Source organism: Sus scrofa, chromosome 17 (genome assembly GCF_054392235.1).
Source record: "Sus scrofa isolate SSC_HxYL_T2T_F1_AM1 chromosome 17, Sscrofa_HxYL_maternal_Yorkshire_Landrace_v2.0, whole genome shotgun sequence".
Taxonomy (NCBI): Eukaryota; Metazoa; Chordata; class Mammalia; order Artiodactyla; family Suidae; genus Sus; species Sus scrofa.
The window spans coordinates 60,132,481-60,419,222 of NC_139399.1; the positions used below are offsets into that span (position 1 = coordinate 60,132,481).

The 286,742-nt window shown below is 49.1% G+C and overlaps 1 protein-coding gene and 2 long non-coding RNA genes across 7 annotated transcripts; 2 read left to right on the plus strand and 1 right to left on the minus strand.

Annotated features, from left to right (window-relative positions):
• The first annotated feature begins 28,964 nt into the window (after nt 1–28,964).
• LOC146395373 (uncharacterized) lies at nt 28,965–29,761 on the plus strand. Its single transcript, XR_014832610.1, has 2 exons — nt 28,965–29,067; nt 29,339–29,761. It is a non-coding gene; the product is annotated as an uncharacterized LOC146395373 (long non-coding RNA).
• Nucleotides 29,762–39,820: 10,059 nt separating this feature from the next.
• KCNG1 (potassium voltage-gated channel modifier subfamily G member 1) lies at nt 39,821–60,185 on the minus strand. 2 transcript variants are annotated; one of them, XM_013985459.3, is made up of 4 exons: nt 59,938–60,185; nt 49,782–49,954; nt 46,897–47,696; nt 39,821–41,706 (listed from the first exon to the last, which is right to left on the minus strand). In XM_013985459.3, exons 3-4 carry the CDS (start codon nt 47,668–47,670, stop codon nt 40,936–40,938), a joined length of 1,545 nt encoding a protein of 514 aa, XP_013840913.1. In that variant the 5' UTR covers nt 47,671–47,696; nt 49,782–49,954; nt 59,938–60,185; the 3' UTR covers nt 39,821–40,935. The 2 variants fall into 2 exon arrangements, with proteins under 2 accessions (XP_013840913.1, NP_001106921.1); NM_001113450.1 differs by lacking the exon at nt 49,782–49,954 and having other exon boundaries at nt 40,602–41,706; nt 59,938–60,184.
• Nucleotides 60,186–60,304: 119 nt separating this feature from the next.
• Nucleotides 60,305–181,657, plus strand: LOC106506717 (uncharacterized). Of its 4 annotated transcripts, none has more exons than XR_014832598.1 (7): nt 60,305–60,943; nt 62,194–62,326; nt 67,620–67,743; nt 159,894–160,178; nt 170,540–170,664; nt 175,611–175,877; nt 179,331–181,657. It is a non-coding gene; the product is annotated as an uncharacterized LOC106506717 (long non-coding RNA). The 4 variants fall into 4 exon arrangements; XR_014832599.1 differs by having other exon boundaries at nt 159,955–160,178; XR_002340015.2 differs by lacking the exons at nt 60,305–60,943; nt 62,194–62,326; nt 67,620–67,743; nt 159,894–160,178 and adding an exon at nt 165,215–165,398.
• Nucleotides 181,658–286,742: the final 105,085 nt, after the last annotated feature.

Below are 286,742 nucleotides of genomic sequence, written 5' to 3' on the forward strand. Positions count from 1 at the left end.
CAGATTCGTAACCCGCTGAGCCGCAATGGGAACTCCTTGGGCCTAATTTGTAATTAACAATATTTTTATTACTCAGTGTTTCCAGATGAGGGAGGCCTGAAACCACTTGGAATTTAACAGACCAAAGTTGAGGTGTCAACCAAAGTTGACTCTCAAGTACGAGAAACCTCCCAAGCAAGGCTTGCTCTGTGTAAGAGCCAAGAGAAGCTTTTCAAATCTTGATTTAATCATCTGGGGTAAACTCAGTTGCAAACCCAAGAGCCTCCCCACCCACATCCTCTCCCTTTGCCGGCAGTGCTGAAAATGACAGACTCCTTCCCCAGCCGTCCCTGCAGTTTCAGAAGAACTGGCACTTCTAAGTAATTTATTCCATCAAACACCATTCAAATCTGTCTACTCACTCTCTCCACCGCTGCCATTCCAATCAAGCCATCTCTCCATCAGAGGCACTGCTTTGTAGGAACACAGACACCATCCATCACATCACGGAGTACCAAGCGCACTATCAATGCTAGGTCTTCAGATAACAGAAGAGGTAGCTGTGCACAGCAGGGACTACCGGCCTCATAAATGTCCGTTGGTAGTCTTGAGACCTGTGAAGGGAAATAGGGCTTCTAGATCATGTTTGTCTTAATGATATAACGAATAAGAGTTATCTACCTTGCGCAGAGCTCAAAGGATGTGCAGACTCGCTAACTCCAGGGACCAGGCTAATAAAGAGACACGTGAAGGTGGTCAGGTAGGGACTGCGGTCATGTGGGAGGCCCCTGGCCCATCAGAAGCTGCTACACATCCAGCTCACATCGCCGTGCAGGAACGTGGGCATGGTGTTGACAAATCACACAGTGTTTTAAGAGAATCTGAATATTTGGCGTTTTCTGTGAAATCTCCTTTTTTTTTTTTTTTTGGTCTTTTCATTTAGGACGGCACCCAAGGCATATAGACATTCTCAGGCCAGGCGTCGAATCAGAGCTGTGGCTGGCTAGTCTACACCACAGCCACAGCAGGGTGGGATCCAATTCACCTCTGTGATCTACACCCCAGCTCATGGCAACACCAGATCCTTAACCCACTAAGTGAGGCCAGGGATCGAACTCATGTCCTCATGGATACTAGTTGAGTTTGTTACTGCTGAGCCACAATGGAAACTCTGAAATCTTTTTTATTTATTTTTTCTTTTTTTGGAGCCGCACCTGTGACATGTGGAGGTTCCCAGGCTAGGGTTGAATCAGAGCTACAGCTGCTGGCCTACACCACAGTCACGGACACAGCAATGCAGGATCCAAACTGCGTCTTTGACCTACACCACAGCTCAAGGCAGCATTGGATCCTTAACTGACTGAGCAAGGCCAGGGAGTGAAACCACAACCTCATGGCTACCAGTCAGATTTGTTTCCACTCTGCCACAGTGGGAACTCCTCTCCTAATTTTTACATTTATTTATTTCCTTTCTTTTTAGGGCCACACCCATGGCATATGGAAGTTCCCAGGCTAGGGGTCGAATCAGAGCTACAGCGGCTGGCCTACACCACAGCCACAGCAACAAGGGATCCAAGAGGTGTCTGTGACCTACACCACAGCTCACGGCAACACAAGATCCTTAACACACTGAGCAAGACCAGGGATCGAACCCATATCCTCATGGATACTAGATAGGAGGCTGGGCAGAGCCTTTGGGCTCAAATAGGACAAAACAAACCAAAATTAAGCAAACAACCAAGCAAGAAATCCCCAAAACATGATTTGCCTCTTACTTTATTTGGTGGCCATGGAGGTGGCTGAGTGTGGGGAGAAGCCTAAATCGGTTTTTAGGATTTGGTTTTAACAATTTGTTAGCACCTGTGCTTTGTGTTTTTCTTTGATTTTATATTTTTAAATTCATCACCTTAGATAAAGTTTTGAAGGAAAGTAGAGTTTTTCTCATTTTAGTGCCATGTAAATTTAATATCACGTAAAGCAGTTTGAATGTGGGAATTTTCAAAAGACTGAAAAATTGGAATTGGGGTGCTGCATGTACTATCAGTCAGTATCTTTTGCTTTTCCTGGTAATTTGATGATTTGGCGATTGAATGTAATTTTGAGAAAAATGTACCTGCATAATAGATAATCAGAGGGAAGATGGAAGAGTGTAGCGATGGAACAGAGAGTTTACACATGATACTTTGGGAGATTTGCATTTGTAGTGTTTTCGGCTAGATTAGACCCATAAATTAACCTCTAATAACAACAGGAAAGAAGAGCAGAAATGGATTAAGTTGTTTAAAAAAGCCTGAAAGGTTCGTACTGATTATCTGTAAAAGAGATTTAATTATCCTTTTAAACACTTACTGCTGATTTAAAAAAGCACTACGCCTTCAAACATCAATGTCACATGAATGTTATGATCATATACTTCGTTTCAAAGAATGCTTCATTTTTAAAAAGTAACTTGTGCTCATGGTAAAATTTGAACAGCGTAAAGGTATCTATACAAAAGAAACGTGGCATCTGAATGGAATTCTGGAAGAGAAAAAAGGGAATCTGGAAAGAATGGGAAATTCTAATAAAGTCTATAGTTTAGTTAATTCCTCTCTCTCTCTCTCTTTTTTTTTTTGATATTTTTAGGGCAACTCCTGTGGCATGTGGAGGTTCCCAGGCTAGGGGTCCAATCAGAGCTATAGCTGCTGGCCTATACCTCAGCCACAGCCAGGCCAGATTCAAGCCACTTCTGTGACCTACACCACAGCTCATGGCAACACCAGATCCTTAACCCACTGAGCAAGGCCAGGGATTGAACCCACAACTTCATGGTTCCTAGTCGGATTCGTTTCTGCTGTGCCACGATGGAACTCTGTTAATTCCTTAGTTTTGACAAATGCACCGGGATATAAAAGATATTAACATTGGGAGAGGCTGGGTGAAGGGTATACAGGAACTGTTGGTGATCTTTGCACTTTAAAATTATTTAAAAATAAAAAGGACTTCCCGTCATGGCTCAGAGGGTTATGAACCTGACTAGTATCCATGAGGATGTGGGTTTGATCCCTGGCTTTGATCAGTGGGTTAAGGATCTGGTGTTGACGCAAGCTGTGGTGTAGTTTGCAGATGAGGCTCAGATCTGGTGTTGCTGTGGCTGTGGTGTAGGTTGGCAGCTGTAGCTCTAATTTGACCCCTAGCCTGGGAACTTCCATATGCCATGGGTGTGGCCCTAAAAAAAATGAAATTAAAATGAAAAAGTTTAAAAAACAAATAACAAAAGTAAGTAAAAAAAAAAGGGGGGGGGAGTTCCCATTGTGGTGCAATGGGATAGGCATCTTGGGAGTGCTGGGAGGCAGATTTGATCCACTTTATTAGAAATAGAACTGAATGTTTATTTATGTACTTATTTGTCTTTTTATGGCCTCACGTGCAGCATGTGGAATTTCTGAGGCTAGGGGTTGAATGGGAGCTGCAGCTGCTAGCCTACACCACAGCCACAGCAATGCCAGATCCTTAACCCACTGAGCGAGGCCAGGGATCGAACCTGCATCCTCATGGATACGAGTTGGGTTCATTACCACTGTGACACCATGGGAACTTCCTGAGTGCTTTTAAATAGAGGACCTACAACAGGGAAGGTACTTGGAACGTGTCAGAGAAACAACCAATTTCATCCGAGAAATATTTGCTGGGTATTGGGAATGAGCAGAGAGCAGTGGCTGGAACCTAGTTTACTGGGTACTGGGAATGAGCAGAGAGCGGTGGCTGGGACCTAGTTTACTGGGTACTGGGAATGAGCAGAGAGCGGTGGCTAGGACCTAGTTTACTGGGTACTGGGAATGAGCAGAGAGCGGTGGCTGGGACCTATAGCCATAAACAAGGTCATCTGGGTCCTGCCCACACACTCATCCTAGAGGAGAAGAGAGACGACGAGTGATCAGATGTGCAGTCACAACATGTGATCCTGTGAAAAGGAACAGTGGATGAAGTTGTGACCAGAGAAGCCCTCCCATAAGGGGCCATTTAAGGTGAGAGGTCTGAAAGAGAAGATGGCAGGAGCCCTGAGAAGAATTGTGGAAAGCACCTTGCGGGCAGAGGGAATGGCAAGTGCCAAGGCCCTGAGGTTGGAAAGATCATGCTGAGTCGGAAGAGTCAACAGGAGCCACGTGAGGCTGGAGCAGGGGGAATGAGAGGGGAAGGCAGGGATCAGGTTGTGTCAGACAGGGGGGGCTGTAGCTGAAGAGTCTGGATCTTATTCTAAGGGAAACAGAAAACAGAAAAAACAGAAAATCCTCCAGCTGTGCTTGTGTGCCGAGCTGGACAGGAATGCAGCAAGTTAACGCTGGGAGAGCAGCTCCCAGCCAAGGACGGGCGGGGGCTCGTGGATGAATTCCTCCCATTTCCCAGCCCCTTGCGTGAGATAGCGCTGAGGCGTATTCTTCAGTCGTCCAGAATGCAAAATCCCAGCAGGATGGAGCTCCAGCTGCCAGCAGTGGCAACCTGCCCACGGATCCCCCTTCCCTGTCCCACCCTCCATTCCATCACAGAGATGCCTGGGGGCTCCTCCCAAACCACCTACCTGCACTCGGATTCTTGTCTCAGGGATCCCACTCAACTCTCTCCAGGACCTGACACTCAGCAGATCCCCAGAAAGCATTTAAATAAACCTCTGGCAGCTGAAACATAGGGAAAGACTGGCATGGGAATTCCCGTTGTGGCTTAGTGATTAGCAAACCTGGCTAGTGTTCATGAGGACATGGGTTCCATCCCTGGCCTCATTCAGTGGGTTAAGGATCCGGTGTCACTGTGAGCTGTGGTGTAGGTCACAGACACAGCTCGGATCCTGCTTTGCTGTGGCTGTGGTGTAGGCCGGTGGCTGCAGCTTCGATTCATCCCCTAGCCTGAGAACCTCCATATGCCACAGGTGTGGCCCTAAAAAGATCAAAAAAAAAAAAAAAAAGGAAAGGAGAAAAGAAAAAGAAAAACTGGCATAGATGTTTGTGATTTCATTTTTTGGTTTTGTTTTGACTCTTTTTTTTTTTTCCTTGTCTTTTTAGGGCTGCACCTGAGGCATATGGAAGTTCCCAGGCTAGGGGGCGAATCAGAACTACAGCTGCTGGCCTACACCACAGCTACAGCCATGCGGAATCCAAGCTGTGTCTGCGACCTACATCACAGCTCACAGCAACGCTGGATCCTTGACCCACTGAGCAAGACCAAGGATTGAACCTGAGTCCTCATGGATACTGCTGAGCCTTGATGGAAACTCCTGTTTTGACTTATTTTTTAAAGGAGACATAAAGAATATATTTGTCTTGGTTCATATGGGATTTTATCCAATTGGACTGCAATATATTTTGTGCACTTCATAAACGCTTCAGCTCTTTGTACATGCCACATACTGAAACCTTTTTTCTTCAGGAACTTAGGAAGCCTACGTTAGAGTTTCTGCTCGGGCTTCTCCCCTGCCATGTGTTCCCACCCCCAGCACTCTTTTGCTTAGGGAGGCAGGAGTTGTCCTAACACTAACTGTCCCAGAAATGAAGTGGCCAGGCAGAAGGAAAGGCCCCTTGTGCCCATTGCTGCCCTAGGCCCGAAGATCTGCTTGGCTGGATGCTGGAAACTTCTTTTGTTTTTTTTTTTCTTTTTAGGGCAGCACCTGCGGCATATGCAGGTTCCAGGCTAGGAGTCAAATCAGAGCTACAGCTGCTGGCCTATACCACAGCCAGCAGCTTGGGACCCAAGCTGTGTCTGTGACCTACACCACAGCTCATGGCAATGTCAGATCCTTAACCCACTGAGCAAGGCCAGGGATCGAACCCGAAACCTCATAGTTACTAGTTGGTTTCATTTCTGCTGTGTCACAAGGGGAACTTCTGGAAACTTCTGATGGTCAGCAAGAGACCCACCGATGACAATCATCACCTCCCCCAAATCAAATCTGCAAATCTCACAGGAGACACAGGATTTCACAAGGCTAATAAAAATGACGCTGGAGAGCCGCTTTTAACCCCCCAAGGCACTACGTGAGGATTTGGCAGACAGAAACAAAGAGAAAATCTGCATGGATGATACTCCCAGAGGCACTTCTTTAGGGGAATGGTGGAATCACGATTAAGAGTGCCCTTTAGAAAAGTCAATGAACTTTCATGTAAGTTCCAGAAAAGTCCAGAAATCATACTCCAGAAATTACATCTCCAGAAATGATCCTCTTTTGATTTGGGCTCTGAAATAGACGTTTAATGGACTATGGAATGGTTTTTGTTGAAAAGTTAGCCAAAAAAAAAAAAAAGTTCGGCTCTTGCAGACTGAGTCACAGGGTCCTCCGGGGATCCAGACTTTGCCCAGTTCGGGTAAAGGACCGAGAGGCAGCCCACTGTGGCCTTATGCTTGAGCACCCTCTCCATAACCCAATGACTCAGGAAAAAGGCAGCATTTTTCTCACCTTAAAAAAAAAAAAAAAAAAAAGCAAAAAACAGTTAAGAATCTGACTGCAGCAGCTCAGGTTGTTGTAGAGCCTCGGGTTTGATCCCTGGCTCAGCACCATGGGTTAAAGGGTCTGGCGTTGCTGCAGCTGCTGCATAGGTTGCAGCTGTGGCTTGGATTCAATCCCTGACCCATGAACTTTCATATGCCTTGGGTGCAGCCTTAAAATTAAAAAAACCAGAAAAACAAAAACTCTTCTTGAACTTTTGATCTATTCTCTGTTCCAAGAATGAGGTAATACTTTGCAATAACCTAACTTCCATTAAATGAAATTAATTTTAAAAATTTATTTTGGAGTAACTATAGATGCACAGAAAAATTGCAAAAAAAAAAAAAAAAGTATAGAGTCCATGGGCTCTCCCCCCATTTTCCAAGTTCCCATCAGCCTATATATATATATATACATTTTTTTTTTTTGTCTATTTAGGGCCGCACCCATGGTATATGGATATTCCTAGGCTAAGGGTTGAATCAGAGCTATAGCTGCTGGCCTACACCACAGCCACAGCCATGCCAGATCCAAGCCACGTCTGCAACCTATACCACAGCCCATGGCAATGCTGGATCCGTAACCCACTGAGCGAGGCCAGGGATTGGATCGAACCTGCACCCTCATGGATGCTAGTCAGATTCTCTTATGCTGAGCCAGGATGGGAACTCCCCATCTTGCATAATTATGCTACAATATCAAAAACTAGGGAAATCACATTGATGCAATCCATAGAATTTATTTAAATTTCACCAGTTACGTATGCATGGTGTGTGCCTGTGTGCAGCTTTATGCAATTTTATCAAGGGTAGATTCATATAACCAGTCAAGATACTGAGCTCTTCCTTGGCTACAGCCAGGGCGACTCAGTTTTTTGGATGGGAGCGCAAGCTACATTAGCCAGAATCAACGCAAAAAGAAGGCCTGCCTTCAATGGGGGCAGAGTTCAGAGATTCAGTGTTAAGGCTCTGACCCAGGCCTTTCTCTTCTTACATCTGGGGCTTGCTGCTCAGTCCAGCTGACATGGCATATGGAGGCTGTGAGAAAGGCCCACAGACCGTATAGGGTACACTTGCTGCTTGACACGCATGAGGGGTTTGGAAGAATGTTCCCGCAGCCTCGGGAAGGAAGGCTATTGAATAGAGTGGCTTAGGCAGGTCGGCTGAGGTTGTACGTCCTTCTGTTTCTCAGCTGGGGGTTGGGGGGGAGCCATGAAGCCTTGATTCAAGGCCAGGGCTTAGGCTCCGCTGACTCTCCATCCCCCCACCCCCAGCCCCCAGGCCCTCCCCGAGGGTCAAAGATACCCCCCTAGCGCACCTCCCACCAGTCTCAAAAAGAAGCAGGAAGGGCCCAGAGCTTGTAGGCCCACTTCCCTCTCCCCAACTCACCAGCGGGACAAAGCAATCCTCCTTCCTGCAAAGACGTGAGAGGTGGGAGGGTTGAGGGTGGAGAGAAGCCAGGATTTACAGGCTCAGGCACTGGTACTTTTTAAAAACCCCGCCTCCCAGGTTCATCAGACAAACTACAGGATGCCCAGTGAACTTGGTATTTCAGATAAACAGCCAATAATTTTTGTTTTTTAGTTCAAGTATGTCCCAAACATCACAGGAGACAACTCACATTACAAATGTTCTTTGTTGTTCATCAGAAATGCAAAGTTCCCTGGGGCATCTTGTATTTTTATTTGCTGAACCTGGCAAGCCTGGGATCCCAGGTGACTCTCATGGGCAGCCAAGGTGGAGAACCCCCGACCCAAGGAAACAGGAGGGAGAGAGGCGTCTTCTTCTCACACGCTTTGGTTCTTTGGACCCTAAAGTGTAACTCTGCAGCTTGTGGACATCCGGGGTGTGGGCTTTCCCCATGGGGGGAGAATGATCTCTCAGGCCTGTCCTGGCCTGCCTTCTGGAACCCCAATATCAGCCAGGGCTTCTTATGGATCCTCCTAGAGTGACTGGCTCAGCAGCGGGCTGGGAAAAACACAAAAATACATTCTTTAAATCAACACAAGCCTACGCAGTACTTGCTGAAAATGAACTCTCTCTCCTTTTCCCACCTCAAATTATGTCCAGCTTTGTTATCCAGTGTGGTTTACCAGAGGCTCGGTGACGAGATTATATAGACTCCCCTGATAAAAGCCAACAGTATGTCCCCTCGCGTCAGCATGTAAAGTCTTCACTGCAGTCTCTGGGACAAATTCATGTCCAGAGATCCCTTGTCACTGAAAGTGCAAGAAAACTGAGGTCAAAAGAAAGTGAACGCTAAGCTCAAATCCTCTTGCCCATATGAGTTGTAAGACCAAAGCAATTACGGTCCAAATTCACCTGCCCTGACTTCTTATTCTGCTCGGACTCAGCTGTGTGGGGTCTTATAATGATAGCAGATGGGGTAGAGGGTCCTTCAGGAGTCTGGGTGTGAGTTAGCTGACTCTTCCTCACAGAATGTCACCAGACTGAGGTCAAGATTTTTTTTGGCCACACCTGAGGCATGTGCCAATTCTCTGGACCAGGGAGCAAATCTGAGCCACAGCTGTGACCCAAGCCACAGCAGTGACAATGCCGGACCCTTAACCTGCTCTGCCACAATGGGAACTCCTGAAGTCAAGATCTTGGTCGGGATTGAATTTCTCATCCGAGGCTTGGAATGCTCTTGGCGGGTCACTGGTTCTTGGCAAAACTCATTTCCTGGTAGCTGTAGGACTGAGGTCCCATCTTCTCCCGTTCTCAGCAGCATCTTGCGTCTGCTCCCAGGAGCTGTCCATAGTTCCTTGCGTTGTGACCCCCACATGCAGTTCACAGCATGGCTGCTTGCTTTCTTCCAGACCAGCAGGAGCACGTTCCTGGGACTTCTTCCAGTCCGTTGTCCAGATACCCTTTAAAGGGCTCACCTGATTAGGTCAGGCTCATCAAAGGTCAACCACACCACGGGTGCGGCAAAAAAAAAAAAAAAAAAAAAACAAACCACAATTAGCCACTCTCCCATTACTGTGTGTTAAAAGCAATTATTCTTAGACAAATACCATCTGATGTCACCTATATGTGGAATCTAAAATACGACAGAGGAACTTATCTATGAAACAGAAACAGACTCACAGACTCACAGACATAGAGAACAGTCTTGTGGTTGCCATGGGGTGGGGGGGCGGGATGGAGGAGGGATGGACTGGGAGTTTGGGGTTTGCAGATGCAAACTATTACATGCAGAATGGATAAACAAGATCCTACTGTATTGCATAGGGAACACTAGTCAATATTCTGAGATGAACCATAATGGAGAAGAATATAAAGAAAAGTGTAACTGAATCATTTGTCGTACAGCAGAAATTAACACAACACCGTAAACCAACTACACTTCAATAAAAAGTCATAATTCTTTAATAACATTAAATATCCAATAAGTATTCAAATATCCAATTCTCTCATACATATTAGAATTTTAAAAAATGTTTGAGTGAGTGGGGAGTTCCCGTTGTGGTGCAGCGGAAATGAATCTGACTAGGAACCGTGAGGACGCGGGTTTGATCCCTGACCTCACTCAGTGGGTTAAGGATCTGGCGTTGCCGTGAGCTATGACGTGGCTTGGATCTGGTGTTGCTGTGGCTGTGGTGTAGGCTGGCAGTTGTAGCTCTGATTCAACCCCCAGCCTGGGAACCTCCGTATGCCACGGATTGCCACCCTAAAAAGCAAAAACAATGTTTGAGTGAGGATTTAAATAAAGTCCCCAGACTCCAATTGGTTATATATATCATGTATCTGTTAATCGCAGGCATTACCCTCTAACTTTTCTTTTCCCTGGCAGTATGTTTGTTGAAGAAATTGGCTTATATGTCCTGCAGAATTTCCCACACCCTGGATTTTGATGATTGCAGCCATGGAGCGGAAATTCCCAGGCTGTAAATCAACTATGCTTTAATAAACAAACAAACAAATATTTATTAAAGCATTATATATATATATATATAAATAAATAATTTCTTTATATTATATATATAAAGAAATTCCCAGGCCAGGGATCGAACCTGCCCCAGAGCAGCCACAATGCTGGATCCTTAACCTACTGAGCCACCAGGGAACTCTGGAAAGATTTCTTTAGAGGTGGTGGTGTGTTCCTCCAGCAGGAGGCGGACAATGTCTGGGTGTCTCTCTGTTATGATGTTAGCAGCCCCTGATGGTGGGTACAGCCCTTGTCTGTATTGATTTGTTCACTAGGGGTTGCAGAATGGTGACTGGTATTGATTTTCATTCTTCCACTGTACCTGCTGTGACGGTAGAAATAAGCTAATATGTTTCAAACCACCTTCATCCCTCCTCAATTCCCTGATTAAATCTGATTTGGGGGAACAGAGTTTCAGGCAGAACCCGTTTTGTCTTCTCAGACTTTAGATTTGCCTAATTTCATCAACTTATTTTCTGCTTCCATCTTAGAAGCTGGCGTATTAGCTTTACAATAAGGCTCTTGTTCCTTATTTGGTTATGAGTAAAATCTATCACTTGTCAGTGGTTGAAGCCACAATACGTAAAGTCATGGTCATAGTTCATATAATCAATAAATCCAGGAGACACATGCAGAGTGGTGCTTGTAAGAGCTGAGAACCAGTCATGTGAATTCCAGAAGTTTCTTCCCTCAGTACCCAAAGTCATTAAAAACAACAATTCTCTCAAAACAGCAATAAGATTTTGGGCAGCCAGTTAGGTAGACCCTACCTGGGCCAGGCAGCAATCATATAAAGCCAGACTTTCTGTAATGCAGTTGGGCATCCCAATCTGAAGAACTGGCTGAAAGCCACAGTAAAAGCTACAACCACTGTTGCCAAAATTCTGCCTCTTACTGGAACCAAAAGATGGTCACTTACAATTTAATCACAACCTAGACCCAGACCAGATCATTACAAATAATCAATCACGTCTCTTCCGTAACGGATCTCAAGGTACTTGCAGCCAGTGGTGGATTCACCATGAAGACAATGAAGCTTAAGCTTTGGACCCCTCACCTGCCTGGGTCCTCTTCAAAGCCCTGGATGAGATCCTACTAATTCTGTAATTAGAAATTTTTTGTTTTGTTTTTGCTTCTTAGGGCCACATTTGTGGCATAAGGAAGTTCCCAGGCTAAGGGTGGAATTGGAGCTGTGGCTGCCAGCCTACACCACAGCCACAGCAATGCGGGATCCTCGACCCGCTGGGCGAGGCCAGGGATCGAACCTGCATCCTCATGGGTACTAGTCTGGTGTGTTACCACTGAGCCACAACAGGGACTCCTGTAATCTTTTTCTTAACGAGGGCCCCCCAGCCTGGCTCCACCTTACTCCTAGCCTTTCAACTCACTTGCTCTAGTGCCTCAATTCCAACAATGACCTGATCTGCCAGGCTCTACAAATCCATGATCCTAGTACCTTCTCTCTGCACTCCCCTCCCCGTATTTTCCCTTCCCTCTAACCCATTTTAGATTCTACTGTCCATTGCTTTAATAACTAACACACGCCACACCTTTGCCCGTCTTGCTGTGTTGTATACTCTGTTGGCAAAGCCCCAGCCCTAATTAAATCCAGCCTTCTGGTCTACTCCTGCACCTTGCAGCTCAGCGTTTCAGGAGAAAACACCGCCATGCCAATGAGTGTTGCTGTTCAGACAAGTGGGTCCTTGAACCGCCCCCCTGGGGAGAGCCTGCTTGAGAATCAAGCCAAAAGAGCAAAGCAGAGATAAGCTGTCATCCTCTAAACCACTCTTTCTAGCTCAAATCTCAGGACTGACTCTCATCGGACATTTAGCTACGACAGGCAAGGATGGGATATTCTGATGGGCCGGGTCTGGGTCACACACTCACCCCTGAAACGGGGCTAGGTGTTGGGTAAGCTCCATCCGGTCCCATGGGTGTGACAGGGAGTGGGGGAGAGGTGGTATTTATTTATTTATATATTTTTTGGTCTTCTTAGGGCTTCACCCGCGGCATATGGCGGTTCCCAGACCAAGGGTCGAATTGGAGCTGCAGCTGCTGGCCTACGCCACAGCCACAACGCAGGATCCGAGCCACGTCTGCAACTTACACCACAGCTCACGGCAACGCTGGATCTTTAACCCACTGAGCGAGGCCAGGGATCAAACCCGTGTCCTCATAGATCCTAGTTGGGTTTGTTACCGTTGAGTCACGATGAGAACTCCTGGTTTTTATTTAATTAAATTAATTAATTAAGTAATTTGTTTTGTCTTTTTAGGGCTGCACCCACGGCATACAGAAGTTCCCAGGCTAGGGGTTGAATCGAATCACAGCTGTAGCGCCAGCCTATGCCACAGCCACAGCCATGCCAGACCCAAGCCGCGTCTGTGATCTACACCACATCTCACAGCAGCACCAGATCCTTAACCCACTGAGCAAGTTCAGGGATCGAACCTGCGTCCTCGTGGATGCTAGTCAGCTTCGTTTCCACTGAGCCACGATGGGAACTCTTGGTTTTTACCTTAAAACACAGATTTTATTATTATTCAGGAATCATGAGGCCAACAGGTCAGGAGATGTCTGCCATTGACACTGCTGGTTTGGGAGTTCCCATCGTGATGCAGTGGAAACGAATCCAACTAGGGAGCATAAAGTTTTGGGTTTGATCCCTGCCCTCGCTCAGTGGGTTAAGGATCCAGTGTTGCTGTGGCTGTGGTATGGACTGGCAGCTATAGCTCTGATTCGACCCCTATCCTGGGAACCTCCATGTGCTGCAGGATCGGCCCTAAAAAGAAAAAAGAAAGAAAGAAAGAAAGAAAGAAAGAAAGAAAGAAAGAAAGAAAGAAAGAAAGAAAGAGAAAGAAAGAAAGAAAGAGAAAGAAAGAAAGAAAGAAAGAAAGAAAGAAAGAAAGAGAAAGAAAGAAAGAAAGAGAAAGAAAGAAAGAAAGAAAGAAAGAAAGAAAGAAAGAAAGAAAGAGAAAGAAAGAAAGAAAGAAAGAAAGAAAGAAAGAAAGAAAGAAAGAGCTGGTTGGTTTTGAGATTTGGGCAGGGGTTGGGGGGACGTGCCAGGGAAGCCCTAGTGGTTGTTCAGGGAGAGGGCGTGGGAAACAGGGACAGGAGCCTTTGTTGTGGTTTCCATGAGGATGGATGAGGAAACAGGGTGAGCGGCCTGAGGACTGGCTAGTTTGAACGACTTCAGTGGGCTCTCGGGCTGGGGGGCTGCGCCTGGTTGCTTGGCCTCTGGGCCTGGAGAGATCAGGGCAGGTGGATAGTGGCCTGGAGTGTGAGCGCCAGTGGGCGAGGTGGTTGGGGCGTGGCTCTGAATTGGGGGTTTGCATATGGAACGCTAACTCTGGGGCGACCTATTGACCATCCTAGGAATTGACTGACTCTGGGAGGGGCAGTCCCTCCAGGGTCTGCAAAGCCCCCAAATGGCAGAGCATCAAAAGTACACAATAAAAAGATGTAATTAGTATAGTCCCCCCAATCAATATCCAGTGTCTGTGGCCAGAAGTGTAGACAGGTGCTGCGCAGGCAGAAACAAAAGATCCGCTGCAGAAATACGATGCCAGCCGTTCTCACCCCAAATTAGGACTCTGCTTACCTTGCTGATTTTTTATCCTATGCTCCCAGAGGGACCCTCTCTCTTTGTCAGTGGGATTTGCTGCACCCTCAGGCCTCATGGTTAGTTCCATTCCGGGATCTCTGACAAAGTGTCCAGGTCTTCTCCAGGCTTCTCAGCCCCAGGTCACCGGGTCCTCAGGGCTGCACCTGCCACTGCCATTCATTTGGGATCCACTGTGGGCAAAAGCTGACAGTTGACGGTGGCCAGTTCTCACTTCCCCTGGCACCAGGCCCTTCTGTTTTATTGAAAACACCCAGAAACAGCCTGCTGTTGCCAGGAGCAGGGAGGGATCTGAGCTGTTGTGAGATATTTGTCTTTAGGCGTTAGCAGGATTGTCAGTCACCTCGGAGGCACGAGGTGGGGCAAAGTGAGAGACACACCATCAGGAAGACTGCCGTGTGGACCATTTCTGCTGAGAGGAGCCTGTCAGGGTTTGAGACGCTTTGGGCTGTTGAAGGGACTCGGCCCTTTTGATTCCTACCGCCTTATATGTTGAGATCTTTCCCAAGGGGGCTGGATATTCATTAGACACTGAAGATGAGAAAGCGCCTCCTTTGTGGGTTTGAGGTTGAATCGTGTCAGATGTGGGAGCTGATGGATGCAGGTGGCAGGGAGCCCGGGTCTTGGATTCTGTGTGAGGAGGGGGCTCCGGTGGGTCCCCTTCCTCCTTCATCAGACCTGAGTGCTCAGCTATCATCCTTCTCTTTTCTCTAGCAGCGGTTCCATCTCTTAGCTTCTCCCTGCAGGAGCTTCTGAAGGCACAGCCACTCTCGGCTGCTTGTAAATTGCTTGAACTGCGCAGTTTCCCTGGCGTTGATCGGTGTTTGTTTTTTTGCGAGTGATTGTTTTGGGATCATCTTGATCTGTGAGTCTAGACAAGTCAGGTTAACTACACGGACCTTCCCCCGAACCTGCCTTCCCAAGCCTGCGCTTCCTACAGTAGAGTCCCCGGCTCTGAAAGTGGCACCATGCCTCCAGGTGCTGAGGGCACAAACCTTGGGCTCATGCTCTGCCCCTTCTCTTTCTCTTCCTCCCACATCCCATCTGCCATCAAAGCCTGTCGTTGGCTCTACCTGCAAATGGCACCTGGAATCTGCCTGTTTCTTACCACCTCTGCTGGTCCAAGCACCGTCACTTCTAGCCCAAACTGGCTCATCCCTGGTTTCGGCTCCCACTTTGTCTGCTTCAATCTGTTCTCTCAAAGCAGCCAAAGAGAATCTGTTAACACCTAGGTGGTGTCCTGCCACACCTGTGCTCAAACCCTTCCCTTGGCTCTAAAAGCCAAGTTGCCTGGAGGACTGCCACCTGGCCTCATCTCCTAGGCTCTCTCCTGCTCACTCCGCCCCAGCCGCACCCCCTCGCGGCTATGCTGCCAGCATGCCAGACCCATGCTCAGAGCCTTTGCATAGACTATACCTTCTGCTTTGCTCAAATGTTGCTTTCGTGGGAGGCCTTCATTTACTTAATGAAATTAGATAGTTAAACATTTTTAAATGTAATTTGATTTATTTTTTTGGCCACACCCACAGCATATGGAAGTTCCTGGGCCACAGGATTGAACCTGTGCCTCCTCAGTGACCCAAAGTCACTGCGGTCAGATTCTTAACTCACTGGGCCACAGTAGAAACTCCTTAAAAAGTAAATGCACCTCCTCTTAGACTTCCATGCTTTGTTTTTCTCCATGGCATGTCACCCTCTGTCATACTGTATGTTTTTCCTCGTTTATTTGTTTACATCTCTCTCTGTCACCAGAACTTTAGCTCTGCAAGGGTGGGGACTTGCCTCTGTTTTGTTCTCTGCTGTATCCCAGTGACTAGAACACAGTACGTGCTCAATAAATATTTGTCAAACGATTGATCGAATCACTGTGGCAACCATCTTATGGTCTGAATAAAGGTTTGGAATTGATGATGACCCTTAAAAAAAATCTGCATGATGCATGTGTTTTGAGGATGCCTGAGGGTCCCCCTTTTGTCCCCAGCTCCCAGAGGCAGTTCACTTGCCAAGTTGGTGGCGGAAGAAAGCAGTAAACCGGTTCCTCTCCCCTGTGAGTGAAAAGTTCCATTGATACACACTGATACATGCGACAGTCTTCGAAAATGTCAGTGGGGTGAGTCACAGGCCGGGGGACTGCTCCATGACCTGGTCCCCGTGCCGCCTCGATGACTAACTCTGTCCCACGTCATGTCACCAGAGTCAGAAGGACCCCCTGACCTTCACCAAAAGGGAAAAGCATTTTTCACTGGGGATGCCTGACCTGGCTGGAGTGCAGCCAGGCTGGACCTGGGCAGGGTGCCACAGGTCCAAGTCATGAACGTCGGGGATGCTCCTGTCCGGCAGGTCAGTCTTCTGAGTTTCCTTGTGTGTAAAGAGAGGACAGTCATTCATTCAACCGCTATTTAGTAAACACTGAGGAGGGGCAGGGGATGCTGAGTGAGCGGGACAGACAGGTACTTGCTTTCTAGGAGGTCACGGTTGATGAGAGAAAGAGATGGCCACCAGGAAAGGGAAGAGGCACAACACTCACTCTCCAGAGAATGTCACGGAGGGAATAAGGCAGGAGAGTGGACTAGAGGATAGGGGCCAACCCCAGCAGGACAGTCAGGAGGAGAGGGCCCCAGGCAAAGATGGCCAGGTGGGGAGCGGGCCAAGTGAGAATCTGGGTGGAGGGACTAGCAGGGCACAGGTGGGCAAAAGCTCCCTGCATTTGAGGACAGAGGCTGGTGTGGCTGGAGCGGGGGGAGCGGAGGGAAAGGGACAGGACCAGGTCAGGATCCGGGGACATGGGCACTGGGAGGGCACAGTGAGGAATTTGGGTTGTGTTCAGTGGAGCTGCCAAGTACTAAATGCCATGATGTCTACAGAGCACAGGGCAGGAAAGATGTGTCTTGGCTGGTGGGGCTCACACCCCTGCTGGGGGGCGGGGAGACCTTCTTCTGGGCTTTCCCTGGGCTTCCTCCAGCCTGCAGACATTCTCAGGGGAAAACCAGGCTGTCCAGGGCAGTGCCACACTGGGGAATCAGAGACAGATCCTGGGGAACCAGAGACAGATCCTGGAGTGGGTGCAGGGAGCCTGGGTCACCTTCAGCCTGGGCCACATCGAGCCCAGCAGTCTCTCAAAGAAGTGAGCTTCGGCGCTGACATCCACCCCCTTTCTCATTTTCTGCCTCACAGTGAGGATGCTGCCCCAGGACCAGGAGAGGGCGCTAGATTGCTTTGAAAAAGTTTGTCACTATGTACAAGTACTTAAAAAAAAAAAGCACATTCTTGTTCTCTCTTTTCTTTTTGGTTGCACCTGCAGGCTAGGGATCAAACCCCCGCCACTGCAGTGGCCCAAACCTCTGCAGTGACAACCCTGGATCCTTGGCCTTCTGCACCACCAGAGAACTCCAAAAAGAGAACATTCTGTATTTATTTATCCATTTTTATTTTTATTTTTTTATTACTCAGTGAATTCATCACATCTGCAGTTGTATAATGGTCATTACAATCCAATTTCACAGGATTTCCATCCCACAAAGAGAACATTCTTTAAATCACATTTTACAAATTAAAAACAGGAGTTCCCGTTATGGCTCTGTGGAAACGATAGGACTGGTATCCATGAGGATGCGGGTTCAATCCCTGGCCTCACTCAGTGGGTTAAGGATCCAGCATTGCTATGGCAAAAATTGAAAACATACGTTGTCTCACTTTAAAAAATTATATCCACGAAGTCATAGGTTTGCTGTACTGGTTTAATCTTTTCTCGAATACACATGAAAATAAATCATCTCAACCATCGTCACAACAGCCGTTTTTTTTTTTTTTTTTTTTTTTTTTTTTTTTTTGTCTTTTTGCTATTTCTTGGGCCGCTCCCTCGGCATATGGAGGTTCCCAGGCTAGGGGTCCAATTGGAGCTATAGCCACCGGCCTACGCCAGAGCCACAGCAACGCAGGATCCGAGCCGAGTCTGCAACCTACCCCACAGCTCACGGCAACGCCGGATCCTTAACCCACTGAGCAAGGGCAGGGACCGAACCCGCAACCTCATGGTTCCTAGTCGGATTCGTTAACCACTGCGCCAAGACGGGAACTCCACAACAACCGTTCTTTATATGGTACTTCCTGTGAGCCAGGCATTGTTCAAACAGCTTTATGAACACGGCTTCATTTAATTCACACACCTTTACAGGGTGAATCCTGTAGTTATCTCTGCTTTACAGATGAGCAACAGAGGCAGAGGTTACCAGACTTGCTCTGGGTCCCACTATGGCCCGTGGCTTCAAGGCTTATGCGAGGTACCTTGAGTAGTTAAAAATCACGGGAACAGAAGGTTGAATAGTTGTTGCCGGGAAGTGTGGGGGGGGTGATGGGGCGGTGGTGTTCGGTGGGTGTGGAGTTTCAGCTTTGCAGGTTCTGAGGGTCTGTTGCACCACAACACAAATACACTTGACATGAACAAACTGCACAGAAAAACAGTTCAGATGGGAAATATTATGGAGTGTGACTTTGTTTTTGCTTTTTAGGTTCGCACATGAGGCATACGGAAGTTCCCAGGCTAGGGGCTGAATCGGATCTGCAGCTTCCCGCCCAGCCACGGCCACAGCCACATCAGATTTGAGCCTCGTGTGCGACCGACACCCCAGCTCACGGCAGCGCCATATCCTTAACCCACTGAGCGAGGCTGGGGATTGAACTCTCGTCCTCATGGATACCAGTTGGTTCTTTTATTCTGAGCCACAACGGGAACTCCACGGTGTATGATTTTTTAAAAGTCACAGTTAAAAAATTTGTTAAAAGGAGACCTGATTGGAGTTCCCGTCGTGGCACAGAGGAAACAAATCCGACTAGGAACCATGAGGTTGCTGGTTCAATCCCTGGCCTCACTCAGTGGGTTAAGGATCTGGCATTGCCTTGAACTGTGGTATAGGTCACAGACACAACTCGGATCTGGTGTGGCTGTGGCTGTGGCTGTGGTGTAGGCTGGTGGCTAGAGCTCTGATTAGATCCCTAGCCTCGGGTGCGGCCCTGAAAGGACAAAAGACAAAAGACAAAAAAAAAAAAAAAAAAAAAAAAGACATGATAAAATTTTTTTCTTTTTTTTTTTAAGGGCTGCACCCACGGCATATGAAAGTTCCCAGGCTAGGGGTCGAATTGGAGCTGCAGCTGCTGGCCTACACCACAGCCACGGCAACACAGCATCCTTCACCCAATGAGTGGGACCAGGGATCAAACCTGCATCCTCATGGATACTAGTCGGGTTTGTTTCTGCTGAGCCACAATGGGAACTCCCAGATAAAATTTTTTCTTATTCAAGGTCCAGCCACTTAGATATTCTCCAATGAAAAGGAAAGGTTCAAGGACAATAGGAAGACAGGTGTAAGCAGGAGAGCCCCCAGCGTGGTGTCCCTGGGAGGGCACAGAGATCGGGGACCTCTCTGCCTGCCTTGTGACAGCCGTGCTCCCCTGGCATCACCCCAAGGGCCACACAAAAGTGTGAGAGAGGATTTTGAGTTGGGCGGACCATGAGCTTGACCTAGAATGGCTTTTTTTTTTTTATCTTTTTTTGTTGTTGTTGTTGCTATTTCTTGGGCCGCTCCCGCGGCATATGGAGATTCTCAGGCTAGGGGTTGAATCGGAACTGTAGCCACCGGCCTACGCCAGAGCCACAGCAACGCGGGATCCGAGCCGCATCTGCAACCTACACCACAGCTCACGGCAACGCCGGATCCTTAACCCACTGAGCAAGGGCAGGGACTGAACCCGCAACCTCATGGTTCCTAGTCGGATTCGTTAACCACTGCGCCACGACGGGAACTCCTAGAATGGCTTTTAAAGTGAGTATGCAGTCGCGTTCTCGTGTATTTGTTAATTGATCTTTTCCCAATAAATATAATGAGACTCTACTAAACACTGTGGCTTTGAGGATTAAACCTCAGATTTATTGCAGCTTTGCACATTGAACCTTTAAAAGAGAGAGGTTTGCAATGTTTTAAAACAAATCCAACAATACAAAAAGATGAAGAATGAGAAGTACCATCCCCACTTCAACGCTCAGACCCCCGTCTCCCTCGCCCAGAGCAGCCGTGGTTCTCGGGGCCCTGCGTCTCCTTCCTGAGGTGACACACACATGTGTAAACAGAGATGTCAACACACCCTTCTCTTAGACACAAATGTGACCATAATACGCATCATTCCACCCCGTGTATTTTTCACTTAACAATGTCCTTTGGAGATTATTCTAGATCAGGATGTGTTGATAGCTTAATTCTTTTAAACAGCTCAATTTACTATTCCTCTCTATGTATGTACACAAATAGGCCAACCAGTCTCTCTCTCTCCCTCTTTTTTTTGTCTTTGTAGGGCCCCATTCATGGCATATGGAGGTTCCCAGGCTAGGGGTGCAACTGGAGCTGTGAGCTCTGGCCTCCAGCACAGCCACAGCAACGCCAGATCCCAGCCTCGTCTGCAACCTACACCACAGCTCACCACAACGCCAGATCCTTAACCTACTGAGCAAGGCCAGGGATCGAACCCGCAGCTTCATAGTTCCTAGTTGCATTTGTTTCCGCTGCACCACGGCGGGAACTCCCATATATCTACTTACTTCTGTAAAATAACTTTGTTGGGGCAAAGATCTCAATTTTCCATGAAAAAGTACTACCTGTACATAAAAGAGTCTTTATAAGAGTATAAATTTATAAAGTATACGAAGGAAGAACTTTTGTGTTTTGTTACAAGTTCATTGCTAAAGGGATATTGCTTCTAAGCTTAAATTATACGTAATGGCCCATCTTGGGCACCGTACCTCTCAGGTAACCTGCATAAGCTAAAATACCTTTGTTTAGCTCACAGGTAACCTCCTGACCAGGCCCGCCTGTGAATGGCTGCAGGTAGAAAGAAATGAATGCATCCCTTCTGGAGTCTGGCCGGAATCAGGACTCTCTCCCTCCCGTTTTAGTGTGAAAGAAGCCTGAACTGTAACTTGGGTAAGACATCAAGCATCAGTCCACTGTCTTCTCAGCCTGCTGGCTTTCCAAATAAAGTGGCCATCCTTTGCCCCAACAATACGTCTCTCAACTTATTGGCCTGTCATGCAGGACAAGCCTGGGCTCGGTAACAACACTAGTTCCAAGTGGTGATAGTTAAGTCCAACTTAGTCCAAAAGAACAGGATGCTTACCTTGTACTTGTCCATCCACAGGTGATGGACAGGTAGGACATAGATAAGTGACACGTCATTTTATCTATGAAGGAAGTCTATCCTTATGAAGCGATACAGAGGGATGAGGGGGACAGGTGGGCAATGGCTTCTTGAAAACGGATGGCCGGGGCAGACCCTCAGAGAGGGTGGTATTTGAGTTTGAGGACCCCAGAATGGGAAGTGGCCAGACACGTCATCTGGGAAAAGGCTGTGCTTTTCTCATGCTTTCATTATCCGAGTTTTGGAACTGATTGCCAATCGGAGGCTGAAACCGTGAAGTTACTGCCTCGAGCCCACCTACCTAACATAGACCAGATATTAGAGACAGCCTGAAGGACTCCCCGCTGCCAATATCGAAGGGTCTAGAAGAATGTGAGGAATAAAAGGAAGAGAGAACTTATTCCAGATGCATAGCTATTTTGGGGTTCTTACCTCCTCTGTGGAACTTTGCAGACCTGGAGGTTCACAAGCACATGAGTGGGAAGAGCCGTCTTGACCCCAGGTTGCAGTTCTTAGAAAGACCAATAGGTGGGGGTGAAGGACAAGAAAAGACAGTACTTCCAAGCATCTAGAGCCCTTGTAATTCAGGTTGAACCAATCACTTGCTTTATCTACCTAGCTCAGGAGTATAAATAAGAATGTGAAGGCCAGGTTCTTCTTCTTCTTTTCCTTTTTATAGCGGCACCTGTGGCATATGGAAGTTCCTGGGTAGGGGTTGAATGGGAGCTGCAGCTGAGGCCTACACCCCAGCCACAGCAATGCCAGATCTGAGCTGCACCTGCTACCTACACCGCAGCTCGCAGCATCGCCAGATCCTTAACTCACTGAGTGAGGCCAGGGATTGAACCTGCGTCCTCACGGAGACAAGGTCGGGTCCTTAACCTGCTGAGCCACAACGGGAACTCCACTATTGGTCTTTGGACTGGGGGAGTATGAAACCCTAGCGTGTGGAGATTTTATGACTGTCACCTCACGTCACCATTGCCCACTCTATGAAGTGGTCAGTCTAAGGAAGCCAAGGTGCTCAAGCTGCCCGGGGGCCACTCAGGTGGTAAGAGGCAGAGCAGGGTCTGACGTCAGACACCCTGCCCTCTTCAGAAGTTAGTGACCAGGGGGTTTGAAAAGCACCTGCTCAAAATTGGTCTGTGTGACAACAGTGCTGTTCACACTAGCCAAAGGGAGGGAACAACCCAAATGCCCTTCAGCTTATGAGGGATAAATAAATGGGGTCTAGCCACCCAGAGGAATATTACTCAGCCATAAAAATGAATCAAGTTCCGACACAGGCTTCAGCATGGGTGAGCCTTGAAAACATTATGTCAAGTGAAAGAAGCCAGACACAAAAGACGACAGGCTGTATGATTCCATTATATGAAATGTCCAAAGGTGGTAGATCCATAGAGAGAGAAAACAGATGAGTGGTTTCTGGGGGCTGGGAGGAGGGGAAATGGGGCGTGACCGAGGAAGGGGTTCGGGGTTTTTGTTTGGGGAGATGAAAATGTTCTGGAACTGGATAGTGGTAATGATGGTTGCAGGCCATTGCCAAAGTGCAAAATGCCACTAATGGCAAATCTTGTATTATGTGCCTCTTTCCATAATGAAAAAAGAGAGAAGCCCCCGAGGGTGGGGGGGTCAGTCCACCCTCTTCTCTCCTCTTCTGTCTTTTCCTCCCCTGCGCCTGTCACAGATAAGATCCCAGGAATTTTCTTTTTTTCTTTCTTTTTGTTTTTTTGCCTTTTCTGGGGCCGCTCTCGCGGCATATGGAGATTCCCAGGCTAGGGGTCTAATTGGAGCTGTAACCACCGGTCTATGCTAGAGCCACAGCAATGCAGGATCCGAGCCACGTCTGCGACCCACACCACAGCTCAAGGCAATGCCGGATCCTTAACACACTGAACAAGGCCAGGGATCGAACCCACAACCTCATGGTTCCTAGTCGGATTCGTTAACCACTGCACCACTGCGGGAACTCCTCCCAGGAATTTTCACATTATATTACACTTGCTGCAAATATCTTGAAATATCATTTATGCTTCTCAATGTCTCCAAATTTTGGTAATTGTTAGAACCATGGCTCTATCTTATTAGTTAATGGATAATAAAGAAGCTCATTTATTATTGAACCACCCTTTTTTTTTTTTGGTCTTTTTTTCTTATTAGGGCTGCACCCACGGCATATGGAGGTTCCCAGGCTAAGGGTCCAGTTGGAGCTACAGCTGCCGGCCTACATCACAGCCACAGCCACGCCAGATCCGAGCCACGTCTTCAACCTATACCACAGCCTCACAGCAATGCTGGATCCTTAACCCTCTGAGTGAGGCCAGGGATCAAACCCACAACCTCATGGCTCCTAGTTGGATTTGTTCCCCCTGTGCCATGACGGGAACTCCTAAACCACCTATTTGTTTAAAAGGGTAATAACTATATTTCTGTGGATATAAGCTTTAATTTCACTTGGGTAAATACCTAAAATTGAGATTGTTGGGTTATGTGTATATTCAGCTTCACAAAGAGACTGCCAAACGGTTTTCAAAAGTGGCTTTATCATCTCACATTCTCACTACCAATATGTGAGAGTTCCAGCTACTCTCTTTGTCAACACTTGGTGTTGTTTCTTTTATGTTAGCCATTAGAATAAGTGTTTGGCATGAAAAAATGCTCAACATCGCTGAGCATAAGAGAAATGCAAATCAAAACTACCATGAGATATCACCTCACACCAGTCAGAATGGCCATCATTAATAAATCCACAAATAACAAGTGCTGGAGGGGCTGTGGAGAAAAGGGAACCCTCCTGCACTGTTGGTGGGAATCTAAACTGGTACAGCCACTATGGAGAACAGTTTGGAGATACTTTAGAAATCTATACATAGAACTTCCATATGACCCCGCAATCCCACTCTTGGGCATCTATCCGGACAAAACTCTACTTAAAAGAGACACGTGCACCCGCATGTTCATTGCAGCATTATTCACAATAGCCAGGACATGGAAACAATCCAAATGTCCATCGACAGATGATTGGATTCGGAAGATGTGGTATATATACACAATGGAATACTACTCAGCCATAAAAAAGGATGACATCATGCCATTTGCAGCAACATGGATGGAACTAGAGACTCTCATACTGAATGAAATGAGCCAGAAAGACAAAGACAAATACCATATGATATCACTTATATCTGGAATCTAATATCCAGCACAAATGAACATCTCCTCAGAAAAGAAAATCATGGGAGTTCCCGTCGTGGCGCAGTGGTTAACGAATCCGACTAGGGACCATGAGGTGGCGGGTTCGATCCCTGCCCTTGCTCAGTGGGTTAACGATCCGGCGTTGCCGTGAGCTGTGGTGTAGGTTGCAGACGCAGCTCAGATCCCACATTGCTGTGGCTCTGGCGTAGGCCGGTGGCTACAGCTCCGATTCAACCCCTAGCCTGGGAACCTCCATATGCCTCGGGAGCGGCCCAAGAAATAGCAACAACAACAACAAAAAAGACAAAAAAAAAAAAAAAAAAAAAAAAAAAAGAAAAGAAATCATGGACTTGGAGAAGAGACTTGTGGTTGCCTGATGGGAGGGGGAGGGAGTGGGAGGGATCGGGAGTTTAGGCTTATCAATCACAACTTAGAATAGATTTATAAGGAGATCCTGCTGAATAGCACTGAGAACTTTGTCTAGATACTCATGTTGCAACAGAGGAAAGGGTGGGGGGAAATGTAATTGTAATGTATACATGTAAGGATAACCTGACCCCCTTGCTGTACAGTGGGAAAATAAAAAAAATTATAAAAAAAAAAGAATAAGTGTTTGGTAGTATTTCATTGTGAGTTTATTTGCATTTCCCTAATCCATAATGAGATGGAGCATCTTTTCACGTGCTAATTTGCTACCAGTATAACTTCTCTGATAAAGCATCTTTTCAAATCATTGCATTTCAGAGTTCTTTATAATTTCTACATACAAATCCTTTATCAGATAAGTAATTTATCAATATTCTCCCCCATAACTATATTTCAGTATGGCAGGTTTCTGTTGTGATACAGTACGTGTTTTTTTTTTTTTTTTTTTTTTTTTTTTTTTTGGCCACATCCGTGGCACGCAAAATTCCCAGGCCAGGGATTGAACTCAAGCCACAGCAGTCACACCGCCAGAACTCTGACCTGCTGAGCCATCCAGGAATGCTGCAAACCAATACATTTCATGCATTAAAAGCCATCGTTCTGAGCAGGTGCCCATGGCCCCTGTTTTAGAGCCGTACTTTCCACATCCTGTCTTATTTAACTTTCAAAACAGTGTTTTTTGAGGGTCTTGCTGTTATTAGCACTTTTTTTTTTTTTTTTTTTTTTTTTTTGGTAGAGAGGATACAGTGATTCAGACAGGTAACTTGGTCAGTGTCACCTACCTAGAAAGTTAGAGCCTGGACTTGAAGAAGGCTGAGCTTCTGTTCCCAACTATTACGCCACGTTTGCACAAATGGTAACGGAAGCATTGGGGTTAAGGGCTGAAGCTGTCCCGCAGGATTCTCCAAAGACAGAGCCCAGGCACAGAGCAGGCACCAGGAGGAGTAGTCCCTGCCTCTCCCTGGCCATCCCTGGGAGGCTGCCTCTGATTGGTGGGTCCCACCTCACGTGCCTGTGCCTTGGCTTCAGGGGAGGCTGGGAAAGAGTCCAGTCGTGGAGGGTTGGCTGTGCACCCTGAAGTTGGGAGTTTCTCAAAGCTGCAAGGAAGTTCAGACGACAAAACAAAACAAAACAATCAGCCCCCTACAAACCCAGGCTATAAACCTGGCAGCTCAGGGGGTGCAAACTTTTGGCAGCTGGCAGGCTGTGGGCTGTGGTTGGTGGATAATAGTAATTAGAGCGATTAATCGTATAGTTACTACGGGCCAGTGAATAGGCTCAGTCCTTTACATGCAGTAACTTATTCCATCCTCACAGCCCTATCAGAGAGTTTATCATGGGCCTACCCATTTTACAGAGGAAGAAACTGAGGCTCAGAAAGGGGAAGTTGCTCCCTCTTAATCACCTGTAGTGCTGTCCATCGAATGTGCCTCCCTTTGAGTGGGTCATGTACTCCAAGTCCTGTCACCTTCTATTATCTGGTACATGCAGGCTGCCAGTTCTGGGCTCTAGTTTTACAGTGGAGTTTCCCATTGCTGCCCCGTTCTCTATTTGGGGGGATGGAGATTGGGGTGGGGGGATCTCTTGCAGACTCACCTGCATGGTTCTTGATCAGAATTGCCGGTACTGGACCCAGGCACCTATACTTTTCTAAAGCCCCCAGAAAATTCTGGGTGAACAGGGCTGAGAACCTCTGGAGAGCTTAAGAAAGACCCTTAGTCCGGCTACGTGTGATGAGTCAAGTTTGCACACTGCCACTTACTGGATTGGCTGTATTCTTTGCAGGCGGGTACCGAGCAGGGCCGAGATGGGTACTGGGAGGCAGCTGTGGCAGGGGGAGAGGCCTGGCAGCTCACAGTGGGACTGCTGGGGGTGGGGTAGGGAGTGAGGAGGCGGGCGGGAAGAGCACCCCAGACAGAGGGGACTCCTCAGGCACAAGTCTGGGGCGAGAGAAGTCCTGCTGGTTCTACATGGACACTTTTTTTTTTTTTGTCTTGTGTCTTTTTAGGGCCACACCCTTGGCACATGGAGGTTCCCAGGCTAGGGGTCTAATCGGTGCTGTAGCCGCTGGCCTACACCACAGCCCCAGCAATGCCAGATCTGAGCCACGTCTGTGACCTACACCACATCTCATGGCAACGCCGGATCCTTAACCCACTGAGCAAGGCCAGGGATTGAACCCTCAACCTCATGGTTCCTAGTTGGATTCATTTCCGCTGCGCCACGATGGGAACTCCTACATGGACTCTTATGCCATCAGCTGCAGCTTGCCTGCGCCTGGCACTCCCGCCCTCCTTGCACCCATGTTCTTGGTCGCAGACCCCTATGTGCCTGCAGTTTACAAAAGAGGACGGAGAAGCGAGGGAGCAGGAGGCTGGGCGGGGAGCTGGGCCAGGCCGGGAGGACTGGAGACCGGCCACACCTCTTGGACTTCAGCCCGAGGGCACTGGGGAGCTGGCCTGTCTTCCTTGGGACTTTTGAAAAGCTTCTGGGTCCCACAAGCTGGTAGAGATGGTTTGGGGCAGCAGCTAAGGTGACCCGGTTTACTTAGGACTTCGAGCGTGAAAGCTGGCATGATTGGTTGCCCTCCTAGAAGCTAAGTGTCCCCTCATCATTGCCCCCGCAGGCTCCCAGTCCCACCAATGTGGGTGTTTCTCAAACTCCACCCTCTACGTGCATCACCCAGACTCTTGTGGAAATGCAGACTCTGATTCCACAGGTCTGGGGAGGGGCCTGGGAACCTGCATTACTAACAGGCATCCAGGGGGCACAGTAGTACGGGTCCATGGACCACTGTTTGAGTAGCAAGGGTGGAGAGCACACTCAGGCTCACTGTAAACAAGCTACTTTGGGCCACGACCAGGAGAGCGAGGCTCCACTCACTCAAAAAGCACATATTCCCCCCCCCCCCAAAAGCACATGTATTTCTCAAGGCCGATAAAACCCTCTACTGGGTTGTCCAGGTCCCCAGCCTCACAGTAAAAATTAGCTGCTGTACATAGTTTTGTTTAAAATCCAAAGCACACCTCCTGCAGAGAGCGCCCATCGCAGGCACGTCTATTTGGTTTGCTTTTCAATTATTGGGTCCCTCCTGTTCGGGCACAGGGGGGTTACATTTTGTATCATTTCTCCCCCCTCTCCTCCTTTTATCACTCATACTGTCACCCCACAACAGCCTGGGTCAGTGTGCAAATGAAAAACAGTCCCTGGAAGATGAGAATTCTTGCTGGATAGACTGTTGGAAAGAGATTGAAATAAAGATTTTTTCCTCTCTTCTCCTAAGCAAGTAGAGGCAGATTGGTTGAAATTGCTGGAAGGAACAACTGTGACATTTGAGCTTCTAGGAATGCTTTTTTGAAGAGCAGGAGTCTCTGTGATCTGTATCTCTCTGGTACATCCCTGGCACCCCTGCTCCCTCTTGCTCCTGCTTATGTAGTGTGTTCCAGGGCTGGGCAGTTCAGCATGGTGGAGCTGGGTGGTGGTGTGTGACCTTGGCAAATTTCTAATCCCAGCTGTAAAGTAGGGCTAGTGACTGTGCCTGCTGAGCTGGGTATTCCCTGTTGGCTCCCAGACCCATTCTCTGCCCTGAGAGGCTGATCTTTAGGAACTGAATCCCTTGGGCATTCTGTCTTCAGGCTTTGGGTTGGGTTTGCCGTGCGAGGCACCTGCAGAAGAGAGATGGTGAGGAATTTATTACCTGTTTCCTCCTTACTCTGGGCTGCAGCTGTGCTCTTCTCTGCAACCACAGCTCCTGCCAGGCAGATGCCTCTACAGCTCCAGGCCTGGATGGTTGTCAGTTTCTAATTATTGCTTCTCAGCTCCAAATTCACCCTTCAATACCTGCTCTGCGCGGTTCGGTCCCCCTTTTAAGCATCTCTCCTTTGCAGCGAGTGCCGTGTTAAACTTTCTCAGTAGAGGGCGCTAGAGGGACACTGTTGGTTCTGCTTCTGTTTTTAGCGTTCTCTTTTTATTATTTTTTTCATTTTTATCATTCTGTTTTTACCATTCGTCATTCACTTTTGGTCTACGAGGTGGAGCACCGTCTCCAGGACCAGGCCAATCAGAGCACCGCCTCCTAACGGCCTCATTGATTGACTCAGGGCTGGGCACGTGATCTCGACTACCAATCAGAGTGAATCTCAGGCCAAGGATACCTTGTTCTTTCCTGCTGGACTTGACCTTGAGATGAGGGCCTGGGGCGCTGCAGCCATGTTACCACCAAGAAGGGAGAGTCGCCGCCAGGTGGAACAGGAGTATTCACCTGGGAAACAGGGGGGTAAGGCTGACATGGTGGAGATTTTAAGACAGGGAGAAACAGACTCCCCATGACACTGAACTGGGACCTGGGGACTTTTCAGTGATATGAGCCTATGAATTCTTTCCTCCACCACCACGCTCCTAACTCCCCTCTCCTCCAAAGCCAGTTTGCATTGGATTTTCTGCTATTTAGAAACATAGTAATCCTGCCTAGTGGAATATCGATTTCAATTTTTACAAAAGGGCTTTAGGGAAATAAAAAAGACTTAACTATGTATTCTCTTTGCCAGGCACTTTACTGCATTTGAAGAAGGAAGGTGTATGTTATCACGGCCCCCCTTGTCAGGTGAGGAAAACAATGCCCAGAGAAGGTAGGTAACCAGTTCAAGGCCACCCAGCTGGTCAGTGAGGGCAGCAAGTGATGGACCCAGCAGAGTAGAAGCCAACTGTCCACCTTCTCAAGTGGCCAGAGGGAGTCCACACTGGCCGTGTAGGAGGGTAGGGGCAAAATCTGGCTCCCTGAGTAACTGTTCAACACTGCAGCTCCCCACATTCATTCTCTACTAATGAAAAGATCTCCAAATTGCGGTTCTGCCAAGTCTTTTGGAACGAAGTGTGAACATGCATTTGTAATTAGCAGTCGCCGCTGTGTAGGCAAATGAGAAATGTGTGAAAGTCCCTTGAAATGTTATAAAAAATCAGGCAAAAGCATACCTCTGCTCGCTTGTGTATATTATTAATTTATCAGACCCTTTTCATCATTGCTGGCTGCGTTTGGGGGGAATAATTAGCAATAATAGCAATAGCTACTATTTATTGAGCATTGACTATGGGCCAGAGCCTGTGCCGGGTGCTTTGTATTCTTTATTTAATTCTCATATCATCCTATATGGTGGGGTGTTATTGCTCCCTTTCTTTTATTTTCTTTTTTTTAAACAGAGGATGAACTAGTTGTTCAGCAGCTTGCCCAGGGACAAACAGCAGGGCAGTGGCTTGTCAGGGAGTTGAACCTGAGATTCTTTGGCTCCAAAGCCCAATTTCTGTTTCTCCTGGACTTGCAACACTTGCTGCTCCTCCACGTTGTCTCAGTCATGCAGTAGTGTGTGTCTATTCAGTGTGGTTCAAATTAAGAAAACTGTGGATTGTCCCTTCTGAAGACCAGACTAATGTGGCTAGTGTGCTAAGTTCAGCTTTTAAATGCCATTAGTGTTAAAGATGGCTTGATAGACTCTTCTTGGACTTCTACTTCGGATTCAGGTATCAGTTAATTAAAATGACAGAAACCCAATTTATTGGATCACATGAATAAAAAGTCCAGGGGAAGAGACGGCTTCAGGCACTGCTGGTTCCAGGGATTCATTGTTGACATTAGTTTCTCTCTTTCCATCCTTGGTTCTGTTTCCTCTGTATTAGCTCCATTCTTAGGCTCCCATATCTATACCGTTCAGTGAGGAAGAGAGAGGGTCTTTGCTAATAGGGCCGATAAAGATCCTGACAACCATTTGGAAAATGAAATCCAGGATGAGGCAGCTCTAAGATGCCCTCAAGGACCCACGTACCTATTTTACTGTTCTGCCACTCTTAGTACTTGGCATATATCTTTAGCGTCACCTCATTGTCCAAGAGGGCTGTTAGAGATCCAGCAATCACATCTATGTTCCAGGAATAGGAAGAACAGAAGGATCATCTTCTTTTTAAGGAGTCTATTCAAAGTCCCCTACAAGAATTTTCTTATAACTTACTGGCCAGAACTTTTTCATTTGGCCACATCTAGCTTCAGGGGAGGCTGAAAAATTGTCTTTAGCTCAGGGGTTGTGTGCCCCGATCGAATTGGGGTTCTGTTAGTAAAGAGGCAGGGCAGAATGGGTGTAGCTTGACCAGAAGAATTTCCTTCGCAGTGGCCATTGCCAGATGCTGGGGAGGCAAAGAGCAGGTGCTCACCACACTTGGCAGCTAGTGTTGTGCGGAGGTCTCATAGCTCCTCCTCAGGGGAACAGATATTTTAGAAAGGGTTCTGGGTTAGAGGCCAAAGGTTCTTACGGCTGATTCCAGTTCTGCCACTAACTGGCCATGTGGTCACACACACCTCATTTTGCCTTTTGTGTTTTAGTTTCTCCAACTATAAAATGGGGACAATAGTCATATCAGCAGGGGGTGGGGTGGGGGAGGGATGGATTGGGAATCTGCGTTAGCAGGTGCAAAGTATTACACATAGAATGGATACACAGCAAGGTCCTACTGTATAGCACAGGGAACTATAGTCAATATCCTGGGATAAACCGTAACAGAAGAGAATATAAAAAGTGTGTGTGTGTGTGTGTATCTCACTTTGCTGTACAGAAGAAATTAACACAGTATTGTAAATCAACTACAATACAATTTTTTAAAAAGGAAAAAGAATAGTCACATTGGCTGGATATGCCTCTGACAGCAAGCAGAGAATGCTTGAGTAGCGGTAGGGTGACCAGCTCATCCTGGTTTTCCTGGGACTTTTCTGGGTTTACCACTGAATTCTAAATATAAATATAGCATCCTGGGAGCACCCTGAGTTCCAGGCTGGGATGGTTGGTCACTCCAAGTAGGAGTAACTTGAATCAGAAAGGCAGTTATCAGAGCTCCCGTTGTGGCTCAGTGGGTTAAGGACATGACATTGTCTTCCTGAGGATGCAGGTTCTATCCTTGGCCTCACTCAGTGGGTTAAGGATCTGGCCTTGCCACAAGCTGCAGTGGAGGTCACAGATGCAGCTCGGATCCTGTGTTGCTGTGGCTGTGGTGTAGGTCGGCAGCTGCAGCTCCAAATCGACCCCTAGCCTGAGACCTTCCATATGCTGCAGGTGCGGCCATAAAAAGAAAAAAAAAAAAAGGCTTATCATTTGGAGGCAGGTGTCCCTGGGTGAGTTCAGCAGCTTGCCGATGTCTTCATGGACCCAGGCAGGCTCTCTGCATCTCTCTCTCTGAGATCCGCCCTCCTTGGCAGGTTGGGTTTCCTTCCTCCACCTTGCCATCCCCGGGGAGTGAGGGTGGCTGCCCAGCTCCACCACCTGTTGTCCTAGAAGCAGGGGCCGAGGTGGGGATTTGGGGGCATGTGGTTTACTGAGACGTGCTCTCAGGAGAAAACTTCAGTGGAGAAGGGAAGCAGGTCTGGGCAGGGGAAAAAGGCAAGGTGTGGTTTGGGCTGGAGTTTAGTTTCTGCCTGATCCCTCGGGGAGCCCGGGGGCATGAACGGCATCACTGAACAAGTGGCACCTTGAGGCCAGGGGCTGAGGACGGGCACCCCCGTGTCAGCCAGTCAGTGGCCGTGAGTTGGCTTGGTGGGGTGGGGGTGTAACCTTGCAGGCATCTCTGGATGCAGTGACTCCCTGGAGAGGGGGCTGCTGTGGGTTGTGACAACACGCAGTGTCTGGGGACTGGACACCCAGAGCATCTTGTACCCATGTCCTCACTCCACAGCATCCAGGACAGATGGGAGGAGAGGGGAGATGAGGGCTTTCTCTTCTCAGAGGGAAAATGTCCCCAGCAGGCAACGACAGACTTCCTCTGGGGGGGGGGTGTCACTGGCCAGCCCTGGGTCACGTGCCCACGTCTGATGACTCATTGGCAAAGGACGATGGGAGGAGCATCGTTGGCATAGACCCTGGGACGTGGCAAAGGGAGGACCTGCTGGTGGGGAGGACGGGGAATGGCTTTCCTGTGAGCAACCACGGTGTCTGCTCCCACAACCCCCCCACCTCCAAAGCCGCGGTGAGGCCCAAGTGCTGGCCGCACTCTGGAGACACACGTGGTTGTGAACTATTTTCCCCTCCAGCTCTTTCCTGGTCCTGCAGGCAAGTATGTTAGGCCTGCCCAGCAGAGATGAGACCACCCTCATGGCTCTCCTGGACCCTGAGCTGAATTTCTGGGCAGGCACGGGCTCTTGCCTCGGGCACGGGAGGAGCCCACGGGGGCGGGATGCGGGCAGCCCAAGTCTTTGCGGGAAACCATAAACCCCAGTGTTTGGGGATGTATCTTCTTCAACCAGGCCTTCCAGTTTATTCGCCTCTGAAAGCCAAGCACGGCCCAGAGGCCCCGGATAGAGAAGACTGACGAGCCGAGAGCAACAGAATAAAGGTACTGCCTCGCCCCCGCCAGCTCCCCTTCCTTCCCCACAACTGTCCTCAGAAACCTTGATTCATTCTCCCTGCTGAGTCATCTTCATGCCTAATTCCCAAGACCCCTGAGCTTCTAAGGGAGGCATTTCCCATCAAATCATCTTTATGGAGAAGTAGCTTCTGTCTGTTTAGCAGTGATTCTGCTAAATGGGGTCACATAGCCCTCTCCGTGGGCTTGTCGTTACTTAACGGACTTGTCACTCCTTTCTTGGGCCCTGCGACTACACAATAACACACGGAGGAATCACAACTGCCACGTAATCCAGACCTGGGGTGGAGGCCTGTAAGGTTCTTAGTCTCCCCCAGCCCTATTTTTAGGTATGTATGTATTTATTTTTTTCCCAGCCCTATTTTTAAAGGCAAGGGCCCTTGGTGGCTTTAAATTTATTACAACATATTTATTTATTTGGACTTTTAGAGGTCACGTGGGTGGCATGTTCTTGCCAGAAAAGGAAATGAAAAAAACATTTCAGGCCCTGTCTTGTGTTTTCTAACGCCCGCACAATCATTTCATATGTTTAACTCAAAATACATGAGTGTCGCTGGAGGACTCAGTTCACACCGTGGAGGTGGCTTCCAAGCAGAGGTCATCAGGTGACGTGGGGGCAGGGACTGTTTGCCTGTCATAACTGTGGTGCCAGCACACAGGAACCAGATTTAATGACAGTCATGCCCCTGCATGTATGAAATATGTATGGCTGATATGTGTGTGTATTTTATAGGACTCTGCATAGAAGTTAGGGATTCACAGATTTTTATTTTTATTTTTGGTCTTTTTAGGGCCCCACCAGCAGCATATGGAGGTTCCCAGGTTAGGGGATAAATCGGAGCTGCAGCCGCCAAACTACACCACAGCCACAGCAACACCAGATCTGAGCCACATCTGTGACCTACACCACAGCTCATGGCAACACCAGATCCTTAACCCACTGAGTGGGCCCAGGGATTGAACCTGCATCCTCATGGATACTAGTTGGGTTCATTACTGCTGAGCCACGAAGGAAACTCCCACAGATTTGTTTATTCGGCAGATATTAACTGATCACTTAGTAGGTGCTAGGTGCTGTCGCAGACTGGGGTGCCCTCTCTCATGGCACTGACCATCTAGTGGGGAGAGAAGGCCCATGAGCAATACCTATATAAGGTATCAGGTGAGAATAAGGGTCTTAGAGAAGGATGAAGCAGCTTCAGTGGCTAAGTGTTTTTATTTTTTTGTCTTTTTGCCTTTTCTAGGGCTGCTCCCGAGGCATATGGAGGTTCCCAGGCTAGGGGTCTAATTGGAGCTGTAGCCGCCACCGGCCCATACCAGAGCCACAGCAACGACAGATCCGAGCCGCATCTGTGACCTACACCACAGCTCACAGCAACGCCGGATCCTTAACCACTGAGCAAGGCCAGGGATCAAACCCACATCTTCATGGTTCCTAGTCGGATTCGTTAACCACTGCGCCACGACAGGAACTCCAGTAAGTGTTTTTAAATATAGATTTTATTATTATCCAGGTGTGGTTAGGCCAACAGATTAAGAGACAATTGCCATCGAAACCATAGTTTGGGAAGTTCCCTTGTGGCACAGTGGGTTAAGGATCTAGCGTTGTCACTGCAGCAGTTGGGGTTGCTGCTGTGGCGTGGGTTCAATCCCTGACCCAGAACTTCCACATGCCATGGGTGGAAGAAAGAAAAAAGTGAGGATAATTTGTTACACGCATAGTTCCTGGAGGAGGGGGCATGCCACACCCTGGCGGGGGCCCCTGGGGAAGCACCAGGGCTGGTCGGAGGCAGGGTCAGGGGAGGAACAGTGAGCCAGAGCTTTATTGTGGGTTTTGAGGGAAGGAGTGCATGAAGCAGGGCAAGCAGGCTTAGGTTTAGCAAGTCTTAAAAATTTCAGTGGGCTCAGGGGCATGGGGTTGTCTGATCTGGCCCCACGAGAATTAGGGCAGGTGGACAGTGGCCTGAAAAAGGAGCTGGCAGGAGGTGGCTAAGGGCATGGCATCTGGATTGGTTGGTTTGTATTTGAAAATCATGCTGGTGGGTGGGTTGTTTATTTTCTCCAGAAATTGCCATCTCTGGGAGGAGCTGCTCCTCCAGGGTCCGAAAGGCCCTGGATGTCAAATGATCAGAAGGCAGAAAAGCCATGGTTAATACACTGGGGGCCATGCTGGTAGTGATCTTTTATACAGGCTGTGGGGAGGAGGTCAGATAAAGCCTCTCCGTTGAGGTGACATTTGAGCAGAGACCCTGATGCAGAGAGGGAGCACATGGCTATACCTTAGCCAAGAGACTTCCAGGCGGACGAAGCAGCGGGTGCATCGACCCTGCGGTGGGACTGTATTCTGTCTCTTCACGTTGGTGTAGCTGGAAGGAGAGACCAGGAGACCAGGTGACCAGGGAGGTGGTGCCGAGGGGGGCTCTGGCTTTGACTGGATGCAAAGCCTCCAGGTTTCAGGGGAGGCCCTTTGAGCAGAGAGTGAATATGATCTGACTTGTGTTCCAGTGGGGTCCCTCTGCTGCTGTGCAGAGAACAGATGGGAGGGGAGGCAGGAGAGCAAGGAAACCAAGGAGGAGGCTCCGACGACAATCCACCGGGGAGAGGATGGGGGTGTGGCCGCTGGAGGAGGTGGGGGTGGGGGCGGGGTCGCTGGAGGAGGTGGGGATGGGGGCGTGACCGCTGTGGGAGGTGGGGATGGGGGCGTGGCCGCTGGAGGAGGTGGGGATGGGGGCGGGGTCGCTAGAGGAGGTGGGGATGGGGCGTGGCCGCTGTGGGAGGTGGGGATGGGGGCGTGGCCGCTGTGGGAGGTGGGGATGGGGGCGGGGTCGCCGGAGGAGGTGGGGATGGGGGCGTGGCCGCTGTGGGAGGTGGGGGCGTGGCCGATGGAGGAGGTGGGGATGGGGGCGTGGCCGCTGGAGGAGGTTAAGATGGGGGCGTGGCCTCTGGAGGAGGTTAAGTGATCAGAAACCTGTAGAAGCTAACAGGTCTGGATGGGGAGTCAGTTGGGGAAAGAGAGGGAGAGATGGGAGAACTGTTGTTAGGTGTTCCTCCGAACGTGTGAGGCCATTTCAGCAAGTTAAAATCTGAGTGAAAAGCAGGCGCTCTTGGGCGGATGTCTCTCTCCACGCTCCCACGGCCCTGCGTCTGCACCCCTACCATCCCACATGTGCAGATGTTTTATGTACGTGTCTTTTTCTCCATTACATTATCAGCACCTCTGGGGCAGGCAGGGACTGAGGCCAGTTCTGTTGTTTTGTTTGGTTGTTTTGTCCCCAGTTGCTCCGGGAGGGCCTGGCTCAGCGTAAAGCCTCTGGAAATATTTGTTCAAAGGGGGCGACTTTGCAGATCTGGGTTTTCTCCCTGAGAGGAAGGGCGCTCCCCGCGGGGCCGTGCTTCCGTACCCACAGGCCCCCTCGACGGCTGGTGGAATGTCTGGGGCTTCCGCACCCCTGGGCCCCCTCTGCTTGGAAGGCTGCCCCTCCCCATCCCCCAGGTCCCCTCTTAAATGTCACCCCCTCGGAGTCCTTCCCTTTCCTCAGTGGCTGCTCTCCACCTCTGCTTCCGGCCCCAGTCGCTGTCGCTAGGTCACCCTGTGCTCACCAACATCAGAAGGTATCTTCTTCAATTCCCATTTCACTCTTTCTCTCCCCATCGCTGAGCAGGGGCATCAGGGCAGGGCCTGTCCCTGAAACATTCACTGTGACTGGAGGTGACGTTGGTGGCCATTCCGATTCCCCTCCAGTGGGAGGGGTACCCATGCCCTCCAGCTTTGGGACTGGTTGCTAAAGGCTCCCTCCTGTGCCCCTCGGGAGGCTGGCTTGGCTGGTGAGAGGTCCTGCAGGATATACTCCGGATGCCCAGAACCAAGGAGAGGCAAGTTGTCCAGGTTATGCAAATACAGAGGCAGATCCTGTCTTTATTTGGTTCATCATGGATTTTTAGCATTAATCTTGATTTTAAAAAAAATGCTGCATTAAAATATGATTCATCCTGGGAGTTCCTGTTGTGGGTCAGCAGGTTATGAACCTCACGAGTACCCATGAGTTTGTGGGTTCGATCCCTGGCCTTGCTCAGTGGTTAATGATCTAGCGTTCTGTGAGCTGCGGTGTAGGCTCAACTGGAGATGGGGATAACCATGTGACCTAAAAAATGACAAATTTGGGAAAGATCTGTTTTGCTGTTCCCCCTAGACAAGTGATTTTCTCTCACCATTCTTCGCTGAATGGTTTTAGTTGCTTGAACCAGGGTCTTAAGGGAGGCCCCACTGGGGCAGGGGACAGAACTGTGCCCCACACTTCAATCAGAACAGCCCTTATTTGATTTGATTTATAGCTGTGCTCCTGCATCAGATTCATATTGCTAAAAAAAAAATGCAAAAGCCACCAGGGTCAGGTTGATAATGGTCTTAGAAGTGGCTAGTTCCGTGTCCTGAGGCACCTTTTTTTTTCTTTCTTTCTTCTTTTTAGGGCACATAGAGGTTCCTAGGCTAGGGGTCTAATTGGGGCTGTAGCCACCGGCCTTCACCACAGCCTCAGCACCTTGGGATCTGAGCTGTATCTGTGACCTATACCACAGCTCACAGCAACACTGGATCCTTAATCCACTGAGGTCAGGGATGGAACCTTCGTCCTCATGGATACTAGTCAAGTTTGTTACTGCTAGGCCACAACGGGAACTCCTGCAGTCGGATTCTTAACCCACTGCACCATAGCGGGAACTCTCTCTGGATTCTTAATTAGGGCCAAGGACCCTTAAGTCCCACTCTGGGTGTGAAAAGTCAGTATCTCAAGCCCCTTTTCCTATCAGAGGGCATCTGGCCTCCACTTTGGCCACCAGGACTGACCAGAATCTGGGAAAGAAGATGCCAGAAGTCTGGACCCTCAGTGGCCCCAGCTCCCCCGCTGCCTTCAGTGTGGTGGGGGCTCGGCTCCCCTCCCAGCAAAGCCCTATCTGGGCTCCCCCCTCCCCCTTAAGTGATATTCATTCCCCCCCGCCCCCGTGTTTTAAAGGCTTCATTTTAAGCCTCTTTGTGTGTCACGTTTCTGTCTGCTGAGCATTTTCAATTGTCTCCTGTCTCTCTTAGCCACTTTGGAGGCTGCGGGAAAAGGTCATTCCATAAATCTGAGGTATCATTACTGTGATGGCAGCGCCGGATCGCTGTGACACCCACTGGGCTGGGGAAGGTAGAGCTAATTAATCGGAAAACTTACTTCTCAGGCGTGAGTCACTGGAAGCAGGTGTCACGGGAGACTTTAACGAGGCCCTCGTGACTCCGATGATATTTCCACTCTGTATCATCTCGGGTGTGCCGTGTAGAGGTAACACTGCGTCCCCATGGGGGGGGGGGAAGGGGAGAGAGACAGAGAGAGAGACAGAAAGAGACAGAGAGAGGGGCCCTGCGGCTCTGGTACCCAATGTTAAAAGCCAAAGCTGGAGTTCCCGTTGTGGCGTAGCTGGTCAAGAACCTGACTAGTGTCCATGACGACTCGGGTTTGATCCCTGACCTCGATCAGTGGGTGAAGAATCCGGTGTTGCCGTGAGCTGTGGTGTAGGCTCCAGATGTGGCTCAGATCCTGTGTTGCTATGGCTGTGACATAGCCCAGCCGCTACAGCTCCAATTCAACCCTTAGCCTGGGAACGTCCATGTGCTGCAGGTGCGGCCCTACAAAGAAAAAATGCAAAAGCCTTTCTATTTTCTGGCCCTTTTACTTCATTCTTTCGTTCACTCCATAGAGGTTTGTTGAGGACCTGCTGGGTGTCGGGCCCTGTGCTAGGTGCTGGGAGTCAGCTGGGGGTCGTGTGGCTGAGTCCCTGCCAGGAGAGCACTGACACCCCCCCCCCCCCAAGCAGGAGACAGAGCATAAGTAAGCAGCAGGGAAATCAACAAGATGGTTCCATGGGCCGTTAAATGGGTGAAGATAGTTGGGGGGGCAGCAGTGTGGGGGGGTGTTGCAGTGACTCCATAGCAAGGTAGTCAGAGAGGGGATGGGCGGGAGCCAGCCATGCAGGAAGGGTGATCGCAGCAGCGGGATCTGAATGTGCGAAGGCCCCATGATGGGGGTGGGCTGGGTGCATCTGAAGAGCAGTTTGGAAGCCAGCATGGCTGGGTGGGGTGAGTGACGGGGTGGGGGGGGGGGAGATGGGGCTGGAGAGGGGGGCAGCCCAGGCAGTGCGGGGCTTTGGGGTTTTTTTTTTCAGGGTGATAGCAGCTGCTGTGGGTTTAGGTAGGACTGTGATGGGACCAGATTTCTTTTCAGGCTTGCTCTCTGTAGCTGCCAAGGGGAGAGGCCAGGGCCAAGGCAGCAGGGGGTCTGAGGATGAAGAAGACAGCGATGCTGGTGGATCTGTGAGGGTGAAGGCAGGTGTGGGATTGCCACCTGGGCGTGAGGCCCCCTCCCTAGACTGGCACCGAGGGGCTCTGATCCCTGTGACAGGAGTAAGTCTGGTGGGCTGGCCTGGGCTTCCCTCTCTACCAGGCATCATCTGCTACACGAGGTGGGGAGCTGCACCCCATGGGGGGGGCTCTGTGGGCCTCTGAGGGGGTGCAGGGAGGCCTCTGGGGGCTACAGACGGGCTCTCACATAGCCCAGGGAACTGCGGTTCACCTTCCCAAAGCATCAACCTAATGCAATCTAGGTTTCCATTTATATTTTATTTTATTTTATTTTTTAGGGCCACCCCCGTGGCATATGGAGGGTTCCAGGCTAAGTGTTGAATCAGAGCTATAGCTGCTGGTCACAGCATCACATGATCTGAGCCTCATCTTCGACCCACACCACAGTTCATGGCAACGCCGGATCCTTCACCCACTGAGCGAGGCCGGGGATCGAACCTGCGTCCTTATGGATGCTAGTCAGTTCCGTTTCCCCTGAGCCACGCCGGGAACGCCTAGGTTTCCATTTAGGTTCAGGTAAATGGCTTAAAGCATTTTTCTTTTCAAAAATTAAAATAAATGTGGTGCAGAGTAAAAAATTCACACGGTTTTTGAAAAAGATAACGTGAGGCCATTTCACCTTTGAAGTCAGCCATGCTGACTTGGTGTCCCCTGGGCTGCTAGGGGTACCCTGGGGGAAAAGTTGGAGAAACAGATGCAAAAGAGAACAGAGAACGGGTGAGAAGGAAAGGGGGGAAAGAGAGGGCTGGAGGTTGGAGGACTCAGGGAGAAAGAGGAGCAAGGAGCCTCGGCATTTTCCAGCGATTTCTGCAAAGGTATCCACCCTCTTTTCCTCCAGCCCCACGGGGCCCACGAGGCATGAAGGAGCCAAAGAAATGGGCCCTTTTACTTCCGGTACCCACGCCAGCCGGCCTGGCTGGGAAGCGCAGTTTCCTCTCCTCAGAGAGCCCCATGGAAGGCTTTTTCTCTCTTTTTCACTGGTTTTCTTTAATGGCACATGATCCACACTAAAGACAGACAGGTAGCTGCTAGTGTTTGTATTTTTTTCTCTAGGCAGCCCCGTAAAGCAGGTCTTTGCTGGGCATGCTATTTACACGGTGGAAAGAAGACGCCAGCTCCTGACTGGGGGAAAGCGGCCTGGGGGCTGGGGCGGGGCGGGGCCCGTGTGCTGGGCTTCACTTCTGGACACAGAGGACCCCCGAGGATGCCGGGACAGCCCCTCTGGGGTGTGGCTTGGTCCGTCCTAGGCCAGGACCCACCTTCGACACACCTCCGAAGGCTTCTGTAGTGGTGGCGAGAGCGTCCGGCCGCGGGGGGCGGGCGGGGCTGGCGACGGTGGGGCTGCGTCCTCTGGGCTCAGTTGTTGTCTCTGGTGTCCGAGGAGGCACTTCCAAACAAGATGTCACTGTCGTGGGACATGCTGCTCAGCGGCGACTTGGTTTTGAGGAGGAACTGGGTCCTGCGGAACATCAGCCTCTCCTGCTCCTGCTTGAGCTCCAGGTAGGAGCGGGAGAAGGTGTGGAAGATGGAGGTCACCGGGAAGGCCATGAGGAGGATGCCGCTCAGGATGCTGCTGAGCGCCACCACCTGGCCGGGCGTGCTCCTGGGTACCATGTCTCCATAGCCCACGGTTGTCATGGTGATGACGGCCCACCAATAGCAGGCAGGGATGCTGGTGAACTCGGGGCTATCGGCCATCTCGTTCTCGATGACGTAGAGGAGGGGGGCAAAGAGGGCGATGGCCACGCAGAGGAAGAGCAGCAGGAGCCCGAACTCGCGGGTGCAGCGGCGGGCCGTGAGCCCCAGCGTCTGCAGCCCCAGGGAGTGGCGGGCCAGACGCATGACGTACAGGATGCGCAGCGCCCGCAGGACCCGCAGCACCAGCCCCACCTTGTCCAGGTAGCTGTTGCCCGTGCCGGGCTTGCGGCGGCCCGCGGCCGCGCCGTCCACCAGCAGCGTGATGTAGTAGGGCAGGATGGCCACCAGGTCGATCAGCGTCAGCGGGCTCCGCAGGAAGGCGAACTTGCTGGGCGCCTGGATGAAGCGCAGGAGGAACTCGAGGGAGAACCAGCCCACGCACACCGACTCCACCACGAAGATGTTGTGGCACATCTGGGAGCACTGGCCCTGGGGGAGAGGGAAGAGGTCAAGGCACAGGTCAAGGGGTACAGGGCTCCGTCCTGGGTGGGTGCCGGGCGACCTGGGTGGCGGGTGGTCCCACCTGTCCCTGCCCTGTGGCTCCGGGTCCTTCCCGGGTCCCCTCTTGCTGGTTATGCTCCCTCCCGAGGCTATCTCATCCAAGCCTAGAGTTTGAAGGACCGTTGACACTGATGGCTCCTAATCTCTCTCTAGCCCAGACCTCGCCCCTGAACTCCAGACCCCAGACAGGAGGCTTCCTGGGGTGTCGGATAGGTCCCCTCCTTTTGGTTATGCTCCCTCCCGAGGCTGTCTCATCCAAGCCTAGAGCTTGAAGGACCATTGACACTGACCGCTCCTAATCTCTCCCTAGCCCAGACCTTGCCCCTGAGCTCCAGACCCCAGACGGGCGGCCTCTTGGGGTGTCTCAAACTCATCATGTCCCTAAATGGGCTCCTGATGTATTTCTTTGTAAAATGTAAAATTTATTGAGGTGTCACTGATGTACAACACGGTGTACCAATTTAAGGTGTACTACAGTGAGGTGATTTGATATCCTTTTTTTTTTTCTTCACTTTTTAGGGCCACATCTGCAGCATATGGACGTTCCCAAGCTAGGGGTTGAATCGGAGCTGCAGCTGCCAGCCTCTGCCACAGCCACGGCGACATGGGGACCAAGCCGTGTCTGTGACCTACACCATGGCTCACAGCAACGCTGGATCCTTAACCCGCTGAGCGAGGCCAGGGATTGCCGCCACATCCTCGTGGATCCTAGTCGGGTTTGTTACCGCTGAGCCACAGCAGGGGCTCCTGATTTGGCACGTGTAGACACTGCAGCATGATTATCGTAGTGTTAGTGAATACCCCATCCTATCGCATAACTAGCATTTCCTCTTGTGTGTGTCGAGAACATTTAAGATCTAGTCTCTTTGGGCTCCTGATTGACTGCACACCCGCCCACCTGTGGATCCCGTTTTTCTGGTTGCATAGGACTTGGCCTCATCCTGACAATTCCCATGTAATCCTCATGCAATCCCACTGGTGCTTCACTTTAAATGACTGCAGAATCGAACCACTGTCCACGTGGTGCAGTCACCACCCTCTCAGTCCTGGACAGTTGCAGGCACCTCCTACCTGGGCTCCCTGGTCCCAAAGGTCCATTTTGCACATATAGCCAGAGGCACTCAGAACATGAATTGGGTCCTGTCCCTCCTTGTGGCTCAGGGAGGTGGCTCAAGTCTCCGTGGAGCCCACATGGCCAAGCCACCACCCCTTCCACTTCCTTGCCCCCTGCCTGCCTTGTTCACCTGCTCCAGGCCCGTGGGCCTCCCCACTGCCCCTCCAACACCCCAGGCTCACCCCCAGCTGGGCCCTGACTTTCTCCTTCCCTGCCGGCCTCCTCTGGTCCCTAGACACCCACAACCATGAGGCTGCAGGTTCGATCCCTTGCCTCCCTCAGTAGGTTAAGGATCCTGCCTTCCCTTCCTGCAGCTCTTTGCTTCCATGTCGCTTTCTCAGGGTGGCCTTTTGTGACCTGCCCTGTTTAAAATTTTCCCCTCCTTTTTGTCTGACACTCTGAGTCCCCTTGACCTATTTGCTCGTAATGCTCATTTTTTCATAAGCCTTATAAGTTATTGAACACGCCTTAAAAGATACTCATCTAACTTGTTCATTGTCTGGCTCAGCCCTGCCTGGCCCCTGTCCCAGAAGATTGTCATCGCCTGGCACAGTTTGTGTGTTACTCACTCTCGACCCCAGTGCCTGCAAAGGCCCAGCACAGGTAGCTGATCCATTCGTCTTTGTTACCCGGGTGGATGGAAGAGCACTGGACTCATGTTTAGACAGGGCAGGGGGGCGAGGGGGGTGCTAAGTCGAGGGCAAAGGGAAACTGGGAGAGGTGGGCCAGGTGGGGTGGAGGCTGCCCTCTCCAGCTCAGCGCCCCCTGATGGCTGCCCCTGAATTCAGTCTAGAGGCTGCCTTAGTGAAGTTTTCAAGCGAAGCTGGAAATCTGGAGTTTTACATGAGGTCTCCTGGGCTGTAAATGTTTTGATAATTCAATACAAAGAAAGTACTCCACGGGCAACTCAAACAGTCTGCATGCCACATTTGTCATGTGGGCTGCCAGCTTGTGGCTCTGGGCTGCAATATACCTGGATGGTTGTTCGTCCCCAGTGGGTTTGGACATCAAAGGGGCTTCGGGCAGAGAGGGAAGGCACAGATGGCTCTACTTGGGCACAGCTGGGTTCTACCAGAGCTGCTATAATAGCTTTTCTCTAGGAATATGTGAGAGGCTGGAGGGAGGAACTAATACCCGGTGAGGCTTTGAGGTCTCCTCCTCTAGGAAGTCTTCCTGGAGTGCGTCCCCTCCAGGTATCCTCAGCACAGCCAGTGGGCCTCTCACAAGAGCCCCCTTGGCTTCTGTCTCATACTTATGGTCACGCGAGTGTCACCTGGGTTTGAAGATGCTTGAAGCTGGAGACTCACTCTGATATACCTGGCCTGCCCTGTGGAGCCCGAATACACTAGGCACTCAAATGTGTGCCTAAGTGAAACAGTGAACCGAACCGAACTGGTCCCTCAAATGAAGTCATTTTCAGTGATTCACGAAAAAGGCCAGGTTTTTCTAAAAGCAAGTATCAGACGTTGAATAAAACTACGAGTTTACCAGTATTTTCCTGATAAAATCAGGATCACATATGTTGGAGCTGAGAAGAAATCTAAGTCAGATGCTTCCAGACAGATCTCAAATGACACGCGTTTTCTCTTTTTATGGCAGGTGCATATAATCCATACACTTAGCATTTCCTGTACACCCATTGCTACGCACCATTCCACTTCCTGTAGACTCATTCACTGACTCCTCACAGCCACTTGGATGTGTCAGGAATCTGAGACACAGAGAGGTTAAGTAACTTGCCTACAGACACACAGCCGGAGTGGACAAAGTGGGATTCAGATTCAGGCTGTCTGGCTCCAGCTCTGCCCCCTTTGTCACTACTCCTTGTACTTCTCAAAAGTTCATTTTATGGGTTGAATGCTGTTTTCTCAACACTGGTTTTAAAAATCCAATGTATTAAAAAAAAAAAAAAAAAAAGCCGTTCCTGTCATGGCTTAGCAGTTAACAAACCTGACTAGTATCCATGAGGACTCAGCTTCGATCCCTGGCTTCACGCAGTGGATTAAGGATCTGGCGTGGCTGTGGCTGTGGCGTAGGCTGGCAGCTGCAGCTCTGATTTGACTCCAAGTCTAGGAACCTCCATATGTTGCAGGTATGGCCCTAAAAAAGACAAAAAAAAAAAAATTGCCAGAAGCTCCCTGTGAGTTATAAATGCAACACCACTGCTATTTCTTCCATAATACATCTGTGTGGAAAAGCCTCACATGGTGAGTGGTTCTGATGTTCCATCAGAGTCCACATAAAGCATGTAAGTAGATGCAGGGTACACAGCCGGTGCTCAATAAGTGCTGGCTGGAGTAATATTTATGTTGTGCTCATACTGCCATCCCTATTTCTCCAATGTCTACCCCACTGACATCTATCTGAATCTTTCGGACTGTGTGAGACTTGCTCTCAGAACCCCCACAGGGGGAAAGAGTCCAGCGTAAAGGCCCGAGGGTCTCGTACGTAAGGAGGCTGGACTGGGGAACACACATTCTGTGGACTCAGCTCCTACAACAGCAGCTGTGTGGGACTGCAGCCCAGGGGGCCTGACTATAAATGTTAAGGGAAGCTGGGAGTTTGAATTTTTTTTTTTTTTTTTTTTTTTTTTTTGCTTTTTAGGGCCACCCCAGCGGCATATGGAGGTTCCCAGGCTGGGGCTCGAATCAGAGCTGCAGCTGCCGGCCTACACCACAGCCACAGCCACGTCAGATCCAAACTGCGTCTGGGACCTACACCACAGCTCATGGCAATGCCGGATCCTTAACCCAAGGAGCGAGGCCAGGGATGGAACCCAAAACCTCATGGTTCCTAGTTGGATTTGTTTCTGCTGTGCCATGATTGGAACTCCTAAATTTTTAAGTGAAAAAAATCTTAACTTTAAAAAAAAAAAATTTTTTTTAGGGCCGCTCCTGCAGCATATGAAAGTTCCCAGGCTAGGGGTCGAATAGGAGCTACGGTTGCTGGCCTACAGCACAGCCACAGCAACTCAGGATCCGAGCTGCATCTGCAATCTACACCGCAGCTTGTGGCAACCCTGGATCCTTAATTAACCCATTGAGTGAGGTCAGGGATTGAACCATTAGTGTCCTCATGAACACTAATGTCGGGTTCTTAACCCACTGAGGTACAACAAGAACTCTGGAAAAATTCTTACTTTTAAATGTTGGCAACCGAGTCAAAATTTGGGGGAGCACAGTGTGGGCCAATCACAGGTCTGTGGGCTGTAATGAGGCCCAGGCTGCCACGTGGGACCCATACTTCCATGTTCAAGAACCCAGAATTTGGACTCGGACAGGCCTGGGTCTGGGCAAGCTGCTTTGCCTCAGTGTTCTCATCTGTCAAATGGGTGTAAGAACACGTCCCAGGCAGGGGCGCTGGAAGAGCCTCTGAGAAGATGAGATGTGGACAGAGCGGCAGCCCAGCTGATGGTTCCTATAAAGTGCCGGCTAAGTAAGGGGGTGGCCCCAAGGATTGAGCACCCACCCCGTCAGGCCCTGGAGTAAACACTTGATGGGTAGTCTCCCATTTAAGAGAAAGAAATGCTCACTATTTGAGGTCACGGCCACACATACACACACCTGTCAATAAAGATCATATTCAGGACCCAGAAAATGTTTCTGGGATATTTCAGCACAAGGGAATTAGGAAGGCTGGGAAAGGATGCAAGATGGTGAAATAAATTTTGACGGTATATGTCACGTGCTGAGCGTGGGGCCAGGCACATCATAAATCACATCATCCACCCATCTCTTCATTTATTCATCCAGCCATTCATTCAACGGAGTGGCCGAGTGCCTCCTCCCAGCTGGAGAATGTCTTGGGGGAGGGACAGGGCCCATCACAGACCTGAACAGGCACGGAGCTCCTGTTTGAACGTGGAGATGGACAACATACACGTAAACACGATGTCAGGGGGGACTGGGACGCCGCTCAGCTAGTGCAGTCAGGGAAGGCTTCCTGGAGGAGGTGACGCTGCCCCTCCCTCCCCCCCCCCGCCCCGTACAGCTGGGGGCTCTTACCTGCTCCTCCTCCTCCCTCAGGCTGGGCAAGGTGCTGATGGAGAGGTTGACGGCGGTGACAGTGACGAAGAGCACCGACAGGCAGGCGAACACCTTGCCGGGCAGCCCCGAGTGCGGCCTCTCCACCATGTCGCGCAGCCTCCGCATGCAGCGGCCCAGGCGGCCCTCGCCCTCGGCCGGGCCCTCGCTGTCGCGGTCCTCGCTGTCCAGCGGGTCGTCCTCGTCCTCCCGCTCCACCATCTCGGCGAACTCCTCGATCTTCTGCAGGTAGCGGCGCTTGCAGCAGCCGTCCAGGTGGTCCTCGGCGATGCCCCAGTAGAGCAGCTCCTCCTGGAAGGACAGGGCGCACATCTCCCGCAGCAGCCGCAGCTTGCCCGCCCGCAGGAAGGTCAGGATGGTGCCGAAGGCCCCCGGGTTGCGGTCGAAGAAGAACTCGTTGCAGGTGACGTCGTAGTCATCGCACACGTTGAGGATGTCGTCGAAGTTGGTGCAGGCCTTGAGCTGGCCCAGCCGCGTCAGCGGGAACTCCTCCAGCGTGGTCCAGGGCAGCGAGTACTTGATGCCGCCCACGTTGATGATGATCTGGCGCCTGCGGTCCTCGGGCTGGCCGCCCTGGCGGGGCTCGTCCTGCGGCCGCAGCCGCTGGGCCCGGCGGTAGAAGACGCCCTTGAGTGACTGGCTCTGGGGGAAGAAGGCCGGGTGGAAGGAGGCGTCGGAGGCGCAGCTCAGCGCGCTGTAGTCGTAATCAGAATTGTCTCCCGGTAAGAGGGTCATTTTGGGCCTTCACATCCCTCTAGGGCCTGCGGGGAAGGGAGGAGAGACCATGGTGACTCCTGAGTCGGGGGAGGATGCTGAATCTGCAGCTATGTGCTGGTATGGATTGAATTGTGTTCCCCTAAAATCACACAGGGAAGCCCTGACCTCCAATGGGATGGTATTAAGAGGTGGGGCTGGCGTTCCCGTTGTGGCTCAGCAGGTAATGAACCCGACTAGTATCCATGAGGATGAGGGTTCAATCCCTGGCTTCACTCAGTGGGTTAAAGACCCCGCACTGCAGTGGGCTATGGTGTAGGTCGCAAACACGGCTCAAGCGCTGCGCTGCTGTGGCTGTGGTGTAGGCCAGCACCTCCGATTTGACCCCTAGCCTGGGAACGTCCTTATGCCGTGGGTGCGGCCCAAAGGGCCTCCAGGAGGTGGTAGCTTAGGAGGGTGGAGCCCCCGTGGTGGGCTTAGTGCCCTTAGGGGGAGGAGAAGACGCCAGAGCTTAGGTGGCTGCAAACCAGAGAAGGGCCCTCCTCTGGACCTGGCCATACTGGCCCCTGGATCTGGGACTCCAAGCCCCCACCCCTCAACCATGAGCAATAAAGGTTTGTGGTTTAAAGCCCTTGGTTAGGGATTTTGTTACAGCAGCTCGAACTGAGTGAAAACAGCCACTCTATCATTCAGCACCCCCGATCGCCGCCGGTCCTCTGAATCCACATCATTTATGCCATAAAAATGTACCAAGTGCTGCTGTGAGCCAGGTGCTGCTTGAACTGGGGGTTCATAGCCCTGCACAGGCCAGATGTGGTCCCCGACCCTACAGAGCTGACATCCGAGGGGACCGTCATGCGACCTCTGTACTGTTATTTACTTCGCCCTTGAAGTCTGCCCAACCCATTTTCAGGATGTGTTTAGCTTGGAAAGGTAGCTGAATGTAGAGGAATGGTTCTCAGCCAGGGCTGATTGTGTCCGCCGAAGGGGGCTGGGGAGACGGACACATATGACAATGTCTGGAGGCATTTTTGGTGTCACGATTGGGCGATACTATTGGGACCGAACAGACAGGGGCCAAGGCTGCTGCTAAAAGCCCTATGAGGAGTTCCTGTCTTGGCTCAGTGGCTAACGAATCCGCCTAGGAACCATGAGGTTGTGGGTTTGATCCCTGGCCTTGCTCAGTGGGTTAAGGATTCGGCGTTGCCATGAGCTGTGGTGTAGGTTGCAGACATGGCCCGGATACGGTGTTGCTGTGGCTGTGGCGTAGGCTGGTGGCTACAGCTCCGATTCGACCCCTAGCCTGGGAACCTCCATATGCCGTGGGAGTGGCCCTAGAAAAGGCAAAAAGGCAAAAAATAAAAGTAAAAAATAAAAGCCCTATGATGCACAGGCCTGACCGCACAGCAGAGAACTATCCAGCCTCCAACATCCATAGTGCTGCGGTGAAACTCTGCTGCTGTGGTTACCAGCACAGGCTGTGGAGCCACATGGCCTGGGCAAGTTACTCAAGCCTTGATTTTCAATTTCCGCATCTGTCAAATGGGTATAACCATATGATCTCCTTCATAGGACAACTGAGAGGATTCGATGAATTGTGTACCTAAGCCCTCTTAACACAGTGCCTGGGACATGGGACAGCAAACCCTTGCTGTCTACTATTACTATTAGTATTTAACTCAAAGGGACGCCGTGTATCCTTCCATACCTGCGAGATCCACATCACTTGCCATAAATAAGAGGCCATCTCCAAAACTATGCAGTTATCACAACAGTGCCTGGTTCGCTGCTCTATCAGTAAACATCATCTCGAGGACACAGGAGTGACTCGGACAGGCACGCTCACTCCTCCAGGAAGCCTTCTTGGGCTCCACCGGCTCAATCAAGTGTCAACTGACTCCACCCCCATTTATCTTCCTGCACTGTTTTAGAATGATCCGCGTGCTAGCCAGCCTCCTTCAGTAGACTGCTTGCTCCCTGGGGGAAGAATGTGCTTGACTCAAATCTCTGAATCCCTGCGTCCAACAGCATAAAGGCTCCAAGAAGTGCTCAACAAATGAGTACATTTCCTGTCGGTGAGGCCAACAGGATGAAGGCAGTTCTGAGAAACGGAGGTCAGTGTATCAGCTTACCTAGACTTCTTCCTGCTGAATCCTCGAAGCTAAGCACTTGTGCTACTCGAATGAGATCGCTAGTCATTCACAGCTCATGGCTGCATCTGGTTCACAGATATTTTTGCCTGGCTTGGAGAAGATTTTGACAACGGAGAAATTCCATGTTGAAATTCCTATGTATCTTGGTTATTCTTGGAAAAAAAAAAATCAGACTATCTGGTAACACCTGGCTCTAGTTCCAGAAATGACTGCCCCCTTTAGGCAGGGCACGCACACTACAACCCATCACAGTCCCCACCCCTCCCTGCTGTCCTGCTAACACCCGATTTACTTTTCTCATGTATGCGTCCTTCCTGGCCCCTGGCATTTGCGTTTGAGACCCCTCAATAATCAACGGAGCTCTCCAGAATTAAGCTGGTCCACAGAAACATCCTAAGAGTCTAATACTTTGCTTTTATTTATTTATTTATTTATTTATTGTCTTTTTGCCATTTCTTGGGCCACTCCCACGGCATATGGAGGTTCCCAGGCTAGGGGTCGAATTGGAGCTGTAGCCACCAGGCTACGCCACAGCCACAGCAACACCGTATCCGGGCCATGTCTGCAACCTACACCACAGCTCACGGCAACGCCGGATCCTTAACCCACTGAGCAAGGCCAGGGATCAAACCCGCAACCTCATGGTTCCTAGGCGGATTCGTTAACCACTGAGCCACGACGGGAACTCCTAATACTTTGCTTTTAAAAAACACCCCCCACCCCCCCAGCTCAGTCCTCCCATGGATGCAAGTGGTACCAGCAAAGTGTATCAACTCCAAATGGAGACCCATTTCCAGTACCTGTGTATCCATTCGTGCTATGGACACATCCAAGGGAGACACACACACACACACACACACACCCCTGCATCAATGAGAAACAAGGTTTAAGAGGAACCATGGGGGGCCTCCATAACTGAAAGGCACCTTCCTAAAAGAAATTCTTTTACAAAAGCAAATCATCACTCATTTATCTTTGGGGAAAGCTATAGTATCACAGATCAGGTTTTGGAAAACTAGGGTACACCTGCATTTGAAAAAAAAGTGATTCGATTTTAAAGCATTAAGAGTGTTTTCAACTTCCCCTAAAATTGGAACTCATCTCCTAAGGCAAAGCCTGCCAGAATCCCTTGGAGGAGAAAGATCATTTTTAGTGCGACTGCTTTTCAGCTCTGCTGCTTTATCTTTGCCACCAAAGACAAGGGGGAAAACGACATTCTATTTGACCAGAATGGTGGTGGAGATAAAGGAACACTCCTTTCATCCAGCAGCCTCAGAGAGCTCTTTGAAACCCCCACACCTGTAATCACCTTTTTTCTTGCAAAATTTCTTCGTTCCACCCTCCTCGTTCTTCCTCCGAGGGAAAGCTCCCTCAATTAGCGATTCCTCATTTTTCTTCTCTCATGACCCGAGTCAACCGTGAGTCAAAGCCTCAGCCCCCTGTGCGTGAGGTCATCCTTGTGTTCAGTATGGAGAAGGGAAAAGAGCCTGCTTTGTTCAGGCTGCCTGCACACGGGGGGCCAGAGGTCCCTGGGGAGGCCCAGATGCTGGACTTTTCAAGAGGAGGGATGGACGTCCTTCCTTTGGTCTTGGGGTCACCCTGCCCAGTGGGTGTGGGGGCGACAGTTCTCCATGCTAGAGTCTCGGGCAAGGTTCATGGATCAAACAGGCTCCAAAGTCCTGCTTCTGGAAAATAATGCTACTTTTCACCCTCTGTAAAAGGTGGCCTTTTCAAATTTCCCTACAGGGTGAGGTCAGCTCTGGAGCATGGTGGAAATGGAATGATTTTTGCCTCTTAGGGTCTGTATGTCTGCTTGGGAAGAGAAGCTGTTTGAGAAAGGAGGGGCTGTGACGGCGGGGATGGGGCGGAGGAGTCTTAAGGGAGCTGGCATTCATGGGTTCAATCCTTACCACCTGTCGGACTGGGCCAGGTGTGGAGGCACAGCAGAGGACAAGAGAGACCCAGCCAGCCCCTGTCCTCATGGATGTGACATTCTAGTGGGGGAGACAGTCTCTAAATAAGTACATAGATCATTTCAGGCTATAGTGAGTGTTGTGATGGAAACAGAACAAGGTAACAGATGGGGAATGCCTGGGGAGGGGGTCATTGTTAGTTGGAGGACCCAGGAGGGCTACTTAGAGGAAGGGACCTTGGGACAGAGACAGCCTTTGGAGAACCTGGGGGAGGGTGTCTCAGGTGGAGGGCATGGTAAGTGCTTGCTCCTGGGCCTAGAGATGGGCTTGGATGATCAAAGACCAGACTGAAGGCCAAGTGATTGGGCAGAGTGAGTGCGGAGAAGGTGGGAAGGGATGAGTATTGGGGGAGGGAGGATTGGTCAGCAGGTGCCAGACAGGGCTGGGGTTTATTCTGTGGGCAAGGTAGCCTCAGGAGAAGATTCAGGGTGAGCTGGGGAGGCCAGCCTGGGAGACCCTGTAGTGATTCTAGAAAGAGACCATCAAGGCTTGGACCAGTGGAGGGGTCTGGAGAATTCGATGGATTTAGGGTGGACTTTGGAGGAACAGCTGACAGGATTTGATACCGGACTAAAGTGATCATTCCCCTGGTGCAGTTCACCCAGATGGCCTATAGATGGCGCTATGATGATGAGACAGCCTTTCCTGGCTGTGGGATGATGGACAGGAGAGGGTGTGGGCAATTCAGGGAGAGAGAGCAGGAATGGGGGCCTCCTACACGGATGGATGGATTGGATGGATAGAGTCAGACCACCCAAGCTGACCTGATGCTTGAGTGTGGGCTTGGGGGGAGGTGTTGGTATTAGCTGGTAGCTCTGAGCTGGCAGGGCTGGAGAGGGCCAGAGTGCCAGGCCAGCAGAGATACGGCAAAGCCCAGGGGTGGGTACTTCCTGTGCCCAGGGCCCAGCACCCACTCCCCTGCTGAGTCTGCACACCACCCCAGGGCTGAGAAGTCGATGTAGGGAGACCCCACTGGGGGGATAGGGTAGGCAGAGTAACCCCCACCCCACCCTGCTCAGGCTCAAAGATGTCTGTGTGCTTAGCCTAATCCCTGGAACCTGGGAACACGTTAGACTGTGTGGCGAGCAGGAATCAAGGGTACAGATGGAAAGAAGGTTATGACTCGGCGTCCTTTGAGGTGGGAAGAGGTTCCTGCAAACACAAGGGGCCTTAAAAGATGGAAGAGAGGGGCAGGACTGGGTGTCAGAGCGATGCAGTGCTCGGGGAAAGAGCGACTGGCCAGTGCTGGTTTTGGAGATGGAAGGGGCCACAAGCCAAGGAAAGCAGGCTGAGACAGGTGAGGGACGGACTTTCCCCCAGATCCTCTAGAAAGGAACGCAGCCTGCCCACACCTTTATTTTAGCCCCGTGAGGCTCATTTGAGATCTCTGTTCTCTAGTAAGTCTGTGTTGTTTTAAGCCACCTGGTTTGTGGGGATCTGTTAGAGTGGCAATTAGGAAACAAATACAGGAGATGCTGAGAAAATGCTGGTTAGATTCCAGCTTGGGAGCCACTGACTGACTCCCCCAAGCTGGGGATGCAGAAGAGCCTGCTGGCTCTGAGGTCAGGAGACCTGGGTTCAAGGCCAGTCCCTCTGTGTCTTTGGACAAGTCATGTGTTGCCTCTGGGACACAGTTTCCTTATCTGTAAAAGGGGCATCGTGCATTGCTCCGACCTCTGAGTTACGAAGAGGACTAAAGCAGATGACACGGGGACATGCTTGGCCCAATGCCTGACATGCTTCAGACCCTCGGTGGCGCTGCTATCTTATTCTCAGCTATGTGGCAGCAGGGGTCTGTCATCTCCCCCTCCGCCAGCCAAAGGTGACTCCTTTCTGTGACCTGATCCAGCGGGACTTGAACCCAGCATCGTTTGCAGGGAGGGCAGTCTGGCACAGCCTCTGGGAAGGCCACGGGGTGCCGAGGGGAATGAAAGATATTAGTGCCTGTTGACCCAGGAATCCCAGGCGTGGGTTTAGTCCCCAGACCTGGGTCCACAGGGGTTGTGACAGACATTGTTGGTGACACGCTGTTCACCCTCCAGTCCTTGACTCAGGGTCTGCTCCTGGGGAGGCAGGTCTGAGAGAGGAAGAGGGTGTTTTTAAGTGCAGCCACCCCGGGATGCTGTGGTGCTGGGGGGACCCCAAGTGCCCCTCCCTGGGGGGCAAGGAACCAGCCACGCAGATGGCGGACGCCTGGAGATTTCGCAGGAATTGGAAGCAACCAACTAGATGGAGGTTTAGCAACACATTTAGATCTGAAAAACATGGTGCCAAGTGGAAAAAGAAACACAAGTTTACAGCACCACGCTATTTATGTAGACGCACACACACAACAGCACAGGCTTTGCAAAGGCTTGAGCACACGTGAGGACCCATGTCGACATCTCTGCAGGGAGGGTGCCTGGCAGGGCAGGGGAAGGGGATGAAGCTTGGGACCTGGATTGAAGGGAACAAGGGCTAAGACGGCCGGAGGAAGAGTGCTGAGAAGTAAAGCATGCAGTTAGCACGACCCCGGGTTTTAAGCCAGGTTGAAAAAAACAAAAGAACACAAACACCATTCAAGGTTTCTGTGCAATCCCTGGATTCGGGGGAGGCACAGATTCCCAGGCCTCTCCCCAGACGGTCGCAAGCAGAATCCCTAAGGGGGAGGCCCAGGGATTGGCATTTTCGAAGGTTCCCGTAGAGCTGGCTGATGTTTGAGAGGAAAGGAAGGGGGGCCAGGAGGGCCCGTAGACCCTTGAGGGGCTGGGGGGGTGGGGGAGAGGTGCTCTGGGCTTCAGCAGGGAGCCTCCTGCCCAGCTTCTCAATCTCCTTGAGCTTCTGGAAGGTGTCACACTATGGGAGCTTCACTGGATGACTAGAGACCCTCTGGTTGGAGGGAGAAACCTTCTGCATCTGGTGGTGTCACCACAGAGGCTGGGGTTGCTGCTGTGGCACGGGTTTGATCCCTGGCCCGGGAACTTCCATATGCTGCAGGTGCAGCTAAACAAAACAAAACAAACAAAATAAAACAAAACAGCCTTCTTGCACTGAGGCCGCCTCGAACCCATTCCCCTTTGTGAGTCCCCAGCTCTGCGGATGCTGTCCCTGCCATTTCTTTTCCTTCCTCCCGGGAGAAAGATGAGGTTCACGAGGTACGGAGAATGCCTGAGCAAACACTTCCAAAGAGAAATGATCATTGGAGCTGGAAGGAGTTCTGAAGGGCAGCCCCTGTGCAAGAAGGCTGTGGTCAGCGTCCGAGGGGGGGGGGTGCAGGGCCTGGGGCTGGACTGAGAAGTGGGGAGCAGGGTGGGTGGAAGGTCTAAGTCGGGCTTGCCTGGCCATCACTGCTGCTTCTGCTCATGCCCTTCGGCCTGATAGAGCCATCGGCAACCCCCAAGTCACCAGCCCTCTCCTGAGCCTGTTCCCTCCCCACAAAGCGGGGCGCCAGCACCTATGTCCCAGGGCTGTTATGAGGATCTGAGGCTGGAGGTTTGCTGAGTATGACCACTGTCACCTGACCCCTCATTCCCATGGTCACATCCCATCGAGGACATGAAGGGTTCCATGAACCGTTTTGCGTGGATCCCGATGGCGAAACACCCCTTGGGGCTCTTTAGGATCTCACCAAACTGCTGGCCTCTCCCAGTCCTAGGCCCATCCTGAAGGACAGAGCTCTGTCCCTCTTCTGGGCGGGAGCAGGGATGCAGAGAGCGCTGGGCACTCGCAGAGCTGTTACCTGCCCCCTCGTCACAGCCTCCCTTAATCACACACCAAGTGCCAGGCGCGGTGGAAGAACCTTAACCAGAGACGCCCACGTCCCTCCCTGAAAGGCAGGTGTTACTATGAACACTCCCATTTTACAGATGAGGAAATTGAGGCTTTGCGATGTGAAAACGCATGACTCTAGTGATAAGAGATGAAGCCAGACTCCGACTAGGTCTGTGGGACTCTGAGCAAACCTCCTTGACTCTGCATTTTACTGCCTCCCTGCATCCCTGGTGGGGAAAGGGGTGGGGGTCCCCCACGGGCAACTAGCCAGGGATAGGGTCTCTCATCTCTTTATTTTCTACGACAAGCTTTTGAACTGTCTTTGGCGAAGGAAAAGCAGGCAATTGCCCAGAGCTGGGGAAGCATCTTTATTCCTACTGTGCATTCACGCGAGAGCAGAACACGAAATCAGCAAAACTGGATTTGTCAAGTTCTGGGTTGCCATTTTGGTCTCTGGGCAAAAGAACCCCCCTGCGGTGTAGACAGGCAATAGCTAGGGGTGTGGCCTCTGGACCGTGCTGCCCGGCTCACCTGTGCAGCCTTCTACAAATCACTTCACCTCTCTGTGCCTGAGTGTCCTCAGCTGGAAACTGAGGCAATTGTGGCACTCACCTGAGTGCTTGGAGCTGTGCCTGGCACCTGGAAAGGGCTCGGTGTCTGCTAGATTGGCTTCTGTGCGGCCAGCCCGGCTCCGCTCCTGCCTGCCCCTCCCTCGCTCTGCCTTTCTAGAGGCATGTGAAGCAGAAAACACCTTTTGCACAGGGTGGACCTCGGGGCCGGCTCGCCCTCTCCCCTGGCGCTGAAGTCGAGTCGCTCACTCAGCTGGGCCGAGTTTCCCATCAGTAACCTACACTGATGAGGTAGGCGAGCGCCTGCGACCCGTCTCCCAAATATGTCCGTGTCCTGAACCGTGTGACTACGTTATTGACCCGGCAAGAGAGCTTTTGCTGGTGCGCCTAAAGAGAGGATCTTGAGATGGGGAGGTGACTCTGGATTAGCTGGGCGGGCCAGATGTCATCACAAGAGTCCTTATCAAAGGAAGGCGGGAGGACCAGCGTCAAAGTGATGCGACCCCAGAAGCAGAGGTTGGAATGAGGCGAAGCCGAGGGCCAAGCGTGCAGGAAAAGGCAAAGAAAGGGATTCTCCCCCAGAAGGAACATAGCCCTGCTGCCCCCTTGACGTCAGCCCGAGGAGACCCGTTTGGACTTCTGATGCCCCCCAAACTGTCACGTCATACCTTTGTGTTGCTTTAAATCGCTGGCAATCTGTGGCACAAGAAACTAACCAAGTGCCATGCAACTTTCTTAAAAAGAACATTTCTTTCCTGAACTCTAGGCCCGCCCCCCACCCCCACACCTGCCAGCCTGTGTCACTCCCTAAGCCCCAGCGGGTGTTGGAAGGAACCCCATCCATCTCTCATTGCAGCCCTTGCCATGCCAGGGCAGCCTCATTTGTCAAGGTTAGGGCTCCTGGCTGTGCTGACGCAGAGGCGGGTCATGCTGCATTAATCCTCAATTAAAATGTTAATCAAAACGGATCCAGCCATTAGGCTGGCCTAGGTCCTGGCATGCTGGGTCGCTGTGAGGTGCCCTGTCCGTGTGGGGAACCCATATTTCTTGACGATTCCTGTCCAGCCTCGTTACAATCCAACCACGCCGGACCTCAGTCCTGCTTCCTGCAGGACCCAGGTCACTGGCGGGGCGGGTGGGGGGGGGGGATATGTGCTGGGAGCTGGGCCTCCACCCCCCCACCTGCCCCCAAAGAAAGAACATGCCAGAGTCTCCCAGCCCGCTCACCCCCCCACCCTCACCCCAGAGGCAGCCTCTGCAGCTTCCCTACTCTGCTTCGGGCGAAGTAACACCACATGCACGTTTGCCTTCTACCGGGAGGTGCTCTGGGGCGGGAGCCAGGAGGTCCTTTGCTATTTGCCTCCTTGCAGCCCCCAATCTGGGGACACAAACAGGCGTAAGCACAGGAACGGCCTGGGGAGCAGGGAGGACCTGGGGGCAGCAGGAAGGGGACACCTGCGCAAGCAGCCCCTGGGTTCTTGTCCTTAGGAGGTGTTAAGGCGGCAGTGTCTATGTCGGGGAAGTGAGGGGGGAGGGAGGGAGAGCAGGGCTGTGCCTGCCACCTGGGGGTGGGGTGGGGGCACAGGTGTGAGGCTGCCATCACAGAGCAGGGAAAGAGCTGAGGCACCATCCAGACCCCATCTGTAGCGCATTCACTCTCCACTCCGATTTTGCGAGTGCACCCCTGTTTGCACAAAAATGGCCAGTAGGAGCTGAGTGACAGCAGCTAGGCTATCTTACCTCTCCCTTTTTATTAATTCTATTTAGAGTGGCTTCTCCATCTCCCCCCCCAACCGCCCATAGAGGGAGGGGCTCCATCTGGGGGTTTAATGAGTCAAGCAGGAGTGGAGTCCCGGATCCCTATGTCTTTGGCAAGTGGAAATGTTGACTCTGCCTCACGTATTCAGAACGGGGATGTGGAGAAGGGACAGCCTGATCGTGACACCTTTCAGGGGTCCGGGGCGTTAACTGCTCAGTCCTGGGTTGAGTGTCTCAGCCCTACACCCAGGACGCATCTCTCTGCTCTTGGGTTCCCTGGGGCATCTCCCGCACCTCTTGCCAGGGCCCAGCTGTGTGTCTGGTGCAGAGAATTCAAAATGGCAGCGGGGCGGGAGCCTGGCTCCCAGATCTGCCCTCATCAGACGCCAGGACTCCGCCGGCCTGGGTTCTCAAGGCTCCGGAACATGAATCAAGGCTGTCTTGTTTCCCGCATGCTCATGGTCCCTCGTGAATTTGAAGCATGTCCCACGAGAGACCACTTTCCACTGGAATGGCTGGCTTAGGGGATGACTGATGAGGGCGATCCCCAGGGGCCATCCTTGCCTGTCTTTCAAACACCCCTTCTCCCCCCTCCCCTTGCTCAGCAGGTGCCTCTGCAGGGCTCCAAGACAGAGAACACAGGGTCAAGCTCAGGCCTGACAGATCCTGAGAGGTCCATTCAAGAGAGCCCGCACGCCTTGGCTACCTGCCAGGGCTCCAGAAGGGCCAAACTTTCCTTGGAAACGTGCTCCGGTGAGTCTCCCCAAAGTGAGTCTGACTGCAGTCATGTGTGTGGGGCTCTCACACACCCTAGTGAACAAACCTCTGCTCAGAGGCAGCATCAGGAGCACCCTCCACCTCCCGTCCAACACACACTCAATGAATGACAGCAGTTCCTGCTTCCTCCCCTCACCTCCACGGCATTTACCCCGAGGGGTCAGCAAAGGAGATCTCTGGTGTCCATCTGCTTCACCTTGGTGACCCTGCGTGGGCTCAGGAATACCAGTGCTTGCGAAAATGTCGACTGAATGACAACTTCACTAATATGCCCCGTCCGTGGGAGGCTGCCGTCCTCAGTAGGGTTGGATGGGTGTTTCAACCCTTCTTCCCATTGTCACCCTCCCTTAAGTAGATTTTTAAAGACCTTCTCTTCTTATCCAACAACCTATTCCAGCTTCCCCGCTCCCCTTGAGAATGAATGCCTTCGATGCAGCAAGGAAAGGTCATTCTGCAACCCGGCCAGCGACCTTCTGCCGGTAGACGCCTGGGGGAGGGGGAGGTGCAGGGGGAGGACATGCTATCCAAGCTGCGGGCTGCTTCCATCCCGTCCTGCCTGCATCCTACCCCCTCCTTCACCGTCCTCTCCCCAGCACAGTGCCTCAATGACTGTTTGCTAAATGAATGAAATCATGCACACTGGGCACTGGGCACCGGTGAGCTTCGCATAGTAGGTGCTCAACCAATCTTTGTCCAACCTCTGAATGAATGAATGAACTTCCCTCTCTTCCTTTCTCACACAAAAGACTCCAATCCATTCAGCCTGAGCCCCTCCCCTGAGGCTGAGGAGGCGACCTTCCCTTCCAGGGAAAAGCGCTGTCTCCGAGTCCCCAGCTCCCAGCACACATTAGGTGCTCAATAAAAGCTTGTGGCGTTAGTGAAGGACTCAATAAAGCCTCCTGAAGGGATGCTTCATTCTGTGTCTAAGGATGGCGTGAATGAGCAAGGGACAGACGCCCCCTACCACCTCCCCTACCACTCCTCCCTGGGTCCTCGGGCGAGACGGCGAGGAACCTCTGCCACAGCCAGGATGTGCTCCCTGCCCCGTCACTTCGCACCTTGGAGGCCCCCCACACACACCCCGGGAAGCCCAGAAGCTGGACCCGCACCGTGACCGTGGCGAGCGCGCTTCACGCCGCCGCCCGCAGCTGCTCTCGGGTCCTCTGTCGCCCCAGCCACCTCCTTCAGCGGCTCTTGCGGGTCCCCTCCGGGGAGCCGGGGCCACGGCCACGTGCAGCTCCCCCCACCGGAGCCCGAGGCCGCCCGCCCGGCGGCGCCCAGCCAGGCTGCAGCGCGCCAAGTTCCCACCTCAAGTTCGCGGCACGGCGTCCCCGCCGCAGAGTTGACCGGGCCGCAGCTCGCGTCCCCCGGCTGCTGGCGGGTCCCGGCGAGGACGCGACCAGGGGCTGCAAGCCGCCCGCGCCGCCTCTCGGAGCCGCCGGCAAACTTCGGCCCCCGGGTCCCGCTGGGCTCCGGCACTCGGACCCAGGGCCACCCGCCTCTGCCTCCCGGTCCCCGCCGGGCTCCGAGTGCGCCGGGAGCACCGCGCGGCAGCCGCCGAGGGAGGGAGCGGGCGGGAGGCGGGCCGGAGGGAGGGGCGGCGCGCGGGGCGGGGAGCGCGGGCGGCGGCGGCGGCGGGGAGCGCGGGGCCACGCGGCGCAAGCCCCGGGCGTCCGGGCGGCCAGCGCCGGGCCCCGGCTCTCGGAGGCGCAGCGCTCCCCGGGGCGCCTTCCAGGGCTCGGGCCAGGACCGCACACGGGAAGCGCCCGCCGCCGCCCCCTCCCTCTGCGCGGCCCCTCCCGCCCGCGCCCCTCCGCCGGCCCCCGTGGCCCCCGCGCTCCGCTGCCCTCGGGCTGCACGCGGCCGGCTGCGCTCCAGCCTCCAGGGGGCGCGCGCGCCGTGTCTCGTGCTTCCCCCGGGTTCAAGGGCCCAGGTGGTCCCGGTCCCCTGGCGCCACTGCCGCAGGCGCCAACGTGCCACGTCCAGCCCCCACGCTCCGCAGCCCCGGGGCCGCAGGCTCACGCGCTTCGTTTTTGTGCGGCCCCGCGCGTCTGTCCTGAGCTTCCCTGGAAGTCCAAGCGCGCCATTGGCCTTGGACCCCTCGGGCCACTGCGGGCCAGGGAGTGCAGACACCTTGCAGCGTCAACGTCTTAGGGACAGCACGTGCCACGCCAGGGGCCCTTCCCTTCGAGGCCCCGTATGCTACCGCCCACGTGGCCCAGCTGCCCCGCACCCCGGCCGACGCGGGACACGGGGGTCCCCGGCTCGGCCCAGGCAGGCAGCCCGCTGGGAGCGACGCCTCGCCTCTGAATTGGTAGGAGTCTCGATTCTGGGGGAGTTGGGTTGGAGGTCTGAGCCCGAGAGAGGGCGCCACCGCAGAGCTAGCCTTTTAGGCCTTTCCTCTTTCCCTTCCAGTGTCTCCCGCCCTTTCTCACCATCAGAACCGAGCAAGGCCGTGAGGAAACCCTGCCCGGGGCCTGGCGTGAGGCCTCGTCCACCTCGTCCCTGGGGAGCAGGGAGCGGAGTGCCCACTCTTTCCGCCAGGGCATGAGGGGGAGTGGGGTCAGAGTGTCATTCCAACCGCGAAGGGCAAACCTTGGCTCACTGGTGCTGCGGAAGCCACCGCCCCAAGGACCTGTCCCCAAGACCTCACTTTCTGTTGGGAGAGGCAGAACCAGGGCAATGGCTAGTTAGCAGGACTGCAGGCTATGGCAGGGCCGGAAGATGCCAGAGCTGGGTGTAGGGGGGAGTATAGACTGAGGGGAGAGATGGCTTTGGCTAGACCTGGGAGGAGGTGACACTGACACTGAGCCCTGAACAAGGAGAGGGCGCCCATCTTTGGAAGATCTGGGAAGAGCACATTCCTAGTCGATGGAACCCCAAAGGCAGTGGCCCTGAAGCAGGGGAGAAGAAGGCGGGTTTGAGGAACCAGAGAGGGCCTGGGGAGGGTGTGTAGAAGGGAGGTCCCCCAGCTGTGTGGCTTCGGTGATCAGGGGGTCCCTGGAGAACACTCGGAGGAGCATAGGTCTATGTGGTGGATCACACCCCTGCCTTTCCCTTCTGAAAATTGGCATCTGTATCCCTTTTCCTTGCTTATTATCTGTCTCTGCTCTAGACATCAGATTCCATGAGGGCCAGGACTGTGTGCTGTCTGTCCCCCGGCATCTTCCACATTGTCTGGTCCAGACAGCCCAGGCTTCTGACATAGTTGTTACAGAAATTCCTGGGACAGTCCGAGGGGACGCATTTGGTGATCTCAGGGAGACACAGGACTTGCTGAAGATCACAGGAGCACGTAGTGGAGCAGGAGTTCTTAGACCTACTGTGTGTCGGGATCCTCTGGAGGGCTGGTTCAAACCCAGAGGCTTGGCCCTCCCCCCCGGCTTTCTGTGTTGGTGGCTTTGGGGTGAGGCCCTTCAAACAAGTTCCCTGCTGCAGCTGGGGCGGCCACTGGTCTGGGGATCCCGCGTTGAGAACCGTGATCTTGAAGATGGGAGACCCAACCCATCTGGGTCTCACTTGAGGGTTCTCGGGTGGACTCAAGCCGTGCTTTCTATTGTGTAGGCCCATCTGGACCTTTGAGCCGCTCTGTGAAAGGGCTGTCCCCGGGAGCTGTGTCTATCAGGACGCTGTGCACCTGTGTCCGATGTTGGGGTGACCTGTGGACAGAGGACCCACAGCACAGATGGGGACCTTGGTAAGGACAGTTCCTCCCTCCCGCCCCCCAACCACCCCACGTACACTACACAGGCTCCCTTGCTGTGCCCAGGACTTAAATTACTGCCTGATCTTATCCCGGACTTGTGCTCAACGATGTCCAATAAAATTCTTTTAAGTCCTTTTATGGAATTCCCTCTGCAGTTGCTCCCTCCCTTTAGAGCCTTCCAGATTTTCAGCTCTTCTCGTCATCTCTCCATTTCCCTCCCAAGCTGTTGTGTGGAAATGGATGTTGATGATGCCTGGAGAGTGTCCTGAAAAGACGGAGACATTCTGCGTTTGCTGAGCACCTACTAGGTGCCAGGCAGGTTGCCGGGTGATTTGTAAATGTCAGAGGTACAAGCCGGGCCGGTCGGTGGGCTCTGGCTCCAAGACCTGTTTTAGGCAGGGCTGCTGGATTGAAGTTTTTAAACAACTTTGAATTCGTTGGCCAACCTTTAGACATTGGGAGTTTTCACATAATTTTTTGTTTGCTTTGGAACACTGGGCGATCTGGCAGACATCCCTCATGGGAGCCATGTGCTGGTGCTGGGTGGTGGGGCCCCCCCATGCCCCCCACCTTCGCCCGTGGTTTGCCCCTCAGCCCCATCAGGTCATTTAAGTTACTCCTGACCCTGGACGCATGATATACTGTCTTCTCATCTCAGTAAATTGTCCAGGGCTACACAGTAAATGACAAAGCTGGGTCTGAATCCAGACCTGTCTGACCTAAAAGCCCCAGCTTGTCACTGAAAAACAAGCTGCTGTGAGTCCCGGGGGCAGGAGGAAGCTATGGCGTCGCTGGCCCCAAGGAAATCCCTTAAAAGGGAGTTACTGTCAGCGGTTTAAGGATATGCTTTCCTTCCCATTCATAACCTACTGTCAGTAGGTCATAAAATTCTGGGTTGTTTTTCCACCGTCTGAGGGTTCCCCAGCACTGCCCAGACTTTGCAATCCATCCTGCCCCTTGAGATGAAAAGGCTTAGATCTGCAAGACCCCTGGTTAGAGTTAGGAGGAGGGGGGGTCTGGGTGGGGGTCTCCCTAAGCTTTCCTGGCAGAGGGTCTCACCGGGTGTCCCTGGCACACAGCTTATTGTAGGAAAAGTGCTGCCCCGCGATTCCGGGGTGGGGATGGGAGGGTGGGGAGCCTTCCCCCGCCACCTCTGCTGCTGCTCTGCCTCTTTTCTGGGCCTCAGCTGCCCCGAGCAGCGTGGCCCTCTTCCTGGAGTGGTCTTCCTTGGCTTTCCACACAGCCATGTCGTACGCATCTTCGTCAGCTGCTGTCACCTTTGGGACTCCTTGGCCAGGCGGGATCAGGGGACAGGGAGGGAGGTGGAGGCACCCAAGGGTACAACTTTATTTAACTCTTTATTTTAAAAGCTGCTGTTGCTTATCAGGAGTTTGTTTTACACTAATTTTGATTTTTTTTTAAAATACTGTCTCAAAATGTTATTTACCTTGATTACTGAGCTTTTGGGCACCTTCTTAAATTAAACACCCAGGCCAATGTTCCACCTGCCTCACCCTGGTCCCAGCGCTGCTCCTAGTCTGTGGCCCTGGGTCCTGGTCCAGCCTGTGGCCCTAGCCTCGCTGGGTGACTGGACACAAGGCCCCTTGGTGCCCTGAGCCTCTCAGCTGCCCCATCTGTTCTGGGAAAGGATTAAAATGCTGAGCTAGTTTATTTTCATTTTTCTAATATGTGAATGAGTTCTCGAATGATCCAAGACATCCACTAGAGCTTTGATAAGTTGTGCATCACGTCCATCTCCTGGGGGCTCTGGGGTGCTTAACGCCTCCCTGCCTCAGGCCATTACGGGATGTCACCGTCCTTTTCCTGACACCCGGCTCGAGGCGTTCCTCTGTGCGAACACCAGATCTTCGAGGCTGCTGTGCGCAGTGCCAGCTGCTGCCTTTGCTCACCCCCGGCCCCATCCCGGGAGAGGATCCGTTTTGGAGGTGTGGGCGTGCACGCTAGGCTTTGATGTCTTGCTTCTTGTTCTTTGGATCATGCGACACATGTCCATGAAGGACCGTCTGTTTGCCAAGCATCTCGAAGACACATTTCCAGCTTTAGAGGAGCTTACGTGTTAGCGATGGAGCCTACGTGTAAGCAGATCCGTGTGCTGAGCGAGGTCTCTGGGGGTAGAGGCCTTCCAGCTAAGTTCGGGCCACATCCAGAGAACGGGGCACTGTCCTTTCTCCCGGGAGGACCCTGCACCCTCTCTGCCGGCTTTAAGTGCCACAGCCCCGAGCAGCGCAATCACCTTCTTAATAGAATCCCGGTGAGAGCGTCCTGCAGCTTTACACGGTGTGTCCACACCTGAAGGCGCTCTGAGTTGGCGCTTTCAGTTCCTTCTAACTCCCATCTCCCTCCGCCCCTCCTCTGGCTTCAGCTTTTCCTGGTCTGACAGCCCCCAAAGCCCTCTTCAAAGCCCAGCCCCTTCTTTGAGCTTCCACCGCAGCTCCAGCCCTCAGGGGGCTCTTTCCCTCACTCTTTCCCAAAGCCTTTATCAACTAATAGGTGCTCCGCCTGGAGCTTAATTAAGATCTCTCTGATTCCTTGTTGCTTCAGGCCCGCCAGGATGTTCTGCTTCTTGCAGGAAGAGGGCACTGGCCCCGAAGCCAGGAATAGCTGGAGGGCGCTGCCCCTCAACTCACTGGGTGCAAACGGGTGTATCTCGCTGGGCCTTCCTTACTTTAAAAAGAATGAATGTATGCTAATATTTGAACATTAGGAGATCTCGCATAAAAAATCTGGATTTCTGGCTTCCCTTGAAATCTCAAACGTCTCCAACCCTGGACCTACATTCCTCCCTGGCGAAAACTGGCCAGAGCTGGTAGCAACTTTTTCCTTCAGATGGGACATGGCTTCTCTAGTTTGCCACAGTCCTCACTGCTTCTTGTTGTCTGAGGCTGAGCTCCCTTGACTCATCTGCTGTACTTTCTTGGCCCCTGTGGGCATTTGAGATTTTAACCCTTGCTTTCAACTTTTGGGGGGTTTTTTGGTCTAAGAGGAGAGATAGCTCATTAGCGTGCTTTGCACTGGCAGAGGCTAAGCAAGGCTCAAAGGGGGGCTGGGTGTCATTGCTGAAGATTGTTGGGTAGATGGGGGAGGGGAGGGTCAAGAGATAGTCTGTGGATTCTTAGTATTAACGAGCTTGGGTGTTTGAGCTTGGCTGGTCCTATGTTGCTTTCCTTGTGCATATAGAGACGTATTTAATGTGACTATGAAACGATATAAAAATAAACTAACTTTGGAGTTCCCGTTGTGGCTCAGTGGTTAACGAACCTGACTCGAGGACTCGGGTTCAATCCCTGGCCTCACTCAGTGGGTTAAGGATCCGGCGTTGCCGTGAGCTGTGGTGTAGGTCGCAGACACGGCTTGGATCTGGTGTTGCTGTGGCTGTGGTGGAGGCCGGCAGCTACAGCTCTGATTTGTCCCCTAGCCTGGGAACGTCTGTATGTGGCATGTGCGGCCCTGAAAAGACCAAAAGTAACTAATTAACTAAATAAATTAACTCAAGGAGAGCACTTACTCTGTGCCAGAAACCATGCTCAGATTCTTACATTGAATTCTCACAATAACCCTGCGTGGCCAGTGCTGTTATTTCCCCCGTTTTAGAGACAGGAACAGGTCAGTAACTTGCTCAGGGTGGCGCAGCCAGAAAACAGGAAGCTGTGATTGCAGCGACGGCAGAACCTGGAGCTTAGCAGGACTGGCGGTGCCTTTAGATGATGGCTTTTTAAATCACGGTCCCCTCTGCACCATCTCATTTCCTGGGATTGCAACCTGCCGCCTTCCTGCTAAGGAGTCCGTCAGCTTTGAGGCCCTCTTTCCCTGGCGCAGGGATGGAGTCCGCCAGCCCTGCAGGTCTGTTCCTGGAGGCTGTCTGATCTGGAGGCTAACTAAGGCTTTAGTGAGAGGAGGATGGGGTGGGAGTGGGGCTAGAAAGCAGCGGCCCTGCCAGCCAGGACCAGGTCCTCTCAGATAGCCCAAGGACCCCAGAACCGCAGGCCCCACCAGCTGGCCCTGGGCATGAGCTCATCCCCCAGTGTCCCCGCATCTGAGGTCAGCGCCCCGTCGCCTGGCTCTCAGCACCAGCTTGCTGCAGTGGAAGATTTTTGTGGCCCTGTCGTTACTTTGCATTGCTTCTGGGCTGCGTTCCCTCTTATTTCATTTTCATCTGAAATCCTGAGCTCACCCTCCTCAGAGCTGACGGGACCATTTATTTCCAAGGTTGCAGCCGGTCGGAGGGCTGCTGGGGAGGATGCTGGGTTTTTGCCACCTTGTTTTCTTCCTGGAGGCAGGGATGGGAGACAGAAGAATGTCTTCATTTTGCAGCAGCAAAGCTGGCAGAGCTTAGAGCCTTCGTTCTTATCCCCAGAGGGCAGAGCCTTGGTGGACTCTGTCCCTCAGTCTCTTGTCCTTTTGGACTCAAAAATCTTGGGCGAACCTGGCGTGTGCCTTGCCAGCATCTGGTCAAACGCCCCTGCATTGTCATAGTTGGAACGGCTCCGAGAGACTGTGTTGTCAGACCTCCTTTGGGTGTTCAGAGAATGAAACAAGGCCCAGAGAGGGCAAGAGATGTATGGGGATTGCACAGCAGGTGAGTGGCAGAGCCAGACTGACAGGCTTTTTTCAGTTCTTTTGCATCATAGGAGCCCCCTCTTCAGAATCTCAGAAGGCCAAGCCTCAGGGGATCCAGTCTTTATGCCCCACCGTCTGGAAAGCTCTGCCACCAGCACTTCCCGGGGCTGCCCCTCCTCTTTCCGTGTTAGCTCCGATATTTCCTCCTCAGAGAGGCCACCTCGAGGCCTTCATCTAAAGCAGCCCCCACTCGTCCATCATGTTCTTTCTCATGCTCTATTCTCTTGCCTCAGAGCTCTGATCTGTACCCCAAATGATCTCCTCTCGGCTCCATGTACATTTTTGTTGTCTGTCCACCAGAATGCAAGCTCCACGGGGGCAGGGACCTTGTTTGGTGGCTGTCTGATTTCCCGCCGTCTTTCTCTCTCTAGCACCTGGCACCCAAGAGGTGCTGCATAACTATATACAGATCGAAGGAATAAGCCTGTCCACGGGGATTTCAGGGACTTAAAAAGATCCTTAAACAAGGAAAGTGTTCTTAGGAAGCAATGAAAATTTAAATGCCTTCAGAATCACTTTCATTTGCCTCAGATAAGAGTTTATTTGTAGAAACAAAAGTCCACTCCTAAAGGTGCTTCAAGGCCATACTTCTAGCCTCACTTAAAAAAAATTTTTTTTAAAATTTTTAATTTTTTTTTCTTTTTAGGGCCACAGCAACGCCAGATCTGAGGCACATCTGCAATCTACACCATAGCTCACAACAACGCCGGATCCTTAACCCACTGAGCAAGGCCAGGGATCAAACCCACATCCTCACGGATCCTAGTCAGGTTTGTTAACCACTGAGCCATGATGGGAAGTTCCCTCCTGTTTCCTGTCAGGCCCCCCTCCCGCACCCTGCCATCCCAGGGGCCACCGCTCTTTCAGTTTCTTTCACCAAAGATTAGCTTTGTGTCTTCTGGAAATTCATGTGAGCAGAACCACAAGGAGTGGCCTCTTGTGCCTGCCCTCCTTGGCTCAGTGTAAAGCTCAGTCTCAGCTTTGAACTTGGTGTGTTGTTGCAAATACCTGTTGCTCGTTCCTTTTCATTGCTGAGTAGTGCTCCGTTGTGGGGACACAGCATATTTTGTTGCTCCAGTCGCCTGTTGATGGACATTCGGGCAGTCCTAATCATGGGCTTCCGTGGATAAAGCTGCTCTGCACCTTCTCGTGCAAGTCTTTTTGTGACTCTGTGCACTCATTTTTAGTAAATCCCCCGCAGTAAACCTGCTGGTGAAAAAAATCCTATGTCCTCAGCTACCATGATGGGCTACCTCCCTGTGCTGGAGTCTTCTGTCTGGAGGGGTAGACTCGTTGGGAACTGTGTGAAGGCCCAAAGCATTCTCATGGGAAGCACTCTGGTCTGTAGCTGGTCCAGACCCAGCATGGCTGAGTAGGTGGAGGCATGAAGCTTTTTTTTTTGGATTGACAGTGGTTTGGAGGCCACCCTCCTGGGTATCTTGCATTTCTACACATCTCATCAGCAGAGGCACAGACTGTTTTCTTGCAGACCATATCTTAGAGGATGTTTGTGTAGGGAAAAGTCTTGGACGATAGAGGTAGTGTTTCTTTCCCCGGCATCGACTAGGCATGTTGAGTGCTCATTGTAAAAGATTTAGGTTTCCAGATCTTGCTCGGACTTAAAAAAAGAAAGGACATTCTGACACAGGCTGTGACATGGAGAAACCCTGAGGACATTATGCCAAAGGAAGTGTGCCAGTCACACGGAAAACCAAGTCCTATGTAATTCCACCTCGATGAGGCATCTGGAGTAGTCACCCCAGAGAGACAGAGAGCAGAACGGTGGTTGCCAGAGGCTTGGGTGGGGCAGTGAACAGAGAGATGGATGCTTCATGGGTATGGAGTTTGGGAAGGTGGGAAAGTTTTGGCTGTCGGTTGCACAGTAATGAGAATGTACTTAACAGCACAGAACTGTACACTTGGAAAGGGTTAAGGTGGTAAATTGTATGTTGTGTGTTTTTAACACACACACGCACACATGCATGCACATGCGCCGTGAAAGATTTGAGTTTCCTAAGCTCAGAGTGCCTCTCTTGGGATGCATTTCACTGCGTGTCTTTGCACTGTGAAAACTGGGGCTTGGGAACTTGTGCAAGAAGCTGGTGATCCTCTGGCTACTGCTCTTGCTCTGAGTAATGAACAATCCCGGGTCTCTGACCCAGGAGTCTCGTGTCTTCTGCCAGCATCCATCCAATCAGGCTCACTTGCTAGCTCGCAAGTAGGGCCAATCTCAGACCCTTCACAGTTCTTGACAAAAGGAATCTCTGTATTTTTTCCTTTGGGGCTCTTGTGACAGCAGGAAGGAATTAAGTACTTATCTTTATTTTATTTTATTAGGGCCGCATGTGCGGCAGATGGAAGTTCCCAGGCCAGGGGTCGAATCGGAGCAGCAGCTGCTGACCTCCAGGAATACAGGGTCTGAGCTGCGTCTGTGACCTACAGCACAGCTCACAGCAACGCCAGATCCTTAACCCACTGAGCAAGGCCAGGGATTCCACCGCATCCTCATGGATACTAGTGGGCTTCATTACCGCTGAGCCACAACTGAAAACTCCGTTAAGTCCCTGTCTTTAAGGATCCTGAAGGGCTTGTCCAGGCTCTTCTGGTCACAGTTTTATTCCCAGGGGCTCACACAGTGATACACAGAAGATGCCCCATGAATATTTGTGGAGCGAATGACCGGACGGCTGAATGAAGGAACGTTTGTCACCCTGACCCCCCCTCCCCCCGGTCTCGTCTTCTAGAAGAGAACCTCTGGAATAGATGGCCTGGCTAATGGCCAGAGCTCTTGGGAGGCCAGCTCCTGGGGAGCCCCCTATGCTCTGTGCCAGGCTGGTTCTCATCCTCCTCCCCCATCCCTTGCCCCCCACCCCACCCCCCGCAGCCTCTCCTGTGCAACTGCTGCTGAGGGCACCTTGAGTGGGACAAACGTCTCACCTCTCTTGCTCTGCCAGGTGTTTGCTCGTGGCGATCCCACGTCGCCCTCTGAGTGTTAAAGAAGAGGACGCAGAGGCCTCTCGAAGCAAGGGTCTCCTGTAACCTTTGCCCTGGATTTGGCCGGTGCCGTCCCGTCTCAGATGGGTCCAGGTGCCGGCAGTTGTGCCCCCTCGCACTACCAGCAGCCTTCTGGGCATCAGGAGGGTGGGATGGGAGTGGAACGTAGACATCTCAGGCTGTTGTCAAGAGTTGACCCACAGCAGTCCCGTTAGCGCTCGGCGATCCTGGTGTGAGGTGGGCATCACCCCGCTGGCTCACCCTTGGGGGCCTCTGAGCAGCTGCCAGCGGGAGGCCCTCGTCTGGCTCTCAATAGCCCCGGGGATCACGTGATTGGTGGCAGGTGGTCTGCAGGGGTGGGCTCGGCTGCCACGCTCTCCTGAGACTGACTCAAATTCTGATCTTCGTCCCCCCACGTCTGGTCCCTCAGCCTCCTAGTCTAGTCAAGTCCCCTCCAGGCAGCCCTGGGATGGAGGTCTCTGGCAATTTCTCTGTTCTTTTCATACCGTTATCCTGGCGTGTATTTAATGCCTTATTCCCCTCGGGGCATTCCATTTATTTTCAAGAGCTTCCTTTTGAAGTAAGAAAAAAAGGAACCTTATCAATTTTTTCCTTTCGTTTCCACTGAAACAATTTTAATTCTCTTTCACACCACGTGGGTCCTTCTGACTTATGGGGCAGAGTCTTGGATGGGAAGGCTGGGCAGAGAAGGCAACAAAAACATCAAGGCTTATATTTCAAGCGAGTGTGTTGTGGCCTTTAGAAAGTGTGGGGTACGTTTGCGGCAGAATAAGGGCTTCCAGTTTCATGCTTCTATCATCCCTTCAGTTTACAGGCCCAGTCAAATCACTGAATATTTATTAAGCACCTACTGTGTGCCAAGTGCTTTGTTGACTCATGGACCCTGTGTGCTTCACCGATAAGGTTCTCTTCTCAGTGGTAAAGGAGTAGCTCTTGCCTTTAGTTTCATATAGCCTGGAATAAAAAATCTTTGGCGGGGGGCGGGGAATAGCTGCCTGCAGCAGCAGTAGTTCGTGCATTCCGTCATCCACTCGTTTGTTCATCTTGGAACAAACATTTATTGAGCACCTGCTATGAGCCAAGCCTCCCAACTGCATCTTGGGGATACGGCTTTGGCCATGGCAGCTAAGATCTGTGTTCGTGTTTTAAATATTGGTGTGAGAGAAGCAGTGAATAAGTGATCAAGTACATATGGAACGGCAGATAATGATAAATGAAGGGCAGATGGGTCAAGTGATGAGGTTTCAAGGGCAATGAGGGCAGCCCCGCAAACTGACGTCTGGGGCTCAGTGCATTCAACTCACTCAGTCATCACTTGAAGGCTCGGGCAGGATGGCAGATGCTTGCTCCATGCAGCCTGTCCCTTGTGTTCTTTTGTTGTAGTCAGGGATTCAAAGTGCTGAGCCATCGTCACCCTCATTCCCCTAGGCTCCCGTGTCGCCTGCATTCTCCTCAATCCAGCCCATCGCCAGGGTCCACCAGTCCTGTAGTGCCTGGACCACTCCTTCCTCTTCTCCTCCAGCTTCCCTTGCCATTGCTCCAACACACCAGGCGTCTGGGAGATTCTTCCCCAAGCTACGGGCATGGCTCGATCACTTACTTGCTTTTCGGTCTTTGCTCGGATGTCACCTTCGTGATGAGGGCGCTCCTGGTCACCCTGTTTGAAATGCCATCACTCCATCCCTCTTCCTAACCCTCTCCATCCTCCAGCCCGTTTTCTTTTTCTCCTTAGTTTTTTGTGCACATGCGACATGCCATGTGTTTTGATTAGCAGTTACTACCCTTGGGTTGCAAGGGATGGGGGCGGAAGCAGTTGCTGGGGTGTGAGGAGAGCACTGCGGAGACGGAGAGCCGTCTGGAGAGATCCAGTGGCCTTGGCTCGAGGGACCAGGTGGCCTGAGGAAATCATCCTCTCGTCGCTCCCTCTGGTCTTGCTGAGGCTCCCGACCGGCCAGGCCCCATCAGAAGATGGAGGTGCGTTGTTGTCGGCCGCTAGAGGCACAGAGAAGGCTGGAGAAAGGGATCTGGACCGAGGGTGACCTTCAAACCCTTTTTTGGAGCCCGCCGCTTTTACTAAAGAGTTTGGGGGCAAGGGTGACCAGCGGACTGGACCTCGATCAGGCCAGCAACCTTTCCACCAGCCCATATGTGGTGGAGAGAAGGCGGAGAATTACAAGGCCCGAATTTGAACTTCAGCTCTCCCACCGACCCGGTGTGTGACTTTGGCCAAACCACCATTGCCTCTGAGCCCACACACCCATCCATTAAATGCAGCTAAAAATCCCTGCTTAGCACCTCTCTCTGGATGGTTGTGATGTTTCTGTCTGGTTCAGGATGTGCAAATGCTTTCCAAACAGCAGAGTCTTGGATAAAATTGGTTGCTTTCATTTCAGCCACCAGCAGGCTGCCTTCGTTGGCTCAGGAATCCCAAGTCTAGATGCAAAATGGGTTACTGGTCACCGCAGGACCTGGGAAGGACAGGTAGATGCTCAATTGATTCCCTTAAATTGGTTTCTGTGGGAAAAATTCACCAAATTCTTAAGCTCCCAGAGGCGGGTAGCAGTTCTGCTACCCTTCAGAATGCAGGATACTCAGTTTTTGCCGGGGGCCTGTGGACAAGGTCTTGATTCTAGCTGTGAATAAGTGTTTCAAGCCGTGACCCATTTTTTCCCCCTCCTCCCTCCCTCGCTCCAGCCGAAGGGAGCAGCACCTTTCCGGGGGTGCTGGTTGGCAGCGCTGCGGGCTGCCTGCGAAGCTGCGGGAAGCGTGGATCCCTGCGCTCCTCCTTTCTTTGTTCTGGCACTGCCATGCCCGTCTGTAGCAGGCAGGCGACACCCCTGTGACCCCTGCTCCAAGGGGAGCAGAGAACATCGCCGTGGTTGCCGAGGCATTTAGAGGAGAGGGCGTGCCTCTTTCACAGTCGGGGCCACCAGCCCAGCGTGAAGTCGGCTGGTGGGCAGCACGCGGCTCACGGCTGTGATGTGGCACTCAGGGCTGGGTACAGGCCGTGTACCAAGCGCCAGGGTTAGAGGCAGTTCTCAGCCAGCCGCCGCCGCTGCCTGCTGTCAGTCTCTGGCTTCGGCGGCGATCACCGTGTGTGTTCCTGGGGGTGGGAAGGAGGTTTCTTTTCTCCTTTGGCAGCTTATGGAATCCAGCCTCCTGTCCAGCGATGTGCGGTCTCGTGTTCGGCGGCCCAAACTCTAGCCCGGGCAAAGGAGAGCTGGGTGTTAGTCGCAGCTCTGCCCCTCCCGTATTCCACGTCTCTGGGCAGGAGGCCTCCTTTTCCGGGTCTCAGTGTACCCCTTAGTAAAACGAAGGCGTTTTAGGGTAATGTGAGGGGTTTCCTCCAATGTGAATACTTTGTGTTTCTAGGCAGGGTTTCTCGCCCCAGGCACGACAGGATACCTTGTTTGGTTGCACTTTGCTTTGAAGATACTACCTTTTTTTTTTTTTTTTAAACAAATTGAGGTTTGTGGCATCCCCATGCTGAGCAAGTCTGTTGGCGCCTTCTTCCCAACAGCATCTGCTCACTTTGCGTCTCTGTGTCACATTTTGGTAACTCTTGCCATCCCAGACTTTTTCATGATCACTATATTTATTGTGCTGCTTTGTGCTCAGTGATCTTCACTGTTACTCTTGTTCATTGTGGGTCCCATAAACTGTGTAAGACCAGGAACCTCATTGATAAATGTTGTGTGTGTTCTGACCGCTCCACCCTCCGGCCCCTCCCACATCTCTTTCCCTCTCCTCAGGCCTCCCTTTTCCCCGAGACACAGTAATATCGAAGTTAGGCCAGTGAACAACCCTACAGTGGCCTCCAAGTGTTCAGGTGAAAGGGAGAGTTGCATGTCTCTCGCTTTATTATTATTATTATTTTTGTCGTTTCTAGGGCTGTTCCCGTGGCGTATGGAGGTTCCCAGGCTAGGGGTCGAATCGGAGCTACTGCTGCTGGCTTACACCAGAGCCACAGCAACACCAGATCCGACCTGCGTCTGTGACCCACCCCATAGCTCACGGCAACCCCGGATCCTTAACCCACTGAGTGAGGCCAGGGATCCAACCTGCAACCTCATGGTTCCTAGTCGGATTCATTAACCACTGCGCCACCGCGGGAACTCCCTGCCCACTGTCTTTTGAGCCACTCCATCTGCTTGAGAGAATCACAAACGCTCAGCAGCCTTTGACACAGTTGATCTGGTCCTTGACCGCATTCTCCTTGCCTTTGGGGACCTCAGGGACTCCTGGCTCCCCACCCACAACCTTGCTGGCTCTTCCCGAGCCTTCTTTGCTGGCTCCTCGTCTTCCTCCTGACTTCTGAATGTTGGAGTAAATCACGACTGTGTGTTTGTCTCCCTTCCCTCTCCTGTCTGCGTCCAGTCCCTACACAATCGTGTTCAGTCCCACGTCTTAGGACACCGTCTCTCTCTGGGGTGGATCCTGTGTTTATACCTGCCCCGCCGATTCTCTTTTGATTTCCAAACTCACGTATCTGTCCAACCACGCCATCTCTGCAGCCCCATCGCAACGTACCACTGCCCCCCACCCCCACCTTCCCACGTCACTCCTGCCTCATCTTCCTCACCTCCTTCCCACCCTACTGTGGGAAGCCTAAAATCCTAGGGGTCAGCCTTCATTTCTCCTCCCGCCCATCCCCAATCCACCAGCCAGTCATACTGGGTCCCCCTTCGAAAGGCTCCTGCATCCGACTTTTCACCCCTTCACCGTGTCTCCCCATCCTGTCTCCCCCTCCCCCTGGCCCTGGTCCAGGCTCCCACCACGTCCTGCCTGGAGGAATGTAGGGGCCTTTCAGCTGGGCTGCCGTTCTTGCCCTCTTCCCAGTCACCCTCCCCCCCTGAAGCTGGAAGGATCTTTTGCAAATCTAATTGGGGTGATGTCATTGCCTGCTTAAAACCCGTCAGTGGCTTCTTACTGCACTTAGGAGAAAAAAATCCGCTGTGTCTGGGGGGGCTCCTGCCTCCCTCTCGGCCTGTCTCGTCGCCTCTCCCCGCCCAGGACACTGCACTGGGCTTCTCTCTCCATCTCGAGCAGGCTTAGGGCTTTTGCCCTTGGTGTTCCCTCTAGATCTTTTCATGGCCGCCTCTCTTCTGTTCTTCACGTTTCAGCTCAAAAGCCACCTGTCCTCAGTGGCCTTTCGGTGGATGACTGTTAGTAGTTGCTTCTTTGACTTCCCCTGTGACAAGATGTCCCAGACTCATCTCATATGCTTCCTGCCCCAGACCTAGAATCAGTCATTTCTCCAGGGGCCTCTGGTTCCTTTATTGAGAAAAGACACCTAGAGGCTACAATCCAGGCACCACAATCAAGGCACTAGGGTGTTCACTGCTATGGGGCCGGTCATTATTCTTTGGTCTTTTCAGAAGATAAAGAGTTAGGAAATATTACCTTTTTTTCTTTTCTTTTCTTTTTAGGGGCGCACTAGCGGCATATGGAGGTTCCCGGGCTAGGTGTCGAATCAGAGCTATAGCTGCCAGCCTACGCCACAGCCACAGCAACACAGGATTCGAACCACGTCTGTGGCCTACACCACAGTTCACGGCACCGCTGGATCCTTAACCCACTGAGCAAGGCTAGGGATCGAACCCGCAACCTCATGGATACTAGTTGGATTCGTTTCCACTGCACCATGATGAGAATTCCTAGGACATGTTACTTTAAAACGTATATATACAAAATCATGAGTTCCTACTTCACATTCAGAAACGACAGGGTTTTTCCTTAACTTCGTTGATTTTGCATTGTATCTTCTTTCCCTCAAGCCAAAAACCTCATTCTTTCAAAAAAAAAAAAAAAAACAAACATAATTGCTCATCTTCTTTATCCCATTACACACACACGGCAGGCTCAGAATAGCAACGTCGACATTGCTGTCAACAGTATGATTACTCAAAACAGTGTGAGATTTACTTGCAGTCCTCTCTTGTCCTTAGAATAATAGAAGTCAAAACACGGTCTTTTAACATCGCGTGGCTTCCTCCCTCTGCCACTAGCTGGGTACATAGTGTCTTTTGTTTCACTTCCTTTTCCTTGCCCAAGAATTGCTTTGGGAAAAATTCACCTTTGTTTATACATATGTAAAATATTTGCCTGGTTCTCCTGATAGATGAATCCGCTGGCCCCAGGTGTCCACAGTGTAATCCCCGGAACCTGTGAATATGTATTTCCATGGCAGAGGGGTTTTGCGCGTGGAATCCAGAGTCTTGAGATGGGGAAGATGATCCTTGATAATCCAGGTGGGCCCCATGGACCCTAAGGGTCCTTCCAAGAGGGAGGCAGGAGTCAGAGGGAAAAGGTGCTAATGGAAGCAGAGGCCAGAGAGGAGAGCAGAGGCTTCGCTGCTGGCTTTGGAGGTGGAGATCAGAGCTGCAAGCCAAGGAAGGCAGAAGGCCCCTAGCAGCTGCCAGAGTCTGGGACCGGACCGCCCCCAGGTCCTCCTGAAAGAACACAGCCCTGCCAGCTCCTTGGTTTTAGAGTAGGCAGACGCATTTGGGATGTTTGCCCTCCAGAAGAGTAAGAAAGTAAATTCGTGTTGTTTTAAGCCACTTAACTCGTGTTAAGTTGTTCTAGCAGCCATTAGGAAACTCATACAGCTCCCCAAACTGGGTCTAGCAGTTATTCCTGCCACCTCTCCTCTATGCCATCCCTCCTTTATCATCTTTTTTTTTTTTTTTTTTTTGCTTTTTAGGGCTGCAGCTGCAGCACATGGAAGTTCCCAGGCTAGGGGTCAAATCAGAGCTGCAGCTGCTGACGTACGCCACAGCCACACACAGCATCTCGGGATCCAAGCCATGTCTGCAACTTACACCATAGCTCATGGCAACGCCGGATCCTTATCCCACTGAGCCAGGCCAGGGATTGAACCCACATCCTGTGAATACTAGTTGGGTTCATAACCTGCAGAGCCACAATGGGAACGCTCTCCTTTATAATCTTTAATGTATATTTGTGGCATATCCTTCCATGTTTAAGATACAAAAGTCATCTTTAAGATATATAATCAACTATATAAATACATAACCAAATGTATATGTCTTTGTATCTTTTTTTTTTTTTTTTTTTGTCTTTTTGCCTTTTCTAGAGCCCCTGCAGCATATGGAGGTTCCCAGGCTAGAGGTCTAATTGGAGCTGTAGCCACTGGCCTGTGCCAGAGCCACAGCAACGCAGGGTCCAATCCCTGTCTGCGACCCACACCACAGCTCATGGCAACACCAGATCATTAACCCACTGAGCTAAACCAGGGATCAAACCCGCAACCTCATGGTTCCTAGTCAGATTTGTTAACCACTGCGCCACGACGGGAAGTCCTGTATCTCTTTCTTAGATGGCTCTTCCCTTCTTGCTTCTTTCACTTAATGGAATATTCTCAGAGCAGTATGTAGAGTTATTCTTTATCCCTTTTTACAGCTGTGTACAATCCTATTGTGTGAAAATACCATATTTTATTTATTAGTCTCCTTTTGATAAGATTGGGTTGTTTCTAGTCTTTTGCTGATACAAACAGTGCTGCCGTGCATATGTCCTTCTATATTTTTGCCGGTATATCTTGGGCTAAATTCCTAGAAGTGGACTTTCTGGGTCAAAGACTGATGCCTATGCATTTTTTTCATGTCTTGCCAGGGCCCTTCACAGGGGCTATAGCATTTTATCTCACCACTTAACAGTGTGCAAGAGAGCCGGTTTCTTTTCCCCAAACCTTGTGTATAAACCTTTGGATTTTAGCCAAGATGGTTTGCCTGTGTCATTTTCATTTGCATTTTTCTTATTATGAGCCAGATTGTGCATCGTTTGGTATGGTTAATAGATATGTGCCTTTCCCTCTTGTGAGTTGTTCCAGATACATTTGTACTGAAGACATTTGAAGGAATGAATGAATGAGTGACTCTATCAGAATTTCCGCTTAGGACATGAGGGAGCTCACCAGCTCCTGTTTTGTTTCCCAGCCCCAACCACCCTGTCAGGTGCCCCGCACCACACTGGGTACGTCTCTGGTGCCTGGTGAATATCATCTTGTCGTGCTGGAAGGTCGAATCTGCCAGCCTAGCTCTTCCGTAAAGGTAACAGCAAGATCAGGCCTGTGAATATGAGCGACTGGGAGAGTGACCCAGCAGGTTCTGCAATGGGTTGTTGGACGTGGGAAGCTGGTTACCAACCCAACGGGTATCCATGAGCATGTGAGTTCGATCCCTGGCCTCGCTCATGGGTTAAAGGATCCGGCATTGCTCTGAGCTATGGTGTAGGCTGCAGACGCAGGTTGGATCTGGCTGTGGCTAGGCAGGCAGCTGCAGCTCTGATTTGACCCCTCGCCTGGGAACGTCCAGATGCTGCAGATGCAGCCCTAGGGGGAACAAAAGAGGTGGAAAGCTGAGCAACGGCTGAAGGCCACTCATGTCACATCTGTAGTAGCCGCGGCCTCAGCCGCGACACATCCCTGGCTGCAAACTGACCAGCCCTTCCTTCCCGAGGAAAGGTGCAGTGGTGGAAAGATGATTGGCTTTGAGCCCAATTGTGCTGGATTTGAACCCGGGTCCTGCTACTCCCCGAACTCTGAGGACTTGGGGGGTGTCATTTAATGTGTTTCAGATGCTTCATGGAAAACGAGCATTTGTACCTTCAGCATAATTTTTGTAAAAACCAAAGTGTGAAATTGTGTTTGTGAAGCGCAGGATATCTGGTGGCAATGGTTATGCCAACGAGCAGTGCCAGCTCTGGCAGACCTAGTGGCAGCAGGCCCGGTGCTTTGCGTGTTTGTGTGTCATCTCATGTCATCAGCACGCAGCCCTATGCGGGAATCGCATCACCGCTCTGCTGGCTCAACTGGGGAAACTGAGGGGCCAGGCTTAGGTGGCGGCCCAGGGTCTCAGAGCTGTTGAGCCGGCAGAAAGCGGATCCATGTGAACTGCCTCCAGAGCCAAGGGGCCTACCTGCCTGGCTCTCTGCAGCGGACTCTGCAGACCACACCCCGGCCTCACCCTGGAGGCCAGCGAACCTGACCTGATCGCCTTGCGAGAGCGGTCTTCGGAAGGGCTGAGCCGTCTGCAGGCTCCGGCGCAAAATGAAACCGTGAGCTCTCATCATTTAAATATGAAGAGTTTTAAGATGGCAACAGCAGAGCCTTCACCCAAGCACAGGGCCCTTCTAAGCAGGGGGCCCACAGTCGCACGCCCATGCAGCCCACCTTGGTGATCTCGCTGGGCTGTGCATCCCAGCAGGCTCAGGGCTGGTGGGGTGCACCCTGCCTGCCCCCCCCCGGGAACCCACTGAACCCCCTGCCAGCTTCCCAACTTCTCTGAGGACCCAAAGGAACCCCTGAGGTCTAATGCGTGGCCCGTAATACGAGCCCTGAAAGGCTTCCTGGCTGCCCTTCGCTCCACAAAGAGCAGCACCAGGTCCCTGTGAAATTGCTGCACGTGACTCAGAGAACCCCAAGGTGAGATCAGGAAACTCCCTGTGTGCAAGGACCCCCGCGTGTCCTTTCCAGCATTACAACATGCGAAATTCTTGTAATAATGATGTCAGTTATTACAGTAATAGTAATAATAATAATAATAACAACAGAGTGACTTTCAACCGTCATTAGGAATTTACTCTGCACTCGGCATGCACAGGGACTTAACTTTTGCAGGTTACAGGCTTCCTGGAATATGAATATTACCAAACCAACCGGTTTATGTTCACCGTTGGAAACCGTTTTCCCTTTCTTGTTCCGAAAAGCTCTGAATGCTGCCGTTTCCTGCAAGATTCAGTACAAGATTCTAATACTTTTCAAATCACTGACAAAAAGGAAGAGCACCCTTCTCCCCCCACCTACGCACCTGTAGGAATTAGTTACATTGTTATAAACGTAATGCTGTCGTGCAAGTTTCCCAGCCCAGACCTGTCCTGTCACAGGCTGCTTGCACCTGGATTCATAATCTGGGTCCCAGACGCTGGCCCATGGCATCTGAGGAAGAGCTGCTTTGGCCAGTGTCGCAAGCAGGCACAACAACCGTGCACCGCTGTGACCGGCCTTGCAGACAGGAGACCTGTGACGGGGTCAGAGGGACGTAAGCAGTCAGGCCGGGGAACTCGGAGTCGTTCACATGGGATGTTGTGGTGCCTCAGCTGGCCCAGTGACCTTGGCTTTGGTCTCACATCGACTTTTCAGGAATCTCTTTGCAGCAGCCGTAAATTGTAGTCCATAAAAATAGGGCAGGCTGGAAAAAGGCAGTGGGAGCATATTTCTCTACTTTCTTTCACTTCGCCTGGGGGCAAATTCAATCTCAGTCATTAATGGGCTTCCCTATCTCCCTGCCACCTGCTGGGTACTGAGGACCTGGCAGAGCCAGAGCAGCGGGAAAGCTCTGGCTTCTGACCTGTGTTAGGGCATGGGTATCTTCACTGTATCATCCTGGGCCAGTTATCCTTAACCTGGGGCCGTTTTGCTCCCCTCCTCCCACCCTCGGGGACATGTCTTTGGAGATGTTTTTTGGTTGTCGCTACCCGCACTGGCTGGGTAGCAGCCACATATGCCGCTAAATGCTCCGGAAAGCCTGGGACAGCTCCCTCCCCAGAAAAAACAAAGAATTATCCTGCCTGCAGTAGTGCCGACCTGGAGAAACCCTGCTTTAGAGATTCACAAGCATCTGTTTTCCCAGCTTCCTGACCTCTGGCCACTTCATAGTCTGGGGACCTCTTTTTCTCCCTCTTCCTGTTATTCTGAATGTAGCTTCCCTCTCCATTCTTATTTTCTAAGGTACCTCACCTTTCAAAGAGCTTAATCTTTTACCAGCCACAGAGATGAACTATGATAGATCTAAGCCAATCATGTGCACACCCCAGTGCTAACACTTCCTGCATCTCTTGCAGCTAGATGTTGCCCTGTGACACAGTTCCGGTCAGTGAGATGCAAGGGGAGATGGGCTGGGGGATTATGGGAAAGAAATTGCTCCTTTCATGAGGTGTTCTGGAGAGGAGAGCTCTATGGTGCCAGACCCTACAGCCTCCCTGCCTGGAGTACCCATGTGGAGATGTGATGTATAGGGCTGTGGCAGCCACTTTGTGACTATAGGTAAGTAAGGAGTATCCCAGAGATGTCTGACCTTTGTGAGCCACTGAAAAAACCCCAGAAACATCCAGCTCTAGGCCTCTTGTTAAATAAGCCACAAATATCATTAAAGTTTAGAGCATACTTGATCTACTTGGGCAAGAAACTTAACCTTTCTCTGTTTTACTCTTTTGTATGATGGCAAGAATAAATACTGCATAAACCTGGTGTAGGTATTTAAGGAGATGAGAGGTGTAAGACCTAAGATTAGGTGTCTGGAATATGATAAATATTCAATGTATTGTAAATGACTTTGTTACTGTCACTCTTAACAGACTTAATCAGGGATGGATGGTATTGTGGGTCTTATGGTAAATTTTTTTTATTGATTGATTCTCACTTGATTACCCAACAAATATGTATGAGAACCTGCCATGCTGAGATGCCGGAAATGAGAGGAAGATATTATAAAATAATAAAATGGGAGGGAAATGATACCCAAGAAGTCGTACATTGGATCTCATCAAATTTCCCTTTTATTTAAGAGCGATATTTTTGTGAACTTTATATTTATCACCTCCATTTACCACATTTGAGCACAATACCTGTTACTGCCAAAGTGTTTCTTTAAACCAACCTACTTTTTTTGGTTAAATGGATTTATTTTAAAATGAAGCTTTATATCATCACTACGGCAAATGGAAAACCAACATTGCTAAGTATTAAATAAAAAATAGCCAAAATAGAAGTGCAGTGAAAGATTCCCTAATATTATAAAATTAAAACAATGTATTCACTTGTGGGCTATATAACTAACTCTTCTTATTCACGACAGTTGTACCTATGCTGCCCTTAGAAAACACTGAAGGGAATAATCATACTTAGTAAAAACATTTTAAAGTTTAAAAACTGCCTAAGACTCAAAAATACTGCAGGGGGTCTTGATATAGAAGTTAGACATAAATAATATGATTATCATTCCTAATTATTCCTCAGCAGCTCGCCATACTTAGCAGAAAATCACGATGAAATATCCTGTGGCTTTCTGGTTCACAGTATTTTTCTTCTCTGTATTAAGTTTATGAAACATTTCTCTATCATAATCCCCAAGATATTTCACTGTGAATGCTGGAATCCAATAATCCCTTTCAACAGTAATTTACTCGGCATTCAGCATTCGCATTTCCTTAACTTTTGCAGGTTATGGCCTTTCTGAAAAATCAAACTTAACTGAACCAGTCTGTTTATGTCTGAAATTAGAAACTGTTTTTTTCTTTCTTGTTCTGGAAAACTCTTAAGGCTGCAGTTTCCTGTAACATTTAGCATAAGATTCCAACATCTGGAGTTCCGGTTGTGGCTCAGTGGGTTAAGAATCTGACATAGCGTCTGTGAGGATGCAGGTTCGATCCCTGGCCTCGCTCAGTGAGTTAAGGGTCCAGCATTGCCATGAACTGCAGTGTAGGTCACAGATGCGGCTTGGATCTGGTGTTGCTGTGGCTGTGGTGTAGGCTGGCAGATGCAGCTCGGATTTGACTCCTAGCCTGGGAACTTCCATATGCCACAGGTGCGGCTGTAAAAAGAAAAAAAAAAAAAAAAGAGATTCCAGCGTTTTTCAAATTGTTGACAAAAGGTTACCCCCTGCCCTGTCCCTATATTTTGGGGGTGTAGATCTCTGATACTGTAGGTCCCCAAGGTTGAGTTAACAGTCAGCTCCTGCAGAAAGACTCCTGGACTCCTTGTCTGTTGACTGCTTTTGATCACAATCTTGTCACTGGCTGCACTGCATGTATCATTTGCGTCTCTCTGAGGGTTTCTCCAGCCAGTTTCCAAGCTTCCTGGGTGAGGATGCTCTTCCGGTTCATTTCTGTAAGTCCGGCCCTGATTATAGGGCTGGCAATTACTGGGACAATGATGGAGTCAGATGGTAACATGAGCCGGGAAGAGTCTGAGACACAATGGGCTGTGGGTAGCTAGAGCAGGCTTGTCCCTGGTGGGAAGGGGCTCAGACTCTGGCTGCCACCAGAAAACATAGCCCAGCTCTGCCAGAGCCTCTCTTTTCCCAAGAGGAGCCTGAACTCTGAAGTTTTATGTGAAACTTTATCCAACAGAGCATTCAGCATCATGTCTCTGACTTGACCTGGTTGCTCATCCTGGCCTGCTGCCCGCCCGCGGTGTACACCACGGAGTGTGTGGACAAAGAATGCCACCTGCCGTTTCAATAAACAAAGGATGTTGCGGCCACCAAGCCGTCAGCTACTGCAGCCGCCCCGATGGTGCATCCTGAGGGGATTCGGGATGGAGAAAAACGGGATACTGGCCGTGGGTTGTTAAGATGCAGATCAAAGGAATAATATCAGTGAGCCCAGACTCTTGTATCTTCCCGTATGTGTAAAAGCACTACAGTCATTAACTTGAGTCATTTTTTTGATCTTCGACTACGTGTTTGCTTATCTTTCATCTTTCACTTTATGGCTGCACTTGTGGCACATGGACGTTCTTGGGCCAGGGACTGAATCTGAACCACAGCTGTGACCTCTGCCACAGCTGCAGTAATGCCAGATCCTTTAACTCACTGTGCTCGGCTGGGAATCAAACCTGTGCCTCCATAGCAACCTGAGCTGCTACAGCCAGATTCTTAACCCTCTGTGCTGTGGTGGGAACTCCTTTTTGAGTTTTTTTGTTTTTTTGAGCAGAAATTCCTCTAACTCCTGGCTGCTCTCTTCCTTTTTGGAGCAGTCTCCAGAGCTGTCCCAGAGGGGCTGCTGTCCCAGGCTGTAGTTCTCAGTACGGCCGCCAGAGAAAACATATGTCTCAACCTTGGACTTGTATATTTTTTCAGTCGACAGGCGAACAGCTGTACACCGGATGCTTTAGAAATGGAAACCAGCTCTCCCCACTAGCTACTTGATCTGTACTGTGAAACCACTGCAGTGCTGGTGTGTTGTTTCCCTCGAATGAGGGATTTGGCAGTAAGGTGGCTGCAGTGTACGGGGTGCTTACTCTGGGGGGCTGGTTCTGGGCCCCGCAGGGAGCACGCTCATCTCATCACCCTGACAGTGAAGCAGGCACTGTTATGACGTCTGGAGGAATGCGGTGACCTGCACGGTGGCAGACAGGGCTTGCACAGGGCCCAGGCAAGATTTGAACCTGGGGCATCGTTTTGGAGGCAGACTGAGCCATGATGCTCCGAGTTACATCCCCGATGCCACTGCTGGTCAGGAGTGGAGGGCACAAAGCCATCTTCATTCCCAGGGCCTGTGATTGTGTTCGTTCAGCTCCATGTTGGCCCCTCTTTCTGGGCCCAATGCTTCCGAGGGGGGCCTCGTCCATCCGGATTCATCAGGTTTGTTTCAGCATTCAGGGAAGCGAGGGGCTTGCCAATGAGAGGCTGGGGAGAGGCCAGGTAAACACAATTACGTACCATTAGAGGGTCTTGAAGGGCCAGGGGAGTGACAGTGGAGTGAGGATAAATCCTGCTGTCGCAGAAGCCAGCCGGTCTGTGAGATGAATCACAATTGAGTGCCTGCCTCCGCTTCCTGTCCCGGAGGATAAACTCCCCCTGCAAGCCTGGCATGGGCGACCTATGTTAATTACCTGCCCCTCTTCCAAACAGACCCTGTCCCCTGGAACATCTTTCTTCATTCTTCCAACGATTTGGACTCCGGCCGATTATAACAATAGCTAGCATTCATTCAAGGCTTATGCGCCTGGCACTCTTTTCAGGGCTTTACATGTTTGAATTCATTTCATAACCCTAGCAACTTGTGAGGTGGGTCTATTATTATTCCCTTTTTTACAGATGAAGAAACGAGGCATAGAGAGGTGAAGGTGACTCAGTGGGACCTGGATCTAGACCATGTGGCTTGAAAGCCTGTGCTCCTAATTCCGGGCTGTGGAGAGGGACCCCCTGGCGCCCCGGGGGCCCCCTGCCCATCACGGCCCATCCACTGCAGTCTCTGCCCCCAAGGTGATGCCCACGGTCAGACATGGGTATTGTGCCCAGGCCCTTTATCTGTATTTACCATGGTATCATCTGCTACTTATTTCTCTCTACTCTCCTCTTTAAATTTATAAGTTAATATAGGCAGATCCACTTCCTTCTTTTTTGTTGTGAAGGTAAAACATATATAACATAAAATTTGCTGTGTTGACCATTTTACGTGGACAATTCTGTGGCATTATATTCACATTTTTGCACAGCCACCACCACCATCCATCTCCAGAACTGTTTCTTTACCCTGAACTGAAATCCTGTTCACATTAAACACTAACTCCCATCTCCACTCTCCCCTCAGCCCTTGGCAACAGCCCTTCTACTCTTTGTTTCTGTGAGTTTGACCATTTTCAGTACCTCTTATAATAGCATCATGTCTTCAAGGTTCGTCCATGCTGTAGCATGTGTCTGAATTTCATTCCTTTTTGAGGCTGAATAATATTCCACTGTATAGATATACCACATTTGGTTTATGCACTCATCTGTTGATGGACATGTGTGTTGCTTCCACCTCTTGGCTGCTGTGAGGGATGTTGCTATAATCATGAGTGTGCAAATATCTGTTTGAGTCCTTGCTTTCAGTTCTTTGGGGTATATGCCTAGAAGTGCGATTGCTGCTTTGTGTGGTAGATCTGTGTTTAACTGGTTGGGGGAGCTGCCATACTGTTTTCCTCATCTCATTCTTTTTATGCTGCTATATAGAATTCCATTCTGCTTGGTTTTACTTACAATCAGTGCTGCAGTGCCAACTTTGGACATCACTCCTTGTCCAGACAAGAATGTTTATCTAAGGTAATTTCTAACCAAATCAATGCTGTTGGGTTGAGGATAGTCTTAATTAACATGTTTAATTTCATTGGACCAAAGGTTTAGTCTCTCTGCCAATCCCATGATAACCTAACGTCTCATTCTTCTTCCATTGCTCCAGCTGTGCCCCCTGACTCCCTAAGGAACATGGCAGAACCACCTGCTGCTCCCACCTACTGAGCCCTGGCTTTCAGATTTCTTTGTCTGTTCCAAGGCTGTGTCACAAGAGTAACACTCAAGCTACACCCTCTGTGTCTCTTGCAAAGTCCCTTGATGTGACTCGGAGCAACCCAGTCGTCATTCTTCCATTCAGTGTGTGCAGTTTCTTCTACCGGAGTTATTACCCTCGGGAGTTTCTTCTTTAATTGACCGCATTCATTTAATTATTCCTACTTTGGTTCTACCTCTTCCAGGAAGCCTTCCCTGCTTACTCCCACTCATTTTCCTCTCTTTTCTGAACTTAACTAATGAATTAATAATGAATAAGAACTTCAAGTATGGTACATATATTACCTTGTAAAAATCCTTACACAAGCTCTCTGGGGCACACACTATGGTGATTTACATTTTAAGAAGATAAAACAGGCCCAGAGAGGTGAAGTGACTTGCTCAGTTACTACACTGTCCAGTGGCAGAGCTGGCGCTGTGCTCAAGCAGTTGCAGTTTGGACCTTTGAAGTTCACATGGTGAATTTCACACCTCCTGCTTTTGCCACATAGCTGTCTGACCTCTTCATTTTGTCACCTCCTCAGAAACCACCTGGCATTGTCTCTAAAGCACGACAAGGTTGCTGCCCTTCCCAAGGATGCTGTGTCTTTTCCTTTCCTAGCGTTTTAGGTGCACAGCAGGTGTTTGGTGTTTCTTGTCTTTGTCTCGTTACCATCTGTGAGTTAATCTGCAGGCTGTTTTCCGGGAAAGAGGGTAAGTAATTTCCTGTCTTCAGTGGAAGCAGGCTGAGAGTAAAGGATTCTTAACAAGACAATCCTGTTTTTGAAGAAGAGGAAAGGAGACACAGCCAACCCAAGAAGCAGAACAAGTCATCAACACTCATTTAAAAAAGGGGAATGATGGCCAACATTAATTTATTGAAAATATATTGATGCCTGTAGATATTAGACCCCAAAAGTAGGCACAGCCCCTGACTTCAGGAGGTCACAGTGGGCAAGACTGGGTGGTAAAAATGCAGTGACAAGAAAATGTGATAGGAGTTCCCATCGTGGCGCAGTGGCTAACAAACCCGACTAGGAACCACAAGGATCCCTGGCCTTGCTCAGTGGGTTAAGGATCCGGTGTTGCCGTGAGCTGTGGTGTAGGTTGCAGACATGGCTTGGATCCCAAGTTGCTGTGGCTCTGGTGTAGGCCGGTGGCTACAGCTCCGATGAGACCCCTAGCCTGGGAACCTCCATACGCCACGAGAGTGGCCCAAGAAATGGCAAAAAAAAAAAAAAAAAAAAGAGAGAGAGAGACAAAAGAAAATGTGATAAATTCTAAGAACATGACGTTACCGAGAAGAGGTGCTTCCTGCTCATGGGTGTGTGAGCGTACGTGAGCGTGAGTGTATGTGAGAACGTGTGTAAGGATGTGGGCATTCATGGATGTGATGGAGTATGTGTCTGAGAAAGTGTGAGTAGGCATTCATGTGTGACACATATGTTCACATGTGCGTAGGTGAATATGTGTGTTTGACTGTGTGCTTGCCTGTGTGTATGTGTGTGTGTGTGTCTCAATGGCAGATACGTCTTCCCAAAGGACCTGATTTTTTTAAATCACTCAATGAATTTTATTACATTTATAGTTGTACAATGATCTTCACAACCGAATTTTATGGCATTTCCATCCCAAACCCCCAGCCCATTCCCCCACCCCCCCAACCTGTCTCCTTTGGAAACCGTGAGTTTTTCAAAGTCTGGGAGTCAGTATCTGTTCTGCAAAGAAGTTCATTCTGTCCTTTTTTAAGATTCCGTGTATAAGTGATAGCATTTGATGTTGGTATCTCACTGTCTGTCCAACTTCACTCAGCAGGATAATTTCTAGGTCCATCCACGTTGCTGCAAATGCCGGTATTTATTTCCTTTTAATGGCTGAGTAATATTCCATTGTGTATATGTACCACATCTTCTTTATATACGCCTCTGTTGCCAGACATTTTGATTGTTTCCATGCTAAAGGACCTGATTATATTCATTATCAGTTGCTGTGTAAAAGTGACAAAACCTAGTAGCTTAAAACGGTAAACATTTGTTCACAGTTTCTGTGGGTGAAAAATCTGGGCTTAATTGGGTGCTAGCCGCTTTCAAGGGTGGCCTCATCTGAAGGCTCAACTGGGGAAGGACCAGCTTCCAAGCTCATGCACGTGGTTGTGGGCAGGACTCAGATCCTCGTGGGCTGCAGGAATGAATCCCCCCCCCAGTTCCTGGTCACAGGAGCCTCTCCACGGGACACTTCACAACGTGGTGGCTGGCTTCCAACAGAGTAAGTCAGCTAGCAGGGGTGACAGTGAGCAAGGTGGAGACCAGAGTCTTTTTGGTCATCAAATTTCGAAAGTAACATTCCATCACTTTTGCCACATTCTGTTTATTGGAAGTGAGTCGAGGGTCCAGATCACACTCAAGGGGAGGGGATTACACAAGGGTGTGAACACCAGGAGGCAGGAATCATCGAGAGGCATCCCAGAGGCTGCCTGTCCCACCTTTGCTTTAGCTGAAACTTGGAGTGATCCTGAGTTAATCAGGCGAACCAGGGGCAGAAGCGTGTTCTAGGCAGAGAGAACCAGTGAGCAGAAGCACAGATAGAGGGAAAGGGGCACAGCATTAGGGAAAACAGGGTCCTGCGTGGCTGCCATTAGGTCGTATGTGAGCTCGCACGCACCTGTGGTTATGGGGAGGCAGGAGAAAAGACAGATGGACCTAGAGCATGGATTTGCCACCGAGGCGATATCACCAGCAGGGAAAAAAATTAGGGATGGCAGGGAGAGAAAAATCTTAAGTATTACAGTGATAAATGGTGCTCCAGAACCCAACCTTACATAGTGCAGCTGAGGTATTAAATTTCACGAGGAAGAGAGGGTCAACTAGGAAGACACAAGTCCAGAAGGATCCTTGGAGTGAGCGTGATCGTGAAAAAAAGGTCAAGAACCTTTGATCTAAGACAGTCAGAGAACTATGGACCGAGTACTTAAACTCTATCAGACGTTGTGTTAAGCATTTTCTATTGCGTAATTTTCTACTGTATAATTCAGTCTCGAGACAACCCTGCGTGACCTGCCCTTCATGGGGAAGGGCCCTGTGGTGGGCAGCGTCTGCTGTGGCCCCAGTGATTCCCACCCCCGAGCGTTCATGCCTCTGTCACCCTCTCCCCTTTATTTATTTTTTCTTTTTTTAAGGGCCACACCTGTGGCACACGGAGGTTCCCAGGCTAGGGGTCAAATTGGAGCTGTAGCTGCCGGCTTTCACCACAGCCACAGCAATGCCACATCTGAGCCACATCTGTGACCTACATCATAGCTCACGGCAATGCTGCATCCTTAACCCACTGAGCGAGGCCAGGGATGGAACCCACATCCTCATAAATACTAGTGGGGAATCTTAACCTGCCGAGCCACAACAGGAACTCCCCTCTTTCTGTTACTGTGGGCTGGACCGTGTGACCAGCTTCTAACAGTAGAAAGTGGCAGGAGGTAGGAGATGTCATGTCTGTGATTATGTTAAACAGATGGACACTCTCTTCCGGCTCGTCTCATGTGGTCACTGTCATGAGACAAGCAGGGGAGACCCCCAGGTGGCGAGGAACTCAGGGCAGCTCTTATGTAAGGAACCGAGGCTCTGACTCCCAAAGTTCCCAAGGAGCCGAAGGCTTCCAACGCCAGAGGGGGGAGCTTGGAAGTGGCTCCTTCCCCAAGTGAACAATCAGATAAGACCACAGCCCAGGCTGGCACTTTGCAGCCTCTGAGAGACCCTGAGCAGAGGACCCAGTGAAGCCACGCCTGGATTCCTGATCCACAGAAACTGTGAGGTGGCAAATGTGCGTTAACTTATTCTAACTTGTGTGATAATTTGTCTTTTTTCTTTTCTTTTGTAATAACTATTCATTGTGGACAAGCCCAGGGGATGAGGAAGTTCCTGGGCCAAGGATCAACCCCAAGCCACAACAGCAACAATGCCAAATCCTTAACTGCTAGGCCACCAGGGAATTCCTTTTCTTGTCCCCCTCTTTCTGCTGCATGCATGGCATTTGAAGTTCCCAGGCCAGAGATCAAATCCAAGCTGCATCTGTGACCTATACCACAGCGGCAGATTGAACTGGGAACGCCACAGAGATGACCCGGATCATTAACCCACTGCGCCACAGCAGGAACTGTTTTGTGGTAATTTTAAAATGCAGCAATATGTAAAACAGGAACAGGCTCAGGGAGGTGAGGGTGCTTGTCCAAGGTCACACCGCTAAGATCCCAAACCTGTGTACTCATTCTCAGCTTACATCTCTTTAGCACCACCTCTGTGTCTCTGCATTCTAGACCACAGTGGCTGGCTGGCTGGCTGGCTGGCTGGCTTTCTTTTCTTTTCTTTTCTTTTTTTTTTTTAGGGCTGCACCTGAAGCATATGGAGGTTCCCACGCTAGGAGTCTAATTGGAGCTGTAGCTGCCGGCCTACGCCCAGAGCAAAGCCAGATCTGAGCCCAGTCTGCAACCTACACCACAGCTCACAGCAACACTGGATCCTTAACCCACTGAGTGAGGCCAGGGATTGAACCTGAAACCTCATGGTTCCTAGTCAGATTCATTTCCGCTGCGACACGACGGGAACTCCATGGTGCTCGCCCTTCCTTCCTTCCTTCCTTCCTTCCTTTCTTTGTTTCTTTCCTTCTTTTTTGTTTTTAGGGCTGCGCATGTGGCATATGGAAGTTCCCAGGCGAGGGGTCAAATCAGAACTACAGCACAGCCACAGCAACGTCATATCCCAGCCACGTCTGCAGCCTACCCTGCAGCTCATGGCAATGCCAGATCCTTAACCCACTGAGTGAGGCCAGGGATCGAACCCACATCGTTATGGATCCTAGCTGGGTTTGTTACTGCTGAGCCATGACGGGAACTCCCTAGGTCACAGTGGCTTTAAGGAGTTCCCGTCATGGCTCAGTGGTTAACGAATCCCACTAGGAACCATGATATTGCGGGTTCAATCCCTGGCCTTGCTCAGTGGGTTAAGGATCCAGTGTTGCCGTGAGCTGTGGTGTGGGTTGTAGACACGGCTTGGATTTGGTGTTGCTGTGGCTCTGGCATAGGCCAGCAGCTACAGCTCTGACTGGACCCCTACCCTGGGAACCTCCATATGCTGCAAGTGCAGTGCTAGAAAAGACAAAAAAAAAAAAAAAAAAAAAAAAGCCTGGTGCAGGAGTGAGGCCCTTTCAATGAAGGTGATGGGAAGCTGCAGAAGGTTTTGGCCGGGGTGGGGGTAGGGGGCGATGTGGGGTGAGGGGAAGCTTATGTCCTCTTGAGTTGAGTGTCTCGATTCCAGCCAACAGCGGCCAGCCTGGGGGCCAGGGACACGTAGATCATGCTGGCAAGACCTTGGAATGTTCTCTAGAGTTAAGCTGAGGGTCAGACGCAGAAAAATCAACACCTGCTCTTTCTCCTTCCCATCACGGTTTGCTGAAGTCACCTGCGTGTTCAGAGGGACGGCAGGGAGAAGGCCGGGCCTGACTCCAGCCGCTGGCGCTGTTTTTTGTGATAGTCACAGGGGCACGAGGGTCATATTACCTGACTTGGGGCAGTCGCTGCCGCGGGCTCCCTCAGGACACTCAGCCCCCTCTCCTGGGCAGGCAGCATATCCGTGACCACCCGCGGCCCCAAATGAGAACCGCCTGGGAGGCTGATGCTTTTCATTTTCTTGTGACAATCGTGTAAGAAAATTGCTCCCTGGACTCGGCCCCAAACTGATAATTAAAGGACCACTTTATCACCAGCAAGGGCAGCAGCATCCACCAATGGCCTTGCAGAAAAAGGAAAAAATAGTAAAAATAGCCTTGCTCTCTTCAGTCTCTTTGTGTTCATGTGGAAATAGCTGGCAGGTTCTCGAACAGCCTCAGCTCTGTTTATCTCTCCTCTGTATTTTTGTCAGGGATACAAAGGGACACACCTCAGAGGCCAGGCATTTTAGTTCATTGTCATAATTCTGCATCGACCCAATGGTCCCACCTGTTCTCTCCATCTCTTTGGCTGCTTGGGGCCGTGTCGTTAGCATATGCCTTGAGGTCAGCTGCAGAGGGACTGTGCAGATCAGGCCAGAATTAGGGTGTGAGGGTGGCGGCTTTGGACTCAGATTGCCCCGGGTACCAGCAGCACTGGTTCTGGCATTTTCTAGCCAAGTCAACCCGAGCTAGTAACTTGCCTTTTCTGAGCCTCGTTTTTCTGACCTGTCACATGGTACCATCTACCACACAAGGGATTGTAAGGATACAAAAGGAAGATGTAGGTGTTCACGCTGTGGCACAGAGGGGTTAAGAATCCGACCATAGGAGTTCCTATTGGGGCTCAGCAGGTTAAGAACCCGGCATAGTGTCTATAAGGATGTGGGTTGGCTCCCTGGCATCCACAAGCTGCAGTGTAGGTCATAGATGCATCTCGGATCTGGTGTTTCCATGGCTGTGGCGTAGGCTGGCAGCTGCAGCTCAGATTCGACCCGTAGCCTGGGAACTTCCATATGCTGCAGGTGTGGCCATAAAAAGAGGGAGAAAGTAGAGGGGGGAGATGCAGGTGAAGCCCTTGGCCTAGTGCCTGGCATACACTAAGTGACTGAAAAATCTTAGCAAAATGTTGATGCCAGTGGGGGTTGGAGGGGGAGGTGGGGAGGGTGGGATGGGGCAAGCCCGTAACCCCCTAAGATCTTACCCCTGGATCTCACTCTGCTTAGTTGAAAAGCTCAATGTCCTCCCAGGAGCCCCAGCTCTTGGGCCCCCCTGAAAAAAGGAGCTTTGTTGTCCTGCTCGTTTCCACAAGGGACAGTAGAAATCGATGGTAGTCAGGTTATTAAAATGTGTGCCAGGGGTGCCCATGGTGGCGCAGTGGAAACGAATCCGACTAGGAACCATGAGGTTGCTTGCGGGTTCGATCCCTGGCCTCGCTCAGTGGGTTAAGGATCCAGCGTTGCCGTGAGCTGTGGTGTAGGTCGCAGATGCGGCTCGGATCTGGCATTGCTGTGGCTGCGGTGTAGGCTGGTGGCTACAGCTCTGATTCTACCCCTGGCCTGGGAATCTCCATATGCTGCAGCTGTGACCCTAAAAAGACAAAAAAGAAATAAAAAGAAAAAAAATGTGTGCCTAGCCCAGGATCCAGGCTCATGGAATTCATGTTTGGGATTTAGGAAACTACAGACTGGTTTGTATTTGTCTTGGGTTGTTCGAAATGATAGATCCAATTTGATGTGTGTTGTGTGTTAATGTGAGTTTTTTTTTAAATTTTATGCTTAAAGATGGGATCCTGACTAGAGACTACAAGGTCTGTTGTGATAGAAAGAGCGCAGTAGTGGGAGTCTGGGCATTTGATCTGAGCCTGACAAACATTCCATTGTCCTCTTGTCTCAGTTTCCCTACATGTGATGGGAACAGCCGGCCTCCCCAGCCCCTATGCAGCTCTAACAGTTGTGTTGGGACCACCACCTATGGCTGTATGCCTTTGGGCCATAGGGTTCTCCTCCCTCAGCCTTTGTGTCATCATCTGTAAAATGGGGTTAATAGCCATTCCGCCTCATGGGACCATTGTGAAGGTGACATCAGAGAATGCTCCTAACTCTAGAAAGGTGCCACATACACGCTGGGGCTTCGCCAAGAGCAAGGATGCCGCCAAAGATGGAGCCTGTGAGGGGATTGCAGCACCTGCCATTTATTGAGGGCACGCATCCGTGGTAAAGATTTGAGGGAAGCAGGATGGGGCAGAGGAAGAACTGAGTAAGGCTGTGGTCCCGGCTCAGTACAGTTTCAGCCTGATCCCACTGATGGGTGGGTGAGTGGGGCTCTGGCATGTGAACTGCACAGAACTGGTCCCACCCTGAGTCAGGGGGCTAGACTTTTTGACGCTGTGCTAGCCAGTTGTTGTTCCTGGGCTGCCTCCAGGGTAGGGGCAGGGGCTTCCTTGTGTAAGATTTGCTGGATTGGGGGGCAGCTGGGAGCCATTAGAAACCATTTCTTACGCATCCTCAGTAGGAAGGGCTGAGGGCACACCTGGTACGTGGGATCGGGGTGGCCGCCAACAGGACCCGCTGCACCTCTTCTTCATTCCTAGAAGATTGAAGCATGATGCTTCTTGCTGTTTCTATGCAGTCTCTCATGGAATCACAGCCTGTGATGGGGACAATGGCTGGCACATCGATAGACTCGAGTTGATGTTTCTTCATTTCCATTTCCCTGGCTCTATCTGGCTGTGGAATTGAGAAGGGGTCTCAGACCTTTGCACGCTCTTCTAATCCATTGCTGGAATTGAAAGCAGCCAGAAACATTGCCCACACAGAGGCCAGAGACATGAGATCCTGGGGGCTGCTTAATATGTGATAAATTGCTGTAAAAAGCGCTTTGCCAACAGAAAGAGGAAAAGATGTTACCAGGCAGGCCCCAGGGAAGCGTGGGACCTTGACAAGTCATCAGAAGACTTCCCAGGGGCGTGAAGAGAATTCTTTTCTGTGCTAGAGGTTGAGCAATTCCAATCCACAAGATTTGTTGCAATTTGGTTCTGTCCTTGCAGATAAAGTGGATGGGTGTTAGACTTTGATGGATGAAGTCTCCTTGAGTAGGGATGTCACTGCAATGGGCTAAAAGAAAGTGTATCAGGACTGTAGGGGGTGGGGAAAGAACCCTTGGAATCAGGGGTGGTGCAGGGCTGAGAGAAGCTCTGTCTCATAAACTAAAGACCCAAATAGGGCACAGAGCCAGCAACACTCAAATCAGAGAGTAGCCTGGGAGCAGCCCATCTATGTAATTGGGGCATGGAGTCGAGGGGAGGTATTGTAAAGCAAATATCTGGAATAAGAGTTGTGTATAAACTGATTTTTTTCTGTCCATCCATCCATCCATCCACCCATCCATCCATCCATCTATCCATCCATCCACCCATCCATCCATCCATCTGTCTGTCCATCTATCCATCCATCCATCCACCCATCCACACATCCACCCATCCATCCATCCATCCATCCATCCATCCATCCATCCATCCACCCATCCATCCGTCCGTCTGTCTGTCCGTCCATCCATCCATCCATCCACCCATCCATCCATCCATCCACACATCCACACATCCACCCATCCATCCATCCATCCATCCATCCACCCATCCATCCATCCGTCTGTCCGTCCATCCATCCATCCATCCGTCTTTCCGTCCATCCATCCATCCATCCATCCATCTGTCCGTCCATCCATCCATCCATCCATCCATCCATCCATCCATCCACCCATCCACCCATCTAGCCATCCATCCATCCATCCACACATCCACACATCGACCCATCCATCCATCCATCCATCCACCCACCCATCCATCCACCATCCATCCATCCATCCATCCATCCATCCATCCATCCATCCACCTATCCACCTGCCCATCCATCCATCCATCTGTCTTTCCGTCCATCCATCCATCCACCCATCCATCCATCCCTCATCCATCCACCTGCCCATCCATCCACCCATCCATCCACCCATCCATCCATCCACCCATCCATCCATCCATCATCCATCCACCTGTCCATCCATCCATCCACCCATCCATCCATCCATCTGTCTGTCCATCTATCCATCCATCCATCCACCCATCCACACATCCACCCATCCATCCATCCATCCATCCATCCATCCATCCATCCATCCACCCATCCATCCATCCATCCACACATCCACACATCCACCCATCCATCCATCCATCCATCCATCCACCCATCCATCCATCCGTCTGTCCGTCCATCCATCCATCCATCCGTCTTTCCGTCCATCCATCCATCCATCCATCCATCTGTCCGTCCATCCATCCATCCATCCATCCATCCATCCATCCATCCACCCATCCACCCATCTAGCCATCCATCCATCCATCCACACATCCACACATCGACCCATCCATCCATCCATCCATCCACCCACCCATCCATCCACCATCCATCCATCCATCCATCCATCCATCCATCCATCCATCCACCTATCCACCTGCCCATCCATCCATCCATCTGTCTTTCCGTCCATCCATCCATCCACCCATCCATCCATCCCTCATCCATCCACCTGCCCATCCATCCACCCATCCATCCACCCATCCATCCATCCACCCATCCATCCATCCATCATCCATCCACCTGTCCATCCATCCATCCATCCATCCATCCATCCTTTCATTCATTCTTCACCATTAATTAAAATATTTTTTTTGGAGTTCCCATCGTGGCTCAGCAGAAACAAACTTGACTAGCATCCATGGGGACACAGGTTTGATCCCTGGCCTCACTCGGTGGGTTAAGGATCTGGCGTTGCTGTGAATTGTGGTGTAGGTCACAGAGGTGCTGTGGCTCTGGCGTAGGCAGCAACAGCTCTGATTAGACCCCTAGCCTGGAATCTCCATATGCCTGGGTGCGGCCCTCAAAGAAAAAAAAAAAGACAAAAATATTTTTTTGGAATAGTGAATTCATTCACATGGAAAAATTCAAATAGAACACAAGAATAAAAGGTAAGCCCAAGACAATAGCAACCTGGTTTCCCTCCTTAGAGAAGAACACTTCCCAGTTTCTTTTAGTTTCTTTCAGAGATATTTTTGCGCACAGAATACTCTTTATTCTGTGCCTTGGTCTTCTAGCATATCTTCAAGACACAGATGGCCGCTGCGTTAGCGTGGGCAAGTTTTGGGTGGGCCATGTATGTTTCAAGAACCAGGGTGAGTGAAGATAATTGCAGACACAGGCTTTGAAAAGTTCTGCCAAGTGGCTTCATAGAAATCAAACATCAGTTAAGATCTAATTTTTCACATTCTGTCTGAGTAGGGAGAGCTGGAGTTTCATTCATCTGCAATCTTTGGTTTTAAATTGTTTTCTGCTTCTCCAATCCCCCAAATAAATTAGCAGGGCATTTTCAGGGTGTTGCTGAATAACCAGTTTTCCACAACAAAGCCATTAACAACTTACCTGTTGTTATTCTAACAACGTTCAGACCTCTGCTGAAAGAGGGCTCCCTTTATCCACACACATGATTGGGTTTTCATGCCCAGTTCTTCATGTGCCCCCAATTTTTTTTTTATTTTGAAACTTTTCAAATCTATAGCAAAAGTAAAAGAATAATGTAATAACCACTCTTCCACTTTTCATTTAGACTCCCCAGTTGTTGGCATTCAACATCTTTGCTGCATTTTTCATTTTTCCCAAATTATTTGAAAGTAGATTGCACACCTTATGATCTTTCAACTCTCAGGTCTGCATCTCCTCCGATCTAGGACATTCTCCTGCATAACCACAATATCATTGTCATCTCAACCATTTAATAATTGCTGTAATAATTTTCTCTACTGTAGAGTCCATATTCAAATTTTCCCAATTACCTTCTTATTATTGTTCTTACCACTAATCTATTAAATTAAGTTCAGAATTTCTTTGCAGTTCTTTTTGTCCCACCTGCTAAGGGTATTTAGTTAGAATCTGTGTCTAAGAATTACTTGAATGAATTATTTTTCTATAGACTACATTATTTATTTTCTGTACATTAAGGTTATTTGTTTCTGCTTGTATTCAAGCAAAATTAAGGTTTGCTTCTTTTCACCCCTTTTAATTTAATATATGTGGTTCAAAAGCAAAACTATATAGAAAGTTATACTCAGGTGGCTCAGTTGGTTAAAGTTCCAGCATTGTCACTGCTGTGGCTCGGATTGCTACCGTGGCATAGGTTTGATCCCTGGCCCAGGAACTTCTGCATGCTGTGGACGCAGTAGAAAAAAAAAAAAGTTAGGCTCAAAGCAGTATTCCTCCCATTGCTACGTTTGACCTCATTCTCATTTACACACTACAGAAATAATTTTCCTTAATTTCTGGATTGTTCTTTCCATGCTTTGTTTTGCAACTTCCCCTCCCCCCTCACTGCTGTTCTGCACCTTGCTTTTTTCCCTTGACAGTGTATTCTGGAAATAACTCCATATCAGCTCACAGGCTGACTCTGTTTTATGGCTTCTTAGTATTCTGCTAAGCCGTGGTACCATATTTTATTCAATTATTTTCCTGTGAATCAACACTTAGATTTAGAATATTTCCCATATTTTGCTGCAACTAATAATGCTGCAATGAGTAGTCTTGTGCATTTTTTTTTTCACATTCATGGAGTTATATCTGCAGGATAAATTCCCAAGAGTGGGTTTGGTGGGGCAAAGAGTAAATGCGTATGTAAATCTGTTAGATACTGCCAAATTTCACGCTCTAGTGATTGTACCATTATGTACTCCTGCCAGCAGTGTATAAAGTACCTATTTCCACACAGTCTTGCCACCAGAATTTGGTGTTAAGCCTTTGAATTTGCCAAATTGATAGGGGAGAAATGCTATCTCAGGGTAGTTTTAATTTGCATTTCTCTTGTTATGAATAAAGTTGAGCATCTTTCCTATGTTTAAGTCTCATTTATATTTATTTCTGTTAACTCTTTATGCCCTTTGCCAGTTTTTCTAGAAGGCTTTTGGTCTTCTTTTCCCCCTTCCATTTTTAAATGTTCTTTATATCGTTGAGAGATTAGTCCTTAAAAATATGTATGCATATATATATATATATATATATATATATATATATTCCTATAATATACCTATAATGCATTATTAGCTGAAAAATTAGTTGCAAATATATTCTCTTGGTTTCTCATTTGTCTTTTTTTTTTTTTTTTTTTTTTAATGGCCACACCTGTGGTATATGGAAGTTCATGGGTCAGGGATCAAATCCAAACCACACGGTGACCTATGTTGCAGCTGTGGCAACATCAGATCCTTTAACCTACTGTTCTGGGCTGGAGATTGAACCTGTGCCTCCACAGTGACCTGAGCCACTGTGCCTGGATTCTTAACCCACTGTGCCATGGTGTCTTTTGAGCTTGCTTATTTTAAAAAGTGTAGTCATAATTCTTCATTTTAATTCACAGTTTATAGTCTTATAACTCTGTGGTCAGTTTTGGGATTTCTCTTTCTTTTGTATGTCTTTACTCAACTAATTACCAAAACTTGATGTTTCCTTCTTTCTAAATTTCTTGAATTTGGTATTTCCTTTCCACAGACCCATGACCATCATCCTAGTCATTTTGCCCACATGGCTGTGTGATCCATTCTCCCGTTGCCTAAATGATCTTTTTAAATCTCTCAGTATTGTTCTAAAAGATTCATTGTTCTAAAAGATTCAGAGGCTCTATTCATCTTTGAAAAAAATCTTTTTTTCCATCTCTTCTTCAGATTGGATAATTTCCATTGACCTATATTCAAGGTGAGCAACTCTTTCCTCTATCATTTCCATTTTGCCATTGAACTTGTTCATTGAGTTTTTTATTTTATGCACTTTTTTCAGTTATAAAATTTCTACTTGGTTTCTTTTTCCATTTTTTCCTGCTGAGGTTTCCTATCTCTTTATTCATTATGAGTATGTTTTCTTTTACATCTTTGAGCAGTTATAATAGCCCTTGAGAATGGGCTACATTTTCCTATTTCTTTGTATGACAAATAGTTTGGTTTTATATCTTGGACATTGTGAATATTATAGCATAGAGACTTAATATTGTTTTACTTTTCCAAAGAGTGTTCAGTTTGGGTATTTTTTTTGGGGGGGGCAGGCAGTTTACTTGGTTGAACTAAAATTGTAAAGTCTACCTCTTGAGTGGCAACTAATATTTCAGGTTATTTTATTTTATTTTTCCTACATTTATCTAGGCTTCTTGGACTCTTCCCCATGCTATTCAGGAGTTAGACAGAGATTGGAGCAACATTTATGTAGAGCATTTTGAGGCCTTTCCTCTCTGCATCTCTCCCTTTTAGCATTCTCCAAGTCCTCACTTTCCAGGGGCTGTGGTTCCTCTGAATTCTACCTTCGAGCTGTTCAGACCAGATTGTGGGTTTTCTGTCAGAGTTTTAGCTTCCCAAGTAGCACTGACTGTGGCTTGACCTCAGGCTAAAAAGCATAAAAAGGCAGAAAACCTGCCTCCTGCTATTCTGTGTGTCCAATGTCACGTCCAGTCTAGAATCTACCTGCTTTGGTTGACTTTCCAGTGCCTTCATGTTGCTGTGTCTTCTGCCCTCTGAGCTTGTGGTCGTCATTTGTGGGAGAGTCAGTCGAATAGGAGCTTACTCAGCAATAAGTGGAACTCTGATTAATTTTTCCAAAACATTTTCAGCTTTTCCCTCTTTGTCAAGGACTGGCTCCTGTTTTACTTTCATATATTATTGGTCAGGATGCACATGGCTAGCACTTTAAAATACTTGGAGTTCAAGTTGTCTTTTCCTCTATCCCTGGTGCCTTTACTGTCGGGATGGATCCAACCACAGAATCTTTATTTAACTACAGAGAATGAAAATATTAATGTTCTGTTTGAAAATAAAGGTAATATTTAGAAGAATAACAAGCATGGCTAATTATTTCTAATGATTAGTGTTTACACTTAGTTTAGAATGTAATTAAGAGCACGTTCTAAAGGAATACAAACCTCTCAATACAATTACATATTGTCTTATCCTCGTGCATTCTTTGTAACCTGTGGTTGCTAAAGTTAATTCTGCCTTTTCTCATTTTGCTTGAAGAAGTGCCCTTTTACCTACCTATACCTTAGCTTTAGGCTTGCTCACAGGTTTCCTAGCAACTGGGCCAATGAGTGCAGTAGCTTTTTTTTTTGTTTGTTTTCGTATTCTGGTATAATGTGCTATTTTTAAGTACCAAAATACTGCCTTTAGAAAAATGTAATACAGTTATTTTGGTATTTTAAGAAATCTGAAAGCTGAATCATCTACATTTTGAGATTTTAAGAGCGTTTTTGCTGCATTAAAAATTCTAATTGAACAAAAGATCACTTATTTAGGAAATATCTTTCTCATCTCCATTATCCTAAGAGAAGGACACATACATGTATTTTTGACAAAGCAGAGCTTGCGATGCAAAAATACTATGGAAAACATTCTCTGTGCGAGTGGAATGTGAACATGACAGTTTAGAAACTGACACAGGTAACCCTGCAGCAACAGCTGAATCAAGTGGTTCTATAACTGTCTGTGAAGAAATGACAGAACTTGAAGGTGAACGGGGAACAATTTCTTTAAAACTCCAGGCTCCTATCAATAAAAAAGTATACTCTCTGTGAAGAAATAAGTTATTCCAAAAGATCTCAAAATTATTTGAATAGGAAAGTGTCCAAGGGAAATAGTGGGATTAGTTAACTCTTTCCTCGCTGTTCCTCTGAGGAGTGTGGCCGCACAAACATTTTTTTTTGTCTTTTTTTTTTGCTATTTCTTGGGCCGCTCCCGCGACATATGGAGGTTCCCAGGCTAGGGGTTGAATCGGAGCTGTAGCCACCGGCCTACGCCAGAGCCACAGCAACGCGGGATCCGAGCCGCGTCTGCAACCTCCACCACAGCTCACGGCAACGCCGGATCGTTAACCCAGTGAGCAAGGGCAGGGACCGAACCCGCAACCTCATGGTTCCTAGTCGGATTCGTTAACCACTGCGCCACGACAGGAACTCCAGCACAAACATTTTTGAACACTTGAAGAATTGTCGCAACAACATGCTTGGGTCCCAACTGTGACGTCATTGACACACACTTTTATTTTGAATGATTGCATGGAAGCATCATAGTCGTTTCTTTTAAAACGTCCCAATTCTTTACAATTCCTTTTATTTGTTTTCAGTGTTGGATGTTATTTTTGTAATGCTTTATTAAATTTTATCTGCTAAGAGTTTGTATTCAATGTATAATATTGAATTATAGATGTGCTTGTATCTATGCTCCCTGTAGTACTTAACATTTTGTAATGTTTATAAATGTATCAAAATATACTAGATGATTTGTTTTGGTGGTTTAAAAATACCTTTATTAATTCCATACCCTTCTTGATAAAACAGCCACCTTAACTACGAAATGCAGGTCTAGTCATTTTCCTCTGGTACCTGTACTCATGTATCCAGCCGCTAGGAGTGTTACATCTGCTGCTAAATTCCTAATAGGAGATTCTTATCTGTGCCCTGTTAATCCCAGGAGGGCAGGCTGGCAGAGGACGAAGTGCACAGATCGCTGTCCTAAGAGGCTGTGTGGCGAATGAGAAAGAGAGTGGATTCAGGTTTTAGACAGAACGGCAACCCCGCATGTATATCCCAGTGGAAGAATTCACTCCGCTGAGCCTCAGTGTCTGGGTCTGTAAAATGAGGAGTGATTTTTTTCTCTCTTGGGGGTCACTGTGATGATTAAATGAGCACGTGTGCCAGTGTGGCTGTCTCCTCGGAGACACTGACCCCGTAGCTGTCTTCTCTCTCCCTCCCCGAAAGAGACCTTTTCTCTGCTACAAGGTACCTGTCCACAGGAAAGGCATCTGGGCACCTTTGCTAGAGTGGGGGTGTCACATGTCCGATGACACATGGCTCTTTTAGGGGAGAAGCAAGGGTCTCTGACAGCCCAGAACGGCCTCACTACAGCGGGGCCCGGGGAGGTGACATTGACAGAGGAGAACCGGAATGAGGAATCCAGAGTCGGAAACCACGATCCAGATTCACATTTAATTGTAATTTTCTCCTTTGAATGCATCTCGACTGGAAGAGTAAATGGAAACAGTGGGAACTGCAAATGTGGGAGCCTCTTCATTTGTTTTCGGAGGTGCTGTGGGGCTACCCAGAAGGAACCAATGGGGCAGTGAGCAGGTGTTTGTACTGAAGAGCATTTTGGAAGCGTGGTAGGGAGCGGGGAGAGGCGGCATTTCTGCCGTTCCTCTGGAACTGAGTTAGCTCTTGCAAGTGGCTTCAGGAAACCTCTAGTTAGCTCTTTCCCAGCGACAGCGTAACACATTGTACCATCTCTTTCCTTGCTAAATAATTCAGAGGTCAGCAAACTCAGCGGCCAAGGAGGCGCGTGTGCGGGGGTGGGGGTGGGGTCATTACTTGCAGTAACTCAAAGTTTATCTGATTTTGGCAAACCTCAGTCTGTTTATCTGATTCCGTGACATAAATCTAAGTGGTTTGAAAATTTCAGCTGACAAACCCTATCTCATTCCGATGCCGCCCAGGCTGTGATGAGCTTTCTCTGCAACGTGCCAGCCATCACTTGACCTAGTCAGTTTTAAAAATACTGGTGACATTGTTTGTTTCACTGACGTTTTGTGCCTGGGCTGGTTAAACAGACTGCCCTGCAGGATGGCGACATGGATTATGAAGCTTTCACCTCCTGGTCTGTCTCTTCCACTCTGTTGCGAATAGGAACTTTCTCCCCTAACCACGGGCACAACGCTGGGCACATGGTAGGGCTGGTGAATCTGCTTTTACTCGGGATCCCTGAGAGGCTGATCATATCCAAATGTTTATGGCTGATATCTGTGGACACTCTGTCCATTCGTTCAAGTCGGGACTCAATTCAGTAGGTGTTTATCGAGTTCCTCTGGGGAGTGACCAGTCCTAGGATGGCTACTGTCCCTGCCCCCTAGCAGTGGTCCCACTGGTTTGGTGATGTTAGCCTCCCAATTGAATGGACCAGTCGTCTCCTACAACTCAATGGAACGTCCCTCGCTCTCCTTGTCACTGGAACCCCAGCAGCAGGAATCGGAAGGGATCTAGGGGGTCAGCTAAGTCAGGGCTTCACCATCTCTTCTGGGCCACAGGTCCCTTTGAGAAATGGATGAAAACTCTCTGGGCAGAGAGTTCCCATTGTGGCTCAGCAGGTTAAGAGCCCAGCACAGTGTCCACGGGGATGCAGGTTTGATCCCTGCCCTTGCTCAGTGGGTTAAGGATCTGGCATTGCCGTGAGCTGTGGTGTAGGTCACAGACGAGGCTTGGATCTTAAGTGGCTGTGGCTGTGGTGTAGGCCGGCAGCTGCAGCTCTGATTGGACCCCTAGCCCAGGAATTTCCATATGCCGCAGGTGCAACACTAAACAAACAAACAAAACCCTCTGCCCAGAAACATGCACCTTCCCAAATACATTCCCTTTCATTCCCAAATACATACTGAGCCCTTGCAGTGCCCCACACCCTGTTCCAGATGCTAAGATAGAGCAGAGAAGGAAAGTGATGAAAATTTCCAAACTTATCTTCTGGGTTTGTGGGAAGGATAGACAAAAACAGTAACTAATAAGCAAGTATATTATATCCCAGAGTGTGATAAATGCTAAGGAGACAAGCGGGGGTGGGGGAGGCAGACACATCAGTGGATGAGGGCAGAGAAGGTTCCACATTCTGCTGGCTCCAGGGACTTACCTAGAGCCCGGCTGATGGGCACAGGAAGTTGGGCCACTGTCTGCAGGCTGATTAAAACCTGATTAAATCCCAGATGGGAGTGGGATGGATATGTCACAGTGACTGCAGTCTCCTGAAGACTTTCTAGCAGGGCAGAGGGGGTGGGATGGAGAGAAGGAGGCAGCGGTTTAGGAGTATGGAGTCCACCCTGGCATCTGTACTGGGGGGTCTTTACCTGCTCTATTTCTCCTCCTCTTTCTCTGGCTAATGCTTATTCACTCTGTGCATTCTAGTTTAAACAGCGCATCCTTGGGGCTGGGAGGTGGGGCTTGCTCTTCCCCAGACCGGGTTGAGACCTTCCTCCCAGGCTTTCTCAGCACCCTGCACTTTTCCACGCTCACCATGTACCCTGGTGACTTTTGGGCACACCTGTCTTTTCTGCTTGATTCCAGCAGCTGGACCATGGCTTCCTGGCACAGGGGCTGGTCTTTCTTTTCTCAGACCTCAGGGACTTGCATGATGCCTGGAATGTGGCAGGGCCTCAGTAAATCTGGAGAGAAGGAAAGAATGAATATTCACAAAGCATGGCAGAAACGCAGAGGGAGTCGCTGGCTCTGGGGAGGTGGAGGACAGTTTTACACCGGGAGTTGATGGCAGTTTCGTACTCAAGGATGAGTAGGCATTTTCCAGATGGAGAATGAGGGTGGGTTTCTCAGGGAGAGAGAAGAGCAGGTGCAGATGCACGAAGGTGTGGAACTGCACAGCAAGCTCGCAGAGGAATTTGTGTGTCGGTCTGGGAAAGACGTCAGGGCAGGGGGCTGGGAGTGGGCAATGAACCCGAGGCGGTTGGATCAGAGGTCAGAGTACAAAGGACCTTATGGGCTGAGTTTTGTTGGGGGCTTTACCCTGAGGGTCCTTGGAAGCTACTAGATGTTTGCGAGTGGATGAGGTCAGAGGTCCAGGATGGAGCCAGGAGAAGTAGTCAATGGAGTTGATTCAGCGTTCAGAATAGGTCGAGGCTCTTCAGGGAATCAACTGCTGTGAAATCCACAGGAAGCTACTGCCTGCCCACTTCTGTCTGGAGAGCAGGCGTTCAAGTGGAGCCAAAATTGAAGGTGGCCAATCCTGGACCCACCATCTCTTGAGGATCTGTTTTGTGTCAGGTGTTGTGGCCCCATTTCATCTTTCATCTTCATGCCACCCTCCCAGGGAAGTATTATTACTTCCAATTTTCCCAAGAACTGAGGCACAGAGAGGTTAAGGACTTTGCATGAGGTCACACAGCAGATTCCTAGTGCAACAGGCCAAGCCTGTAACTGGTTCTCTGGACCAGCCACAAACTTGTCTGATTTTGTCCCAAATATGTTACCATTGCTCAGCTTGGTCCCTCTGCAGGTAAAGTAGCTGAAGGGACGTGGTTAAGGTCACACAGCTGGTAAGCAGTGAAACCAGGTTTGAATCCAGGCGGTCTGACCTCGGCGTGGGAGCCTGTCTCACTGCCGCTTTTCCTCTCCGTTTTTCTCCCTGTGGACAGCACTTCTTCCCATCAGAGTCTTTCCCCAGCCTTCTGGTCCTCCTCCCTTGTCCGCAGCAGCAGCTCCACCCGGGACACTTCTGCTCAGACCTGTCTGTTAAGAGCACAGAAAGTGAGCGTGAGCATGAGCGTGAGTGTGTGTTGAAATGAGTCAGCACGTTGTCCAAAGCAGACGTCTCTAGACAGCAGTGTGCGATGCCGTTGACAGAGTCAATTACCGCAGCCCCAGGGAAGGGCTGTTTAGCATCTTGAAAGAATTAACTAACCAGTGCATAATTATTGCAAATGAACCGCCTCTTAATTATATCCGTGTTTCCATTACACACCCCGGCGCTCCAGCCCCAGCCATCCGTGGCCCCAGGTTTATTGAATTCCCTTGGCCACAGCCATCTCCTCGGGGGGACGGTGGTGCTACGCGTGTGGGAACGGCTACTCTGTGCAAACCATTGACTTAAAGGTTGTGTCTTTGCTTGTGGACATGTCTGCCAGAAATCTAGGAAAAGAGCAAAGCTGTTTGACCAGGCTCCGGCCTCTCTGTGCTGCTGTGGAGCTGTCTTCTGCCAGATTCAGTTCAGTGCCCTAATGACAGCTACCTTTGCCAGCGGATCTCCTGTGCGCCAGGCACTTTCTGGAAGTCTCACCCGCACCGTAGGTGGTGGTGTCCCCATTTTCCAGATGGGGAAACTGAGGCTTGAAGGTCATGGGGACTGGCGCAATGACATCTAAGTCTGGAAAACTGCAACCAGGGTCTTCCTGGAATCCGAGTCTATGCTTGTATAGTAGCTCATGGGCCCCCCACCCCCACCCCCTGCCAAAGTCAACCTGACATGTGTCCCACATAATTCCGCTCTTGTCTGTGGCATCCCCTGTCTTAAGGTCTAGTTCAGGTTTGTCTCAAACCCTATTTTATGCCACTGGCAGTTTGGTGCTTGGCCCCAGGTTTCTGGAAGTTTCTGGAGGCTTTCATTTCTATTGGCGGGTTGGTTCTGGCCCTTCTGGCCCACTCTCTCCTGCTGCCCCTTTTCCACGTTGCCGATTCAGAGTTGACTCGGAAGGAACAGTCAGCCTTCCTCCCCACTTCCCACAGAACGACCCCATGCTCACCAGACACTTTTGCATGAAATAGGCTTTAGGGACAACTTGGGGGAAATAAGAAGGTGGTTTAGGGGCCTGAAATTCCAGCAATTTTAACTGACTATTAGGTATTTTTTTTTTTGGCTGCCCCATGGCCTATGGAGTTCCCAGGCTAGGGATCAGATCTGAGCTGAAGTTACCACCTATGCTACAGCTGCGGCAGCACTGGAGCCTTTAACCCACTGTGCCCGGCCAGGGATTGAACCTGTGTCCCAGCGCTTCAGGGAAGCTGCTGATCCCTTCGAGCCACAGCAGGAACTCCTGTTGTATGCCGACTTTTTATTGAAGTACATACAGTAAGTCATAAACACGTAGCTTAATGAATTTTCACCAAGTGAGCACGCTCATGTAACCAGTGCCCAGAGCAAGAAGCAGAGCATTCCAGCACCCCAAACCCTTATCACCCCCCAAACTAAGAAACCCTTCCCAATTTTTCCCTTCTCCATGCACTTGGCATAAAGCGTACGGTAGTATTGAGAGAACATTGCCTGTGTTTTAAATGCTTGACATGCAACATCTCATGTAATCTTCCCATTGACTCTAAGAGAAAGGCATTTTTATTATTCCCATTTTACAGATGAGGAAATTGAGACTTAGGTTAATCTGCCCCAATTTTTTTTTCTACAGGTAAGTAGTGGAGACAGGGTTTGAATCTGAGGCTGCCTGGCTCCAGCATCCTGATTTTTTTTTTTTGCTTTTTAAGGGCCGCACCTGCGGTATATGGAGGTTCCCAGGCTAGGGATCGAATTGGAGCTACAGCTGCCGGCCTACACCACAGCCACAGCAATGCCGGATCCGAGCCGTGTCTGCAACCTACACCACAGCTCATGGCAATGTCGGATCCTTAACCCACTGAGCGAGGGCAGGGATTGGACCCGCAACCCCATGGTTCCTAGTCGGATTTGTTTCCACTGCGCCACGACGGGAACTCCCACCATCCCGATTTTTAACCTCTGGTCTGGAAGATACCGACCATCATGCGCCTGATTCCTCTGTGCACGTTCCAAGCTCTCACTGAACGCTCGCTTCACTTTCCTTAGCTGGGTCTCACGGTGGTCTTTGGCGTCTGATGTGGTGAGTGCATCCAGAAGTCGTATTAATAGGGGCTGGCTGGCTGGATGACTGAACAAAATGCAGTTGTTTGAGGCACAAGTTGTCTACTCATGGCTTGGAGACAAAATCTACATAAAAGGTGATGGTTTGTAGTTCTTTTCAACTAGGCATAGGCACACCTCGCCCTGGGAGGCAGTGGGTTGCAGGGCTAAGCCATTCTTTGGTCTGGTTTCATCAGCATTTCCTTGTCTTTTAATTTGTGGTAAGAAGGCATGAAAAGAAATAAACAGAGTGACGAGGTGGGGAACGACTTCTTGGCCCCCATGGAGGGGAGGCATGTAAGCTGGACTGAATGCTCTGCCATCCTCTCAAAGTTCATGCTGTTTTTACTGTAAAGCTGCTTCCCTGCATGATTTATTGTGCTCTCTGGAAAATCAGTTTTTTCTTCTTGAGACCATGGAAGAGTCCGTGTTTCAAAACACATTCATGCCCTGAAAGCTAACATATTCCATCTTATTGCCTCTGGTATCTGTAAGCAGGCTCATTCCGTGCTATTTTTAGGGTCATTTCCAGAAAAATAATTTACTTTTCATTGTGGAGTCTGTCAAGCTGAGTGGAGTTATTTTCTTTGTAGAGCTGGACGAGGAAAACCAGTCCTAAAAGATAGAGATTTGAAAACATTTCCTGCAGAGACGGGGCTCATCGCTAGGTGTATCTTATGGATTAAAATCAAAAGAAGCTACCAGAAGGTCAATGTGTCCATTATGTTTTGTTACCATTTATCAGGTCTGTTTTCTTAAGTTGTCAGAGCTGTTTGCATTAATAATAATCATAGCTCCAGCAGTAATTGTTTTGGGTACTAAAAATAACTCCGTTCCTGGGATTGGAGTTGGATGGATCAGGATTCAAATCTGAGTAAGTTACTTCACTGCACAGGCTTTAGTTTCCTCATCTAAGAAACAGGAAGACTAATGGTACCTATACCGTCAGGTTCTATTAGGAGAAAAGCAAGATAAGGCGTGAGTATCAGGATGGATGGCTGTCTCCATTAGGTGCAGAAGCCACAGGATCTAGGGCCTATGATTCTTTCAGGGACCCACAAAAATGTCTCCATTTCCATTTTTTAAAATCATAAGAAAAACATGAATATAATGATGATAAATACATAATAATGAATCCAGCCCAGATTATATTTGTCTTTATACCTACGGGTCATAAAATATAATTTAACATATTTTTATGGAGAAAGGAGTCTGTGAAGGCATAGGTGCTAAGGATGCATGAAAGTCAACTGGAGCCCTGATGTGTATCCACTGCGATTAGATTACCCAATGACAGTAGCTTCAAAAAATGGAAGTGTATTTTTCCTTCATGTAAAAGAAGCCCAGAAGTCAGCCGTTTGAGGTCCATTTGGCAACTCCTCAGTCTTGAAGGCCCTGGACTTCTATTTTTCTGCAGTGCCGCCTTCAAGTTTGCCTCATGGTACAAAACGGCTGCTGGAGCGTTAGCCATCATATCTGCATTCCAGGGATCAGGAACAAAGATGGAGCAAAGGACAAAAGGAGCCCATTTCTCAGCTGGGGCAGCTCCGTTTCAGGAACATTCTAAGAATTTCTGCACAATGCCAAACTCGTGATCGCAAGGCCACAGCTTAGCTACAAGGGGTGGGTGGAGGCTGGGGGATGTCAGGTTTTGGTGGGATACATTGCCTTTCCAAACAAAAAGTTTATACCAAAGAAGGAAAGAATAGGCGTACCTTGGTGGGTCCTTTTCCTGAGGATCTGATGTTCTCACTGCTTCACTGATATGGCACAGCCTTAGGATCCCTGGTCTGGGAACTTCTGCATGCCTGAGGCATGGCCAGGAGAAGGAGAAGAAGAGGAGGAGGAAGAAGAAGGCGGAGGAGAAGAAGAAGGAGGAGGAGGGAAGGCAGAGGAGGAAGGAGAAGAGGAAAGAAGAGGCCCCGCGTACACAACTCAGAAGTCAGGAGGCGGTGGCTCATTTATGGGGAGCACCTTGACCGAGAGGGAGGCAGAAGAGAGCTGGGCAGACAGAGTCCTGCTGCCAGGTACCTCCCTGGGGCGTGGTGCTCCGGCCAGGTCTGGCAGAGGTAGGGCTCTGGTTACCCGAGAGGGTCAGGAAGGAACGCCTGGCGGGAGTCCATCAGGTACGTGACCTCTGTGCTCCGTACGGTGAGGTCCCTTATGCCACAGGTCTCTGCTCCCATGTCCCCTCCCCGGAGAAGCTGTCCCTGGCCACCAGATTCAGCATCTGGCTTCCTTTCCTTCTTCCTCCACTCCACACTCACCTCGCGCTATTTTTTCCTTATGGCGTCTGTTACCGACTGCGGATTTACTTATGTATCGTTTGTCCCGCTAGAAGGTAAGAGGTATGTATGCGAGGCAGGGATCTTACCGGTCCTGCTCATCACGGCATCCTGCCTCCCGCATCCCCAGCACTTCATGCCTGGCCTGGGCGGGTGCTCACGCACGTGGAATGAGGGGCCTGAGGCCTGATGAATATTGGACGCCCTGGAGACTGGACTAGCAGGGGCTCTGGTCCCTTCCCTGGGCTCACCCTCTCCCACACTCTAAAGCTCTCTCATTTGATTCTTTGTCATCCAGCAAAGGCTGGCTGAGAACCTGCTCTGTGCTAAGTGCTGTTCTGGGCATGAGAATCCTGCAAGAAATAAAGTAGAAAGAGATCCTTACTCTCATAGAGTTTATCTTCTAGTGGGCATGGGGAACAAGTAAATGTCACCGGGTAATATGGGGCATGGAGGAAACCACAGCAGGGCGGGGGGCAGGGGAGTGGGGTTTGTCAGTTTATAGAGAGTGGCCAAAGAAAGGCTTCACTAAAAAGTGGTAACAGTGGAGCAAAGACCCAAAGGAGCTGGGGAGCCAGCCATGTGGACCTCTATTAGAAAAATGTTGGAGGCAGAGGGAACAGTAAGTGCAAAGGCCCTGGGGCAGAAGCATGCCTGGTGTGCCTGATGAATAGCGAGGGGGCCAGTGTGGCTGGTGGAGAGAGTGGGAGATGGGGTGGAGGGTGCTGCAGTCAGGGCAGGTTCCTGGGGGCCCATAGGTCACTACTGGAACTTTGGTTTGTATTCTGGAGACTTTGAGAAGCCATTAGAGAGCGTAGGGCAGAGGAGCAGCATGACTTGACTTTTGTTTTAAAAGGATTCCTCTGGCCGAGTATGAGGTTTGACTGTGCAGAGGAGGCGTGGAAGCAGGGAGATGAATGAAGAGCCTATGGCCTTCTGAAGGTTCATTTTACGTGTCCACTTGACTGGACAAAGGGATGCCCAGATAGCCGCGAAAGCATTATTGCTGGGTGTGTTTGCAAGGGCGTCCCCCGGATGAAATCAGCATTTGAATTGTGGGCGGAGAAGGAAGATCACCCTTGCCCCTGCCCGAGCCTTTGAGGGCCTGACCTGAGCAAAGAGGCTGCGGTGGAAGGGTGGATTTGCTCTCTGCTTGCGCTTGGACATCTGTCTTCTCCTGCCCTCGGACAGTGATGGTCTTGGCTTCTGGCCCTTTGGACATGGAGCAGGACTTCCCCCCTATTCCTCAGATGGGAGCTGCACCACCAGCTCTGCTGATGGCAGGGCTCAGCCTCCGTAAGCATGTGAACCAATCCCTCGTAATAGATCTCTTTCTCTGTACATTGAAGCTTATATATCCTATCGGTTCTGTTTCTCCGGAGAACCCTGTTTGTGTTTCTGTTTCTCCGGAGAACCCTGACTAATATATGCCTTTTCCAGGGGAAAAATGACCATGGCTTGGACCAGGGTAGAGGCAGAGGGGGACAAGGGAAATTGCAGTTGCGTTAGACATGGCAGACTTTGCCCTTCTCTCCTCAAAGGCTTTCTTAATGGTGCCACAGATTCCACCCCCTCCCCCAGTCCCCCACTGCCACCTCCCCTGACAATCCGTTTCCACAGGAGAGGCTCTGTTCTGTTGGAAGTATATCTCAGTTAACCCCACACGCGGATGCGGCTCAATCCCAATTCTCAGTGGATGCAGAGGTAGCAGTTTCAGTGGGTAGGCTCCAAGGTGTGTTTGGCCTGCAGACAGGTGTTAAAAATACCTGAACTTCCTTTATAGGTATGTGCTGCTGTCTCTTTTTGCCGCAAGCCCCACTGCTCTCTATTGTCTGTCACGCCCGGTCAGTTTCACTCATTTCCATTATTGATCTGCTTTCTGGAGAAGACACAGAAGGTTCACATGAAGCAGTGCTGCTAACTCTACTCGGTACCAGCTGGGATTATACAAGTAGGGATCTTGTAAACCCCATTTCACAGATAGGGGCCAATAAACTGGTTCAGAGCAATGAAATGACTCACCCAAGGCCATGTGGTTCCTACTTGCTAATTACAGCTTTTGGCTTCAAATCTCTTTCCACTCAAGTCTACTGGCTTTGCAGTTGGTGAAGCACTGAGAAAGGATTCTCCCTACACCAGACAGATGTCATATCCTACTTGCAAGTAGATGATTCCAGAAACTGAGTGACAGACAAGGGCCTGTATTTGTATTCTCTTCCCACTCTCCGGTAAAGAAAGGAAAACATTCACCTGTTTGCTCGTTATTTGCACAAGCCCCGAGCAGCACACTGCACAACCCTACCGCGTACAACAAAGCCTTCCTGAAACGTGTGCCACTTAGGTTTCTTCAGATGAACAGCTTCGTTCCAGCCGACAATATCTGCAGCATGTGTGTGATTGTCAGCCTTTGTTATTACATTTTTGCATCCATAGCCATGTACCTGCTTATGCTATGCTCTAGCCTACCCCTGGCCCTTGAAAACAGTCTGTAGAAGGTGGTTCTTAGAAAAACATGTCATATTCAGAATTAAATTTCAATGACTTAATGAAACCCTTGCTGGGAAACGGGAACGCAACAGAGTTGGGATTATATTCTCGAGTGTTCCTGGAGCCTGCCCCAAGTACCGAGGCATTCAGAAAATGAAAAGGCATTTGCCCTCTGTGGGTTTCCAGGGGAAAAAAAAGACACTGAGCAGTCATTTACCTTTTTTCACAGTTTCCTAATTTTCTCAATCTGTTCCTATAGCAACCCTAATAGAGATTGGGTTGCTAGAAAAGCACTCGTTTCTATAGAAACAATTTGTTCTATAAGAGAAAAAGTTTACTTGGTAGGACATGAAATCTAATATTAGGATTTTGGTTTTGTTGGTGGGTTTTTTCTTTTTCTTTTTTTTTTTTCTTTTTGTCAGCCAGAAGAATATTTCCCAAGCCACCTACAGACGTATGTTGCTTCTTTAAGCTCAAATTTTCGTCTCATAGTGTGTTCTCACATGGATTCAGGATGGAGATTGCAGAGTCTTAGTCCCTAGGGATCTTTGCTAAGCATATAAAATAAAATAAATTTAGAGCACTTGCACACTCATATACAAGGGGAGAGACTAAATAATCTCTTGGGACTTTATTTATTTATTTATTTTTTGGTATAGGGATTTGCTGTTTCTCTTGACTTTCTTGTGAAAATCCTGAGGGGTTTTATTAGAATCAGATAGATGGTTTTGGTTGCAAGTGACAGAAATCTAACTCAAAATTGGTTTAGAAAAAAAGGGGAGGGGAGATGTATTAGCTCTTGTTATTTTAGAAGTCAGTGGTTTCAGGTATGACTGGATCCAGGGCTCACTAAGGCCTGGTTGCTTTCCCTCACTCAGCTCTTCCTTCTACTGTATTGGCTTCATTCTTAGGCAGGCTCTTCTCATGAGGTTCCAGTAGCTCCAGCCATATCCTCTGCAGCTTCCAGCTCAGTGTCTCCAGTGAAGAGTATCACTTTTTCAATAGTTCCTGGAAGAGTCCTTGAAATGACTCTAACTGGACTGACTTGGGTCACATGCCCACCCTTGAACCAATCACTGGGGACCTGGGGAAATGAAATGAGCTGATTGGCCAGACCTGGGTCAGCTGCTTACCTCTGGAGTCAGAGGTGAGGTCAGCCCCTCCCAGCTCTCACAGATTGAGAGAGAGGGAAGAAATCTATTTCTTCGGGAAAATCAGGAGGCAGAGCTAGAAAGGGGGTGCATAGATGTGATCCAGGCCCTTGTCAGTCACTCCAGTGACTGATTCCAAATTTCTAGAGTGGACCTATTTTACCATATCCTGAAATTAGAGGAGTGGACATTAAAAGCTCACTTCGGAGTTCCCTTTGTGGCTCAGCGGGTAATGAACCTGACTAGAATACATGAGAATGCAGGTTCGATCCCTGGCCTCACTCAGTGGGTTAAGGATCTGGCATTGCCATGAGCTGTGGTGTAGGTCGCAGACGTGGCTTGGATCCCACATTGCTGTGGCTGTGGGGTAGGCTGGCAGCTGGAGCTCTGATTGGACCCCTAGCCTGGGAACATCCATATACCACCAGTGTGGCCCTAAAAAGCAAAATATAAAATAAAATAAAATAAAATAAAATAAAATAAAATAAAATAAAATGAAGAGAGCCAGTTAGATCTTCCCTTTCCCAGTCATTTCATTTTTCTAATTAACCCGCCAGCATCTCCACCTCGAGAACATCTTTCAAACAAGATTTTTTTTTTTCCCCTTCTGAAGGGAGTTGAAAAAAAAATCAGAACACATTTTCCTGTTACCTAAAACATTTTAAACTCGTGTCTTATCTTTGTCACTGCACAGCCTTTTCTTTGCAATGCTGGTAGCTGTGTAATTACAGTCACCTTCAGCCTCACCAATTCCTTCCTGAAAAGGTTATTGTGAACATGGCACAAAAAGTCATTTGGAAACACAGCCTAGCTCTGTTTTTCAATTGTCTTTTCATCCCACAGTTCAGCGATTTCTAGAAAATCATATGTCAGCAGAAGCAGCACATAAACAATCTCATGTAGGGTTTTTTTTGGAGGGGGGAGGGCTCATGGTCTCTTAGTTGATTGAAGGTGTGAATTATTTGGGGGAGGCTGTCCCTGTGTGGCCAGTCATTTAAAATACTAACTGGATTTCCAGGTCTTATTAAAAGCTTAAAATAGGATTGTTAAAATTCTGAGAGCATTTTAGTTCAAATTTAATTTCTGCTGTAGGGGTTCTTTCATTATAAAAATGCTTTGTTTTCCTTGTCATTAGCTGGCAAAGATATTTAAAGTTTTAAAATATCCCTAAGATTTTTTTTTCCTTTGTTAATAAATTGGGTTAATGATTTCCATGGAGATTGCTTCCAGCAAAGCTCTTGTATTTTAGGCCAGGAGCTATCCTGTTGGGATCAGACCGGAATCCTTTGAAACCTTTAATCTCAAAGCAAGACTAAGTGTTTCCTGTGAATGAGTCCCGGGGTTGGGGGGCTGTCTCAGCGGGATGTTGGAAAGACCCTTCAGGATAGAAAGCCTTGTGCCTCAGAAGAGAAAACCTTTCCAGGAGGGCTCACAAGCGAGGCACTTTGACAGGTCTGGTTGTAGGAAGTGCACTTGTGTACATACGCCTGGGTCTGCACGTGTGCAAAAGCACACATGCATTATGAGAGGTTGGGGGAATTCGTGATCTGTTGGGTGAAGGTGTCTGAGCATGAAGGCTGATGATCAGCTTGAAACCCTCCCAGTGGGTTTGACTCCAGAGGCCCTGACATCCGGGGAGATCCAGACGCACAGGGAGAAGCTGAGCCCAGTGCGGGGCAGAGCAGCACCTCACACACCTGAGTGCACAGCCGCGTGGCCGGGTGTCTTGTTCAAACGCATGTTCTGATGGAGTAGGTCTGGGCAGGGCCTGGGATTCTGCATTGGTAGCAAGCTCCCCGGTGGTTTCCACGCTGCTGATTTGTGGACCTCACTTTGCGTAGGGAGACTGCAGATTGCTTCTTTTTTTTGGCCTCGATTGGGAAAGAGTCTGAAAGTCATACTTTGCATTCTATCAGAGCTGAGCCGTGCTGGATCTGGTGTATTTGGGGACTTTATGTCACACCAGGAAAAGAAATCCCATACAAAGGGCAGGGCCCCAACACAGTCTAAATCCGCCGTGTGTGATGCCTTCATCCTGGCAGGGACGCGGGCTGCAAATGGAGAGAGAGGACAGCTCAGCCGTGATGCAGACAAAACTCATCGTTCAAAGCTGGAATGGAAATGAAGCCTGTTGTTCCTTTAGAATTTCGTTAAGCATCTTTCTCGGCAGAGGGGACTGTGTTCCCTGAAGGAGGGGCGATGTTCCCTACTGTCTTTGTTCGTTTAGCTGAAGGCAGATTTCTCTGTTCTCCTTGCTGGGGATGATCTTGTACCTGACTCTTTAGATAAAAAGAGGAAGTTGCAGGGAAATGTTTCATTGGGATTCTTGACGAGGGGGCAGCTTTGGAGGGAAAAAGCAACAGGCCCTTCTGAGTGTCTTGGAGAAGCTCAAAGCAGGCAGCCTGTACCAGGTAGGTCCTGCTGCGTAACAAACCACCCTAACAGTGGCTTTAGACAACAATCTTAATTATTTCTCAAGAGTTTAAGGGTACGCTGGGCAGTTGTGCTGGTCTCAGTGGGTCCCGATGATGTGTCTGAGGTCCGCGGGTGGGTGGACTGAGGGCTGGTGGTCTAGCATGGCTGTGGCCGGATTGATTCAGACTCAGCTTCTTCCATGTATTTGCACATTCCGCACCACCTAGCCATCTTCTCGTGGTGGTGGCAGTGGTCCGAGGGAGCTGGTATTCCGATCATGCAAGAGGACGAGCGGCAGTAACCACATGCTTTTCAGGCTCTGCTTGCATCACATTTATTAGCGTATCTCACTGGCAGAAGCAAATCATGTGCACAAACCCAGCATCAGAGAGATGCACCAACAAGTTGGGGTCAAGAGTGTGGATGCAGGGAGGCCTTTGACTGGGGCCTCTGGGAAGATGAAACAACTGCCTAGCTTTGATTTAAAGCTTGGGGTCGAGGCTCAAAATCTCTAAGGACAGGTAGGAGTTCCCTCACTTGTTCACTCCTTCCTTACTCATGAAACATTTATTGTCTTTCTCTATGCAAAGCACCAGGCTCTGTCCAACTTTGCTTGGACGTTTCACTTGCTCCAAGAGCCACATCCACCTAAATTCTACCTCCCAATTATCTCCACATGGAAACAATGACAAGTTTTTTTTGCTCACTGCTCTGGGGAGCTGTGGGGCTGTGGAATCATAGTCCGTGGAGTCAGGGGGAGGGTCCCCTCTGCAAAGTCCATGGGGCAGCAATTGCTGTTGCCATGGAGATGCTAGGTAGCTTTAAACAGATGCTACCTGTCATCCACTCCTGGGGCTGCTGCCTCTCAGCATAAACGTTTGGGCCTGGTTAGAACTCAGATCTGTGGTCCACTTAGGCCCTTGGGTTCATCAGCTCTTGGAGCTGGTTTACATCATCATCAATGCAAATTGTTCTTACTTCACAGGTGTGTTTTTTTTCTTCTTTTTAAAATGGATTTAAAAGCATTGTAGACCCTAAATAAAGTGTCATGACAACATAGATTTCTTCATTTTATGTAGGAACCCACCGCACCATCCTTGGTTGATAAAGATGTGCAGACAAACTGGCCGTGGATGGGGGTGAGGTGAGGTGGGCGAGGTAAGGGGGTAGAAAGAGCCTGGATTTGTAACAGGCGCAGATTCCTTTGCTGTAAATATTCATATCATGGTTGATTTCTACCCTGGTTGCCACCAATGATTTAATACCCCATTTGTAAATTCTTGCATAGGTGATAATCAGAATTCTTGGATATTTAACTACTTGCCATCTCATGCTGGTAAGAGCTGGCTCCAGATACCTGCTCCATCCCAGGTAACCGATGATCTGGATTTGAACCAGCTCTGCCTCTCCCTCTGTGATTTTGCACAAATGACTAAATTTTGTCTATTTTCTCGTCTGTAAAATGGGGATATATTAGCACCTGTCTCCTAGGGTTGAGCTAGAGATGAAGTGAGATAATGCATATGAGGTTTCCCACATCAGAAGTGCTCAATAAATGGCAGCTATCACTATCTCTGCCACGTCTCTTGGTCAACTGATGGTGCAAGGGTCTGGGCACACACCCTCACGGCGGGGTTACCAGTCCTGGCATCTCAAAGTTGTGAGCTTACCCCATTTCCTGCCCAGGCCCATTTTAAGCATCCAGACTCTTAGAGATCAGTCATTCATCTCCTGCAGATCTTCCGAGCACTCCCTATGGGTCAGGCTTTTTGCACACGGTTTCCCACTTCCCCACGGTAGCCTTGTCAAGGATGTATACTTTCAATGTTCCCATTTTACAGATGGGACAATCAAGATTCAGGGAGCCTAAATAAGTCTTACAGCTATGAGTAAGGAGAGTCAAAGTTTCAAAGTAGAGTCCTTGGGTCTAAACCCCAGCTGGGTTTTTTTTTTTTTTTTTTTTTTTTTCATTTTTGGTCACCCTGCGGCCTATGGAACCCCCCAGCTGGGTGTGGCAATGCTGGATCCATAACCCACTGTGCCAGGCCAGGGATTGAACCCAAGTCCCAGCACTCCTAAGATGCTGCCAATCCTATTGCACCACAGCAGGAGCTCCCCCCCCCCACTTTTATTTTTAAAGGAAGAAAAGCCTCATTTTAACTTAATTCCCTGATGGCCTCTATTCTTTTCTTTTTTAAGAGTAGCTTTATTGAAATTTAATTTGCATTCATAACAGTCACCTTTTAAAGCAGGCAATTGGATTTTGAATATATTCGCAGAGTCGTGCAACCATCACGATGAGCTAATTTTAGAACATTTCCATCGCCCTAAAAAGAAAACCTAAACGCCCCCTCTTCTCCCCAGGGAAACTCAGAGATAACTGGACAACCTCTCAGCTTCCACAGAAACCAGCCTCCGTGCAGCCAGCTGGGCCCTTGGGGGTGTGGGGTGGGGAGGAGATGCTGGAGCAGAGGCTCTTGCTCACGTCCTAGGTCCCAGAAAGCTTCACTTGATGGTATGGAGCTATTTAGCCTCCCCTCCCTCCCTGTGGGCAGGGGGAATATTTAATTGTTTAATTATTCCCAGGGCCACAGGCTGGTCTCACTTTATTGCCTTGTCATCCCCGTTCCCCCTCCCAGTCTTTCTGGGTCTGGGGACAAAGCGGGCAGGTGGAGGCACTAGGTCCCTCTCTGCCTCTGATGAGAAGCCTCTTTCCTTAAAGGTTTTTTTCTCCTCCCTTATTCCCTCATCCTCCTTTCAGCCGCTCCTTCCGTCTTTGTCCAAATCATCTGATTTTAGGCACCAGGATGAAGGAGCCGTGATTGGGACCCCCTAGTGTGTCAATCAAAACCAGAAATTAAAGAGTGGTTTTTCCAGACAAACCTGGAGGCAGCTGTTTGGTACTTAAAAATCAGGCCGTGTCTAATCACTGGGGGGAGAGTACGTATCAGTGGCGGCAGGATCCTAGTATTGTCTAAACAGCCCTTTGAATGTGTAAGTGACACGTGGCAGGGGTATTTTTAGCTCCTGTTATTTAGAAGCTGAGCAGTTCCCCCCTCTTCTCCCTATTACACTTCTCACATGATAATCTCTGGTTCTGGGGCTCTGTTAGTTTCACCTTCCTGGGGGCTGTTAAATATGCAAATCACGTTCATCTCCTCCATCACCTTCCCGACTTTTTCTTTGTTCCCTGGTCGAGGGGCCTAAAGGGAAAAAAAGATGATTGAGCAAAATAATTTATCTTTGGTTGTTTTTTGAGGCTTGAGAGTCTTCAATTTGTAAGCGGTGCCTCGTGGGCGTTTTTGTTTCCTGGATGCCTTTTTTTTTTTTTTTTTTTTTTTTAAACTTTTTGCAGTGAATTCAGCTGGCATTTGGGAAGAAAGAATTCCAGCCACATTCCAATCCATCCCACGGCTAGAGAAAGCCCCCATGGTAGACCCGTCTCGGGACTCATGAAGGGTCTTCTGGGGCCCCCACCCCGTCTCAGTGTCCTTGGTATTATTTCCTGGGTCACACGTTTAGATTTAAAGGCCAGTGCTTGACCTTGATCGCAAAACAAGATGTTTCTCTCCTTGGTGGGCTGCAGGCCCCCTTTCCCAGGGGAGGAAGTCAGTGACTACTTAGTAAATGAACAAACTTCAGAACCAAAGTGCACGAGCACGCGGAGAGCTTTATCTTCTTTCGTTAACCCGAGTTCCCAACCGCAGCAGCGCTGTGAACAGCATCATTAACCCAAATAACACGAGCCGGCTACGGGGCAGGCGCTGTTCCACACGCGTTATGTGGCCAAACTCTTCGTAACTTCCTGTGATGGCACGTTTCTCCCCCAGCCCTGTTGACATTTGGGGCCGGATAATTCTGCCTTGTGCCGTCTTGGGTGTGGCAGGACGCCAATAGCATCCTTGGCTTCCATTCTGCCCATTAGCACGTCCTTCCAATATGACAACCAACAGTTTCTCAGGCATCACCAAATGTCCCCTGGCTGGGGCGGTGGCGGGGGGCGGGTGTCACCTGCAGTGTTTGAGGGGGCCAAAAATAAAAAAAGGAGAAAGGAAACTGTAGAGGAGGGAGAAATAGGGAGATAGGAGTGAGTGCAACCCGGAGGAAAGGCGAGGGGTGAACACAGAGGGAGAAAGATACTGGGAATTGGGGTCAGAAGAGCCTGGTCTTGGTTCTTGGCACCACGACCGCGTTGGCTGTGGGTACCCTGGGCAAGTCTTTGGCTTTCCTGGGCCTTGGTTTTCCCATCTGTAATATGGACATCTGCCACACAGGATTAGTTGTAGCGAGCAAATAAATTGCCTGTTGTGAAGGTACAATGCAGATGCGAGCGATTCTTATTACTGCTGCATTTGCTAATAATCTGTCTATAGACTCAGGTTAATTTGCCCCTTTGTCAGAGTCAGCTGGGCTATAAAAAGAGGATCCTCCTGGCGTGTGACAGTTAGTAGTACAGCATTGCCTTCCTGCGTATAATCAGAGCATAATTTGGTAAAAAGCACGTTTGGACAAGGAACCAGGTAAGAGACATGGTGGGGCTGCCAGAGGTGGGAGTTTTGTGGAGGGGAAAAGAGATTTAGGATTTCCGGGTCAGGGTGCCTCTGATTTGCCCCTCATTCCTTTCTTCTTTTCTCTGCAGAATTCGGCTGCAGGATCTTTTTTTTGGTCTTTTGGTCTTTTCTAGGGCCGCACCCATGTCATATGGAGGGTCCCAGGCTGGGGTCCAGTCGGAGCTGTAGCTGCCGGCCTGCACCACAGCCACAGCAACGCGGGATCCCAGCCGCATCTGCTACCCACACCACAGCTCACAGTAACGCCGGATCCTTAACCCACTGAGCAAGGCCAGGGATCGAACCTGCAACCTCATCGTTCCTAGTTGGATGAGTTAACCACTGAGCCACGACAGGAACTCTGGAAATGCAGCATTAAGAATTACACTCGACAAGTATGACTCTTTGTCCATGGACTTGAGGCAGGGAATAGAGCATTTCTTTATTTTTAAGAAATCTATTTCAAGTCTGCCTCACTTGTTCTTGGGGTGCCCTGCACCACGCCCCTCCGGGGGAAGAAAGCTTTGGGGGCCTAAACAGCCCTGAAGCCCTGGCTGGGCCCCTGGTCTTCTGTCCACACATATTAGCCAGCCGATCCATGTCTGCTGCTTCCTTCTGGCTCCTCTTGGTGAGACTAAGACCCTATGGCCGTTTCTTCCCAAGGGCATGCCACTCTCCCAGCCACCTGCAGCATGGCCAAGGTCCCAGACCCCTGCTCAAGGTCCCAAACCCACAGTCTCAAGAAGTCTTTTCAGGCCTTGAGGATGTCCCTCCCCTCCCCTCCCCCTCCTGGGTTCCCCAGGGGCGCTTGTGTCCTCTCCCAATTTTCCAGGTCACGTGACTGTATCCCCCCCCCACCCCAGCTATGTCTCCTTTGGGAACAAAGCCAGGAGTGAGATGGTCTTCCAGAGCCCTCCAGCTTTCACCCTCCTGCAGACTCCCCCTCCTCGCTTCTCCCCCAGCCCAGACAAGGAAGCACAGCACCGGCCTTGCTCGAATGGGGAACACAACCATGACCACACAAGGAGAAACCCAGACGTTAAAATCCCAGGAGTTCCTATGTGGCTCAGTGGGTTAAGGATCTGACCTTGACATTGCAGTGGCTCGGGTCACCTCTGTGGCCCAGGTGTGATCCCTGACTTGGGAACTTCCACGTGCTGTGTGTGAGGAAAAAAAAGAAAAATTCCAAGCAACGGTCCTGCAATTTATTTCTCATCTCCCGATTCTTGGCCCACCTGGCCAAGGTTCCAAAGCCTCAAAACTGGAGCCAGGAGGTGTGGGCAGGGCTGGCCCTTAGCAGGTGCTCAGTCTGCTTTGGGCGAGGGAGGATGCGAGGGGCTTTTTTTCCCCTCTAAGTCAGAGGGTCTTCAACCCCAGTCTTCCGTGTTCCATCCCTCGGATAGAAATTCGCCGAGCGGGTGAGCCACTGAAGGGAGGCGTGGGTTTTGACATCCCCCGGCTGCCTTCCTTCCTCATGTAACAAAGACTCGTTTTTGTTCCCTGCTCAGCTGCTTGGTACAAGTTGGGGAAGCTGCTCAGCCCTGCCAAGCAGCTTTTGCTTCTTCGAGGTAGCAGTGCTGCTCTGACATTTCCCCAACTCTTGGTCCCCCTCCATCTTCCTGGTTGTCAAGGAAACAGTTTCCTGGACAACCTGTTGACTTATTTGGTTGCCTGAGTTTGTATTATCCAGTGTGGGGAGCTGTAGTGGAGTTTTTTTTTTTTTTTTTTTTTTTTTTAATGTCACCAAGGTAACCGCCAGCAGCTGCTTAATTATAGTTTTAGGTAAAGATGAATTCTCTTTTGCAAATGTTAGTGTATTTTTGGGTGGGGGGGGATGGATTTCCCTTTAGAGATTAACATTCTCTAATTACATGCTTTCAGTTGTGGACAATTCAGTTTCATTTGCAACTCAACTCTGTTTCATTCAGGATTGATTTTTTTTTTTCCCTCTAAAAAATAAGGAAAACAGATATAAAAATGAAAACAAGGAGGAACAAGGAAGCAGTTTGGTAGGAAGCGGGCACTGAGCGTGGGGTGTGTGGCTGAGAGGTGGGCATTGCTGAAGTCATGTCACTAGCGGCTGTTTCCCAAGATGTGAATTTGCAGCTCCGGGAGGCAGTGTGGTGTAGTGGCTACATACCTGGAGCCAGACTTTGTGGCTTCAAATCCCATTTCTGCAGCTGGCTAGCGGCTTGGCCTCAGGCAAGCGACTTAACCTGTCTGTTTTATTTCCCTCAGTGATAAGTGGGGAGGTGGGGAGGGGTTCACTTTTACTACAGGTGTGCACTGAGGGTTAAGCTACTTTTCTAAGGCTGTTAGAAGAACACTCAGCATGGCGTCGGCACTGTGTGGGATCAGCCAATATTACAGTAAAGCTGGGGTCTCCTGCTAAACCATACCTCATATATGATGGGCTACTGAGGAGGGAATGAGTATTTTTCTCTGAATTAAAAGTCAAACTTAGGCGTTCCCATCGTGGCGCAGAGGAAATGAGTCCGACTAGGAGCCATGAGGTTGGGGGTTCGATCCCTGGCCTTGCTCATTGGGTTAAGGATCCGGTGTTGCCGTGAGCTGTGGTGTAGGTCGCAGACGCAGCTCGGATCTAGTGCTTTTGTGGCTGTGGTGTAGGCCTGGCAGCTGTAGCTCCGGTTCGACCCCTAGCCTGAGAACCTCCATATGCCGCAGGTGCGGCCCTAAAAAGACAAAAAGACCAAAAAAAAAAAAAAAAGGCAAACTTTGCAGGAGTTTATGAGTGGCTCTGTTTGAGCTTTATGTTCCCTCCTTGGCTGCACAGCACTGATGGACCAAGAATCAAAGTGGAGCCTCCCGGAGTTACCCCCACATGCTGCAAGTTCACGCTTATTCTGGGAAAGCTCTTTGGGAGACTCCCAGTAATCACTGACGCCTGAGACTCTGCACAGCTGGGATGCTCAGGAAGCCCTCGGCCCTGCTCAGCCGCCTGCCCCCCGCTCTCTCTCGGGTCTGGGGTCAGTCAGGGTGCAGAAGCACAGCGCCAAGGAGCGGGCTGCCCTGGGAGTTGGGGTGGTCCCCTCGGCCAACCCCTCAACCGTTGAGCTGAGATGACGGGGAAGCACCAGTTCAGCTCAGAGCGGCGCACCCAAGGCCGGCGGCGTGAGCTCAGTCAGGGCTTCCCTCCTGCTCCCAGGTTTCTGTACGTGTGAAATCAGGGGGTTTACGTAGGTGGGTCTCCCGTGGTTTTTCCAAGTTGACATTGCTGTGAGCCTATAGGGGAAGAATGAGTGCAAGAATGCGTTGCACCCAGGTCGGTTTAACCGCCCGCTTGTCCTTTCAGATGCAGGGCTAAATGCCGCTGTCTTGGTCATTACTGAAACCCTGGACTCTGCAGCCGGAGTCCTTGGGTTAGAACCTGCCACTTTCCCGTGGAGCAACCTGGGCAAGCAACATGCCTATCTGTGCTTTGGTTTCCTCATTGGCTAAGTAGAGACAATACTCAGAGCTACCTCTCAGGCTCCTTGGAACCGGAAATGAAGTCAAGACTCATAAAGTGCTTCTAACAGTATATATTCCTCCAATAAATGTGAGGTACGATGGAATTACTCTATTACACTGTAACAATAACCGCTCATCTTAGTGGATTGGGGGTGGCATAGGGCTGGTGGAAACAGTTAACATGCAACCGGGCATGTGCAGAGTGGGGTTTGCACACTTTCTGTCTTAATCCTCCTCCTCATTAGATGACGCTTCTGGAATAGAGCTCCTACCTGGGTTTATGCATCATTCATCTTGCTTTGTAACCTACACTGTGGAGGCAGGTTTATCTCTTTTATTTTGATCAATCTCCCATTGGAGCCCCCTCCCTTTATATAAAAACAAATCCTCCTTCAATTGAGATTCAGCTGCGCACTAAGACCACTGGGGAATATTTGTTTGGTGTATTTTCCCCTCTTCCTGTGGATTATGTATACTTTGATCCTTTTAGAAAGAAGACCTGAATATCAATGTACACGTTGGTCCAGGGCAGCTGGAGCCGTTGGCATCAAATGCCCTGCACCCACTGGGATGGATTAATTAAGGGACCCGAGGCTGCTTCTTCGGCCAGTGGCTTCAGAGCGGGTGGAGAGCAAGCCCTTACAGGGCTCAGTTTGTCTGCTCCCTACCCCACCCCGTGCCTTGTATTTTTTATTCATGACCGTCTTTCATGAGGGGCAGCCTTCAGGAGCACAAACACGAGACCCGTCTCTGCTCAGTCTCCCCTCCAGGAACCACAGAAGGTTCTTTCCGGGCCTTGCAAGTGCATGTCACCGTTCCCCACCCCATTTTTTAAAAAGCCTGTGTTAGATTGAAACGCTTACATTCCACCAGGATGATAGAAGAAAGGTAATTATGTATTATTAAATGCAAAAAAGAAAGGGAAAGAAAAAAAAATGGTTCTCTGCAGCACCCTGTGGCTTGGCAGCAATGAAAATAGCAAACTGCTTCAACGGTTTTCCTGCCGGTGAGATGAATGGATGCCTCTGCTCTTGATCTGAGGTCATTGGCCACAGGGACTGAGCTCAGCATGAGTGGGGACCCTGAGAATCAGGGATGGATGGCCCCGTGCTGGTGGCCTTTGTGGGGACTTGGGCTCTGGAAGGGAAAGGCGGATGGATTTCCCAGAGGAGCTGCCTTTTTGTGGTTCCCTTGGCTCAGAAGGTCAGCCATCTCTGTGTCTCTGGACGAGTCCCATAACCTTTCTGTGTGAGAAGATAATAATATCAAAATCATTTTATAGGTTTCCGAGCACTTAATTTCGAACTGGAAATAAGCTTGGGCAGAAACCTTTGATTCTGCCACTTAGCAGCTGTGTGACCATGGCTAAGTTACATAATCTCTCTGTGCCCCCATTTCCCATCTGAAGAATTGGGGTGGTGATATATATGCCTACCTCATAGTTGTTGCAGTCGAGTTAATACTTGCACAGTGATTCTAACAGTGCCTCTAAGGATGCTCTTAAATACTGGTTCTTATTATTACATCTCTTCCCATCACTGATATCCAAACAGATGAACTCAGTGGAACTGGCTCCATTTCATCACAGAATTGCAAAGTGGAAAAAACCAGGATTTAAACTCAGTCCTCGGGCCCTGAAATCTCGTTGAATTTTCTTTATGCCCCACAGCTTCCTCCTGAGGGTTTTTTTTTTTTTTCTTTCTCTCTCTTTTTTTTTTTAAATTAAGAAAAACCCTCCAGGAGTTCCCATTGTGGCGCAGCAGAAACAAATCCAACTAGGAACCATGAGGTTGCGGGTTCCATCCCTGGCCTTGCTCCATGGGTTAAGGATCTGGCGTTGCTGTGAGCTGTGGTGTAGGTCACAGACGAGGCTCGGATCCTGCATTGCTGTGGCTGTGGTGAAGGCCAGCGGCTGTAGCTCTGATTCAACCCCTAGTCTGGGAACCTCCATATGCCCCAGGTGCGGCCCTAAGAAAAGACAAAAGATAAAGGGGAAAAAAAAGCAAAAAAAAAAAAAAAAAAAGTAAAACCCTCCAGCCCTGGTTATAGCTTGGTCACCAGATGCACAGGTGTAAACACAAAGTTACACAGACGATTGGGTGTTGAACTTGCAGAATCCGCCTTCCTGGTCCTCTGTCTGCCAAGCAGACTTGGTGATAAGGACTGTGACACAGCGTGCGTGGCTCGGGGCGGAAGCGCCGTTACAAACAGGACCAAGATGTTGAGTGGCCGGGAGGCGGGGATCAGCCAGGCCACTGTCCACTGACCCTGGAAGGTCAGCTGGTTTTCAACAGGAAGTGCCCTCCATCCTGGCGGGTGGAGTTGGGTTTCGAGGGTCTCCAGGGCATCTTCCTTTGGGACCCTGGAAAAGGAATCCAGCTCCGACTTTTCCAAGAGGTGCTTTCTCTTCTCAGCTAAATTCTCAAAGTGCCTCTGCTGGGCGTCTACCTTCTCTGCAGAACTCGAAAGAAGGCCACAGCCTCCCCTTCAAAACAGTCACGAGGGGCCCACGTTGCCTTTCGATGTGTCCCCGTCCAGGGTCAAGGACGAGGGCAACAGGTGAAGTTGGAAATCGGTCCCCTTGGGTGGCTGTGAGCTACAACTGGGCCATTTGCTCTGGGATTTATCTCCGCAACTGCGTGGTCCCAGGAAGCTGATGTATTGACGAGGATAAAGGCTTCCTTGGGCTGGGCGAGTCGGTTCCCAAGGACCTGGATAGTCTGAGCAGTTCAGGAGACCAGCTCCAGGGAGCCAAGAAGCCTGTGCCCCAGAAGGTGCCCCACCCCCACACCTCGGGGGTTGTTTGGGGTGTGGATGGTGGGAGCGTGGATGGGAACCTGCCTCTGGTCTGCTCAGTACATACCGATGAGATGCGGGTGAGAAAACTGCTACCATTTGGGAGGAGTTGGCTTTGTGGTAAGTGCTTTATTCATATAACTGTGTGGAGTGCTGCCGGAATGCTATTTGCTTCCCAACATCCATCCTTTCCTTTCTTGCTGAACAAAATGGATTTTCTGCTGTGTGGCAACATGCCCAGCTCTGGGTGAATCATCATCGGTTTAAGGCTTAAACTTTAACAATTCTGCTTCTCCTTTTTCCATCTTCCTGTGAAGCTGTGGATGGCCGTGAGGCCCGTTTTGGAACCCTGAAGCCTAGGGGGAGGTCTGTTCTGGTGGCTCATGAGAAAGCTGCATTTTCTTAGATAAAATACAGGAAACCTATATGGCTGGCCCAGACCTCTATCATGCTCTTTCGTGCCTTGTCTGCAAATGGGATGGCTGGAGCTGGAGCAGCCCTTTTGTAGCCATGAGAGAATGGCCAATTGTCTGATTATTCGAATATGGTCTGAGGGCCAGATTGTTAGAAATACAGAATCTTAGATTCCAGTCTACATCTGCTGAATCAACATCTGCATTTTAACAGGCTCTCTAGCTGATCTGTATGCACTTAAGGGTTTAAGAAGCACAGCCTGGAGAACCACAAAGACCTCTCTCTTGATGTTGTTGAGTCGCTGCACCATAGCCAGTAAGAACCAGCCTCTGGGGTTTTGGTCATAGGTTTTCTGATACGTGCAGCCCGAAGCATTCCTGGCAGATGCCAGCACTTAGAAGCTAAAAGGCTTTTGTGGGAAACCTCTTGAAGTTACCTGAGCTCCGTGATTGAAGAAAGAACTGTTATTTCCATTTTACAGATAAGGAAGCAATCCCCACGCTCTTTTCCACCGTAAGATGGCTGGTGACCTTGGTAAAGCCAGGTCCACCTGGCCCCTTTCCCTGGCACTGAGCCTGATGCTGTGCCACCTTCTCAGCTCTGATGGAGGCGCATCCGCTCCAGCTGCACAGAGCCATCACTGCCTCTCCGATGGGCCTGTCCTTCCCACTTGCCCGAGCGCAGCTCTCTTCTCAGCTGTACCCTGTTTGTCTTGCTTTTTGCCACTGGCCTCTCTTTCTCTTCACTTGTAATCCTTCCTTTTGGCTGAAGCTTCCCTTGGGGACCTTTTTTTTTTTTTTTTTTAGGGTTGCACCCACAACAAATGGAGGTTCCCAGGCTAGGGATCAAATCAGAACTATAGCTGCAGGCCTACACCACAGCCACAGAAACGCAAGATCCCAACTGGGTCTGCAACCTACACCAGAGCTCACGGCAACGCCAGATCCTTAACCCACTGAGTGAGGCCAGGGATCGAACCTGCAACCTCGTGGTTCCTAGTGGGATTCCTTTCCGCTGCGCCCTAGGGCAACCTCTTGATGCGCCGTTAGTTTCAGAGTTGAGAGGAGACCAGCGCCCTGTGGTCCCCGCATGCAAGGCGTATAAGCCTCTCTCCTTTGTCACCTTCAGGTTTTAAAGTCACATCGACTGCTTTAAATTGGTGCTTAGGAACCACCTGAGGGAGAGGCGGACACAGTTAACGTCCACCTTCGAGCGCCAGAGTGATCGGAAGGTCTGGCCCAGCGGGCCTGAGATGAGGCCCGGGCATCAGCCTTTCTCGGGGATGGCGCCCTGGCCGCCTCTGAGCATCACTCCTGGGAGAGGACTCATCTGACTGGGGAGGCTTTGGCAGAGGGATGAGGGGCACACGGGGAATGTCCTTCCTCCTTCTTTCTCATGGTTTTTACAGCCACTTGATTAATGTTTTCTCGGGGTAGTTGCAGCCCGCTTGGTGTTGGCAGCATAAAAATCCATCAAAATTCTCTGTGAATGCAGTTTTCCTGGGGAGAAAATAATCAAACACCTCCGTACGGTCCCCAGTGGAGTTGAAGTTGGTGGGTGCGTTCCAGCTCTGGGCAAATGTTGGGTTGTGGGGACAGCTGGGACTCATCCGGGGTGGACGCAGAAGAGAAGACCCGTTCTGATGTGTGGCATCAGGGGACCCAGAAGTGAGGGCAAGAAGTTTTGAAATTAGGAGGAGGAGGAGTTCCCTTCGTGGCTCAGCGGTTAACGAATCTGACTAGAAACCATGAGGTTTCAGGTTCAATCCCGGGGCCTCCATCAGTGGGTGAAGGATCCAGCGTTGCTGTGAGCTGTGGTGTAGGCCGGCAGCTGTAGCTCTGATTGGACCCCTAGCTTGGGAACTTCCATATGCCATGAGTGCAGCCCTAAAAAGCAAAAAAAAAAAAAAAAAAAAAAAAAAAAGCAAAGAAAGAAATTAGGAGGGAAGAGTCCTGGGGTCGTTGTACCAGGCAGAATAGCCGTGCAAAGGTGTCCATGCCTGGAGTCTGTCAGTGTGTCACGTTATCTGGCCAGAGGAACTTCGCTGATGTTGGTGAGTTCAGAGACCTTAAAATAGAGGGATTATGGTAGATTATCCAGGTGGACCCGGTCTTATCAGATGAGCCCTTAAAAGCAGAGAAATGTCACCCGCTGGAATCAGGGCGATGCTTCAGAATGTGAAGTCAGATTTGAGGCCTGAGAGGGACTTGCGGGCCCCTTGCTGGAGGGGCCACATGAAAAACAGGAGAAGGAATGCAGGCATCTGTGAGGAGCAAAGACCAGACTTGGCTGACAGCCAGCAAGGAATGGGGGCCTCAGTCCTACAGCCACAAGGATCTCAATTCAGCCAGCAATCTGAACGAACTTGGAAATGGATTCTTATCCAGCACCTTTGGTGAGAAACGCAGCCCTGCTCACACCTTGATTTGGGCCCTGCGAGACCCCAAGCAGGGGACCTAGTCCTGCTCAGCGGGACTTCTGACCTACAAAAACTATGAGATGGTAAATTTGTGTTGTTGTAAACTGCTATTGTTGTGCCTTGCCCTATGGCAGCCCTAGAAAGCTAACCGAGTCCCATTTCAGAATTCGGGAGAGGACCTTTGCCGTGACGTCATCCTGACCTTCCAGTCTCACCTGTCCAGGTGGGCTCTTAAGGACGGAAGTCATAATGCACAGGAAAGCCCCACCTGCACGTCACATGTTCCCTTGGCTTGTTATAGAAACATTTCCCCCGGGTTTGTCATCCTTCCCCACTCTCCTCTTCCAGGCAATTTTTAAAATGTGTTTCCTTTCAGTTATTTTTCTAATGCATTTTATTCACACATTCGAGATGTGCAAAATGTACAAATTTGTATCTTGCTCCCTCACCTGAAATATTCTCACAGCCCCAAAGTCTTTGCGAAGGCCTCACTTTTCATGGCTGCCTAATAGTTCATCAGATGGACGCACTGTAATTTAGTTGTCCATTCTCCAGTTCTTGGACTTCAATGTATTTCCTTTCCTCTCATCCCCAATTATGAGTAATTTAGTTTTTTTCCCCTAAGGATCCCCAGGGGCATTTTACATTAAATCCTTCTCATAGATTCCCAGAAGAAGAATTACTAGGCCAAAAGGCGTGGACTTTTTTGAGGCTCTTGATACAAATACTAACTCATCCTCCAGTTTCCAGGCTCTGTTTCACTCCCTATGAGCGGGTGGGGCCTTGTCTTTTTGCCTCCTCCTCTGTGCCCTGGGCACAGACCGGGTGTTCCATTAGCGCTGCCAGCGTCATCTTGCTCTGTGTCTTCCTCGGGGACTCCTGAGGACATCCGATCTCCAGACAGAAGGGGAAGGAGCTTGGGAAGCCATGTGTCACCCACACCATCTTGGAGGCTCATTCTCCCTTCAGCCCTTGTCATCAACACGCATCCCAGCCCTCAGCCTTTGGGTGTGCGCCAACTGCTGAGTTTTATTGTGGTTATTGATGTATTTCCCCCCCCCCCACTCTTGCCTGCTCCAAGCTGCTTTCCCGCTGGGCTGGTGGGAGCTCCAGTCTTGGTCAGACCTGGGCTTTTCCTCTCTGGTTCTGTAGCATATCTTGGGAGGGGCCTTTTAGCCACAGGTGTTGGATATGGGGGTTAGAGGGGTACTCGTAACTGCCAGCTTTCTTAGGAACCCCTCCTTTTTAAAAAAAAAACAGACATAACTAATTTATTTTTATTTTTTTATATTATTAAATGAATTTATTATATTTACAGTTGTGCAATGATCATCACAACCCAATTGTTAGCATTTCCGTCCCAAACCCCTAGCACATCCCCCCACCCCCAACCTGTCTCCTTTGGGAACCATAAGTTTTTCAAAGTCTGGGGAGTCATTATCTGTTCTGCAAAGAAGTTCATTCTTTCCTTTTTTTAGATCCCACATGTCAGTGATAGCATTTGATGTTGGTGTCTCATTGTCTGACTGACTTCACTCAGCATAATTTTTAGGTCCATCCATGTTGCCGCAAATGCTGGTATTTTGTTCATTTTAATGGCTGAGTAATATTCCATCGTGCATATGAACCACATCTTCTTGATCCACTCCTCTGTTGAGGGACAGTTAGGTTGTTTCCATGTCTTGGCTATTGCAAATAGTGCTGCAATGAACATTGGTGTACATGTGTCTTTGCGAGTCATGGTTTTCTCTGGGTAGATGCCCAGGAGTGGGATTGCTGGATCGAATGGTAGTTCTATTTTTAGTTTTCTGAGGCATCTCCATACTGTTTTCCACAGTGGTTGCACCAATTTACAATCCCACCAACTGTGTAATAGGGAGGAACCCCTCCTTTGGTCTGGAAGCTGGGCTGCCTCCCAAGATGACAATTCTTTGCTGGGGTCCTACTTCTCCGGAGTCCGGACAGACCTTGGAGGGGGCAGGGCCTGCCACTTTGCGGGGCTCTGAAGCCACGGAGAGCTTCTGCCTCGGGTTTTGCAGATTCTTTCATCTCTCTCCTTGCCTTCGGGTTAGTCCGCTCGGGCTATTATAACAGACTGCAATAGCTGGGTGGCTTCAACAGCAAACCATCATTTCTCACAGTTCTGGAGGCTGCAGTCCTAGTACAAGGTGCCAGCAGATTCAGTGCCTGGTGAGAGCCTGCTTTCTGGCTCACAGGCCACCTGTGTCCTCACGCAGTGGAAGGGCAGGAGGGCTCCCCAGGGTCTCTTTTATAAGAGCACTGTCCCATTCATGAGGGCTCCACCCCTAACCTCATCACCCCAAGCCCCCACCCCCTAATGCCATCACCTTGGGGTTAGGATTTCAACATATGAATTTTGAGAGGGACACGATCACTCATTCCATGACACCTTTGAAATCTGTAGGCCTTTCTCTGCTGCTAGAGAACAGCCTGCACTTCCTGCTCTTTTACCGGACTTACTAAAGGCAGAAAGAGACCTTGCTTTGAGGTTGCTGCTCTTCCCACCTGCAACAACCCCCAGGGCCAGGAAGCACGGACAGGTCTCCATGACTTCCAGAAACAGGACCCGCCAAAGGGAGGAAGGAAAAAAAAGAACACAAATGAATTTTTCAAGAAAAATTATTCTGTTGTCTTCAGTAAAGGCTCTGAGAAGTCCTGCAATAAACTGCCTAACTTCCTTTAATCCAGTTTTCCCAACTTATTTTAGCACAAGGCCTCTTACTTAATGTCTCTTACTTAATGTTACTTAATGTTTCCTAATTTTCTTCAGAGATGTGTCAGATATACTGGAAAATACTGGTTTGACCCGATTACTATATTAGTTGATAATCAAGGAAACTGATCCTGGGTAGATCACTTTACTCCACATTCACAGCTCATCATCTGACTCAGATATATTTGTCTTTTTAGAGCCGCACCCACGGCATATGGAGGTTCCCAGGTTAGGGGTCGAATTGGAGCTGTAGCTGCCAGCCTATGCCACAGCCATAGCCATGCCAGATCTGAGCCTCATCTGCAACCCACACCACAGCTCACAGCAATGCCGGATCCCTAACCCTCTGACCCTCTGAGCGAGGCCAGGGATTGAACCCGCAACCCCACGGTTCCTAATCAGGTTCCTTTCGGCTGCGTCATGACAGGAACTCCCATCTGACTCTTATATGAGGTGGGACTTGAATGCTTATCATTTGAGAGTGTGACACCAGCACTCCTGTGACACCAGCGTTTACTCCGTTCCTGTCTAGACTCTGGTGTCTAGACAGAGTGAAATCAATCAAGATCCCTTTCAGGAAAGCCACCTTTTCATTCTGTCAAGGGCTTACTGTTTGAAGGCATTCCCTTTAAATTCTTTTTTACAAAGCAAAGAATCCACTGAATCATTTGTGTATCTGGATTTCATGTTTCAGCTTTTGCATCAGCCCAGACTGTGAGTGTCTCGGAGGCCCTGAGAGGTCATCTCAGAATCGGGAACCTGACCTGGACAAGCCTCAGAGCCCAACTTCTCTCTCCTGGTCTTCCTTGCACAGGAGGTGTCAGTCTGCAGGGCTTGGCAGCCGCTCTTAAGATATGCATTGTCGATAATGTTCAGGGGATGGAATGTGGCAGAGAGTGACACATCCTGGCTGAGACCCTCCGAGAGTAACTTTGACAGCAGAGAGGAGGGAGCAGAGGTAGAATTTATCAAGACTCATCCCCGCCAGACAATGAACTAGGTGTTGATTTTTCAAATCGTATTTACTCTTTAATACGATTAAAGGGGCACAAAATTCATACAAAAAGGTAAACATGGAGCATTTCCCTTCCACGTCTATGTCCAGCTTGCCCACTACCCTCCCAGGAGGTGACCACATCACATCTTCTTGTGTCCCCCCAAGGGCATCCTCCACCCAGCTAAGCAAATATGCAAATAAGGTGAGCAAAAATGAGCTCACCACACATACCGTTCCTCCCCTTGACTTTTCCACTTGAAGATTGTTCGGTGTCCAGTCATATGGGGCTGGCTTACTCTTTTCCACCTGCTGGGTAACTTTCCCTGGATGGGTATGCCATGATTTGTTTCATGTTTTCCCTTCGAATAGAATTTTAAAGTGTTTTTTAAATCTTTTGACACTTGGTCAGTGGCTCTCGACTCAGGGCAATTTGGCAGTGTTTGAAGAATATGGCAGTGCTGAGAGAGATTGTTTCGGTTATTACAGCTGGTGGGGGTGATGCCACTGGCTGATAAACACTCTGCGATGCCCAGGACGGTGCCCACGACAGACGATGACTGAGTGCACGATGTCAGCCGTGTGGAGGCTGAGGAGTCTGGTGGTATTGCTAGCCTGGAGGTGGGGCTTGGGGAGTCAGGAGAGGGTGAAATGTCAAGTCCAAAGTCACAGGAACGGAGTAAACGCTGGTGTCACAGGAGTGCTTCCTTTTGCAGCAGGAGGGGGGAAAGCTCCCAGGCTTCCGCACACTCAGAGTCTAGGGGAGACTGGACCACCCTGAGGGGGAAGGGCTCCTGTACCATACATCCCCCTAGATTCTGCCTGGGAACCCCAGAAGAGTGGGTAGAAGATGCGATTATCCTCAGCAAACCAAACGCGGTCATTAAATAGAATCTTGAAGCTTTTAACTCCCAGCATATTAGCATTTTACTAATGGGGAAGCAGCGTTTCGTATATAATAACAGGCATCGAGAAGAAATGCCTATTTTTACCACTAATTAAGAGAATATTATGGAACAGTTAGAGAATTAATTGTACTCAGTCCGTCTTTCTAAGGAGGATAATTGGATAAAGATTGTTTCCTCCCTCCCACGTCACAATATTTGCAGGCAGATGGCATTGTTCTGGCTGAGACAGCGCAGTGTATCAACACAGCCATCTCCTCCCTCAGAAGCTTTTTAATACGTTAATTGGCCTCCTCTTTGCAGGATATTATTATGATTATTTACATCCGTGCAGCACTTTCTAGTTTTCAAACACATCCATGCGCACAGCCACGTGGTGTCATGCAGGAAGGCCAGGAGATCATTGTCCCCCTTTGACGGATGAGGAAACGTCTCTGTGGGGCAGGGCTGACGGGCCAAAGGCCAGCACCTTGCAGCAGGTGCAGACAGGATCGGAACAAGGGACCTGCCATGGAAACGTCTTCTTCTGGACTGTGGTGGGGGCGGGTTCTTCATTTTCTTTGTCACCTGGATGGTCCCGCGCCCCCCCCCCCCCCGCCCCCGCGGATGTGTGCAAAGCACTCCACTTGGGCGGGGCTTCCGTAATGAAGGGATGCCGCAGAACCCCTGTGGTCGAGAAGACCCATGTTCAAATCCCAGCTGTGCCACTTTCACTTCGGGTTGATCGACTTTGGGCAAGTGAATCCATCTCCTTGAACCTCAGTGTCTTCCACTGGAGAAGAAGAGCTGTGAGTCTTCTGCTCTAGGGCAGCTGTCAGGATGCAAGGATATGGTGCCCCTGGGATGCTCAGTGTGGCTCCTGGGAGGCCGTGGATTATCATCATCACTGCTAACTCCGGCCTCATTGTGTGGGCCTGTCCAATGTTCCTGATTGTATCCGGGCTTCATGTGTGCACACACAGCAGCTCCCGGATGGGTGTGGCTTCTGTGGCTATAGTTTTTTGAAATTAAATTAATTTTTTTAAATTTAATTTTATTGGAGGATAGCGATTCACAGTGTTGTGTTAGTTTCAGGTGCACAGCAAAGTGAAGCAGTCATACCTACAAACATACCCATCCCTTTTTCCCATATAGGTTATTACACATTATTGCGTAGATTTTCCTGTGCTGTACAGTAGGTTCTCGTTAATCGTCTCTGCTGTGTAAGCTATTTCCACCCTCCCAGTTCTTCCCGTCCCCCAACGGCTTCACTTGTGGTAATCCTAAGATTGGTTTTGAAATCTATGAGTTTGTTTGTTTTTCAGTAAGTTCTTTGGTACCATTTTTATTAGAGTCCACATGTATAAGTGATATCATATGGTATTTGTCTTTCTCTTTCTGACTCACTTCACTCAGTATGATAATCTCTGGGTCCATCTCTTAGATGGGGAATCAGAAACGACTTGCGAGGGGCCACCCAAACTCTCATCGGACTTATATAATCTAGAGGCTGATGACTCCCCCCAATGATGAGCTTCTTTGGAGGCCAAACTGAAACAGTTATTTGTCAAGGATGTTTCTTTACAACTTCCCTCTACCCCCACCCCAGACCATTACCCACGTTCCTAAGGAGATTGCCTCCCCCAACCCTTGAATACTGATGTAGCCCAAGAACAAACCTGTGCTAAAAATACAAATTACCCCTTTTCCTATATAATGAACTGCTCCCTAGGGGGCAGGGAGCCTGGGTTCTCTCTCCGTGCTCCGGGCCAGTCTGTTGGTCAATAAAACTCGCTTGAAGTCTTGGTGCTCCGGCCCCTTGCCTCTTCTTTGGTTTTCCTAACACCATCCATGTTGTTGCAAATGGCACTATGTCATTTTTATGGCTGAATAATATTCCATTGTATATATGTAGAGCATCTTTATCCATTCCTCTGTGGATGGACATTTAGGCTGCTTCCACATCTTGGCTGTTGTAAACAGCACTGCAGTGAACATTGGGGTGCATGTATCTTTTCAAGTTAGGGTTTGGCCACATTTTTGATGCATCCTCTCAGCTGCTGCTTGCCTTGAAGCCCTGCTGGTCCCACCTGTGCTGGGGAGCAAGTTCCTTTGGTCTCTCTGGCCACCAGAGTTTTCCATCTTCATGGTGACTGGTCAGCCCTGCAGCTAAGGGCGGTGGTGGGGGGATGACTCCTGCCCTTGGGACATGCTCCAGCAACAGTGGATGCCACATGCTGTAGTATGATGTGGCACTGTGCTTGGGGAGATGGCTCTCCATTTTATCCCCTGCCTGCTCCTCCCAGGGTGAGCCTGTCCCCCAGCATGGGTTCACTGCCAGACGTGCCCAGGAGCCACTACTCTGGCACTGGCTTTTGAGATAGAAAGAGCAGTATCGCTGGGTCAACTGGCAAGGACACAGGAGGCAGGGCTCAGATCTGTCTCTGAGATCCAAGGTTCAGGACAAAATTCAAAGGTTTAGGGGAATTTCAAATTTGGAAGCTGATTGGCTAGCCTCAAATCAATCCACATAAGCTACTTGTGCTGCCAGAAGCTAGATTTTCCTCACTGAAGGATTTTTTGCTTCATAAAGGGTGCCCTTGGTGACACTTCTATACTTTGAGTTCCGTAGACTGAAGAGTCTTGATTCCGGGGTGGCAGAGACATGGAGGTGTCCTGCAGATGGGGGTTCCCACCTTGCACATGTGTAGTCTCTGTAAAATAACTCAAGGTTTGACCAAATCAAGGACCTATTTAAGGATGCAAAACCAGTTTAAGCTGGTTGGTATTTTCCCTGCTGTTTAAGCCACGTGGTCAAGGCCACCTGACTAAGGTGGGGTCAGGTTCTAGAGGTCACGCTATGCTGAGAGTCACGCCTTCCCTTTGCATCCTAGGCTCAGTTAGAGGCTTACTGAGAGCTTCTGAGCTTCCAAGTTGGAGGCTTTCCTTGAGATGAACTCTCTCTTGGGAGCCTATCCTCGGTGGTGGTGGTTCTTCTTTGCCCAGAATCCTTCCTCTTATTTTGGTAACTGGAACTCACTTTTGCTTTGGGAAACGACTTGTTCTTTACTCTCAGTCTCTGCGGTTCAAGAAGGGCTGACTCCAGGGTGGCCCAGGTTGAAAATGGCAGCTGCCCCTGGGTCCTGGGTTTCTGGGCTGTGTGGTTGGTCCTGGCCATCGTGGGCCTGTGACCCACAATGAGGAGGGTTCAGCTCATGCGTGGAAGGCTCTTGCCTACTTCATGATGTTCTCTGGGTGGGGGGCTGGGAGTGACTGTGCCAACCATCCTTCTGAATTCACTGCACGGAGGGCACGAGAGACCCAGTTCCTGGTCTACCCGCCTCTCTGCATCAGGTCCAAGCCCTTTCCTGGGGAGACAGTCCCCATAACCCTCTTCCGTAACTGTCATGTGACTCTGCTTCCCAACGGCTGTGAACTTGAGCAAGGAGAGCCTGGACCACAGCACCAGCAGTTTGGACCATTATTCTGCACACGGACCAGAAAGGACTGTGGGACCTTAAGTTCACCTTCTTTGCTTGAACCAAATGATGACCAGTCTTCTGGTCTTCCATCCCTTTGCTATGGCAAGGGATGGCTTAAATAAATAACTGAGATTGATCATGAGAAAAAAGAAAAGTAAGGGCTGACTCCAGACCCTTTGTGCCAAGAGTGGACATATGACCAATGAGAATGCTTATTACCCTGGCCATAGATTGATTTAGGGATTGGCATGTGACCGATCGGCCAATTGGAGCCAATCCCAGGATATTTTGGAAGTTACTAGAAAAGAATGATCTTTCTTCTGTGGTTGCTTAGCTGGTAGTGTGTACATCTGGGACTGCAGAAGCTATCATGCAAGGAGATGGGGCATGCCTTCTGAGAATGAAGCCATCCCAGAGGATGAGAGACCAGACATTGTCAGAGACAAATTCCTGATGGTATTATGAGCACCTAGATCCATCCATGCCTAAAGCTTGCAAATCTGAGTTGCGTTTCAATCATTTGCAACCAAGTGAGTCCTATGGCTACCCCTAGAATTTAACTCATCTCAAGCCCTCTCCCTCCAGTTCACAAGAAGTGCTGAAATTTGCCTGGATTCCATTAATGGGCTGACTTCAAGTTCTTTCCACAAGCGGCTAGGGAAACAGATACCTTCAAGAGGGGGTGCAGAGAGAAAAAAGAAAAAAATGTCTCCTAATTTTCTATGCTGAATCTCTCCAAGTCTGGCTGAGACACTGTCTTACATTTTATTAGGCTTCTTTTGCCCATTTATTTTCTAAGACTGTCTTTGAAACTGGCCATTTTCAAGAGGAAATGACCCAGATGGTTTTTTCATGATGGCTGCCCTTTTGTAACCTGGCAGATGTTTAATTAAAATTTTTATTACCTCCTAAAGTTAACATAGAAATTCATCTATTATGGCAGCATAAAGACGCATCTTCGAAGCTCCCCTCTTATACCCCAGTTGAGGAAACTGTCAGTAGCCAAATCCCAGCACCTCCTCCCTCTCCTCTCCTCATCTCTAGAGCCTTTGTACAGCCCGGAACCTCAGCTTAGACACAGACTCCTTCGTGACACTTCTCTTGAGCCCTGTCTGACCCAGCCCAGGCGTGTATTCTTTTTGGCTTCATTGTTCCCTGCCCTGAGCCTTCTCTCAGCACCTGTGACACTCTATGCTCTGACTTGATTTACCTGTCTGTCCCGCTTTGCTTAAGGACACTGATTCTATCTCCTTCATTCGAGAGTGTCTAGGTATTTTGGTCTGGGTTTTATTCATGGCCGTCACCCCTAAGCTTAGAAGAGTGCCTGGTACCGCATATGTTCCTGGGGCATACTATATGTATCTCTGCGTCCCTCATGCATCGCAGAGGGCTTAATAGAGCAGGAATGCTATACTTACGTACATCGGAGGGATGCAGGATGCGGAAAGAGGAAGGTTTCCAGAGTTCCCCAAACCAAGTTCTCCATTGTGGGCTCTTCTCTGTCCTTCTGTCCCATCAGACCTCAGCTGTCCGTCTTTTCATTCATTCATTTCTGTGTGTCCCAGACCCTCACTGGTGCCTGTGCTATGTCGGGTGCCAATGGATGAATGCACTCAATCACCGTCACAGCCTCGCTGCAAGGAAGGTGCATTGCTCCCATTTTGCGCATGTGGCGTCTAAGGCGCTGAGGAGTAAAAGAGCCAGAGGCCACCAGGTTTAAGTGGTGGAGCTTGCGTGGAGCTTCTCTTGCGTGTTCTCTAGTTCTCTCACACGAGCACCTGATCTGCCCACTGCGATAGCAGTTTCTGGACGAGCAGGATTGGTGTCATATTTCAAGCAGTAGGGTCTCAGGAAGAGACAGCTGAGACCTCCTGGCATATGCTCTTCTGCCTTTTCTCCCTGCGAAAGGTCGCCCCACCTTTTCTGGGATGCTAAATCCCCCTGCGTTTCCTGATGGGCCTGATTCTGAATCTTCGGGGCCCCTAGCAAACACCATGAGCAGTTCCTGACGTCAGAATGGGCAGAGGAGCTGATGCCAAAGAAACAGGGAAGCCTGCCACACCACCTGGAACAAAGCCGCTCTTAACAGCGCTAATGTGACTATAACATAACACACCGTGACGGCACGGACATAACCGTACACGGTAGTGCTAAATAATTCAGAGAGGAAGCTGGCAGCTCAGTGCCTTTTAATAGTAAATAATTTAAGGGCTCGCCCACATTTCCCCCACCCATAGGTCGTCTGTCTGCCTGCAGTGGAGGGAGAAGCGGGAGCCGGAGAATAAAGAAGACAGGGGCCTCGGAGACTGGAACATTCTCCCCCATGGATGTTTACACAGTGTGTTGGGCAGGATGATCTGCATTTGCCTTTTGATTCAGAGGCCAGTTGAGACTTCTGGCATCTTTTAAGGAGCAGGGGAAGCAAGGAAACAATTTCCCCAGATATTTACTCTGATTAAAGACCAGCAAGGGTGCCCGTGCCTTTGTTGGCGGTTTAAGTCCCTCTCAGCCAACTCTTTAAAATGAGTTAGAGGCTTGAGGGCTGTGGGCGTCTCCAGCCAAGCTGCATCTGGATGTAACTTAGGAGTTCGGGTTGTACCTTCCCAGCTATGCAGCCCTGGGCAAGTGCTGAAGCTTCCTTGGGCCTCGGTTTTCTCTTCCATTAATGGGGTCCATAAGCCACCTACCCCTTAGGGTGATCAGGAGGACCAGGTGGGAGGGTGCATGTGAAAAGTTTAGCATGGGGCATGGATGGCGGAGCTCCCTGGTGACCTAGCGATTAAGAATACAGCACTGTCCCTGCTGAGGCTCAGGTCACCGCTATAGTGTGGGTTCGAATCCTGGCTCAGAATCTTCCACGTGCCCGTGGGTGCAGCCAAAGGAAAAGAACGTGGGGGGACCTGGAGGGTGTTACGCTTTGTGAAATTAAGTCAGACAGAGAGAGACAAATGCTGTGTGTTTTCATTCACAGGTGGAATCTGAAAAATAAAAGAACAAACAAAAGAGAAAGAGACTCACAGATACAGAGAACAGACGAGGGGTTACCAGAACAAACTACTAGGCATAAAATAAATAACTTACGTGGATGCGTGGATGTAATGTACCGCTCTGGGCAAATAGCCAATATTTTATAACTTTGTATGGAGTGTAACCTATAAAATATCCAATTACTGTGTTGTACGCCTGAAATCCCTATAATATTGTAAGTCAATTATACTTCAAGAGAAAAAAAAAAAAAGGTTTAGCACAGAGCTGGGAGGTTAGAAACTGCTCCATAAATAGGACTCAATGCTCGTAGTAAATCATACCCCTTCCTTCACGGAGGAGGTCGCTGAGGCTTAAGAGGGAGATGATAAGTCCAAGGTCACATGGCTGTAGCCAGCAGGACAGTGGCAGAGGTCAAGTCCTACAGGTCCTCAGTTTCCCATCTAAGTGATCTTATGGCCGAAGGGAGGGACAGTGTGGGCTGGGGGCTGGGGGGTAGTGAAGAGACCCTTTATAGCTAAAGGATTCTTTGGAGTAGTACGTTTTGTCATAGAGGGTTTGCTTTTCTCTATGCTTTAGTAGAAAACACCGTTAATTCCTTTTACTGAACACGTGTTAATTTAGCCCTGACGAGGTACCTGGCATTGGGACTGTAGCCATGAGCAAGGCAGACGAGGTTCCAGTCGATAAGTAAACCAGTCGACAGACCATCTACACTGTGGAACGTCAAAAGGAAGCCCTAGGACAGCATAAGGAGCTGGAGAGTGACCCGCAACTCCTTCTCCTGGGGGCCTGGGGTGAGGGAAGGCTTCTGGAAGGAGGTGACATGTGAGCAGGTTTGGGAGTTGTGAGAAGGACCTGGGGGTCGGTGAGCTGGAATAGGGCAGCAGGGTCTGCATGTGCAAAGGCCCTGGGGTGGGCCCAGTCAGTTACTTATCGCCCCTTTTTAAAACTTAGAATGATTTTCACGGCTGTATTAGTTTTCTGTGGCCCCAACAGCGTGGCTTTACTGCAGCAGAAATGCCTTCTCCCCTAGTTCTGGAGGCCAGGATGTGAAATCAGGGTGTCGGCGGGGCCACGTTCCCTCGGGAGCTCGAGGGGGAGGATCTGTTCTCTGCTTGTTCCAGCCCTGGTGGCGCCAACAGCCCTTGACTTGCAGCTGTACCACCCCAGTGTCTGGCTCCATCCTCACACACCGCCTCCCCTCTCATCCGTCAAGCCTGCCGCTGCCCCCCTCTTCTCGGTAGATGAATGAGATGATTTTGTCGTTGGGTTTAGAGCCCAGGAGAATAATTCAGGATAAGCTCCTCCTCTCAAAGTTCCTAATCCTCTTTTGCCGTAAATGGTCATATTTCCTCATTTACCAAACAAGGCAATATTCACAGATTCCACGGAGGAGGATGTGGACATATTTTGGGGGCTGCCATGGAGGAAGACGTGGCAGGTGCCAGACATTAAAAGCAACCATATCGGGGCAAAATGTCGCCCGTTTTAGGTGGAGCTGAAAGAAAACTGTTTCCAGTGGGGTCGGGTACTTCTGACAACTTTGGCTTTTCAGTATCCAGAATTAGCTCCAAATATGCTGCTGGACACGGCAGTGCAGGCTGAAATATGGACCCTGACCTTGAGGTCCCTGCCGTCAGTCCTGTTTTTATTTACGGAGGCCCTCCGAGGTGGCAGGCCCTCCGAGGTGGCCCTTCCTCCAGTCCTGTTTTTATTTACGGAAGCCCTCCGAGGTGGCAGGCTCTCTGCTAAACATACATGCTCCTCGGGGAGCTTGTTGAAGGCAGGGTCTGCTCCTCTGTAGGAATTCTCCTTTGGAAAGTCTAGATAAATAAAAATAAAATAAAAATAAAATCTGTATTTTAAACAAGCACCCCAGGTGACTGATCCAGAGGCAGGCGCTCTGAGACCCACACCTGGAGAGATGCTGATGTGAGGGCCGTGGGGGACTCGTGTTTAATTCCTAGATGGTCGTGGTGGAAAGAATGTCCAGTTCCACTCTCTCTTGGGTGCAGACACTCGAAATAACATGTCCATTTGCAAGACGGTTCAAGTTGCCTGGAAGGCTTTTCTCGAACAGAGGGCTCAGCAGGTGGATCCGACTCAGGCTTCAGGGTTGGAGAGAGCACTGGACCAGGAGCCTGCCTCCAAGGGTCTCTTCCGGGGACATCGCTCAGGATGCGATTAGTTCCCAGCTGCTACGAGTCGTGATGGCGTGAAGGCACGTTGCCCCCCGTCCCCAGGGAAGCCCCTTGGGGAATCAGTTTGTACTGGGGGCTGGCACATGGGCAGCCTCTGCCTGGCACCAGGTTTTCAGACTCCCAAGAGGACAGCAGGGGTCCAGCCTCAACTTCAGTGTGTGTGCAGATACCTTAGGTACAGAGAACCCATGTTCTCAGTTCATGGGTTTGGGACCCTTCCCTGCATCTAAGCTCCCTGCTCTTAGCCGAGTGCCAGCCTTACAAGCAGGCCTTTCAGAGGAGGGCAGCCAGGCCGCTGTGTGAACTCTCTTCGGCTCAGGTGGTGTGCGCAGCGGTCAGCTCTTGTTCTTTCTTTGACGTTCCGGTGTTCGAAACCCCTTTCCGTGCCTGGGGACTCTTCCTTCTTCTGAGATTAAAAACCCACCTCTCGTAATAGAAGCTGCAAATGTCAGAGACGCATTTTCCAGCCATTTCTAAGGGACAGTGACTTGACCCCCGTCCTGCCAATCAGAGGAACCCACCCAGATTTTGACTTGGGAGCTAGCGACACAGAGAAGTCGGGGCTGCCCTGGTGGTGCAGGGTGTACATTGTATTTCTAGGGGCGGTGCTGATGGCTGTCCCACTGGTGGGGGGCCGATGTCCATTCCTGCTGGTGAGGGGGGCGCGTGCCAGGGCGGGCCTCTGGGACTCTCCCCTGGGCCAGTTTTGCAGATGCTCTGGGCACTGGGCCCCAGCCTGAGTCTCTGGTCCTCCTGGAGTATCACTGGGTTCCCTCATAACCCTGTGACACTCCGTCTTTACGTCGGTTGCACCGGGTTGGGTTTTGTTTCTTGGTAAGGAAGGTGGCTTTAAGATGCTGCTCAACAAGATTGTACCCCACAGGGGAACGTTCCCGTTTCCATCCCTTTATCAGTCTTTTTGGTTGTTTAGGAGAGAGTCTTTGCTCCCGGCATCTTCAGTTGATTTAACCTCTTTCTAGTACTTGTGAATATCTCTTTGATTTATTTTTTTTTTCAGCTTCGTTGAGGTATAATTGACATCTGAAATTGTAAGATGTTTAAAGTGTACATTGTGGCAACTGGATATACATCTACCTTGTGAAAAGAGTCCCCCCGCCCCCACATGGTCACCCTTTTAAACGGAGACAGCAGCCTGGATGCCAGGATCACTATCTGGCTAGAATCTAATGACGTGACTATTACCAAGTGGGTATCTGCTATTTGTGGCAAGTATTACATAGTATCACTCTAACACTTCCTTTTAAGACAAAAGCATTTAAGACATGAAAATCCAGCTCATGAAACATAAGAGTACAATAGTGTGTTATGAACACAATACACTTGAATGAGAACGTGGTTCTATGAACCATGTGGCTGGGACTCAAATCCAGCCTTCTGGAGTCCGCAGAAGTTAGTGGAGGGATTTTCAGAAAGCACAGCCAAGCTCCTTGAAAGCTGAGGGCTGTGGGCGGGGCTGTTCCTTTCCCAGTTGCAGTGCAGGGCAGGGAAGATGTAGCAGGTGCCCCCACATCTCCCAGCATCGCATCCGTGGTGTGGGGAAAGAGGGACCCTCCTGCCCCAGCTCAGTGCTCTGCCACAGGAAGGGATGGTGGGTGTTGTCCAGTGCACCCCTCTTCCTGCAGAGATGGGATTGGCAGGGGTGTAGACCTGGTTCTGGGTCAGCTTCAGGTCTGGCAGGGCCAGGAACTGGGCCTGGGGCTCTGGCCCCTGCTCAAGCTGTCTCCAGCAGCCCCTGCTTTACCTAGGGGGAGGGGCCGGCTGCAGGGGCTGGCCTGGCCTGGGGCCTCCTCGGGCTCTCCAAGCTTAGCATCCACGCTCCTGTGCCAGGCCCTACCACTCACTCTTCCTTCTCCTGCCTGGAAGCTTCTTCCACCCACTTTCCCATTCCTGGCCGACCAGGTCCTGCTGTCACCTTCTTAGGGAAAATGTCCCTGCCAGCCACCAGCTGGGGTCACCTGTCACTCAGCAGCACAGACCTTAGTTTCCTTTCCTCTTGTGCCTGAAATCAGGATTCTATTTAATGTCTGTCTCCCCAGGACAACGTGAGCTCCCTGAGGGTGTGGCCAGGGCCTTGTCCCAAAATGATGAAGAATCTCAAGAGGGGGAGTTCCCGTTGTGGCTCAGCACTTTATGAACCTGACTAGTATTCCTGAGGATGTGGGTTCGATCCCTGGCCTCACTCAGTGGGTTAAGGATCTGGCATTGCGGTGAGCTGTGGGGGTAGGTTGCAGATGTGGCTCAGATCCCGCATTGCTGTGTCTGTGGCATAAGCTGGCAGCTGTAGCTCTGATTTGCTGTCTAGCCTGGGAACCTCCATATGCTGCAGGTGTGGCCTGAAAAAGAAAAAGAGAAAAGGAAAAACTGAAAATAAAAAAGAATCTCAAGAGAGTCACAACAGAGCGTTGAAAGCGCACATGTGACCATTGTGAGCCCCAGCCATGCACTGCAACTCGGTCTGCATGTCCTGGAAACCAGCCCTGGCCTGAAATTGTGTCTTGTTCCTCGAAGTCTGCCAGGGCCTGGGACAAGCTTGACACATAGCAGGACGTCACTACACATTTGTGGAATGAATGAACTGATGAATGAATGAGCCGAGGGACTCCAGAGCTGATGGCTTTAGCTGCTACTTCATCTGCAAAACAGAACGAAAACGCTGCTAACGATTTCTTACTGAGATCCACTTATCCATGAAGATTTAAAGTCAAGGTGACATCAGGAGGGCCCTGGAGGCCAGACACAGGCGGGAGGTTTATTCTAAGAGCAATTCTAAGAGCTTCTGGCGCTTTGCAGCGGGGCCATGACGAGTTGGGGTCACACTGTAAAATACTGCTCAGGTGGCCGTGGGCAACGCAGTGAGTGTACACTTGGGGTGAGTTGGAACAAGAAGCTCCCCGTGATGGAGTTCCCGTGGTGGCTCAGTGGTTAATGAATCCGACTAGGAACCATGAGGTTTCGGGTTCGATCCATGCCCTTGCTCAGTGGGTTAAGGATCCGTGAGCTGTGGTGCAGGTCGCAGATGCGGCTCGGATCCCGTGTTGCTGTGGCTGTGGTGTCGGCTGGTGGCTACAGCTCCGATTAGACCCCTGGCCTGGGAACCTCCATATGCCGCAGGAGCGGCCCTAGAAAAGGCAAAAAGACAAAAAAAAAATCCCAAAAACCAAAAAACCTCCCCGTGGTGATCCAGAGGATGGAGATGAAGGAAGGTGGGGGCTGCTGGTTTCAACCCACGTCAGATTGACCCCTGAAGCCTGTCTTACTCACCACGAATGCAGTGGAGGAGATTTAAAGGCTTCAGAGAAACATTGTTTATTCGGGAGGTGCCTCGTGTCATGAATTCTAACCTTACAGGTCCCGGTCTGTCCTGGCCTCACCATGCACACGTTTCCTGCCACGTCCCCGCCCTTCCCCTAATCCTGTGGGATGGAGGAGATGGTTTATGCTAAGATCACTGCACACCCCATAAAAGTGAAGTGTATTTATACTTAGCAGGCGGGCCTGGAAAGCCCACAGTGGGGTAGTTATGGGAAGAAACTACTCGGAAGAAACCTCTTAGAACCAGTGACACGTACAGGGACTCCACTTGGAGGAAAGGTGTCTGCTCGGTGGACCCAGAAATTTGCAATTTGTCATGAATGACTTCCAGCTCACAGTGGCGCCAAGACTCCAGGTGAAACAGGTGAGGCGGCAGCGTTTCCAGGTGAGTGGGGACAAACCTTCCTCCGCAGAGCAGCTTCCTGGGCGAAGAGAGCAACTCCTTTTCAATGAAATGAGAACAGATAATATCAGGAAACACGTGTTCCTGTTGTGGCTCCGCAGGTGAAGAACTCAACATAGTGTCTCTGGGGATGCAGATTCGATCCCTGGCCTCGCTCAGTGGGTTGAGGATCTGGAGTTGCCGCAAGCTATGGCGTAGGTCACAGGTGTGGCTCGGATCTGGTGTGGCCATGGCTGTGGCGTAGGCAGGCAGGTGCAGCTCCCATTCGACCCCTAGCCTGGGAACCTCCATATGCACGTGTGGCTATAAAAGCGAAAGAAAACTCAGGAACCACCTCTAGAATGTTTGTCTATGCCTGGCACCATGCTAAGATATTGACGTACGTCTGCCTATTTCATTCTGACCACGACCCTATGAGGTTAATTTCAGGCACAGGGAAGCCAATAGTTTGTCCAAGGTTAGGGGCCAGAAGGCTGCAGAGCCAGGGTTCAAACTTGGGCCTCTGGCTCCAGGCCCGTACATTCACCACCACGTGAGGTCAGGGGCCAGGGGCACCCTTGCCTGGCATTCTGACAGCCCTGGGGATGTCAGTTGGCCCTGCTGGCCAAGTGCTTGCAGGCCTTTGCAGATGCTCAGAGCCTGGCTCATTCCTGAGAACTGATACCCAGGCCAGCTGAGTGGCAGGACTTGAGGTGGATGATCACATTTGATTCTCAGGCTGACCCTTCGCAGCAGGGCTGAGAGTGTCCCCATTTTACAGATGAGGAAACAGAGGTATAAGATGCTCACATACCTTATCCCGGGCCGCACAGCTACTAGGTGGCCAAACCGGGCTGGACTTCAGGGCTGACCAAAGGCTTCTCCATTTTTCTGAAACCTCCAGGCTGTGAGCCTTTATTTCCGTGGTCTTTAAAGCCAGGCTATCCTTGTTCTTTTTCTAGGCATTAAGACTCAGAGAGGGAGTTCCTACTGTGGCTCAGTGGTTAACGAATCTGACTAGGAACCATGAGGTTGTGGGTTCGATCCCTGGCCTTGCTCAGTGGGGTAAGGATCTGGCGTTGCTGTGAGCTGTGGTGTAGGTCGCAGACATGGCTTGGATCCCGTGTTGCTGTGGCTCTGGTGTAGGCCGGTGGCTACAGCTCTGATTAGACCCCTGGCCTGGGAACGTCCATATCCCTCAGGAGTGGCCCTAGAAAAGGCAAAAAGACAAAAAAAAAAAAAAAAAAAAAAGAAAAAAAAAAGACTCAGAGAGGTTAAACTCGCTGCCTGAGATCACACAGCTAATAAGTGGGGAGATGAGACTCAAAGGCAGGTTGGTCCAAGTCCAACGCTCGTGATATTTCCTTCCCTTCCAGGCAGTTTAGACTGACCACAATTTAAGATTGTGGGGCATCTCTTTATTTTTAATGTTTTTACTAGAGTAGGGTTGATTTACAGTGTTCTACCAATTTCTGCTGTACAGCAGAATGCCCCTGTTTCCACATATATAAATATACATTCTTTTTCTCATGTTCTCTTCCATCATGTTCCATCACAAGTGATCGGAAGGCCATCTCTTTTTTAAATCGGATTCCCCATGGGGACGTGCGTGGGGCTGGTCTCTGGCTGGACCAAGAGCTTGGGTTCTGATTCCAGATCTGTCTCTCACGAGTGGCGTGGCCACTGCTGGTCACTCTCCACTCTGAGCTGTGGGGTGACAGGAAAAACACCACCTCCAGGTCAGTTGTCAGGTCAAAGGGAAATAATCTCCTAGAAAAATAGACTCCGAGTGGCGGGGATTTGTGTCTGTGTGTCCCCAGTATCCAAGTCAGTAAATGCTTGACAGGTATCTCTGGAAGAAAGGGAGGAAGCGGGGGGATGGCGGGAGGGAGGAACCCATGTCAGTCTCATCCAGCTTCGTCGGTCTCATCCAGCTGCAGAATATCCTTCTGAAAGAACAAAGGGGCAAAGTAATTCTACCCATTTCGCAGGTGGAGCACTGAGTCCCTGGACGTGTAAGGGGAGGTCCGGCCAGGACAAGCCCGTGCTCACTCAAATAGATTTCTCTGCTTCTTTGTTCTTTACCATGATCTTTTTTTCCCATCATAAAATGCCAGAACTGCATGATAAAGTGCAGAACAAATAGGAGAAGGAGTGGCCCTGGGGACCTTCGCTGCCCTGGGCTCAGAGGACACACAGCCCTTGTAGGCCCAGGAGTCAGTTCTGATGGCTCTGCATTTCATCTTGGAAATGCAGGCTTGGGAGTTCCCATTGTGGCTGAGTGGGTTAAGGACCCAACATTGTCGCTGTGAGGATGCAGGTTCAATACTTAGCCTTGCTCAGTGGGTTAAGGACCCAGTGTGGCTGCAAGCTGTTGTGTAGGTTGCAGATGTGGCTGGGATCTGGCATTGCTGTGGCTGTGGTATAGACCGGCAGCTGCAGCTCTGCTGTGACTCCAAGCCTGGGTCAAACTTCCATGTGTGCCTCTTGTGTGGCCCTAAAAAGGCAAAAAAAAAAAAAAAAAAAGCAGGATTGAAATGTCCACCTGGATGCTGGCCCCCTGGAGGCCCAGGCCTTCATAAGGCCATTTTCCCGGGGAAGGGATCCCTGTGTGACTCATTTCTAGCAAATTAATCTTTATGGAGCTTAGCCTTGTTTCTAGAGGCTAAAAATCTAATGAGAAGGCAAAAACCTAGCTGTTAGGAACCCCTTGGCTTTCATACTGGTTCTTAAAATATTAACAACAAATTATTTCTGTCCAAACCCCTTCCTCTACCCAGACTGCTCCCTTGGGGACCGCCCCCCCATTATCCAGCAGTGGACGAGCTGTTCCCCCGCCCTGGAGTCATTGTCTGTTCTGATTGGTCAGTCCCTTGCTGGCTCCCAAATTGTTAAATATTTAGAGTATTACCCCAGAGGCAATTTTTACAGTAATGAAACGAGCCCCAGTATAAAATCCTGCAGAATGTCAGCAGGGCCAAAGCAAGTTGCAATGACCACTCCGCCAACAGGCAGCAGGCTGCTTTGGAAGATGTCCATCCTCACCCAGGCTGGGCCAGGCCCCTTCTGTCGCACCTGGATTCCTCCCTCAGCCTCCTCCCGTTCTAGCCTTTTCCCTGGCCTCCCCGCCTCCTCCCTCGGCCCCCAGTCAATCTGTCCTCCTCTCACAGCCAGAACGACAAATATCGTTACACCAGGCCCCTGTTCGAAACCATCGGATGGCTTCTCATGTCCAGGTTCGGGTGACAGCTCCTTTGGAGCAGTTGCTGCAATTTGCTGTGATATATTTTTGGAGGGGTGTTGCTCTCCACCACAGAATCTCAAGCTCCACAAGGACTCCCCAGAGCTTCTATCCAGACCTGGCACACAGTTGGCGCTCACTAGATGTCTAAGAACAGGAAGAATAAATGAATGATTGGATGCGTACTCCCTGTAAGGGCCTCGCAGGGACCAGAGCTGTTTCCTGGGTGGGTTATGACTCGTAGGCAGAGAAGAGACGGGGACTCAGGGCAGGGGGACAGCCAGGCAGGGGCTGGAGGTGGGAGGCAGATGCCTTCAGCTGCTCTCCAGGGGCCCTTTAAGCAGGAAGACAGTGCAAGGAAGGGGTTGGGGTTGGAACACCCGGGTTCAAGTCCTGGCCCCACCCTTGCGAGCTGATGATCTTGAAAAAGATGTCAGCTTCCTCTGCCTCAGTTCTCTCGTCTTTCAAATGGGGACAGTGGGGATATCTACCTTTAGAGCTGTTCCGAGGACTAAGTGCGATAACAGGTGTGCGTGAACAGGGAACATGCAGTGAATACTGGTGTGTTTGATTCTAGGGAAGGAAATGACACTGGCCAGGTATTTTCTGTGAGAGGCACTTTGAGCAGCTCTTGTTGAACCCTCCCAGCAATCCAGCAAGCTTTTCCTGGGTGTCTCAGTTTGACAGATGAATCTGACATCCACCCCCATGGCGCCCATTGTCCTCAGCCTCTGGTTGATTGAGGTTATTCTGGTGCAATGACGTTGAGCCATGGGACTCACTTGGGACTCACCTGGGGCCCTTTGGTGAATACTTACCCTTGGGCTCGTCTTGATCAAATCAATCAGAGTTTCTGGGAGTGGAGCAAGTGTCAGTAGTTTTTGGAACTCCCCAGATGCTCCTCATGGGCCACCAGACTGAGAACCATTGGTCTAAGACCACGGAGTTGTCACAGTGAGCCCCACGGGAATGGGTGTGGGGCAGGGAGGGGGTGCGGGAATGGGGCTCTGAGTCCCATGTCACCCTGACCGCTGACAGCAAAGCCGGACGAGTGACTCTCTATACCACCCCAGGTGGACCTGCCCTGAAGTGTGGCTTCTAAAGGCTCAGCCCTATTGCTTCACAGGGTCTGTGAATCCCTGGCATCCTTCCTTTTTATGGAGTTGTCTGCTGCAGGCAGCCAGCTTGTATCAGTCAGCGAAGGCTTGGTCTTTTTCATAGTGGGGTATAACAAAAGGGACCTGAGACATGCGGTGGTTTTCTCCAGGCCTGCCTGCAGGCTGATGTTGCTCCTGGTCCTTGTTGGAGCAGCTCTGGGGCCCGAACCTGACTTTTCCTAAAACCTCTGGGTTGCCGCATTGCTTTCAGGGTTCTCCCACAGCAGTTTGTGAAGGGGGGTCATTTCCTTATGAAAACCAACAAGATGCCCAATTCCACCAGACTTTCAGACACCCAGTGAATAATACCGAATGGGACATACTTCACTAAAAAAATGGTTATGTATCTGAAATTCCAATTTACCTGGACTTCCATGGGGTTTCTGTGGCAATCCCACTTGGGCCTTCAGTTTCTGGGCCCCCATCAGGGTTAGAGAGCACGCATGTCGGCCCTGGACGTAGCCTCACTGGAAACGGCTCTGTCCCTTAGTGGTAACTGAGCTGCAGGCAAGACATCTAATGTTTGGAAGCTTCTACTTCCCCAAAGCAAATGCCAGTGATAGTTCCTGCCTCCTGTGTGTGCTTTTTTAAACTATAAAATAAAATATGTAAAGCGCATATGAAGTTTTCAGTAAACAGTAACTGTTATTAAGGAAACGAGACCAGAAACATACTTTTAATGCGTAGCCTTTATTTTTGCTCATTCTAAGGGTAATACATGCTCATTATGGAAAATTAGAAAATACAGATATAAGAAAAAACCCCACCCATATTTCTACCATCCAAAGATAAGTACTTTTAGCATTTTGGTGGTTATTCTTCTAGCTTTTTTCTTTCTATCTTTTTCTTTTTTCTTTTTTTTTTGTCTTCTGTCTTTTTAGGGCTGCACCCGCAGCACATGGAGGTTCCCAGGCTAGGGGTCTAATCAGAGCTGTAGCTGCTGGCCTACACCACAGCCACAGCAATGCCAGATCTGAGCCTTGTCTGCAACCTACACCACAGCTCACGGCAACACTGGATCCTTAACCCACTGAGCGAGGCCAGGGATTGAACCTGAAACCTCATGGTTCCTAGTCAGATTTGTTTCTGCTGAGCCATGATGGGAACGCACCACTTTTATTTCTTAAAAATGTATTTATATATGCACAGAAAAATCAATTTTATGCTGTGGGTCCTACTTCCCACCCCCTCCCCCACTTAATGTTGTATCACAAGTGTTTCCCCAGCTTATTGGATAGTCTGTGAAAATCTAATTTTCACAGTTTGGATATATACACATTTTTAAGCCAATCTCCTCCTGTTGATCATGCAAGTTTTTGTTGCTTTTATAAATAGCGTTGCCATGAGCTCTTTATTATTTATTAAAAATCGTGTTAGCGCTTGGTCAGACTTTCAGAGGCCTGCCCCAAAGGGCGGGCTCCTGGCCGCATTTCTGGTTGGTTGGTCCCAGCTTTTGCCAGAATGCCTGTTTCAACACCAGAGACAAATGGATTTCAGCCTTGATGGGGTGGTCCCTGGGCTCACTCTCTGCCTCTTGGAAATGGGGCCTGCTCACTGCTGAAATGTCCAGACACATAATGCTTTTTGATCAAAGGGGACTTCTTTCTCTGGCCTCAAGACTTAGTCCGTTCTGTTCCTAGAGGCATGTATTGCTTTTATCTTTTTGTTCATTTATTGCTGTAATCTCTCCTGTTTCATGGAACTGGGGAAAGAACAACCTCCCAAGGTCCTCAAGTCTTCAGATCCTTAAGAATCCATCTCCACTGGGACATCGCTCCTTATCTTTGGCTCAGACACCGAACGCCTGTAAGTTCCCGTGGCGGAGTCTGCCTTCCAGCCTTGTTTTGCCCGCATTGATCACCTGCATATGGATGAAGCCTTCTGACTTCAGCTAATGTCTGTCTACATCTCTCCTCAGAATTGGGCACAGGGAAGTCTTAGGGGGACCACTTCTTCACACGATGCTTGTATCACTCTACTTTTAGCCTCTCCTTGGCAGAAGGGCATCGACAGCTTTGGATCCCCTCATGGCCATTTGTCTTTAGGGAAATGGGCCTAAATCCTAGAGCTGATCTCACTTGGAAACCTGACCACCCAGTAGTAACTCAGCCGCAGCAATAGTGAGCGAAGGGAAACTCTAAACACAAATTTACAAAGAGCAGAGCGCTCACAGGCAGCAGTGAGGCAAACTGAAGCCATTCAGCCCTATTTATGTGTGTTTTTTTTGTTTTGACATTTTAAGTTCAAAGAACATAGCTTGGTTTTATAAAATAGTTTCAGTCCAGAGGGCAGACCACATAAAAGTGTCCAAACAAATCCTTATGGTTGGAGGCCAGTACGAATGATTTTTTTACCTGCTTTGCCCTCCCTTCTTGCTCTAGAACCTTCTGGAATGTAATTCTCAGGGCAGATTTGAGATAGAGAATTGATTTTTTTTTTTTTTTAGGGCTGCACCTGTGGCATATGGAGGTTCCCCGGCTAGGTGTCGAATAGGAGCTGTAGCTACTGGCCTACACCACAGCCACAGCAATTCAGGATCCAGACTGCATTGGCAACCTACATCACAGTTCATGGCAATGCTGGATCCTTAACCCACTGAGTGGGGCCAGGGATCGAACCTTCCTCATCATGGATCCTAGTCAGGTTTGTTAGCCGCTGAGCCATGAAGGGAACTCCAGAATTGATTGAATCGTGGGACTCACATGGGTCCCCAGCATGGCTTCTTGCATGCGCTGACTTTTTCCCCCCAAATTGGTTAAGTTTAGAAATGTAATAATTATGCCTGAATCTGCACAACCATTTTCTTTCTGGGGAATCAACGTGGTTTGTGTGTTATTTGGCCTTAGGACATACTGGAGCAGTGGAGCTCTCGTGTTTTTGCGGAGGTGTGGACTTCCTTGTTCGAGGTGTCTGAAGCCGGGAGGGCAGCCCAGAAGAGTCAAGGCTTGTCTAGTCCCAGCCGAGGGGAAGGGCAGCTGCTGCCAGTCACCGTGGGCTTGAATTTCGGCCTCAGCGCATGCCAGCTTTAAGGCTTTGACAAGTTACCTCACTGTTCTGTGCTTCGCTTTTCTCATCTGTAAAATGGGGATAATAATAGCCCCTGTCTTATCAGGATTATTTCGACCCATAAATGAATTCCTGTGCATTATGCACTTTAAATACTATGTAGTTCATCGTTTGCTGTTATTATGCTCCAAGTACTATTTGGATTCTTTCAAATGAGAATCCTTGTGAGCAGGGCTTCTCAAACTTTAAGGCGCATATGAAGTACTGTAGGTCTTGTTAAAATACAGATTCTTTTTTATTTTTTAATTTAAAAAAATTGAAGTATAGTTGATTTACAGTGTGTTAATTGCTGCCCTACAGCACAGTGATTCATGTATATATGTGTACATAGACACTTTTATATGGTCTGCCCGCTGGACTATTTTATAAAACCATATATATGTAAAATGTCTATACATATATATATATATATATTCTTTGTTATATTCCTCTCAGGATATTGAATATAGTTCCTTGTGCTACACAGTACAATCTTGTTGTTTATCCTTTCTAAACGTAATAGTTTGCACCCACGAACCCCAAACTCTCAAGCCACCCCTTCCCCCACCCCCTATCCCCTGGCAACCACAAGTCTGTTCTCTGACCATGAGTCTGTTTCTGTTTTGCAGATAGAGTCCTTTGTGTCATATTTTAGAGTCTACATATTAGCAAAGTCATAGGGGTTTGTCTTTCTCTTTCTGATTTACTTCACTCAGTATGAGAATCACTAGGACTATAAATGCATATTTTTATGCCGTAGGTTGTAAATGGGGCCGGGACAACCCATCTGCCGCAAGTTCAGACTATAGCCAGCCAGCTGTTCACAGACCACACTTGGAGGTCCAAGGACCTTGAGAACTTAGCTGAAAATTGCAGATTTCCAGGCCCCAGCCCAGCTTCACAGATTTGGGATTATTCTTGAGCCCTAAGATCTCATGGGATTTGCCTTTTGCCAAGTTTTAGGTTTGCTTGGGGTCTGTCACCCCTTCTTTCTTTCCTCTCATTTTTGGGATGAGAATGTCTGTCTTAGGTCTGTGCCATCATCGTGTTTTGGAAGCAGAGAGCCTGTCTGGTTTCACGGGTTCACTGCTGGGGAAGAGCTGTGCCTTGGGATGGATTGAACCCCGAGTCTCGCCATGTCTGATTTAGATGATATTTAAATGAGACCTCAGATTTTGGAGTTGAGAGTTGACACTGGGACGAATGAAGAGTCTTTTTTTTTTTGTCTTTTTAGGGCCACACCTGTGGCATATGGAGGTTCCCAGGCTAGGGGTTGAATTGGAGCTACAGCTGCCGGCCTCCACCACAGCTCACAGCAACGCCAGATCCTTAACCCACTGAGCGAGGCCAGGGATCAAACTTGTGTGCTCATGGATGCTAGTCAGGTTCGTTTCCGCTGAGCCACGATGGGAACTCCATGGAATGAATGAAGAGTCTTGGGTCTGCTGGGATGCAATGAAAGTATTTTGCATGTGAGAAGGGCATGAATTTTGAGGGGCCATGGGAAGAGTGAATTTAATTATGTTCACATCAAATTCATATGTCGAAGCCCTGACCTCTAAGGTGATGGTGTTTGGGGACAGGGCCTTTAGGAGTTGCTTAGGGTTAGATGAGGTCCTGAGGCCCTCATGACGGGATTAGCATCCTCGTAAGAAGAGACACGGAGGGCTTTTGTGCTGTTTGCCATGGAGGACACAGAAGGGGGTTGTCTGCAAGCCAGGAAGGGAATTCTCACCAGAACCTGGCTGTGCTGGCATCTGACCTCAAACTCCCCGCCTCCAGAACTGTGAGCAGGAGGTGTCTGTGGTCTTTTGTCCGCGCAGCCGGACCAGGTTAGGGCAGGGGAGGGGCTCAGCGGTCAAGTGTTTCACAAGCTTCCAGGTGATACACAAGCTCCAAAGTTTGGCTGGAGGGAGTCCATTTCACCTTACGGCAGGTGTGGCTTGCTCAAAAGCTGTGTGTGTAGAGAGAACGTTTTGTTCTTTAGTTAGGGCTTGGGGTTCTCCCTCTCCTTTGTTTTCCGTCGGCTCTCTCTCCCATTTTCTCAGTCCAGACAGCACAGTCTGGCAGTGGCAGGACCTCTCCCTCTGATTTCACCTCCAAGTTCCTTCCCTCCATTTACAGCTGGGTGACGTCTCTATTGAAGCGTGTGTCATACGGAGAATGTGCAACAGGAACCCAAGGGCTGACTCGGGGAGCTGGCAGCCATCGACCAAGTCCTGATCCTTCTGGGCTGACTGCTTGCTAAGCTTGTGGGTTGGCGTTCTCGTGTCATCTCTGGGCTCTTCGTAAAGCAGCTGTTACCAGGTTGCGTGTGTGATTGTCTTCGGCGTGATGAGCAACCTGACAATGGGGACCCTTTCTTGATCTTCTTGGGGTTTCATCGGCACAGGACTTGACATTTGGGGCCCAGCGGTGCAAGATGAGTGGGTGAATAAATAAAGATGCAGCTGCCAAGTCCTGGAGCTCTGAGCCTTTGCAAACTGACAGGAGCTCAGCAGTTCAAACCAACTGGTCTGCGTTCAACTGCCTTATCTTGATTCAGTTCAACAAACATTAGCGGTCATGAACCTTGAGTCAGGGCCCATATCTGAGGCCACAAAAGGGCTTGGGGGTGGGCAGTGAGACAGAATAGCTGGAATATAACTCCTGTGTGAGCTTCCCCACTCTTCGCTTGTCTTCAAGGACGGATTATGCTGGACTGCAACCAGCTGTTCACGCAGTCCTTGTAAAATCAAACCCAATTGTCTCTACATACTGTAGTTTATAAAATCATGTTAACCAACATGACATGTGAAAATTTCATTTAACCTTTATAGCAATGCTGGGAGGGAGTATTACTCTTGCCCCATTTTACTGATGAGCAAACTTAGGCTCTAAGAGGTTAAGTGTCAGCAAACTGACAAAGTGGGAAATGAACCCAGATCGGGAGCCCAGGCTACTCCCTAGGCTTGAGGGGGCACAGGACATGGGACGTGGAGGAATCTGGGCAGAAGGGAGGTGCTGTTTCTGTGAGAAGGAGCAGGGGGAGGGGTACGGAGCAGGTGGAAACAGCTGATGTCTCTGTACCTCATGCCCCGCTCATGTGGCACTCACAGCATCCTTGGTGGGGTTGGTCTGTCACACCTTCAACACTGAGCCCTTGAATGAGGAGAATTTCCTGAGTTTGCAAAATGGCAACATGCTAGGTGGCATTGTGAGTGAATTGATAGCCAAGCTGAATCTTACCTAACTCCTGACTTTGAAATAACCAGCAGAAAGGGACGCAAAATCATGTGTGTTTACACATATATGCATGCCCCTCCTCTCCAACACCCCAGGTAGATGTTGGCACTGGGCAGTTTCTCGGCTGTTCTGGGCAAATGGAGGGAAGGGGTGAACTTCCCACCAGACATTCTTGTGCCACCTCTGGAGGCTGAGATCTTTTTAGGCCTTTGCATCTGGGCAGCACCCTGGTGGGCACCAGTCAATCCCTCAGGCAGAGATCCACTGGGTACACGCCTCCAAGATCTACGCCGATGGGAACCCCACCTGGGGTAGTTTGTGTCCTTAGGGACACCGTAGCCATGGAAGGATGCCGAAGACCGACTGAAAGTGTCTGATGGTGAAAGAAACTCAATCTCACTGGTAATAAAAGATAAGCACCATTAAAACAAGATGTAGTTTTATCATTTTTCCTTGGCCAGAAAGAGTGGCTAAGATTAAAGATAACATCCCACGTGGGCGGGGTGGGGAAACAGGGCCTTTCCCACACAGGCTAGTAGGAGCCTGGATGACCATCAGAGCTTTTTGGGGGCGTCGCCTGTGACCCCCAACCATTTTCCTCATAGGCAACGACCTAAACAATAGAGACTCCCACGAAGATGTATGTAAAGAGGTGTTGGGGGGCTTGTATTTGGAGAAAATTAATGTCTGACAAGAGGGGACTAGTTAAATCCACTTTGGACATCCCTAGGACCAAGTTCCAGGCCGTCATAAAAACTGATGCAGAGCTTTATGCTGCTACGGAAAGATGTTCCAGATAGGGTGGAAAATACAGGTTACAAAATAACATGCTTAGTATCATCCGGGTTTTGTTAAAAAAAAAAAAACAGGAGTTCCCGTCATGGTGCAGTGGTTAACGAATCCGACTAGGAACCATGAGGTTGCGGGTTCGATCCCTGCCCTTGCTCAGTGGGTTAACGATCCGGCGTTGCCGTGAGCTGTGGTGTAGGTTGCAGACGCGGCTCGGATCCTGCGTTGCTGTGGCTCTGGCGTAGGCCAGTGGCTACAGCTCCGATTGGACCCCTAGCCTGGGAATCTCCATATGCCGCGGGAGCGGCCCAAGACCAAGAAATAGCAAAAAGACCAAAAAAAAAAAAAAAAAAAAAAAAACAAACCAGAACCATCTGTCTACATACAGATTATGTATATGAAAAGTATATAGATGTGAATTTATTGGTGTCCATATGTATGCATTTATTTATGTGTGTATATATATTGCATGGATATGAAAAATATTAACAATTGGTATCTGTGTGCGGTGTGATTATGGGTGAATGCTGTGCTTAAAGACATTTTTTTTAGAGGGAAAGTGGATGCTTGAATGACAAATGGAATGTCGGTTAGAGGCAAAAGACCAGGCTTAAGGCTTGCGAGTGGGGAGGGGTGCATGGTGGCTGAGAGCAGGGGTGCCAGGGTCATCCTGGTCCTGGTGTGGCTTCTGCTCAGACATGATTTACCCTCAGGGCTCTGGGCAGGGGCTGCCAGCTCTCTGAACGTTGGCATTGTCATCTGAAGAAGGGCGTGAGAGGATTCCTGCTGCAGAGTGGTGTTGTATTAAGCGGGGTGTATCTGTAAAGTGCCTGGCACAGAGCAAGCACTCAATGAATCCTAATTAGATATAAATATACTGTCACTTGAGAATAATATCATCATCTGTTTCTCTTCCCGTCCTTCTTTCCTTCCCTCCTTCCTTCCATCGGTCTGTCTACTATCAAAACACACACACACACACACAGTTAGTCATGTATCTCAGAGAGGAGTCTTGATTTCTAAAGCTCCAGAGGGTGGAACCCATCGGTAAAGTCACAGAGAGTCCAATTCCAGCTCTGAATTAGGAAGAATTTTCCAGCTCTCCTTAGGTGAAAGTGGGAGCCCATCGCGGGAGGTATTCGAGCAGGTTCTGGGTGAACAGGTGGCAGAGGTGTGGGAGACAACATTTGAGGGCCAGGTGACTGGGTTGATCAGGCCATTGGATCCGTTTCCGGTCCCTGGATCGAAGCCGCCAGCAGAGGGATGAGAAGATGCCCACAGTCCGGTGGCTGCGCTGCATCCGGCTCCGCCCCTCGCCAGCTGTGTGAGATGCTGGCACCGGCATCGCCTCTCCTGGAGCCTCAGGGATCACGTCAGTAGCGTGATCTTTGCGGTGCAGTTGTTGTGAGATCTAGAAAGAGTGAAATTTAGATCCTGCTCCTATGATTTGTTTTGTTTCAGGGGAGCTGGAACTTAGCAGAGAGCCGCTCATTCATCCTGCCTGCATTCCCTCCTCCCACAGAAACTCATCTGCGCCTTCTGGGCGCCCGGCCTCTGTGGGCCCCTTTAAGGCCTCAGCGCTCCACGGATGCACTGCTATCACGGCCCCCAAACCCTCATCCCAAGAGTCAGGCTTTATCTCCAAGGCACCAAAGGATAGTCGGGACGAAGCTGGGCTCCTTGCCAGAACAACGCAATGAGAGGCTTTGCTCTGATGGGCTGGCTTCCTTGCCTACAGGATGGAAGGTGAGAAAAACCCTCAGGCCGACTTTAGGATGGGGGCCGGGGGAGTTGTCCAGTCTGTGCTAGAAGGATGTGCCAGGATGAAGGGCCCGGAGTGGGCATCTAGCCCTTCGCGGCTCTCCGCTCCTGCCCCCGCCTCCTTCCTCTGCCCCAGGAGTCAGAGAGCTTGGAACCGTGGAACCGCAGGCGCCTTGCTTCTCAGGGATGGTTCCTTCATTCCTTCAGACTCTCTGCCTCCACGTCCGCCCGCTTCCAGCTCAGCTGCAACCTCATGTCTCTCTCAAGGCCGTCACCACCCTGCTGCTACCTTCCCCCACCAGCAAACAAAGTCACACCTTCCCTGGGGACTCACCCCTTATCATAACAGTTTGCACGTGTGACATTGCCTTTCACTGGACCCCGGGCCCATCTCCAAAGCAGGACTCGTGGAAGGTGTGGGGGGAGGGCAGGGTGTGGGGAGCAAACCTCAGAACTCTGATATAGCTTTCTGCGTGTGTTATACTGTGCAAAATACAATTTAAAGGTGGCATCCATATGCAATTCATACCTAAACATTAATTATATAACAAACAATACTAATTTATCCATTAAAACAATTATATTTTATGATCTAATTAATGTTTTACAATATAGTATATATATTTAGTATAGTAATTAATACATACTAATTATTCATATATATTAAAGGTGACTGTTTAGCAATTTTTTAACTTAGGGATATATGATCAAAAAAATTCAGAACCAACCATTGTAGATTAGGGGCTACTCAAGAGCGGTGGTTGTGTATTAGTGATTTTGGGGTTCTCTGTATAGGGCTTGTTTCTAGTTGGGACTTTTAAATGTTTGCTAAGTGGATGAATAAATAAAGAGTCTTGGACTCCTGGCTTTTTGGGGGGCTGGAAGGAACTTAAAGGTTGAGATGGGACCATGGAACTTAATTTAAAAACAGCATCAGTGTTGGCGGTCACTGTCCATGGGCTGGGCCCACGTGTGAGTTAAATGCTCCAGCATCGCCATGGCTGCAGCATGGGTCACAGCTGTGAATCGGATTTAATTCTTGGCCTGTGGCGGGGCCATTAAGGCAATTTACACATGTGACTCTAACAGTTAAAATTCAGAGACAGCGAAATGCACTCCAGTTCTCTTTTAATTTGAAGTTGCTGATGTTACTATTTCTTTTTTGGCTTTTTAGGGCTGCACCTGCGTCATATTGAAGTTCCCAGGCTAAGGGTCAAATCAGAGCTGTAGCTGCTGGCCTATACCACAGCTCAGGGCAACGCCAGATCCTTAACCCACTGAGTGGGGCCGGGGATGATACTCATGGATACTAGTTGAGTTCGTTACCGCTGAGCCACGAAGGGAACCCCCCTGAATAGCTGAGTGATTCCCAAACTTTTGTCATTCAAGTGCCCACTGAAGATTTTTGCCATGTTTGCATAAGCCTATATGCATTCAAATGATAGTTTCCAACCCCCCACCTTACCCGTGGCATGTGGAAGTTCCTGAGCCAGGGACTCAAACCTGCACCGCAGCAGAGACAGTGCCAGATCCTTAACCTGCTGCAGCACAAGGGAACTCCAAATGCTGTTTTCCTTTAAACTGACTTTTACCTAAGCTGATTTATGGAGAAAAAGGAACCATATCGTTGCCGAATGCAAGTCCATGTGCCAATGCACAGTGAGACCAAAGGATACTGAGATGTTGGAGTTTGGAGCAGAGAAAGATTTATTGCAGGGCCTTGCAAGGAGACAGTGTCTCATGCCCCCAAACCCCAAATTCCCTGAAAGAGTTCAGCGAAGCATTTTTAAAGGCCAGGTGAGGGAAGAGGGAGTCACAGGGTATGTGAGCAACTCGTGCCCGATTCTCTGGTTGGTTGACACTAAGGAAACAGGGCAGTGTCACGGGGCCAACATTATCAATAACCAGGGTCCGGGGCTCATGAGCCTCGAGTAGTTAATTTCTTCCATCTGGTGCTTGCTTTTTTTTTTTTTTTTCTTTTTTTCTTTTTTAGCCCCGCACCTGCAGCATATGGAGCTTCCCAGGCTAGGGGTCGAATCAAAGCTACAGCTGCTGGCCTACGCTAAAGCCATAGCCATGCAGGATCTGAGCCACATCTGGGACCTACACCACAGTTCACGGCAATCCTTAACCCACTGAGCAAGGCCAGGGATCGAACCCGCAACCTCACGGTTCCTTGTTGGAGTCGTTTCTGCTGCGCCACGATGGGGAAACTCCCTGGTGCTTGTTTTCAGCATCTGACACACTCAGGAAGGATGCATGAGGTACTGTTACCTGGGTACTTGAGAGAAGCTAAAGCCGACGATAAGGGCGAAGGATCTGCCCCAGGAAGACCCCTCAGGGTCCTGCTTGGTTACAATATCATCACCATATTTGGAAAATCGGTATCCCTTGCCCTCTATGGAAGGTAACTCTAAAGAAATATGGCAGAGCTAATATCTGCCACTCGTGCCGTGTGACATTCTGAGCTCTTTGCATGGATTAACTCAGTTCTTACATCACCCTAATGATGTAGGTACTGTTATTATTACTCCCATTTTAAAGACGGGGAAACTGAGGAGCAGCGAGGCAACTCCCTAGAGTCATAGATGTTGAATTGCTGAGGTTCCTCGGCGGGGCGGGTGGGGGGTCTGACCCCCAAGCGAGTGCCTCTGCTCTGACCACTTGCAGATTCTACAGCAGAGGTTGGCGAGCAATGGCCAAGGCCAGGCTGGCCTGCTGCCTGATTTTGTACTGTCCCCAAGCGAAGAATAGCTTTTAATTTTTAAATTTTGAAATGACTGGGGCAGGGGAGGAAATCCGAAGAAGAATATTTCCGATTTCCATGTCTGTAATGAATATTCATCGGGACCCACCCTGACCATTCGTTTCTTTACAGTCTTTTGGCGCCTTTGCCCCAGACCAGCAGTGTTTCATTGCACCAGAGACGGCCAGGTCTAAATGATTCACTGTCTGGCCCTTTACGGAAAGCATGTGCTGTCCTCTCCCTCCACAAAGAAAGGGATACAATATTTTGTTTTAAAATTCCAATGGGAAGGTCTGTTGGTTTGAGAAGTGTTAAAGAACTAAGCAGAGACTCTCTTAGATGCGATAAAAAGGATTGATTGAAAGGAATGCCTTTCTTAATAGGTAGATTCAGTGTCATTGATTGCTGGGCTGTTTTACTCTTCAGTGCTCTCCTGGCCCATGTTTTAGAGAACCCTAGATACTCTGCTTGATATCTAAAAATCTCTTCTAGCTCAAAAAGTCTATATTCCTGAGAACTGGGTCATTATTTTTCCCAACACTGTGAGTCCCTGGGATCTTGGCTTCACTATCTTGGCTAAAATCCTCTCCCCTCTGCCTAGGGCTGAAGGTCTGCTTCTTTGCTTGGGTTCATATAAACTCTGAGCTCTTCAGCATGGCTGGGAAATAGCACTTTTGATGCAACAAGTTGAATCCTCCTACCCGTGGCATGCACTCAAAAGCATCCCATCCCTGAAAATCCAATTTGGTGTCTTAAAATCCTCGCTGGAAATACTGAGCTGGAGCAGAGAATTAAATTTGCTCAGCTCCAAATGTGGTTAGCTGTCATTTGAACAAAATGGGTCTCTCTCTTCTGAATTTGTACAACTTCCTGTTGGTCATTTTGGTGGGACTTGCCTGAAGATGATCATTTGCTTACTCAGAGCATGATAAAAAGTCCTCATTTGCTCGCACATGGTTTCGGGTGGGACTCAACTTACGTTGCCAAAACTCGGCCTCCGTACACCAGCACCGCATTAAGTCATAGAGTTGTGGGTGACGTAGGAAAGCTTTATTGCTTTGCCAGGCAAAGGGAGCCGCAGCAGGCTAGTGCCCTCAAAACTGTGTCCCATCCTAGAGAGGGGAGTGAAGGGCTTCCCACTCTTTAAGATGCGGGCATCATCACCTCGTGGACATTCTTCTGATTGGTTGGTGGTGAGGTCATTGGGAGTCGGTGTCATCACCCTTCTGGTTGCAACCGGTCTGGGGTCTACGTGCTGGTGGGCAGATGCAGTTAACTCCTTCCTCCCGGTGGGGGTTTCTGCTCAAGGGACATGGTTCAGAATATTATCTGTATTCCTTGAGGAAGACCTAAAGGTTCTTGACTTTGTTCAATGGCTAGAGTAGTAGTATTTTGTCTTGCTTGACTGTTCTCCTTTTGTTCTGCATTTGCTCACTCTCTAAGTTTAGTCTTTTTCTTTTGACAGCCACACCCATGGCATATGGAAGTTCCTGGGCTAGAGGTCGAATCAGAGCTGTAGCTGCCAGCCTACACCACAACCACAGCAATGCCAGATCCGTGGCCTACACTGCAGCTTGTGGCAACGCCGGCTTCTTAACCCACTGATAGACCCCGCATCCTCACGGACACTATGTTGGGTTCTTAACCCACAGAGCCACAGCAAGGAACTCCTGCGTTTGCTCTCTGATACAAGTTTTTCTACAGACAAAAAATAGCCGTGAGTGGAGCTCTCTTCTGGGCAGGTCCCATAGGGTCCTGCTCCATCACACGTATGCAAGTCGGGAATCTAGGATGGAACCAAAGACTTCATTCTGGGACCCGGCTGCTCTGGAGGAAGACTTCAGAGGAAAGGGACACACTCTTTTTTTTAGATGTCCTTTGGTGAGTTGGCACAATTTTTTTTTGATCCTTCTCCCACTGTATTTCAAACAAGGACACATCAACCTGAGCCTCTGTGTTACTTGCTTCTCTTCCCACGGCCTCCAGGGGCCCACGCACCTCTTCAGCCCCAGAGAGGTTGAGCAACTTGCCTGAGGCCACTCAGCATGGAAGTGGAGGAGCTGGAATTTGAACGCAAGTCTAACCTGTGCTCACGCCACGTGATCCCACCTGGAAACGCTGGTGGGTGCTGAGAACCCCGGCAGAGGCTGCTTGCTCTCTGGTTCCTTTCTGCTTTCTGCCTGCCTGGGAGATGGTGAGCAGGTCCGGGCCTGGAAGTGGATGCAGCTGGTTAAGGAACAGAAGGCACAGCCTTCCTTTCCCCACCCCTCCCTTCTTTCCTTCGGGTAAATGTTTGAGGACCTTCAACACACAGTGATTACACTAGGCTCTGTGGATACAGCGGCGAACAAAACAATCCCTCAATTTCTCGCCCCCACGGAACTTGCATTCTAGTGTGGCTGGGGTAGTGAACACTCAGCGAGGCCAGCAGGTAGGAGCCCCGGTCCTGCTGGATGATGGCGAGTGCTCTGGGGACAAGCTGAGCGGGCAGGGAGGCTGGAGAGTGTCAGGAGGGGTCGTGCCAGTGGCACAGTGGGGGTCAGACCACCTCTGTCTGCTGGGGGTTCAGGGTTGCAGCCTGGTGGGGGAGGGGCATTGTCGGGGTCCTTGGGGCTGGTCCTGCTAGTTTGCCATCCCGGAAACAGCTCAGGTAGACTCACAGGTGTTTTCACTAAGCAGCCTTATCCTGGTCGGAAGACAGGGTGGGACACGGACCACATCTGCTACAGCGGCCACTCTGCTACCTCCTCTTTCAGTGGCTCCCTGTCACCTTCTGGAAGAAGTCCAAACTCAGGAGCTGCCATGCAGAGACCCTCCTCCTGTGGTCTCTGCACGGCTCGGCCAACGTTTTCTGTCTAAGGGCAGGGGCAGACATTTGCAGCTTTGCTGGCCTCGTGAGGTCTCAGCTCTGCTCTTGTCCCATGAAAGCAGTCACAGGCGAGGTGCAAATGGATGAGCATGGCTATGTTCCAGAACTGTGATTACAAAAACAAGAATTGCCCCGACTGGGTGTGCGGCTGAGGTTCGCTGACCCTTAGAGTTTGGCTGGGAATTGAACAGGTGATTAGGAGTGTGGGTATGATGAGAATGCTGTTAATTATAAATAATTACCCATCAAACCAAAGAGCTCTTAACCATGCTCCAGGGAAGGATGGGAGCCCACCTGAACTCTAATTACACAACTCACAGAGATCGGATCCAATTGTATTTCCTGAGTACTGTGTTTTCCTTCTGAAAATCTCAAAGCAGCATTTATACCAGAGGAAATTTAATTAAAGCCACAAAGAGATCTATGCTTATACAACTAACTGCCTGGTTTAGCCCACAGTTAATTGAAGTCATTGGAGAATCAATTGAAAGTGGATTTTGTTCTGCTCCAGCCCAGGGCCCACGACCCTATTCTGGTCATTGTAATCAAGTCCTGTGGTTCTGTGGCTTCGGAGACCAGCTGGCAGTAGCTGAATGGATATTTAATTCCATTTGGGGGTAACTTTCTTATACCCCGAGATCAGCTATTCTATCACCGAGGGTAATGACCTTTAATCAAAGGTCTCAGTAAAAAACAAACAAAAAAACCCCCCACATTTAATCTGCTACACTGAGGGCAGCTTTGCTTTCTCTTTGTCATTAGGATCCCAAATGTAGATTAAAAACCCTTGGTGTTTTTTTCCCTAGAACAGGTTTTGGACTTGGATAGATCTGGATTTATATTCACATTTAGTTATTGTTATTTGGGTGCCTTGAGAAAACCTCAGCATTTTGGATCCCTTCCCTGCAACTTGGGAACGCTGGTGCCTCAGGTCTTGGCGCTTATACTGCTTCCTAGAGAGAATCACAAACAGTTACAGAACATTCTATGTGTTAGGTGCGTTGTTGAAAACATTACAATCATTATTTTATCACCACAGTGACCTTATATGAGGTTGGAATTAGTATTGCCTTGATTTTAAAGATGGGGAAACAGGTGTGGAAAGGTGAAGTGTCTTGTGAAAGTCACAGAGCTGGTGAAGGTCAAAGCCAGGTCTTGAGGACCCTGTGATGGGGGGAGGCACTTTGAAGAGGCATAAAGGGACCACCAATGGGACAGTTCTTGGCCTTTAGTAGAAGCTCAACATGTTACTTATTGAGTGATTTGGGGGGAAACATGTCCCATCTCTTGAACTGCTTCTCTTCGACATGGTGAGCTTTTGGCTTATGCATGAATCGATCTCTCTTTCTCTCTCTGTTTGCCTCAGTGTGCCTGGTGTAGTGAGGCTGGCAGGGGTACCTCATGCTTAGGAGGTGCCTGTAAACCTTGGAAGTCTCTACAAGGTCATGGTGGGGCACAGAGAGAAGAGAAATAGGGAGCAGGCTGCTCTAGGCTTTTTTAGGGAAAAGCAAAGGTGTTCTGGAGGGTTCCAGGGTATATTAGGATATGTTCAGTTGCAGGGAACAGTGTAAGGAACGCACAGTGTCACAACATGAAGGAATTTGGAGGTGGGTCACTCCAGGGTGGTTTTGGTGGCTGGACTACTCTGTTCCACCATCCTGAATCCATTGCCTTTCCATCCTTAGGCTTATCCCTTGGTCACAAAGTAGCTGCCACAGCTCCAAGTAGTTCATATTTCCTCCTCATACACTCTCATTAAGGCATTAAGTAGTAGGAGGTCATGGAGTTTCCACTGTGGCACAGTGGAAACGAATCCCACTAGGAACCATGAAGTTGAGGGTTTGATCCCTGGCCTCGCTCCGTGGGTTAAGAATCCGGCACTGCCATGAGCTGTGGTGTAGGCCAGCAGCTGCAGCTCCAATTTGACCCCTAGCCTGGGAACCTCCATATGCTGTGACCCTAAAAAAAAAAAAAAAGAAAAAAAAGTAGTAGGAGTTCTTGTAACTTTTTTTTTTTTTTTTTTTTGGTTGCGTCTGCAGCATATAGAAGTTCCTGGGCCAGGGATTGAACCTGAGCCACAGCAGAGATCCGAGCCACTGTAGTGACAACGCTGGATTCTTAACCCTCCATACCACAAGCGAACTCCCTCTTGTAACTACTTTTATCAGGCAACAAAAACCTTTCAAGGCAAAAAACCTTACCATATGTCTCCTTGAGCCTTATTCTTTAGAACTGGACTGTACACGGTGCCCTGAGCCAATGAAACCAAGAAAAGGGGAGTGAAATGACCCTGCTGGGGACCGTCTAGTTTCAATCTCTTGAGTGGGGGCGGTGGGGTGGGGGGGCACTGCTTTCCTGAACATGTTCGTCCTTCGCATAATTGAGGCTCTGCAGTCTCAGCAAGGACAGGGTAGGCAAGGAGCACATCTGCCACAGAGAGCCGTGGTGGAAAGTGGGTCAGAAGTGGGCCATGTACCCTCCTTTCTCATCAGCTTAAAATAAGGGGCAGAGTCCCCATCATGGCTCAGTTGAAACGAATCTGACTAGCACCCATGAGCAGGTTCAATCTCTGGTCCCACTCAGTGGGTCAAGGATCCAGTGTTGCCGTGAGCTGTGGTGTAGGTTGCAGACTCAGATCTTGAGTGGCTGTGGCTGTGGTGTAGGCCAGCAAGTGCATCTCTGATTCGACCCCTAGCCTGGGAACCACTCTATGCCGCAGGTGCAGCCCTGAAAAGACAAAAAACAAGAAAGAAAAGGGCCAGGGCTCCCGTGAATTAGGAATGCTATACAGGGTGTGAGACCAAAGACCCAGCTCACAACAGAGTCCTCATGCTCTGCTTCCGTTGTCTCTGCTTCAGTTTCTCACCTATAAGATGCGGATGGTTTTAGTACCTGCTGCATAGGGTTGCTCTGAGGATTACGGGAGTCACTATGGTTAAAATGCTTAGAACGATGCTTAGCATATAAACTCAAGCTATGTGAGTATCATCTACTACATTTCTTGGGACCAGGCAGATATGAAGACAGCCAACCGTCTTGGTTTGTCCGGAACTGGCTGGGTGCCTAGGATGTGGGGCTTTCAATTTTAAGACCAGAATCATCTGGGGCAAACTAAGGGGAGCTGATCCCTCGGAAGGGAAGACTAACAAGTGAAGTGGAGGGAGGGGACAGGGGCCGACTGGAGAGCAAGTACCTGCTTATGCCCTCTGCCAGGGACATGCCATCTTTCCCACCAGGGAAGTCAGAGCTGATGTTTCAGGAGAAGCCAGACAGTTGGATTTTTTTTTTTTTTACCCTATTTCCATATTTTAGTTCTCTGTTCATCTTTAAAAAAATTTTTTTAATTAAAGTATAGTTGATTTATAATGTGCCAGTTTCTGCTATACGTACATATATATACATTCTTTTTCTCATTCATTCCCCATTACCACACTGCTTGTTCCAAACAAAACCCATTTGCCGACCACGCCATGCCCTTGGGCTGCCATGTCACATCCATCTCCTCTCTCTTCAGCCTCCACCCCAACAGGGATGTTTGCTGTTTCTGGAATGTGCATATTTATTTTCTGCCTTCCCAGAGAGGCTCCTCAACTCCCTCTTTGTTTCTGTAGGAAGCACCAGACGGAAATTAAAGAAGAAAAATGTTCCATGGGTTTAGTGGCCATGTGGACAAAAAGATTTTCCCTGGTGAACCTCTCTCCCAATCACTCACTTGTGAAAGCTGCATGATGCGAAATTAAATGTGGATGTGGGTGCAGTGGGTGGCTCTGTCACTGTCACGGAGATTTGGGGGAAATAAAATTTGTTCATCTCAGGCCAGTGTGATGGGCAGGACCGCTGGCTTTCTCTGCCCGCTCACGGCTACAGCATTTGCAGACCTTCCTTTTTTTTTTTGAAGTGCAGTTGATTGACACTATTATATTAGCTTCAGGTGTGCAGCATAGTCATTCAGTGTCTTTGCAGATTATGTTCCATTATAGGTTATTACAAGATAATGGGCATAATTCCCCATGCTATACAGTAAATCCTTGTTGCTTAGCTCTTTTATGTATAGTAGTTTGTATCTGTTAATCTCATCCCCCTAATTTGTCCCTTTGGTAACCATAACTGCGTTTTCTATGTCTGCGAGTCTGTTTCTGTTCTGCATATACATTCCTTTGTGTAATTTTTTAGATTCCACATATAAATGATATATAATATTTGTCTTTCTCTGACTTACTTCACTAAGCCTAATGTTCCCTAGGTCTATCCACATTGCTGCAAATGTCGGAATTTCATTCTTTTTTTTATTTTTTATTTTTAGAGCTGCATCTATGGCATATGGAAGTTCCCAGGCTAGGGGTTGAATCAGAGCTGTAGCTGCTGGCCAGTGCCACAGCCACAGCAATGGAGGATCCGAGGTATGTCTGTGACCTACAGCACAGCTCATGGCAATGCGAGGTCCTTAACCCACTGAGTGAGGCCAGGGATTGAATCCGCATCATCCTGGATACTAGTCGGGTTTGTAATCTGCCGAGCCACGACAGGAACTCTAGAATTTCATTCTTTTGTATAGCCTTGTTAATGTCATGTGGTGTGTAAACACACCACATCTCCTTTGTCCAGTTGTCTCTTGATAAACCCCTAGTTTGCTTCCATATCTTGGCAATTGTAAATATTGTAAATAATATGGCTATGGACATTGGGATGCATGTATCCTTTCAAATTAGTGTTTCAATTTTTTTTTTCCAGATGTACACCGGGAGTGGAACAATGGAGTAGGTTTTTTTGGCAGTGAACTTGTACTGATCAAATCAGTGACCTTCATTTCAGGAATTCAGGAGTCTCTGGAAGTGCGAGGATCTGCCCCATTGTCAGTGAGTGTTAGGCCCTCTTTGTGAAGGGGTAAGGGCCCATAGACATTTTGTGAATGCTTATGAAAAAGGCACCTGAATCCTTCTCCAAATTTCCTCCTACACCTCCGAGTCCTAGGCACCCACATGGGAGTTCCCACCCCTCCCACTTGCCCATTTTGATGTTCACACTGGTCCCTGTTCAGTTTCAGGGACAAGCCTCAGGGGTGCGAGTGAGGATGCTCGATTCCTCAAAGAATGTTTATATTTGAAACAGGATCACTGGTAAATGGGTCTGTAACCCCAAGGAACACATCCCAGGGGGGGCACTTCAAGCAGCGTGACCATCTGGTCCCACTTACCATGGCTCCTTCCTCGTTAGGTGATAAGCCCTAGAGGGCCAGGCCCTTGGCTTTGGGTCTCTTGCTGCCTAGATTCTCCAGTCACAACTTTTAGTCTCAGTTTTACCTGTCTGTTCCCAATGAAGGACACTCCTTAAGTGTGCTGTTCCTCAAATTTCACTTTGCGTACAAGCTTCATGAGTTTTGCCATATGTACATAGGAACAGGCTACTACTAACTTAATATTTCTATTTACATAAACTCACATGAGTTTACTTAAAAGGAAACTTACGTCACTAATGTAAATAGAAGGCCAAGATTGTGTTCTATAAATAAGCTTTACCAGGAAATATAACTACAATGGGAGTAATATTATATACCAGCTAGATACCGTTGCCTAGGAAGGCTCTTAACCTGAGATCTGCTCCTTTTTTTGTTGAAAATGACAGGTGTTAGAACACTGTTAAAGACATCCTAGCACAGTCCTGAGCCTTTATCCTAAAGGAGGATAGAAAAGGAGCCACTCTCTGATTCAATGCTATTTAAACTGGTGCCCTCCCCACCATCCAAAGTCAATGGGGGGTCCAACATTTGGAGATACTATATGTTCAGCCCCAGCTCTTTCTAGCCAGGAGGTCTTCTACAAGGAGAGTCCCCAGCCTGGGCCCTCCTTGGATTGGGAGCTTCAGGTCCTGGGTAGATATCAGTACTGGGGCCATTGCCCCTTTGGGTAGATTTTCTCAATGGACCCTGGCTTTGAGGTTGAATTAGAATCTCCAGAGTGGGCCTAGAAATAAGCTGATTTCAGTCTTCCAGGAGGTTCATGACTGATGAAATTTGTGAGCCCCCGCCTCAGCTTCTCAGCAGCCTCCAAAGGGGCAGACTTTGAAGCGGAGGACGCTCTTCCCAGCCCCCACAGGATCCTCCACAGACACCAGAAGCAACTCTCTTTGCAGGCTGTTTATTCAATGAACACATATTGAGTATGTGCTGAATGCCAGGCATTGCGCTGGCCCTGGGTGGGAGGATCGTGCAAAGTGGAGGAGAGGGTAAAGGAGGAGACCATCCTTTAATGGATGCAGAGCTCCAACTTGGCTTTTGAGATGATTCTATGCTTTAGGGCTGTGCTTAACACAAAGGTGCATGTTTGCCCCTATAACATTTGCATGGGCAACTAAGGATGTTCTGTTTCTGGCAATGACATCTAATTTGTCTTGGACCCGTCTTCCTGTTGAGGTTGACTGGGAAACCTGGACCAAAAAGTCCCTTTGAAGGCTCTAGAAAGGTGCTAAGGCAGCCAGGATTTGAGGGGCCGAGATCCCAGGAAGAAGAGAAGCTCCCAGGAGCTTGAGCCTGATATTTGAAGTCTTTGCTGATTTGGAAGCAGAGGCTGAGGCTGATGGTCTGAGCAGTATCTTTGCCATATATATAGAGGTAGGGCAATAAACATTGGCATTCAGGGCCTGCCAAGGAAGAGAGGCTCTGGTAAAGCCCAGGATTTGAGTTGGAGCCCTGGAGAGCTGCTCCCTAGGAGTGAGGATGAACTAGAAACAGATCTTCTCTCCAAAAGACTGAAGCTCAGCTGAGTCATCTCAACTCCTGATTGGATTATGTTGTGCTTTTATTCCCCCCCTAATCTAGTTGTCTGCCAGAAGCAAAAGTAAATCTTTGGAGAGAGATCAGAACATTAATTTTCCTCTCCTCACTCCCTGTTGCCCTGTATTTCATTCCAGCCCCAGCTTCCAGAATTAGTTTTGTGCAGGTGTCACTCAACTACATTGATTAGCCTTTATATAGCTCTGACTTCCCAGGCCAGGGGTTCTCTAGTGCCTCTGACTATGGAAAGTTGCCTTTAATTTATTTACATGCATTCTGGAAGTGAAAGAGTGTTAACCGTGCACAGAACAACTCTTGATCAATGAGAGATGTGAGTTGGAGAATAATTTGCTTCTCTCTTCCATGCTTTAGGAAGAAAAATTTGAGATACAATTCTTAGGAGGTCTTGGCAGGATCAATCACCAGTAGCCCAAGCTAACTGCCAACTCAAGGATGTACCCAGCAATTGGCTTTCTCCCTGTTATAGTGTACCCAGCCCCACTTCTGTGCCTCTGCATTACCAACCCAAATGAACTATCTTTGTACAGGTCAAGTTCTTAGCTTCTACTTTCTGGGAGAATCCAGACTAAGAAAATATAATGCAGAGTTTAAAATCCTCTACATTTTCCACCTATAATGTCTAGCATATGACAAAAAAATAAGTAGGAATACAAAAGCAACCAACCAAAGTGAGAACAAAAACCAAGAGAAGATACAACCAACAGAAACAGAACCACAGAAAATTCAGATGTTGGTGTTCTTTGACAGTATACTTAAAGGTAAAAACATTGCTAGAGATAAAGAAGGACATTCCATAATGATAAAAATATACATGATGATTCTAATTTTGTTTGTTTTTGCTGACATAGGCTCAAAGTCAACAAAATTAAAAGGAGAAATAGATAAATCCCAATCATATTAAGTGATTTTAATACACTTCTATCAGTAACAGAAAACACATGAAAACAGCCAAGAATTTAGAATATTCAATCAACATTATTAATAGGTTGATCTAACTGCCACATGTAGAACATAGTACCCAAGAACTGCAGAGTACACATTACTGTCAAGAGCTTATGGAACGTTTGACAAAATAGACCACACATTAGGCCATAAGGTAAGTCTCAACAAGTTTTGAAGGACTGAAATTACACAGAATATGTTTTCTGACTATAGTAGAATTAAGCTAGAAATTAATCCAAAGATAACTAGAAAATTCGCATGTGTTTGGAAAGTAAGCAACTCACTTTAAAATTACCTATATGTCAAAGGAGATTAGAAAATATTTTCAATTGGATGATAATGAAAAGATTAAGTATCAAGTGGAGATTTTTACTCAAAGCAAGATGAAGTAACAGCGACTGGATTTACCCTTTACTACTCAAAAATTCAGAAAAAATAAAAAGGAACAACACATATCCTATGGTCATGTATGACAGTGATACAGTGATCTCTGAGACGAGGCAATCAATATGAGTTCTTGACTTATGGCCCAGAGAAGGTTTTCATACTGCCAAACAAATCAATGAATGGGACTCATCAACATTAGAAACTGTTTTTTGACAGATACTATTAAGAGAAGGAAAAGACAAGTCATAGACTGGGAGAATATTGATAAATTACTTACCTGATAAAGGATTTGTATACAGAATATATAAAGAACTCTGAAATGCAAAGATTTGAAAAGATAATCTATCAAAGAAGATATACTGGTGGCAAAATAGCACATGAAAAGATGTTCAATCTCAATATGCATTAGGGAAATGCAAATAAACTCATAATGAAATACTACCAAACACTTATTCTAATGGCTAACATAAAAGAAACAACACCAAGTGTTGACAAAGAGTAACTGGAACTCTCACATATTGGTAGTGAAAATGTGAGATGGTAAAGCTACTTTTGAAAACCGTTCGGCAGTCTCTTTGTGAAGCTGAGTATACACATAACCTATACCCCAATAATCTCAATTTTAGGTATTTACCCAAGTGAAATTAAAGTTATGTTCACAGAAAAAAAAAAACCTGTGCACTAAGGTTTACAGCAACTTTATTTTGTAATCACCCTAATCTGTAGATTGATGATGTGCAGACTTTTCTATAAGTGCATTATGCTTCAATTAAAAGCTAAAAAGTATCAACTAGGGATACTAAGTATTTGGGAAATTCATTTCATTTCACAAATAATTTACTGAGTGCCTTTTATATACCAAGCACTGTGCTGAGGAAACAGGGAACAAGTCAGTCGAGGTCCCTTCCTATAACGTGCTCTCTTTCTGTGTGTGTGTGTGTGTGTGTGTGTATTTTATGGCATATAGATAATTATAGTTTACTGATGCTTGGCCAAGAGCAGGTGCTATGGGAGCCTGCAGGAGGGGAAACTAACACGCAAGTGATGCCCAGAGCTGAGGGCTGGCTAGCATTTAAGTGGGTGAAGAAAAGGAGAGTCCTGTTGCAGGCATGGGGGAACAGCATGTGCAAAGGCCCTGAGGGGTGAGAGAACTAAGCACATCCGAGGAACCTAGAGTTCACTGTGAGAGAGTGACAGAAAGGTAGAAGGGGTAGACAGTGGCCAAGTCATGCAGGTTCCTCTAAGCCATGCCAAGGCGCCTGGACTATTTTCTGAGGACAATAGGGACCTGAGGAAGGATGTTAGTGAGTGAGGGGAGTGGGTACTAGGGCCATATTTGCTTCTTGAAGAGATAACAATGACTTTTGGGTGGTGAGTGTGCAGGCATGGCGATCAATGAGAGGGAAAGAGATCTGTCATTCAGAGGTGACATTGAGAAAAGGATGGGAGAGAAAAGGATGGAGTTTGAGGAAGATGTAGGAGGGAGAATGGGCAGGACCAGGTCCTGAGTTGGCTTGGCAGGTGGTGGGGCTGATGGGTGACACCTAGGGAGTACTAAGTCATTTGCAATAAGTGCAGATGGAGGGGTGCCCCAGCAGAGAGAGAGATGCTCCAGTGGAGAGAGACACTCAAGCCTCATCACACTTTCACTGCACAGCAGCCTCCATTCTCTCTCTGCTGCAGTCCTGCCGCTCCTGGCTCATCTACATCTGACCTTCTGTTTACAACCAAGCCCGGAGGAAGCTGCTGGGGGAAAGCAGAGCCTGGCACTAGAGAAGCATCCTGACAAAATAATTACAGCGTCAGCAAGAGAGTGGTGAGTTGCAGATAAAACTTAATAATCGGAGTCCTGAATTCAAGCTGGGAAGTGAATTCAACTACTGCATGCCTCCCTTGGGGTCCTTCAATCACATTCTGACTTGGACCCCCTACTGGACTAGGAATTGAACGGTAAGTGTTCTGGGTAATTTGGGATCACCAGGAAACCGATGGTCAGATACTTGGCAGAGGTTGTCTCAGTTCCTGGAACCTCCTGATGATGGTGTCTGTGATGACCATCTGTTGTTTTGGCCAACCCAGCCCACATTCCCTCTTCTTCCGGAAACAGCGTCTCCATTTCCTTTTGGGAATCTTCCCCTCCCCCACTCCCAGTCGGCTTAGTCCTGTCGGATCTGACCCCAGTTGCAGAGGGCAGGTGGTGGCCCCTCCTGCAGAAAGAGACATCTCTTAAAGGTCCTGCAGGGATTGGATGGGTCCTCTTCGGGTCATGTGCCCATCCACCCCCCAATCAGTGTGGGAGGGCGGATAGGGCGCTCTGATTGGTTGGCTTGATCACACACCACCTCTCTGATGGAGGGGAGCATCGAATGGCAGTGGCACGACCTCAGAAGTGGGCTCGCTCAGAAATGATGGGGAAGGCTGGAGGGTCACCTCTGTCCCTGCGTCAGTTCTCAGCTGCCTATGAGGAAGGCGCCAATGTTACGTCACTCCACGGAGAAGGAGGGGTGGCTCAGAATGGCTCTGTCACTTCTCCTAGGTCACAGCAGGAAGTGGCAGACCCTCCTAGGGAGGGAAGAAGAGGGTTGTAAGGAGGCAGCTCATCATCCAGCCGCAGAAGTATCTTTGTCCTATTTCAGGGGCCCCTCTTTTGGGGTGTTTGGGAGGTGCCTCTCCAGGGGAGAAGTGTGGTCCAGGGAGCAGATGCTTGGCTTCTGGTCCTATATGTTCAAGATGGTGGAAAGAGCCTGACCTTGGAGTCACTCACTAGTGTATAAATCAGGCAAATGACAGACTTTCAGAGCCTCCATGTTGCCCATCTATTTGAGGGGAGTGATAGCAGGAGCTCCCTCAGGATTACTGGGGGGATTAAGTGGGTTAATGTTTGCAGAAGTTTTTAGTAGACCATGGGAGCCCCGTGGGTTTGTTTCTCTCACACTCAGGAGCCCTTCCCTGCTCTGTTATTATTACGGCGTGGCTGTGTCCACGTCCCCAGAAGCTCTGCTCTCTGCAAAGCATGTGCTTATCTGCTAAGTAACCCATTGGTGTCAATGGGTTAAGCGTGACCCTCTGGGACCCAGGATAGCTAATAGTGGTCACCCAGGAAATGGCACAAGCTCTGTGCTAAGGACTGCCATCCTGTCACCTGACCTTCCCTCTGCTTCCCGGGGCCGGTTCTGTGGTTACGCCCACCTTGCCAATGAGGACGCAGCTCAGAGAGGGGAAGCCATGTGCGGGAGGACCCCCAGCCAGTTAGGGGCAGAGCTGGGCTTTGAACATGGGTCTCTTGGATTCAGAAGCCCGTGCTCTTCCCTCTGCGATAGTCCTTCGTGCTGCTAAGGTTGGGGATCCCATCCCAGGGAGTGCTTGGGGGAGAAGGTTGTGGCCAGCATTGGGCAAGGGGCTTTTCTTGATTCACTGAACAGTCAAAATTCCCAGGAAAGGTGCCTTCTGGCCTTTCCTAGTCACCAGCTTCTTCCAGGTCTTGCAGGAAACTTGGGGTGCAGCTGGGGGAAGTAAGGAGAGAGATGGGAAAGTCCTCAGGGCTTTATAGCATAAGTACACAGCACGAGTGGTTCAGCAAATAGGTGTGTTTAGGAACCATTATTATTTTTTTCGTCTTTTGTCTTTTTAGGGCCGCACCCGTGGCATATGGAGGGTCCCAGGCTAGAGGTCTAATTAGAGCTGTAGTTGCCGGCCTACGCCACAGCCACAGCAATGCCAGATCTGAGCTGCATCTGTGACCTACACCACAGCTCACGGCAACGCCGGATCCTTAACCCACTGAGCAAGGCCAGGGATTGAACTCGTAACCTCATGGTTCCTAGTCAGATTCATTTCCGCTGGGCCAGGATGGGAACTCCTATGAAACACTTTTCATTCATTCATTCATTGGTATGTGGGAGTCGATGTTCCAGGGTCTCTGGGGACAACAAAAGGACCATGCACATCCCTTACTGATGTGGGCATCTGATGTCTTGTGAATCCCCCCCACCCCGCTTTTGATGAAGCACAGGTGCTCTTGGAGGACCCCGCCCACTCCTGTTCAGGTGGCTGGGTGGACGGGTTGAGCAGGTCTCCCCTGGCCCCAGGTAGCTTTTGGGGGTTGGGTCAGCCCTGGGGCTTGGGTGGGAGCTTCTTCTGGAAGAAAGGCAGTTGGATGTGATCTTGGAGGTGCTGCCGGCTGTCCCATCACCTCGTGGGGAGACCCTGTCCTCCAGCCAGTGTGGAGGACGGCACGGCGAGGAGATGGAGACCCCGGGAGAGGGATGTCTTGACTTTTGCTGCATGAAGCTGGCCTGTCTCTGGACTTTTCAGTTGTGGGAGGCCATGAGCCCTTTAAATAATCAGCCGCTGTAGTGGGGTTTCTGCCCTAGGTACATTTGATCGCAAGCTCTTAGTGTGATCTCATTTCAACACCAAGAAGGAACATCCTTCTCTTTTATCGTCATACTTGCATGTACATATCGGTTTGTGTTTAAGAGATTTTTCAATACCCACGGGGACCTGGGTTTAGTTCTGGCTCTGTGTCTGAGTCACAGCACGAGCAAGGGCCAGCCCCACCTCCCCTGCAGGCTTCAGTCTTCCCATCTGCAAAATCACTGCCCGGGGCCTGCTGGCCTGCAAAGTCCCCTCCACTCTTAACTGTCTATGAATTGAAGATCGCTATCTGTGCGATGAGACAAAATAATTTAAAAAACTAATTAAACGCTGGTGTGTCATCTGCTAGGCTCAGAGCTGTGTTTGCTGAGGCAGAAAGGAGAGCGAGGAGGGCCTGATTGGCTGGGGGCACAGGGATTTGTGCGTAGGAGCCCCCGGCAGCCTGGGCATCGCTTGGGCTGCTGCCCGCAGACGTGTGAAGCATCGATAACGCTTAAGCCTCCCGTAAAGCTCCCTTCACAGATGGCTCTGGGGCTGCACGCCCAGCTCCAGGAAGGAGATGTGAAACCACCAGAGCGGGTGGGCACAGATCAGCCCCCAGCACAGGCCTGGAGCTGTGCAGTCTTATGCACAGACCTCGAAGGCCCAGGACCTGCAGGAACAGAGACCAGAATCCCAAACTGAGGAGGTGCCAGAGGGCCAGCTCCAGCAACTCCGTCTCTCGGAGTCCAGACACACCCGACGTGGATAATGGCAATTAGCCTGCAGAGATGACTGCCTTTGGGTCTTGAGGCATCAGTGAGACCCAGCCTCACTGTTGATGGGTTGCTTTTGTAAAGGAGGAAAGCACGATGTTAGGGCGTGTTGGGCTCTGGGCAGCAAATGCCCTGATAGCAGCAGCTAAGAGGTTGAGGGTCCTTGATCTTTCAACGAGAGGTCTGGAGGGTGGAAGGGAAGGGATGCCTCGTGCCACAGAGGGTCACCAGGGACCCTAGCTGACCTTCTTGGTTGACCTTTCATCCTCAGGTTTGTCACCTCAGATTCAGGAGATGGCTACCAAGGCGCCAGACAGGTGTCTTCTCCTCCTTCTAGGGAGGAAGCAGGGTTGCGGGCAAAAGGCTCTGTCAGCCTGTGTCTTTGGAAGAAGATCCACCTTCCAGCGGCCTTTCAGAGCCACCTGCTCATGGAGCTCTCTGGCCAGCACGGGGTCACTGCTACCCAGGGCTGCAAAGGAGCCTTGGAAAGACCCTAGGAGGCAGAGGAGGCGGGGGCTGGCCGGGGTGATGGTCAACTCGTGGTGGCCCAGGGAGAGCTCAAGCCCTGCCCCTCCGATGGCCTTGTGTCTGCTGCTCCATGGGGGGCTGAGTCGAGGCTGCCTTGCAGATGCCCAGCCCCCAGCCTGCTCCTGGTTCCACCGCTCACTCACCATGTGACCACGATGCTCACGACAGAGTTCAGCCTGTGGGAGTGACTGGAATAGAAATCCAATGGGCATGAAAGCTAAATATTTCTGATCCAACTGGAATTGGACACCTACAAAGCCTGCACAACCACAGCGTCTCCCCAGCCGTGAGTCACCACGTGCGTGTCTTGTTCTCCACACCCTGATGCAATCAGACCAGACTCAATGCTGTCAACAGGCTTCCACGTCTCGTTGGCTGCCCTGGGCGTTTACTTTTCTCCCCCGCAAAGTCCGCTGGGAGTCTAGCCTTGCCAGGAAGCTCACTGTGGAATGGGACCCCCCCATCTCAGTGCGTCCATCTTTTAGCTGCACGTGGTTCCAGCGTCCCTGTGGCAGGGAGGAGGCTGCAGGTCCCTGCCTGGGGTCTCAGATGCTTCAGCCTGGAAGGGACAGGGCTCACTTCCTCTGCTCACACCCATTGGCCAGAAGTGGTCACATGGTGTCAGCCAGCTGCCAGGGGCCTGGAAACAAGGGATGAGCAGGAGGCAGTAAGGGTCACCCTGGTTGCCCTGGCTTCCTGCCCCCTCCGCCCCACCTGCACACGCTCCAGGGATGCTGAGGTTTTTGGTCCTAAGGATGAGCTTCCCCACGCTCACCTTCTCCCCCGTGCATGTGCTGCCCCTCTGGCCCTACCCCACTTCTCCTGGCTGAGTCCTACTCATCCTTCAGGCCTTATGTTAGGTTTCACTTTCTGTCCCCCCAACCCCCCGAGTGGGTCGAGGTGCCTCCCGTGGGCTCCCATGGCTCCCCGCATGTAGACCATTGGGCATCACTGCCCAGTAGTTCATTTTCCTGCCTTCATGACTCTCTCCCCGCACTGGTCTGTGAGCTGGTCCTGACATCCTGTGCTGATAGCCCAGCACCCAGTGCAGGTGTTCACTGGCCAACTGTTCATGAAAAAGAGCAATGAATGAACCTTTATTTCAGCTGTCTTGAGTCCTTGTCTTGGGAAGTGTGGAATGAACAGAGGTAAATCAGTTTTGTTAGAGAGCCTTCTGGCAAAAAAAAAATACAGCGTCCTGACGATACTTGACTGTCTCTAGGGATGGAGAGGAAAGCAGTGTGGCTGCCTCTCCCCAGGGAAGTTTGCTTCACTGCACAAATAGAAACGAGGGTCAGGGATGCCTCGTACAGAATTTTGTTTGCTGAAGTTTGCAGCATCTCTTGTTAGTAGATGGAAGCCTTTGTTTCAAGGGGCAGTGTAATCAGGGTGGTGGGTATGGTGGCTGGAAGCACAGGCCAGCACTCTGATGCCAGCTCTGTCACCAAGAGGCTGTGGGGTCTCGGGAGAGACACTTCACTGTTCTTTTTTTCTTAAGTTTATTTTTTATTGAGATAACCCTGGCTTATAACATTGCATAGGCTTCATGTGCGGGTATTGTATTTCTGCTTCTGTATACCCTACAGGGTGCTCAACACCAAAAATTTATTTTCCATCTGCCACCATGCAGTTAATTCCCTAATTTACCCATTTTGCTCTCCCCACGCCCCTTCTCCTGCGGTGACTGCCACTCTGTTCTCTGTATCTTTGGTTTAACTTTGTGTGTGTATTTAGTTTGTTTTTTATATCCACATGAGAGTGAAATCACACAGTATTTGCCCTTTGTAACAAGGTCCTTGAGGGTATTGTGTTTAAGGGAAACAAGTCAGACGGAAAAAGACAAATGCACAGCTTGGCTGGATGGCTGGGTTTGACTCCCAGCTCTGCCCCTGGCTGTGAGGCTTAAGCTACTAACTTAACCTCTCTGTGCCTTGGCTTCTTTATCTGTAAAATGGGAATAACTATAGGACAGACAAGTCACAGAATTATGGGAATTGAGTGAACATGAACAACTTTTAGGAAGTGCCTGGAACATCGCAGGGACTCAATAAAGCTTGCTCTATATTGTAATTCTTTTTTTTTTTTTAATTTTTATTTTATGGTGCACCCATGGCATAGGGAAGTTCCTGGGCCAGGGATTGAATCTGAGCCACAGCTGCATCTTACACCACAGCTGTAGCCACGCTGGATCCTTTTTTTTTTTTTTAATTTATTATTTATTTATTTATTTATTTGTCTTTCTGCCATTTTCTTGGGCCGCTCTCGAGGCATATGGAGGTTCCCAGGCTAGGGGTCTAATCGGAGCTATAGCCACCAGCCTAGCCAGAGCCACAGCAACGTGGGATTGGATCCGCGTCTGCAACCTATACCACAGCTCACGGCAACGCCGGATCCTTAACCCACTGAGTAAAGCCAGGGATCGAACCCGCAACCTCATGGTTCCTAGTCAGATTCCTTAACCACTGAGCCATGACAGGAACTCCCACGCTGGATCCTTTTAACCCCCTGTGCTGGGCCATGGAGCAAACCTGTACCTCCACAGGGACCCGCCACTGCAGTCAGGTTCTTAACCCACTGTGCCATGGTGGGAACTCCTTTATTCTAATTCCTATCATCAGACGCTATGGCAGGCACTGGGGACTCAGCAGGGAACAACACACTGTCCCTCCCCTCAGGGAGCACATGGGCCGTGGAGGGGTCAGCAAGCAAACAGGCAGGTTCCCCGCCCCCCCCCCCCCCCCCCCCCGCCCTGGTTTGGAAAGGTCCACACGCAGTGACAAGGAGGGCAGCTGGTGTAAGTGGGGGCTGGGCGCCAGACCTCCTGACTTGGGATTCTGGCCTCATCCTTCCTGGGTGTAAAAAGGTGATCACCCACCTCACCTGGATGTGGGGAGCTTGACAAACACCTGGGCGCTTAGAGCAGTGCCAGCCTCACCTGCGGGCTCAGGAAGGTTAGGACTTCTCTTTACGATGGAACCCCTGGGTGAAGGTCAAGGGAAAGCTGAGCTTGAAGGATGAGTAGGTGCTGGGCGGGGGTGGCTTTGGGCTGGTAGGCAGGTGGTGGTGGTGCAGAAACCATGGCAGCGGAAGGAGACAAACGGCTCTCGGAGATGCAGAAAGCAAGGTTTATCCGCACCGGCGCGGGCTCAGTAGGAGTCATCTCCGGAGCCTGAGCACCAGGTCTTTGTTCTCAGCAACTTTTATCCCATACAGGGTCTTGGTTTTCCCGTGTAAGCAGCCCAGACTCCCCCTTCGCTCGCCGTGCAGACAGTTCCTGCCTAAGAAACTGAGCGAGCAGGGTTACAGAAGCAGAACTGATCAGAGATGCTTGGAGCAGGATTAGCGGGGCTGGGGGCTTACACACAGGGCGTGTAATTGCTACATAATTACAAGAAGGATGGCGTGAGACCAGCAGAACTGAAAAGGCCTGCAGCTGCTTTTTCAGACAAGGGGGGGTTATGTCTCTTTTTCAGACAAGGGGGGGGGTTATACCTCGCACTTCAGTGGTGGGGCGTGAAAGCAGCTCAGTGTGGCCTCTGTGGCTCCTGCAGGATGTGCGATGGAGGGGGGGGGGGCAGTGAGACTGTGCAGAGCGGGGCGCGCTCCCCTAGACGGCGCCTCTGTTCCTTCCGCCAGTGCTCACGGCACCCCCAGTGTCCACGCCCTGGGGTAGAGCAGTGCATAGAGCAGACTTGACTGAGACTTTAGCCTTTAGCCCTGGCTAATGGGGAGCCAAGGGAAGATATGAGGAAAGGAAGGTAAAAATGTGCCTTTCAGACAGATGCAGAGGCTGAAGCAGAGAGAATTCAGATCCCAGGATGGATAGGAAAGGGGTCACCGCGACCCAGCCCGGCTAGAGTTGTCCTGAGAAGGGCCCGCATGGCAGTCCTCGGCCCTTTTTCTCCAGGTACCGTCGCCCTAGAAGATACAGGATGCCCAGTTAAATTAGAACTTCAAATAAACAGCAAATAATGTTTCAAGTCAATATTGCATGGGGCATACTTAAACTAGAGTATCTGCTTACTCTGGCAGCCCTACCTCCATGGGGTTACAGGCTGGAGCTGCCTGGCGGCCTCTGGGGAGCACCAGGTGCTTTCAGGCTCACCTGAGCTCAGCCCTTGGCCTGATGAGGGCGGGGTAACATCTTTACAAGACAGAACAAGGTGGAGGCGGGGACAATTCAGAGGAGCTTCACCCAGCCTCCTGGGAGCCTCACGATTGGCTTTCCTCGTGTTTCTCAGTGGGCCGCCCCCTGCTCTGCCTCTGCGGAAAGCGGGTCTGAGCCAGCTGGGCCTTGATGCCCTGCCTGGGAGGGTTGAGGAGGGCAGCATCCGGAGTCAGTCCCGTGTTGATTACCGCGCTGGTTTGTCCCAGATCCCCGTGGGCATGAAGGACAGAGCGAGATGGATACACCCCAGCCCTGTGCCCTTAAGGAGTTCAGGACCTGCCACCCACCGAGTTCTGCTGTCTTAGCAGCACAGTCTTGGCCAAGGGCCTCCAGAAGCAGGAATAGCAGAAACCACCTTTGCCTGAGCCCTTACCTTGCTGGCTGGCGTGCAGCAGGATGTGGGGTTGTGCAGAGTCAAGGACAAGCCTTGAGGAGGCCAACATCTTTGGGTTTGAGCCTCAGTTTTACCACCTGCCTGTGCATGGTCTTTGGAAAGCTGCATCTTCCTGAGGTTCCACGGCCAACCTCATGAGCTTGTGGGAAGCTGCCCTAAGCAAATGTGTACGCAGTGCTTAACTTAACTCCGCAGCGCCCGGCGCTTGCACTGCCCCCAAAGGTCAAGGTCTGCACATCATCCACGAGGAAACAGGCTCGACAAGGCAAAGTCCCAGGGTGAGCGTCTGCTGATGGGCAGAGCAGACGACCCTGACTCATCTTCCTGAAAGGCAGCATTTCGCATAACAAACTGGCAAAGCCAGAAGGGTTCTCCGACGTGGAGCCCCTGGGCTTCTTAAAAAAGCTGAAATTCATTTGGTTATAAGGACTAATGCATATTCATGGAAGATAATTTAGAAAATGCAGCTTTGCCAAAAGAAGAAAATAAAACTCACCAGCGTGCTCACCACCCAGCGAGAGCCACGGTCGACGTGCCGAGGTGCGTATTTAAAGACTTTGGGGAAATTTTTAAAACCTAAAACGGAGATCTCCCGCATTGCTCTTACTCACTGCAAAGGGCTGGGATGGGACGGAGGTCCTTGTTACAGGGGCGGTCCGGTGCACTGCAGAGGGTTTGGCAGTATCCGTGACCCCTCCCCTCAGTTGCCAGTAGACTCTCCCTCCGTCCAGATAACCAAAAATGTCTCTAGATAGTGCCAAGGATCCCATGGGGGGCGAGATAGGCCCCCGGCTGAGAATTAAGGGTAGAGAGTCAAAGTCAGCCACACCTGGATTCAATCCCAGCTCAGGTGTGGACTCGGGCAAGTTAGCCGGTGACTCCGAACCCCCACTGTCCTCATCTGTGAAATGGGGCAATGTTCATCCCCTGGCATAATTGGGAGGATTAGAAGAGATGGTTCCTGGGAGGCAGAAAGCGTTCACTATACGGGAGATGCCCTTGCCCTTGGTGACCTAGTGTTGGTGGCTTCTCTGATGAGGCCTGACTTCACAAAGACCCTAAAGAAATCAGCAACAAAACATTCACCTGTGCTGCAAGGCCCCTCACTCCTGAGCGAGAGGCACAGCTTGGCTTAGAACAGCGGCGGGAGTTAACGATTAAGAATATGGCTCTAGGAGTTCCCTGGTGGCTCAGTGGATTAAGGACCTGGTTTTGTCACTGCTGTGACTCTGGTTCCTGCTGTGACACAGGTTTGACGCCTGGCCTGGAAACTTCTGCATGCTGCAGGCATGGCCAAATGTGTGTGTGTGTGTGTGTGTGTGTGTGTGTATTTGGTTCTAGAACCAGCTGGCTCGTTTTTGCATCCTATCTCTGTCCCTGACCGCTGGTGAAACCTCAGGCAAGTGACTGGACATTTCTGTGCGGCAGTTTCCTTGCCTGTAAAATGAAGGCAGTGATACCTACTTCACAGGGTCCTCATGGGGTGAGGATTAAATGAACCCCCCCGCGGGTGGCTGTGTTACTAAATGTTATTACATGTGCTCAGCTCTGGGGAGACAGTATGCGGGGAGGGACATGTTGGAAGCCACCAAAATGGGACTCTGCCTTGGTGACACACTGAGAAGAGGGGGTCTAGACCCAGGTGGAGTCATTGTCCCTATTGCCTGAAGCCATTGTCCCTTGAGATCTAGGACAGTGGAACCCACACTTTATGGATATTTCAGTTTAAAAAATTCATTGTGTCCTGGGGACTCCTAACTGTTCCTCTTGAATTTTTTTTTTTTTTTTTTTTTTTTTTGTCTTTTGTCCTTTTTAGGGCCGCACCCTTGGCATATGGAGCTTCCTAGGCTAGGGATCTAATTGGAGCTGTTGCTGCCGGCCTACACCGCAGCCACAGCAAGGCCAGATCCAAGCTGCGTCTGCAACCTACACCACTGAGCGAGGCCAGGGATAGAACCCACGATCTCATATTTCCTGGTCGGATTCGCTTCCTCTGCGCCACAACAGGAACTCCTAGTTTTTTTTTTTAATGGTAAAATATGCATAACAGAATTTACCATTTGAATGTTTTTCAGCGTTCACTGCGTTAACACGTTCACACCATTACACCATCACCACCATATGTTTCTGGAGCCTTTTCATCACCCCAAACTGAAGTTGTACCCATGAAATAACAAATCCCCCTTTACCCCCAGACCCTATAACCTGTATTCAGCCTTCTGTCTCCATGAATGTGACTGCTCTAGGGGTCTCAGATGAGTGGAATCCTGCACCAGTAGTCCTTTTGCATCTGGCTCCTTTTGCTTAGCATGCTGTCTTAAGTAGATTGTGTCACAGTCTCCTTCCTTTTTAAGACTGAATAGTGTCCCATTGTATGACTAGGACACATTTCGTTTACCCGTTCATCCACTGATGGACATTTGGGTGTCTCTACCTTTTGCTATTGGGAAGAGTGCTGCTATGAACACAGGTATACAAATGTACGTCTGAGTGCTTGCTTTCAGTTCTTTTGGGTATATATCCAGAAGTGGAATTGCTGCATCATATGGTCATTCTATTTTTAAATTGTTGAGGAATTGCCGTACTGTTTTCCACAGCAGCTGCTCCCTTTTACGTTCCCACCAGCAAAGCACGAGCATTCCAATTTCTCCACCTTCTTGCTAATCCCAAATGTTTTAAACCCAGCCTCCCTTTAAATTTTTACACTCTGAAAATACTGGAGTATGTATAAGAGAGGGACCTTTCTACACACGAATTCTTTGTTTTCTTTTAAAGGAGCGTCAAAGGTCGAGGGAGCAGTTACAGGTTTGAACCTCCCAAAGCACAGCAGGGCAGGCAGGGCTGAGACCACCCTTTTCTCTCCATCAGTCTCTCTCTCTCTCTCTCTCTTTTTGTCTTTTGCTTTTTAGGGCTGCAACCATGACATATGGAAGTTCCCCAGGCTAGGAGTGGGATCAGCAATGCCAGATCCCAGCTGTGTCTGTGAACTACACCACAGCTCATGGCAATGTCGGATCCTTAACCCACTGAGCAAGGACAGGGATTGACCCTGCACCCTCATGGATACCAGTCAGGTTCATTTCTGCTGTGCCACAATGGGAACTCCAATCAGTCTCTTCTTTTGATTTACTCTGAACTTAGGGAGAGGCTGAAGCACTCTCAGGGAGTCTAGAAGATTCCAGAACTCAGGTCCCCTGATCCCTTTGGGACTTTTCCTCTGGAGCAAGCAGCTTACCTCTTATTGGTTCCATGTTCACCAGGGCCTTGCCTTGGGCTTGAAAGACTTTCAGTCTGTTTGCAGGCGCAGAGGCAGCAGGAGTACATGAAATTTCCTGCGTCAGCTTCCCCCTGCCCCACTGTTCAGGGGGTGTAGATGTTCCAGATGGGTCTGCAGCAGGGATCAGAAAGTGAAGTGAGAGGAAAAGTCCCTCTTGGAGTCCCCCCCCCTCTCCTCCACGAGCGCCTGCTTTCACAGACGTTAGGGAGGGCTGAACCGCTCTTGTTTGTTTGATGGACAGGACTGCACACCTAATCCCCTCTTATCTGGTTTCTCTTTTACGTCTTTCGTGAGATGATGCTGCCAGCAGGACCATTCAGGATATGCACGTACGACACCGCCTGTAGCGATCTTCATTCCTACCCATAGGTTTGAGTTATTACCATTTGGCATCATTCCCCTTCAGCATGAAAACTTTCTGTCCCAAGAGTATGTGTTTGTTGGTGATGAATTCTCGCAGCCTTTGTTTATTTGCAATGTCTTTATTTTGTTTCCATTTTTGAAGAATAGTTTCATTTAACGAAGAATTGTGGGTTGACATTTCCCCCCCCTTCCAACATCATTAAAAATATTACTCCATTCTCTTTGGTCTATTGTTGCTTCTAATGAGAAATCAGCTATCATTCATATAATAATGTTTCTCCATGTAATATGTTGTTTTTCTCAGGATGCTTTCAAGATTTTCTCTTTATATGGGAATTTCAAGAATATGATTGTAATGTACCTATGTGTGGTTTACATTGTATTTATCTTGTTTGGGGTTCTGTTGAATTTCCTGGACTTGTAAGTTAATGTCTTTCATTGAATGTGAGCCGTTTTTGGCTTATTTCTTCAAAAATAGATATGTGGTTTTTTGTTTGTTTTTGTTTTTGTTTTTTGCTCATATTCTCTCTCTTTTCCTTCCAATTACATGTATTTTAGGCCATATTCTATTGTTCCACAGGTCTCTGAGATTCTATTCATTTTTTTTCAATCTTTTGTTTTTCTGTTCTTCAGATTAGACTGTTTTTTGGTCCTGAACTCTCAGGTCTTTGACACCTCAACCCAGTAAGACTGCAGCTTTTTGTCCCTCTGCAGATTGGTGAGTAACCTCATGCAAAAACCACAAATATTCAAATCCCCTATATTCAATTCTTATCTTTTAAGGGTAGAGTTTCCTCTAGTTTTGATTTCTGCTTGCTCTTTAGAGTCTTCAAGTAGTTGTTTTTAAAGTATGTTGTTCAGGAGTTCTCTTGTGGTACAGTGGGTTAAGGATCCAGTGTTGTCACTGCAGTGGTTCAGGTCCCTGCAGTGGCTTGAGTTTGATCCCTGGTCTGGAAACTTCCACATGCCATGGGTGTGGCTCCCAAAAAAGTAAATAAGTACATTGTTTAGATTTTATAATTAAAATTTTGGAATTGTATTCAATTAAAATGAAAATTGTGGGAAGGTTAGTCCAACCAAGCCATACTCCTATAGCATTTCATAACAATGACAATAACAGCTTGGAATTTGAGGCTGACAGAGCTGAACTATTTCTATGAAAATCTGGTTTGAAGGCTACATTCCTAGGTGACAAAAATTGGTTGGAGTCCAACATGGTCGTGCTTTTTCCCATGACCCCCTTGAAGAGAGCATGGGTTTTCCAGTTTGCTGTTGACCCCACCGCTCCCTCTTGTGTCTCTTAGACTAAGGCCAACTGTCAGTGTCTGTATTATCTTTGATGTAGTCTTGTGGGTCTTTGTTTCCAGCTAAATTCTGTTTCAGAGCTTTTTCTTGTAACCTTTGACAAACCTGGGCCCAGTGGCTTATTCTTTAACTTACTTGCCTATCCCTCCTCTCCTCTCTGTGTACTGTGCTCCCAGCAGCTTTCTCTTTAAGCAGTGCTCTGTGTTGTCGAATACCCTTCCTGCCGGCTAGCCTCCCCCTTCCTTCCTTCTTCCAACATTATCTGAGCATTTACTATGTGCTTAGCAAGGTACTAGGAGCTTGGAATACAGCAGAAAAGATATCAGAAAAAAATCTTTGCCTTCATGGAACTGACATTCAGGATGTGACAGTGAATAAGTCATAATATGGTGATGAATTTGTGGAGAAAGATAAAAGCTAAGTAAAGAGCTAGATAGTGATGGGGAATGTGCAGATGTCTCCGCATCCCAGTCTCCTGTTTCTTCTGTGCTTGTTTGTTTTTTCACCCTGTGCTCTGTTTGGGGTCAATTTAAGCTTTTGCCACTTCTTAGCTATGTGACTTTGAGAAATCCCCCCACTGTTATGCCTCAATTTCCTTAACAAGAACTTATGCTCTTGAGAGGATCAACTGAGCTAATACATGTAAAAGTATTTAACATAGTACCTGGCATATAATAAATATGCCATAAATATTAGCCATTATTACTAAAGATATAAATCACCCAGCACAGTGCCTGACACATTGTAGGCAATGAATGAATAGTAGCAATAGTTACATTATTTCTCCATTTCTGGATACTGACATCCAATTAATTGTTTTTCCCTCTGCCAGGCAGGCAGTGTCTTGTCTCCCTTGTTGGAGTTAATGGAGAAGGGGCAGTAAAAATGGATAATCCAGAAATTGCATCTTGGCAGCACCACTGGAAGTCACTTGGGGAGGATCCAATGGGGAGTTAGGGCTGGAGGAGGCGGCTGTTGGGAAGGGTTCCACCTCCAGTTGCTGCTGATGTGTAAAATGACAATTCCAGAAGTGAGAAAATGTCTCGGCAGAATTCCAGGGGCTGGACCAGCACTCTGGACCCCGTAGAGTTAGGTCAACATCGGAGATGCTTCCAGACATGACAGTTCTTTGCTTCTGCTGTCCAGCAATACCTTCTGCGCTTGTCCAGTAAGTTTCTGCCAAAACCTGCTCGTCCTTTCCCTGCTATCTCTGGGTGGGCGTTATTTAGTTTGGACACATTTTCCCTCCACCCCCTAATGAAGTTTTGATTCTCCTCTATTACCATCATCTGCTATTTCCCACATCCTCTGAAGAGCTCAGGGAAGAAGGCGTCAGAGCTTTGCCAGACTGGTTGGCTTTGATCTGCTATTAGTGCCTGGCATACTTGATGGGGTTGCTTTGATTTTGTTTTTTCAAGTCCTGATGAGGCGCTGGCTTGCAGAGAACACATCATTAAGTGGAGCTGTCAGAAGGAATGGATTTGAGGCACCAGATTGCTTGTAGGTGGCAGGTACTGAGCACTCGGTTCAGGCTCCACCTAAGTGGATAAGCGTTTCTAAAGTGCCACCTGTGGGCCGTGACTCAGCTCCCTCTCCTGCTGCCACAGCCCCACTGTGGACCAAGTGTTCTGTTTTTGAGAAAGCAAGGCATTGGTCTATAAATGGGGATGTTGAAACTTTGGTGTTTCTCTTCCTTGCTGTGACTTTATATTAGTCATTAAAAGGTTTGGCTGTGAATAACCAAGACCTAAATGACAGTGGCTTAAATAAGGTAAGGGTTGCAAGTTCCTTGGTGGCTTCAGTATGTTAAGAATCTGGCATGGTCACTGCTGTGGTGTGGGTTTGATCCCTGGCCCCATAACTCCTGCAAGCCATGGGTGCAGTCAAAAAAAAAGGGGGGGTCAATTTATCTCATATAACACTCCAAGGGAGTGTTTAGGGCTGGTAGGACAGTTCTGCTTCAAAATGTCCCCAGGGACTGAGGATTCTTCTAGATTGTGGCTTTACTGTGCATGGCATCCATTTCTCAAGGCCACCTCATTATCCAAGAGGGCTGCGGAAGCTCCTACCATCATGGCTTCCTTCCAGCCAACAAGAAGAGAGAGCAAAAACTGATACACCCACTTTCTTGAAGGACTCTTCCCAGGAGTTGCACACATCTCTCCCATTCATCTCCCAACTGGCCAGTGCTTAGGTCACATGGCCACTCCTAGCTGCAATGGAAGCTGAGAAGTTTAGTCTTTATTCCTAGTAGCCGTGTGCTCAGCCATGTACAAAGTTTGTGAGCTCCATTAGGAGAAAGAAAGGAAAGTGGTCCCTGGGGGAGGACTAGCAGATTGCGGAGGAGCGGTGATGCTCTGGAAAACATTGCTGAACGCATCAGAGGACCTACATTCCCACTTCGGTCTGCCCTGTTGCTTCTGAGTCTCAATTTCCTCATCTGTAAAGTGGGGATGATGGGAACTGCCTTGTAGTTTGTGAAGGTTAGATGACGAATTGTATTGGAAGATGCTTTTGAAGGTTCTCAAAACATCTGCGAACACTCGAGGACATGCTGTAGAAATTCATTTCTGGTGTTGATAATGTGTGTATTAAATGTATGGAGGCTTCTGTATGAAAAAATAGGCAACTGTCTCCAGGCCTGCACTTGCTTGGGTCTGGAAGCCTGGACTTTGTGGCTTTGCCGTGGCTGGTGGGCAAGAGAAATTAGATGTAAGGTGCCCAGGACCTATTAGTGATGGTTGTGGTGTCAAGACATTCAGATATGGTGCAGTGAGAACTTCTAAAGTGTGATGTGGGGATAATGGATGTACATGACGATTTTGGATGGGAACTTTAAAACGTTAAAAAAGTAACAATATGCTTATTTTAATAGATCAGGAGAAAAAGAACTTGACCATTAAACCTGGGCCTTTTATGGATATTATTGTTTAAGAGTTTTGATAGTGAGTTTGCTTAAAGAAAAACTAAGTAAATAATAACCTAATCAGTACTTGGCTTTGGCAGAAACTCAGATGAGAATTACAGCTCCAGCCACACCTTGATTTCAGCCTGGGGAGCCCCTGAGCAAAGGAGCCATTTAATCCTCTCCTGGCCTCCAGGCACGGGGATGGAAACTGTGAGATAATAAATTAATAAATCTGTGCTGTTTGAAGCCATTAAGTTTGTGATAATTAGTTATGTGGGGATAGAAAATTAATACCCATGGTTAGAGATTAAGACTTGAGCCATCTCATCCACTGGACAAGTTTCTTAAACCATTTCATCATTTGTAACATGGCGATGGTAACACTTACTTGTAGGGTTTCTGGAGGAACAAGCCAAGAACTAAATGTAAGTTCTTAGCTAATGTGAGGGAAATATTAAGCTTAATAACTGTTCGTTAAATTACAGGTTAGGAGTTTCCCTAGCGGCTCAGTGGAAACAAATCCGACTAGTATCCATGAGGACACAGAGTTGATCCCTGGCCTCATTCAGTGGGTTAAGGATCCAGCATTGCTGTGAGCTGTAGTGTGGGTCCCAGATTCTGCTTGGATCCTGCATTAGTTACTGTGGCTGTGGTGTAGGCAGGCAACTACAGCTCTGATTCGACCCTTAGCCTGGGAACCTCCATATGCCACAGGGCAGCCCTAAAAAGACAATAAATAAATAAATAAAACAGGCTATAGGGTCAATCCCACAAGGCCATATTTTCCCAGTTCCATGACCCTAGGGATGGGCAAACCTTGGCAGATTTCAACAGAGCTTTCGACAACACCATTTTGCAGAGCTTTCTTTATGTCTCTATCACTTAGTTTCTTGACTCTTAATTCTCTCCAACCATTTCAAAAGTCTGAGCTTAGACTGAAGCCTGATGAAGCATTTGAGCACAGGAAATTCTGAGCAACATACCATGTTTTCCAAGGAAAAATCAGAGGCTGATGCTTTTGGTTGTGGGGTCAGAAACCAGGACCCTTAGGGGACAAAGCCTCCACTGAGCTTCCGGATGAATCCTTCTCCTGGCGTCTGGGGGAGACGTGCTCTGCCCTGAATGGGACAGTAATTCACTGGATTCCAGATCAGAGTCTCTTCAACATGCATTGAAAATGATTTCTTCACACAATAAGGGGGCCAGTGAGAACAGCATCTTCATCCAATTTGAGTTTTGCCAATTAGGAAGACTTAATTGATATAATAAGGCAACTTCATTGTAGATAAGATATCGCCTGACCACTAGTTTTAAAAAACGTGCAGAGATCTTCAAGTCCCACGCCTAGAGAGCTGGTTCAGGAGTCTCTAGCTGCCTGCGCTTTTATCAAGGCCCCCCCCCCGCACCCCCCGCAGGCATACAGGTGTTTGAGGACTGCAGGTGCAGTGGCCAATGTTTAACAGCCGGTTTTCTGGGAAAGCAAACTCCATTTGTAACATTTTCAGATTTCAGAGGTGAAAATATCTGCACCATCACTGATGGCAGTGAACACTGGGAAGAAATACACCGTAGAAATATACCATACTGTGCTGTTTCATGGTATGTCCACAGCTACAATAGATGTAAATAACCTCAAGAGCATAGAAGTAGTTAAATGTAGTAAAATCATTATGAAGTGATGTCTTGAGTGTTTATTATCTTTATTTTAAATATCTATATATATAATTTTAAGTTTATGTAATGTCATGGTGACTAGCGGCTCCATTTACAAACTGGATCACAAAATTCCTCAAACCTTCACAACAGGCTTTTGCAAACCCGTGCAAGTCAGCGTCAATAAATCATTGACATTAGGGATGCTGATTTGATTCTAGGCTTGTTACATGATTCCTGGGGGTGGGCCTGGCCACTGAGCTCAAAAATCTCCCCAGATGATTTTGGTGTTTACCCAGGGCTGAGAAACTCTGACCTAAACTCAGTGCTTCATGTGTGGTCCTCCGACCTGCAGTATCAGCATCATGGGGTGGTGGGGGGGAGGTGGTTTGAACTACAGAATCTCAGGCCCTACCTCAGACCTGCCAAATCAGAACCTGCATTTCAAAAAGATTCCATGTGATTCTTTTCCACAATAAAGTTTAGGTGACACCAATAAAGGTATAGGATTCAGAGTTCCCCAAAGTACTGGCTGTGTCACAGATGTGCTTTAAAATGCATATTCCGGAGTTCCTGCCTTGGCGCCGTAGAAACGAATCCAACTAAGAACCATGAGATTTTGGGTTCGATCCCTGGCCTTGCTCAGTGGGTTAAGGATCCAGCATTGCCATGAGTTGTGGTGTAGGTCACAGACATGGCCTGGATCCTGCATGACTGTGGTTGTGGCGTAGGCTGGCAGCTGTAGCTCCAATTTGACCCCTAGCCTGGGAACCTCCATATGCCACAAGTGTGGCCCTAAAAATGGAGAATAGACTTGTGGCTGCCCAGGGGGAGAGGGAGGGAGTGGGAGGGGATCGGGAGATTGGGGTTAACGGACGCAAACTATTGCTCTTGGAATTACAATGAGATCCTGCTGGGTAGCATTGAGAACTATGTCTAGATACTTACATTGCAACACACCAATGGGAGGAAAAAGTATGTATACACGTATGTGTAACTTGGTCCCCATGCTGTGCAGCGGAAAAAAAAAATAAAATAGCAAAAAAAAAAAAAAAAAGCGGATTCCTGGGCTCGCCACCAGAGGTCCCCACTCTAGGTCTGGGGCTCCCTGGACCCCTGTTGGGCTAAGACGCCCTGCCAATGTGATCTCCGTGTACTTCTGGGTCTGGGAATAGGCTGGAGATGGTTCACTTCCAGCGTAGGATGGAAGGGAAAGCCTAACCAGAGGGAGAGACATTCTTCAGTCCGTACTGAGCAAAGGTCTCTAGGGAAAGAATGAGAACAAAAAGGACGCATGGAGAACATGTAAAAGCTGAGATGCTGTTAATGAGGTCGAGGGCCTGGCGCCCCGAGGATGCTTAATCCGTGTTTGCGCCTCACGTGTGGAAGGGCGCCCATGGGAAGAGTGCAGACGCTGAGGTTGGCAGGCCCTTCACTCGTGAGGAATCGTCACGTACTGCCTAGCTTCTCTGTGCCTCTGGTCTTCTGTGACATGGAGATGGTAATCCCCCTTCTCCTAGGATTAAATGAGGTGATGTCTGTAGAGGACCAGGAAGCCGTCCTGCGTGCAACACAACCCACACCCGCCCCCCTACTGCGCACATGCACACATGCGCGCTTGTATGTTCGCATGCATCGTGCAGGTGCATGGCCCTTAGGTGCGGGGGCGGGGAGTTGTAGGAGGGTAGCAAGATGCCCACGCGGTCCAGAGCTTGATGCTGAGTTCAGGGACAAACTGGAATGCCCGGGGATGCTAAAGGAGCCCAGCTAATTAGAAAGGCACATCAAAAAATAGCACTGCTCTGGGAGGATGAGCTTAGAAGGGCCGAAGCCTCAATTTGTAGAGGGCGGAGAGAATCAAGGCGCATTACTGTGCGTACAGTGCTCGGTGACAGAGTGAGGGGTGGAGGAAACTGGCCACCCTCTGCACCCGGGAGGGAAAAAACCAAGCGAAGAGGCTGGACATGACTCTTGAGTCTTTTAAGTGAAGGTAAGCCACAGCCAACTGATAACAGGGGCTGTAGGTAGAGATGCAGAGGTGGCACGCCTGACACCCATGGGTCCTCTCCTACCCCCCACCCCCCAGTGAATTTGGCAGATATTACTGTGGCAGCTTTTAGTCATGGCTGTTGCACAGGAACAAAATGCACAGGAACAATCCCTGTCTCAGAGCAGTTTGCAGAGGGATGTACCAGAGATAGGGTGCAGGTGAAGAGACCCAGGCATGGGGAGTTAGAGGAGGGGGACCAGTCTTGGTAGTGCCCGCCTGCAAGGTGTCCTAGGTGCCAGAGCTCTGTGAGGAGCTCCTATTTACAAACAGGAATTTGTGAGAAGGGCAATGATGCAAGAGGCTCTTGTTAGAGAAGATCCAGCCCCACGGGCATTGGTGCACAGGCAGTACGAGTGGAGCTGGGGTGACGGCTGTGCATCTCAAAGAAGCTTGAAGAGCACAGGCTTACCCCACCTGCACCAGCCACTCCTGACACAGCACTTTGTCAGTCTTCTACGTAATTTACAGGATCTGGTGTGAGGGGAAAAATGTAAGGCCCTGGTTCAAAAAGCAGGAAAAAGGTGTTATTGAAGGTACTAAAATATAGAGCTAATTCCTTTCTTCCATGGTCACGCTCTCTCGTTGGAGTGTTTTATGTTTGCTATTGAACATCGTCCAAAGTAAAGCAGAATTACATTTATTTTGTTATAATTTTTATTTATTTATTTTTTGCTTTTTAGGGCCACACCTGTGGCATATGGAAGTTCTCAGGCTAGGGGTCGAATTAGAGGAATTAGAGCTACAACTGCCGGCCTATACCACAGCCACAGCCACACGCATCTACGACCTGCACCACAGCTCACGGCAATGTCAGATCCTTAACCCACTGAGTGAGGCCAGGGATCGATGCCGTATCTTCATGGATGCTGGTTGGGTTCATTGCTGCTGAGCCCCAGCAGGAACTCCAAGCAGAATTAAATTTTAAGTTAGCACTAATTTTATGGTTCATCTTTATATATCATGCAGTGCCTATTTAGAATGCACATATAAACATTTAACTTGTATGTGGAATCACTGAAATTACACGATTTGTATTTGATAGCTTATGTGTGGCTAGCTGTTTCATTCTTACTAGGAGCGTGGACAGAATTAACTCAGCTGCTTTTATTTCTCTTCTGGACACGTGTACATTCTGCCAACACTTAGTTTTACTGATGAGTAAGGAAGGACAGGAAGGAAAAAGAACTATAGGTTGGCCTGTTTTTCCTTTTCCTTCTGTAGCATCTCTTTTAGTAAATGGTTGGCTAATACATGAGTTACCGCATTCATTAAGAAAAGATGTGATCCTGGAGTTCCCATCGTGGCTCAGTGGTTAACAAACCCGACTAGTAATCATGACGTTGCGGGTTCAATCCCTGGCCTCGCTCAGTGGGTTAAAGATCTGGCATTGCCATGAGCTGTGGTGTAGGTTGTAGACGCAGCGTGGATCCTGAGTTGCTGTCGCTGTGGCGTAGGCCGGCAGCTATAGCTCTGATTCGACCCCTAGCCTGGGAACCTCCGTGGGTGCGGCCCTAAAAAGCAAAAAATAAAAAAGAAGAGAGGATGTGATGTGATTCCTTGGTTGTTGATGTTTCTTGGAATGTCGCTGCCTTCTTGCTGTGTTTGAAGCAAGTCCCCCAGGCCCCCTCCCCGCTTCATTGAGGTGTAATTGACAAATACAACTGTATTATTTGTGTACCACGTGATGCGTTGCTGTAGGTATGCAGTGTGCGACAATGACCAGGATCAAGTTAATTAACACATCCATCACCTCACACCGTTCCTTTTTTCCTTTTCTGGTGGGAACACTTGAGATTTACTCTCTTAGCAAATTTTACTGGACGATACAGTATTAGCTGTAGTCACCGTGAAGCAACTTGGGAGCAATTCTGTGCCTGTGGAGTAGATGGACTCCTCTGTGCAAGCGTAGGGACCGCATGTACTGCGTGCATCCCCTCTGTGCCCGTGCACCTGCTCCGTGAACCCACCGGCCTTCACTACGGATCTTAAGGCCAAAGAGAAAATTATTCAGGATGTTATGATGGGGACAGCAAGTTGAACTCAGTGTAGGGTCAGAAGAGCATGGGGCCTGTGTGGCTGTGCAGATGACATGCCTGGAAGCTGGCCCTGGCTGTGTACCGCTCCAGGCACTGTGCAAAGTGGGGAAGTAATCAGACCAGGTCTCCCCTTCCACCCCCTGAAGTGAGCGCAGTTTGTGGCATGTTTGCGGGGCAGAAGGCCTGTGGGCATGAGAAACTACCGGGTAACAGCAGAATGACAAAGTAATAATGAGTGGGGGCAGCGGAAGCAATGCAGGCTTTGGGGTCAGGGGTTCCTGAGTTCAAGTTCTGCCTCTGGCCATCACCCACCAGGACAAGGACCTTGGTAGGTTATGCTCCTGCCCTAAGCCCTCGCCTTTCACATGTGTGCAGTGTGAGGGGACCCCTTGGGGCTATTGTGAGAATTAATGAGAATATATCTGGAAATCTTTTGCAAACTCTAAATTGCTATGGACTCATAAGACGCTGGCAAAAGAAAAAGAATAGAAACAACTTAGGAACTGAGAGTGGTAACAATGAGATATAAGAATACAGTCAGCAGCTTTCAATGTACCGACAGCATCCTGGTTACAAAATGTCATGGCAAAGAGCTCTCAGCAGGATCTGGACCCAGGGTACATCAGCTAGGCAGCTCGAAGAACCCTTGTGCAGAAAGCGCCACCATGTTCCTGGGGACACAAGAGAGGAGAGTGAAGAGAGAGAGACATTTTGTTCCTGGGCGGGAAGAATCGATAGAACAAATGCCACAGACTCTCCCTGGGCGCCTTCTCATGGGATGCACTTCTGTCAAACCCTGATAAGATGATGGGAGATAACAAGTTAAAATACAGTATAGCTAAGAAATTTTCGAGAAGGAAATTAAAGAAGGAAGATTTGTAATGTTTAAAATAGCACCCCCTAAAACCAAACCCTCACGGCAGGAGCAGTGAAAGCAGCCCGGTACTGGCTGAGAAGGGAACCGAAGAGAGAGGTCAGAATAGGCTTGTGGGGGCTTAGGGGGAGGCACCATTCAGTGGAGAAGTGCTAGCTCCCTGTACTGTGCACTGTGCTAGGTGCTTTGCACGTGTTCTCATTTCATCCTCCCGACCTAAGAAGTAGACTCTGGCACCATCCCCATTCTACAGATGACAATGCTAAGATGCAGAGGTAAATGACATTCCCAAAGCCAATGAGGAGTGGAGCCATTCTCTAGCTGAAACAGGCCAGCTCCAGGTTCACACTTTGAACCGCTTATTGTTCCATAAATGGTGCTAGAATATTTGGAATCTTGATGATTGGGCTCTCAAAGGGGGAAAAAAGTGGTATTTCCCACCTCATACCATAGATCCCCTTCCTTCTCCCCACCAAGTCCTACTCTTAAACATATTAAAATACAAAAGTACTGAAAAATGTGGAAAATGTTCATATAATTTTGGGTTGGGAAAGACCATTTTAATAGCCACAAAATCCAAAATCATGAAAGATCAACAAATTTAACTATATAAGGCTTTAGAATTTCTCTATAGAGGAGTTCCCTGGTGGTATAGCAAGTTATGAATCTGATGTTTTCACTGCTCTGGCTCTGATCACAGCTGTGGTGCCAGTTTAATCCCTGGCCCTGGGAACTTCCGCATCCCTTGGGCGTGGCCAAAAAATTCTATAGAAAAAAACATAAGCATCAGGTTAGAAGAAACATTGCAGATCTGGGAAACATCTGCACCTTAATAGAATAAAGACTTAATATTCTTATAAGCACTCTTACAAATCTGTAAGGAAAAAAATAACACTACAGAGAAATGGACCAAGGTCATACAGCAGGGAATTCAGGGAAAGAATTATACATGATCAGTAAACATGGGGAAAAAGGTTTTGCCTCAAATAGTATGTATAGATTTTACCTCTGACTGGTGAAGACTGAGTGGGAGGGAGGGGAAACAGTCATATTGGGAGGGTTTGGGTTAATAACCTTTTGTTTTTGGTGGGAGGGCTATTCCCTCTGTCTGGAATATTCTCCCCTCCACCCCATATCCATGTGGACTGTCCGCCCACTTCCTTTACCTCTCAAGGAGGTTCCCTGATCAGTTCACCCCCTCCCCCAGCTTGCTTCTCTCCAGTACCTCTTGTCCTCATGGGACACATTGTAGCTTTAGTATCTTGATTATCTGGCTTCCTTCTCTGGACTGTAAACTCGGTGTGGGCAGAGACTTTGTTTTGTTCACCGCTGGGTTCCTAACACCTGGAAGAGACACCAGCTTCCAGAAGATGCTCAATGACTATTTGAACGTGTGTGAAGGAATGGAGGTGAATTGGTACAGTTTTTGCCAGAGGGCAGTGTATCAGCATCATCATCTTAAAAATGCACACATCATTTTTTGCCCAGAAAGTCTCCTTCTAGAATTTTATCCTACAGAAATACTCACAAGGAGGCAAAATTTATGTGTGTGTGTGTATTGCCTCATATGGAAATGACTCATAGGAAATATTTGAATAAATTTTTAGTACATTCGTGCGCTAGAACACTATAGGACTTTTAAGGGGTTCCCGTTGCAGCGCAGTGAAAACAAATCCAACTAGTATCCGTGAAGATGAGTGTTCGATCCCTGGCCTTGCTTGGTGGGTTGGGTATCTGGCGTTGCTGTGAGCTGTGACATAGGTTGCAGATGCGGCTTGGATCCCAGGTTGCTGTGGCTGTGGTGTGGGCTGGCAGCTGTAGCTCCAATTCGATCCCTAACCTGGGAACCTCCATATGCTGCAGGTGTGGCCTTAAAAAGCAAAAAAAAAAAAAAAGGTAGCTCGCTCTGGCTGCAAGTAGAGAAAGATACAGTATAGACAGCTAAAGATACCGATGCAAGGCCCTCAATAAGTGGAGAACGTTTTCTTCACAGTTAAAATGATTACACTTTTTAAAAATAATTTTTAAAAATTGAAGTATAGTTGATTGACAATTTTGTGTTAGATTCTGCTGTACAGCACGGTGATTCAGAGATATCTATTCTTTTCTGTTATGACTCATCACAGGACATTGTATTGAATACACTATAGGATCTTGTTGTTTAAAAGCAAAATTTATACATACACAGCCCAGGTATAAATATAGAAAAAAAAAAATCTGGTAAGGCACAAAATAAACAGCAAACAGTGTTTGCCTCTGAGAGACGGATGGGAAACTTTCACTTGACATTTGTCCACTTGTTGAATTTTAGAGTTTTAATTTAAGGAACATTTTATTTTGAAATAATTAATTGTAGACTCCCAAGCACGTGTCATTTGTATAATCATGAAATGCAAATGAAGAAAGGGAAAATATAGGGTGGAAAAGGGAAGGGACTGGAACTTGATTCCAGCAGAATGGATTTGAAGGTTTTTAAAGAAGAGGATGGGTCTTGACATTACAGCCAGCTTTGGTTAGTATTGGGCGTCACCTCCAGCAATTGCCTCTGGGTCTTTCTTCCAGGGCATGAGGCTGGAGAGAAAAGCAAGGACCATAGGTGGGGTCGGTCCTGACTTGGGTCAGCATTTAACTAACAGGAAAAGGCTGAGTTCTTGGCCTTTGACAAACACACTGGAACTCCGTGACCTGCCTCTCTACACTCTGAGAACCCAGCATAGCATCTTGAATGTAACGGCCATTGCATTCAGCAGATATTGGTGCCTGATTGGGTGTGAGGTCCAAATGAATCCTTTAAAAAAGAAAGTCAAGTTTTTTTGCTTGTTTGTTTTTGTTTTTTTGTCTTTTTAGGGCCACACCCGAGGCATATGGACGTTCCCAGGCTAGGGGTCAAATCAGAGCTACAGCTGCTGGCCTACACCACAGCCACAGCAACGCAGGATCCATGCCAGGCCTTTGACCTACACTATAGCTCATGGCAATGATGGATCCTTAACCGCCTGAATGAGGCCAGGGATGGAACCTACATCCTCATGTTTGCTAGTCAGATTTGTTTCCTTGGAGCCACGATGGGAACTCCATTATACGAGGTTTAACGTTTTTATGTTGGTATTTTTGCATGTGACACTGATTGATGAAGTAACCTTGTGCCAAATGCTCATCAATCACATTTATACAATAAGGAGCAAAACTTGGGTTTAGGATTGTCTGCAGAATTCAACTTGTAGACACAATTCTGATTCGGCCAAGTCTGGGAGCAGAACAGAACCATTTATTCAGCAAATACTGATTGCTCACTCTGTCTCAGGCTCTGTTCTGGGCTTTGGAAATAGAGCAAGAAAGCAGGCGACAGAAACATCCCTGCCCTCAAGGCGTCTTCATTCTAGTTGGGGCAGTGGGTGAAAACACGGAAAGGAAATGCCTTACTTCTTGAACCCTGAAATGCAGCCCCCTCCCCATTTTAACATCTTTGGAACAGGGGTTCATTTTGTAGCCCAGGGAGCTGCTATCCTATGTTTGCTGTCGGGGCAGCGTTGTGGCGACGTGGTTGTCTTTGCATGTTCACGTGTAAACATCATCAGAGTCATTCCGGCAGCCCTCACTGCTGCTGAATTATGTGCACTGTCGGAACTACATGTGTGGAATTAATTTCCGTTTTAAATGTCTTAACACTGTGTCGGATTCTGCGTTGCTATTATGTACGCAAAAGGGGATGAGAATAGAACAGCAGGGCATTTTTGATGTTAGCGAAGCCAGTGCTTGTCCTCTGAGTGATAACCACCATTCCATTTTTTCTTGTAAAGCAACCTTCCCGTGCTTAATGAGCCCTCGGCAAGGAAAATGCAACTGTATTGTGTTTGATTATTGAAATAACCGCAGAAGGCTCTCCTGCCGTCAGCTCATCAGCGCCAGTAAAGGCAAGAGAAATGGCCAAACCTCCTTAGGAAGATGAAAGAAATTTTCAACACTGAGCGCTGGGTGTCACTGATTTTGTAATGGATTCAGGACTATTGTTAAGGCATCATGTCGTTTAATTGGCAATATTTATTTTCATTTTTAGTGGTACCTAAACGAATGGTGGGTCTCACGGCAATGGCATCTTCGATGTCCTGAGAAATGGTGGTGTGACCGATGGCGGGCGAGTCAACACAACTTCTTGCATAAGGGGTTAGGAGTTGGGGATATTGTGATTTTAAAAGTCTGATTGGAGAGGACCTCGTTAGCATTTTAAGTGATGGTGTAGTCATTATTCCAATATTAAGGCCAAAGACTAGTTTATTTGTTCTAGAGAACCTTGCCACTCAAATCGTGCTCAGTGGGACCAGCCTTTATAATTTTAGAGACAGCCGATGCTGCCTTGGAAAGCAGTGGATCCGAATGGAAGCTCTTTGGAAGGCTGAAGAAGGCGTCTACTTGCTTCAGGGAAACTGGCGTGAAAAGGAAGATGTCTTTGGTCCACATTTTGTTGAGTTGAAACATTAAGTCTCAGTGACTTGACATCCACCTGAACATCCAAAGATCTCATCAAAGTTTCATCTACCGCAGTTTTTACATCACGTTGGGTTTTATATATTGAATGCTTGTAAAGGCATTTCTTTTCTATACATTATTTTCGTGGTCTACCTATAACATTTTTGCTTGAGGAGTTTTACTCTTGACTGTGGTCCAGTATTAACTGCATCTTAAAGTGGCAGTTGCGTGTAAACACACCGTATGGAGAATACTGTAGCCTTAATATTAGTTGCTAATTTTTTTTCTCTGTTTATAAAAATATGTAACAATAAGTAACACTCCACCAGGTAGGCAAATCGGGTAGGTATGATATTTCGAGGGCTTCCTCTTGTCAATATTACAGCAAGCGTCTCCCCTTGTCACCTTCACTGACTCCGAGGGCAAGTGTGGTTCTCACTGCCTGTGTTGCTCAGCTAGACCTCAAGATCCTTGCAGTCAAGGGCTACTTCTGACACGTCGTCATGCAGGTGTAGTTAGCGGTCAGTAACTATTACCAAGTAATGAGTAGATGAGTAAACATGGGGTTTGAGAATCTCAACCCGATAGTAAATTGCTCTCCAAAACCTCCTGGGAAATTGTTCTACTTAGTGTACCTTCTCTGACCTCTCGGAGGTGTGATCTTTCCACAACAGTCACACTGACAGTATAATGATGGCTGCAATTTATCCAGCATCTCTTAAGCCCCAGGTACCTCACTGGCAGCTTTATTTTATGCACTCCGGACAAAATACTCATTAAGAGAAGAATTATCGGGGAGAGCAATGATCAGTGGGTTAGATCCAGAAGCAGTTCATAGCACCTAGTTAAGTCCTCTTGGGTTCGGGGCAAGGGCAGCATCCTCCCTCTCCATCCTCTCAACAAGCCTGACCACTGAATGCTATTTACATCCTTGATTTTTTTTGGGGGGGGGGGTCGGGGGGAGGCTGTACCTGTGGCATGTGAAGGTTCCCAGGCCAGGGATCGAACCTGCGCCGTTGCAATGACCTGCGCCACTGCAGTGACAATGCTGGATCCTTAACTCACTGTGCCCCAAGGGGACTCCCTGCATCCTTGTTTTATAGCTGAGAAACCAAAGCTCAAGGAGCTTAATTTACTCAATGTCTTCTAGAGAAGAAGTGGCAGAGCCAAAATTTGAACCCACATCTGTTTGTCCCCAGAGCCCCTGCCCTTACCCTCTATGCTGTTCTGCCTTCCTGGTATGCACCACATGCAGCTCGAGGCCCTGTAGTCTTCTCTGCTTTCACCGGCCTGAGGCAGTTGACATTCCTCCATGTGTTAAGTGTGTATCTGGGAGGAGCTGCTGCCTCCTTAGGGGAGTGTGTGTTCCCAGCCAAGCACTTAATGTCTTTGACCTGAGGAAGCCTTTTTTCTAGACGCTGGTGTGATTGTGTGCGCCTCGTGTCTGAGGCACTTTTTTATTGTTGTTTGTTTTTTTGCCAGTTCAGAGCCATGTGGGCGCACCTGTCCCAGTCAGTTCAGCCGCTGTAGCAGAATAGCATCTTCTCGGGAGCTTTGACCACAGGCATTCATTTTCTCACATTTCTGGAGGCTGGACGTCTGAGTTCAGGCGGCCAGCATGGTTGGGTTTCAGTGAGAATCCTTTTCTTGAATTGCATTCAGCCACCTTCTTGCCATATCCTCTGGTGTCTCCTCCTCTTCTTACAAGGGTACCAATCCTCAGGAATGGGGGCCCCACCCTTATGACCTCATTTAACCTGTATCACCTGCTCACAGGTCCTATCTCCAAACACGGTCCCACTGGGGATTCGGGCTTCGACATGAATTTAGAGGGAAACAGTCCAGAGCAACCTACTTGCCTTTTTTTTTTTTTTTTTTAAGCTTTACTGAAGCATAATTGGCAAATGACAATTATATATGTTTAAGTTGTACCACTTGCTGTTTTGATGTGCGTATACCTTGTGAAATGAGAACTGCAATCAATGGACAACACACCCATCACCTCGCAGTTACCATTTTGTGTGGGCGTGATGAGCTCTCACTTGAGCACGATCACGCTTAGCACATTTCAAGTTTCTAATACAGAATGGTTAACTATCGTCACCACGCTGTACCTGAGATTCCCCAGGACCCATTCTTCCTGCTTAACTGAAACTTTGTACCCTTTGACCAACCTCTCCCCATTTAGCCACCTTCCCAACCCAGGCAACCACCATTCCCTCCTATGCGTCTTGAGCTCAGCTATTATGGATCGTGCATAAAAGTGAGATCATGTAGCATTTGTCTTTCTGTGTCCCACATATTTCCCAGAGCAAAATGTCCTCCAGATTCATGCATGTTGTTGCAAAGGGCAGAATTTCCTTCTTTTTGAAGGTGGAACATTCTATATATATATATTGTGTGTGTGTGTGTGTGTGTGTGTGTGTGTGTGTGTGTGTGTGTGTGTGTGCATTTATTTGTCATTGAACACTTAGGTTGTTTCCACGTCTTAGCGATTGTGGATAATGCTGCAGTGATCAATGGAGGCAGAGCTCTTATTTTGAAGCATATTATTTTGTTTTTGAGAAATCCTGGTAAACACAGAAAAGAAAGGTTGCCTCTGCTTTTGCAAATGGGTCCTTGAAAACATAAAGGGCTTCTGGAGTTCTTCAGCCTCCAAACTTCCCCGTGATCAGTCGAGAGCTTCATTTGAAGAGTTTCCATTGCGCATTTGTCTGTAGGGGAGCTAAGTGAACGGTTAAGCGATTAAGTCAGAGACCTGGCTCTGCTCCTTACTAGCTGTATGGCCTTGGACTAGTCATTTTACCTCTCAGAGCTCAAATCCTCATTTATGAGACAAAGTCTGAGCCACTGCACAGGGTTCCTGTGAGGAAGCAAAGGGTTAGTTCTATGGAGTTCAAGAGACCCCAGGCCTCCCCTAGCCCCTCACTCCTAGGTCTCCGTTGCCTTATCTGTCAAATGGACATAATTATAGTTACGCCACATGGGTTTGCTGTAAGAGTCCTAACAGATAACACAGGTAAAGTCCATAGCAGAGCAGCCCATACCAGAAAGAGTTCAGCATCATTAGCTGTTGTTCCTGTGAACAGGTCTGTCAAGCCTTGTGGGGTTTAAGTCCCTGGAGATAAAAGTGGAGGATGCTTAGGAGTTTGCATATGGATGCACAGACTCCCTCACACACCTTTGAACCAGCAACTCAGAGCAGGTTTGACGCTGGAGGCTGTCAGACGGGAGCCTGAGAGCCACACCTTCAAGCAGGCTTTGGAAATGGTCCAGCATGGGCTCTTATGAACATGACTTAGTCTTTGTGAGTCTTGATGTTTTCACTGGTGGTGTAGCCACCATTCATTCACTTGATAGAGGGTCACCAGCACTAAGATGTACTGGGAGCCACTGTAGACCCTTGAGATGAACCAGTGAACTAAACAAAGATCCCTGCCTTCCTGGAGCTTAGCTTCCAGAGGTGGGGGCAGGGGAGATGGTGCACAGAATAAAGAAGGAAACTGCCGTATATTTGAAGGTGGGAACAGCTACAGCGTAGGGCTGGAGGTGGGACTGTGTCTGAAGTGTTGGAGGCGAGGAGGAGGAGAGGGTGATAGGAGGTGACACAGAGGAGGAGGATGTGCTGGCTCTGGTGAGGCGGATGGCTTTCACTTTGTGTACAATGGGAAGCTGTTTGACGCTTTTGAGCTAAAGAAGGACATTTATGTTACAAAAAGATGGTTCAGGCTTCCACACGGCAAATAGACTATCTAGGGGCACATCACCATGGAGCTGCCGGGGCCAGGATGTAGCAGTGGATGTGGGAAACTGAGCAGGTTCTGACTGAAGGTAGAGGGGACAGGTTTGGACGGGGGATGGGGGACAATCGTCAAGGACAACCAAGGACGATGTCAAGTGTTTTAACCTGAGCAACTGGAGCTGCCATTTTCTGAGATCACGAACCAGGGCTGGGGAGGAGATGGGGTGAGAGTTTGGTTTCGGACATGATCCTTTTAGACATCCAAGGGGAGATGTCAGGGGGGCAGTTTGATTTATGGAGAACCCTGGCCTGGAGACAGGCATGGGGGTGGCGTCAGGTGTCATGTAAAGAGACAATACTGGTGGCGATGTCCTAGGAAGCAGTCTGAAGACTTGGCCCCGGGACCCTTCCATGTTTAGGCGCTGGAGGGAAAAGAAGGAGCCAGGGAAGGAGACTGAGCAGGAGTGGCCAGGGGAGTGGGAGGAGGGTGGGAGAGCGGTGCAGGGGGAGGGGGATGATGTCCCAGAAGCCCAGGATTTCGAGGCAGACGAAAGTACACCTGTGCCAATGTGCAGACCGAGCAGGATTGGGCGTGCGAATTAACTGCTGGACTGTCGGTATTGAAGCCCATGGTGACCTTCACGAAAGCTGCCTCCATGATGGTGGGAAAGAAAACCCAATAGAGTGGGCTCAAGAGATGGGGGAGAGGAAGAGGAAGCAGCAAATAGAGTCAGATCTGCAAAGTGGAGCAGAGAAGTGGGACAGAGCTGGAGGAGGAGCGGGTATAAATGGTGGGCGAGGCTGGCTGCTGAGGGTGAGGATGAGAGGAGAAGGGATGGAGAGGAGGGTGCAAGACAGCCACTGAGCCACCCCTTGGTCATTGTGCGGAGGAGAAGAGGTGGCCCAGAGAGGCCCCAGCATCATTTTACTGGGTCAAACATTTTACCTGGAGAAAGGAGTTGCCTAGGATTTTTAAGAACATTTCGCAGTGTATCAGTCAGCATTTCCACCCAGGCATCCCCCATCACCAAAGGATGCTTTCAAATAATTGAGAGAGTTGGAGTTCCCGTTGTGGCGCAGTGGTTAATAAATCCGATTGGGAACCATGAGGTTGCAGGTTCGATCCCTGGCTTTGCTCAGTGGTTGCTGTGAGCTGTGGTGTAGGTTGCAGACTCGGCTTGGATCTCACGTTGCTGTGGCTGTGGTGTAGGCCAGCAGCTACAGCTCCGATTAGACTCCTAGCCTGGGAACCTCCATATGCCATGGGAGTGGCCCTAGAAATGGCAAAGAAATAAAAAATAAAAAAAATAGATTAAAAACAACAACTTTATTTCATCCCAACATTCCCTGTGGTTCCTGAGCATATGGGTGGGTGTATGATTTGTTACCATGAGATTCTCTGTTTCCAGAGGGGTTTGAGTCTGTCCCCCATTCCCCCCACCAGGCATCGGGGACCTTCCCCTCTGCTGTGTGCTCACATCTGCCCCCTGTTGCTGTTCGCCCTGGTTCCTTAACGCATCTCAATGCCTTGCTCCCTTGCTTGCCTTCCATCCTGCCTGCCAGCCCCTCATCCACGTCTCCATCCTTCATAGTTGACCTAATAGAAGCCTCTCCCAGCCTCCCTGACTCCGCTCTCTGCTGTGCCGATTCATCCTGCCTCAGGAATGTCAGAAAACTGCATTCTCCCTGCTGCTAAGATACAGTGGTGTCTTTGGTTCTGCAGCACAGAATATAAATGACCTGGCCTGAGTTCACCTCCTGTCCTCAGGACACGTTCTGTGCACATAGAGGGCTGCTCTTACTGTCCTCTGAACAACTCAGCTTCTCTTTACTTTTTCCTGCCTTCCCACTGCTCTTAGGATAAAACCCAATTCCTCACTGTGCCCTTCAAGGCTGTGTGCCTGCCATCTGTACTCTGCTCGCTTCCCTGCCCCCAACAGAGGAGCACTTTCCTGCCCCAGGACCTTTGCACTTGCTGTGTCTTCAGCCTGGGATACTCTGTCCCATCTCTCCATGTGCCCACAGCTTGTTTACTCTTCAGCCTAAATGCCTCTCCTTGGAAAGACTGCTCAACCTTTTCAGTCAAAATCTCCCACCCCTCCGGCATATTTTCTGTGGTGTCACTTTGCTTATCTGCTTCATAGAAATGTGCACAATTTGGGTTGATCTTGCTGATTTGCTGATCATCTGTCTGCCTGCTGGAATGTCACCTGTACGGGGTGGGAGTTCTTCTTATTCATGGTGGTTGCCAGGTCCCTCATGCTTAGGGCCCATCTAATAATATTATTCTTCTTATAATAATTATTCTTCAAATAATTATTCTTCTTGTAACAATTATATTCTTATAATTATGCTTGTAATTACTCTTCTTATAACAATTATATTGTTCTTCTTGATCATAGTCATTGCCAGGTCTCTCATGCTTAGAGTACCTATAATAATAATAATTAGCACTCAAAAAATAATGCTTAAAAGACTGGTTGAACTTAACCCCACATTCACTCCTCTTCACGTGGGAATTCAGCCTTGTCCATCTTCTGTGTTGCTCATTTCTCCCGTGTTCATCACATGGCTCTGTCCTACTCTTTGTTACTCCGGGACACTCGCAAAGAACTCCGCTCACTGCTGTCGTCATGCACACTCAGACTTTGCTGAGAGAGGCACTGGCAGCTCCGGTTTACAGATGAGGAAGGGGAAGAGCAGGGAGGCCTGTGGCCCCCAGCCCTGTTACTGCTAGGTCATAGAGACAGTAGTCAGTTGGTGGAGCATGATGGGGCATGATGGAGCACTATGAAGTAAGTGTGGGGCATGATGGAGCATGATGAAGCATGATGGGACATGATGGAGCATGATGAAGCAAGGTGGGGCATGACGGAGCATGATGAAGCATGATGGGACATGACAGGACATGATAGAGCATGATGGAGCATGATGAATCATGATGGAACATGATGAAGCAAGATAGGGCATGACGTGGCCTGATGGGGAATGACCTGACATGATGGGGCATGATGTAACTGTGTTAATTATCTGAGCATCGTGTTTTCAACTTTCAGATTCTTTTGATACGCTCTTTTGATAACACCTACTTGGTAACATCCCCTTTGTCATCCTAAACTGATATCCATAGATAAGACAATTTATACACAGAGTTTAAAAAATAAGGTAATACGGGAACACGGAGGAGATAAATAAAAGGGAAATAACTGATATTGTGTGTGTTTAAGTGGATGTTCTGTGACTAAAGAAAAGCATAATGAAGTGGCCGTATGCTTTCAGCTAGTCAATAAAACAACATGCAGTCAAACCTCTTTGGCACTTTTTAATTTGAAGGGAAACAGGGCTACACAAGACTCACTGTGTGACTGTGACCGGTGCAGGTGTGTTGTATTGTGACTCAAATACCTTAGGTGATGTTGCATGTAGGACTTGGGGCAGTTCTTTCTCCTACAGGACTGTTCTGAACATGCCAGGGCAGCCAGCATCCTTGGTCTTCATGCCCTAAATGCCAATGGTGCCCCTAAAATGCCCCTGTTAATTTCCAAAATGCCCTACCAGGGGCAGTTCTATTTCCATTGAGATTCAGAGGTGGGAAGGGGCTGGGCTTGGTTTGAACCCTACACAGGTGGAAAGATCTCCTGAGCAAGTGGGTCTCACTGAGTCCCTTTTTACTAAAATGGGGGATAATAAATCTTCTCTTTGTAGATTGTTGAGGATGAAATAACTGGATATGTGTGCTGCCCTAAAACAGTAATTCAGCGCCCAGCAGGTCTTTAATACCTGCTTATTCCTTTCTCTCTACCCAGGCACACTTGTTCTACAAAGGGCCAGATGATAAATATGTTAGGCTTTAAGGGCCGTAGGGCCTCTGTTGCAGCTACTCAGCTATGCTGTTGTAGCAGGAGAATAGCCATAGATGACAGAAGCACATGGGCTTGGCTGTGTTCCAATAAAACTTTATTTACACAATCAGGCGGGGGGCCGGATTTGGTCTGTGGGCTGTAGCTGGCCAATCCCTGCTCTGTCCCCATGGAATGTTGTTACACTGTATCACCTGTCTGCAAAACTGGATTAAAATCTCCCAGGAGTCCTAGTTTCTAAGTTTTATCATAATAAGCTGAAAAGGAGAGGGTTATCCATCAGGACGGGAGCAGGCAGGCCCCAGAGGCAGCGGCCAGAGATTATGAAATATCTGCAAAGCAGAACAAGCTCTCAGCTCCAGCCAGCTGCCTCCAGGGACCCATATGGGAGAGCCGTGTGGGGCTGCTAATGACCAAGCTCAGTGAAGATGCAGCCTCAGGAGGAGAGCGTGGGTGAAGCAGGGTGAGACCCCAGTGCAGGGAACCAGGCCTTGGATGGAGCAGGTTGCATGTCCCCAGGGTTCCTGCTGGTCCCTAGCATTTCAGAAGGAAATCAGAACTTCTCCCTTGCATTTGTTTTCTAAAAGTGTCTTGTCTATCCCATACAATAGGAAAAAAACAAAACAAAACAAAAAACCCACAAAAAACAAAAAAAAAGTTTAAAAAGGGCCAGGGATCACCCAGCAAGCTGATTAGAGCCCTGGGGTTGTTAATCTCTAAGAAAGAAGTGTTCTCTGCATTAGCCCCGCTTCTGTCGCCTGTCGCCTGTCCCTGCTGTAGAGCGTCCATTTTAAATGCCGGTGGTGGGGTGTTGGGCCTGGGGAGAGGGAGCAAGAGAGGGGGGACAAGAGAGTTCAGAGGCCACAAGCTGGCAGGAGAGCTTCTGCCTGAGAGCAAGTTGGTTTCGACATTCACAGGAAGGGTCTGCCTGCTTGAAAGAGAATTAGATTCCCCCACAAAAAGCCATCTTTTGAGCTCCTCCTGAAAAATGAGAAGCCTCAAGGGCTCTGGGACAGTTTCCACCCCCCAACAATCGCCAGATGGGGGAGTTCCTGTCGGGACTCAGCGGCAATGAACCCGACTAGCATCCATGAGGATACGGGTTGATCCCTGGCCTCGCTCAGTGGGTTACGGATCTGGAGTTGCCGTGGTGTAGGCCAGTGGCTACAGCTCCGATTTGATCTGGAAACTTCCATGTGCCTTGGGTTCGGCCCTAAAAAGCAAAAACAAAACAAAAAACAAACTAACCAAAAAACCCACCAAAAAGCAACAGTTGCCAGATGGGCTGGGTGGAGGGCGGCCGCTCCCTGTGCAGGTTCCTGCTCTCCAGTTGCTCATGTCCCCAACTTGTGTTGTCACATCCCACCTGCTTCCTCTCCTGGGGCTGTTGTAGGCTTTTGGGTTTGAGACTCAGGCGAACAAGGTCTTTCATTAGTTGCACAGGGAAGATGAGGGGTGGCCTGGCTGAGACCAGCTGGACTTCCTACAGCCTACAGCCTGTTAGTCTGGAACAGACAGAAGAATGGGTCTGAAATGCCCAGCTAGTCTGCTCCTGCAGGGCTTAGTCCCCTCGGGTGCCCCACCCCCATCACTTTTGGACAAAGACTCCAACCCTTAACGTGGTCTGTAGGGCCCTGGTGGTCTTGTCTCTGCCCACCCTTCCTGGCTGCCTTTCTCCCCCTCTGCTCCCTCTGGCCACCTCAAATGCTACATTCCAGAGGTGAGCTTCTTCTAATTCTTGAAACAGCTTGTTCAGCCCTTTCATGCCTTTATAAAGCTAGATTTTATTATGTATGTATGTATGTGTGTGTGTATTTTGCTGCACCCATAGCATGCGGAAGTTCTGGGCCAGGGATCAAACCTGTGTCACAGCAGCAACTCAAGTTGCTGCAGTGACAATGCTGGATCCTTAACCAGCTGTGCCACAAGGGAACTCCCTATAAACATAGGTTTTAAATGTAAAGCTTTGCTGAGTCTCACTACACTCTGGCCAGTGGGATCACACAAGGCCACCCTGGGCTTCAAGGGAACTGGGAAATGGAGTCTTTATTCCAGGGAGCCATGTGCCCACGGGAGAGGGTGTGTGTGCCACAGACCCACCTGGGCCTCCAGCTCTCCGACAGGCTTTATGTTCTCTGCCACCAGCCTGGCTTGAAGCAGGATTTGGATTTAGAATCATCTGCCCCCAAACTATGCTCTTAACCATTTTGCTGCATTGTTTCGCGACAAATGGCGCATACAGTAAGTGTTTAATACATGCTCATGGCGGAAGGACATGTGGACTTGGCTGCTCATTGGAAATGTTGGTTTGGTTATGCAGACTGCTTCTGTAATTTTCCTGGAGGGCACTACTAGGGGAGTCTTGCAATTTAGAAAATCTTAAAACTGGAGGAAATGGCTCTTCTGTTTCAGTCTAATTGGCTTAATCAGGTTTGAGGCACGACCAGAAAATGCACACATTTTGAGCATGCCATTTGAGGAGTTTTGATAAATGTAAACTCCCTCGCAACAGTCACTTCAGTCCAGGGAGAGACCGTGTCCCTCTTCAGGAAGTTCTCTGCGTCCGTTTGCAGGCAGATGCCAACTCCTCCCCAACAACTGGAGCCATGACGCAATCACCGCCTCATTTCCCATCATCGTCTAGTAGTTTTGCCTGTTCTCCCACGTCACATAAACAGAATCGCATCGTTTGGGCTCTTTTGGTCTGGTTTCTTTAGCTCAGCATTTTGTTTTTCTGCATAATCCATGTTATTGCCTTTATCATTCATTTGTTCTTTCTTACTGCTCAGTCCACTGTGCGACTGAGCCTCAGATTGTTTATCCATATATCCTTGTTGACTGACATTCGAGTGGTTTCCAGGAATTGGCTCTTAGGAGGAAAGTCACTCGGGACGTTCATGTACAAGTCTTTTAATTTTTCTTCTCTCGTGTACATGCTAAGAGTGGAATGGCTTAGTCAGATGATTGGTACATATTTGCCTTTGTAATAAATTGCTAAGCTGTCTTCCAAGGTGGATTGACCGTTTCACATTTTCACCAGAAAGTTTCAGTTGCCCCACATCGTCACCAGCACTTGGTTTTATCACCTTATTTTTTCACTTGCCCTATTCTAGCATTTGCAGTCATAGCTCATGGTGGTTTTAATTTGCATTTCCTTGATGACTGAAGATGCTGAATGTCTTTGTGCGTGTTTACTGGCTGTTTCGATGCTTTCCTTTTCAGACCGTCTGATTGAATTTTTTCCATTTTATTATTGGGTTTTTGTTTTTTTATTAAGTTGCAAGAAGAGGTCATTATATATTCTGGACAAGTCCTTTGTCAGATATACATATTTTTGCCTATTTTGGCTGGTTGGCTGGCTTCCCTCCCTCCCTCCTTTCCTTCCTTCCTTCCTTCCTTCCTTCCTTCCTTCCTTCCTTCCTTCCTTCCTTCTTTCCTTCTTTCCTTCTTTCTTTCTTTCTTTTGGCTGTACCCATGGCATACAGAAGTTCCCGGGCCAGGGATTGAGCCTCTGCCACAGCTGTGACAATGCTGGATTCTTAACCTGCAGCACCACAGCGGGAACTCCCCGCCTTTTTATTTCCTTCATGGGGTCTTTTGTTGAGCAGAAGGACCTAATTTTGATGAATTTGTCCAATTTATCCAATTTTTCTTTTATGGGCTGAGGCTTTTGTGTTATGCTGTAAAACATGTTACATGTTTGCTGTGTAGATTATCAGGAAATGTTTGCTCAAATGGTTAACTCTTTCAGGGCAGGAGTCGCTGGCAGATCTTTGAAGGTGTGGCTTCCGTGGGCTTTCTCTGGTTCAGGGGTCTGTGCTGGAAGGCCGCTCCCCTCTCTGCTGCTCTAACATCCTAGGGGTGAGGCTCATGCAGGGCCAAAATCAGTGTGCATTTGTGTGTGTGTACACTGAAAACAAGCAAACGGTTCTCATCTTCACTGGGTGAGGTTTTTTCCAGGCGCCTCCATGGCCTGATATTCTTGGGAAATGTTGCTTCATAAATATTGAATTGTGTCGTTACCTTCTGTGCACGCCGCTGGCAGCTGCTTCCCAGAAATGAATTTGGAGTCGAGCAGTAATGACCCCTGGAAGTGTTCATTCAAGTCTGAGAGCAGATTAAATAATGAATAGGAATGTCATGTCTTCGTTCCAATTTAGAACCCTTGTCTCATTATTTTTCTGGATGAAATTGAATGTCTAGAGGGAGAGAAAACTTGATGGGAGGGAGGATGTGATGATACCTGCATGATGCTAGAGAAGGTTCTAGAAGGGTGAGGGGGCCCTCTGCCCCTCCAAGGTCTGGACTGGGTCGAGGGGTATGGGGGCCAAGAGGAACAGGTGAACTGAGGGACGTGCCCACAGGTGCTGTTGTCCCGGACCCGAGACCCTCACCATTTCTCACCTCTTGGGCGTTTTCCCCCCTAGAGAAAACTGAAAGTGCAGAAAAGCATTAAAGGAGAAAAAACTCATCTATCGTCCTGCCACCCAAAGCAACCGCTATTAGCATTTTAGAGCCTTTCTTTTCCCAGCTTTTTTTCTTTGCTGAGTTGTTTTGTTTTTAAGGCATAACTTGTGACTCTACTGTAAGCATAGTCAGACCTCCTGAGGGGGGTGTTGGTTCCCTTTGAAGGTGGGAGCATTTTGAACAGGATTGCAGACACTTGATGAGCCGCCAGTTCAGTGGCTCTGGGATCCTTGCTTTTCCAGCCCTGCATCCCCAGCAGTGCCCCTGGCACGTGACAGGCGCTCAGCAAGCAGGTGTTGGGAGGATGGGTCACTTTGACTGCCTGGAGAGCATTCTTTAATAATGGCAGCCAAGGAGTTCCCATTGTGGCGCAGGAGGAACGAATCCGACTGGTATCCATGAGGGTGCAGGTTTGTTCGCTGGCCTCGCGTGGTGGACTGGGGATCCAGCGTTGCCGTGACCTACGGTGCAGCTCAGATCCCGTGTGGCTGTGGTGTAGGCTGGTGGTTACAGCTCCTATTCGACCGCTAGCCTGGGAACCTCCATATGCCTCGGGTGTGGCCCTAAAAAGAAAAAAAGAAAAAGGAAAAAAAAAAATAGTGGCCAATAGTCTAGGATGTTTGTGGTGTCCCATACACATGCTAAGAGCTTTCCAGAGTTTATCTTGCACATTATCCTCATAGAAGAGGATAAACTCTGGAGCAGTGCAGTGTCAGGATTGAAAACACGTGACTCGGAGCTGGCCTATCTGGGTTTGTATCCCAGATCTATGGCTTTTTAGCGGTGTGACCTAGGATAAAACATTTAACCTCTCTGAGCCTCATTTCTTCAGGTATAAAAAGGCTCTAATCATTGTGACCTGCAGTTTGGCCTTTGCCATCAGCCTATACGTGGTGTAAAACATGAGCTGCTGCAGCTGCCGACTGGCAGCACCCACGGAGCAGAGCTCAGGGTTGGGTCCAGGCCTGAAGCACTCTGTGCTCTGGGGATAGCTGAAGAACGGGTCTTCAGGTAGATATTTTTTAGGAGAAGATTTTATGAGCCCAGTGCTGGCATCTCCTTTTATCTAGAAAACCATTAAGATCCTCCAACGATGACTGATGTTTGTGAGTCGTACTCACCTTCTCGAGACCGGCAGCAAACGTCGGTAAGGTGTGTGCCTGGCTGCTGGCGCTGCCCCCTTCTTTATGACTTAGACTTTGACAGCCCTGTTTCCTCTTTGGGGCAGTGTTTCAGAGTCATCTGAAATACACCGGTCGTGTTTCAATATTCAAAAATACTCAAACATATTTCAGATAGCTCTGATACTGCCTCCCAGGCTGTCTTTCTTTAGTGGGCAAAAGAAAAGGCGGCATGGTCCCCTGTGAGAACAGCCACTCCCAAGGGTGGGCCAGTGAGTCCTGGGGACCTCAGGCAAGAAATAAAGAGGACTGACCCCCCCCCCCCCGCCAGCGGAGGTGCCTATCAAAGGAGCGATTTCTGTCTTCCTGTAGAAATGGGTTTTCTGTAAATCTTTTTCCTGTGAGTCTGGTTATCTGTAAACCTTTTGTTCCTACTACCTTCCCTTTGTGGCAAAACTTGTGGATCCTCGCTTCCCGCCTCTCCTCCTAGCCGTTTCTCAGGGCTGCCCCTGATGTTGTCTCCCAGGCTTAAGTCCTAATTTCACCCCAAAGAAAACTGAACTCTCAACTCTCTGGGTGTGCATTTTTTTTAGTTGACATAATCTACTTTGTAGGATTATCAAAAGGATGCATTAAAATAACTCAGAGCCTGGCAAAGAGAAAGGGGTTTGGACTGTTAGCTCTAATTACGCTGATTTTTCACTAGGTGACCTTGAGCAAATCCTTTTACCTCTGAGACTTAGCTTTCTTATCTTATCTGGAAGATGGAGAGCGTGGTGGTGTGTTCATTGAAATGAGATAAGGTGTAAAAAGCTGAGCCTAGACCCTGGTTCATAGTCAGAGCTCAGCCAAGACTAATTATTGACATGTACTAAAAATCAAAATCTGTGGAGCTCCTACTCCTCCTTCCAAACTCAACCCAAGGGTCACCTCCTCCAGATGTCTTTCCTGATTTCTCCTCTGTCCCCCCATGTCTCCTTCACATCTGTCCAGGGCTCTGTGTTGCCTCTATCATAGCGCCTCCGCCCTGCCCCATAATCTCAGTTTTAACTTCCTTGGGTCCCCACCAGACCCTAACTCTTCAAAGGCAGGGACAACCCATTATTCACCGCTGGGTGTCCGGCACACAGTAGGTGCCTTATAAGGCATGTGCGGAGTGGAAGCATGATGAGAGCCGTCAGGGAAGACCATGCAGGTCAGCCAGAGGGAAGGCGAGGGCTTCTGTCGAATCATTTCAGAGGGGAGATGTTCGCAGAGGCTTCTGGAAAAATTAGCCGCTTGTCATAAATTCCAACTCTGTTTGGTAATGTTTGGCCAATCTGTCTTTTCCCGACTTACTTCCAAATTGGATGGGAGGGAAAGAAATTTGTCTGAGTGACTCCAAGTTAACAAGCTGGAATGATGTGCTGGGAACTGTGTCGCTTGGAGCCATCCATCTGCAGGGAGAGAAGGGACGTGGAAAAGTAACTGCTGGAGGTTGTCAAGGGACAGGGGAGAAAGGATTCTGGGTTTTCTCAGTTCTTCTAAGCTCTGGATGCCCTGTATTATGCATCTTTAAAATCAACTTTATGGGATATAATTTATCTGCAATACAATATACTCATTTTTACCCATACAGTTTGGGTTTTGACAAATGCACACTTGCTATTAAGACAGAGGACTTTCCTGTCGCTCCAGAAAGCGTCCTTGTGCCCTCTTGTAGTCAGTCCCCCTGCTCCAGCCCCTGTTCCTGCCCTTTGAAACCACAGATCCTCTTTCTGTCACTATAGATTGGTTTTTCCTGTTTTAGAATTTCATGCAGATGGAATCACACAGAATAGACTGTTGTATCTGGTTTGTTTCACTCAGCATATCGCAGTCAAGATCCATATTATGTTTTTAAGATAAGATTTAATTCTTCTTCCCAGATAAGCCAGCACAACAGGTGTGTTCCTTGTGGGTCCGTTCTTAAGCCAATTCTTTAAGGTCCAGCTTAAATGCCCTCTTCTTCAGGATTCCTTTCCTGACGTCCCCCCCCCCGCCCCAGTGCTGGCCCGGAGGACGGCAATGCCAAATCGTCATTAGCATAGAGTAAGTCCTTACCCTGCTTAATAGCCTTTGCTTTACAAAGGTTACCCTGTGATCACAACCCTCATCTGAGTTAGGTATTCTTGTCCCCACTTCAAAGCAAAGGAAATTAAGGGTCAGAGAGGTTGAGCTGCTGAGCTAACATCACACAGCTAAAGAGCAGCAGAATCAGAGTTGGATACAGGACTCAGACCCCAAGAACTGGGTTCATGGCTGCTCTCCCTTAGTGCCTCAAACGGGAAGTGATTTCTTCACTTACTACCCAAAGCTCCTTCTCACAGCTCCTGTCACACTGTTTTATAGTTAAGTGTTTTACTATCTTTGTTCCCTTATCAGCCTGATTTCTTAGTTGCAAATGACAGAATCCTCTCTGGACATTTAAATAGAAAGAACATTTATTACAGGAGGTGAGTAGTTCATAGGCTCTCCAGGACTGACAGAGGCAGCTCAGAAACTGTGCAGTCAGGAGTAAATCTAAAAATCTCTCTGAATATTGCAGTCCCTGAACTGCCAAAAGCCAGACACCCTTCTTAGAACTAGACTTTTTGTTTTAGCATTTTTTACTTTTATTTATTCATTGATTTTACTTATTTTTGCTTTTTTTTTTTTTTTTTTAAGGACTGCACCTGTGGCATATGGTTGTTTCCAGGCTAGGGGGTGGGATCAGAGCTAGAGCTGTCAGCCTACACTACAGCTCACGGCAACGGCAGGCCGAGGATCAAACCTGCATCCTCATGGATAATAGTTGGATTCATTTCTGCTATGCCACAACTGGAACTCCTCTTAGAACTAGATTCTTTGGGCATCCATGTCTTCAGTTGGTCACTTCTGAATATGTATCACATGACCAAGTCTGATTGGTGGAGCCTTTGTCACATGATGATGCTGGGAGAATGAGTCTCTGCTTCTGCCATGGGAAGGCAGAAACTTCCCCAGATGTGGGAAGGAGTTTAAAAACAAGCAGGGCAGCCAGAAAATAGGACAAGCGTCCTTCCCGTCTCTTCCTAGACCATGACTTCCTCCAGGGCAGGGAAGGTGTTTGATTTCTGCATCCCTGGCTCCTAGAACATGGCAGCCCCAGTGCAATTACCAAAGCAGCAGATATTTAGCAAGTGAATGAACAAGGGGATGGATGAGCAAGTATGGAATTCTGACATAGGGAAGACCTCCTGGCGTGGGATAGACCTCGAGTCATTCCAGACGAGGATGGATTGAGTCATTTTGAGAAATAGTTTATTGGCTTCAGACTTCCGTCATTCCTTATCAAGCCTGGGGGCATTTCTGGGTCCTTAGGCCCAGGGCTTTGAAGCCCCCTTTCCACGACTGATCTAGGCACAAATGGGAGGAGCCACCACTATTTACCCAGACAAGGCATCCTTTCTCTCTGGAAGCAGCACTTCAGCCATAAACAGAGGGACAGTGGTGTGCCATGTGCCTTGCCCGGTGACAGGCAATAGGGGTGAGGAGAAGGTGGGACTAACCTTTACTGAACACCTACTGTGCTCCAGGCACTCTGTATTCTCTTAAGTCTTGCATTAGCCCTTTGAATTAAGAATATTCCCATTTTATAGATGAGAAAACTGAGTCTTAGCTCAGAGAAATGGAATAACTTGCTGCAGATCAATTGGCTGCTGTGGTTTCGAATTCTGTCTGTGCTGCTGGACTTTTTGATTGAAATCTAACTCTGTCACATACTAACTCTGTGACTTCAGGCAAATACGTAGGCCTCAGTGTCCATATCTAAGCACTGGAAATAATACTTATTTCATGGTGTGTTCTACAGATTAAACATGATTATGCATGGAAAAGACCTTAATATGGTGCTCGACACATAGTAAGAGCTCAGTATGGATGTTCAATTGTTTCAGCACAGTTTGTGTAAAAAAACTGCCCCTGTTGAATTGCATCTGCATCTTTGTCAAAAATCAGTTGACTTTGATTTACATGCATCGAATTCTGATCTCTATTCTATTCCATTACTTGTGTGTGTGTGTGTGTGTGTGTGTGTGTGTGTGTGTGTGTGTGTGTGTCTTTTTAGGACTGCAGCTATGGCATATGGAAGTTCCCAGGCTAGGGGTCAAATCGAGCTGCAGCTGCCAGCCTACACCACAGCCACAGCAATGCTGGATCCTTAACCCACTGAATGAGGCCGGGGATCAAACCCATGTCTTCATGGATACTCGTTGGGTTCGTTACCACTGAGCCACGATGGGAACTCCTGTTCCCTTGATCAAGGTATCTATCCCATCACAAATACTGTATCATCTTCATTACTGTAGCTTTATAGTAAGTCTTAAAACCAGGCAGTGAGATTCTTCCAACTTCATTCTCCTTTTTTTCAGGGTTGTTTTGGCTGTCCTAGGTCTTTTGTCTTTCCATATACGTTTTGAAATCGACTTATCAATAGCTACAAAAGAGTTTGCTGGGATTTTGATTTGGATTGCCCTGAATTGATAGGTCAAATTGCACTAGATTAACATCTTAACTATATTGGGTCTTTCCATCCATGTCTCTCCACTTTTAAATTTTTAAAAAATTTTTGGCTGTGCCTGCCACAGTGGGAGTTCCCAGGCCAGGGATCAAACCGGTGCTGCAGCTGTAACCAGAGCTGTAGCAGTGACAATGCTGAATCCTTAACCCGCTGAGCCACTAGGGAACTCTCTTTCCAGTATTTAGACCTTTGATTTCTTTAATCGCTGTTCTGTAGTTTTTGGCAAATAGATTCTTCGCATATTTTGTTAGATTCTTAGCAGAAATCTCATTTCTTGGAAGCTATTGTACATACTAATTTTGAATTTCAAAGTCCAGTTGTTCACTGCTGGCATATAGGACTGTTTGTTTTTGCTTATGGAAACTTGCTGAACTCACTCATCAATTCCAGGAACTTTGTGTAGATTTCATCCAGTTTTCTGCATAGATGGTTGTATGAGAAGGAACGTTTCCAATCTATATGCCTTTTATCTCTTTTTCTTGTCTTGGTTTGGTTAGGACTTCCAAAATGATGTTCGATATGAGTGGAGAGAGAGAAAAACCTTGCCTATTTCCCATTCTTAGGGGAAAAGCCTTCTCTTACCACTGAGTAGATTAGCTGTGTATTTTTTGTAGATGCCCTTTATTAGATTAAGGAAGTTCTCTCTATTCCCAGTTTGCTGAGAGTTTTTGCATTAATAAATGCGGGCTGCTGTATATGATACAGGGAACTGTATCTAGTCACTTATGATGGAACATGATGGAGGATAATGTGAGAAAAAGAATGTGTATATGTATGACTGGGTCACTTTGCTGTACAGTAGAAATTGACCGAACACTGTAAACCAACTATAATGGAAAAAATAAAAATCATTAAAAATAATTAAAAAATAAATATGGGATTTCGTTACATGCTTTTTTCCTCTATCACCATGGTCATGTTTTTTCTTATTTAGTTTATTAATATAGTGAATGACAGCAATTGATTTTTGGATGTTAAAATAGATGTGTATTCTTGGGATAAATTCCACTGGCTATGATATTCTTTTTATATATTTTATATGCCACTGGATATTATTTACTACTATTTTGTCAAGGGTTTTTTTCATCTGTGGTCTTATAATATCTCTGTCGGATCTTGGTATTAGGGTAATACTGGCCTCGGAAAATGAGTTGGGTAATATTTTCTGGAGATAATTCTGAAGAATTGGTGTTACTTCATTAAATGCTTTGGAGAATTTGCCAGTAAAACCATCTGGGCCTGAGATTTTGAGGGAAAGTTTCAACTGTACATCCAATATCTTCCATATGTAGAGGACAATTGAGTTTGTCATTTCTCGAGTGAGTTTTGGGAGTTTGTATCTTTCCAGGCATTGTTCTGTTTTCTCTAAGGTGTTGAATTGATGAACGTGCAGTTGTTTCTAGTGTTCCCTGATATCATTTTGGCATCTCTGGATCTAATAGTGATGTACCCTTTGTCATTTCAGATATTGGTTATTTATTTTTCTTGGTCAATCTTAGTAGGGGTTTATCACCTATTGATCTTTTCAAAGAAGCAGCTTTTGGTTTCATGACTTGTCTCTATTGCTTTTCTGTTTTCAATTTCCTTGATTTCTGCTTTGATGTTTATTATTTCCTTTCTTCTGCTTGCCCCGGTTTAATTTACTCTTCTTTCTCTAGTTTCTTGAGGTAGAAGATTTGGTTACTAGTTTTAGATTTGTCTTCTTTTCAAATATAAGCATGTAATGCTCTGGATTCCCATCTAAGCACTGCATTTGACGAATCTTGACATGTTTTATTTTCATTCAGTCCAAAATTATAAAATTTCCCTTGAGGTTTCCTCTTGAGTCTCAAGTTCATTTGTTTGTTTACTTATTTATTTATTTATTTAGTCTTTTGTCTTTTTGGGGCTGCCCCGTGGCATATGGGGGTTCTCAGGCTAGGGGTTGAAGCAGAGCTGTAGCTGCTGGCCTATGCCACAGCCACAGCAATAGCAATGAAGGATCCAAGCCACGTCTTCAACCTACACCACAGCTCATGGCAACGCCGGATCCTTAACCCACTGAGCAAGGCCAGGGAGCAAACCTGCAACCTCATGGTTCCTAGTCAGATTTGCTTCCGCTGTGCCACGTTGGAACTCCAAGTCTCAAGTTATTTAGACGTATGTTGTTTAAATTTCAAATGTTTGGTAATTTTCCGGAACTCTTTCTCTTATTGGTTTCTAGTTTAATTTTGTACAGTCATCGTTAAATGTTGTAAGAGCATGTTTTGTATGATTGCTATTCTTTCGAATTTATTAAGGTTTGTTTAATTGACCAGATTATGGTGTATCTTGGTGACTGTTCCATGCAAGCTTGAGAGGAATGTGCATTCAGATGTTGGGTCAAATGTTCTATAAATACTAATTAGGTCCATTCGGTGGGTAATATTAAGTAGGCCTTCTGTATCCAAGCTGATTTTCTGCCTGCTCATTGTTCAGTGAATCACTGAGAAAGGAGTGTTGAAGCATCCAGCTACACTGGTAAACTTGTCTATTTCTCCTTTCGGTTCTATTCCTTTTTGCCTCCTGCTTTTCGATGTTTTATCGTTAGGTACAGACACTGTAAGAATTGTTATGTCTTCTTGAACAGTGGGTCTCTTTAACATTACGCAATACCCTTCTTCATCCCTGAATTAGCCTTTGTTCTAAAGTCCGTTTTATCTGAAATTGACATAGTTACTCCAGCTTGCTTTTGGCTAGTGATGAGTTTCTGGTGCTTCTGATGTGCTCACTGAGGGGACTTGAGGAGGAGCAGGGGGAAGAATCTCCTTTTCTAAATATTAAGCAGTGGATGTATCTGCACAGAGCCACACCCAGCGCAAGAGGTGGATGTGGCCTGGGAGCCCCAGTGAGTCTCAGGACTGTTGGGAGAGCAGGCACCTGCCTGAGGTCTAGGGCCACCGGCAGCCACTGTCTGTTGTTCAGTTTCTTAGGCACTGTGGCTTCCTGGCTCCTCTGTCTTGGGAGCTTAATCATTCTGCATTTCCAGCTTTTCTTCATAGTCAGAAGCACTTGGTGGCTCCAGGAGCTCACCTTTCAAAAGGACGCCTGGCATGTGCATTGAAGGAAAGGTAGAGGGATTAGCAGGAGATGTAATTTTCATAAAAAAGAAGGTTTTTTTCCATGAATTCCACTGCTGGGTAATTGCAAAGTAGACTCTGGGGGGAAAGGGAAGCTTTTCAAGGTTCCACAGGAAACACAGGAAAGACTAACATGAATAATAGGGGCCAAGGTCATTCCTAGAACAGTGAAGGTAAATCCTGCCCCTTGGTCTCTGGCTAATTCCTAATTATTGGTCTTCTTTGGTGCTTTAGCTTCAGCAGGGGCAGGGAGGGTGGCCGGGAGGGAAGGGGATATTACTAGAGTCCTCATCTGAATTAGTCACCAAGAATAGCTTTCTGATTGTAATCGGATATAATTGGAGACAGAGGGCTGGCTGGAAGCTAGCTAATTGTCTACCTTCAGAGCCATGGGGTGGGGTAGGGAAGGGCTGGGGCGGGTTGGGGGTGGGGACAGTGTGGAGGAGGCCCCTGTCTGCTTCAGCTCTGCTCTGTGCTTGACTGTGTTGGCAGCAAGACTAGGGTTAGGCAGGGCTGAGTTCAAATCTCACCTGCTGGCTGGGCAACTTAGCTCGTCTCTGCCTCTGTTTCCCCATCTGTAAAATGGGGGTAATGACATACCTTCAGAGCATGGTTGTGAGGATGAAGTGAGGTAATCCTGGCCTCACTTCTCAAAGTCTGGGGCATAGACCAGCAGTGTTGGCTTCCCCTGGGAAGTGGCGCCCCTGCCCAGGGTCAGCATTTGAACAAGATGGCAGGTGATTCCAGTATGTGTTGAAGTGTGAACCCTGCTGCCTTTATGCCATCTTCCTCCTCCTGCATTGCACCCGTGACATTTTTAGGGTGCTGGGTTTTCTGCGGTCCCAGCCTTCCGTTCACTAAGGGCTTCCTTCCACCCACATGAGACAATTCTCCAAACATGAGCATTTGAAAACCTCTGCCTAAAGTCTTCAGGCTGAATTCCCTCCTTCCATCCGGATCCACCCACTGCAGAACCAAAAAGTCAGCAATATTTTGTGCATCTATTATCTTTTATTAATATTTGTGAATACATAGCCTTCTGGTAAGTTAGATCCCATTTTTCAAATGTACCTAAGGGAGCCGGCCATGTAAAGGAACCCCACAGAGAATACTTCTGCAAAGCAAATAATTGCCAACTAATTCACCCATTTTACAAAGCTTGATTTTTGTGTATTGTTGTTTGGGGACAAAGCAGGTTGAGCTGTTGGAAGCTTTCATTCTTAATTAGCAATATTCAGGAGAAAAATATTTTTTTGGTGTGGGTGAAATAGGTCTATTTTCCCAGTCGCAGTGGGGCCTCAGAATCACCTGTGGAGCCTTGTGGTTTTGCATTTTGTAAGTGCATAATCTTGAGTGCACGGCTGGGTGATCTTTGTACATGTATACACCTGTGTTGATAAGATGCGGGACATTTCAGCAGTCCCCAAATCTCCTTCTGGCCGTCCCTAGTCAACAATTCCTGGGAGTTCCCGTCATGGCACAGTGGTTAACCAATCCGACTAGGAACCATGAGGTTGCGGGTTCGGTCCCTGCCCTTGCTCAGTGGGTTAACGATCCGGCATTGCCGTGAGCTGTGGGGTAGGTTGCAGACGCGGCTTGGATCCCGCGTTGCTGTGGCTCTGGCGTAGGCCAGTGGCTACAGCTCCGATTCGACCCCTAGCCTGGGAACCTCCATATGCTGCGGGAGCAGCCCAAAGAAATAGCAAAAAGACACAAAAAAAAAAAAAAAAAAAAAAAAAAAAAAAAAAAAAAATTCCTCTCCATAGGGTGACTTTTCTGCTTTCTATTGCATTTTTCCTATTTTTTTTTGAATTACCTGTAATGGAATCATATTGTAAATATTCTTTCATATCTAGCCAGAATCTTGGCTTCAATCAAGAAAGGAACAGAACGTTGAACAAAGCCACGGTTTTGTCCACAGCAGTGGTTCTCAAGGTTGGGCCTTCATCAGAATCCCCTTGTTAAAACACAGGGCTTGTTAAGACACAGCTTTGGCTGGGCCCGTGCCTGGAGTCTCTGATTCAGTAGGTCTGGGATGGGGGCCTAAGAATTTGCATTTCTACCAAGTTCCCAGGTGATGCTGATGCCGTTGGTCCAGGGCTGTGTTTTGAAAACCCCTGCCCTAGGGCCACAGCCGGTTCTTGGGCAGAATTGTTCTGGTCAGATTTTGAAAGAGTACGCAGTGTCTTTTTGCCTCACAGCTAAGTTGTGGATAGTTTTTCTGTATATTTTCTTCTCCAAGTTGTAACTTGTTCCTTCATTGTTTTGCCGGTTTAGGGTAAGAGGGGGGTCACCAATATCAGCATTTCTTAGCCATCCTGGGATCCGGATTTCTTTGATAGCCTTGGGTAAGAGCAAACAGTCATGGAGGTGTTTCTGTTTTCAGTGTATTTTTTTTTTTTTTTTTTTTTTGTCTTTTCTAGGGCCGCATCCGTGGCACGCAGAGGTTCCCAGGCTAGGGGTCTAATCGGAGCTGTAGCCGCTGGCCTACACCACAGCCACACTGCAACTCGGGATCCGAGCCATGTCTGTCACCTACACCACAGCTCACGGCAACGCCGGATCCTTAACCCACTGGGCAAGGCCAGGGATCGAACCTGCAACCTCATGATTCCTACTCGGATTCGTTAACCACTGTGCCACGACGGGAACTCCTGTTTTCAGTGTATTTTTAATGAAGCAAAACATCTTATTTCTACAGATAGCAGTCCTGAGGCAAAAGGGGAAAAAAGGAACATTTTTGAAGGCCCTGTATGGGCTTTTCTATTCTCTCCCTGAACCACAGGCTCCCAGCTCGCCCCAGACCCCCGTGGAGGTGGCTTCCAGGTCTTCCTGACTCAGTGATGAAGCGTAAGAAGTTAGGTCTGTACCTTTGTGGCTCCTTCTGAGCCCTGTGGGAAGGGGGCCAGGTGGAGACCCAAGAAGACCTTGGGGCTGTGTCTTGGGGACACTGAAATCCCCCGAGACCACCAGAGAGTGTTAACTCTCCTTTGGAGAGGGAGATGAAAACCCAGGCTGCTGACCTGGAAGGAAGTTTTTCCTTTCCAACTTTTTGAACAAAAATCATTTCAACTCTAAAGATTTTTTGTAAGCTTTTCCCCATTTCCTTATTTTGAAATGCCTCTGGCTGAAAGCTCTCTGTTAATTTTTCACAGTGGGTATTTCTCCCCATAACGCAGGAGCCCACCCCCGCCCCCCATACCTGTATCTATTTTCAGAGATGTTTTCTGATAAACTAATGGTTTCCCATCCTAGAAGATTCAACGATTCCATTTATAACATATTTTATAGCGCCTCCTGCACCATCGTGAAATAAAATTAATAAACAACTTGTCTATACAATTTTAAACATGTGTGTTGCCCTAAGTGGAATGTGGTATATAGAATAAATACAATGAAATGAATTTCTAGTGAGATATTATATATGTCAGTAAACAGATGCTCCTGAGTAACTGCTGGAGGATAGAAAGAAGTACTTAACGTGCTGACACCTGTACCCGGCACTAGAAAAACAACAATTTCCAAACTGTAAAATGTGGAACAGACTCCCTTGAAAGGTAGGAGATGGACTAGAGGCCACCCTCTCATAACTTTTAGTCTCTAAGTTTGGATTTATGAGGTTGATGAGAGCCGTGGCAGGAGTTTTATTGGTTATTTTCCTGTTCCCAAGAGACCATCAAAAGAGCAGTGGTTTCTGGCCACATCTTTGAGGTCCTAAGAGCCAGTTTCCCTGTTAGGAGTGAGGTTGGTGAATTCAGAGATGCTAGAATTCTCTCCTCCTCATTCCCTTGTTCCCATAAAAATTCAGTTCCACTTAAACCAGAAGGCGTAGTGAGTCCTAATTACTGTATTTATGCAAAATACATACAATTAGAGTGGGGTTTCAGGAACAAGGCCAGTTTTCCCCCGGAATGACAATGAAAAACACATTTTAAAAGAACAAAGACGCTTTGGGCAGCGCTGTTAATGTGACATCTCCCGGGGCTGTTTGAGTCATTCGTTTTTAGGGACAGCGTGTAGCTTCTTCCCGGGCTCTTTGCTCCAGAACTTGGACCAAACCTCTCGAAGAACATCAGGGTCTGTCTTTGGAGATGAGGAGCGGAGTGACTGTAGGTCCTGAACCAGAATCAGGACATGTGGGTGGCTGAGGGCCTCCCTGCAGTTTGCACCTCTGAAGGGCCCACAGAGGCAGGTTGGAAATCAGAGGGAGACAGAAGTGACACAGCTGATAGGATGGCCGGGTGACACCAGTGTCCCTGGATCCTCTCCAGGCCAGTGACGTCCCAAGAGAGACGCGGGACCAAGCCATGCTAGTGGAGGGGTCAGTTCAGCATCTGGTCCTCTTCTGATCACCGAGGCTGGTCCAGTGAGACCCTTTTCTCAAACCCAAATCTCAGGGCTCACTAGTTTTCCCCGCAAGGCAGAGCCCACGGAGATTTCACCCAGGCCAGAGGACTGGAGCCAGGAGAACACTTCACCTGAGGCGGAGCATGAGCTGAGCATGCACAGGGCTTCCAATGAGACCCTTCCTGCATCCGCTGTACATCTCACCTGTCCCCCAGGCCCTGGTCGACTGTTGTCCCCTGAACATGCCATGGTCTCTCATCCTTCTAGGCATCTGCATGATTTGTGTCCTTTGCCGCCATCACTTCCTCTGTCCGTCTGTCAAGACCCCATCATCATGGTCTGACGGAGGCGCTTTCTCTGATGTCCGCCTCCCACAGAATCCGGCGCCCTTTCCTCTGAGCTCACCTCTCACCAGATGCTACGATTGCTTATCAGAGGCCAGACGAGCAATGGCCTGAATTAGGTGTGTTCATTTTCTCCTCTTACTGTCGTAATATTACAGGTGTAAGCAGTGTCAGGCTGGTGTGTGCTGGTTGGTGCAGGGAGCCAGGCGCCTGCTATCCTACTGATTCCTATTGATTCCACTATTCCTGGGTGGTGACTTCATCTGTATGGACCATTACTGGGTCAGAACTCCAGCCAGTGGGAAGGAGAAGAGGGTGAGAGAGCATATGCCCCCTTCCCTTCAAGACCCAACTGGAAGCTGCACTCATTCATTTATTTATTTTATATATATATATAAAAAATATAATATATATATATATAAAATACCATATATATATATGGTATTTTTCACATGCTGGACATGGGGGATTCAGCAAGGACAAGACTAATAAAAAGTAACATAGACATTCCCTTTGTGGCACAGCGGAAACGAAGCCGACGAGGAACCATGAGGTTGCGGGTTCGATCCCTGGCCTTGCTCAGTGGGTTAAAGATCTGGCATTTCTGTGAGCTGTCGTGTAGGTCACAGATGTGGCTCAGATTTGGCGTTGCTGTGGCTCTGACATAAGCTGATGGCTACAGCTCCGATTAGACCCCTAGCCTGGTAACCTCCATATGCCACGGGTGCAGCCCTAAAGAGGACAAAAGACAAAAAAATAAATAAAATAAATAAATAAAAAGTAATATACATTTACCCTGCTAGTATGGAGTGTTCATCCTATTGGTGGGAGAGAGATGTTAACAAAATAAAATAAAACATACATGCTGAGCAGGATGAAGACTACCAGAAAGAGGAAACTCCTTAGGGAGCTTTCAGTGCAGGGAAGGCGCTTGGGATGTGGTGGGAGCCTGTACTTAGTTACAGACAGGTGGATGGCTTATTGGTGGTTCCCAGAGGGTGTGTACTGATAACCCAGAAGCATGGCGCTCCCCCTGCAGGTGGCGCCCCTGAGCTTGCGCAGGGCCACCTGCCTTTGCGAAGGAAGGCGAAGGATGCTGCTGCATGAGGGGCCCTGCCTTGGACTCTGAAAGCCCATTCCCCTGCTCCCCTTGGAGTCCTTTTGACAGCAAGGAGTGCCTCTCATGTCTGATCCAGAGCCTGGATCATTCTTAGAGACAGTGCATTTTATTTTCAACAATGGAGAATCTATTTTCCCCAAAGTCTCTTCATTCATTTTTCAGAAGCAGAGGCTCATTTCTCTTTCCTTGGACGGAAGCCACTCTTGTCACTTCTTTTTTATTTCCTCATTTAACATAGAAGGCGGTTCCAACTTTTTATTTTTCTTTTGGTTCCCAGGTTTGACAGAGTGCTCTTTGGCTGCATTGCACATCTCTTCTGGTTTCTCTTTTTTCCGGCCCCCAGCCCTGCAGCCACTCTGCTGCATCCTCTCCACTGAAACCCAGCAATAATGATATCTACCTTGTGACAGTTAAATGAAATAATGCGTGTGTGAGGTTGTCAGATTTAGCAAATAAAAATGCAGGACACCTGTGCCTAATGTATTTGATAAACAATTTTTTTTTCAAGGATAAGCATCTCCCAGATGTTTCATGGGACATACTTCTGCTAAAAAAGTATGAATCTTTATATAAAATTCAAATTTTTATGAATACCGTTTATTCAGTCTGGCAATTCTAATATAAGGAGCTTATCAGAGGGCTTGGCATGTAGTCAGGGTACGTGGTGATGACAATGCTGAGGATGCTGATGGCTTTAATGTCTTCTGGTAAGTGCCTCGCCCGTGATGGGGGTGAGGGTGGGCATTCCCAAGAAGGGATTCCTAGAGTAACTGAGGCTTAGACTGGGTCTTGAAGGTCTCTATTTATTCAACACATATTTATCAAGCAATTACTGTGTATCAGACTTTGCTCTAGGCTTTAGGGAGATGGCAGTGAATAAAACAGATGAAAATCACTGCCCTCTTGGACTTAAAGTGTTAGTGGAGAAGTTGATCAGTAAAGAAGATTGGTAAAACATTTAGCATGTTGGAGAAATGCTAAGGAGAAAAAATAAGGTAAAAATGGGGGGATATTAATTGCTGGGATGAGTTGAAGCTTTGGGATGGGTGGGAAGGAAATGCTTATTGAAAAGTCAGTTTAATTAAAGATGTGAAGAAAGTGAGGATATGAGCTATGCAGATATTTAGGGGAAGATATGTACTGGAAAAGGGAAATAGCAAGTGCAAATGTCCTGCGGTTGGAGTGAGCCTGATACACCTGAGAAATAGGGAGGAGCCAGTGCAGCAGGAGCAGGTGAGTGAGGGGCTGAGAGAGGAAATATGGGACTGGATCATGCAGGATTTTGGGTGACCCTTGGCTTTTACTCTGAGATGGAGCCATCAGAAAGCTTTGGGTGGCATAACCTAACCTACATTCAAATAGCTCCTCCTGGTCCTCTCCTTAAATTGGGCAGAAGCAGGAAGACCAGTGAGGAAGGGACTGCAGTGGTCCAGGTGAGAGAGGATGGTGATTTGGACAGGGTGGAAACTTGTGGATACATTTTGAAGAGAGGGCTGGTAGGATTTGCTGATGGCTCCAATTTGGAGAGAGAGAACAATAAGAGTCTGGCTTGAAAGCATTGGCAAGATGGAGAAAGGGGACAGCTATAAGGGTTGAGGGGACCTTGGCCTTGTGAGCTGAGGGACTTATCAGCAGAGCCAGAGACCAGGGAACATCCTGGTGCAAGGATGTATCTTTCGGTGCGTGTAGAACAGCCTGTTGCTTCATTTTCCCACCTGTCTCCACCTAACAGTGGTTCTGCAGAGATGTCTACTGTGTGTCTTGCTTCCCTGCCCACTGTCCAGCTGCGGCCTGAATTTCCTCCGTGGGAGGAATGAACTTTGCTGCTCTGGACCTTTGTAGCCAACAATCTTGTGAGGGAGAGGTGTTTCTGAGCAGAGGGTAGGCTCTTTGCCCTGGGCAGAGAGATCCACTCCCCAGTAAGAAACAAATGAAGATTTCCTGGGCCAGCTGGGTGGCTGAGTCTAGCCACTGTTCCAGTTCTCTTGCTCACCAACAAACCCCAGGCTCAGTGGCTTAAACAACAGCCATCATTTATCTGGCTCATGAATAAGTCATTTGGGCAGGGTTTTCATGGAAGGCTCATCTCTGTCCCAGGTGGCTTCAGTTAGGGAGACTCTTTTTGGAGTGGCAGGACCTGCTCCCAGAACCTGGCTGCCAGGCTGGTGCTGGCCATTGCTGGGGGCTCAGGAGGGCCATGAGCTTTGGGTCCTGTCTGCATGGTCTCGCCCTTGGCCCGGGCTTCCTTGTGGCATGGGGGCTGGGATCCAAGGAGGTGTTCGGTGTTAGCAGCGGCTGTCTTTCCCCTTGTGACTTTGTCGTAGAAAACACATAGTGTCACTTTGGCAATACCGTCCTTGGAGGCAGTCATGAAGCCTCGCCCAGTTTCAAGAGAGAGGGACCCAGACTCCACATCCTCATGGGAGAGGAGCATGTGTGGGTGGGAAATGCTGGGTTTGGAAAGTCTCCTTCACCACCGTCTTGGAAAGTCACTGGGACCAAAGACTCTGCCTGAATCCCCGGCTGAGGTGCTTGCTCCAAAGAGAAGCCTGTCGGCCTCGCCCCAGGGGAGGCCCCAGCCTCACTTAGGGGCCCCTATGCTACTCAGAGTGAAGGACTCAGCAGACGGGGTGGGTGCAACACAGAAGGACTTCCAGAAGGAAAGGAGTTTGAAAGTGGACTTAAATTTTAATACATTATCATACTCACCATAGCTCTGTACCAGACCTTCCGGAAAGCACTTTACTAGAATTAAGCCATTGAATTCTTACTGTCTGCTGTGAGGTAAGGACTGTTGTCATCCCCTTTGTTCTGGTAAGTTAACTGAGGCACAGAGAGGTTGAGTCACTTGCCTAAGGTTACACAGCTAATAAGCTAATAACAGCTGGACTGGGATATGAACCCAGGGGGAAGTTATCCACTACATTGTACTCTAAGACTCTGTGTGTGTGTGTCTGTGTGTGTGTGTGTCTGTGTGTGTGTGTGTGTGTCTGTATGTTTTCCGAGACTAATGTCACAGCAGTTAAGATTAGATTTCCTTGACCCTTATCCCCAATCCTGGTCCTCTCCTTAAAGGCAGCTATTTTTCTTAGTTCGAAGTGTATATATACAGTTCTCCCTCTTACCCGACTCCTAGGCTGACTATTTGCCCCATAAAACATACACTCCAATCCCATCCCAGGCTGGATGCTTGCAGCTAATGGGCTACTCTGATAGGCCCGTCTGCCTCTCCCACCGGCAGAATCATTTTTGCACTGAGGATGAGCCAGGTTTAGTCCCTAACCTATTTACACCAGCTATGCTTATTATTTCAATTACAATTTTTAAGAAAACACTAGGTGAACTGGTATAAAATGTGAGTAGGAAATAGTTGTTTCTATTGGTACCAAAGTGCCTATTTGGGAAAATTCAGTAAAGTTGAATTCCTGAATAACTTGCTGTTGCATTATGTGAAGATGAAACTACTATAAATGACTGAGGGGAGGGAGTTCCCTGGTGGCTTAGTAGTTAAGAATCTGGAGTTGTCACTGCTGTGGTGCGGGTTTGATCCCTGGCCTGCAAAGTTCGGCAAGCTGTGGGCATGGCCAAAAAAACAACAAAAACAAAAACAAAAACAAAGAACAAAAAAAAATTTGGAGGGAAATGATAAAACTGGAAGAATTCTGCCCTTGGGTTTCTAAATGATTGCATTTAAGTTTTTGATCCTCCTGAAACTAACTGTAGGTTGAAATCATAGCTCTGCTTTAATGAATTAGTTACATGGGAAAGATAGCCCTAACGGCCCGCCTTGCCGTGTGGGCTTATCCTTCCCGATGGCAAATGTGGTGTGTGTTTGCAGTGGCAGTGTGTGTGTGTATCTTACAATTTCAAAGATTCCTCACTCAAGCACTTCATCCAGCAGGCCCCTTCGCAGAGCTGGGCATTAATTTTTGAGAGCACATTCAAGAGATGTTTTTGATAGAAGAATGATCCTCAGCTGCTGAATAAGAAATAACCCTCATCCATAATGCATGGCCCTTTAGGAGAAAGGGAGGAGAGGAAGTCTAAATCGAGCCTAGGCTGGAAAAAGATGAGCGATTCAGAACACCACTCGGAACAGGCTGGGTGCCCTTCCCAGCGAATTCATGCTTCCCTCCCCCCTTGCGGAGGAAGCCCCCATGTCGGGGTCGGGGCTCGCTCCTGGGGGGTGTTGGTGTCAGGAACACCTGCGAGGGAAGCTCTGAGGTGGTCAGGAAGTGGTAACAAAAGACAGAGACCAGACGCTCAGAGGCGATCTTTCCCAATTCAAATATTCGAGATCCTCGGGAGGTTCTTATTTTGGGATCCTCATTTTGGCGGTAGTCTTCACCAACTCAAACACAACTGCAGAAACTGGAGGAGGGGAACATATGGGCTTGGGGGACCTCGACTGAGTGACATTCCCACTGGCCTAAATATATCACCCAGACGCAGAAAGGAGCCTGGTTAACATGCGAAGCAGCGTTGCTAGAGCCAGCCTCTGTCCATTCGCTGTTGCTCCTTATTTGTTCAATCCTGGAGACAGCGGGGCACTTCCCAGGGCCTGGGCTGCTAGAAAGGGCGAGTTTGGAAACGTGGTGGGGGTGGGTCTGTAGTGGGTTGAAGAGTGTCCTGGAAGAGCCGTGTCTAAGTCCTCACCCCGCTTCCTGTGACGTAAGCCAAATAGAGGCAGGGTCTTTGCCGATGTCATTAAGGACTGAAATAGCCGCTTTCTGGATAGAACTCTAAATCCAAGGACTGGCGTCCTTACAAGAAAAGGAGAGGATGCAGGAGGAGATGGCCACGTGAAGGCAGGGGCAGGACGGGGTGATGTGGCCACAAGCCAAGGACTGCTGGGAGCCCCAAAGAGGCACGGAAGGATTTTCCCTGAGCTTAGAGGGAGTGCAGCTCTGGCAGCATCTTGGTTTCGGACTCTGGCCTCCAGAACTGCGGGAGGGTAAATTTCTGCTGTTTTAAGCCACTGAGGTGGTGGTGACTTGGTAACAGCAGCCGCAGGAACCTCATTCAGCATTCCAGGCCTGCATCGCTCTGGCCTCACTTTGTCCCCTTCTCCTGTCACTTTTTTGCTTTAGCCACATGGGCTCTCTCACAATTTCCAGTTCTTTCACATTTCCTGCCCCTATGCTGCCATCAGCTGTGCTATGCATGCTCTGGGTCATTGCTTCTCTGTGGACACCCTGCCGTTCACCTTTCAGAATTAAGTGCTCCTTATCAGAAAAGCCTTTCCAGGAGTTCCCGTTGTGGCTCAGTGGGCTAAGGGCCTGATGTGGTATCTGTGAGGATGTGGGTTTGATCCCTGGCCTTAGTGGGTTAAGGATCCAGTGTGGCCACAAGCTGTGGTATAGGCCGGCAGCTGCAGCTCCAATTTGACCCCTAGCCTGGGAACTTCCACAAGTTGCGGCCATAAAAAGAAAAAAAGAAAAGCCTTTCCAGACACCACCCTCACCCTGGAGTATATTCCATCCCCCAAATAGTACCACGGATTTACCTGTGTGATTGACCTGCTCTCCCCCCAGGCTATACGATGTTTATGAAGCCATACCAGCAAATATTTACCGAACCCCTACCATTATGCAGCACTAGTCTAGGCAGGGGTGATAGAGAAGTGAAATTCATATGAGAAATTTTCTTTTTAAAAAAATCTTGTGTTCGGAATCAGGCTCCCAACTTCAGACTGTACTACAAAGCAATAATCATCAAAACCGTGTGGTACTGGCACAAAGACAGAAATATAGATCAGTGGAACAGGATAGAAAGCCCAAAATTAAACCCACGCACCTACAGCCAACTAATCTATGATGAAGGAAGCAGGAATATACAATGAGAAAAGACAGCCCTTTCAATAAGAGGTGCTGGGAAAACTGGATAGCCACATGGAAAAGAATGAAATTAGAAAATCCCTAACACCGTACACAAAAATAAACTCCAAATGGATTAAAGACCTAGATATAAGACCAGACGCTATAAAACTCTTAGAGGAAAACATAGGCCAAACACTCTCTGACATAAATGATAGCAACATCTTCTCAGATCCACCTCTTAGAGTAATGACAGTAAAAACAAAAATAAACAAATGGGACCTAATTAAACTTCAAAGTTTCTGCACAGCCAAGGAAACCCTAAACAAAACGAAAAGGCAACCAACAGAGTGGGAGAAAATCTTTGCAAATGAATTGACTGGATTAACCTCCAAAATCTATAAACACCTACTGCAGCTCCATACCAAAAAAACAAACAACCCCATCAAAAAATGGGCAGAGGATCTAAACAGGCAATTCTCTGAAGAAGACATACAGGTGGCCAAAAAACACATGAAAAGATGTTCAGCATCACTCATTATTAGAGAAATGCAAATCAAAATCACTATGAGGTACCACCTTACACCAGCCAGAATGGCCATCATCCAAAAGTCTACAAACAATAAGTGCTGCAGCGGGTGTGGAGAAAGAGGAACCCTATGACACTGTTGGTGGGATTGTAAATTGGTACAACCACTGTGGAAAACAGTATGGAGATTCCTCAGAAAACTAAAAATAGAACTACCATTGGATCCAGCAATCCCACTCCTGGGCATCTTTCCAGAGAAAACCATGACTCGCAAAGACACATGTACTCCAATGTTCATTGCAGCACTATTTACAATAGCCAAGATGTGGAAACAACCTAAATGTCCATTGACAGAGGAGTGGATCAAGAAGAGGTGGTACATATACACGATGGGATATTACTCAGCCATTTAAAGGAACAAAATGCCAGCATTTTTAGCAACATGGATGGACCTAGAAATTATCATGCTAAGTGAAGTCAGTCAGACAATGAGACACCAACATCAAATGCTATCACATGTGGAATCTGAAAAAAGGACAGACTGAACTTCTTTGCAGAACAGATGCTGACTCACAGACTTTGAAAAACTTATGGTCTCCAAAGGAGACAGTTTGGGGGATGGGAGGATATGCTGGGGTTGTGGGATGGAGATACTAAAAATTGGATTGTGATGATCATTGTACAAATATAAATATAATAAATTCATTGAGTAATGAAAAAAAATCATAAAGATAAAAAAAAATCTTGTGTTCCAATAGAGATTAACAGCCTATAACTGATACGGTGGCTTTAAGAATTAGATGCAATGCTCATAACAGTATTTTTATAGTTGCCAAGATATGAAAACCATCTAAGTGTCCATCAACAGATGAATGGATAAAGAAGATGCAGTGTACACACACATACACAGACACACATACAGGCAGTGGAATACTACTTAGCCATAAAAAGAACAAAGTTTTGCCATTTGCTGCAACATGGATGGACTTGAAGAACATTATACTAAGTGAAATAAGACAGAGAAAGATAAATACCGTATGATATCACTTATATTTGGAATCTAAAAAAAATACAACAAACTAATGAATATAACAAAAAAGAAGCAGACTCAGATATAGAGAAAAAATTAATGGTTACTAGTGGGTGGGGCAATATAGGGTCGGGGGGTGGGAGGTACAAACCATTGGGTATAAAACAGGCTACAAGGATGTATTGTACCACACAGGGAATATAGCTGATATTTTGTAATAACTTTAAATGAAAAGTAACTTAAAATTATACAAAGAATTTTAAAAATTAAAATTGAAAAAACAAGTTAGATGAGAAAACTTGGGAAGAGTTTAGAACCGTGCATGGCCCACAGTAAGAACTCCATAGTGTCTAGTTGTTAGGGTTCCTGCTATTAAGAAGTTACTTTCGGGAAAAAAGCATGTAGCCTAAACACAGTGTGACTGCCAGATCCTGCCTGTGGGCCCTCTTCTTCTGTAAAGCAAGAGAAAGAAGGACACCTGGCTGTTTGCAAAGATGCACACAGCTCTTTGCCTCTGTTTCCAAGTCTCTGGCTCTCTGTCTGTGCCTCACTTTCTGTCTGTCTCTCACACACACACATCTCTGCAGCCCCTGTCTGCCACGTCACCCCACATAATTGGCTGTGGCAGCCAGATGTCCCAGTGGTTCTGAGGCCCTGGGGAAAGTTCTCAGAAGCCATTTCCTTCCAGGTGTGAGCTGGCGGGAACAGCAGGCAGGCCACCTCTGGCTGCCATAACAAATCAGCACAAACCAGGTGGCTTAAAACAACACAAATTCATGATCTTATGGTTTGGAGGTCACAAGTCCAAAATGGGTCATCAGAACTGTGTCCAAAGGAGAATCCATTTCCTTCCCCTTTCCAGCTTCTAGAAGCTGCCTAGATTCCTTAGCTCCTGGCCCTGCATCCCTCCAACCTCAGTTTCTGTCATCCCATCTCCTTCCCTGACTCTGCCTCCCTCTTCTAAGGACCCTTTGAGTGCCTTGGTCCCACCCAGAAATCCAAGGTCATCTCCTGTCCCAAGATCCTTCACTCACCCCCATCTGCAAAGGCCCCTTTGCCTTGTAAGGTAACACAGTCACAGGTGTGGGGATGACATGGACATCTCTGGGGGGACCTTCCCACCACATCTCACATAATTGGCTGTAGCAGCCAGCTTTCCTGGTGGATCTGGGGCTTCAGGGAGAGTCCTCAGAATCCACTTGCATCCCGGTGTGAGTTGGCAGGAGCAGCTGGGAGGCACGGTGGCCACTGGCCAGGTGGCCTGCATCACATACCTACGTGATGCTTCTTCATCATGTTGGCTCAGTCATTAAACCTTGTTAGTGTCTGTCTCTGGGGGATCAGCTGCTGGGCACTAATGGATGGGTCCCCCTAGGCAGGTGGGATGGTCCCATCTCCCACATCCAGGTGAGGGGGAAGAAGGTTCTACTTGACTCCCCCTCCACTCCCTCTCCCTCCCCTGTGACGCTGGGGAGTTGGCAGGCAGAGTCTCCTTAGGGGACTCAGTGCAGTGTAAACAACCAGAGTTTGCAGCCATCCTGGGTGAATGTCCTGCCTGGGAGGATGAGGCAGGGCCATTTGGTGGGCTGGTTTCACCCGGAGGAGGGATCCAGCCACCACTGGCCCACAGGAGACTTCTCTTGGGTGTGCAGGGTGCTTTGGAGAGTTGGGAGTTAGTTGTCAGTGTTTAAAAATGGGCAGATGTCACCCAAGGATGCCCATCGTGGTGTTTGCCAACCTAGAGAGCCAGTTCTGGCCACACAGGCCCTGCGAGTCCCTGCACCCTCCAGCCCACAGCCCACCTCATGTGTCCCACCTCCCACCTGCCCCAGCAGGTCTCCTGGTCGGTGGCAGCTCCCAGGGCACAGAGCTCCATGCCTGTGCTCAGGAATATTTGCCCAGGGGCTGAGGGCCGAGGGCTGGTGAGAAGGTTAAAGTCATATTTGTCCTGGGACACTTATGTGGGCTCAATGCTTTCCCTCCTGAGCCTCCCAACCTCACCTCAGTCGCTCTGCAAAACCAAGGGCGCTGAGCAAAGGAGCACCTGTGCCTACAGCCCAGCTCGCAGCCCCCCAGAATGCCACATGGCGCTGGGAGCTGGGATGGTACAGAGGTGGCTGCTGGAACAAATCGCCACAAATGGAAGGGCTTAAAACAACAGAAATTTATTCTCCCACCGTTCTGGAGGCCAGAGTCCTGGAATCATGGTGTTGGCAGGGCTTCACTCCCTCCAGAAGGTTCCAGAAGAGAAGCCATCCCTCACTTCTTCCCGCTCTGGATGCTCCCTGCATCCCTTGGCTTGTGGCCACATCACGCCATCTCTGCCTCTGTCTTTACACAGCTGCCTCCTCTTCTGGGTGTCCTCATGTGTGTCACTCCAGAGCCCCTCTGCCTCGATCTTAAAAGGATCATGTGATGACATTTAGGGCCCACCTCCTCTGGAGAGCCTTGACTGAATCACACCGTTGGCCATCTCAGGAGAATTTCACTCTGGTACCATGTAAGGACATAGTCACAGGTTTGGGGGATGAGCACGTGGGCATACCTTTGGGGGCCACCCTTCAGCCCACTTAGGAGGGGAAGGGCAGGGCCTCTGGGCACAGCTGGAGTCAAATCCAGCTTCTGATGATTCCTGGTTGCATGACCTTGGCAGTTTACCCTTTTAAATCGCTCTCTGCCTGTCATTAAAATAGGATTAAGAATCCAGTTCAGGGAGTTCCCACAGTGGCTCAGTTGTTAACGAACCCAACTAGCATCCACGAGGACGCTAGTTTGATCCCTGGCCTCACTCTGTGGATTGAAGATCCAGCATTGCCATGAGCTGTGGTATAAGTCGCAGAGGCAGATTGGATCTGGCGTGGCTGTGGCTGTGGCTAGGCTAGGCTGGCAGCTACAGCTCCAGTTTGACCCCTAGCATGGGAACCTCCATATGCCGTGGGTGTGGCCCTAAAAAGACAACAAAACAAAACAAAACAGTTCATAGAGCTGTGGCAGTGATTCTGCCAGCTCATGTGTGAGAGACATAGCACACCGCCTGGCACTTAGTAAGCCCTGGATCCATGCAAACAGAAAGCACATAACATGCCGAGATCACCTGTTGCATATCTTCTTAAAAGGCTTGCGATGCGTGTTGTGCCTCTGTATCTTATGTGAAATGAATTGCAGGAGTCTGCTGTCTCCCAGGATGGGTATGTTTTCTCCTTTCCGGGGGGAAGTGGTGAGAGCAAGCAGGGAAATAAGCATGAAATGAACACACGCATTGCTCCTCCCTGATGCTTTCTCAGTGCATGGTGCTCCTCAGCTGTGCTCCTGAGGTTTATTACTGCTTTGGCTTTTCACGGCTGGTTTGGGCTGGTGTGGCTGCACCTGTTTTCTGGATGGGGCGCAAAGGTGCGGAGGTGGGGTGGCTGGCCCTGTCTCACCCAGTCAGTTAGTGGGGAAGCCAGGAAGAGACTCTCCTCCTTCCATCGCTGGACCCCGAATCCAGTGGGATGTTTGCACTCGGCAGGCAGTGTCAGGAAATTGCTTCCAACTCCTGTTGCTTTACAAGCAATTTGGGGAGAATAAATCGAGTCTCAAACTTTGCCTCCCTCCTGGTTGTAATGAAAGCAGTTGGAGAGAGGCACACGTGTTGTTTGGAGCCCCCTGGGCCCGTTAAAGCACATTCTTGCTAAGAGGAGCCAGCACCCCTTTGAAACACCAACAGAATATTTACTCCCCTGGGTGAACCCGTGTGGTTCTGGAGGGTGGGGCTGCCACTGCTGGCTTCTGGTAGCTGGGGAATTGGCCCCTAAGAAGCCTCAAGTCTCTTCAGGAATGTGATCTACCTAATTCACCCAGCATGGGAGATGGAGGAGGGCGTGTTGGCCAAAGGATGCCAAGGAAATCATCCCTGGACCGTCTATGTGTTTCTTTATAAGACTGAAATGTTTCTGAACAGGGGGAAGGAGACTTGCCATATCCAACAGAGTCCTTTGGGCATAAGCAACAGAGAGTGACCTTTGCATAAGGAATTAGAACACTCTGGGGGTGCTCAGGATGGAAGCAAAGATTGGAACAGGAGGTTTGGAAAGAGTAGTCTGGCAGGTCGGGGAGGGTCTCGGTAGCAAGACTGGCCTGATGGTCTCATCTGGACACCAGCCCTGAAATGAACTACCTCTGTCGAATTGGAGCTGCAGCTGCCAGGCTACGCTGCAGCCACGGCAACACCAGATCTGAGCCTCAGCTTGTGGCAACGCTGGATCCTTAACCCACTGAGCAAGGCCGGGGACAGAACCCACATCCTCATGGATACTCGGCAGATTTTTAACCCACTGAGCCACAAGAGGAACTCCTGTCTGAGTCCTTTTTTTTTTTTTTTTTTTTTTAGTATGATATCATTTTGAATACTTCCTCGCTTTCTGCACAGCAAGGTTCCTCCTCTGACCCTGGATCCAGCCATTTCCCAAGGAGTCCTGGTCCCTTTTAGCGGGGTGGGGGTGGGGGAATGGTATTTAGAAACCAAGATGAGGTTCTAGACGCACCCATTGCTACTGGGATGTCACAGCTTTTTGGCCTCTCAGTGGACAGAGCGACATGGACACGTGTGTGTACACATCCATGTAAGTATAACCTGATACGAGTTTATCCGGATCGCTTTAATTCCAGCCTAATCCCACAGGGCTCCTCTTTGCCGTCTTTCCTCCCACATTGGATCTCCCATCCCCCAGAAACCCAGGGAACCCAGGCTTTCAGCCCAACCAGAACGTTCACCCATTTGTTTAATCCTACAACACCCACGGAATAATTTCAGAATTGTGGTGCCCAAACCACTGCATCAACAGGACCACTGAATAGAGTTTAAGGTGTATTCAATCCCTTTTCTGTCATCACACGGAGGGTTGGTAGCCCAAGTACTAGGTCTAGAAGGGACTCAGGTTCGCAATCTCTGTGTGATTGTGGGATTCACTTGAGATGCAGCGAGTTCCCTTGTTTTTATTCAGTCTTGGGAGTTTTCCCTATTCCGGTTGACATAATTTTAGTTTTCGAATATCTAAGCCATGACCAAGATTCCCAAAGACTAGATTATATAAACTCTACATTCAGAAAATCATCACCTCCTCATAGAGGAGGCTTTCGGTTGAGTGAAGTTCGGTGAATTGGAACGGGAGTGGGGAGGTGTCGAGGTTTGACCCTCCCGTCCCTCGCTGCCCCCTCCTGGGCCCTGAGCCGGCAGCACAGTGTCCTCTCTCTGCCTGTCCCCTCCTCAGGCTCTGTGCTTTTGCTGCTTCCTGCACCTGGAATCATCTTCCCCGTGATCCCCACGACCTGAGTCATTCTTTTCATTCAACTCCAATGTCACGACCTCGGAAAGCTCTTCCTGACTTTCCCAGGCAGCTCAGGCTGCCGTCACACAAACAGGGCGCTTGAACAACGGAAGTAATTGTCTCAGGATTCTGGAGGCTGGAAGTCCGAGATCAAGGGGTCTGCAGGGTTGATTTTTTCTGAGGCCTCTCGCCTTGGCTCACAGATGGCCGTCTTCCTCCCTGTGTCTTTGCATGGTCTTCCTGCTGTGTGTCTGTGTCCGCATCTCCCCTTCTTATCAGGGCACTGCCACATTGGACTAGCACCCACCCTAGTGACCTCGTTTTGATTTAGTGATCTCTTTAAAGACTTTAAGTGTATGACTCCAAATACAGACACATTCTAAGGACTTCAACACACGAATTTGGGGAAAACACAGTCCAGCCCATAACACTAACCATTCTATTTAAAGTGCCCCCATTCTGCCCCATCAATCTTTATCCCACATCCTGTAGTGTCTTCTCCAGAGCATTTATCATTTTCAGAAATTACCTTAGCCCATTATTTGATTACTTACTTATCGTTTTAGTTTTTTTTTTTATTGTTGTTTTTTGTTTTTTTGCTCTTTAGGGCAGCACCTGTGGCATATTGAAATTCCCAGGCCAGGGGTCAAATCAGAGCTACAGCCACCAGCCTATGCCCCAGCCACAGCAATGCCAGATCCAAGCCATGTCTGCGACCTCCACCACGGCTCACGGCAATGCTGGATCCTTAAACCACTGAGCAAGCCCAGAGATTGAACCTGAGTCCCCATGGATACTAGTCAGGTTTGTTTCCACTGTGCCCCAACAGGAAGTCCTGTTTAGTGTTTACCAGCTACTCCACATTAGTGCTGTCCAGTGGGAATATAATACACATGTAAAAATAACCCCGTCTATGGTGTTAATCTTCTAGTTGCTGCAATGAAAGAAAGTAACAACAATGACCAAAATGGGATTGAATTAATCTTACTAATATATTTTATTAATCCCCTCATCACTTCAACGTGTAATCCTATGAACCTTATTAATGAGATAACTTCGAGCTTATCCTACCAAGACTTTGACATCTCTGCTGTCTTTTCTACTTAAGAGCACATCTCAGTTTGGCTCAGTCACATTGAAAGGGCTCACGAACCACGTGGGGCTTGTGGCTCCAGACTGGGCCACCCAGCTTTAGAATTGAAGACCCAGGAGAGCTGACCCTAGTTTCTTTGGTTTGACCCTGTCTCTCGGCTCGGAGTAGGCATGCGATTCTTGCTGACTCACTGGTGGGTCGACAAGGTGTTATGCACACAATTGGCTTCCTTCTCCTACCCCGGGCAGACTCTGTTGACCGGGGTGGTCTCTCCTAGGAGCTGGGAGAAGACCTTGTGGTCTTGCAGAGGATGCTTCCGCAGGACTGGAACTGTCCTTCAGGTTGACCCTGTGCATCTAATCTAACCCATACCCACGTCACCGCCCTTGTTCACACCAATTGTTTTGGTTGTTAGGTTTGCAGCTTGGTCACGTGTCTGGGGCATTTGAGTCACCAGGTACTAGGGAAGCCAAGACCCAGATCTGCATCCCCAAGAGGCCCCCTGACCAGGAGGGGTGGTGAAGGCCGTAGCCCCAGTGTCTGTTGTGTCAGGCTGGTAGAAAGTTTGACTTTGGGTGACTTTCATGCGCCCATGTATCTTTCTGGAATAAGGAACAACTGCACATTTATTGTTATTATTATTTATTTACCTTGGAGAGCCTACCACACTTCATTCTGCTTGATTTCTTATTCCTCCTATTGCAGTGTTGCTGCTTTTGATGGTGTACTTGAATCCTGAATCAGCTCTTAATCATGCTTCTAAAATCCTATTCCCAGCCTAGTACCAGCAGACTCAAACCGACACATTATTTATAAGTCTAATTTAGCTCATTGGTAGTGCAGCAGTTCTGCTGGAGTCTGCAAGCCAGGATGGCTGGGCGGAGCTTGTTTGCTACAGAATCGTTCATGTGTTAGGTCGCCCAGAGAGTACACGCAGCTGTAACCGTCCCTGCCGGGGCTGGTTCCCAGGCTCCATCCCTCCTGGGTTCCATGGCAACCTTAGGGAGGCAGCGGGGCCAGGAGGAGTAGGGCCTTGCAGGCCCGGGCAAGAAGTTTTATTCCAGGTGTGCCAGGAGGTCATTGGAGGGCTCTGAGCAGAAGAGGGATGTGACATGACTCAGGTGCTACGTGTCCTCTGGTTGTGAAGAGGTGGGGGCCGGGGGAGGGAGTTTCCTGCAACAGTCCAGGTGGGAGGGGCTGGCAGCCTGGCCAGGGTGGGGGCTCTGGGGCCACTTTTTCATCACCCTCCCCTGGAGGTGAGAGGAGACTGAGCTCATTCTGCAGTGCTGGGATCTTCCTGAGAAATTTGGGGGGAAGTCTGAGTGATTTACCTGCCAAGTTCTTTCTGGGACATAAGGATGAATGAGAGGTCTGCTTGGAAATTGGGAACATCTTTTGGAAGCGGGTTCTTTTCTACTGATCTGTAATTTGAGGGGAGTGTGAAATTATTTGAACCTAAAAAAAAAAAAAATCTAAGCATTATTCCGATTCTTCAAAGAAGGAGTGTGTAGTCAGTTGGACTGGAGAGGTAGAGGAATATTCCAGAACCCTTTGAGCTCCCAAGTTAGTGTCCTACTGCTGCCTGGAATGTCCCCATTAGACCCCTTGGGGCCAAGCAGTGCCCTGTCCTACTTCCTCTCCTCCCCCCACTCCATCCCAGTTTTTTGGTACAGACACCGCTGGGCATGTGACTGCTTTGGGGGGGCAGGGGCCTTTTTAGGGCCACATCTATGGCACATGGAAGTTCCCAGGCTAGGAGTCGAATTGGAGCTACAGCTGCCGGCCTACGCCACAGCCATAGCCACAGAAACGCAGGATCTGAGCCCTGTCTGCGACCTACACCACAGCTCACAGCAACGCTGGATCCTTAACCCACTGAGCGAGGCCAGGGATGGAACCCGCATCCTCATGGATACCAGTCAGGTTCTTAACTTGCCGAGCCACAACAGGAACTCCTGTGATTGCGTTTGCTGTTTGTATGTTTTTCCAGCCATAGTGACATGAAAACAGTGGGACCAGAGCTGGAGGAATCGCTGTGAGAAGGGTTGGGGGGAGAAGGGACACCCCAGGGCTTCTTTAAAATCGCCCTGAAGCGGTATAGGGCTGCTCATCATGGGGGTAGAAATGGGGTCTTGAAACCTGGAGCCCTTTATAGCCCTGATTTGGAGGAAAAATCAGGGCACCCACCCTTCCTCAAACCTTGAACAACTTTCTCTTGTCCAGGAGTGATTCTCAGTTGGTGGGGCTGGTAGACACCCTAGTTGGAGGTGTGATGCCGGAGCCCCAAGTGGCTGCAGAAGTGGATTTGTTTTCAAACTTTTGATCTGAGCTTTCTTAGGAGAGCAAACTGGGTGGTGTTTGCTGGGGGAGAGAGGGTTGCAGGCAGCGCTGAGCTCGGCCACCTTCTCTTCACATTCCTGGGCTTGGTCTCCTGTCACCAGAACACTGGGACAGGAAGCAGCAGCCCTGCTGGGGAATGATGGGCATCCAGGGCCGAGGCGGTATGGTGGGAAGTTACAGATCCAGACTCTGAGATCCTGCCTCCAAAGTCCAGCCCTGTTACTACTAGAATTATTACTACCTATTATTGCTAATAGTGAGTCTCCCTAACCCAGAGAGTTGTCAGGTAAATTATCCAAGTTGTGGATTTAGCAAAGAAGGCACAGAGAGGTCAAGTCACATGCCCAGGGTCACACAGCAAGTACCTGGCATAGTTGGGAATTGACAGGCAGTGTGACTCTAGAACCCATATGCTTAAGCACGAGCTCTGAAGAGGAGCTTTTAACAGTGGCCTTTGTTGGTTGTCCATAATCCTACAGTCATCATGCTGAGGCACTAATGGCCCGTGGGGCCCTGAAGTGGCCGAGCCCCTGGCTGGCCTCTGCCTCTTTGCCTATAAACCCCTCCCTCCCATAAACATCTTAGAGGATTCGGCCATCTCTGAGCACGCAGCCTGGAGCCTGGCAAATGGTGCCAGGTGGGTAAATGCCAGTTCTCTTTTCACTGGTTACAATTTTGGCAACCACACACAAGACTTAGAGGAAGAATCCTTTCTGTTGGGCATCTTTGAGAAACTCTTCTCCATGTGAAAATGGCCCCAAATTTACATGTGTCCACCCCCTGCCCCATTTGCTAAGGCCAAATCCTCTACACGTCACTCCCATGTTCTGGAAATTGTGCCTCCACGGGCAGGTACTTTCTGAAGCTCAGGGATGCTCAATTTCGGTTGTGGGAGGTGGAAGGCAGGCTGTCCCCTCTGCCCTGTGTTGGCACTTCCTTGAGGGCCTGCATCTACCTGCTAACACCTGCTGTGCCCCTACCGCTCTGTTTAGGGCAGCAAGGCAGGGGCTCAGAATGCAGGCTCTGGAGCCTGGGGGGCCCACCTGCGTGGATCCAGCTCCGCTGCTTCCTGGCTGTGTGACTTTGGGTGAGTGCTTAGGCCTCCGAGCCTCCCTGCTGAGGGGCAAGAAGAAATTTGCTAAGAAGATTGAACGAGCTGATTAACAGGAGTAAGGCTTAACACAGTGCCTGGCAGCAAGACTGGCCACTAGTGTGAAACTCCCCGTCCCAGCCCTGGGGCCCTGCTGCCCGCTTTGTGGACCAGAGGCTCTGCTCTCAGACACCTGCTAAATGGGACCTGAGCCGTTCAGGCCCTTGCCCTGTGCATGTGGTCTCCCTCTCTGGAAAATGGAGGGGCTTGGGGTGGGGAGGGGTCTCTCCAGCTCTGAAAGGCCACTTAAGCCCTGAGGCTCTGCAAAGAGGCTCTGGCTCACAGAGCTAATGTCATTCCACTCCCCGCCTCCTGTCACAACAGCTTCCTGGAAGGGCCACTTGGGTGACAGAAAGCTGTCCCACCATCCCTGTCTGAGGACTCTCTAGTGTTCTCGCAGGACAGGATGGACGAGTCATTCTGTCCCACTGGCCGGGGCCCACAGCAGAGCTGGGCAGCTTCCCCCACGCAAGCAGTGGCCTTTCAGTGTCACTCCTGCAAATTGCCTTCTCATCCCCTTCCCCCGTCCTTGCCTGTCCCGCCCCCAGCAAGCAGGTGGGGAAAGGCTTCTGAGACCGAGGCTCAACACTCAAGCTGAGAAATGCAGTGTTTGGTTTTGTTTTGTTTTTTTTTTTAAGCTTCAGACTTTTTAGAAACTGTTTTTATCACTTCTGGATCCCTTTCAGAGCCTCTAGCAATGCTCGCTTTGTTTTGGGAGATGGTGTTGTCTCCGGGGAAGTTTGTTTTGCCACCTCTGTGTTGTGCGATCTTGGAAGAACTCCTCACATCTGGGAAGTGTGGTTCGTACCTCTCTGTGCCTGTTCATCCTGAGGAGGAGCCAGCACTGTGTGTTCGATTCGCCCATTTTCCAGATGGCTAAGCTGAGGTTGGAAGAGGGAGAAACTGCACATGGGGGTAAACTGCTGAGTCCTTTGTTCAGCTGCAGGGTTGGAGCAGGGCCCGGAGGCCCCAGCAGTGCCAGGCACTGGCCACACACCTACAGGATCACGGGAAGGTCTGGGGTACCAAGGGCAGGTCTGGGGCAATAGGAGGGCAATTGTATCTTAGGGAAGGAATTACTTACCAACTGGGGTGTGGTGTTTGTTACTGGTGCCAGTACCCGGCACTCAGCATTCTTGGGTTGCAAGCAACAGAAACTACCTCTGGCTAAGTTAAGCCATAAGCGGCTGTCTTAACAAATAACCAGGGACTAGGTGGTTTAGACAACATTTATTCCTCACAGTTCTGGAGGCTGGAAGTCTGAGGTCAGTGTGCCAACAAGGTCAGGTTCTGGGGAGGGCCCTCTTCCTGGCTTGCAGGCAGCCGCCTTTTGCTTGTACCCTCACATGGCAGGAAGAGAGTGAGCTCTCTGGCTGCTTCTTATAAGGGCGCTAATCCCATTCATAGGGGCTCCACCCTCACGACCTAATCCTCTCTCTCAGACCCCGCCTCCAAATACCCTCACATCAGGATTTGGATTTCTGGAGTTCCTGTTGTGGCTCAGTGGTTAACAAACCCGATAGTATCCATGAGGTCGAAGGTTCGATCCCTGGCCTCGCTCCAGTGGGTTAAGGACCCAGTGTTGCCATGAGCTGCGGTGTAGGTCACAGATGCGGCTCAGATCTGATGTTGCTGTGGCTGTGGTGTAGGCCAGCAGCTGTAACTCCAACTGAACCCCTAGCCTGGGAACCTCCATATGCTGCAGGTGCAGCGCTAAAAAGAAAAAAAAAAAGTATTAGGATTTCAACGTATGAATCTGGGGGGGGGGCACAAATATTCAGTCCATTGCAGGGACTTCCCTGAAGGACATGGGAGTGGCTCACCAAGCAGAGGAGAAGATGACCCGCCAGGCCCAGGAAAGGATGGGGAGCAGAGAACTCCAGGAGCTTCTGTGGCAAGAAGTCTTGGGCAATCCCTCTGGAGCCCTGCTCTAGGGAAGAACCAGCTCCAGCATCTTGATCCTCCCATCATCCAGGGAAGATCCCAGCTGGTTCAGTTTGGGTCACGTGCCCCACTCTGGTCGAGGGAGGGCAGGGTGCCTTGACTGACAGCTCTGAAGACTGAGCGGGGCTCCAAGGAAATATGGAGGTGCTAGCACCAGAAAAAGGAGCAATGGAAGCCGAACAGGCAAAAGCAACTGCAGTGAGAGCAGATTAGATAACGCCTGTGCTAGTCAGGCCTCTCATTGAGCAAATGAGCCCAGAGAGGTTTAGAGACTTAGCTGTGATCACACAGCAGAGTATTATCACCTAAACTATCTGGGGCCAATTGGTAAGGGATCTTTTTTGCTCCAGACATTGACTTTATGAAAACTTCACTCCAACAAACAGGCTCAATGGCTGTTGGCTAATCTCTTTGTTTTCACTGCACACACATTGTGTGCCAGTCACAGTGTGGCTGCCTTGGATTCATTTTCTCAAATCATCCCCCCAGGACCCCTCCTGGAGTGGATCCTCTTCTTATTGTCCCATTTTGCAGAGTAGACAGAGGCTCAGAAAGATTTTGCGCCTTGCTGAGGTACTGGGTATGAATTTTAAAAAGACACTTGTAATTAAAACTCATCTTTAAGAAAACTGTCCAAATCTTAATTCTTATCTTTTTTTTTGGGGGGGGTGCACCCACAGCATATGGAGGGTCCCAGGCTAGGGGTCAAATCAGAGCTGTAGCCACCAGCCTACACCCCAGCCATAGCTACGTCAGATCTGAGCTGCATCTGCAATCTATACAACAGCTCTTAGCAACGCTGGACCCTTAACCCACTGAGCAAGGCCAGGGATTGAACCTGTGTCCTCATGGATGCTAGTCAGATTGGTTTCCACTGAGCCGCAATGGACACTCCCCAAATCTTAACTCTTTAATTCAACAAATTCATACCTGATGCCTGGTGACCAGCCTCCAGCTCGAGAAACAGCATTTCCTGTGTTCCTGAAGCATCTTTGGGTCCCTTCCATCCTATACTCCTGACTTCTAAAACCAGGGATTCGTATTGCCTGATTTTAAGCTTTATGCAAATAGAATCATACACATGTGCTCTTCTGTGCCTGGCTTCTTTTAGCTTGAACTTAAGACTGAAGGGATCCATGTGGTCTGTAGAGCCATGGTCCATCCCTTCTAGGCTGTGGGATAGATTTCTCAACCTCAGCACCACTGCCGTTGCGGAGGGGTTAATTCTTACTTGTAGCGGGTGTGGGGAGGCGGGGGCTGTCCTGGGCATTGTAGGATGTTTAGCATCTATGACCTCTACTCACTAGATGAGTAGCACCCCCTAGTTGTGAGAGTCAAAACTGTCTCCAGGAGTTTCTATGGCAACAGGATTGAGGGTGTCTTGGGAGCCCTGGGACACAGGTTCGATCCCCAGCCGGGCACAATGGGTTAGGGATCCCGCGTTGCTGCAGCTGCGGCTCAGGTTGCAACTGTGGCTTGGATCTGATCCCTGGCCTGGGAACTCTGGGAACTTTTTTGGCAGGGCTGCCAAAAAAGAAAAAGAAAAAAAAAAAAAACTGTCTCCAGATATTGGCAAATGTCCCTGGTGGGGCAAAATGCCCTCTTGTTGAGAACTGCTGCAGGAAAGTACTGTGCTGTGGGAGCAAGGCATGACTCACTAAGCTCTTCTGCTGTTGATGGGTCCTTCCTAGTTCGGGGTGATGCTAAATGCCGCTGCTAGGACCATCCTTGCGCATGCGTTTTGGGGAGATCTTTGTGGACATTGCTACCCTGAGAGCGAGCACCTGGGCGTGAATTTCTAGGACCTAAGGCGTGCTTGTGTTTAGCTGTCCTAGATTCCGTCACATTGTCTTTCCGTAGCTGTACCACTTCTCACCCCACCAGCCACAGATGGGGATTCGTTTGCTCTGCATCCATGAGGCTTGAATTTGAACTGTGGGGTTTTTCGAAGGTTGGGGCCTCCTAACTCTTTTTGGTGTTCCCACTGCCTGACATAGTAAATCACACAGAAACACTAGCTGCTGAACGAATAAAGACATGAATTCTGGCTTTCTGCTCTCAGGTGCTATGATTGTGACGGCACAGTGCTCAGATCTGGCCATTGGTGGGGGGCAGTCACCCCTTAGGAACTGCTCCTTCCTGTGTTGGTGACAAGGTCTCACTTTCCCTGCCACCCATGTCCGCCCATGAGCTCTGGGGATGAGGTCACATCTTCACTTCCTGTGCGTTTCACATATCCCGACACAGCTGTCAAATGTCATCACTGTGATTCCAGAGTTTGACTCCGTCCTGCCTCAGCCTTCTCATCCAAATCAGGCTTGTCAATCACAGAGTTTCCTTTTACACTGTGCTAGATTTTTACAGCAAGGTGGGGCTCTTTATTGTCATGACTCTGTCAGACTGTTCCGGCTGTGCTGCCTCTTTCTTAAATGTCAAGCGTGTTGAAGGCAGATGCGACTTCCTCCTGGCTTTTCTGGCAGACATCACAGCCCCTGTGCCATCATCACTGTCGTCATCATCTTGTCACCATGCTGTTGATCCATAAAGCTGTGTATTTTTAGAGCCTTTTCACACATAGAATCTCATTTGATCCCTGCAATCAATGTTGAGACACGAGCAGAGCTGTGAGCCTCCTCATTCACGGGTGAGGAAATGGAGAGGCATGGAAGTGGCAGCCCTGCCACGGGACACTGGCTGCTGCCAGAACCAAGATCTCATCAACCCGCATGCGTTTGGAAACTCACGGAGAGTCCAGCTTTTCAAGCTGCAAATGCAGATGTGCAAAAAAACGTACACGTTTTTCCCTACAGTGGATCTCACCCTCTCATTCTGCCCAAGGGTGGAAATTGGAATCCAGACAAAGGAGTCCTTCCCAGTTTTGGTCATGGTCATTCCAGGTTTAAGCTCAGCTGTGTCAGGAGTCCCTCGCCACACCCCCACTCCCGGGGCGGCACGTATGTTCGGAGGGCTTGTGTCGGGGCAGGAGGAGAGGAGGGAGCGTCTGCTCTTCTGCCCTCTGCATCCCTCCCTGCATGAGGACCGCGTCCACGGACATCCGAGTTCTCGCTGGTCTCTAGCTGATGGACCAGCACCAACCTTGTGGCATCGTGAGCCCTTTTCTGTGCACTGACCTACTCTCTGCCACTTCCTTGCTTTCCTCACGGGCTTGGGAAGCTTCCAGATGCCCCCCGAGCTCTCTGGAGAGGGGCACCTGTAGGTTCTCTTGCACTGCTGTGTTGGTGGGGAGGGGAACCTGCAGGGACTTGCTGGTCACTTCCCATCACGTCCTGAAACTCCTCAGGGGGTCGCTTTCTACCCCATGGCCCAGTCTTGATTAAGAGAAGGGAGGGGAGGGTCCCTTGAAGTGACAAACTGGGTCTCTGTGAACCTCCCCTTATCCTCTTAACCCGTGGAATCATGTCATTTTTACAAATTATTTTTATATGTTTAATTTTATTGAAGTAGAGTTATTTACAACGTGGTATTAATTTCTGCTGGATAGCAGAGCGACAGTTATACAAATAGATATTCATTATCATAATCCTCTTCTTTTTTTTTTTGGTCTTTTTAGGGCTGCACTTGCACTGGCAGCATATGGAGGTTCCTAGGTGAGGGTCAAATAGGAGCTGTAGCCACCAGTCTACACCACAGCCACAGCAACTTGGGATCCGAGCCTAGTCTTCGACCTACACCACAGCTCACGGCAACGCCAGATTCTTAACCCACTGAGCGAGGCCAGGGATCGAACCCGCATCCTCATGGGTGCTAGTTGGGTTCATTAACCACTGAGCCATGATGGGAACTCCCGTATTCTTTTCCATTGTGGTTTATCATAGGCTATGGAAAATAGTTCCCGTGTCATACAGTAGTGCCCTGTTGTTTATCCATCCTGTATGTAATTGTTTGCATCTGCTAATCCCAAACTCCCTCTCCTTCCCTCCCTTGCTCTCCCTCCGCCTTGGCAACCGTAAGTCTGTCTTCTATATCTATCAGTCTGTTTCCATTTTGTGGATATGTTGATTTGTGTCGTATTGTAGATTCCAATTCTTGTCATTTTAAAGACACATTCAACTCCATCACACGTGTCTTAGAGGGTTTTTTTTTTTTTTTTTTTTTTGGTCTTTTTGTCTTTTAGGGCCGTACCAGTGGCATATGGAGGTTCCCAGGCTAGGGGTTGAATTGGAGCTGCAGCTGCCAGCCTAGGCCACAGCCACAGCAACTCGGGGTCCAAGCCAAGTCTGCGACCTACACCACAGCTCACAGCAACGCCAGATCCTTAACCCACTGAGCGAGGCCAGGGAATCAAACCTGTGTCCTCACGGATGCTAGTTGGGTTCACCAACCACCGAGCCACAACGGGAACTCCAGAAATGTACTGCTTCTTAAATCATGATTATTTAGGCTTATATAGTGTTTATGTCTGTGTCATGTGAGGTGATTAGCATTGGCTTTCGCCCTTTCTCTTGACCTGTGATCTCTGCTGGAAGCGTCTAAAACCTGCCTTTTGAGACCACGGATCTGAGAGCCTTTACTCTTCGGCCGTTGTTGCTCTGGACTCTCCCACCAGGGGCAGCATGTTCAGTTTGTGTCCCCAGGTTGCAGGCAAGGGCGAGGTCTCCAAACGAAAGTGACTTATTAGAAGTGATAAACCACAGGCATTAACAGCAGACATCACCTGCCTGCAGTAATAATGCTGAGTGAAAGGTTAACGAGCACTTAACCTGCTGGGAAATAAGGCGTGATTTCAGAGGCTTGCCCTCCGGGGTAATTTTGGGAGAGTTGAATGAGTTGTGAGAAATCCTCAATATTCCATCTGCTGATCATAACGCTACAAATAACCAATAGAATAGTCACCCTGTAGCTTATTCCTGTTTCTGTGCCACGTGTGTTTCTGTGGTCACATGATGGTTCCGTGATGAGGCAGACCCGTCGCTGTTCCCGTGTTACAGGTGAATTGAAAGGACTCGAACAAGGCCCTACAGAGAGGAAGGAGCAGAGGTGAGGTTCGGCCCCAGTCTGTGGGACCCAGGCTGGTTCCTGTAACTCAGATTTGGGGCCTCCCTCCTTGAGGTTCCAAGAAGCAGGACCCCAGGACCCTTTCCAGCTTCCTCTCTGTCACTAAGGGATAAGCACGTTTACTCCCCTTTCCAGTAACTGTTTCAAGTACCGCACGTTCAAGGTGAAAATGCCACCTGCGGCCAGTGTGGGCTTTGTGTATGAATCAGCTCACAAAAATTAAGTGAGGGCTGCGGGGGAGCTGGGTTCTTAGCTCCAAGAGCGGCCTTGCGCCCCCACCCAGGGGCTGGCTCCCGGTCCAAGCATCTGGGGAGACTCGGCAGCGGGAAGGAAGGGAGCGGTCGAGTTCCAGGACCCCACATTGTTCTTGGTACGAGTGAACTTCAGCGCTGCGTGGGGAGTGTGCAGAAAGTGGCAACACTTGGGCCTCAGCCACAGCTTTCCGTTCCAGAGCCCTGCGGTGGGCCTGGAGGGAGGCTCTTCCCCATCTCCCCACTGGCACTGCCAACCTTGCTTTGCGGGACTTCAAACCTTCCCTCTCCACCTGTCACAGCTCTGAGGCCCATCGCATGGGGACTCTGGACTTTGAACTAGCTTCAAAGCAGCTTGGGGTAGAGGAACCTCAGGAGCCCCAGAGCCAAACTCAAGCCTCATCTTAAGCAAGTCACTGTAGCTTCTCTGAGCTTCCGTTTTATCGCTGGGAAAACAGGGACTTACCCATTCGTTCCCACGATCGGCCCCTGGAGCCTGTTTGTGCCAGGCTGTGTGCTGGCTTCGGATGCTCAGCGTGGATGATGCACAGAACCTGCCTCTGCTCCATCCCCCCTCCTCCGCCCAGAACTCACCAGTGGGGGTGGGGGGACAGACAAGCAGGGGAGGGCGGGCTGGGAGGGCCTGGAGGAAACTGTAGAATCAAGAAAGGCTTCCCAGAGTTCCCGTTGTGGTTCAGCAGGATAAGAACCTAACACAGCCTCCCTGAGAATGTGGTTCGATCCCTGGCCTCGCGGCAAACTGTAGGTTACAGATGTGGCTCAGGTGTGGCATTGCTGTGGCTGTGGTGCAGGCTGGCAGTTGCAGCTCTCATTTGACCTCCAACCTGGGAACAGGTACAGACATTAAAAATTTTTAAAAAAGAAAAAAAGAAAAAAAAAGAGAAAGGCTTCCCTAGAGACCTAGAGCTGAGGTTGAAGCCTCGGAGTGAGCCGAGCAAGGGGGAGCCAGTGTGAGCACCTGAGCTGAGCGAACTCAGGGGGAAAATGCCACCTGTTCATTGCGGCTGGAACAGAGGTTACACTTGAAGGGTGGGTGGGGCCTTGTCAGCCTAGAGAAGACTGGACTTTTTTGCCCTTTGGCAGCCTTCTCTAGGCCGACAAGGCCCTTCCCACCCTTCACACTGGCTGCTCCTCTGCATCTGGCAATGTCTGGAGACATTTTTGATTGTCACACTTAAGGGGTGGTGGTACTGGCATCCAGGGGGTAGAGGCCACGTGCCATAATGTACAGGACAGCTGCCACAGCAGATGAATCTGCCCAAATGTCACTAATGCGGAGGTCAAGAAAACTACTCTGGATGCAGTGGTGTGAATAGATGACATCTGGACGGTGGCAGCTATTTTGGCACCAGGAGGAAATGTTTAGCTGCACCAGAGTTGATAAGGATCCTGAGAGTGAGCTGCTGATGGAACATTGGAAGCACCATTCTTCAGGCTTCTTGTTAAGTAAAAAAAATTAAAAACCCTCTTATTTAAGTTATTCTTCATGAGATGTGCTGTTATTTGCAGCCCCTATCACAAATCACGGTGAGTGATGGGCTGAGACAGAGAAAGTGGAGATAAATGGTAGAGGTGCTGACTTCCATATCGCACTTCCTGTTATCAGGTGTTTCACATACAGGAAACCATGGAGAATAATAATCTAATCAACGCTATGTGTGCACCAGCCATTTTAACAAGGGTGCCAATTGGCTAAATGGGCTTCAAATGATGAGTGTCGTGGCAGGCTATTTGTCTCCAAAAATTCATTCTCCTCCCCCCACCCCTTTTCTTGGCCATGCCCACACATGCAGAAGTTCCCAGGCTCAGAGATCAAACCCATGCCACCGCAGTGACAATGCTGGATCCTTGATGTACCACCAGGGAACGCCTCCTCTTCCCCTTTAGAAGGAGAACCCTCGTGGTTTTGCTGGTTCTATGACTTGACTTCATCCTCGCCCTGCAGCCTGCTTCTCTCCCCCTGTGGTCTGCCCCCTGTGCTCCGGCCCCCAGGCATCCTTGCTATGTGCTAGTAGCAGCCTCTTAACCGGTGTTCCCCACCTCTCTCCTATTGTTCCTTGACCCTTCACGGGAGGGACTGGGATCTTTCCAGAGGGCTTTAAACACGTGGGAGGGACTGTCTGTGGGGACGGCCTGGCTTGAAGTTGCTGCTCCCTCGTAATAGCGGGAAGCTCACCATTTGTCAGGCGCGGCGTCACCTGCTTCATACCATCGACCTGATGAATTTCGCCTCACCTCCATGGGGAGAGACGGTTTTTATCCCTCTCACAGAGATGAAGACGTGGGAGGATTAAGCCACTTGCTGCAGGTCCCACAGTGCCTGCAGGAGGAGCTGGGCGCTCTGTCTGCTTGCCCACAAAGCCCATGTGTGTCACAAAGTCCCGTCAGGGGACAGAAGCCACACCAGCTATTTTCACAGAAAGAATTACCTTAAAGGATTGTTAACTAAGTGTTAAAAATGACTCAGGAGGTAGCAAGAGAACATGAAGGTGTCACAGAGGGCTCAGGTTCTGGAAACAGCTACCACGCCAGGGCTCTTGGGAGAAGAGAAGGAGCTGGGAGTGCTCAGACCTAGAAGCTTATAGGAGGGTCACCACGGGGCTCGGCCCTGGGCCTCTGAAGTGGGCACTGGTCAGGGGCACTGGTATGTATCCCCGTGTGGCACAATGAGGCTGGTTCTGGGACTGACGGGAAAACTACCAATGGCAACAGAGCAGCCCTGCCGGGAAGATGCTGAAGCCAGCGCAGGACCAGGGAACAGACAGGAGAGCATGTGTGCTCCTCCATCCTACATCCCCACCACCGGCGGACAAGGAAGGTGGTTTGCAGCATCCCAGCCCAGTACCACAGGGCAGAGTGCCCAGAGGTTAGGGGCTCAGAGACAGTCCTTAATAACCAGCACATCTGCCAGCCTCCCTCCCTCCCTCCCTGCGGCTGGGAGCTGGGAGGGCTTCCAGGAGAGTTAGATCTGCAGGTTTGGGGCCAAGAGATCAGCCACATGCCTTCAGGACCTTTCAGTCCCCAGAGGGCGGCTTGCAAGGAGATGCTGAAGGGCCACAATTGAATCCAGCTGCTCCCCAAGCCTGGCCACTGGATTTCCTCACTCTCCAGTGCCCTGCTTGATGTCACGTTGCCCTCAGCTGTCATCAGCTCATTGAACTTCCTTCTGCTGCATCTTCCTGTACTGCAGAAGCAAGAAAGATTTTTTTTTTAAAGAGTCTCTTCTCTAATTCTTTCATACTTGAGCTATCTGGGATGCGATTCTTCTCCTCTGAGATCTGAATGGTGGTGAGGCGGAGGCAGGCTTCCTGCTGCCTCAGGTTTTCTTCTGGAAACATCCTTTTTTTTTTTTTTTTTTTGATAACTGCATTGGTGTCGCCAGTTGCCAACTTTGTGCAGGGTGTAGGGGTCTTTGCAGAGGTGAAGGCTTCCGGTTTCCAGGATCTTGGCATATGCACTTCCCTGATGGAGGTAGGGGCACCCGCTTCCTGGGTGGGCCAGTTCCGCTGTGTTTTTCCTGGAGAGCCAGCCCAAAGACTGCCCTTTGTGAATTTCTCATGGTTTTTGTAGGCACCCAATACCGTCTAGTAATTTCTTTCTTTTCTTTTTTTTTAAGTTGAGTGGCTCTTTGTTTCTGCAGTTGAACCTGATGATTTCAATCATGCTTGTAATGTTGACAGCACTGAGTTCATCTTCCAGATGAGAAAACTGAGGCCCATAGTCTTTCAGTATCTCGCTTGAGGTCACACTAATTGGTCAGTATTAGTGTCAGAACCACCATATGGACCCAGATCTTCTGCTCCCAACCCTGTGTCTTCCATGTCATCCCAGGAGGGTGTGCTTTTTAAGCTGGAGTGAGCGTGTGCTCTGAAGCCATATCTGACTTGCAAATCACAAACCATGTTCCACTTTTGTACTGAATTAATCTGAGCCTGATTCGTGTTTGTTTCCATTGCCATGATTAAAAAAGACTAATGATTCTGGAAAATAATGAGTCTCCCATCAGAGCATGCGGCTGTGATTGGCAGTAGCTCCCCAGTGACTGCAGGTGGGTCCCCTGTGCTCCTGCCCCTTGTCCCCAGCTCAGAGCATGAGGGTAGGACAAGACAGAAGAACGGGATTCACCACTTATCAGGCACCCATTAGGTCCCAGGTGCTTGGCCCCGGGGTGAGTCACAAGATCCTTGCCCGTCCCTGTATCCAAAGACCTCATTCTTTAAGATCACAGCTGATAAGCAGTGGCATGGGGTGGCCATTGTTCTGACCTGCTCAGCCTCCTGTCTTCCCTCTGCTGGCAAGCGGGCAAGAGCATCCTTGTTTTCCTTGCCTGGGGGTTGGGGGGATGGGAGCCCTCTGTCTCCACCCTCAACCCATGCAAGGTTGGGATGGCACTGACTCTTTCTCATCGCCCCCGCCAGGGGAAGAGCCTGACTCAAGTCTGGAAAGTACCACATTCCATCCCTGGATTACAAGGACTCAGGCAGAGGTTAGCCTGTGGTCCAAACGAGCCAAAGGAGACTTGGTACTGCCAGCTCTCTTGAACTATTGGGAAAGAGAAGGTGGTTCTTTTTGGTTGGAATTAAAGATGCAAGTGTGAATCTGCTGGGTTTACCACAGGCAGACAACCTGTCAAAGGGTGACACCTGGGAGGGGCCATGGGGAGGCAGAGCCAAAAGAGAGAGAGAGAGGACAGAGATTCTCCATGACATCATGGGGATGGATCCAGCCCTACCTGAAACCATCCCCTCCCACCATAGGTTTCTCAGTCATGCAAGACAGTGAACTCCTTGATTTGCCTAACCCAGTTCAGGTTGGCTTCTTAGTTACTTGCACTTCACTGTATCCTGACTGCCACACAGATCTTTTTTCCAGGGATGGTCCATGTTCTTTCCACCAAACCAACCTGCCCTCCAACCCGCACCCCCACCACAGATAGGTTAAGATGTACTGGTCTAAACTACAAACTACTGAATTTCTCCAGGATTGCCAGCCTGAGTGCTCATGTGATGAATACTCAAGATCCGATCTGTCTTTGCATTCTCCAAATTAATTAAGGATTGGCCTCAGATGCCACCTACCAAACTGTCCTGAAGTCAGTGTCCCCCTCTTAGGATTCTTGATCTGCTTCCCTGGATTGTCTGTGAGCCATAAAACACAGCATCCTGGAAGAGGGGGACTGCTGAACTGAGTTTTGAAGAGTGAGTTTGCTTTATTATATCAAAGAGCAGGAGGAGCGCCCTCCAGAGACCCAACCACCTGTGTGCAGGTGGATATGAATGAGAGCAGAGTGAAGGCTTGGAGTTTTGTGATGGGTTGCAGGGAGCTCTACCAATGTTTTTTTTTAAAGACTTGCCATTAAAATATCATATATAGGGAGTTCCCATTGTGGCTCCGTGGGTTAAGAACCCACTGTTGTCTCTCTGAGGATGTAGGTTCGATCCCTGGCCATGCGTAGTGGATTCAGGGTCCTGTGTTGTGGCAAGCTGCAGCCTAGGTTGAAGATGCGGCTTGAGTGCAGTGTTGCCGTGGCTGTGGCATAGGCCTCAGCTGCAACACCAGCTCTACCCTTAGCCCAGGAACTTCCACATGCTGCAGGTGTGGCTGTAAAAACAAAGTCATGCATAAAAAAGTGTGCATATACATGCACACCTGGGTGAATTTTCACAGAACACAGCCATGTCACCTGCCTGTGGGTCCAGAAGGCAATCAGAGCCTGGGAAGCTTCACATCTTTTTCTGTCACTATGCCTTCCAGGGGGAAGGTCTGTCCTGAATTCTCCCATCCACACCCTCAGCTTGTTTTGCCTGCTTTCAATGAGTGAAAATGGAACCAGATTTGTCTTCTCTTGTCACTGGCTTGTTCTTTGACATTGTATGTGCATCCTTATCCCTGCATGTGGTTATATGCTGTTTATGCTCAGTGCTGTAGGGCAGCGTTCAGCAGGCTGCTTCTGTAAAGGACTAGATGGTAAATATGGGAGGCTTCTCAGGCCGTCTGATCTCTGTCACAACTACTCAGCTCTGCTGGTATTGTGCGAAAGCAGCTATAGACAATGTTGAAATGGACAAGCGCCCTAATAAAACGCTATTTACAAAATTAGGCAACCTGGATTAAAAACGCAAGTCCGTAGTTTCCCAACCCCTGCTGTAGAATATTTCATTGTGTGAAGATAGCACAATTTCTTCACTTATTCAATTGCTGAGTTCTGAAGTAGGTTTTCGAGACTGTTTAGGAAGAGTGTTGCTATGAACACTCTTGTACAAATGTTTTGTGAACACATGTTCTCATTTCTGCTGGGTATCTTTCAAGGAGTGGAATTAGGGGGTCAAAAGCTATGCATATGTTCAGATTTATTTATATTTTTTGCTTTTGAGGGCCACAGGTGCAGCATAGGGAAGTTCCCAGGCTCGGAGTCAAAACATAGCTGTAGCTGCCACTCTACACCACAGCCACAGCCACACCAGATCCAAACTGCAACTGTGACTTACACAGCAGCTCTTGGCAACGGCGGATCCTTAACCCACCGAGCGAGACCAGGGATCAAACCCGCATCCTCCTGGATACTAGTCGGGTTTGTTTCCGCTGAGACACAACAGGAACTCCCACATGTTCAGTGTTAGAAGCTACTGGCTCAGTAGTTTCACAAAGTGATTGGACCAATTTATTCTCCTCTAACTACAAGCAACCTGCGCGGGCATCCCAGTTACTTCCTTTCTTTGCTAACGCTTGGCAATTTCACATCAGTTTCAGGTGGGTGTGTAAGGGATCCCTTTATGGTTTCAACTTGCATTTCCCGGATCAGTAATGCAGCTCAGCGCCTTTTCAGACGTTTATAGCCGTTTGGGATAGCTTCTTTGTGAAGCGCCTCTTCCGATAACATCTTATGCCTTTTATTTGCATAAATTACCTTCTGCCTCAACGATAAATCTGGCAGTCTCCTTCGGAGAATATGGCTACTCCTTCTTAACGCAGACGTCTTCAGGAGCCTATGTTATGCATATGTTACTAATTTGTCTTTAATTTCAGAATCTATTGTGAGATGTTTGCCCTCTAAGCATCTGTTACAGGTTCTTTTCCCTTGAGAAATGCTGGTCGTCTGCTTTGCATGTGTAGGTTCTTTTCCAGTTCTTCTCCCTCTAATACACGAGAGCTGCCAAAAAGTTATTTTCGCCACTTTATCTATCACATTTAAACAAAACGAAACAAAATGATCTTTAATTCAACCTTCATGGGCTCTTTGATTTCGATCCCTCTCCCTATTTCCCAAATCCATCCTTCTCTCCTCCTGGTAGGTCTCTCCTTTCCCACGGGAACACCCAGCATCCCCTCCTCACCTGATCTCCCTTATTGATAATTTCAATCAATTAAGAAAAAGCCCAGCAGCCCATCAGACAAGACTCCTTCCAGAGAGCGAAGGCACATCCGATCGAATTTTCTTTGGAATTTAAGACGAAAGAGGCTGTGAATACGCTCATGACTGCATGTCTTTGTCCTGCTACTCATAGGCTCTGGGCTCATGCCAATAAGTACCTTTCTTTAAAACGGAAAGCAACTTACTTTTCGAGAAGGGTCTCTCATTTGAGTCTTGCAAGTTAGACATCGAGCCCATGGCTACGGTGTGAACTTGTACTCAAGGCTTCCACTTTCTGAGCCTTTTTGAGCCTTTCTGGACTAACCACGGGCAGGTATTATGCGTGTCAGGTGTCCCTAAGGAACTCCCGCCCCAAGGTTTGATGATTTGCTAAGAGGACTCAGCATTTAGTTGAACTCATGGCTGTGGCTTATTATGAAAAAGGATACAGAGCGAAGTCCACAAAGGGAAGGGCCCTCGGGGCAAAGTCCAGGGGAAACCAGGCTTAAGCATGCAGAGTCCTCTCCCAGTGGAGTCACAAGACAGGCACAGTTTCTCCAGCAACAGGTTGTGACCATGCACCTGCAATGTTACCCACCAGGGAGGCTCATTAGAGCCCAGGGTCTTCATGGGGGCTGGTCACATCCGCACTCTGCCTGGCACGCAACAAATTTCCCAGAAACGACACAAGTGTTCAGCAGAAACCGCATTGGTTGTGCAAATAGTTTAGCTACTCTTATCAGGAAACGATGGGAACCTTCCCGAAGTCCACCTTCCCAGATGCCGGCCAAGAGCCAACCTTGTAAGGAGACCTTTCCAAGGATAGCAGCCAGCCTGCTGTGGTAACTGGGCTTTGCAGAGGGAGGCAGTTAAATTTCATGAACCCTCCCAGTAACCCTACAAAGCTGCACAAACATTATTCCCATTTGAAGGAGAAGAAACTAAGGCTTGGAGAGGGTTCTTGACTAAGATCTAATAAATGTCAAAACCTGGACGTGGGAGTTCCCTTCCTGGCTCGGCAGTTAACGAATCTGACTAGGAACCATGAGGTTGTGGGTTCGATCCCTGGCCTCACTCAGTGGGTTAAGGATCCGGCATTGCCATGAGCTGTGGTGTAGGTTGCAGACATGGCTCAGATCCTGAGTTGCTGTGGCTGTGGTGTAGGCCAGTAGCTACAGCTCCTATTGGAGCCCCTAACCTCCATATGCCTCGGGTGCGGCCCTAAAATAGCAGGGAAAAAAAAAAACCTGGACGTGGACTATGTGAAATTACTATGTTCTCACCATCCCCCACTGCCTCTGAATGATTTAATTTTAATATCTAACTACTAATGGCCAACACTTACCGAGTCTTTTCTATGGGCTGGCACTGCACTGTTTTCCTACACCAGCTCATTTAAGCCTCTTCAGAGTGTGTGTGTTATTACCCCCATTTTACAGATGAAGAGACTGAGGCAGAGAGAAATGGAAAATGGAACATCATCAGGCCATGATCATTGTGGCTACATGTTGGCTGCTTCTGCAGTCCAGACACTGAGGCAGCTCAGTCACACAAGAAGGAGAACAAGCAGAAACTTCACATTCACAACAGCATTATAAGGTCACTTCAAGAAGGATCAAGTATGACAGCATCGGTGGCTTACAGAACTAGCACCAGGACTCGGTCCCAGCATGTCTCACTTCTTATTTAGATTCAGACCCATGTGTTTCATTTTCCAAGGAGACGGCAAGTTCCAGGAGGAAAGTCAAGACCTATGAATTCAACAAACGACGATGAAGGGCCTGAAGTGTCCTAGACACTGCCAAGAAGCTGCACACACAGAGGATTAAAAAAGGTCACTGTCCTCCCTAAGACTAACTTGACTCAAGATTTCTGTGAGCTTCCAGTGCAAAGTGTCCTGCTCTGGTAGGTGGATATGGGCCCCATGTAACTTCTTCCTCATTCTCTAACCAGGCCCCACCCTGGTCCCACCCATCAGAGGGACTTACTTGGGGGGGTGCTCCTTGGAATTGCTGCCCCTGGAGGAGGTGTGGACCCGGCTGAAGCAGAGGAGCTGAGACCTCCTCTGAGCCGGGGATGCCAACTGCGCCTCTAGCAGATGCGAGAGGGGGAGACAAGGTCGACACAGGGCCAATCAGAGGCGGCTGCTGGCCCTGCTGGCCCTGCTTCTGCCTGTTGTGCCTCACCCACACCTGTCCTGAGGGGATACAATTGGCGAAACTCAACAACCAGTGTTGATTTTGCAGTCAGGAAAATATTGGCTAATGTTATTGTGCTAACAATGCGGTGTAGTGTGGTGTCACGTGTATTTCCATAGCAGAATTCACTTTTAGAACATCAAGAAGCCCGAAGGGGACCCTTCTGTTACATTTTCCTGCACTTTGAAATAAGGGAAATAAAATAAGGCAGTAGAGAGTACCAATTTAGACGTTTGCCAGGGACTCTGGAGGCAGCCCTTGTGAGTGTGTGGGGTTGTTTTAAGAGCCAAGTGATGTTCAGTGGAGAGGCCACTTTGACTTTTCTGGCCAACATCTTTGGGCACTTCGGCTCTCCCGGCCTCACTTTCCTAATCTGCAAAATGGAAGTAACCATCCTTCCTAAGGCTGTGGTTAAATGAGACAATGAACAGCAAATCTGGGGCCCTGTAGTATCCTGGCGCGAGGAAGTGGTTCACAAACCTCAGGTGCTGCTAATGCTATAGTGACCACCAAGTAATACCGAGCGCACGCATGCTGCTGCCAAGTGATGAAGGCAGGAGGAAAGGCCTCCGGATCAGCTCAAGGGAGGCTGCTCTGATTCCCACCTCTGAGAGCAGACAGTGGGTGCTTGGCACCAAACCTTCCTTCCTTTCCACCTTTGTCAAGCTCTTAGAATTTCCTTCGGATAAATACCCCGCCCCAGGCAGTCAGCCCTTTGGGGAAAGCCGACTCCACCTCCTTGCTCCAGCGTGGGCCCTGATTGGCTTACAGGGATAGTCGTGTCCATTTCCTGCCTAGTCATTGGTTCACAGGTAAGCATGTGATCTGGGAGAGGGGTCCAATCAGCATGCACCTTGTTTGGACTCACGCTCACCCGCAGTGGATGTGACGGTGTATCGGGTGGGACCCAGGCAGCCTTGCTAGAGAGTCGAAGAGACGGCAAAGCTGAGAACTAGAAAAACCTGGGTCATAGGTGGCATTGTTAAGCCTCAGGACTCATCCAACCGGAAGCTCGTTTTACCTGCACTCTCCATTTACAGGCAACATCTCCGTGATTTCACCAGCCAGGGCAAGTTATCTTTCTCAGTTACTTGCAGCTAGAAACACCCTGTCGTGATGTGCTTCTACAGGGGCAGTTGTTTCGCTTTCACGTTTGTCTTAGAGAGGACAGTGACCTTTTTTAATCCTCTGTGTGTGCAGCTTCTTGGCAGTGTCTAGGACACTTCAGGCCCTTCATCGTCGTTTGTTGAATTCATAGGTCTTGACTTTCCTCCTGGAACTTGCCGTCTCCTTGGAAAATGAAACACATGGGTCTGAATCTAAATAAGAAGTGAGACATGCTGGGACCGAGTCCTGGTGCTAGTTCTGTAAGCCACCGATGCTGTCATACCTGATCCTTCTTGAAGTGACCTTATAATGCTGTTGTGAATGGGCAGGGCAAACAGCAGATGACAAAACCACCCGTACAGACCACCTGGGCTTAGGAAAAGATTCGTGGAGAGGAAGGGAGACCTTTTTCCTTAAATGGTGAAGTTGGAACTGTTATTGAAAGTAGAAGACAGGCCCCATGCAAGGTGTCCATGAGAACACTTTTGGTTTAAATGGGGCAGGAAAAAAAAAAGGTCACAAAATGACTTGAGCAAAAAAAGAGAGAGAGGGAGAGAAAATTATTGGTAAGTGAAAGAAAAATCCAGGGGTAGCTCCGTCCTCAGGGACACAAATGTGAGCGGAATCTGAGTGCTTCTCTGTTGCTCCGCGTGCTCCGCTGAGTTGGCTTCAGTCTCTCGCTCTGCCTGGGAGCAAGATCATGACAGCATCTCCCCCTGGTCCCCATGGGCTCCCAGTAAATGGGAAAAAGCAGCATCTCCTTCTACCACCTCACTGGCCCAGGGGCTGGTCCTGGTCCCAGTCGCTGTCACTGTGGGTGATGTGATGATTAATTTAGGCTTGGCACACATGCTTCACCTCTCTGGTAGAGTCCTATTGGCCGGTCCCTGAGACATTAGGACACTATTGCCCAAAGGGTAAGAAGTCTTGGAGACAAACAAAAGCCAGAAGTGTCCATGGTACATGGCATTTGCTCATTTCACAGTACTCACTATAGAAGGTCTGCCGTTCCCCAGACTCTGTGCCGGGAATAAGGGCATAGATGGGGGACAGGACCTGGCTTTGAGGAGCTCACTGTCCAGAGGACAGGTGAGAGTTTATTCCTGTCTGGGCTAGAATAAGGATGCAGCCAGAGCTGGGCAGGACCTCTGATGTCTGCCAGCCCCTCTTCCCTGCTCTTTCCGAAGAAAAAATGGACGTCCCTATAGCCTTCATCAGAGTGTCACGTGAATGTGCTTAGGATGGGGCAAGCTTCTTGTCCTCTCTGCCTCGGCTTCCTCATCTGTAACCTCAGGATGGCAGCAGAGAGGGAGAAGAGACATCTTGCACGCAGAACACTGAGCAGAGAACCAGGCCCCCAGTGAGGGTGCCGTGAATGTTAACTGGTTCTCTTTGGTTGTGGCGATGTCGACGGTATTGGGACAAGTCTGCCGTCACGTGCTTCTTCACATTCTTGCAGAGGAGGGGTGAAGACGATGGAGACAGACTCCAGGTTTTGCCTTTGGGTCTTAGTTTGCGTGGGCTGTCGCAGCCAATTACCAGACTGGGCAGCTCAAACAACACACGTGTATTTTCTCACAGTTCTGGCTGCTGGAAGGAGGTGATTGTGGTGCCAGTATGATTGGGGTTTGGGTGAGAGCTCTCTTCCTAACCCACAGATGGGTACCTTCTTTTTTTTTTTTTTTTTTTTTTTTTGTCTTTTTGCCTTTTCTAGGGCCGCTCCCTTGGCATATGGAGGTTCCCAGGCTAGGGGTCTAATTGGAGCTGTAGCCGCCGGCCTATGCCACAGCCACAGCAATGCAGGATCTGAGCTGGTCTGTGACCTACACCACAGCTCAGGGCAACACCCCGGATCCTTAACCCACTGAGCAAGGCCAGGGATCGAACCTGCAACCTCATGATTCCTAGTCGGATTCGTTAACCTCTGTGCCATGATGGGAACTCCGATGGCTACCTTCTTGCTGTGACCTCGCACGGCAGGGGTCAAGAGGGGTGGGGGAGGGGCAGGGAAGGCTGGAGAGAGACAGAGGCATCTCTTCCTCTTTTATAGGTTCTAGCAGATTAGGACCCTGCACGTATTATTTCATTTAACCTTAATTACCTCCAAAAGATCTTATCTCCAAATACAGTCACATTGAGGGATTGGGGCTTCAACAGGTCAATTTTAGGGGGACAGAATTCAGTCCAAAGCAAACAACCTAACCTTCCTAGCCCTCAGTTTGCCCATCTGTGCAGTGGGGGTATTTGCGGAGCATATCTTCCAGGTCTGCTGTGTGTATAGAGAGAGTGCCCAGTGTATCTTTAATGCTACTCTCTGCTTCCTTTACTAACTGGCAGCCGAGGACTTGGACTTATCTCAGTGGCCCCTTACAGCATCTGGCTCCATCCCCAGCACATACAAAGTATTCAGCAAACGTTGGTTTAATGAATCCATCACGTGCTGCTCGGCGTGCACAGTGCAGTGTTTGGTGGGGAGGTGTTATCGTATCAGGCCACTCTGCGTGATGCTAACATTAGCTCAAGATTCACATTCAGGAGTTCCCATCGTGGCGCAGTGGTTAACGAATCCGACTAGGAACCATGAGGTTGCGGGTTCGGTCCCTGGCCTTGCTCAGTGGGTTAACGATCCGGCGTTGCCGTGAGCTGTGGTGTAGGTTGCAGACGCGGCTCGGATCCTGCGTTGCTGTGCCCCTGGTGTAGGGCGGTGGCTACAGCTCTGATTCAACCCCTAGCCTGGGAACCTCCATATGCCGCGGGAGTGGCCCAAAAAATAGCAACAACAACAACAACAACAAAAGACAAAAAGACAAAAGACAAAAAAAAAGATTCACATTCAGCTCTCATTCCAAAGGAATCAGAATTACAGTAGCTGAATCAAGGCCGTTTATTTCTTCACCACATGACAGGCTGGGTGAGGCCACCCAGAGCTGGGACAGTGGCTTCATGGCATCAGGGACCCAGGCACCTTTGCTGTTGTGGCTCCCTGATGCCTCGGCTATGCCTCCCATTTGAATAACCACAGGTGTCCTCCTGTCATCTGCATGGTCCACATTCCAGGCAAGGGGAGAAAGAGATGAAGGAAGAGGGTACCACCTCCCCCAGAGACATCTCATTGGCCAGAGCTTAGTTGTGCAGCCATGCCTGGCACGGGACACCGGGCGGTGCACTTGCTGGTTGGGTACCCCTGTGTTCCATCCGAAAGTGGGGATTGTGTCACTAGCAGTGACAAGTGGGGAAAGGCCCTTGGGGTGGGATTTGCAGCCTCTGCCCTAGACTTCTGCTTCTCCAGGGACGGGGGCCACAACTCTGCCTGGGGGATGAAAAAGAGTGCGGGTGGGGGGTGAACTGGGATTTGTCCAGAGAGACATGTCCTTTAGGAGGACAAAGGCGATGGAGAAGGTCTTGCTTATGAGCCACATGGGATTTTCAGGCCAGGACCCCCCTCTTCTTACCCCTCAGCTCTGGGACCCTGCTAAGGCCCTTCTCAGGTAAAGGAAGGCCCCAGTTCCCCAGGGCCCACTGAGGAGATGGAGGGGACATAAGCCTTGCCTGGGGGCTCTGGAGGGACCCGAGGTGAATTGCGCTTCTGCTTCCCTCTGAGACAGAGACGTGGCTCCAAGGACAGGGAGAAATTTAGAAACTGAGAGAAAATAGCATCTCCAGGCAGTAACTTCTTAAAAGGCAAGCTTGCTTCTTATGCCTCTGGGCAGCCCCAGCGCTGGACAAGGCCTGGCACGTAGTAGGTGTGCTGTTGAACAAATAATTGCTCACAGGTTCCCTCCCCTTCTTTAGACCTCAAAGACTTGGCCTCGGGGTGAGTATTGCCTTATATTTTATTTTTATAAATTCCCTCAGCAACGTGAAGCCCCGTGCCTGGCACATGGTCGTCACTCAGCTGTATGGTTTCCCAGCACCTCTAGAAATGCATCATATATCATCGGGGGCCTTTCGGAAAAGGAGGGTCTCTACTCTCACGGCCTCCTTGCTATGGAGGCAGGGCTGACCGATTCTTAAACATGCGGGAAGGGAGAGCAGTGATAGCAGTTTTAAGGGCAGTGATCACCAACCGAGCACCCACTATGTGCTAGACATTGTGCCAGGCGCTTGACAAGTTCTTTCAAATTGTCTCCGGGCCTTTCCATGTGAGGATTATCATCCCCATTTTCCAGATGGAGCAACTGAGATGTGGAGCAGGCGAGGAATTAGCTCATCCCTCTATTTATTTAGTTATCTATTTACTTATTGCTTTTCAGGGCCACACCCATGGCATATGGAGGTTCCCAGGCTGGGGGTTGAATCAGAGCTACAGCCTATGTCACAGCCACAGCAACACGGCATCCAAGCCACATCTGCAACCTACACCATGGCTAACAGCAATGCTGGATCCTTAACCCACAGAGGGAGGCCAGGGTTTGAACCTGGATCCTCGTGGATACTAGTCAGATTCCTTTCTGTTACGCCACAACGGGAACCCCCCGGCTCATCCCTTTAGAACAGAGACTGGCAAACTGTGGCTCGTGGGTCAAGTCCAGCCCACCACCTGTTTCTGTAAATAAAGTTTTATTGGCCCACGGCCACGGCCATTCATTTACGTAATGCCTGCAGCTGCCTTCCCACTACGATGGCAGCAGCATAGTTGCGACAGAGACCATATGGCCCACAAAGCCTAAAATATTTACTATCTGGCCCTTTACTGAAAAAGTTTCTCTGGCTTAGAGGAAACATGTGCATACGTTCTTTCGGCCAGGCTGGAAATCAGATCAGGAAAGGACCCGTGAGCCATGGTAAGGAAGGAGCCTTGTTGAACTGACAAAGGATCATCTGTGCAGGGCATTGAATGTGTGTCTCAGGACAGCCAGTGGCTGCTGAGTGGAGAATGGCTAGCCACGAGCAAGGGAGACCTGATAGGAGTCTGCAGAAATGTGCCAGGCAAGAGGAGACTGAGCTGGAAGTTCCGGGGGCGAGTGTGAGGGCTTTTTAGGAGGGAGAATCCATGGGAGTCCAGGACTGATGATCTGGAGGGGAAGAGAGGCGACAAGAATCAGGGGAAACGTCAGTTTGGGGAGGTGTTAGAGGTGCTGAGCCCGGAGGCGCGGGAGCGGCGGTGTTGGGAGCAGGGAATTTCACTGGGAGGTGTGGAGTTCGAGGTGTCTGGTGGCTGTCTCAGCCCAGGTGTCCACCTGGTGGCTGGCCCCGTGGGTCTGGAGCTCAGAAGGGAGGGCCAGGTATGCTCTGCAGGGTAGAGATTTCAGGGTCCCAAGCAGAGCGATGTCCGGGGCATAGAGAATGAACTGGGAGTTCCTGTTGTGGCTCAGCAGGCTAAGAACCCAGCTACTATCCATGAGGATGTGGGTTCCATCCCTGGCTTTGCACAGGGAGTTAAGGATCTGATATTGCTGTAGCTGTGTTATAGGCTGGCAGCTGTAGCTCCTACTTGACCCCTCACCTGGGAATTTCCATATGCTGCAGGTGCAGCCCTAAAAAGATTAAAAAAAAAAAAAAAGGAAAAAAAAAAGGATGGACTGAACAGGGGTGGGATTCAGACGTGGGGCTGAGTTTTTGCAAACCCATACCCTCATAGCCCCAGGACCGTGTTTCTCCCCCTCTCTGCCTAAAACCGTCTCTTGAGCATTGGCTGGAGCCGCAGCCAGGAGGGGAAAATCCAGAACCAAACCCAACCCAGCCCATCCCCCAAACAGCCGGGTTCTACTCCATACCTCAGAACTCAGGAGGGAATTATCTGTCTCCTAGAGTCAGAGATCCGGGAGGAGCTAGAGGCCGTCACTTCCTGAGGGCTTGACACCTGTCCCACTGATGAAGCCTCTGTTGGTACCTCGCACCCCCAGCTATGTTTCTGCTCTGAATCAAGGCTTGCGGAGGAGGGAGAGGGGGATTGGACAGGCTGCACCCCCATAGGGACATTTCTCTAGAGTTGTTTCTTTCCATGGGCTCAGGTGAGCGCTTGCCTGTTGGAGAGGCTGGAACGGGCCCCGGCTAGCCCCGGGTACCATGTTGAGTGTACGGCGCATCCAGGAGGTGTCCCTGCTACGGGCCTGGAAACCGATGGCAGGTAGGAGGCCTGCGTGCTGGAAATTCTTTGCAGCTGAAAGAAGGCCAAGGAAGTATTTTTCCTCCAAAGATAGAACTACTACCCCAGATTTCTTTTTTGCCTTGAAAGATTTCGAGGCTGCCTGCTTTTGGGGTGAGGGGAAACAGGGCCCCCAAGCTGGCTGGGTACCTCCAGCAGAGAGCAGCTCAGGAGCAAGGAACAGGCGGGTTTTCCTGGTGAAAGCCAGGATTGACTTCTGGTCTAATCTGCTGGGGAGTTTTGTTTGCCTTCTCCCCTTTCCAGCAGGGATGGTGCCCTCTGTCGCCCTGGCTGCCTCCTCCCGTGTCTCGTCTAGCCCCCCGTTGACCAGTGCTTGCTAACGTCAGAACCATTTTGGGGGCAAGCGACAAATGCAAATCCTCCTTCCACCAGGGTGGTCAAGGAGGGCTTCCTGGAAGAGGTGAAGTTCGGTAGAGGCCGAATGATGAGAAAGAGCCGTCCCTGAGAAAAGTGGGGGTAGGAGAGGGAGGGACAATGAGCACGGTGGCCTTGAGGTAGCAAAGGGCCCAGGGTACGGCAGAAGCAGGTAACCGCCCACATGGGTGGAACCAGGGGATGGAGAATGTGCTAGAGGCCAAAGCAGGGCTGGCAGGAGCAGAAGGGGCAGGCATGGAACTCTGGGTAAGGAGTTTGGATCCCGGGGACCCTGAATGGGAGTTGAGCTCTGCTGCCTGCTGGTCTGGATGGTGGGGAGTGATGGCGCTGGAACTCCAGAGGCCCAACCTGACAGGAGGAGAAAAAGAAGGATCAGTATCCTTCAGCCAGCCCTGGACCAGCTGCCATGTATCTGCCATGTACCCTTAACCTTCAGAAGGACGCTGCGAAAGGCATGATCCCCATTTAACAGATGGGGAAACTGAGGCTCAGAGGGATGAGTGGCCCAGGGTCTCTTGCCAGCTGTGGTGGGGCTGTCATTTGAACTCAGGTCTTTTCAACTCCCTAACTCTTCCTCCTACACGGATCTGCCTCTTTCCACACGGCATGCAGTGAGGCAGCAATCCCAAAGTGATTCATCGCTTTCCTTTTCCTCCCACTGCCTCTCGTTTCCTTTCTTAATTTCCACATTTTTTGAGCTGAAACGGGCTGGTATTTGAATTTGCCAGTAGCCAAGGAGCAGATGGGGGTGGGGGATGGGAAGCTGAACCCCGCCTGGCCACTGAGGCTGGCAAGATCCCCCCAAGGCCAGATGCTCCCACAACCTAAAAGACGGTTGGGGTGACATTTACCAGCAAACCACCTCCCCCCGCCCCCCTGCCTTCCCAAGGTCCAGAAATGGTTTTGGAGTCAGAAAGAAAATATGCTTCTCCTAGCAAGTAAATGTCACTTTACTTCATGCCTTCCTTTTTTATCAGCGCAAGTGGAAAGTAGCTGTTATCTCCAAAGGAAAGGTGTTGGTTTCATCTTCCAAATGCGCCTCAGTCGGGATGGCGCGGGGCTTAATAGCAGATTATTTTTTTACAGCTTGTGCTCTCCAGAGCCTGTGAATTCCGATATCATCTTAGCCAGACAGACACAGGCGAGGGTGGGTGGAAGATGGCCATCATAAATGACCCATGTGTCCCACATGATGGCGACTTTAGGGCCCCTTCACAAGAATCCCGACTTCTGGGATTCAGGGGTCCCCAGCATGGGCTCGGGCTTGAGTAATTGACTGTGGAGGAAAGAGTTCCTATTTTATCGAGACAGTTGGTAGTAGATATCGGCTGATTTTTTTGTTTCTGCCCAGTCCCTGCTGAAAATAGGCCCTTGGTTCCTTTGGTTCCTGCATTTGGGGTAGGGGTGAAATCTACCTCTACTCGCTCAGATGTGCACATTTTAGGAGTGGCCAAATGACCCAGGCCTGGCCAGGTGTGTATTCTCTCTCTGAGCTGTCTTGATGATTCAGACATGAACAGGAAACCCAAGCCAGGCCAGCAAGATTTGGACTGGGGACTTATAACAATAACTAGGAAAAAGAAGCCTTGCTAGGAGCTGACAGAATGGGTAAGATGCAAAGCAGGAGCTGCTGGCAGCCAGAGCTGGGAGAATCTTTTTGATAATGAGCCCAACACAGAGGGAAAGCAGTGCTAAAACTTGAGGGAGAGGGAGGGAAAGATGGAGTTCTGATGACATCACTTGAGAACCTGGATCCAGCCATTCCTGAAGCACATTAGTTTTGAGTTCATAAATTCAGTTCGATGGCAAGATTACTGACTAATACCTATTGGTGTGACCCTGGTTGTATAAAGCGACTTTATCTCTGAGTTCCTCTACCCTCACATGTTGCCCCAAAGGTACAGCTTGTAGCAAGGAGGAGGGGTAGGAGCAAAGTGTAGACTCCACTCCTTCCTACCTATGCAAACCTCATGGGGGCCATCTCATGTCTGCAAATTTCCACTATGCCCTTGGGAGCCCTGAGAAGGATGTTCAGAGTAACAGGGCAGGGCTACCTGCTGGGACCAAGTTGGCAGTTGTGGGGGAGGGGCAGGATTCTGGGGACCACAGAGTGAGGAGCCCTTTGCTGGCCCCTTCCCTTGCTTTAACACAGGGGCTCAGTCCTCCCAGGTTGCACAGCAAGGTGGTCTTACCGACACCTTCATTCTGCTTATTCATGCTCAGAATTGCACTTGATTCAGCACAAGTTGACCAAGGACCATGCCAGGTACTCCTCAATCTTAGTGACTAAGTAGTGTTGACTGTGTCCCTAACCTCTCAGAACAGGAATAACAATATCACCTGCTTCAAAGGATTGTTAGAAGGACCCTATGTGCTGCCCTAGGGCTGGCAAAGACTAAGCCACTGATGAGCGTTTGGCAGCGTTACTATTCCAAAGATGATGGTATCCTAGGACCAGAGGGAAACTTTGAAGTTCAGTCCAGCATATGTGTGTGTGTGTATGTGTGTGTGTTGGGGTTTGGGGGGGAAGATGGGGGTGGCTCAGATTATAAAGCTAATTATGTAAATGGATTATTTCTGTGAATGGAGAGTTGCTGGTAAGATGGAAAAAGCCACGAGTCCAAACAGTTCCAGGATCCCAGAAGGAGAGGTGTCCAGCCTATAGGTGGGATGCGGGCAAGCCTTCCTGGAGGAGGGGAACACTGAGCTGAGTCTTGAGAATTGAGTAGAAGTTGAACGAGGGAATAGCAGGGGCAGATGCTTAGAGGCGTGGCGTGAGCAGGAAATGTGCCCGATGTTATATTACCGGACAGTGGCATATGATGGAACATGAGCATCAGAGGGTGAACTTGGAAAGGGCAGCGGGGAAAGATGTAGGCAAGAGTTTGGGGTCGAGCCTGGGAGCGGTGCTCAGTCCTGGGAGGGTTTTCTAAGATGATGGCTTTAGGTCTACCCCATCCTCTGTGCGGCGGGAAGATGAGAGGGAGAGCTCCTCTTTGAGGGAGGAGGTTATTGCCAGCATCTGGAGAAAAGCTAAGGAGGTCCAGGACCTGGCAGAGGTGATGGTCCAGAGGTAAGGGACAGGGAGAGGCAGAGAGAGGACTCAGCTGGACTAACTTCACGGTGCCAAGTTTCCTTTGGTTCTTGGTTTCCTTGGGTGCTGTTGTGAAAACATATCACATGTTCCTTATAGAACGATGGGTTGTTTACCAGGATCGCTAAACACTGACAATCAGCTCTCCCCAAATTAGCCTCATCTTTCTCAGCTGATCTGCTGTATCTGAATATGTTTTGCCATGATCAACAGTTGTCTTATTTTCATTTTTTTTTTCTGTCCTCAAATACTGATCCCAACTTTTAGCTGTAAATCAGATTCTTCCAGTTCTTTCCTTTTTCTTTCTTTCTTTTTTTTTTTTCTTTTTTCTTTTTTTTTTTGCCTCATGGTCACAAGATGTCTCCTGCAGGTCCAGGCATCACATCTATGCTCAGGCAAGAAAAAGGCTAGTCTTAGCATATCAATCTCTTTTAATCAAAAGGACAAAACTTTTCCCATACGTCTCCCCATCAGATTTCCTTTTGGGTTTGATTAGCCAGAAGTAAGTCATGGCACCACCCCTAGTTGCAAGGGAATCTGGGAAATTTGGGGACATAATTATTATAATTGCTTTAAATTAGTCATGGCCTAAGCACATTGTCTTCCTGACAATATAAGAGTTTTGTTAACAAGGAAAGAAGGAGAATGGTTATTGGGCAGATTATTAACTATGCTAGGTGTACCAGCAAACATTTTCTAGCTGTTTCCTAGGGGCCAAGCATTGTGTTAGGCCTTCTAAGATATTCCAAAAAGGATAAAAAACAGTCCCCACTCTCAAGTCCTTGAATCAAGGACATGTGTCATTGGAAACAAGGCGACAGGTATAAGGGACAGAAAGACAACTCAAACTGACCCAAGAAGAAAGGAATGTGTAGATTCATGTAAATGAAAAGTCAAGGATATACTGGCTTCAGGCATGGTTGGATCCAGGTGTTCATATAATACCCAAAACCATTTGCCTTTGGGCTCTGCCATTCTCTGTGTTCACTTAGTTCTTGGGCAAGCTCTCTGCATAGTGTGACAAGGAGGCTGGTAGTAGCTACAGACCTATGTCCCACACATTCGGTAACTGCAGGCACAGCTCAGGTTCAGGATTGGCACTCTTCAGTTAGATTGGCCATGTCTGAGTCCTGATCAGATCAAGAATAGTTGGATTGCCTGCCTGAAAGGAAGCAGGGTGCCATTACAGAAAGAGGGTAACCTCTTTTCTGGGAGGGATGCCAGGCAGGGAAAAACAATGACAGTTTCAACCGAAGACAAGGTGGAAATAGAGAAGTCCCAGCCATTCAGCAGTGAATGGTCCAGACAAGAGGTCAGTTGCCCTTCCTGCAGGTGACAGACTTTGCTTCGTGACATAAACACACAAGGGCTCCACCTGTCTGCTGAGAAAGCCTTTCTTTTTATTGCTCCCTTTGCTCTGGTTTGGCCAAGATGGCCTAAGCTCCCATAGCCCCATTTGCACCGGATGCCAGCCAGCAGCAGCCATGACCAGCACCACTGTCTTGAGCCATGGCTGCCTCAATGACTAAGGCAAGCACTGATCATGGCAATTTATAGTCATTTCAGCCATAAAAACTGATCCCAAGAAGCACATGAGAAGCAAAATCATGTGCCTCAAAATATGAGAAGGAATATTGATCCGGTCAGCTCAGCTCTGGAGTCGGTCTCCGGTGTGATGCTTGCTGCTTCCTCCCTGACCCCGCCAAGTTCATCACTTCTGCCCAGATCTGACCATTTCCCTGCAGAATGGCCCTCGTCTGTACCTGTTTCCTTACGGAAAGCGAAGATACTTTAACTCTAGGGTTTATTTCCTACGGCTGAAATCTCAAGGGACTGTAGCCAAGCGTTAATGGGATAAAGCACGTTAATCCCTTCGCCCAGGGCCCGACCCTGACCCTACGCGGGCTTTCCCGTTCGGTGTTGGGAGGGAGAGGAGACGCATGTTCAGCCGGAAGAGCCCCTTACACTCAGGTGACCACAGTTAAGGAGTATTTACGTCCCTCACCTCATTTCACCCAGCCTGGCAGGTACCACCACCCCTGTGTTGCAGGCGAATTAACTGGGGTTCAGAAAGGCCAAGCAGTTTGCTCGGGGTCACATAGATCTGTACATAGCAGAGCCAGGACTAGAACCCAGACCCTCCGACGGAAGCACCAGGGCTGGGAAGAGGATGAGGCAGTGAGGCATGCACCTTGGATGCAAAAAGGAAGGGCGGGGCACCCCAGAAGCCCAACGATTGAGATAAATTTTGGTTGGATGCAATATTTTAAAAAATCCGAATCGAGTTCCCGTTGGGGCTCCTAGGATTAAGAACCTAGCTAGTATCCATGAGGATGTGGGTTTGATCCCCAGTCTCACTCAGTGAGTTACAGATCCAGCGTTGCTGCAAACTGCGGCATATGTTGCAGATGTGACCCTGATCTGGTGTGGCTGTGGCTGTGGCATAGGCTGGCAGCTGTGGTCCAATTCAACCCCTTGCCCAGGAGATTGCATATGCTGCAGGTGCAGCCCTAAAAAGACAAAAAAAAAAAAAATAAATAATTAAAATAGAAAATTGGAGTCAGTGCAAAAAATAAAAATAAAATAATAAGTCCAGAGCAAATATCCACAAGGCAAATATATCATATTTTGAAATGAAATTAGGCTCATTCTGCCTGATTGTTGCTTTTACTCAGACTTCACTCCAGCTGGGCACAGGCTGTGACTGACCCCTACTGACTGCAGGCTCCTCGCTAGTGGCCGAGGTGGCCCCAGCAGCCTCAGGTCAGCATCCTCCTCCATGAAATGCAAACAGAAGCTGTGAGCTGGATTCTTGCCTCCTGTGCATCTCCAAAACTGGGGGCGAGACCAGCCCTACCTGATCACAGGCAGTGACCTTTGGGAAGAGGGCAGACCCGGAGTGTTGGGGTGCTGTTTCAGTTCTAAAAAGGGGAATGGATGTTTAACAGGTGAAAAGGACCGATGCAAAGAACTTTCGCTCCCGTGGAGGAGGAGCAGGCTTGAGGCAGAGCCAGACTTTGGCCTGAGATCCTGCCTGATGCCCACAGGTTGGCATGGGTCTCAGAAGCTGCTGGCACTTGGGTCCTTTTCCAGCCCTCATCCCCTGAGTCACAGACTTCTGCTCAAAGCTGTTTAATCTGTGGTTAGCATTTTACTCTCGCCTCCTCCCCTTCCTCCTACAAAGCAATCTTGCTGAACTTTCAGGCCAATTAGTTATAATTCGAATCTCTTTTGATCAAACCTGTCTATTTTTGCTCTAATAATGAATGGGTTTGTGCCTCGGTCCCTCCCCTCAGTGAAGAATTCCCACTTCCTGGGGAAAGAGCCCAGCGAGGCATAATGAGGGGCCTGGGGCAGACATCCAGCAGCGCAGAGAATGCCTCTTTGTGCAATACCGCAAGAATGGCAGCCAGTTGCTTCTGGAATGTTGCTTCTGGGAACCTCACCTTTGCCACAAGGCGGGTGGGAGGCTTGGGACATGGGGCCACGCCGGCAAGGATGGCAGAGTCAGCAGAGTGGCTGCACTCTGTCAATGGTCCTCGGGAGCTGAGGAGCAGCTGCCCCCGACCCCGCAGTTGGCCACAGCCCCCACCCCTCTCTATTGCTCCACATCCTGTCTGTGTTACTTGCTTATAGCGCCTGTCTGGCTGTCGCAGAATTCAGATCTTCTCTTCTCCCCATTGAAACTAAGCATCTGGCATTCTAGCATCAGAGCATCTGAAAACATCACAGGAATGGGGGGCCATTCGCTCTCAGACCCCCCAGGTCAGCCTTTGGGGTCTTTTTCAGCAAATGTTTACTTTCTTCCTATTTCCCCAGCCTCTGTTGAAGGGGTATATTCCCTACCCCACCGCTCTTGGGCTTGACCTTGTGATTTGGTCCAGTCAACGGCATGGGGGTGAAAGTGACCTTGTGCCAGTTCTGAGCCCAGTCTGTAAGAGTAATCTCATATTTCCATTTGCCCTTCGGTAGCTTCTGATTTTAACCATGAGCACAACAAGCTCTTGGATTGTTGTTGCCCTTTCACCCTGGACCCCAGAACAAACATGCGTGGAGAAAAGCCATGGCATGGAGCTCCCCTTGTGGCTCAGCAGTAATGAACCCGACTAGTATCCATGAGGATGCAGGTTCAATCCCTGGCCTCACTCAGTGGGTTAAGGATCTGGTGTTGCTGTGAGCTGTGGTGTAGGTGGCAGGCATGGCCTGGATCTGGTGTTGCTGTGGCTGCGATGTAGGCTGGCAGCTACAGCTCTGTTTCAACCCCTAGACTGGGGACCTCCATGTGCTGTGTGCGCGCCCCCCCCCGCAAAAAAAAGCCATGTCAGTTTTCCTGCCTACCTTTGAGTGCGAGAATAAATGCTTATTGTAAGCTGCTGAGTTCTGGGAGGGGTTTGTTACACAGCAGAAGCTGACAGATACAGAGCTTAGGTCCTTTCACGTTCAAGAGTGGGGCAGCCATGAGTCTCAGGGGCATTGGGATAAAGGCACTGACTTGGGGCCAGACCAACCTTGGCTTGATCCTAATGGGACCTAGGGTCCTATAAAACCTTGTGACCTTAGGCATCTTCCTTAACCTCTGTGTTTCTGGGGTGGCTTCATTTGATAAATGGGAGCAGTCATCCCTCCAGGGGCTGTGGTGAGGTGACAGAGATTGTACCTAAGGCATCTGAGATGCAGTAAGTTCTCGGCACCTTAGTTTCCTTTTTTTCTTTTTTTTCTTTCCAAGTGTTAAGCCGTGAGAATGACTTTGTGAACCTCTGTGTCCCCAGAAGCCACTTGATAATAAGCTTTAGGTTTAAAGGCTCCAGAGTGAGGCTGTCTTGCTCCAGTTCCAGCTGCACCACTTCCTAGCAGGATGATGTTGGGGAAGCTCCTTAACCACCCAGATCTCCTGACCCTCAGCAAGAAATGGGGGGGGAGGGTGACATTTCCTAGCTCAGGGCCCCAGGGGTGGGAGGATTCCTAAGACAGGACAGTGCCAGGAGCGCAGGTAGGTGCTGCATGGTGACCTGCAGCCTGGCCACTGTTGTAACGAGGGCGGGACTCCAGTGTTTCCAGTCCCACCTCCTCACCCTTTCCTTCTGGCCACCGCTTCCCCAAGTTGGAACCTTGCACCCCCTGCCACAATATGTTGTAATTGTTAGAATTCAGACTCCTGGGCCCCGTCTCTGATCTGTAGCGACATCTCACAGTCTCCCCGGGGATTGTTTTGCACCCTGGCCCGGGGGGGGGCCACTGTTCCTCAGTCACCTCACTGGCTCAGGGGCTCAGAGGCCGTTCAGGACTCAGGTTGGAGGCTCTTCCTTCCAGTCAGACCAGAGCCCTGCGCTCTGTCTGCACTGACGCTGTGTCCACAGCACGTGCCTGGAGTCACTGCTTTTCTCCACGTGCCTCATGGTGTTGGTCACGTCCCCCAGCGGCTACCTGGGTGGTTGAGAGATGAGGGCAGGTTTCCAGGGATGGCCCAGGAGGGCCTGGGGTGACCCACCCAGGTGTCAGCAAAGGACAGCCCAGCGACCAAGTTCAGCCCCCTGCTGGGTTTTACACACCCTGAAAGCTAAGGATGGTTTGGCACTTTTCCGGTGGTTGGGAGCCAGTCAAATACTTGCCACTGGTTTCAGGGCCGAGGATTTGAGTGACGAGGAACAGGAATGCCGACTTCAAGGGAAATGTGCTCTCCTGCATCCCCCACCCTCCTCTTCCTCACCCCGCGTTGTTGTTTACACCGGGTTTTCCAGCGTGTTATTGGAAGTGGGCTTGGGGTGCTGTGTGGAGGCCAGAGAGCTGGTTTCTGCAACGAGAAAAGTTAGTATTGTCATATTTTGTTGTTATACAACCCTCGGTTATGATAGTATTTTGAATTGAAAATACAATTTTGAATTGAAAATACATGGAGATTCATTTTACCTTGTAATATTCGTATATAATTTCTTCAGTTTTGCCTCTCAGTCCACAAAGCCTGAAATATCAACTCTGTGGCCCTCCGTAGAAAAATCTGGGCAACTTGCGGTCTCCTCCTCTCCTCGTGGATTATTCAGCTGAGTCTGAAGAGTCAGGAAATCAGGACTCAACGCTCTGAATCAGAACTACTTTCTGGCCTCAACAGGATTTTCTCTCTCTCTCTCTCTCTTCCCCCCAGGAGTCTGTTGTATAAATGGATTTCTTTCTTTTTTTTTTTTTTTAAGTATAGTTGATTGACTATGTTGTGCCAATTTCTGCTGTACAGAAAAGTGACCCAGTCATATATATACACATTCTTTTTCTCATACTCTCTTTCATCATATTCTGTCCCAAGAGGTCGGATACAGTGCCCTGTGGGATTCTCTTTGTTTCGGTCCTTTCCGTAATATCTGTAGCGATTTTTAAAATATTCATGCACACCTGTCAATTGAAAAGAGGCGTTAACAGGGCCAAATGAGAAGCATTGTTTAGAAAATGAGCTTTCAAGAGCTTGGGTGACGAGAGATGAGAGCGATGCCCCCAGCCCATCACGCTCCAGGTACCTCTACACCTGTACCCTTCCGCATATCCGCTAGGCTGCAGGGTTGGGCTTTTCCTCAGTCCCACCTGCCTCCCTTCCCAGAGTTCGGGCTTCCCAAGGCAGAGGGACAGCAGGTGGTTTTAAGATGTGGCTCAGGCCGGGAAGGGATGGCGAGAAGCTTGTGGGCTTCACAGAGGGACCTTGTCCCCACTGCTGACCTCTGAGGAACCCACACCCAGGGGCTTCTTCCTCAGTCCTGATCATCACACGTGGCCTTTCCTTCCTTTCTTTTCTCCACCTTCAGAATTTCAAGCCCCCCCACCCCCCACCCCGGTGAGAACCGAAAGCAGAAAATCAACAACCCACAGTCCCAGCCGGGAAGAGAGGAGGGGGCAGAGGAGATGCATCCAAACCACTGAGCAAGAAAAGAGACGTAGGAGAGAGGGTTCCCGGGGTGGCCCTTCGGATTCCTGGCACCCTGGAGGCCTCCTGCCAGCAAGTGGATCCCCAGGTCAGGGAGCCGTTTCTAAGTCCCCTTCACCCTGGCAATGCAGTGAGGCTTGGATTCTGCCACTTGACTCTGAGGTAGAGACGCAGTGGGTGTTCCTTCAGGGCTTCGTGTGCTTACTCACTGGGGCTCCGCTCCCCGCACCCCTCCCACCCCTTCCCATCAGCAGCAGGTGCGGGAGGGACCAGGAGAACTGTGGGTGCAGCTGGCCATGTGGGCGGCGGGCAGGCTGCCCTGCCTGTGAAACCACCTGTGCCTCCCATGGCACGGGGTGCGGAGCCCAGAGAGCGTGAGTGTAAGTAGCAAATCTATGAACATGCCGCGTATGGTTCCCCCCCACAATGGAAAGGAATCATGTCATACCCTTGGCCTAAAGTTTGCTGTTCTCACTTATCTTGAGTCTTCCAGTGAGTGTGGCCTCAGCCATTGAACGGTTCTGTACGTTTCCAGTTTCCTTTGGGGACCAGAAGGTCTTTAACCCACAGGCCTGTTGATGGACATTCCGGGGCCTTCTGTGCGTGTGAGCATGTGTGTGCACAGCACAGAATCCTTGCGGTGGTGTCACATGAACATTCTCAAGCAGAAGTCTTCCTCCAGCCTGGATTCCTAGTGGTGAAATTGTGGCATTAAAGGAGTTTTGAGAATTTCATTTTAATGGATTCTAAGTCACTCTCCAAAGAGGCCGGATCACTTGTACTTCCAGCAACAGAGGATCTGGAAGGTCGTTTCCCAGTCCCATGACAGAGACTCAGTCTGATCCAGGGAGTTCCCATTGTGGCTCAGTGGTTAATGAACCCGACTAGCATCCATGAGGCTGCGGATTCCACCCCTGGCCTTTCTCAGTGGATTAAGGATCTGGCATTGCCTTGAGCTGTGGTGTAGGTCACAGATGCAGTTCAGATGCTGCATTGCTGTGGCTGTGGCGTAGGCCGGCAGCCACAGCTCCAGTTCAAACCCTAGCCTGGGAACCTCCATATGTTGCGGGTGCAGCCCTAAAAAGATAAAAAAGACCAAAAAAAAAAAAAAGGGGGGGGAAGAAAAAAAGATTCAATCTGATTGGTCCTCGAAGTTTTAGCCAATTTGTTAGTTTTTTGCTTTTCGGGTTTTTCTTGAAAAAAGGTGATCGTGTCAGAATTGGCCCTTTTGCACTTTGAGTCTGTTTTCCTATATTTTTGTATATGTCTGGCTATGTGTAGTTCTCCTGTTTCTGGCCTTTGTTCATTTTTATTTCGAGTTAGTTGGAGTTTTTCTGGCTGTGTGATAGCACACTGTATTCGGAATATACAAATGTGCTCGCCATAGGTTATCGCTTCTCTCTTAGGCTCTCATTTGTCTTTTATGTTGTTTACAGAACCTTTTGGTGGGTCAATCCTTCAAGTTTTGGTTGTGAAGGGGCTGTAAAGCGTACACGAGCCTCTATAGTCCGTTTCCTGCTTTGCTTAGGAAGGCCTCTCCTACGTAAGGTGATACAGTGACCCTCGAAGATTTTCTTGTCTTACTCTCACCACTTAACATTGCCATTTAAATCACTATTGGGAGTTCCCATTGGGGCTTAGCAGCAACAAACCTGACTAGTATCAAACTAGGACGTGGGTTCGATCCCTGGCCTTGCTCAGTGGGTTAAAGATCTGGTGTCGCCGTGAGCCATGATGTAGGTTGCAGACAGGGCTTGGATCCTGCAAGGCTGAGGCTGCGTGCTGTGGCTCTAGCTCCGATGAGACCCTTAACCTGGGAACTTCCATATGCCATGGGTGTGGCCCTAAAAAGCAAAAAGACACAAATCATGAATGTATCGGAGTTCACATTTGTGTGTCCTGGAGCCCAGGAGTGTGTTTCACTGAGATATGATTCGGGGATGAATACAATTTCTTCTACATCAGGGATCCATGGACTTTTTCCATAAAGGGCCAGATAGGAATATTTTAGGCTTCGTGGGCTTTGTGTTCTCAGTTATAACCACTAGCCTTTGCAGTGGTAGCTTGAAAGCAGGGGTGAGATGCCCCCAGGAGGCAATTGGCAAAGCAACAGGCAGCGGTTGGGAGTGGGGGGCAGCAGGGCTGAAGGATGGTGGCCGCCTGGTCCAGCACAGCACTATCCCGCTCCTTAGGATGTGACTGTGTTTGCAGATTGTACGTAAAGAGGTGATTAAGTGGAGACGAAGTCATTAGGGTGGGCCCTGCTCCAGTCTGACTGGTGTCCTCATAAGAAGAGATGAGGACTCAGCCACACACAGGGGGAGAACCATGCGACAAAGGCACAGGGAGAAGAAGGCCATCGACAAGCCCAGGAGAGAGGCCTCAGGGGAAACAAGCCTGCAGACCCCTGGTTCTTGGACTTCCAGCCTCTAGAATTGCAAGAAAAAAATGTCTGTCCTATAAACCATCCCCTCTGGCGCCGGGTCCAAGCAGCCCCAGCAGATGACCCCCCACCCCCCACCCACTGTCTGAGCAGGAAACCCCTGCCACGCACAGAGTGCATTTGTACAAGGAAACCAAAGTTACCCTCACATGAACGTTTTCACAGATGGACTCCTGCTTAACCATTCTCCCTGGGTTCATACCAGCTCCTGTCCCTGTCTGTTCACACCTGTCAGTCCAGCTTGCCCTCGGTGTTGGATGTTGCAGATACCAGGCAGTACTATATCAACGCGAAATTGGAGGTATGGCCAAAAATGTAGGATTCCATGGAACTGATAAAAGTGATGTTGGAAAGGACTCGGTTTCTATCCAAAGACTTTGACAAGCCGGAATCTGGTAGAGTCGGTCCACTTACAAATCAAAGGAGAGGAAAAATGGATAAATAACCGGATCGCCTGCTTTGAATAAGACCTGCCCGAGTGTGGCAAAGTTCTTAAGAGTGTCCTTTGAGAAGATCCATCTAGCCTTGAAATGACCCTTTTCATAACGTGGCTTAAAAATCAAATCTTGGCGTTCCCATCGTGGCTCTATGGTTAATGAAGAGAACTAGTATCCACGAGGGCGCAGGTTCAACCCCCGGCCTCACTCAGTGGGTTAAAGGATCCTGCTTTGCTGTGAGCTGTGGTGTAGGTCGGTGGCTGCAGCTCTAATTCGACCCCTAGCCTGGCAACTTCTATATGCCATGCGTGCAGCCCAAAAAAATAAAAAAAAACAAAAAAACAAACAACCAAAAAAAAACAAAAAAAAATCAAATCTTGAGTAAAGGATGTTGTTTGTGTTGTGCTATCCAAAATTTTGTCTCTTAGGAAATTACTCCAAAAGAAAACACTGAGTCCACTCCTTCTGTTGTTCACGCTAAGAATTTAGTACATAAACGTTAATTATCACTTAGCATTTTGAAAGGCTTTTAAACAGTTGTCTTAATTTTATATCGCATATTTCAAAATAAACCATAGCATTTGCTGTTGTTACTAAGAAATTTAGACCCAAGTTTTAAGGGGATCTTCTTAGGAGGTCATTTTTCAAGTATGAAGAACCTGCCACACTCTCCAGTACGTGCATCAGAAAGAGGTGGACTTCATCTGCTGCCGTGCATTGTCCAACCCTGAGCAGTGATGACCACTGTCCCTTGTTTGAGGTATGGATGTGAATGATGCCCCTCAGACCATTCCACCGGGTGGATGGGTGAACCTGGCCCCCTGCCCAGCATCTGTGCCTTAATAGCACATCCCCTTAAAAAAAAAAAAAAAAAAAAAAAAAAAAAAAAACTATTGGAGTTCCCTTCGTGGCGCAGTGGTTAACAAATCCGACTAGGAACCATGAGGTCGTGGGTCCAATCCCTGGCCTTGCTCAGTGGGTTAAGGGTCCGGCGTTGCCATGAGCTGTAGTGTAGGTCACAGATACGGCTCAGATCCCACATTGCTGTGGCTGTGGTGTAGGCCAGGGTCTACAGCTCTGATTCAACCCCTAGCCTGGGAACCTCCATATGTTGCGGGAGCAGCCTTAGAAAAGGCAAAAAGACAAATTAAATGAATAAATAAATAAATAAATAAATAAAACAAACTATTGCGATATAATTTAACATGCAATAAAATATACATTTGTAATGTGTATTTTAACAAATTCTGAAGACTGTCACCACTGCCCCCAGTCAAGATAAAGAACATCTCCGTCACCCCCAAAGTTCCCTCATGTCCCTTTGCAGCCAGCCTCCTGCTCCCTTTCCCCCCCTTAGGTAACCACGGGTCTGACTTCTGTCACTCTAGGTTCATTTTGCCCATTTTAGAACTTCATTTAAATAGAAACATAAGGGGATGTAACCCTTTGTGCCTGGCTGCTGTGGCTCAACTTGTTTTTGAGATTCCTCCATGTTGCCGTTTGAATCATGATCTTCCTGTTCATCACCAGGTGGGATTTTGTGGACATGAAGAGTGACATTAGCAAGTGTTGGCAAGGACATGGAGCCACCGGAACTGCCACACACGCGCGTCTAGGGAGTGCGAAACAGTACAGTGACTCTGAAAAGCCTTTTGGCCATTTCTCAAAAGTTAAACATACGCTTACTCCATGCCCCAGCTGTCTGACTCCTTGGCATTTACCCAAGAGAAATAAAAAATACAACATCTGCATGGAGACTTGCACCACTGTTCATGACAGCATTACTCCTAAGAGCCCTCAAGTCGAAACAGCCTGTAACTGTCAGGGTCCAGTCAGGGGACAGAAGCCACCCCGGTGTGAAGTAAAATGTCTTATGGCAAGACAAGAAAAATTTAAACAAAAAATATTCTCTGCCCTTTGGCCTCCTAACCCCCACTGGGATTCATTGTGTATTTGCATTAGGCGTGGATCAAACCTTCCCCATGGGCAGAAATACCTGCTCGACCATAAAGAGCAAGAGCAGCATTCTCCCAGCGCCAAGAAGACAGCTCCTTAAAAGCTAATGTTCCTTTTCGACCTTGTAAGGGGCCACTAAGATGCTTCGGTCTGGGTTGTGTAAACTATTGATGATACGTCGTTTAATGTACAGCCCTCTGTCTCAAAAAGCTTATATGACTGTCCTTTGACTTCTCCTGGGTGGAACGGCCCTTGGAGCTTCCAGAGATGCTCTTCCTGGGTTATAATCCTCACCTGGGGCTCAAAGTGTTCTATTTCTTTCTTAGACTGACTGATTAATTTTTTGTCGGCACCAGTAATCTGAGTATTAATGAGGAAAAAACAATTAACTACCGAAGGGGGAAAAGAGGGCTTTGAAACATACAGAGAGGGCAAGTCCAGAAAGCAGCAAGCAGGGCTGAGGGATAGTCAACAAGAAAGAAGCAGGAAGGCCACAGAGGCTGCCCCATGCACAGGGCAGGCAGAGACCTCTC

What these genes read in the sequence shown, in the direction of transcription:
- KCNG1 (XM_013985459.3), bottom strand. Translation starts at nt 47,670, where the DNA reads ATGACCCTCTTACCGGGAGACAATTCTGATTACGACTACAGCGCGCTG. An exon ending in TGAGGGAGGAGGAGGAGCAG is followed by an intron (nt 41,707 to 46,896) that starts GTAAGAGCCCCC and finishes CCTCTCCCCCAG; the next exon opens with GGCCAGTGCTCCCAGATGTG.